At 46.5% G+C, this 243,793-nt stretch overlaps 3 protein-coding genes across 6 annotated transcripts; 2 read left to right on the top strand and 1 right to left on the bottom strand.

Moving 5' to 3' along the window:
- Window positions 1–985: 985 nt before the first annotated feature.
- On the top strand, window positions 986–214,328 carry TBC1D1 (TBC1 domain family member 1). Of its 4 annotated transcripts, XM_084900526.1 has the most exons (22): window positions 986–1,258; window positions 16,564–17,071; window positions 110,596–111,114; window positions 113,580–113,669; window positions 115,413–115,517; window positions 116,290–116,419; window positions 124,072–124,163; window positions 131,527–131,637; window positions 136,002–136,130; window positions 137,291–137,377; window positions 140,198–140,481; window positions 142,322–142,480; window positions 143,292–143,411; window positions 144,752–144,891; window positions 173,992–174,177; window positions 180,686–180,847; window positions 185,235–185,393; window positions 191,460–191,704; window positions 194,017–194,176; window positions 202,937–203,106; window positions 210,219–210,392; window positions 213,829–214,328. In XM_084900526.1, exons 2-22 carry the CDS (start codon window positions 16,655–16,657, stop codon window positions 214,012–214,014), a joined length of 3,825 nt encoding a protein of 1,274 aa, XP_084756652.1. In that variant the 5' UTR covers window positions 986–1,258; window positions 16,564–16,654; the 3' UTR covers window positions 214,015–214,328. The 4 variants fall into 4 exon arrangements, with proteins under 4 accessions (XP_084756652.1, XP_084756653.1, XP_084756655.1 ...); XM_084900528.1 differs by lacking the exons at window positions 986–1,258; window positions 16,564–17,071 and adding an exon at window positions 76,648–76,793; XM_084900527.1 differs by lacking the exons at window positions 142,322–142,480; window positions 143,292–143,411.
- Window positions 119,484–122,709, bottom strand: LOC311612716 (iron-sulfur cluster co-chaperone protein HscB-like; the record flags this gene model as incomplete). Its single annotated transcript, XM_084865903.1, has 2 exons — window positions 119,484–119,875; window positions 122,666–122,709. 2 exons carry the CDS (start codon window positions 122,707–122,709, stop codon window positions 119,485–119,487), a joined length of 435 nt encoding a protein of 144 aa, XP_084722029.1. The 3' UTR covers window position 119,484.
- Window positions 214,329–239,548: 25,220 nt separating the features above from the next.
- LOC311613543 (cytochrome c-like) lies at window positions 239,549–240,736 on the top strand. Its single transcript, XM_084867550.1, has one exon. The coding sequence runs from the start codon at window positions 239,620–239,622 to the stop codon at window positions 239,935–239,937; it is 318 nt and encodes a 105-aa protein (XP_084723676.1). The 5' UTR covers window positions 239,549–239,619; the 3' UTR covers window positions 239,938–240,736.
- Window positions 240,737–243,793: the final 3,057 nt, after the last annotated feature.

Genomic DNA, 243,793 nt, shown 5'->3' with positions numbered 1-243,793 from the left:
AATAAGCTCCTTTGACCCTATAAATAAACATGCTGCTGTGGCTTGGGGTGTCGCTTGCTCCCTCTCCATCAGAGAGATGGCACCCACCTAGCGCCCAGCTTGATGAATCTATTTCTGCCTCTTGTCTCTTTCTTTCTCTAATTTCTTAATCCTCAGCTCCTCCACTCAGGAACCTGTCGTTTTCCGTGATGGACACGGGATGAAGAGAGGGGGGGGCGGGGAAGGGAGAGGAGGCACCCAATCTAGGCCATGCACCACCCTCCGTTATTGGGAAAGGGCTCGCTGGTGTTCCGTGGGGAGAGCACTTCAGCCTCAGCCCCTTCGCTGAGTCCCTGCTGTTCCTGCCTTGCCTGCCGGGACCCCATAGGATGTCTTGGCTTCACCCCACTCCCCGCCACCCTCCAACCCTGGGGCAGGAAGAGGCGATGGGATGGGAGAGCCGGGGCCGGCTGCCTCCCCGGTGCTGTGCAGTTTGCACGGTCCCTTTCGGAGGGGGAAGGCGCGGGTGCAGACGAGGCCAGGCTCCCGCGGGCCCGGAGCGCGGGCGGCAGTGCCACCTGCTGAGGGCCCCGCGGCCACGGCCACCGCTATAACAGGCCGCCGGGACCGCGTGTGCGGCGCACATCCCGCCACCGGGCCTCCGTCCCGCGGGCTCCGCGTCCCGGGCCGCAGGGGAACCGAAGGCCGGACCCCGCGCTGGGACGGCGCCCCGACACCCTCCCCCCCACCCCGGGCCAGGGCTGGAGCCCCCGGGGGGGCGGGCGGCCGAGGATGCAGCGCCCGGAGGGCCCGGGGCGGGCGGCCGCGGGGACCCGCACTGCAGCAGCCGTGGTCCGCGTGGGGCTCCCCGTCCCCGCCGCGCCGCTCCGGCGGCCACACGGCGCCGCGGGGAGGAGGGCCCCGCGTCCCCCTCTAGGTCCCCGGGGACCGAGCAGCCGGGAGATCCCCGCTCCTGCCCTCCCCTCGCCTCCCCCGCGCTCGCCCGGCCGGGGAGGAGGAAACGAGAGCCGCGCGCAGACACCACCTCCGCCTCCTCCTCCTCCTCCTGCTCAGCCGCCGCCGCCGAGCCTGTTGCTGCTGCCGCCGCCGGACCCGCGGGATCCCCGGCCCGGGGAAGAGGCGGGAGCCGAGCCCAAGGCCCCCTCCCAGCCCTTGCGGCTGGAAGCAAGCTGCCAGGGGGGCACGATGGACGCCCCGCCGGCCCGGGCCGCCCCCCAGCGGCCCCCCAGCACCTGAGCGCCCGGCGCCCGCAGCACAGGTAGGCGCCTTCCCCGCCGCGTCCGAGCCCCGCGGCTGCTTCCCCCGGGGCATCCCGGCCGCACCCCGGCCCCAGTCCCCCAGCTCCCGGCCCCGGGGGAGCCGGATTCGGGCAGCCCTGGGGCGCTTCTGAGGTCCAGGAAACCCGGGGCTCTCGGGGGAGGAAGTTCATTGCCGCCTCCTTGCGCCCCCCTCCTTGGACCAAAGCGAAACCTTCTGGTTCTTTAAGGACCTGGGAGCCCGGAGAGCCTCCCTCCCCTTCCTCCCCAGCCCGGCTCTGAGGTCCTCGCGTCGCCCTCCGTCCCCTCCCGCCAAATCTCTCTTTCTGGCTAACGTGTTTGTAAGGCGCCCAGCTTGGGGGATGGACGTTAGAGGGATCCCGTGCCACCCTCTGAAAGTTCAGGGCATTTCGCTGCAGTAACTTTGGCAGCGGCACCGGTGCACCGCTCGACATTTCTTTCTATGGGCACATCCTGTGCCCGTCATTTCGAAACCCTGCTTAATTGTTTGTAGCCGTCCCCTGATTGGTCTGTGATTATGGGACCCCCCCCCCCCAAACTTGGAGGCACGTTGTTGTTTTTACTTTAAAGAAAGAGGAGTCGTTTTTCTTTGGAATCCACCTAGAGGCGGCTCTCCCCGTTGTAAGTTTATGGATATAGTTGATTCTCTGCAAGTCGCTTAGGAAGGGAGAAAAAAAAAATGAAAGTGATAACTGTTCCTTTCACGAAACAGTTTTTACAGTGGCCCACATGAGTGGACAGGTATTCACTTCCTGTAGATCTCACGCCTCCTTTTGGATCACTTAATTGATTAATATAATCAGAAAGAGTATTTAAATATGACCTGGTTTATACGGGTCACACCCAAGAAACTCAGCTCTCTCTGCTCCAGCTCTGCAAGTCCACGCTTCTAAACTTTCTGCACTGTATGTACTGAAGCTGAGCTGCAGCGGCCCTGATAAAAAGCCCCCTTTAGGAAAGCAGAAATTCATTCTCTTCCCCAGATTCCAGATGGGACGGGGTGGAGGTGGAGAATGGCCACCTGGGGTTTTGTTGTGTGTGGAGAGCCTGCTCCGTGTGGGAGGGGTTGAGTGGAAGAATGAATGGGCGCTGTCTCAGGAGGCTGGGAATCCACTTCTCAGGACTCGGATGTTTCTGAACAATTCTTCTTCTGTCTCTCCCCTGGGTTAGGGAGCCCTGGGGCAGGTGAGTCCTGGAGTTGAGCTGGCTTCTCTTTATATATATATCTATATATATATATATATATAGATATAGATATAGATATAGATAGATAGATAGAGAGCTAGAAACATCGACCAGCTTACCCTCCCACCAGGGATGTGCCCACAACCAATGTATATGCCCTTGATGGGAACTGAACCTGGGACCTTTCAGTCTGCAGACTGACGCTCTATCCACTGAGCCAAACCGGTTTCTGCGATCTGGCTTCTCTTGTTGGGAGGAGCTTCTCTCTGGGAACCTTGAAGACATCCAGGAATAAGGACACCGTATGAAAAAGTTTGTCAACAGAAAGGGTTGACAACTTTTGTAAACGGGTGTTTTGCATCTGTTGGGAATGGAATGTATCACAGTCTCAAATCTTTTTCTAATCAAGAAAGAGGGAAATAAGACCCTCAGAAGTGCTTTCTTGCCAGATTTATCTACAAGTAACTACTGACAAAACCAGCTACTGGATAGTGAGCATAGCTGTGAGTTAAAGGATGAAATGTTGAGGGGACATTTTCTTTTTTTTTAAGTCTTTTTATTGCCGAAACCGGTTTGGCTCAGTGGTAGAGTGTTGGTCTGCAGACTGAAAGGTCCCAGGTTCGATTCCGGTCAAGGGCATGTATGTTGGTTGCAGGCACATCCCCAGTAGGGGGTGTGCAAGAGGCAGCTGGTCCGATGTTTCTCTCTCATCGACATTTCTAGCTCTCTATCTCTCTCCCTTCCTCTCTGTAAAAAATCAATAAAATATATATTTTTAAAAAAGTCTTTTTATTAATTTTATTTATTTATTTATTTTTTTAGAGAAGGGGATGGGGTGGGGAATGGTGCGGGAGAGAGGTAGAAGCATTCAATGTAAGAGTGAAGTATCAATTGGCTGCCTCCTGCATGCCCCCTACTGGGGGTTGAGTCCACAATCCATGAATGTGCCCTGACTGGGAATTGAACTGGCAACCCTTCCAATCAGGTGATAATGAAAATAAATGCCTTTATATGGATTTGTCTAGCTTTACTTGTTTGCAAACCAGTAAAATTCTTTTGATTTTATAAATTATTAATTTAAAAAGTTTTGCAAATAGGACTGTGACATAGCCTACCATTAGCTTTCCCACAGAGCACTCTGGGGATTTCCCCTTTCACTACGATAACATTTCTGGTTGGGCGCCATCGTGTCAGTGCTGCCCTCTTATCCATTATGACATTGTTTGTCCTAGTACCAGGGGGTAGGAGAAAGAAGGGCAACTCTGAAGAAACATAGCTTGCCCCTTCTCCCTTGTTACCCAGCTATTGACAATCTCTGTCTCCTAGTTCCCTAGAAAATAGCCTTTGCCTGGCCAGTGTGGCTCAGTGGTTGAGCTTTGACTATGAACCAGGAGGTCATGGTTCGATTCTGGTCAGGGTCCATGCTTGATCCCCACTGGAGGGTGTGCAAGAGGCAGCTGATCAATGATTCTCTCTCATCATTGATGTTTGTCTCTTCTCTCTCTCCCTTCCTCTCTGAAATCAACAAAAAGATATATATATTTAAACACACACACACACACACACACACACACACACACAAACACACAGCCTTTACCAGAAGGACTGCAGTGGCAATCAGATGTACCCCCATGGGGAGCCAGGTGTGGGTAATCAGTTCCTTTCATGCCCAGATCTTCTTGGATGTACCTCTGGGAAACAGCCCGGAGTGCTGTTCTCAGCAGCATGGAGCTTCCCTATTTCCCATTCACACCGACATCTCGATTTTGCGCCTAGAGTAGGGCTGCATGCTTGAGAGGGTTTTGTTTTTGAATATGTTTTAATTGTATGTCACAAAGTGACAACTCCCTCAAACATACTTTACTCCTTTCATAGCATTTCTCTGAAGGTCCCTAGTTTCCCCTCTTCAGATTCCTCAGACCCAATATGTGTATCAGTTCATTTGGGGGCTTCTGTCTGCTGGTGGGCGGGTGCCTTGGCATGATTTGCTTTGCCCTTTTCCTTACCTTCTCAAGTTTATGGCTGTGCTAGTTCCAGAGTGTGATATGTTTCTCAGGCCTTCTCTTTTCTTGATCATTAAAAAGCTGGAGAAGCAGAATCTGGTCATTAAACATAACCCCGAGTCCGCTGAGCACAGTGTAGGTGATGGCACAGGGGTACCTTACAATGGCCTTTGCTGACTTTTATCTTCCGTTCTTCTTTCCCAACCCCACATACTGATAAAAAAATATTCTTAAACCAGACTCCACACAAAAGACAGAAAGGTTTCCATTTTCAAGATTTTGACTTTTTCAAGCCGAGATTTCCATTGGATGGATTCTTAGATGTGAGAGCAGTGTGTCCCTTTTCAGGTTTCAGATGTTCAGCAAAAGATGAGTCACATTTGGGCCACGCGAAGCAATCTTGGCCTAGGCCTCCGTGAGGCTGTGCGGAAGGCAGGGAGCATGCTCAGCGCGAGCCAAGAGGCATTCAGGCTGGGGTGTGCCTGTTTCCTTGTGACAAGCAGCAGCTCCTTTTCTCTTAAAAAAAGAATATACATGTCTAGCAACACATCATTTATGATCAGTGATCCTACCCTGCCAAAATAAGTAAGCATTATGGGTTCATTGTCACGCTTAATTCATCTATGTGAAGTTCTTAGAACAGTGCCTGAGACCTAGTAACACTCAAATATTACTTATTGCTATTATTTATTTGTTTACTTTATATTTTTAGAGTATAACTTTGTCATTAGTTTTAGATTACTGAGGCCAAGAAAGATTTGGGTAGAAAAACAACCCAGCTAATCCACTAGAAAGAGGAGTTTTAGAGTTATTCCTTTCTAGAGAGATTCTTATTCCATCTCTAGAGAGATGGTTTACTGAACAGTCATAAACTGACAATGTCATAAACTGACAGCGGAGTGCAGTGATGACAGCCCGGTGCGGGCCACATTGCAAGGCCTGGCGGGCTGGATTTGGCCCACGGGCCTTGTGTTTGACACATGTGCTCTAGATTGTATTTAGAGGTTAATTTTAGTTCAGGCTGTTGTTACAATAAAAGCCTAATGAGGCAGGCTGTCGAGGCTTTTTTGGCTTCTTATGCCAACTGGTCCCTTAGCCTCTCTTTCACAGAAACGTGTGTCCAAATTTCTATATCTCAAAGAATAGAAATTTGGGCATAAGACAGGTCTGGATTCAAATCCTGCCTTCACCATTTACTGGCCAGGGGACCCTTCTGTAACATGGGAGTGATAAAACATGCTTCTCAGAGTTGTAAGACTACATATATGTAATATCCAAGAATAGGCAATTAGTCAATCTAGCAAAGTAGTTAAGCCCAAGTACAAACTCTGCCCAAGAACCTGGGTTCAAAACCTGGTTCTGCCACTTGCTACGAGTATGACCTTGAGCAAGTGACTTCAGTTCTCTGTGCAGAAAATTTCTTCTAATTTTTCTTCTTTAAATTGGAGCTGCTAATGATATTATTTCATAATAGTCCTTATTCCAGCACGATAATAATAATCTTTATTGTTCAAGGTGGTTGTGAGAGCTAAATTGGATAATAGATACAAAAGTGCTATTATGTGTTAACAATTATTACTAATAGAGGAATGGATAAAGATATGGTATACACACACACACACACACACACACACACACACAATGGACTGTTACTGGGCCATAAAAGATGAAATCTAGCCATTTGTGACAACATGGGTGCACCTAGAGGGTATTATGCTAAGTGAAATATAGACAAAGACAAATACCAGATGATTTCACTTATATGTGGAATCTAAAAATGAATAAACAAACCAGAAACAAACTCATAAATACAGAGGACATTTTAAAAATATATATTTTTATTGATTGCAGAGAGGAAGGGAGAGGGAGAGAGAGATAGAAACATCAATGATGAGAGAGAATCATTGATCGGCTGCCTCCTGCATGTCCCCTACTGGGGATCAAGCCCGAAACCTGGCATGTGCCCTTGACTGTGGGGAAGCATGGAACTTCGTTGGAAACTCTGGAAGGAGGATCTTCTGAAAGGTCAGAGGCCTCTGAGGGACCTTGCTGCAGACAGCAGATTCTTCCTTGACTTTTCCAAACATGTCTGTGTCCTTGAGTGTTTTATTAGAATTTTAATGTTTAGATTTCAAGATGTCCTTGACTGAAAGACAGTACAGATACAAGTGTTTTCTCAAGGATGCTTACCCTCTAGATTAGGGGTGTCGAACTCAATCAGAGAAGGGGCCAAAATCTAAAATCCAGCCTAAATCGCGGGCCGAATGGTTTACTGAACAGTCATAAACTGACAATGTCATAAACTGACAGCGGAGTGCAGTGATGACAGCGCGGTGCGGGCCACATTGCAAGGCCTGGCGGGCTGGATTTGGCCCGCGGGCCTTGTGTTTGACACATGTGCTCTAGATTGTATTTAGAGGTTAATTTTAGTTCAGGCTGTTGTTACAATAAAAGCCTAATGAGGCAGGCTGTCGAGGCTCTTTTGGCTTCTTATGCCAACTGGTCCCTTAGCCTCTCTTTCACAGAAACGTGTGTCAAAGTAATCATTCATCCGTCATTCAGGGTCTGTCAGAAAGCCCCAGCACTTGACCAGAATTGAACCCAGGGCCCTTCAGTCCGCAGGCTGACGCTCTATCCACTGAGCCAAACCGGTTTCGGCTGGAGAACATTTTAATTGTTGCCAGACGAGAGGGGGTTTGGGGGATACTTTAAAAAAGTGAAGGCATTAAAATGTACAAATTGGTGGTTCAGAATAGTCATGGTGATGTAAAGTAAGCATAGGGAATGTAGTCAATAATATTGTAATAACTTATTGGGATGATCACTTTGTAAGGCGTCTAAATGCCTGATCACTATGTTGTACACCTGAAACTAATATAATATTGTATGCCAACTGTAACTGAAAAGTTGAAAATAATTAAATACTAAAAAAATACTAGTGTACACGGTGTCCCAAAAAATCTATATATACACTTTGAATAATTATTAATTCCAATGGGTTAAATATGAAAAGAAAGAAATATCAGTTGAGCTACCACCTGTTAAAGTGTGTATACATTTTTTTAGGGGGACAGCCTGTATATTACTATTCCTTTTAGGAGAATAAGTAACTTAGAGCAGCTATATCTGGAGGGAGGGTTATACATAATCCCTACCCACCACCCCTTTATCCTGTGCAATACAGTGGAAGAGAGTATAAGAAGTGACAGTGTAAGGACTAGCCTTAAATTGGCTCTGTTTTACATAGGAAGGAAACAAATGAAACATCATTTCTTATGTCTCAAATTAGAGAGGTGCACACTGGTGTGGAACAGTCTTCTTCTTTTTTTAATCTTTGTTGTTGAGATGATTACAGGTGTCCTTCTTTTTACCCTCCATTGTCCCCCTCCACCCCAGGCCTTCGCCACCCTACTGTCTGTGACCATAGATAATCCATATATGCTTATAAGACATCTGTTTAGTCTCTTCCCACTCCCCAACCCCTTCCTTTCTGAGAATCGTCAGTCTGTTCCATTTCCATGCCTCTGATTCTATTTTATTCTCTTAATTAGATTCCTTATTTATTTTGATTTTTAGATTTATTGATAGGTATGCATTTGTTGCTATTTTGTTCATATTTTTTATCTTCTTCCTCTTCTTAAAGAATACCTTTCAACATTTCATATAATACTAGTTTGGTGCTGATGAATTCCTTTAGCTTTTCCTGTGAAGCTTTTTATTATTCTTTTTAAAAAAATATATTTTATTGAGTTTTTACAGAGAGGAAGGGAGAGAGATAGAGAGATAGAAACGTCGATGAGAGAGAAACATCGACCAGCTGCCTCCTGCACACCTCTTACCGGGGAGGTGCCCGCAACCAATGTACATGCCCCTGACTGGAATCGAACCTGGGACTTTTCAGTCCGCAGACTGACGCTCTACCACTGAGCCAAACCGGTTTCGGCTCTTTATTATTTATTTCAGTCACTGTATGCTTAATTTCTGATTGGGCCTCCCCCCCACCCCCTTTTTTTTTTTTTTTTTTTTTTTTTTTTTTTTTTTTTTTTTAGATATTTGGAAGATTTTTGAGTAACCTTACAACCTTGGTTTTGAACTCTATATCCAGTAGTTTGCTTTCTTCCATTTCTATCATTTGTGATATGTTTCTTTGTCTCTACATTTTGGCTGTTTCCCTATGTTTGTTTTAGAGTTGCTATGGCTCCTTGAGTTGGTAGAGTGGCCTTGTGTAGTAGGTGTCCTCTAGGGCCCAGTGGCGCAGCCTCCCCAGTCACCTGAGCTGGGCCTTCTAGGTGCACCCCTTTGTGGGTTGTGAGCACAGTCTTGTAGTTCAGTGTTTCCCAACCTTCTCTCATGATGAGAATCACCTGGTGGAGTTGTTAAAACACAGATTCCTGAATCCCAACTAAGAAGTGCTAAACTAGAATTTTTGAGAACATATAGGTAAAATTGCATACCTAACTTAGTGCTCTGTATATAACATCTGTGTTAGAGCACTAGTTAAGTATACAATTTTACCTATATGTTCCCAAAAATTCTAGTTTGGCACTTCTTAGTTGGGATTCAGGAATCTGTGTTTTAACAACTCCACCAGGTGATTCTCATCATGAGAGAAGGTTGGGAAACACTGTTGTAGTTGCAACTTGATTGCTGTTTGTGTCACTGGGAGGAATTAATCCCCAGGCCAATTGGCTGTGAGGTCCACCCGTGACTATAGTGGGAGAGCTGCTGTGTAGGAGACACCCCTGTGCAGCAGGACTTGCTTCAGTGAGGCTTTGGTGCTCACTGAGTCTGCTCCTTGAGTGTGTGCTTATGGATGTGAAGAGTTGAAATCTGGTGTGATCTGACACTGACCACTGGGTACACTGGCTCTTGGGTCTCCAGGGAGATGCAAAGTCAGCCACTGCCTGGGGCCACCCAGCAGGAGCCACAGGGAGATCTGAGGATTCCTCCTCTTTGTGTTGGCCCTGATGAGGCCCAGCTGTGAAGCAAAGCAGGCTGGTGTTGGTGCTGGGTCTTGGATCTTTTATTGATAGGTTTGGGGCTCTCTGACCCAGCTGCAGCTTGTTTGATTTTAGCCTGAATAAGGACAGGCCATTTATATGCAAAGCAGCTGTAGACAGCTTGGGTGGGGTTGTAAATCAGATGAGGCAGGGTCTTAGGGAATCACTAGGATGGAGCAAACAGAAATGGCTGTCAATCAGCCCTGCAACTGGAGGACCCATCAGAGGATGTCTGGGAGAAAGCCATCCCAATATGAGTTCTTGCCCCATGCCAGACAATCCAGTTCCTCCTTGTATGTGTCTGTCTCCTCGACTCCCCCCCGCCCCCCCCCTCAAAAAAAAAAATCCTCTCTGTGGTGCTGGAGCTCAGAGGAAGCAGGACCTTGTAAGTTCAGTTCGTGGAGCTGACCTTTTAAGAGGAACAGCTGGGTCTCCAGGAGCCTCTGTGTCACTGAGCTCCAATGCACACTGGTTTTTACAGCTTGTAGTTCTTAGTGCCCTTGGAGACTTCTTTTTCCAGCTCTGGGACCCTGGACTCGGGGGCTGGTGTGGGAAACCTGACTCCTCTGGGCTCCACAGAGACAATCTCCTGATTAAAAAAGCAGCACACGTGGGTGTCAGCCCAGCCCATTCGGCGCCTCTGCACCTCCTACCAGTCTCAGTGTGTTTTCTTCTGTACTTCTCTAGTTGTAGGAATTCCTTTCAGCCAGCTTTCCAGTGGTTCTGGATGATGGTAGTTCTGTATTTTAGTTGTAATTTTGATGTGGTTGTGGGAGGCGGCGATTGCAAGCGATTACCTATGCTGCCGTCTTTAGACCATCATGGGAGCATTCTTGATGTTGAAAAGATGGGAAACCCTGGCTCTAGGAGCTCCGTATGAGGGTGAAATAGACAACTGCTCCAAAGAGACCTGGGGGTGTTTCTGGAGTGAGCAGCACAGCTCTCTGATTAGGCGACGTGCTATGTAAAAATGGACATAGTTTAGCCAAGCCAGTGGTTTTAGAATAGACTGTTCAGGTGGCAGAATAATTCTGTTCAGCCATGTGACCAACTGCTCTATCTGGGTTAAACATCTGAAAAATTAACCACTGATTTGCCAGGGGCAGGGGTGGAGCAGGGGGAGGGGAGGAAGAGAATGGGCAGCCATCTGGGGACTCCCTGCCCCAGCCTGGAGCCAGAAGCTTCCAACGCAACTCCCTTTATTCTTCTTTCTTCCCCTTCTCCCCCCAGTTCCGAGGAGGCAAGGGGGAAACCCGCAGAGGCAGCAGCATTCTCAGCCACTGGAAAGTCCCCATCCTACTCCCTGTGGTTTGCTGGCAAGGACTGGATGGGGGGCTGGGAAGAGAGAGGTTCCCAGTAGCGGCTTTCTCCTAACCCCCACCATCGCTTCTCTGGCTCCCTGATCAGTCAATCCCATCCTTCCTGCATGCACCTCCTCCACATTTATGTTCTTGACAGGAAGAGGAGAGCAGCTTTCCATCCCCACACGATGCTGAGGACATTTGGTATCATACGTTATGAAATTAGATTCCCCAGATTTTAGAGATAGACGAAAACTTGGGGATGATCCTGTTCCATTATCTTATGGTGCCCCTTCAGCACAGCCGTAGGTGAACCAGAGTGGGGATAGTGAAGGATTTAGAAAAGACAGACAAGAGAAGAAAGCTGGGTCTAGGTGGGATGCTGCTCTCTCTGATGGAGAGACAGTGCCACAGCCTGTAAGCTGAGTCTTTATTTTATAGCCAGATTCCACGAAGCAAAGGGCATGGCTGAAGTGTTCTTGCAGGTTTCGAATCTACTCAATTACATGCACCAGATCAAACTTTGTTTACTTGCTGCACCTCCCATAGCCCATATTACTTAGCCACGTGGGAGCACAGGTTTGGACCATAAGGTCAAGCTGACAGCTATAGCCTTTGGCTATAATTGTGCTGGGACCTGCAGGTGGCTTTGCCACAAGAGGATTGTGGTCCCTCATTAGTCCCAGGCTTGAACCCATCCAAACGCTGCAGCCGCTCTCCACACCTATGGGAATAAACTTGAACTTTGGAGAAGTTAAGTATCTTGCTTTCTTAACTGCACAATTGAAATAGTTTTCTTGAGGAAATTGAGGTTCTTTGCAGCACTTGGGAGGGAGTCAGGGACTTGGATTGTCCTAATTCTGTCACCAAAGTTGAACAAGTCACTTATTCTCCAGAACCCAGTTTCCTCATTTTAAATATGAGGGGTGTTTCTGAATGGCTTAAAAGGACCTTTCTACCTTCAAAATGGTATGATTCTAAGTGCAGGCTTCCTGGAATGTGTTTAGCAGGATCCATTAACAAGATTATTGGAGTTGTTTTAATGGAAAGCCTCGCTGTGTTTCGGATAGCTGCCATGTTTATGGACTGTGGAAGGTAGGAGTTGCGTAGAATACAGACGGTCTTTGTGAGTGACGGGGCATGTACACACAGGAATATAACGAGCTCACTGGGAGAGCAGATCAGACTGAGGGTATGAGGCACGAGAGGCCTCTTGGAATAGGTAGTTCAACCTGGGGCTTAAAGGTCAGAGGTTGTGTGCAAATGATGTGGGTTGAGATGGTTCAAAATCTAATGGTTTGTTAGTATTTTTTGAATAGTTCATCTGTTTCATGGAACTTTTTATTGAAAAGTAATACAAACCGTTACTTAGTCTGTTATTATGAATCTTATATCTGCAAAATCTGAATTGCTTATAAATGATTACAACTGTGTCTGAGATAGAACTTATTTGATAGTTTATAAATAGTATTAAGGCCCAGTACACTTTTTTTTTTTTAAAGAGATACTAAGAATGTGCCCCAGCTGGTTAAAAAGTGAAAACTTTAGGCCAAGGTGGGGAACCTTTTTTCTGCCAAGGGTCATCTGGATATTTATAACGTCATTCGAGGGCCATACAAAATTATCATCTTAAAAATTAGCCTGCTATATTTGGTCAAACATTTGACTAACTCACCCCTAAGGTCTTGGCAGGGCCAGAGCAAATGATTTTGGACCCCTGCTTAGTCAATTAAATAGTTTTGTCAAAGAAACTGCAAAACTGATTAATGACTATTTACCAAGTGATTTGCATTAAGTACAGAAAACTAAATAAGAAAACTAAAAGTAAGTTCTGAGATGCTGTTGCCATCATATTAATAACTGCTTCATTTACACTGATTGACAGATCTTGGGTCTACCCTTTGTAATAATTGCAGTACTTCTTTAATCATGCCTTGGGATTAGCAGTTGTCAGCAGTTGAACTTGAAACAGATTCAGTTACCGGAGTGGACACTGACTCAGACATTTAATGTTACTTTCACCTGTAGGTTAGAGAGAGGAAAAAGGTGAGAGAGACCATTGTTTGTGGGGTTATATGAACTTCAAGTCTGTTCTCATCATCAAGAGAAGCTATACTTTAAAGGAAAAGAGACAGGGAATGAAATATGTTGAAACTCTAAATTAAATAGGGGCTTATTTTTGAACTTTTGAACATTTAAAAGAAAAATACTGCTCTGAGCTATGTTCAAAGTATATTATAAAAATTCACCCAGCATATATGCATAAATATCATATAGAAAAACATGGAGTAAAAAGAAGAGACTTCTGTTCTATATAGTTCAGAAAAGGTTTTAGAAACCCCAAACCTGAAGAGTTTAAGAACCTTTCAGCTTTTTTGAGGGATACCTCTTCAAACTCTGTTTTAAAAAAAATATATATTTTATTGATTTTTTACAGAGAAGAAAGAAGGATAGAGAGTTAGAAACATCGATGAGAGAGAAACATTGATCAGCTGCCTCTTGCACACCCCCTTCTGGGGATGTGCCCGCAACCAAGGTACATGCCCTTGACCGGAATCAAACCTGGGACCTTTCAGTCCAAAGACCGACGCTCTATCCACTGAGCCTAACCAGTTTTGGCTCTTCAAACTCTTAAAGAAAAGGCGATGATTAGATACAAAGTGCAGAAGGTTGTGGTGACAGATTTCCCAAATCAACTTGCAAGAAAGAGGTGGTCCTTGCTTGACCTATGACTTAAACGAGTGTTGGAATTAATTTAGAGGGCAAGAGTAGGAATCATTGGGAGATGATTCTGCATGTGTCTCATGTTTCTACATGTGTCACATGTTGTGAGCAGAAGCACGACCTGCCTTTGTTCTGAAGTAACTTTCCAGTCTTTTTTTTTTTTTTTTTTTTTTTTTAAATAGCAATCAGCCATGGAAGACAGACTTAGTGTCTCCCTCTGGAGTAAAGGGCAGACATGCTTACTGCCCATTATAAAATATTTGGGCTCCCATAGCTCCGGTAACCCAGTGTGGATGCAGGAGTTGCCTGGCCCATGGGAATTGTGGGTTAGGGAACTAACACACATATGACTCTCTCTGGCTGCTGTTGCTCTGAGTGATACTTGTCCTTTGTCTCAAACCCAGGAGTCTCATGTCTCCTACCAGAAGGCTAATTGGCAGCTAACTGTTAACATCTCAGAACCTTTACCATTTGTGGCAGGAGTTGTGTTCCTGGGAGGGAAGAATAGTAAGCACTATGGCACAGTGGCATGAGAAATCACCTCTCCCATGGGGAACCATAACTAGTTCTCTGTCTTCAGAGCCAAAAGGTCCATGAAGGAGGGTGCTAGAGGAGAGCATATAGTTGGACCATATTCCAAAGAGACCTTATATACCATGTAGAAGACTTTAGATGTTATGGGGCAATTATTAAGAAATTTTTAGCAGAGGAATGACATGATCAATTTTGTGTGTTTGTTAAATTACTCTAGGATGGATTGAAGGTTGGGGCTCTTTTACTCCAGTTGAGAAAAGATAAGACATATTTAAATGTAGAGCCAGTTCAAAAGGAGTGGTAGGTAAAGAAGGGATCTGAATGATTTATCTTAGTCTATAAGGGCATACTGTAGAGTGGGTGGTTTATAAACAACAGAAATTTATTTCTCACAGTTCTGGAGGCTGGGAAGTTCAAGATCAAGGTGCTGGCAGATTCGGTGTCTGGTGATGGCCCATTCCTGGTTCATGCCATCTTTTTTTCTGTACCCCTACTTGGTAGAAGGGACAAAAGAGCTGTCTGGGTCTCTGTTATAAGGGCACTAATTCCATTCATGGGGGTACTGCCCTTATGATCTAATCACCACAGAAAGGCCCAACCTTTAGGATTTCAACGTATGAGTTTGGGGAGAGGATAGCATTGACTCCTTGGCTGTGGCTTAGGAGTTTTTTAAGATAATCATATCCAATAAACATGGATGCTGGACACAGGATATAACTTATAGGAAGGAAGAGAAGTTTTGGGAAGGAGAAAGGGGAGAGGAAAGACTGAGTTAGTTTTAAAATAACTAAGTTGAGACTGAGGTGCCTACAGGCTACCCAGATGGAACTATTTACTGGCTTGTACTGATCTGGAATTCTTTGAGGTTCAATGGGGGATGAACACTGGGAATCCTCAGGGTGTGTTCAGTAGATGCATTTTGTACAGCACTCAAGAGGAGAGGTTGAGAATGCGGTGTAGGCTCTCACTCCACCTGTGACAAATGACTCAGGCTCTCTAAGCCTCAGTTTCCTAGGTCGTAAAAGTGGCAATAATAGTAGTCTCTCACTCATTGAGACTAGGATCGGAGGTGAAGGGTGTTATGAAGATGAAATAACACATGCAGAGCGCCAGTACTTAATAAATAAATTGTTAATAGCAGTAGCAGCAGCAGGATTATTGGAATGTGGTTGTCGACACCAAGATATTAGGTGCCAACAACCAAGAGAATTCAGGTCAAATGAGAGAAACCAGGAAAGTCATCACAAAATCTGGAAAGAAGAAACCCAGGGAGGTTAAGAGAGAGAACCACAACTTTTAAGTAGGAAGGGGAGTGGTCAACATTGAGAAACTCACCAGAAAGGACAAGACAGTTACGAACTAAAAAGCTCCCTTTGGATTTCACAACCAGAGTATGTGGGTGACCTTACCAGGAGCAATTGCTCCTTGGTGCTCCTAGACACAGTCCAGGTTGTGGATGGACACTGGGAAGTGGAGACCGTGTAGATTTCATCTTGAAGAAATTTGTGCAGAGAAGGATGGGTTGTGACTGGGGGAGGTTTGAGGTCAAGGGGAAACATCTTTATTTTTAGGATGGAAGAGTCTTCATTCACTACTTTAACATATTTATTGAACCTATTCTGAGTCAGGCTCTGTGCCAGGCACCAGGGATAGAATGGTGAAACAGATAGATGTGACCCCTGTCTTTATGAGTTCCTCCTCAGCACGTGGGTACATGCTCAGGAAATACACGGGAGAATGACTGTCCAGGGGCAAATGAGTAGAGAATAGGGCTTGAGGTGCTGTAGAGGCTTACATGAATGAAACAAAATGCTATTTATGACAGTGTTTGGAATATAATGGCCACCAGTACCTGTTATTAGAATTTGAGTTTGTGATTCAGAATCTCTGAACTATGCCAGGGAGAGACTTTTATATTTTAAGTAGTATCATAAGCAGTAGATAAGGTGTTTAAACTGGTCTGGTTCAACAGACTATGATAATGGATAGCTGATATATATATTTTTTCTTTTGTGAGATGTTACCAGGACTGAATATGATTATCTTAAAAAACAAAACAAAACTCCTTGGAGCATATGTTAAATAACATGACAGGGTTTCAGGCTGTCCTGGGAGCGTTATGTTGCTTTTCACAGTGCCTGCCTTTGTGGGCTCTGTGAAGCTTAACTTTTATAGGAGTTTACAGTAGGATCTTTGTAACCCGCCGTCCGTGTAACATTTAGGGCACCTTCAGATTTTATATGAAATGCAATCTTAAGAATGCTCTGTCTCCACAGAGCAGCGTATTTGAACAAATATCCATTTCTTCCTATGTTTGGGGTTCAGGCTTTTAACACTGAATTTGTTGGGGTGACATTGGATAATAAAATTATATAGGTTTGAGGTGTACAACTCTATACAATGCACCAACTGTATATTGTTTTGTGGGTTCACCAGCCCACGTTGGGTTTTAAGTTCTTCTGAAATAGTAGTAATCACTCTTTGAAAGTAGCTTTTGCTGCGACTTCATTAAATTCGAATGCCTCTGTTTCTCCCCCAGGCTTCTGCACCAGGAGCAGGCCAATTAGGTTGCTGGGTCTGCCATCACGAAGCGTGGGAACGTGTTGCTGAGTTTCCAGACCTTTCCCAAGATGGAACCAATCACATTCACGGCGAGGAAGCACCCGTTCCCTAACGAGGCCTGGGTGGCCTTCAGCCTCCAGCTGGTGGGCTCCTTGCCCGTGCATTCCCTGACCACCATGCCCATGCTGCCCTGGGTCGTGGCAGAGGTGCGCCGGCTCAGCGGGCAGTCCTCCAAAAGGGAACCCGGTACCAAGCAAGTCCGGCTTTGTGTCTCGCCCTCCGGACTGAGGTGTGAACCCGAGCCAGAGAAAACGCAGCAGTGGGATCCGCTGATCTGTTCCAGCATCTTCGAGTGTAAGCCTCAGCACGCTCACAAACTGATCCACAACAGCCACGACCCCAGCTACTTCGCCTGTCTGATTAAGGACGATGCGGCCAGTAGGCGGAGTATCTGCTACGTGTTCAAAGCTGATGACCAAACAAAAGTAAGTGGAGGTGGGCATCAGAGCTGTTAAGGTGTGGCAGGATGGCTTTCACTGTACGGGAGCCTAGACATTCATTTTATGTATACTGGCGTTCCAGATAATGCTGCAGTTATATGCGTAGTACTTCATTGGAGTTTTCGTGTATGGGGGTAGTTTCTTTATAGTATTGGAGAACACTTTATATCAGATGTTGGAAATGATACGTTTATGAGGTAACAAATGCCAAAGAGAAATCTGCCTAAATTTATCAATGAGTGCTGAACTTTTGGGATTGAGATCATTGAAGAAGTGTGTTCTAAAGCTGAGCTACTCAAACGAAAACATGCGTGTGAATCGCCTGGGATCCTGGTAAAGGGCAAAGGCTGATTCAGTAGGTCCATGGTGGCGCCTGAGACTACATTTCTCGCCCATGGCCAGGTGATGCTGAGTGGCTGCTCTGCAGGTTGGCTTTGAGTAGCCAAGTTCTAGATTAGTGAGCTCCCCATTTTTTATGTTGTTAAAAACATATATCCTATCTAATAAAGACACAATATGCAAATTGACCGTAGCTCTGTGACAAAGACGGCGGCACCCACAGCCAATAAGGAGGGAATATGCAAATTGACGTGATAAGGCGAGAGGCAGAAGGTGGTTCTAGCCCGAGTGAAGGTGAAAGGTGGCTCCGAGTGGGAGCAAAGGCGGTGCTGGCAGCCAGGGGCAGGAAGGCCTATTCTTGCACGAATCTTCATGGATCAGGCCTCTAGTTTACTTATGAATTGTGTGAGAACATTACTGGCCAGTTTCCCAAGGCATGATGCTCACTTAGGCAAGGACCACAAGGATAGTGGATATGAATCTTAAGTTTTGATACTTCCAGAGTGGGTGTTTTGTTGTCGTTTTGTCTTGAAAAAAAAAAACAGTTCTACCATTTTCCTGTTCTTTCGTGCTTCCGTTGTTGTTGGTATGTTTTGCCATTCTGTGTAAAACTCGTTTCATGCCCATCCTGTGAGGGTTACTTCAGAAAATGCTGAAAATATAATCCCTATAGCCACTTTCTCAGGTGGGCCCAGGTCAGCTACAACTTGGTACAGACACTGGAAAGCAAACAGGTGAGGGCCCCGGTGAGCCGAGGGCCCTATGTGCTGTCTGCCACAGGCATCAGTGCGGGTGCCAGTATCAATCCACCCGGTCAATGTCAGTGAATGGAAACAGCACTGTTCAGGGGTCTCCCTGCATCCCATGGGGTGTTTTGCTTATCTTCTAGGATGCACAGAGCTCATTTGGAAATTCATGTTTTTGGAGAATAAGTGGATTTGTGGAGATTCACTTTTGTTTGATCATTCCTTGGTTCTTTTACTCATTCATTCAGTGATTGCTGCTCCAAATACCATGGGAGAGGATATTAGTACAGGCTAGAAGGAAGGCAGACGCCTCAACAGGTAAATGCCATGTGGTTGTGGTGTGATGGGGAAGACAGAGAACGGAGCCTACCACAGCAGAGTGTCAGGAAGTGTTTTTGCAATAAAGGCTAATCTGGAGCTTAAACCCTCTATTTCCCCCTTGAAAATGGATATCTTCTTATGGTAAGTAATTTCATGTTATTATTCATGCGTCTCAAACCGGTAGGGCGGCATCCTGGTTCGGAGGTTCCTGGATTCCAGTTGTCCACTAAGAGTCAGTGAATCAGGAGGCTTTGGCTAGAAATAAATGAAAAAAGATTTATTCAAGGTCTTAAGGCTTGCAGACCAGAAACACTCCTAGGCAGTACCTACAGTGTTCTGCAGAAGAAAGAAAAATGGGGGCCCTTATGGTAAAAAGTATGTTCTTGAGAAGAATCAGTCGTATATGCCTGGCCTCTGCATTGGGCTGTGAGGCTCAGTCTTTAGAGGGTTGGTGGTCTAGGTACTGCTGTCAGCAGTCTGAGTGCATGACCATGCTTTCCTTAGACCAGTGGTCAGCAAACTCATTAGTCAACCCAGTGTCAAAACATGGCTGGAGAGCTGCAGTTTGCTGACCACTGCCTTAGACCTTCAGGGGCAATCAGAGGATTGTCTGGAGGTCTGTACCTTCAGGCATTGACACAGGGCTGAAGAGTTCAAAAGTTTTAGTTTCCAGGCTAGTTAAAACAAGAGGAGAAGCTTAACTGGGGTGACTCCACTTCATTTCCTTAGTCCTGTTTGCGGCTTATAAACTACCTGGCCTCAGGCACTGAGCCTGTTTCCTCATCTGTAAAACGGGGATAATTACAGTCTCCAGCTCATAGAGTTGCCTCGAGGATTAAATGAGTAGAACAGGATCTGAAGCTTACTAAGCATATTTGGCTCTAAAACAGTTTTCCTCAAAGAAAGTTTTATTGGAAGCCAATTAGAGGCTAATTTAATTTCAAGTCCCCCGGTCACAGAAAAAAGGAGATCAAGATGAGGCCTTCCGCTTTCAGGGTGAGATCCTGGTCATCTTTAAAAAAAAAACTTAAGCAAGCTTTTATAAACTAGACACTTACAGAGCTGCATAAATAAACTTAATGGTTTCTGCTATTTGGGCCGATTCCAGGAGGAAAATGAGAGGATGGAACAGCCTGTGCTCCAGGCCAGCTCTATATAAGGAGTGAGTTTCCTCTGGGAGAGAATAGCTGTTCAGCACTTTACACTTTTGACATTTTCCCCCAAATCTTTCAGAGCCATCTAAGAATAGGGCTTCTGGCCAGTCATTCAGACACCTGACAGGAAGAAGAGATTCATAACTCAATTTGTAATTGGGGCTTCCAGTCTTGCCCAAAAGCAGAGAATTGACCTTACCCCTACGTATTCTAAAAAGCATGGCAGAAGTATGAATTAGTTCCTAAATTATGTTTGGCTTGTGTACAATATTTTGCAAATACAAATTGTCAGTACTTGGCGTAATACATTGCTGTCATCCTGCTCATTTTATAAAAAGGGTAATTTGTAACATCGGTACTTCAATCAGTGCTTCTGTTGTTGGGAACGGAATGCTACACGAAACTGGCCGTGTTTCTAACAGGTGCCATATTTCTTATGATCTTGGGATATCCCTGACATGGTATCTCATAACAGAGGGTTATCTGGAGGGTTATCTTATAACAGAGGGTTATATGTTCACCTGTGTCATAATTTCTCCGGACTATTTGTAGCATTTGCTCAGTGAATAATTCTCCAGGTTAATACCTCTTCTAAGTGGGTGAGGTCAGCATCAACTGTGTTTGTCAGAGGAGGTATATGCATCAACTGCCAGGGTCATGAACACAAAACTACTGTTTGAGAGGAAACTCGTTGATTAGAATTTCAGTTAATTTTCTGAGGGATGTCTAAGGAGAAGAGGCACATAAAGGAATAATTTCATAAGCACAGCATGAGATTGTGTTTCCTATTGGGTGTTCCATAGGATGTACTCAAGGTGTTCTCAGAGAAAGGCTTCCATGATCAAAATGCATTGGGGCAGCATCTCAGACTCTTTAAAAAATATATATATATATTTTTATTGATTTTTTTTTTTTTTACAGAGAGGAAGGGAGAGGGATAGAGAGTTAGAAACATCGATGATGGAGAAACATCGATTAGCCATCTCCTGCACACCCCCTACTGGGGATGTGCCACAACCAAGGTACATGCTCTTGATTAGAATCGAACCTGGGACCCTTCAGTCCGTAGGTTGACGCTCTATCCACTGAGCCAAACCAGTTAGGGCCGTCTCAGACTTTTTAATCTGAGGACCTCTTTCCACTCTTAGAAATTACTGAGGACCCAAAAAGCATTAATTTATGCGGGTTACATCTATTAATAACACAATTTTAGACATTAGAACTGAGAAGTTATACAGGCATGAATTTATTTAAAATTTACTTAATTATTAAATTAGATTTTTATTTTAGCTATTATATGTAATTAAGAATTTATTTAATCATTTGATTATTAAAATTATTTAAAAATAAATTCTTACATGCTAGCATGAATACTATTTTTGTGAAACAACAAAACAAAACTATATTTTCCAAAACAATTTAGTGATGAGAGGCATCGTTTTGTTGGCAGTGATAATGGCACCGGTGTTAGGCTGGTGGAGTCAGATCCGACTTCGGTTCCGCACCTTGGTACCTGAGTTCTGGCTAAGAAAGAATTCAAAGTCAAGACTCAAACTATAAGCGAAACTTTATTTAGAAAGACACAGGGGTGGAGGAGTGAGTCATAAAAGAAATGGGCTTAGGAAACAAGCTATAGAGGCAAAGAAGGGGCCCTTGGAGCTTAGGAAAGAGAAGGGTAAAGGTAACACACTTGGGGGGAATGGGAGGGGCGGGGAGGGCACTGGCATACTCCAAAGAGGAAGAGTGCACAGGGTTCTCTGTCCTAGGGCTTTTCAGGGTGGGAATTTTAGAGGAGGTTTCAGGGGAGGATCTTAATAGAATATTCATCCGGTTTCCAGGTGTGTCCTTCCAGGGCCGTGGTCTCCACTGATTGGTCGGTCCCAGGGAAGGGAGTCATTGGTCACTGCAGCTGGTCTCTGCCATGGCATTGCTAATCTGGTTTTGCTGCTTGTCTGGGCCTGGAGCTGAAACACAACCGAGGCCTAGATGTTATCTCTGGGGGTTAATGCTCAGGAAGTGGTTGTCCAGGGGCCACTCTTTGGCCCCTTGTTTCTCCTCCAAGGGGGTCTACCACGTGACTAGCAACGTGCCAGGGGAGGAAAGCTCAGGGGAGGGTCGGAACTGCATGACCAGTGACGGGCTAGGGGAGGAAAGAAGACTCTGGGGGCAAGGTATTTGTTTTCCCAGTTGCCAGGCACCCAGGATTTTCTGTCCCGGTGACCTGTACCTGGCCTGTCATCCTTGTGTTGTGGAAATAGGATTCTTCCATGGAGTTGAAGGAACAGCATGTCGGTGACCCAGGCATGGGAGGATATGAGCAACTGTGGTAAGGTTTATGGGAGCAAAAGCCAAGGACGGCCTGCCTCCAGGTGTCCAGTGCCTCATCCACGACCAGGCGGCTCGGCTCCATGTCTCTGTGGGAGAAGCCTAGCCTCTGGGGCAGCAAGCACGCACTTGTCCTCGCCAAGCCCAGGAGGCCCAGGGCCCAGACATGCTGTGCCATTCCCGGGCGTTGGCACCTGAAGCTCTGATAGCCTAGCTTAGTCTCTGTCCCCCATATGGCTAGCATAGTCTCTAGTTTTCTCTCCTCCCCTCCCCTCCCCTCCCCTCCCCTCCCCTCCTCTCCCCTATCTGGCTAGCGTAGTCTCTAGTTTTCTCTCCTCTCCTCTCCTCTCCTCTCCTCTCCTCTCCTCTCCTCTCCTCTCCTCTCCTCTCCTCTCCTCTCCTCTCCTCCCCTCCCCTCCCCTCCCCTCCCCTCCCCTCCCCTCCCCTCCCCTCCCCTCCCCTCCCCTCCCCTCCCCTCCCCTCCCCTCCCCTTCTTTCTTTCTTTCTTTTTAAAATATATATTATTGATTTTTTACAGAGAGGAAGGGAGAGGGATAGAGAGTTAGAAACATCGATGAGAGAGAATCTCGATCAGCTGCCTCCTGTACACCCCCTCCTACTGGGGATGTGCCCGCAACCAAGGTACATGCCCTTGACCAGAATCGAACCAGGACCTTTCAGTCCGCAGGCTGATGCTCTATCCACTGAGCCAAACCGGTTTCGGCTAGTCTCTATTTTCATCCAGGGGTGCTGCGCGTTGGTTGGACCGTGGGCCCGAGTGGCTGCCATACCCGGGCCTGCACTGCTGCTGTGGAGAGAGAGCATGCGAGGGAACTAAGGAATGAACAAATCGGGAGCCTTTGTTAAGCTTCGTTTATGTCTTCTTGGGTTTGGGCAGGGGTAAGCTTGCTTTTGAACAAGTCAATCTCTTTCCTGGCTCTTTTCTGGCTTGTGTTGCGCCCTCCCCCTGCACCATTTTGGTTCTAATCCAGATAAAGGAATTTCCCTGTTGTTTTCTCCCTACCTCCCTATCCCCAATCCTGGCCACTAACCCACCTGTTGTCCCCAGGGAGATGAGAAAGCTGGCTCTTCCTGGCTCCTGCAGAGGACATAGCTGTCCCCTGGGAAGACTGTGAATGCCACAGCTTCCTAGCAGATCAGGCTTAATGTTTGATTCCGTTTGCTCCCTTTCTTTACTAATAACTGACTAGTGCCGAAACCGGTTTGGCTCAGTAGATAGAGCATCGGCCTGTGGACTGAAAGGTCCCAGTTTCGATTCCGGTCAAGGGCATGTACCTTGGTTGCGGGCACATCCCCAGTAGGGGGTGTGCAGGAGGCAGCTGATCGATGATTCTCTCTCATCGATGTTTCTAACTCTCTATTCCTCTCTCTTCCTCTCTGTAAAAAAAATCAATAAGATATATTTAAAATTTTTTAAAAAATTAAAAAAAATAACTGATTAGTGACCTACGCTCACACTTGCTCTGCTCGTGCCTGTCTAACTGCCTACCACCATTTTCCTTTTTGGAGGCCATCGCTCTTTATAGATCAATAGACAACTACTGGATTCTCAGCAGCTGCTACATCCTTTGGGACAGGTTGTTTTGGCTGAGTGTATGAGTAAGTTTGGCATCCCACGGATACATAGTAGGGAAATGGAGAAGTATTTTATAGCCCTTTTAGAAAATTGTGGCTATTTTTCTTTGGCACTTGTCTCAAAACTTGACGAGTGGTAGTTTCGGAAAGGTTTGTTACAATTTGAATTCTGCAGCCATATCTAAGTGTTACCAGAGGAGACAGGTTCTCTCTCGAAAGTACTTTTTGTTATTTTAAACTCCTTAGTCTCTCTTGTGCTTCAGTGAATCTTTTAAGCATGTGATGGAAACTAAAGTTTTGCTACCTTGAAATGGCCTTTCGGAGATATTTGTTTTAAGCTGTTTATTAAGAAACAATATCCAGGAAAAACCTTTGACACTCCCTGCTTTGCTGCCTAAGAGATTCAGACGGAAAAACCTATTTCAGGGAGGAGAGCTTGAGATGTCACCTTTGCCTAAGTTGAGTTATGTGTGATAAACAAGAGGGCTTCAGGCAGGGGCCTGTCAGCTAGATACCACTGTGTCCCATTGTTTCTGAGTTGCTAAGCAAGAATTTTCCTGCCATGTATGTTTGGCTCTTTGGCAACTAACTGTAACTCACTCATTCTCACTTCTTGAATCTAATACACGGCCCCCTTTCTCCTTTGTCCAAAAAATGTCATCTATACCTAGGGATGCCTCACTGTTTTTGGAATTTTCATGCTTCTGTGATTCCCCAGGTGCATGTGTGCTGTCAGGGGGGTGCTCTCTAGTCCCCGCTGATTGCTGGTGGAAACGGGGTTCTTGGGTTGTCACGAGAAAATGAATTTTCCGAGACTCTCACGGGAGAATGAGTGATATTTATTTTTGTGGGATTAGCCCCCCGAGTTTCCCTCTGCCCTGCCAAGGACGAAGTCCAGCTGTGCCTTCAGCAGAGCTAGGATTAAAGCCGATGCCTAACGTTTCCGTTTCCCTATTTGCATGGTCTCATCAAGCATCAGGCTGGTTTAGTCTGTGCTCTCAGCTGTAGTCCTAAAGTCCACTCATTGCATGTGGGGTCCACAGGGACACATGGCTATGGAGGGGCCACAGGCAGGAGCAAAGCCAGAGGAACGAGAGTGCCGCATGAACCAAAAGCGTGAGAATTCCTTTGTCTGGGGCAGTGGTCGGCCAACTGCAGCTTGCGAGCCATGGTTTGCCGCTCTGCTGACTAATGAGTTTGCCGACCACTGGGATAGGGGCTTAATTACAACAATAGCTTGTAATTATTGGAATCGAGAGTCTAGGTCAGTGGTCGGCAAACTCATTAGTCAACAGTGCGGCAAACCTCGGCTTGCAAGCAGCATGTGGCTCGCGAGCCTCAGATTGTCGATCATTGGTCTGGGGGATTATGTATTCCCAAATTTTCATGGGCTTTCAGTGGCCCCACCTCCTTCAGCCAGATATCTTTAGGTTAGACAGACGGGCATATTCTCTTATGTCGCCCCAGATTTCCTGTACATACGTCCATCTCCCCTTTATCCAGGTCTCTCCCCAGGGATCTGCAGGGAATGGACTGGTGGGTCCCTGGGGAGTGTGATATTGCAGCTTCTGCTGAAGCTGCCCAGGTGGCCATGCTTATAATGTTGGGCCTCCCTTTTGCTCCTTTCCTAGTATTAATAACTAGCTAATTACAACTTTAACAAGACATTTAACTAGACATTTTAATTTCTCTTGTTAATCTGTCTTTGTTAATTTGATAATTAGCTGAGGTGAAAAAAATCAGAAGGTGGGAGAAAAAATATTATTTTTTTTAGCCCCCCCCTTACATCATGTATTGGCTATTAGGAAATATTGGTTCACTAAATTATGCAGACCATACTCTGAGAACCGCTGTGCTAGAGAAACACTGTATTTTCTACTTCACTCTTAAAAAAAAAAAAAAAAAATCTATCTATCTATCTATCTATCTATCTATCTATCTATATATATATATATATATATCTTTACTGATTTCAGAGAGGAAGGGAGAGGAAGAGAGAGATAGAGACATCCATGATGAGAGAGAATCATGGATCGGCTGCCTCCTGCAAATCTGGGGCTCGAGCCCAAAACCCAGGCACGTGCCCTTGACTGGAATCGAACCTGGGACCTTTCAGTTCGCAGGCCAACACTCTATCCACTGAGCCAAACTGGCAAGGGCTCTACTTCACTCTTGAATTGTACATTAGTCCGTTAAATCCTCAGATTTATTGGACCAGAGATTACATTTTCTCCTAAAACCCAAGAACCTTCCTCAGAACACATGGCCTAAGGTTCTGGGTTGAAGTGTAGTTTGAGTTTAGGTCTATGGTAGGAAATAATATCTACTCTGAAAAGCAGATGGTTGCATGGGAGACCCAGACTAGGTCTGTCCCCCATCACATAACAAAGAAACCAAGAGTTTCCGCCCAGACTCAACCCTAGAAATAACAAAGTCTAAGAAAATGGTCTAGAGATTCTTCCCTTCTCCGGTTCTTCAGCTTTGACTAGTCTATGAAAACCTGAACTCAGAAGAATATTGGATTGGCCACCACTTTAGCTCACTCACAGGAGTACGGTCCATGGAGGGGACCTGTGGGTTAGTGTGTGGTGAAGGGAGGGGGCAATATGTGGTGAGGGTCAGAGGCTGGGTACAGGAGAGCAGTTTTTAAAAAAATATATATTTTATTGATTTTTTACAGAGAGGAAGGGAGAGGGATAGAGAGCTAGAAACGTCGATGAGAGAGAAACATCGACCAGCCACCTCCTGCACCCCCCTCACTGGGGATGTTCCCGCAACCAATGTACATGCCCTTGACTGGAATCGAACCTGGGACCCTTCAGTCCGCAGACCTATGCTCTATCCACTGAGCCAAACCGGTTTTGGCACATGAGAGCAGTTTTGTTATAAGTGCCCACTGTTTTCTAAATGACTTTCCTTTTCTTACCTGACATTGGTCATGGCTTTTCAAACCCTATCCCTGTCTTTATTCCCATTCTGATGATTCAGCATCCAGTCTGGCATCCAGCGTGGGCGCTTCATAACCGGGATGGGATAGATGTCATTTTCGCAGCGGTGCACCGGGCTTCCCCCTCTCCGTCCTGCCTAAGAGAATTTTGCACTTGCTCAAAGCTTGCTGGCCTGATCCCCTCTCTTCCAAAGAGGAAGTGTGATCTCTTGCTGGAAAAGAAGCTGGAAGGATCTCCATGATAAAGTGCTAACATATTAGGGATGAGGAGGGTAGGGAAAAGCGAGGGAAAAGAACTAAGGCTAGGTTAGGGAAGCCAGAGTGACTCCATGGGAAGTAGAAACCTCCTTAGAGAAGAGGCTTTAGGCCAAAACTGATTTGGCTCAGTGGATAGAGCATCGGCCTGCAGACTGAAAGGTCCCAGGTTTGATTCTGGTCAAAGGCATGTACCTTGGTTGCAGGGGTGTGTGTAAGAGGCAGCTGATCGATGATTCTCTCTCATTGATATTTCTAACTATCCCTTTCTCTTCCTATCTGTAAAAAATCAATAAAAAGAAGAAGCTTTAATAAATGTCGCAAGGAAGATGTATTGTATTTGAGAAAATGTCAATGTTCCTTGAATGAATAAGTTTCCTTTTCTAGGATTGTTGGCAGCCAAACTGCATTACTTGAAGGTGACATAGGCTTGAGACTAAACCTGGTGGTTTCCTTACTGCTAATTTTAAGACTACTTAACTCTTTGTAGACTTAAGAGCATACATGTTTCCTTTTAATATTCCAGTGTAGAACCAGTGCATTCTCCCCACCTCCCCTTAAATATACATATTTTATTGATTTCAGAGAGGAAGGGAGAATGAAAGAGAGAGAGAGAGAGAAATATCAGTGATAAGAGAGAATCATTGATTGGCTGCCTCCTGCACGCCTCCACTGGGGATATGGCCTGCAACCTGGGCATGTGCCCTCAACTGGAATCGAACCCAGGGCCTTTCAGTCCACAGGCTGACGCTCTATCCACTGAGCCAAACCGACTAGGGCGAACCAGTGCGTTCTTACACGAGGCCCTTAAGTATGTCATGTCGTCTTTCTCAGCAACTGCACCGGCCTCTCTGGATTTGGTTACATTTTTTATTAAACAAAAAGCTGGCCTAAGGTTATTTCCCCATGATTAACAGAATTAATACTTCAGTCCCCTACTAATACATAAAAAGCAGAGTTGCTTTGGCTGAGTCTTATGACTTAAAAATTGCTTGGAATTTAACTTGTAGATTGTAGCTTTGTTTCAGTTGCGTTTTACCCAATACTGATTTGTCTTTAATATTTCTCCATCTGCTTGGAATTTTAAGTTAGTGACTTAAAATATGTTCCACTTATTTTAGGAATTTCAGCGGAGTCTGGCTTCAGTTGGGTCTCTTACTCAGCTGTTATATTTGCCGGCTCATTACTTTCTTTCTTTGCTGAAGTGAAATCGAGATTATAACAGTGAGCTGAGGTGTTTTGTCCTGGAGGATGATGATTCTGAAGAACCCAGTATTATTTTTAAGATCTTTTTATTTATTGCCCTTTCAGTATTTGGTCTTCATAATTTCTAAATACCAGACATTGTTATTATTATTGTTGGGTCCTCGGGTAACGGTTTTGGGAAGGTTTGTTGTACCCGCTTTGGAAGACTTTTAAATCTGGGTTCAATTCCCACTGGGCATCTCGAACTTCGTTTCGGTTTATTATGTTTTACGTGGGGTCCCCTTCAGCAGCTATGACTCAGTGCACACTTGCATGGGACAGGGTATCCGTGTCTGCTAATCAGCACTTGACCGTGTATCACACTAGACAGAAGTCGGTTGCTGGTTGCCAGGGCTGGCAGGCATTCTTTTTCATCTATAAAAAGAATGTCCCGAGCTGCGTGAACTCTGAAGTATTTACTGGAAGGTTTGTGTTCATGGCACTGGGTGGATTATGCAATTTATTTTTGACTTTGAAAAATGAGTCTGAGGGCTTCAGAAGCATCCACCTGACATTAGATGATTAGAAGAAAAAAAAATTAAAAGTCTTTATTTCTTCCATACCTACCATGTTAAATAGCTTTTCTTTTCTTTTTTTTTCTTCATGAAATTCTTTGAGTTTGATAATTATTTTAAAATATAAATCTGATCCTAAGAATAGACTTTGTAGGGAGCTGGAACTTAGAGTTGATTTGTATCTTAAAAGGATTGGTTGGTGGCCTAGACCCTTGCAATGGTGGCTGGTCTGAGTTGAGATGGGCTGTAAGGGTCAAAACAGTGGGTTGAGAGGACTTAGTCGAAAAATAAAAAGTAAACTATCTCAATAGTTTTCTATATTGATTACGCGTTGCAACGATAAGCTTTTGGCTATGTTGGGCTAAATAAAATATAACACTAAAATTAATTTCACCTGTTTCACTTTACTTTCTGTAATGTGCCAAGTAGAACATTTTAAATGTCATATACAGTGTGCCTCTTCTTTCTACCAATAGCCCTGGACAAGACTAGCTATGTAAGAAGTATTTCCAGAAATAATCTGAATAATTCCTCTGAGTGATTCCAGGTTTCCCCCTCTTCTTTGCTGTCTTCTATTTGCTAACGATAGATATTTTTTTTTTTTTTGCTCTAAGTTCCTCTGAAAGGATCACGTGCAAAAGTTCAACCTGTTTTTAATTCCAGATGTGTAATACAGCGGATAAGAGCCGTGAGGGCTACTGTTTTGGGATACACTGAAGCAGAGAGATTTCTTGTTTCCAGCTTTTCTCTTTTTAAAATACTTTTCCTCCCTTTGAATGCGCAGGCATCCAATCCCAAGAACTGTGGCCTGAATCTGAACCCACAACTAGAGCAAGCCAAGCTGGGGCTGGCCTGGCTCCGAGAAGGCCTCAGAAGAGGCTGGATTGGGGGTAGGGTCACGGGGAGGAGCCTGATGCAGGACACCCAGGAAAAGAGGAGGAGTTGAGTGTGATCGCTGATGTGCTACTGGGTCTGATTTAGCCCTTAAGTGTGACTTCACGGCAGCGGGTCCTGCAGGGGCACTTTGCTGTTCCCTTCAGTGCCGGTGGTGCACGGGGAGCCGTCATGTCTGCTGGTTGAGGGATGTAGGTATTGGTAATGTTGCAGATTTTACATGAATTCCTTGCTGGAATGCTACCAATATGTCACGTGCACGGCTGGGCACCAGGGTACAGAATCAAATAAGGCATGACTGCCCCCTCTAGAAGCGTTCCGATCCTTTATATGCCAAATCTAGGTTCTGAATGCTGCACTGCAGGCGTTAGCTAACATCTGTAAGCATGGAAAGGGAAATCTGGAGGATTGGGAGGAGGCCTAGTGTGAGTGCTGTGGTTACTTAAAAAACTGCCAAGTCAGATGCATGCAAAAGAATGAAACTAGATCACCAACTTATACCGTATGCAAAAATAAACTCAAAATGGATAAAGGACTTAAAACATAAGACAGAAACCATAAACTTTCACTTACAAGATGAATAAGTTCTGGGGACCTAGTATACAGCACGGTGATTAGAGTTAATCATACTGTATTATATACTTGAAAGTTGGTAAAGAGTGGATCTTAAATGTGCTCACCACAAAAAAAAGCAATGTAATTATATGGTGAGATGGAGGTGTTAACAGCCACTAAAGTGGTAATCCTTTTGCAATACGGTATATAAGTGAGTCAAATCAACACCTTGTGCACCTTAATCTACACAGTGTTATATGTCAGTTACACCCCAATAAGCTGTGGGGGAAATGATTCACAAGAGCAATATAAATATAAGTAAAATGACAACAACAACAAATATTTTTGGGAAAGCCAGACTTCAACAATATGATGCATGGAGGCCAAAGTGAAATGCCTGTTTTTGGTGGCAAACGAGGGAATGACTGATGTCGAAGCGCAGGAGGCCTAACACTTGTGTTTAGCTAGCTGCTCTATGGTGTTATGTTGCAGTAGAATGCCTCCTCCTCCTCCCTCTGTGGCCTCCCCTTCCCTCATTCCCAGATAGCTGTGACAGAGTACGGCACCTGAGAGGTTGTGTGAGTGTTATTTGTAGACCACAGAGGATGTCTGCACACAGTGAACAGAGAAGGGACCAGTAATAAGAGCGATGGGAGGCAGGACAGGGAAGAGAGCCAGTATCCACCGGGGGCTGGACACACAGGCAGAGGGAACAGAGCCGCCGCGACTCCCAAGAACCCCTGGAGGATTTGGGATGGATGCTGAGCTTCTCTTTTCCCATGAAAAGAGAAGAATTATTTTCTCATAATTTTGATCCTTTTTTTTGTCTCTTAAATTACAGAAGGACCCCTGATGCTATCTGGACTACATATGGATGTACCAGAATTTAGCCAGCCCTTATTAATGGTCCTTTGGATTTCCCTCACACCCCTCTGTTTACTATTCTTTTCTCTGCAATGAGAATGTTGCATAGCTTTGTATCTGCTGCAATGCTGCCCTCCTCACACACAGACTGCGCTTATTTTGAAGCTGATCCCTTTGCCAGCAGGGGTGGCTGGGAGTCCTTATTTGCCCAGTGCTACTTTCATGATGTTAAATTTCAAACCAGAGATTACACTTTAATTAGAATGACATGCCTCAATGGAATTCACAGCTTAAAACAACAACTGGAGAGAACTCGTACATGCAAGTGAATAAATGTCATTTCCATTCTCCAAGCTTGATTTATGACACACAGATTTCTAAAATCTGCTCTTGCCTTTCTCCTCCCATGATGTGATGGATTTTCCCAGGGCTGTTCCTAACAGATGAGGCCACTGCTGCTGACTTTCACAATGAAGACAGAGAAAGGAAGATGGCTTTTCGTGGCAAAGCTAGGATGGCATTTGTGCTTTATGAACAAAACAAAATGACACTGAATTAGATTTTAGGTTTTTCTGTCTTGGCTTTCGTGTTTTAAATAGTGAACAGACCAATGTCACCATGGAGTGTTTCTGGCTTTATTTTGATCAGTATCCAAAACCGGATGTACAAATGTACGCTTTATCAACTAAAAATAAGTTATGCTATTTTTTAAAAAAAAGATATACAACTTATATTACCTAAAATTTTTAAATTACATTTCTGGTATATACAACATTTGAACAATTTAATTAGCATACTTCAACATATTTGTTGAATAACTTTTTCTTCGATGATACTTCATTCCTTACAAGAAAATTTCAACAACAGGGAGAAAAGATGTGCAAGATGATGATTCCTATCTGGAGACTCAAAGACTTATCCCTCCCCCTTTTTTAAAAAAAAAATTGGAACATGCATCTTGGAAATGAAGGGTTCAAAGAAGAAATAACCCGAAGAATTTTAAGATGATAGATTTTAATTTGATCATACAGTTTCTGTGCAATTAACTACTAGTAAAATAACAATTGCTTATATTTAAGACTCATAAGGTTATCACAATAAAAAATGCAAGTGCAGTCCAGCCAGTGTGGTTCAGTGGTTGAGCATTGACCTATGAGCCAGAAAGTCATGGTTCGATTCCTGGTCAGGGCACATGCCTGGGTTGCGGGCTTGATTCTCAGTGTGGGGTGTGCAGCAGGCAACAAATCAGTGATGCTCTCTTATCACTGATGTTTCTATCTCTCTCTCCATCTTGTGCATAATATATATTCAAGTGCATATTCAAAAATATGAATTTGAATATATATATAAATTCAGGTGCATATTTTTAAGATACTCTAATGTAAATTCAGAATCTGCTGTGTCATCTCTTTCAGAGTTTTTTTTTAAGATTAAAAATGTGTTTTTCAATTATAATTGGCATACCATACTATATTAGTGATTAGATATTTATAAACCTATGAAGTGATCACCGTGACAGAATTTTATAGTTTAGATGTTTGACCTTCCCCTTCTTCTGACTCTCAGTGCTCAGTGATTACATTATATATCTTGACTCTTAAAAGTTACATTTCTTTTTATCATAAACAGCATGTTTTTATGTAGCTTCACTATGACTGGTGAGAATTGGCTTAGTTCAATGAACATTAACTGAACACCGACTCTGTGCCAGGCATACTCCAGGGCACAAGGGATACAAAACCCAACAGATAGCAGGAGGAGCTTAGAGTCCAGGGGCCCTAAGGGTTGGGTGGGATTTTGGAGCACAGTTATAGACAGAAGCTTCAGTATAAACTGGTGAGAGACGAGGATGTACAGTCATACCCAGGGCACAAATTGAGCTCTGCCCCAACCAGGGTTCCATAAAGACATCTTTGGGGAGAATGTGTGAGCTGATTTCTTTAAAGGTTCAGCTCATTTTATTTTATATATAAATATTTATTGATTTCAGAGCAGAAGAGAGAGAGAGAGAGAGAGAGAGAGAGAGAGAGAGAGAGAGAGAGAGAAACATTATTGATGAGAGAGAATCATTGATCGGCTGCCTCCTGCATGCCCTACACTGGAGATTGAGCCCACAACCCGGGCATCTTCCCCTGACCAGGAATCGAACCCCGTCCTCCTGGTTCATAGGTCAAAGCTCAATCACTGAGCATGCCAGCCAGACTGTGAGCTAAATTTTTAAGGAAAAATGAGACTCAGATTAAAAGAAAAGGCACAGAACTATGAAAACTGTGAGGTAGGGACATGGAGAATGGTAGAAAAGAGGAGAGAGAATGAATGAGTTGGTTTCTGGCCTTACTGGCTGCCCGAGTTGGGAACTAAGAGATTTAAGGGGCAGACTTGAGGGAGAGGAGCGGATGACTTTTATTTGGGGTGTTGGAGTAGTTTGGGGGAAATTCCCTGAGCTTCAGCTCAGATCGGTCAAGGCTGGAGGTATGTACAGAGCACGTACTTGGTGGTCAGAACTATGAGAGTGGTTGACAGTATCCATGGAGAAGGGAACATGAGCATTTTGGGAGCTGGGCAGGGGCAGGGAAGCCAAAGTAATATGAAGATAGAAGGAGACCCACATGACAGCAGTGTCTTGGCATCCAAGGCACTACAGTTTCAGGAATGGGGACAAGGATAGCAGTGTCAGGAGCAGTAATGACGTCTGTAAAAATCTAGCTGACAAGTGCTCCCTGCATTTGGCCCTGTGGGTGGTGCTCACACGGGGACCTTTGTTTCAGGGGAGTAGCTGGGGGTGGATGCCGGATGTCAGTGAGGATTGAATGAACAGCAATGCATAGAGATGCCATTGTGACTTCTAACCACCCCCATTATATGTGTGTGTGTGTGTGTGTGTGTGTGTATCTATAGATAGATAGATAGATAGATAGATAGATAGAGAATGTCTTCATGATGCCTTACTTAGTTTTTTCCTCGTCTTCCTATTTTTATTTCTATTCAAACCCATTCATTTTCCGTTTTCTACCTCCCCGACTGTTTGACCTTAAAAACAATAACTGCAGCTCATTTGCATGGTTCTGTAATTTGCAAAATGCTTTTACATATGTCGCAGTACTTAGTATGCTCATCCACCCACCCTTTGGTATTATAACTGATTGACAGTTGTTTAGAATAGCCGTTCAGGCACATGGGGTCTTAGGCGCACTGTAATGTAATTCCCCTTTTGATATTGAAGAAACTGAGGCTCAAAGAGACACAGTGCCTTATGTCAGATGTCACTGCTGTTTGGCGGACTGTGTGGTGCCTGGTCTGTTGTTCACAAGTGGTGTCTTGTGTTCCCTATTTGCACTGGGAGGCCTTATTCTTGCCCAACCAGGGACCAGCTCTGTCAGCTTCTTTCAGAGCTTGCATGGATGTCTGCTTTCTTGCACGAATCCAATCCTATCTGTAGGTGGAAGGGAGAAGAAGCACTATTTAAAAATGTATAAATTTCTTCTCATTATAAAAATGACATAATAATTGCAGACAGTTTGGAACTATATAGAAACAAAGAGTAAAGAAGACAGAAACACCCTTTAATTATCTACTTGGAGATAATTATTTTTTATGAAAGTTCAAAGTAGCTTGGTGTCAATCTCGTCTGTAAAACAAAAGGGAGGAATTGACCCTAAAGGTCTCCCCATCTACCTCTAATATGTTTAAATTGCTCAATTCAATTACTGCAGATTTATGTCTTTCTGTCTGGAGGACATGTTTCCTGCAGAATTTGCCAGATGGTGCCCAGCGATTGCTCCTCTCATTATCCATCATCATTAGAAGGAAATGCTCCATCAATCTATCTGCATTAACTTTAAATTACTTGGAAGGAATGTCTGTGCTTTGGAAGCAAGGTACTACGTGAGGAAACATACGGGGAGACCTCTCTAGGGAAGATGGTGAAGTCTAGCAGTAAACACTATTATTTAAACTCTAGAGGCAGAGGTGATGTAAGTGACACGGGCATGGCGGGGGTGGACGAGGGATCTATTCCAGGACATTGATTCTCTTCCTTTGTGCCTCCAAAGGGTACTCTCTCCTTCCCATCTCTGTAGGTCAGGTTGGCGTCTAAATGCGTTAGCACTGCTTCCCAGGGCTGCCAAAGTCATACAGCACTCGTGTCCTCTGGGAGGAACAGCCATGGTTTGCGACAAACATGTCAAACTCGTGGCCCGTGGGATGCATGTGGTCCACCTGAATGTTTTTGAGGCCCAGCCAATAATAACGATAGATAGTAAGAAACGTTTTAATAAAAATTTTGTAACTTAATTTTCACAATATTCTTTATACGTAATTATTAATAACGGACTACAACGTTTGCTAATGACTGATTACTGTAATCGTGTTGCATTCATTTCCTTTACGCACCTTACACGCACACTATTTCTTTCTAACACTAGCAATGAATATTTTAGCAGCCGATTGCCACGTCATTAATTTTGTACTGACTTGTTTTGTTTGCGCAACAGGAGAACAAGAAAAATAGGTTTATTTGCGTTACGCTTATTAACTTGTGCAGTTATTCAGTGTCTGGTAAGTGAATGTTCAAGAAAAAATATTACTTTTTATTAAAATGTTCTGTTATCTTATGTGAACGATTACTCATTTATTTCAGCCCTTTGTATTCAGCATGTCTCTATCGAAATAAACTTATGTTTCTAGGAAAATTGAAGCTTTTAAAAAAATATATATTTTATTGATTTTTTATAAAGAGGAAGGGAGAGGGATAGAGACTTATAAACATCGATGAGAGAGAAATATCAATCAGCTGCCTCCTGCACACCCCCCACCGGGGAGGTGCCTGCAAACCAGGTACATGCCCTTGGCCGAATTGAACCTGGGACCCTTGAGTCTGCAGGCTGATGCTCTATCCACTGAGCCAAACCAGTTAGGGCAAAGCTGTTTTTTTGTTTGTTTGTTTGTTTGTTTGTATTTGCGGTCCACATAAACTTAAAACTTGTTTATTTGGCCCGTGTAGCCTTTGAGTTTGACATGCTTAGTTTACAACTTGGCCAGCAGTTAGTTCATTCTTCACTTGCTTCCTTGGCCAAGCACCCTTGTTCAGTGAATAACACATACAAAGTGTCATGGTCCTGGCTCTGCCTTTTTGAGGCTCACTCTTCTCTGGGGATGTGGAGCTGTAAGTATCCTAGATCTAGGTGATGTAGCCCCAATTCTATTAATAGGTTGACATGAGCCCTGATTAACGTGGTCCTCAATTCAACACAAATTTATTGAGCTCTTTCTATCCCAGCCTAGTCCTGATGGAAAGCTACCTGGACCTAGACCCCTAGTCCTAACTTCTCCTTAGCCACAGCTACCACCAGAGACTAGAACTTTTATTTTATTTATTTATTTATTTATTTATTTATTTATTTATTTAATAAATATTTTATTGATTTTGTACAGAGAGGAAGGGAGAGAGAGATAGAGATTCAGAAACATCGATGAGAGAGAGTCATCGATCATCTGCCTCTTGCACACTCCCTACTGGGGATATGCCCGCAACCAAGGTACATGCCCTTGACCGGAATCGAACCCGGGACCTTTCAGTCCCCAAGCCGACGCTCTGTCCATTGAGCCAAACTGGCCTCGGCTGAGACTAGAACTTTTAACAAAGTCCTCTAAGACTCAACTGAATTTATTGGCAGTAATTTTGTCTACAGGTCCTTGAAATATCACTATTTAATTATTAGCAATTATTCAAATCAATACTCTCCTAATATAGTAGGGACACATACAGTAGAGGCATATCAGCTAGATCTTGCAAAGCTATATGGCCCATCTAAAACTGTTCTTATTTCTAGTTGTGTGTTGTTATTTATTTATTTATTTTTTTCATTTGAAGTCAAGCTCTACTCTTCTGCTGCTAAAACACAGGCTATTTTGTCTTTGAGTCTTGGTTTTTAAGCTTACCAGAGCTACTTCATCTCAAGCTTTTCTTCTTCTTAAGCTATTCCTGCAGAATCTCTCTTTTATTACTGTTAGTATTTAATTTATATTTTCTTTGTTCTGAGAGCCCAGACTGATGGTGCCAGCTGTACTAGGCATCTCTGGTCTTTGCTTTACAAAGATGATGTTTTACAAGCAAAACCAGCAATTACATTGTTTTAGATGTGGTGGGTGAATATTTTTTTTCATGTTAGAAACAGTCATGCAGTAGAAATGTAATTTTGTGGAAATAATGTGATACAGCTGAAGCTGAGCTGCTTAAATACAAGTTCTTACGTTTTTGTTTGGTTAACGCATCCTCAATATTGGTAGACTGAAATTCAGGTCATTATTGTGCTGTCACCCAAACAAAAATGATCGATAGATGGCAAATGAGATTCAAAGCTGTACTTATAGAGTGACTTACTAGTTTAAGGTCTTGGGAAAGGTGCTGAATTTCTCTGTGCCTTAGTTTCCTCATCTGGAAAATGGGGATATGAATAGTGTTACTATCCTGGGTTATTGCAAGGATTAAATACATTAATATGCATCAAGTGCTTGCCATAGGGCCTGGCACATAGTAGAAGCTACTAGTATATGAATGTTAGCTATCACAGTGAACTACTGTACGATTATCTTTCGGAGGTCAGACAAAATTGAGGTATGCATTTTTATCAGGTAGGGTTACTTTTTGTAATGCTTTGGCCAGGCTCATTGTGATATAATCCAACAGTGGTAAATACCAAATGTTTAAATGTTTTAAAACACAGTGTTTTTGTTTTGCTTTGCAAACTTCTGATAACAAATTACCCTAGGAGTTTTCCTTCTCAGATGGGATGTATCTGTTATCAGTCAAGACACGCTTACTAAGCAGCACCTTAATTTTTCTTCCTTGTAGACCTGGTTGCTGGGGCTCTGAGTCTGTCCCTCTTCCCCAGTCTGGGTGGTGACCCCTCTGCTCCGGTTGCTTTTCACTGTTTGTTTGGAGTCTGTTCTCTCTTCTCTCCTCACTGCAGGAAGGCAGCCAGCCCTCTCCGTGGGGATACTTTTGAAAACGCAGATCTTGATTTTGCAGCTTGTCTGTGTACAATAAACAGCCAACCTGTGCCAGGTTTGTCCTAGGCTCTTCCTGGCTGAGGAATGACGGCTGGCCGCTCTGGTCTGCTGTGCGTGTCTCAGTGGGTGGCCAGAATCTGAGCTAAAATACAGGAAATCCAGCCTTAAGCTACCCTCCCATCCCCCGCCCCATCTTTCCTGTTGCAGAAATAGATGCCATTACAGCTGAAAGATTCATGGTGGCAAGTTAATTTTCCTTTTCACTCCGCAGTAGTCCTTTTCACCGATAATTTCTTGACATTCAAGGTTATACGAATTGTAGGCAGACTTCTCTGAAGCACAGCAAGCTCTTCCTGAAAGGGTTCTAGGCTTGGTTTTGGGAACCGTGGGAAGGGAACAGATTTACTTCTGGACCACTGATCGGAGGCCATCATTGCCTCTCTTTATCCATCAGTGTCAGGATGAAATGTAACATGGCTCCATGTAAACCACATTCAATAATTTGCATCTACTTTACCTTTTTTTATTATTAATTTTTTATTGATTAAGGTATCACATATTTGTCCTCAACCCCCCATTCCAATCCCCCCCACTCATGCCCCCACCCCCCTATTGTCTTTGACCACTGGTTAGGCTCATATGTGTGCACACAAGTCCTTTGGATAATCTCTCCCTTTTATCCCCACCCTCCCTTTGAGGTCCAACAGTCTGACCCATGGCTCCTTATCTCTGGGCCTGTTCTTGTTCATCAGTCTATGTTGTTCACCATTTCCCCTAGATGAGTAAGATCATGTCCTACTGGAAATATACTTATAAGAATCAAAAATGAGAGAAGCAATAATCATTAAGCTGAAAGGCATATGAATCAGTCTGTAGTGAGCTTCTTTCTGGGCCACCAGTTCTTTTGAGACCCAATTTCAATGTCAAACAGTTCCTTATGTGTACATGTCAGCCATGATATTTCAGTTCTGGATGGTGGGCAAATAGTTCTACTTCATCTCTTAAAAATGTTTTCATTAAAGCATCATTGGCATAACACACACTAATATGTTAGTACCTGGCTTACAACATAGTAATTCCATGTTTATATACCTTACAATGTGATAACCACACAGAGTCTGCTAACCATCTGTCCGTGCAGTTATGACAGTATTATTGACTACTAGAGGCCTGATGCCTGAAATTCATGCAAAGGGCTCAGCTCTGGCAGCCTCAGCCGGCCCTCACAGCCCTGGCTTTGTCTGGAAGGTCGTCTGGATGGTGGTTCTGCTGTTCAGTCTAGTTAGCATGTTAGCTCTTTCTTATATAGGATATCCCCTGTGCTGTATGCTACACCCTTGTGACTTACCTGTTTTATAACAGGCAGTTTGTATCTCTTATTTTAAAAAAATATATATTTTATTGATTTTTTTTTTTACAGAGAGGGAGAGAGAGGGATAGAAAGTTAGAAACATCGATGAGAGAGAATCATCAATCAGCTGCCTCTTGCACACCCCCTGCTGGGGATGTGCCCGCAACCAAGGCACATGCCCTTGACCAGAATCGAACCTGGGACCTTTCAAATCGCAGGCCGACGCTCTATCCACTGAACCAAACCGGTTTTGCTGTACCTCTTATTCTTAATCTTTTTTTGATACTTGAACAATGAATGGTACCTATAGTTACGGGATGGCAGAGCAAACTTTTCTTTCTGTAGATCTAGCCTAGCATCCATCTGTTTATTTATCCACCAGTCCAGCTCTTGAACCAGAAACAAACATAGGTAATTTACAAGCAGACACAAAATACAACGACAATCTGTGGATTAAAAATTGGGTAACGGAGGAAAGAAACTCAGCGATCAGGACATAATGAGTCAGAAAGGAAAGTGAAAATGCGGTACCGTGTAGTGGTTTTGAAATTCAGCTGCGTTGGCCTCACTAGCGGATCTGTTAAAATTTCAGGTAGCGCGGCCTCCTGGGAACTCTGGCACCTGCCCTGTTAACACGCGCCCTCAGGTGCTTCTCAGCCGCGGTGCAGGGCTGCACGCTATAGGCACTGACCTATTTACTCGCTGCACGTGGGTGACTTTGACCCCAAGCTTTTTGGCAGTCAGCAAGAAAAGGGAAGACTGTGTCTTCTTAGTGTGCGGAGATAACATCTTTGACATCAGGTGTAAATGAAGGCTTAACTATGAAGGCTTATCAGCTTTCATATCTGAATAAGATCTTGCATAGGAATTCAGGAAAAGAAGTGTCTTCTCTTGTCCTCCCGAACAGGAAATATGTCTGTTATACTCAATTAAATGGCATTAACTGGTCTTTTTGAGGTATGTGCCAGCCGAGTTGCTTAGGGAGAAAGGGAAAGAAGGAAAAGAAGAAAAAAAGCGGAGGGGGAGCGGAGTGTGTGTGTACTGGGAAATTACAAAAAAGGAAGAAGCGAGTGAGAATGAAAAATGATGTTGGCCATCGTTTTGGACAATGGTTTGCTATTCTCTATGAAAGGTGAATATTGCAAAACCCATGACCCAGCAGTTCCATTCCTAAGGGTGTCCCCTATGGAAATTGTGACATTAACCCCAGGAAGCAGGAACAGAATGTTTAGAGCAGCATGGTTTGTGTCAGAAAATTGGAAACAACCCAAATGCCCATTAACAGTAGGAGGGATAAATTGTGGAATACGATGGCATACTAATCAGCCACAAAAGTGAGTGAACTACAGTTTTGAGCGATAACCTGGATGAATTTTTAAATGTACTGCTGATCAGAGGAAGCCAGTGGGAGTAAATCGTTACATGATTCCATTCCTGACAACTTCAAAGGGGGTAAAAGGAGAACTGATACATTTTTAGGGACGCATACTCCAAAGTGGGGAATGGCTATCTTTCTTGGGAAGAAAGGAGCTGGAATCATGAAGGGAAACATGGGGATCTTTGGGATGTTGACAGTCATTCATTTCTTTACTTGGGTGGTAGTTAAGTATGTGTCTGTTTTAATATAATGTGGTCTTATGTACTTTTTTGGTATGTGTGTTATTTTTCACAATAAAAACGTGTTTTGTTTTGTTTTTTAAATATTGAGAGAATGTTACCACCAGGTTCTTGGATAAACAAATGGAAGTATATCCATACAATGGAATATTACTTTGCAATCAGAAGGAATAGTCTATTGATACAGCAACAGATGGATGATCCCAACATCATTCTGTTGAGTCAACAGCTCAACAAAGGATATACTGTAGGATTCCATGCTTATAAAATTCTGGAGAGTGCGAACTATTGTAGAGTGACAGGAAGTAGTCCAGTGACTGCCTGGGATTGGGCAGGGTAGAAGTGAGAGGGAGGGTTTACAAAGGGCACCAGGCAACCTTGGGGAGTGATGGAGATCTTTATTATTGTAATGGTAGTGATGCTGTTGCAGGTATATCTAAATGTCAGACTTTATCAAATTGTGTTCTTTAACTATATGCAGATTATTGCATGCTAATTATACCTCGATAAAGCTGTTAAATAAGTGTGTGTGTGCGTGTGTGTGTGTGTGTGTGTGTGTGTGTATGTGTATGTGTATAGGTGAGTAGGGAATAAGGTATCAGAAATGCCTAAGAAATGGAACTATCCTAGCATTTTCATAATTAAGGGTGGAAAACCATGCCAAAAGTGAGCTAGAGGCACCATGAACTTGGATATGCCCATAGGCCCAGCACCTCATCATGTATTGGGGATAACCATCTATGGACTTGCTGTGCCTTCATTTGCAAATTGGACATAAATACATGTTTTCTCATGATCTCTTACTGAGTAAGGGGGAAAAGAGAAGAAATCTCACATGGACCAATTTAGCTGCTCATTTACAGCTGGCTCAGACGAGTCGGCCTTGATGGGGCATTGAGTGAAGTCTCTGTGTTTACCTGTCTTCCATGTTTTTCTTCCATTAATGCACATCATTCTGAGGTGGCTAACAGCATTTGGTTGTAAAGTCTGATCCACTGAGCGGTTAGACAAAAGACATATTCTAATGTAAACATTTTTCAAAATATGAAAAGTTCAAGGTCGTGTATTTTGTGAATAACCTGTTTGGAAGGCAGATTTATCTGTGACACAGCATGAATTAACAGCAAAGATCATAGATGTTCATGGGCTCAACAAGTTCAACTGCACTGTGTACTGGTTCCCTATCTGTGCTTAGCTGCTATACTTGTTACTCAGAAAAATATAAGTTACATCATTTTTTGAAATCATATCTAACTCAGAGTGAATTACTAAATGTCAGCTATTTAAACAATTTACTAGATAGAGATTTGGAATAATTAAATATTTTAAAGGTAGGATAAACTAAGTCATTCTACTTTTCTTTAAAATGCTGAGTTCTGTGGTTATAGGTTTCTAGTAAGACAAATAATACTAGTAAACAAATCTACTTTAGTCATCTGAAAATTTCATATTAAATGAAATAAGCACTACACATATTTTTGTGTTGTGAGATATTAAAATAATAAATATTTAAAACTGTGAGAAATGAAAAGATGAAGAATTAGGCATATTCATAAGAAAAACTAACAAAATCATAATTTGTATTCTCCCTTTCATATGGAGAAAAATGGATTATGTTACTTTTTAAAGTATGTTTTTATTGAGTTCAGAGTAGAAGGGAGAAGGAGAGAGAGATAGAAACATTAATGATGAGAGAGAATCTTTGATTGGCTGCCTCCTGCAGGTCCCCCACTGGGGACTGAGCTGGCAACCCAGCCTGTGCCCTGACTGAGAATTGAACTGTGACTTCCTTGTTCATGGGTTGATGCTCAACCACTGAGCCACATTGGCTGGGAGGACTAGGGGACTTTTTGATACTGGGTTTTCATGAGTAATGAAATATATTATACCATATCGTACATGCCTACATGGCATAAACCATTTGCCACAATAGCTACTTATATTTGTTAATTACAGTCACCACAGAATGAAGTACTGTTGTCCCACTATCCCCTAATCTTTCCCCACATCCCCTTATTCCTTCCTATTAAAAAACATTCACACCAAACATTTTTCAAATTCATTCTGCAATAGGAAATAACTTATTAAAAATATTTTTATTGATTTTATAGAGAGGAAGGTAGGATAGTTAGAAACATTGATGAAAGAGAAACATTGATCAGCTGCCTCTGGCACACCACCTGCTGGGGGTTGAACCCCCAGCCAAGATACAAGCCCTTGACCAGAATCCAACCTGGGACCCTTCAATCCCTGGCTGACGCTCTATCCACGAAGCCAAAACAGTTAAGGCAGAAAATAACTTTTACTCTTCCTTGTGCCTCACATCTAATTTACTTTGCCCTCCTGTTGGTAACTGAGCAGAACTGAGAAATACATTTTGAAATCAAGAATTAGATCTTAAAGCCCTGGGTCTGTCCCAGTTTTTCCGCATCAGCTCTAGTCGGTAGGATTTTGACTAATAAATTTGGAGTCATCTGAGAATATCTTAAACTCAACTGTCACTGTTTTTCCCCCAGTGGCAGCTAAACACTGCATTTGAGGGCTTTTGCCAGAATAAACAGTCTGAATCATCCGGGAGATCTCTGAAACCCAACTCCCAGTCATTGCTAAAGGATGTGTCAGGACCGGCTCTTTAGTTTGTCCTTTACTGAAATAGCGGCTGTCAGTTTCTGTGACCGAGTCCTTTCATGTGCCATTGTCCAGCCCACTAAATGCAGTGAAAACATGCAATTTTTTTTCTCACTTCTGAGCTTTTTATTGAGGCAGGAAACAAAATTATCCACTAATGTTTTATAATTGTTCTGTTTTAATGCATTCATTAGACTGGAAGTCATATGAAATCAGGTTTTGTGCTTCTCACTAATACTTGGGAAAGTAATTTCACAGGGCTTTTCAGAATAGAAACAGTCTCCAGAAAACCAAAAGTGTCAATGCTAGTAACCTTAGGAGCAAGCATTAATCTACTTCAAATGTGAGCTATTATTTTAAGAGGGATTTGGTTTTGATATGTTAGGGCCTATGAATTGTGGCATTTCAGAGCAGGAAAGTCCCTGATGAGGCTTCAAGTCAAACTTGTACACAGATGTATTACTATCCATATATACTCACAAGCACATATGCATACACACATATACACACCTACAAATATGCATATGCACACAGATATATATCTGCACTCATATTTATATATACATACACACATATCACCACATCCACTTGCATACATATGTACGAATATACTCATATGAACCCACACATATATCTATATACATATACATATATATAGTAGAATAATAGAAAATAAGGGCTCTGGAATGAGGCACACCTATAACCCTATTGGTTCTGGCTATATTTCCTCAGGTAATATGTAAACTTTTAAAATCTAGGTTTAAAAATACACACACACACACACACACACACACACACACACACACATATATATATATATATATATATATATATATATAGATATAGATATATATATATTTCAGAGAGGAAGGGAGAGAGAGAGAGAAACATCAATGATAAGAGAAAATCATTGATTGACTGCCTCCTGCATGCCCCTACTGAGGATTGTGGGGGGATTGAGCCCACAACATGGGCATGGGTCCTTGACTGGAATTGAACCCAGGACCCTTCCATCCGCAGGCTGATGCTCTATCCACGGAGCCAAACAGGCTAGGGCTAAAATCTAAGTCTCACCACTTGTAAAATGAGGAAAATACTACTAGTTTTAAACTGATTATGAGAAACAAAATGGATGGATTGTGTCTAGCACTTTAACTTCCATTTAATAAGCACACAATAATATTGGTAGCTAACACTGTGAACAATATGTACAAAATGTGGACAATGAGTAAAGGTAAGATAGTTGTGTTTATTTTCTTGACCTCCATGCTGCTCGTAATCATGGTTGGCTGGGTACCTCTGGTTGGAGAACTGGGCCTACACCAAGGGAGATGGCATATTTGGAAAAGGGCTTTTAGACAGAGGGTGACAGTCCAGCCCTGGTGGAGGGTGGAAGGAGAAACGCATTCAGGGGCCTGAGAGTGGGGGAGCCAGACCACTTGTTGAGTAGCCTTGTCTCACCTGACGGTGAGCAGAAGCTGCCTTTGCTGTTGTTCTGTGTAATTCGCATGTCAGTTTCCCCTGGGTGAGCAGAGACAGCCTGGATCAGCTGGGAAAAGGCTGGTGGACGGGAAGCTTCGGCCACAGGCACCCAGTGTGGCACAGTCTGAATTCTGAGGCTGGGGGTGGGGCGGGGTGGGCAGGGGTTGGCATGAGTTTGAAGGGAAGAGGAACCAGACCGACTGGCATCTGGAAAGGTCAACTGTGTTGTCTGGGGCAGAGCCAGGAGCCCAGGCCAGAAGCTTCGGGTGAGTCAGAATGGGCATGGGCACCACAGGTGCAGGGTGACCCAGACGCTGTGCCAGGACCAAATGTTCACCAGGTTGCCCAGACAGCCCAGGCACCAGCTGGTTTCAAGACCAAGAACAAGGTTAGCCAGAAATGAATCCAAGGAACTGGCTGAGAACTGGATGGAGTGAAGAGTAAGTCACAGGCTGGACCAGGGCAGGGACAGACCGGAGGGAGGAGGGGGTGAAGTTTGTGTGGCTTCTGCTGTTATCTATCTGGGGGGTCCGCAAACCGTGGCTCACGAGCCACATGCGGCTCTTTGGCCCCTTGAGTGTGGCTCTTCCACAAAATACCACGGCCTGGGTGAGTCTATTTTGAAGAAGTGGCTTTAGAAGAAGTTTAAGTTTAAAAAATTTGGCTCTCGCCGAGACCGGTTTGGCTCAATAGATAGAGCGTCGGCTTGGGGACTGAAGGGACCCGGGTTCGATTCCGGTCAAGGGCATGTACCTTGGTTGCGGGCATATCCCCAGTAGGGGGTGTGCAAGAGGCAGCTGATCAATGACTCTCTCTCATCGATGTTTCTAGCTTTCTATCTCTCTCCCTTCCTTTCTGTATAAAATCAATAAAATATATTTTAAAAAAAAAAAAATAAAAAAATAAAAAATTTGGCTCTCAAAAGAAATTTCAATCGTTGTACTGTTAATATTTGGCTCTGTTGACTAATGAGTTTGCTGACCACTGATCTATCCCGCAGAGTTTGTGTCTCCGGGCTTGAAAGTTGAAAGGGAGCAGAGTAAGCATAAGAAGAAAAATTTTTTTTGCTTTTGTTAGGGTGGACATCTGAGGTGGGCTGCAGAGAGGAGTCCCACGGAGGCAAATCTATGGAAGTTTCCGAGAATCAGGCTGGGGTTGGAGTGGGCTTTCTTTGTGGGCTCCGCGTCATCTGCTGACCCTTAAATGCTGTTGTACCATGGGGTTCTGCCATAGAGTTGTGTCAGAATAGGCTTGGGTTTGCTGCAGTGACAAATGACTCCCAAATCTCAGTGGCTCATAACTACTTTTTTTTTTTTTTCTTGCTCTCGCTACGTGTTCATTGTGAATTGGCTACCACTCAGTTGCTTGCAGTGTTTACTCAGAAAGCCAGGCTGACTGAGCAATCTCTGGAATACTGCCGCTTGTCACAGCAGACAGCAAAGAGACTGTGGAGATCCTTGAGCTGACCTTAGAGCTTTTGCACAGAAGGGAGGGGACCAGTGTCGTTTCTCTTCACATTTCATTGGTCGAAGCATGTCATGTGGCCAAGCCTGACATTCACAAGGTAGCAAATAGAACCCTTCCCCAGGAAGGGCAGTGAGTGTTTGTAGCAGTAACACAGTCCACCCCATGACTGTACCGACCCCAGGGTCATCTCACTATTCCTATGTCTCAGTAGCTGTCCATCTAACTCTAGATCCCACCCCCTCGCTCAGATCTCTGCACTGAAATCCTGGGCCACCTAGGCAGATGCCAATCGGCAGTTTTCCTTGGTTGCTATGAACTGAACGTGACCAAACTAAAGTCCTTTCCTCCTCAGCAATTTGTTTCTTTTTGACTGAAGGCCCACTGCTGACCAGGCTACCCAAATCAGACACCTAGGCGTCATATTCGACTTCTCTTTCTCCTTATTCACCCTGTATCCAACCATCAGTTGATTATCTTCAGTAAATATCTCTTGGATATTTCTGCTTCTTTTAATCTTTTGGTGAGCTCTTAATTCTGGGTGGATGTTGTCCAATTTAGTTTCTTTTCCAGTCTGGCTCCGGGATGAGGTGCATGACACATCTGCCTATTCTGCTGCCATTTTCTAACCCCCTCAGGAGCTCTTAAATAATCTCGATGCCACTATATTTCCCCTTTTAACTCATTCCACCTGGCATCCAGAGTGGGTAGTTTTTCTGATTTGCAGATCTGATGACACATCCTTCTGTCTACTTAAGCTCTTGCATGGCTTCTGATTGTTCTGAGAATGAAGCTGTGGAACGCTAGTAAGATTCTCTGTCTCTCCAATCTCACCTTAACCATTGCCCCACCCTTCACAATGGTTGACGTTTCATGCCTCCATCATATCGAACCCTGTTCATTCTTTCTAACATGCTTGCTCTCTCTTATCCCTAGACCAGTGGTCGGCAAACCGTGGCTCTCGAGCCACAATACGGCTCTTTGGCTCCTTGAGTGTGGTTCTTCCACAAAATACCAGGTTCGGGTGCATGTATAGTGCAATTGAAACTTTGTGGCCCATGTGCAGAAGTTGGTTTTTGGCCCGGGCAAGTCTATTTTGAAGAAGTGGCGATAGAACACTCAAGGGGCCAAAGAGCCGTATGTGGCTCGTGAGCTGCGGTTTGTCGACCACTGTCCTAGAATATTGTGTGTGTTGTTTCTTCTGTTAGGCTCAAAGTCTAGTCTCCCTTCATCAAAATATAAATGATACCCTTTAGCCTCTTCAACTTACCCAAGCCCTCTTCCCCTCTGGTAGATCACCCTTCTGTTGTTTGTGTCTTTGAGATTGTCTATTCATTGGTTGCTTTCTGTTTTATACCCACATCTGAGTGAAATCTTGTCCTTTTCCATATGACTTACCTCGCTTAGCATGATGCTCTCAAGATCCATCCATGCTGTCACTGATGGCAGTAATTCATCCCTTCCTCTGGCTGAGTAGTATTCCATTGTATAGATGTAACACATCTTCTTCATCCAGTCATCCATCGAAGGGCACTTGGGTTGTTTCCTCATCTTAGTTATCAGGAATAATTCAGCTGATGAACTTCAGCTCATCCTCAGATCTCATCGTGAACATCACCTCCCCCAGGAAGGTCTCCCTGGCTCCCTCCTGAACTAAATGTACTTCTGCGGCCCCATACTTCCTTTCCTGTGGCACAGAGGCCCAGAGCTCACTTAAATGTCTGTTCTCTGTTCCGCTGCTACACTGTAATATCTTTGAGAGCAGTGACTGGTTTCACGTTATGTGTCTAACTCCTAGCAGAGTGCCTCACATGGTCTGGGTACTAGTAAGATTTATAGAATGATGATGAGTGTCCATTTATGGTATCAAACAACAGGGTTTGGCCTGAGTCCAGGGCAAGGCCAGAAGGACATAAAAATGTCCTTACTTCTTCAAGTCTAGGGAAGTTGAGAAAGACTAACTTGGCTTAGGGCTAGAGGGATAGTATCAAAATAAAACAGATTTCTGGGCAAATGTTTGGAGAGACAGGGTCAGGAGGAAGTGAGGTCCACTGTAAGTTTTAAGAGAGAATGATTTTGTTGTTGTTCTTTGCAGAATCCTCGTGCCTAGAACAGCCAGCATTCAATGCATATTAGGCAGTTTATAAATACTTCACTGAGTGAATGAATGAACAGATTGTGGGTCAAAGTTCTTGGCTCCAAGAACCAACCCTGGCTGACGTAAGCAGAACAAGGATTTGCTAGAAGGATACGGGGTAGTTCACAGAATCAACATAAAGACCAGAGAATCAAACTTCGCAAATAAACAGCAACCAAGGGCAGCCAGGCAGGTGGAATCTTGGCCAAGGTTGCATCACAGGAATACCCTGCTGAGTTCACCACCGCTGGCACCACCGCTGCCAGGGGCCGATGTCCCTGGCATTGCCACCGCTGGCCATTAGCTGCAGCGCCACTGTTCTCTAGTGCCACTGCCCTCCCTGACCCTGTGACCTGACTCTACTCCTTCAAGATTCAAAGTCCCAGACAGGAATGCCCGCTGGCTGGCCCAGGGTCGATTGCCTGCCCAGGAGTTGCCAGGAAGCAGGAGAGAGTAGATATTTGTCCCCGTCAGCAGAGGGCCATGCTGCCACCTGTTTTCAGACGAATCTCCTTAAATCAGACAGTCATTCAATGCTGGGCAGCCTAGCATGCTCTGAAGTGTCCCCTCTGGGAGGATTAGACAAAAAATTCAGAACTAAGGAAAGTATTTTCTTATTTAAAATATTTTATCGTACATTCTCACTATTGAAAATACAATTAGTTCAGAAAATTGTAAGATATGAAATGTAAGTCCACCCTTTACTTCCCAATCTCAATTCTACCCCAAGATATAACCACTGTTCTCAGTTAAAAAAAAATATTTTATTGATTTTTTACAGAGAGGAAGGGAGAGAGATCGAGAGTTATAAACATCGATGAGAGATAAACATCGATCAGCTGCCTCCTGCACACCCCCTACTGGGGATGTGCCTGCAACCAAGGTACATGCCCTTGACAGGAATTGAACCTGGAACCCTTCAGTCCACTGGCCAATGCTCTCTCCACTGAGTCAAACTGGTTTTGGCTGTTTTCAGTTTTTATACACTCTTCAAAAAACATTTTGGGTAAGAATTGTTGTTTCTTAAACTGCACCACGCTGGGTTTCATAGCTATTACTGAGTGCTTATAATTTACATATAAAGTTTGTCTCAGACCTTTTCCCTGGAAATGAAGTGGCTGCTTGGAGGCCTAAGACGATGACATGGCATATGCCATTTTGATGGGTGAGCACAGTGTGGGCTCTGTTGGAGGAGGGAGCTCACTCTGCTTTTACCCTGTGCTGCTTTTTGGCCCCTTGAATGTGGCTCTTCCACAAAATACCAATACAATATGGCTCTTCCACAAAATACCACTTCTTAAAAATACGAGTCTATTTTTAAGAAGTGGTGTTAGAAGAAGTTGAAGTTAAAAAAAAATTTGGCTCTCAAAAGAAATTTCAATTGTTGTACTGTTGATATTTGGCTCTGCTGTCTAATGAGTTTACCAACCACTGGCCTAATAGATCTGAGTTGCTGAGGGGACAGCCTCCTGCTCGAGAGTTCTGCTCTCAAACACACACACACACACACACACACACACACACACACACACACAACATACACACCCCACAACACAAAAATTATCTGAAACAATATTTTGCTGGGATTTTAAAGAAAATTCTAGTGGGAATTCATCCTCAACTGACCTCCAGCGGAGCTATTCTGGGTATGTAGCTATTAATTTTCCTGTGTTGCCCTCTGGTCTGGAGTGTCTGGGAAGGAAGCAGTGCTCAGATGCCCCCCAGTGGCTGGGCAGTGCAAACACAAGACTTCTTGACCTGGAAAGTTCTTGCTCAGATAAGCAATTTGGATGTTAACAACGTAGAACTAGTTGTGAAACATCTTATTTGTAAGAAATATATGACAAATCATATGTTAAAGTTGTAGACTGAAAAATATAGTTAAAGCAAGGTCGGATAAATGCATCTCAGGTGTGATGAGGCTGATCCACGCCGGTCACTGAGATTGGCACCGACACAGGCCTTGGACTGGAATCCAGTGTCTAAAAGCGAAAGCCGGCACTTCCTGCCAGTCTGCCTGGCTCTGTATTGTCACACGCCCATGTGTAAGTCAATGAAAGATGTTGCCACATGCTTCTCCTTTACCAAATGATCAGCCCACAGTAGTTCCACACAGAAGGGAATAGACTAAGTAAGATTAAGAAGTGACATCCAGCTTCCCCATAAAAATATTTTTACATCTGAAATAAAAATCATATTTGTACCTACACCGGTAGCAGTTCTGTTTCATACTCACGGAATGGGATACACTTTAGGTCTTTATCATAGAATCTAAGGAACAGACATGGGTTGAAATATTAAAATGCGAATTAACTGAGACAATTCTACTTTGGAATGACATCCAAAAGAAAAGGTAGCTGAGGTTTATTTGAAAATACATGGACATTGTTGGGTGTTGATAACACAGAAGGGTCTTCGTTAAAAATACTATTTTACAATGTGTAATTATTGCAAAATTATAAAGAAGATGGCAGGAAGTCATAGAATTGGCGTTTAAAAGGAGGTACCAGTTAAAAAGAGATGAAAGCAATAAACCTGGATGTCTTCATTTGAATTGAATTTGCTCTCGCCTTGGTGTCTTGGCTGTTTCCCGCACAGCCCTCGGTGGGCCAGGAATGTTGGGAAACCCAGTTCCATCGGAATCTGTTCAAATAATAGCCTTGTTCTGTCTGAGCAGGAAGTGAACAACCCCGTCCTGTCTCTGAGGACGGGGCATTGCAGGGTCAGCAGGGTGAGCAGTGTCAGCTGCAGAAGGAGGAAGCTGAGTCGTTGGGGCCTCATGATGAGAAGTGGGAGCTGTGGCGGGAGCAGCCGGGACCCTGGTGTCTGGGGAGGGCCTGTTGCAGTGGAAGTCGTGGCTGTGCTGAACCCACAGGCCAGGAGCCAGGTGCTCAACTGGGCTTTCCAGTCACAGGTTTCTACACGGAAATGAAAATACATGGCCACACAAGTCTTGCACACCAAATTTCCCAGCAACTTTATAGTCATTGCTCTAAAAGGAAATAGCCCAGACACTGAAATCAACCCGGATGACCACCTGTAGGTGGCAAATAGAATGCTATTCACCAATAAATAAAAAAATAAATACACAGAGCTGTCTGGAAAATCTCAAAAATGATTATGCTGATGGAAACACCTCCTTGCCCAACAAAAACTTGTATGTTCTGTAATTTAGTTTACATGAAACTCTAGAACATGCAGACTAGTCTATAATGAAGTAAACAGATCAGTGGTTGCTTGGGGATGGGTAGAGGGAGGGATAGTTTGCAAAGTGGCACAAGAATTTTTTGGGGTGATGGAAATTTGGGGTGAGTTGTATTGGTTTTGCAGATATGGCCATAGGTCAAAACACATCGCATTGTACACTTTAAATATGTGCAGTGTACTCTAAAAAACGCTAAACAAAAAAACTCCCTAAAAGAGAACAGGGCCTGTGAGACACGAAATGCTCAATAAATATTAGGTAATAATAATAGTAACAATAATATAAGGTAGGCACTGCTATCCTCTGTTTCCCAGAGGAGGAAACGAGCCCAGATAGGTTATGTAGCTTGCTAAGGTCACAGCCAGCTGCTGGTCTGGATAGAATGCAGTCTAACGCTAGGATCTGAACCCCACGGTGGGAAAGAGTGGAAAGGCAGGGCTGGCGAATGAGCTGGCCAGAAGGAGGATCATAAGGGACTGTGCCAGGGAGGCAGCAAGTCTGGAACAGAAGAGTGGTCATGGGGAGAGCTTCCATTGAGAACATTTTGTGGTCATTCTTTAAGGACAAGAACTTACCTTTTCTCTTTCAGTTTTAATTCACGTATTGTAAAATTCACCCATTTAAAGTAGTATGCAATTCAGTGGTTTTTTTAGTATGTTGATCACTACATTCTAATTCTATCACCACCCCAAAAGGGCACCCCAAAGAGAAACACTATACCTAACAGCTGTAACTCTTCATCTTCCCCCATCAACCTCCCAGTTTCCCTGCTCAACCTCCAAGCCCTAGAAATTCAGGAATCAATTTTTTGTCTATAGATTTGCCTCTTTTGGACATTTCATATAAATGGGATCATCCATGTGGCCTTTTGTGTCTGGCATCTTTCACTTAGTATAATGTTTTCAAGGTTCATCCTTGTTACCACATATATTAGTACTTCATTCCTTTTAGTGGCTGAATAATATTCCATTGCACAGATATATTACATTTGTTTATCTATTCTTCACTCGATGGATACTTTTGACTATTATAAATAGTGCTGCTATTCTCAATCAGTTTTATTTAAACAACTGATAGTTATTTTACCTGGTAAAGAGATAGGCAGGTGTCAATCACAGGCACAAATACCACTTTAGCAGAAGGCCCTTTATATATCTGTAGGCCTTTTGTTTATTTTGAATTTAATAAGAAATGTGGGGACTTTTGAAACATTTTCCTCTGAGGTAAAGAAGTTGGACTCAGGCTATGGGCACTAATGTTTCCTAGTACTTGTGTTTAGGACAATTATTTGCAAAATAACGGATAACCTTCGTTGAGTACCTCCTATCTGCTTGGCACTTTCTATGAGGTTGACATGTAGTCCCCAATATAATTTTTACCCTAAATATAGTTGTTCCCCTTTTTTAGAGCAGAGGCTTTTCAGGCCCAGAGGGGTTGTTTGCTGCACACTGGCGGTGCATGGCTGTCTCTCTGACCCGCCTCTGAGTTCACCCAGTTATGGGCAGACAGCTTCGCGTTGTAACCATCAGACCTCTGTGCTTCTCAGCCTGAGGTTTCACAGGGGCCACCCAGGCTCTCGCTCAGACTGCTGGGAGGGTCCCTGGGCAGTGCTAGGGATCTGATGACCCCAGGGGAACCCTGAACTAATGAGATAGATAAGTACTCAGCTTCCCTCTTTCCTCCCAGATGTTCTACATCCGAGTCAGCAACTTTTCCTCTTCAGATTCAATAGTAAACATTTTCAACTTTGCAGGTCATACGGTCGTCTCTGTTGCAGCTATTCAATTAAACAAGTGAGCCTGGCTTTGTGCCAATAAAACTTTATTTACAAAAAAAGCTAGTGGGTTGGATTTGACCCCAACAGCTGTGGTTTGCTGACCTCTATTCTCCATGATTCCTTGGAAGGTTCCCCAGGGGAGTTGAACCCTGGTTGCCCTCAGAGGTAGTCCTTTTATTGCCACACCCTCCTGGTTCTTCTTTCTTTCCTATATCGTTGTTGGCACATCCTCACTTGAGCTTCCTGGGATCTCTGACCTGACAGCCTCCCTGCTCCCAATTCCTTTTCTTGGGACCTGTTTTTGGGAGAACCAAATTGAGAAGCCAGGACAATGCTATCGAACACGGTATGATGACTGGCTGATGACGTGATGAGGTCATGAGCTTGGTGTGATTCTGCTGTTCCGCTCTTCCATGGTACATAACTTTATCTCTGTGTGCCTCATTTTTCTCATCTATAAAATGGGTATTAGTGATCACAGAACCTACTACAAAGTGGTGTCATGAGCATTTTATGCTAATCTTTGTAAAAGAGTAGTGTGCCTAATATAGAGCATGTTGATACTTTCATAGTTGATTGTTTTTATCCTCCATTCATGAAAAAGTGCCTTAATGCCTTCTTTGCAGGAAAACTTCACAATGAATTGGTGATTTTTGTTATTTATTGTAAGTGAGAAATATAAATGGCTGACCAATACTGTGTATTTCTCCCCAGTTTGAACTTTGATTTGGAATTCTGTTGTCCTTAAGAGTTAAACAGTACAAGGCACAAAGAGTTGAGACCTTTTAGAGCTATTTACTATGATATTTATAAATGAGATAACATGTGGAGGATTGTCTGGGATGGAGGTAGATATGGATATAAAGGAAACAAAATTGGTACTGAGTTAACAATTGTTGAAGTTGGGTGATGGAACCTGGGAGTTCATTGTAATATTTTCCCTACTTTTCTATTTGTTTGAAAATTTCCATAATTAACAGTTTTATTTTTATTTATTTTTAATACATTTTTATTGATTTCTGAGAGGAAGGGGGGGATGGGAGAAACACCAATGATGAGAGAGAATCATTGATCAGCTGCCTCCTGCATGCCCCACACCAGGGATAAGCTCGCAACCTGGGCATGTGCCCTGACCAGGAATTGAACCATGATTTTCTGGTTCATAGGTTGACACTCAACCACTGAGCCACAGTGGCCCGGCCATAATTTAAAAACAAACAAACAAACAAACAAACAAAAAACAGTTTCAAGAATTTGTAAGCAAAACTTTGCTGCTATAAGGACTGTATTATAGAGTATGAGGACCACTGCAACCTAATTCCAGCTTACTGTATCAAGAATACAAGCTCTTTTTTTATTTTTGAATATACCTAAGACACCCTGCAAGATTTATTTTATTTGGGGGAATGACACTCAGCTGGGGAAGACAAGATACGGTGACAATCAGCAAAATGAGAAAGTGAATCTTATGATCATCAATTAGCAAACTTCAAAAAAAACACTTGGGATCTATAAAGTAGAGTGTTTGTCCAGGAGAAGAAAACGCTGAAGATCTAGAAAGAGGTCACCGTGTTTGCTCAAAGGAGAAGGTCATTCTGCTAAGAGTTTCAGCTTGTAGAATGTCACGGCGAAGTTCATGTGACAATAGACATGTACTTCACAATGGCCCCTACCCTCTGAGTATATAAATCCATACTTGAGTAGCTAAGAGTCCTCAGGCTATGAGTCAAGTCTCTCCCTGGAATTGCTCATCATTTCCCTGGATTGCTCATCATCACTGTAGGAGGTGATGGAAAACAGCAGTGAGGTTGACACTGTCACAGAGCCTCTGGTCTGGCTCACGCCTGTTGGCACCAATGGTCCTGAGATTACTCACTCTGCATCTTCATACTGTTCCTTGAGTTTTCTGTTGAGTTCTTCACTGAGTCAGTTGTGCACGGCACAGGGCAGTTGTAGAGTTTTACTCTTGCAGCATGTGACTTAGAGTTCTGCTCAGTTTGTGGGGAGCTGATGTTCTTGTGCAAAGTCATTGGTAAGATTTGAATGAAAACCCCCATCTCCGGAGCCCTGGTTTTCCGTTGTCCCTTATGTTCTTGTCCTTTGCACCCATCATGTGATGGTTTTGAGTGGAGTGGGGCTGCAGGTAAGTTGTGCTGATTTACAGTGGAAATCAAAGCAAATCAGCCCACGTGACTGGTGATTTGCAATCATCATCGTGGGCTGATCGATGTTCAAGGTCTCTGTCGCTCCAGGTGACCCACACAATTCTCCATTCCTCTCCTGCTCCAGCACACAGACACATCTCGCATTCACATCAGGTATCTGAGGCCCTTTCTGGCAAGTTGGGATTGAAAACTATAAATGTTAAAATTTGGAGTAATATCAAAAAGATCCGCAGGAATACAGTGTGGTACGAAAAGCATGTTGTTAATTGACAACATAGAATCAGGTGGGAATTTCTTGGATGGATAAGAGAGGGATGGTGTTTATAATCTGGAAAGGACCGTGAATAATTCTTCTGAACTCAGTTTTCAGAAGATGCATATTAATAGCAGACTATATAAAAAAGTGTCAAAAGTGTCATTGCCATTCAGGCTTAATCAAGGAGAGGCACACGCGTGTCATTACTGCCAATAGAACACTGTTTTTAATGTGTTTAATGTAGTTTTTAATTCCCCCATCCCTGAAACAGAACCCGCCAGTTATATAATGTATTATATGAAACCTATTAAGGAATCCAATCATTTTGCAACTAAGTGATTTTGAGGTGTTTCAAAATCACTTTGCCTATTGAACATGTCACTCTAATTGCATAGTAATTATTGGAATAAGAAGCTCTAGAGAAACATTTGGAAATGAGTACAAATAAGGTTGATGAGCAAGAAAAGTGAGCAGAGCCTGTGTGTAGAATAGTGGTGAAATCTACAGGAGCTCCTTCAAGGGAGTGAGGGCACAAGCCAAGCCGGGGAGGTTGTTTGCATTTGCTGAGAAGGCGGGAAGGTTAGTGTGGTTAGCTTGGTATGTGGGAGGGATGATAGCCAGTTCAGTTAAAGGACTTGAACGCCAACTTAGAGTCGCTTATACCTCCACATGTGGTCCTTAGATGACAACATTACCTGGGTGCCTGTTATTAATGTAGATTCATGAGCTCCACCTTGGACTTACTTAGTTAGAATTTCCTTTTGAATGAGATTTCCAAGTGACTTGTAGGCACATGAAAGCCCAGTTTAGGCAATAAAGGTATTTTGAGCCGAAGCCAGTTTTGCTCAGTGGTAGAGCGTCGGTCTGCGGACTGAAGGGTCCCGGGTTTGATTCCAGTCAGGGGCATGCACCTTGGTTTCGGGCACATCTCCAGTGGGGGGTGTGCAGGAGGCAGCTGATCAATGTTTCTCTCTCATCGATGTTTCTAACTCTCCCTCTCCTTTCCTCTCTGTAAAAAAATCAATAAAATATATATTTTTTAAGAAGATATTTTGACATCTCACTTAATAAGGATTTAGTAGGAAGCAGTTTCAGAATGACTGTATCTAAATCATTAATATCACAGGCTTTGCCGAAACCGGTTTGGCTCAATGGGATAGAGCGTTGGCTTGAGGACTGAGCGGTCCCGGGTTCGATTCCGGTCAAGGGCATGTATCTTGGTTGCGGGCATATCCACGGTAGGGGGTGTGCAAGAGGCAGCTTATCGATGACTCTCTCTCATCGATGTTTCTGACTCTCTATCTTTCTCCCTTCCTCTCTGTACAAAATCAATAAAATATATTAAAAAAAAAAAAAAAAAGAACTACTCCTGAGGCCTATCCCATCTGGAAGAACTTTAAAAAAAAATAATAAAAATAATAATATCACAGGCTTTTACCTCAGGATTTAGAGGTAAGCCATTCCAGAGTGGCTGGATCCGTATAATCAATAATGCAATCTTTCTTCTCCTTACACTCTGCCCTCTTTAGCATATTGATGTTGGCCTTTTAGTTTGTGACCTCATGGCTCAAGATGGCTTTCTGTAGCTCCTTGCACAAGTGAGTTCCACCCTTCTACTATCTCATTGTCCAGGGCTGAGACATGTGTTGATTTGTGGACAAGTCACTTGGGAAGAGGAACAGTATAAACATGACTAATTTATACCACTCATTAAATGAGTTTAAAAAAGTGGATTGCCTACTATGTGTCATCTCCTGAGTATCCTTGGGAGAAAGCCTGAGGTCACATGCCTTTGTTCATGAAAGGAACAAAATTAGGGTTCTGGCCTTAAAGAAGAATGGGGGCAATTGTGATTAGGTAGGAATCCTTGTCCACCCCAGGTCGGTGAGTCCAGATTTGAACGATTCTTGGAAGCGATGCCAAGACTGGACTTGATCCAGTTGTCATGGAGAACCAAGATAGTGACATAATCAGAACTGTGTTTTGAGCAGTAAATCTAGCCCGTGGAGGGTGGAGTGAAACCACAAAGGAGACTTATCCAGTTGTCCAGGGGAGAGTTGATGAGGGCTGGCCTAGGACAGTGGCAAGTGGACCGGGAAGAAGGGGATACATTGGGAAGGGCACTCTGCTACACAAGCCGTCACTCAGCGATGCTGTACGTGGTGAGGACGGGAGAAGACTCAGAGATGATGTGCTACGACTTTGGTGGGATAATCTCTCAGCTCTAACACTAGTTGACATTTTAAAAAGTCAATGTAATTAGAAGCATGGAACAGACCATCAAACCTCAGAGGGAAGACGGGGGGGTGAGAGGGCTGTAAGAAATCAACCAAAGGGCTGGTATGCATGTCTATAAGCATAACCAGTGGACACAGACAATTAGGGGGGTGAGGGCCTATGATGGGGGCAGGACCAAGCTGGGAGAGTTCAATGGGGGAAAAAGGAGACATATATAATACTTTCAACAATAAAGAATTAAAAAAAACAACAAAAAAAAACCAACCCTGTGTATTTTCCACATATGGGATCACAGGATGCAAAACTCCGTAACCTAGATTTTGTTTTTTATTTACCAAAAACTGATTTCTGTGTCAGTACCTATAGAACCATCTCACCCATCTCTAATTCTTTTTATTTTTATCTGAAACACATGGTAAAAGCATAAGCAAGTTAAAAACCATTTATATTCTGATGAATGTAAGAAATTGTAAAAAATGAAAAAGGAATTGTCCTTTCCATCCGGGTTCTGGAACATGTGCCTCCTCCATTTGTTCTCTAAGTGACACAGGCGTATGGGGAGCAGCAGGTACACGTACAGACCTCTCGCCTTCTTCTCTCTCATAACCACACTCTTTACCTTGGTCTGCAATGTGCAGCTTCCATTGCTACTCTTTCCCAAAAAAATCTTTGCCCTTCGTTTGTCATGACCAGCCCATGCTCCAGAAATAACCGGGTTCATGATCAAAGGGCTTTACCTAAAGATTTGACCTTCCATTTTTTCTATTTATGTATTTAGATTATAATCTGTGCAGTCCTTTATGGCATTAAGGATTTTTTATGGCTGCCTCTCTCTTCACCAGGATGTAAGTTTTGTGAGGACAGGGATTTCTGTATGTTTTGTTAACAGATGTATCCTCACCACCTACATGGTATCTGACCCCAAATAGGTGTTCAGTAAATATTTGTGGGTAGATGAATGACTTTCCAGCTGATTAGCCTTGTCGTATTTTGCTTTAGCACATGTAAAATCTCCAAATGGCTTTTGTCTGTAATTCCATTCTGTGTCTTTCCACCTCAACCTCATGTGGTGTCAACTAATTTTAATATTAATCTAAAGAAAGGGAGTATAGGAATGCATCCCCCCAGAGAAGTCATGTGATGCATGCCATAGTGAAACATACAGGATTACTGTTATCTGGTCTTCGGGGTTGTCTGCACCCCTGCCTCCCTCCCCTTTCATGAAGCCCCAAACTGACTACATACATCCACATAGATTCCTTCATGGGTTAGGGGAACAGAAGCAGCTGAGGCGATGGTGTAATGCCATCGCCTGTAAGAAATCAACCAAAGGGCTGGTATGCATGTCTATAAGCATACCAGCACAATGTGGTAGGCATATCTCTTCCTTTCCAAAGGAAGAAAAAACTGAATATACCGTACATGAGACATAATTTTATGCAATGCTTTTATTCCTCACAACCATTAAAGGAACAAATATAATCACCCTTTTTGAGATAAGCCAATTTATCATCACAAGAATCTATAATAATAAAAGTGTAATAATCTAATTAGACCAGACAGCCGAACGACCTTCTGGACATCATTCTAGACATCCTTCCTGATGAAGCTGTGGTGGCGGGGGCGGAGGCAGAGGCAGTTAGGGGTGATCAGGCAGGCAGGCAAAGTGGTTAGGGGTGATCAGGCAAGCAGATGAGTGGTTAGGGGCTATTAGACAGGCAGGTGAGTGGTTAGGAGCAATCAGGCAGAGGCGGTTAGGGGTGATGAGGCAGGCAGGCAGAGTGGTTAGGGACAATCAGGCAGGCAGGCAGAGTGGTTATGGGTGATCAGGCAGGCAGGCAAGCCGTTAGGAGCCAGTGGTTCTGGATTGTGAGAGGGATGTTGAACGGCCAGGATCCTTGTGGGACTGGGCCTAACCCAGCAATTGGACATCCGTCTTGGGGTCCCAGATTGTGAGAGGGTGCAGGCCAGGCTGAGGCCCACCCCGAGCCCATGCATGAATTTTGTGCACTGGGCCTCTATTTGAAAGAGTAATATGCAAATCGACCGAACGGCAGAACAACCAGAATGGCTGCTCAACCAGTCACTATGAGGCACACTGACCACCTCTTGGTTACTCCCCTCTGCCAGAAGGCTCTGATCGCCTGATAGCCAATGGGGAATTGGGGGTAGGTGGCAGTGGGAAGCGGGGTCAGCTGCCAGCAATCAAGGCAGATTGCCCTGATCACAGGCCAGGCGTAGGGACCATACCCGGGCATAGATTTCTGCACCGGGCCTCTAGTACATAATAAAGGGAGGGAGTTGATATTGTAATACAGCCTTTTTTTTTACTCCAAATTCTAATGTTTTTTACCCTCCACCACTTGTTCATAAAAGTTTAAAAGAGATTGTTTTTCTTTTTTCTTCATCATTACTTTTGAAAAGGTCAATTCTGACATGTGATTTACATTTCCTGACAAGTGGCATAGCCTTTTCCTCCTCCTCCCTTCCTCTGTTTCTTCTTTTTTAATTCCTTCCATTTATAATCCAACAGATGATAGCTGTTCGTGATGGCCTGTAGATAGTTATTTTATTGAAAATGCCAGACAAGTAAAATGATAAGTAGTCACTGGTGGAAACTTACCCTGGAAAATATGATTTGCAGCTATAGCCTCTATGTTTTTGAAAAATGCCTTTTTTTTTCTTCTTTTTTTTTTCTACTCTCTCCTCAGAGCCACAGCAACAGATGGCCACATGTGGTGGATTTGCTACTAATCTTAATGCCCCTTTTCTTATATACATTTATGGTGACTAAGTTTATTTTTAAAAACACACGCTAAGAATAGTGGCATGATTTTTCAGATTGACATTCCCTAGGGAAAAAAGTATGCTTAAGAAAAAGTCTGTGAGGTCAACATAGGAGATTTATCACCTGGAAAACCCGTTCTCTGATTAGGCCAATTCATTGCCAAAGCTTTTTGGCCTGTCCACCTTCCAACCCCAACCAATACATGTCAAACGCCTTAGCTTGGCAGTCCAGGGCTTTGACCATCTGGTCTCAGATGATTTTTCATACTTTTTCCTCTAAGTCCAAAATTTTGTATCCCGTTCTTCAACCAAATGGGACTGTTTACTAAGAACTTTTCCAAAGTTCTCTAAGCTTTCTTCTTTTTGCCCATTTCCATTTCTTTTATCCGGAGAGGTTTTTCTCTTCTTTGCTTAACTGAAGCATTTCATCTCTCCCAGCTCCCAGCCACCTCCTCCAGAAAGCTCTCCTGGATTAGATTTGCTGTCACACCTCTAGACCTCACAAGTCCTTGTCTATTTCTTCACTCGGAAGTTTTCCTGTGCCTTTTTTACTTTTCCAAATTAGAGAGCTATTTTCAGGCCATTCATTTAGAAAATGAATGTGTCAAAAACATTTTAAAAGATGCTAATGGTATATTGGAGCAAAGTAGCAGACAGGTGGCCTATACTAGTAGATACACTTTAATTTACCTTCCATGGTGTTTAAAGAAAAGCCACTCCATTTGAATGCCTGCAGATTGGCACGCGCAGTTTATGGCACCAGACTCCCCAGCCCTATTGCCTTCCACCTGCCACTCACATATTTACATTTGCTGCCTGAGCCCTTTGGCACTTGAGTTCTCAAGCTCCATGTAGCAGTTAAGTGAATCACTTGAAAAACCAGATCCAGTTAGGGCTTTGTCACAGAGTAGCTTGCTGTCTCAGCTTCAGAGTAAGTGTTCTGATGGTGTCTTTGAATGGCCTTTCGTTTTTGAGGTGGGCATAATGCAAATAAACAGGTGGGCTTCTTTTTTGCAAATGAACTCAAATATAGGCACACAGATGGCCATGTTTCAGAGATTCCTGGAATGAATTAGAGAACAAGCATATTTATCTTTGAACTGAAAGAACCTGCTTGCAAAACTGCCTTCCGCTTATCTCGAGGCCTTAGAAACAGAAGTGACACTTAGCTGCTGTCCATCAAGAGACTAGGCTGGCCCTCGCTGGTTTGGCTCCGTGGATAGAGCGTCAGCCTGCAGACTGAAGGGTCCCAGGTTTGATTCTGGTCAAGGACACATGCCCACGTTGTGGGCTTGATCCCCAGGGGAGGGCATGCAGGAGGCAGCCAGTCAATGATTCTCTCTCATCATTGATGTTTCTATCTCTCTCTCCCTCCCTCTTCCTTCCTCTCTGAAATCAATAAAAATATTTTAAAAAGAGAGAGTAGGCTGGAGTAGGGTTGGGAGCTGTGTACAGTCCTGACAACACTCTGGTATCCATAGTACTCACATTACCTAGGACATTACCACTGAGCCCAGGGTCTTGTGACTCTACCAATGAGGGAAGTCATGGTGAGACATAGTTGGCATCTTGTAATAAGAAGAACTTTGGGGCACTGTGTTAGTCAACAATGGAAGACTTGAATTTACTAAAGATTAGTAGGAAGTGAAATCATGTAGGCAAAAGTATATTATAAAACAGCAAGTTTTTGATAATTTCAGAATGCCTGAAAGATGGGTGCTTGGAAGTTTTGTAAACTTACCCTAGTCTCCCAGCTGTTCCCACCGGCTCTGTCTGACCTTAGGCCTGGCTCTTTGCATGAGGTCCTATTGGCTCCCAGATTACAATCTAGGCAAGTAAGTTAGCTATTCCAGCAATGGTTTCTACTGTAATTAACATTCTATTTCAATATAAAGTGGGTCATGTTTTTTCTTATTCTCCCAGGTTCCATACTCCTTTTAACCCAAGGCTCATACTTTTGGGAATGTGTGAACAAGATTTGCTCTCGCAAAAAAAAACAAAAAAAAACAAAAAAAAAAAAAAAAACAGGACACAGGAAATAGCAAAGGAGAGAGGAGAAAGGCCAGGGTCAGGTCAAGAGCTTCCCACGTCTTCTCGTCCCAGTCTGGCATCAACCAGATAGAAGCCTTAGGGAGGCCCCAGAAGCCAGGGGCCTTAAGCAAAAGATGGAAAGATAAGTGGAATCCTGAAGAAAATGGGCAGCAACTTTGTGGCTCAGACTAACATTGATGATCTTAAACTGTCTGCCCAGTTAAATAATACACATGACTTTTCATTTTGCTTCCGACGTCTTATAACTTGAGGCAGCTTTGTATCCTGGATTCTGTACAAAGCTTAGATAGAGTCAGATTTCTGATGTCCGTCTGCATCATCTGTGAGGCTTGACGAGTTCCTCTGTGGTTGCTGACTCCCAGGATGTAGTGAGTATGTATCATACATGCTAGTTTTCCTGCTGCTACTGAAAATGGGTGGTAGTTATGTCTGAACGACTTATTCCACAGGAAGCCAACTGGATGTGACTGGTTGAGAACCATGGAGGCAGCTAGATACTAAGGTTCCTTCCTAATCAAAGGGTGCTGAGGACTGACTCCCAGAAAAGATACAGAGTCTCAGTTCTGAGAGCCACGATCTCCTGACCTTCTCTTCCCCTCACACTTCTAAGCCATGGAGAGGGTTTAAGTTAAATATTTCAAGACAAATCAAAAAGTGTTGGAGAAGTAATTGTAGATGCTTTCTTATTCATATATTTTTAACTTAAAGGTCATTTTTGATTCCTCTCGCTCTCATTATACCCTACTTTCCATCCAATTGCACGTCCTGTTGGTTCTCGAATCCATCAGCTTCTATCTAATCTTCACTGCCAGTCACCTGCCTCATCCAAGCCACCACCATTATAGCCTTCTAACTGGAGAACTGGCTTCTTGTTTCCATCCAGCCCGCAATATTCCGTTCTCCATATAGTGGTCGGAGTGACTGAGTAAAGAACTGAACCATGTAATTCCTCTCCTCCAACTACCAAGAATTCCCCCATTACATTTAGCATGAAGTCCAACTCCTTACCACAGCCTTCCAGACCTTGCATAATCTGTCCCTTGCTTTTATCTACAGCTCTAACTTAAAAAATTTAAAATATATATATTTTTATTGATTTCAGAGAGGAAGAGAGACAGAGACAGAGACAGAGACAGAGAGAGAGAGAGAGAGAGAGAGAGAGAGAGAGAGAGAGAGAAACATCAATGATGAGAATCACTGATTGGCTGCCTCCTGCACGCCCCCCACTAGGGATCAAGCCCGCAACCCGAACCGGTGATCTCTTGGTTCCTGGGTTGACGCTCAACCACTGAGCTTCACCCAGCTGGGCAAAAACATAAAATAAAAAAATAAAAAAAAAGATTTCAGAGAGACAGGAAGATGAAGAGAAAGAAAGAGAGAGAGAGAGAGAGAGAGAGAGAGAGAGAGAGAGAGAGAGAGAAAGAGAAACATAAATGATGAGAGAGAATTGTTGATTATCTGCCTCCTATATCCCTCCCCCCCTGAAATTGGGGATCCAGCTGTAAACCTGGGCATGGGCCCTGACTGGGAATTGAACTGTGAGCTCCTGGTTCATAGGTCGATGCTCAACCACTGAACCATGCCAGCCAGGCTCCAGCTCTGTCTTGTGCCACTTTGTACCTCACTTTCTGGTATCCACAAAGATATTTTCCTCCTTCCATTCACAGAGCCTTTGCATCTGATTTTCTCCTAACTTGTGACATGGCTAACTCATTCCGGTTTCAGTTTTAGTTTTAATAGAGGCCTATTGACGTCATTCTAACATAGGTCCCTTGCCCACAGTTCTTTCTCACATTACCTTGTTCTCTTATTTCATAGCACTTACTGTCCTTTGTGGTTGTATATTTGACTAGTTTTCTTACTTGCCTATTGCCTGTTTCCTCCACCAGATTGTGAGCCCCTGGAGGGCAGGGACTGCGTCTGTTTGTTCACTGCAATGTCCCAAGTATGGGCTTACCTCAGAGGTATTGCGGGTTTGGTTCCAGACTACCCACAATAAAGTGAATATCAAAATAAAGTGAGTTATATGATTTTTTTTGCTTCCTAGTACATATAAAAGTTATTTTTATAATATAATGTAATCTACTAAGTGTGCAATAGCATTATGTCTAAAACCCCCCACTGTTGATACCTTAATTAAAAAATACTTTATTGCTAAAAAAAATGCTAACCATTATCTGAGCCTTCAGCCAGTTTTAATCTTTTTGTTGGTGGAGGGTCCTACCTTCAGCTTGTAAGGTAATTTGTAAGGTTAGTATATAAAAATTAGCACAGTGGTAGTTACCTCTGGGGATGGAAGGAGAATGCTCTAAGCAACAATTTACTTTTAAAAAAAAAAGTGCATATGTGCAAATATTTAAAACTGTTAACACTGGGTGGTAGCTACCTAGGTATCTGTCCTATTCTATTTATTTTTTTTCAAATGTTCTTATTCTTTTTTTTTTTTTTAAATATATATTTTATTGATTTTTTACAGAGAGGAAGGGAGAGAGATAGAGAGCTAGAAACGTCGATGAGAGAGAAACATCAACCAGCTGCCTCTTGCACACCCCCTACTTGGGATATGCCCGCAACCAAGGTACATGCCCTTGACCGGAATCGAACCTGGGACCTTTCAGTCCCCAAGCCGACGCTCTATCCATTGAGCCAAACCAGTCTCGGCCAAATGTTCTTATTCTTATTCTTATTCTTTATTGTCACCAAAGGATTTGTTTATTGATTTGAAGGAGGGAGGGAGGGAGGGAAGGGGAAGAGAGAGAGAGAGAGAGAGAGAGAGAGAGAGAGAGAGAGAGAGAGAGAGAGAGAGAGGGAGGGAGGGAGGGAGAGAGGGAGAGAGGGAGAGTGGGAGAGAGAAACAATGATGTGAAACAGAAACATCAATTGGCTGCCTCCCATAGGCGCCCCAACTGGGCACCAAACCTACAGTGTAGGTATGTGCCCTGACTGAGAATTGAACCCTCAACCTTTTGGTATATGGGATGATGCTCCAAGCAACTGAGCCATCCAGCCAGGGTGAAATATTTTATAATAAAAAAAGTTTAAGAAACAAGAATGCTGTATGTAGTGAAAAGCTCAGTGTCAGATTCTACTCCTTTGTTAGACGAGGAATCAAATCTGGCTCCTCTTTTAATCTCTCGTGGGTGACTTCTACTTGGCCTTTGAGTGCAACCTTAAGCCTCACTTCCTCCAGGTGGCTAATAGGCCCTCAGTGTTGGGCCTTCTCTGTATTCTTTCACAGCATCCTCTCTTCTCCTTCTCAAAGCACTTCTCACCCAGTCGCATAGTTTCCTGTTTACTTGCTGTATGTGCCCACTGGACCCTAAGATGTTCCTCTGGGGGCAGGTGGCTGGCTCACTGCGGCATCTTCAGAGACCGGTGTGCAGTCATGTGCTATAGACAGTTATTAAGTGACTGAATGAGTTAACGGATACTTCAGTGGCTCAAGGTCACTGCTGTGCTCACAGTGGACCACCACTGGATACTTGAAATCGCCTATGTAAGCTATATATCAACTATGAAATGTAAAGCAATATTTCTTGACCCAGGGAAATGTGTGTCCCTTTCTTGGACTTGGCCAGCCTGTGGCTCTTGACACAACATCAATGTGATTTGCTTCTTGTAAGGAAACATTGTCCTAGACGCACTGACTTATCTAACGCAGGAATCAAGCTCCTGTTCAACCAAACTTCCCGGGCACTGGGAGGTCAGGATCCTTCAGTCCCTCAGCCAGGACAGCATTTCACCGGAGGACCACTGTGTCCACTCCACCCACGCCCTGCAGCCCAGCCTGCTTTGTCCCAGGTTCAGGTTGGGTTTGCCAGCCCCTAGTTGGGCCTCCGGGGGAAGCCTGGGATAGGCCTCAACAGCCCTGGGGAGAGCCCTGCTGCCTTAGACCCAAAGAGAACTGCTTCTTTTCCCTTTCCTTCCTCACTCACTCATTTGACTATTCATTAGAATCTGCTGCTATTTCAGACAGCATGGAGTCCGGCTGGCATTGGCTTAGCCCCTGACCCGGCGACGAAGGAGGTGAACTTCTTCCCTGACAAAGCCTGCCATTGGCTGGGAGCTGGTGGTGGTCTCGAGAACCTCTCTTGACCAGACCAGATCCCTGAAATCTCAGAGCACAGAGTCCTGTGTTGATAGCAGTTTGGACCGTTTGTTTTCCTGACATGGCAGAGAGCGCCTCAGCTTATCCAGTTGCTCAACCTTGGCCCAGTTATGGCATTTTACCTTTCTGAACCTCAGCTTCTTTGTAAAACAGAATAGATAATACCTGGCAGTAGAGTTTTGAGATAATACCCAGGGGCCATGTAGTAAAGTAGGTTAAGCTGACAACGCGTAGGCCCAAATCCTGGTGCTGAACCTCCAGTTTCCCATCAGAAAGAAGGTAATCCTGGTCCCTACCTCACACTTTGTAGAAACTTTAGAACAATGCCTGGCCCACATGAGTGCTGTCCAGCGGTTTGCTGGTTTTACCAGTATCTTGAAGGTAGTAAGCACTCAATACACACTATATTCTACTAGAGGCCTGGTGCATGAATTTGTGCATGGCTCTGGTTCAGCTGGCCCACACCATGGGGGCCCCTCGGGCTGGGCCAGTGGAGGGGGGGCGTTGAGTGGCCGCAGGTGGTTGGCAAGCCAACCCTGCCCCCCTGGCTGGGGGGAGGGGCCAATCGGGGCCAAATCAGGCTGGTTGGCTGGCTGCAGTGAGTGTCATAGCCACCGGTAGTTCTGGTTGTTCTGGGTTCTGGTCGCTGAGCTTTTACTAGCGTGTATAAATAGATTAGGATTATTATTACTTGTTTGGGTCCATTCGGGTTGCTATAACAAAAACACCATAGACCAGTGGTCGGCAAACCTTGGCTCGCAAGCCACATGCAGCTCACAAGCTGCTGTTTGCCGCTCTGTTGACTAATGAGTTTGCCAACCACTGCCACAGACCAAGTGGCTTATAAACAACATTTATTGCTCACAGCTGTGGAGGCTGGGAAGTCCAAGATCAAGGTGCTGACCTATTCGGTTTATGGTGAAAGCCCACTGCCTCGTTCAGAGATGGTCATCTTCTTGCGAGTCTTCACATGGTGGATTGGACAGAATATCTCTCTGGGGCCATTCACCTATGAAATGGCATCTTGGATACATCCAAGTTTTGGTAATTATAATTAAGCTGCTAAAGACATCCATGTGCGGGACTTGGTTGCGGACATATGTTTTCAGTTCCTTTGGGTAAATATGGAGTGAGATTACTGGGTTGAAACGTGATCATTTTAAAGAATTAAATGAAGATGAGCAAGTAGAAATTGTTTTAGAAGTGGGAAATAATACTCATCAAAGGTGAACTGTCTTCTTTTCTAAAGAAAAAGAAATGATTTATTATAGGAAGAAAGAGAAGTTAGATCTGATTTTTAAAACATCTTAAAAAATATTTTTATTGATTTTAGAGAGGAAGGGAGAGGGAAAGAGAGACAGACACATCAATGATGAGAGAGAATCATTGATTGGCTACCTCCTCTGTGGCTCCCATGGGGGATTGAGCCCACAATGTGGGCATGTGCCTTGTCCAGGAATCAAGCAGGGACCTCCTGGTTCATAGGTTGAGCCATACTGGCTGGGCTGATTTTTGTTCACCGATATGTTTGATCAAGAGATAGAAATTGATATTTTTCAGTCTAATTTTTAAGGAGAAACCTAAATTTTCAGTTTAGAAAAAAAGTTATTTTTTAGTGAAATTAGTGCTAAGTGGTGTTTTTAATGTTTCCATTATAAATTATAATGAAAATGCCTGAGTTTAAAGTTGAGCATTTATATTTAGTTATAACACAGGGTGAGGATGTCAAAACCTTTGACTAAATTTTCAGTGTTTTCTTTTATGAGCTCATTGCGGCTGTTTTTTTCCATGAATTTGAAACATGTGTGTTCAGTACTTTGGAGAGAAGATTATTTGCTTAAACTTTATAGGCTGAGCTAAAAATAGAAAATCACTGTTTCTATTTTTGGAATGTCTTGCCAACTAAAAAGTGAACATGATGACTCTATATATTAAGCAAAAACAGTGAGAGGGAAAGAGATGTTTCAATAGCAAAATATATTAATTTAGCTGGTTTAGAAATGTCATACGCATTTTCATGGCGAGATAAATTTGTGTCAAAAAGTAAATTTCTGTTTTATCAAGACTGGCGAGTGCAGAGACAAAGAAGGCATCTGAAACGGGAGTGAACTTTTTTCTTTAGGGGGTTGCTTACTGTCTGGTTCCCTCTGGGGCTACAAGTTCAATGGCTCTCCTCACACTGCAGTCTTAGTACTTCTAGTTGGGCTGCAGCCAGCGTTTAACTTTGCAAGGCTTTTGGATAAATACAGTGAAGTGAAGGTGGCTGGAACCACTGAAAATTTTTTATTAAATCTGCTTCCTAGTATTCTGGCTTGCAAGAAACTACAACTGGACACACGATTGTGGGGGCTAAAAAATATAATACTTTTCCTTCCACCTTCTAAGTTCTTTAAGGCTGTGCTAATAATCCTATCAACAGAAAGATGAACAGGAGAGAATCAGTTTGTTTTTTTAAAATATATTTTATTGATTTTTTTACAGAGAGGAAGAGAGAAGGGGATAGAGAGCCAGAAACATCGATGAGAGAGAAACATCGATCAGCTGCCTCTTGCACACCCCTCACTGGGGATGTGCCCGCAACCAAAGTACAGGCCCTTGACCGGAATCGAACCCGGGACCTTTCAGTCCGCAGGCCGACGCTGTAGCCACTGAGCCAAACCGGTTTCAGCAAGAGAATCAGTTTTAATATATGTGCGTGGGGAATTCACATAGGAGTGAAAATTCCAAAAACAGTAGGGCGGCTTTGGGTATATAAGACATTTTGGGCAAAGGAGAAAAGGCGGCAGGGTGGGGTATTAGATTTTAGAATTGAGAATGGATGATGTATAGGTAGTTGAGGTATAGGTAGAAGACAATGGGACAGAGGGGTATCTCGCTAACGGGCACAGCCTGAAGCCCTCTTGTTCACCATACTTCATTCTAGGCTAAGGAGGACATCCTAAGATCTCCTTCCTGAAGCAGGTTTCGCTGTCTGAATCTCTTGGGCAGGCAGGTGGGGTGGGTCAAAGACTCTGAGTCTTTTGTTTCTTAATAATCAGCTTGAAAATCACTATCCCAAAAAGGCAACATCAGGGTGGCAAATTTTGGTTTCCTTTTCCAAACAAAACATAACATTAGAGACCTTAATTTAAGTGTTGACATAGTTCTATCAAAGTGCCATGTTCTTTAGCTGTCACCTGAACTTGTCTACCTCCAGATGAGACTTCACATTTGTCCTCTTACTTCCCCCCTGCCCTTTCTTTCACTCATTCACCAATTTATGGAGTACCTTGGCTCAGAAGCCAGTCTTCAGAGTACTTGGTCTTGTCACTCAGAGACTCTGTTTTTTTAAGTTAGCATGATTGAAAATGTGAGTGCATGTGCGTGCTTGAGAGAAAGGATTGTGGGCAGGAAGAGTGGTAGGGGAGTGTGAGTGAACAGAATCTGTTGCTTAGGGAGGGGTTTCTGAGCTGTGGGAAGATGAGCAGGGCTAGTCATGCTTGTGACCTCCAAGTCTGCCCAGCTAGAATGATAGGAATTTCCCAGGGAAGCTTGGAGGATTCACTGTGTGGCTTACAAAGTAACACATGGAGCACAGTCATGCTTCTCGACATAGCACTCATAAAAAGAGAGAGGAAATACTGAGAGACACCCACCCAGCCCCGAATTACTGTAGGCTAACACATACTCTCCTGTTTGATCTCAACTGTTTGTCCTGTGCATAAACTCAACCAACATCTTGAGATCTCCAACCCATCACTCTGTATTATTTCTACATTAATAACATACCGTATTAGTCAAGGTTCTCCAGAGAAACAGAAACAATGACCAAACTAGAAGCCCAGTGCACAAAATTCCTACATGGATAGGATCGGGTCCCTTGGTCTGGCTGGTGATCAGGACCAATTGGGGTGTTCCTTCACCAGTTGCTGGTTGCCGGTTGTCAGCTGCCAGCCGGGCCTTCCTTTGTTCTGCACTGTCCCCTGGTGGTCAGTGCATGTCATAGTGAGTGGTCAAATTCCCAAGGGGACAATTTGCATATTAGCCTTTTATTATATAAAATAATACTCCATTCTGTGGGTATACTACATTTTGTTTATCATTCTTCAATTGATGAACATTTAGGTGGCTTTACTTTTTAGCTATTTTAAATAATGCTCTCATGAACAGTCAAGTGCACATTTTTTAAAAAATTTTATTTAATTTTTTTTTATTTTTAAAAAAATATATTTTATTGATTTTTTTTTTTTTGCCCCCCGCCCTCCCTCCCACACATCCCCTCCCTCCCCAGAGTTTTGTGTCCATTGGTTGAGTCAAGTACACATTTTTTCATGGACATATGTTTTCAATTCATATATATGAATATATATATATAAAATGACTTTTCTGGCCTTGATAGTTTTCTCAGCAAATATTTTTTCTTGAAACAGACTTTTATGCTGATGAGGTCTGACTGCACACTTTCAAACTACAATTTACTAATATTCTCTCTACAATGTGAGCTCTGATTTCTGCCCTCTGGGTTCTGGGAGGGCTTGATCGCAGGAGGTGAAGGCCAGTCCTCTATGCGTGGGTGCAGCTGGGGTCCTCCTTCCGGGAAGCCCCTCCCTCATCACCAACTGTAGAAAGAAGTCCTGAAGTCTTCCAGCCAGGCAGCTACCTTTTGTTCCTCTGGCGGCTCTTCCCTGCCTGACCTTCCTGCTCCCCTCTCTGCCCCTTGAGGGGTTCAGGTGTGATCACTTTTGCTGTTTCTCCTAAGGACACTTGTTGCTTTTTACAACAGGTACTGATGAATATTCTCGAACTGAATAAACTGCTGATCAGCTGCTGTGATATTGTGATTTGTAATAAGAAACATATAGGGTGTCCCCCCAAATGTATACACACACTTTGAATACTTATAAAGGCAGCATTTATTAAAATATATTTCCTATTCAAAATTGAGCTATCAGCTGTTAATGTGTGTATACATTTTTTTTTGGGGGGGGGGGGGGGAGATACAGAGCTCACAAAAGCCTTCCTGGCACAGAGCTCATAAAACCCTTGGAATTTCCTGGGAAGAGGATGAGAAAGGTGTCTTTTGTTATGTTAATGAGGCGACTAAGTCAGCAAAGGTTGGAGGTTGGTTGCCAGGGGAACCAACCACCGGATTAAAGGGTTGAAGTTTTCGGTCTCATTTCCTAACCTCTGGGGAGGGCAGAGGGGCTGGAGCTTGACTTCAACCATCCAGTGCTAGTGATCTAACCAATGATGCTTATGTAATGGAACCCCCATAAAAACCCAAATGATGGGGTTCAGGGAACATCCAGGTTAATAAGCACATGTGGAAGCAGGAAGAATGCCGCTCCCAGAGGGCTTGGAAGGTCTGGGCGCCTTCTCCACACCTTGCCCTCTTCATCTCCTCCATCCGGCTGTTTCTGAGTTCCAGCCTTTTGTAATAAACCATTAAACTCTTAAGGAAAAGATTCTCTGAATTCTGTTAGCCATGCTCTAAGTGAATGGAACCCAAGAAAGGGGTTGTGAGAACCTGGGATTTATAGCCAGTTGGCCAGAAGCACAGGGGACAACCTGGATTGGTGACTGGCTCTGCAGTGGGATGAGAGGGAACAGGGTTGTAGGATCAGGCCTGTAATCTGTGGGCCTGATGGTATCTCCAGGTAGACAGGTGAGAATTGAGTTGAACTGTAGGACTCCCAGGCTGGTGTCAGAGAATATTTGGTGGCATGGAAAAAACCACATATTGTCGGTTGTAGTTGCCAAGTGTCAAGTGGTTCTGATTCATCTGGAGTTGAGGTTCCTCGTTGTTGGTATTGCAATGGCTCTGTTTCTGACCAGGGCTGGTAGGGAGCTGGGGGGAGCAGGCTGGAAGGTGAGGCCATGCTTTTGCGTCTTCCGGCCTCCCCACATTTGAACTGGAGAGCAGCACTCTGGGAATCTCCCAACTCTCAGAAGGTTGCACTGCTGTCCTTGCCTCTTGCTCCTCGGAGGAGGAGGAAGATGGCAGAAGAGGGGGGCAGGAGTGTCGGGGTTTGTGTGCGGGGAGGTTAGGGTCAGGCTTACATAGGAGTAGTTCTTCTAGTTCCTGCCCTTCTCCCTGTTTTTACCTCCTTCCTCAATGTCTCAGGAAAACTGAGATGATGAGATACTAAATAACCCTTTTAAAGTATCGTATTTTCTGTAGATCCTATTTGTTTAGATCTCTACAGTCCTATCTTGATAGTCTCTTCCTCTCCACAGAGCAACCATATCTTTTCTTTAAAAAAAAAAAAAAAAAGTAATCTAGAACTATGGAAGTGGTTGTCAATTCTACTTGGCAGTAAGAATCACTTTAGGAGAAAATACACACACACACACACACACACATACACACACACACACTTCTCCAAACTTCAGCAGATCTAGAGGGCACCAGCAATAACAATCTCTCAGGCTGAATTCATTTGGCTGACACGTTTTGTGTGGCTGATGGAGTTTTAATAATTTTAATAATAGCACACCTTCTCCAGGATGCCACAGTTCATTCATTTCTCATTGTCTCACACATGGTCTTCTTCACACATTTGTATGACCTGCCTACCCTCTGAGGTATCTGAGAATTAGACCCTGCCCTAGAGCAGCCACATTATCAGCCTTCCTTCCCCACCACCACAGATGACTCTGACAGACAATCAGGTCTCAGAGCCATCAGCATCTTTGAGCCGTGACTGTCCTGTCTGTCTGCAGCAATTCTCAATTCTGGCTGAAAGAGAATCCCAGGGAGCTGGTACAAATTATCCATCCCTGGTCCACATACAGTTCTTCCCTGGGGGGATTTCCAGTTTCTTGGGAGAAGGATACATTTTTCAGATGGAAGTGTGTTCTTTTAAGAAAAATGTATCAATGTGGGTGTGGGATCAGTTAGATTGTCTGATGTTAACAGTTTCCCTGCAATGAAATTTCAGATTGTACAATAACAGAATTTCTTTGTGCGGTGTGACTGGTAAGCTATGTTGGTAGTGCATTAACGTGAGATCTTTCCTGTGTATTTCTTAAAATATTTGGTGTTAGAGCCCCCACCTTACAGATCTGCCCTGTGGGAAGGCACTTAGGTGCCCATGACATGAGTGATTTTGCCCAGTCCTGGACCAGGGAGACCTGGAGCAGAGGGAGGCCTCTGTGAGTCTAAAAGAGATGTCAGCTGTAGGCAAGTTCAGACCAAGATCTGCAAGGGCCTCCACTCATGTGGAGATGTGGATGCAGGTTTAAACAAATGAAGTTTTTGTTTAAAAGCTTCCCTATTTCACCTACATATTATCCACTTGTACTATATTACACTCAGGATTTGATCTGAATTCTTTTTTTTTTTTTTTTTTTTTGGTAAGAAGTGCAATTTTAGCTGAAACCAGTTTGGCTCAGTGGATAGAGCATCGGTCTGCGGACTGGAAGGTCCCAGGTTCGATTCTGGTCAAGGGCATGTACCTTGGTTGTGGGCACATCCCTAGTGGGGGGGTGTGCAGGAGGCAGCTGGTTGATGCTTCTCTCTCGTCGATGTTTCTAACTCTCTATATCTCTGTAAAAAGATCAATAAAATATATACTTTTTAAAAAGGAAGTGCAATTTTATTCTCCTAAATTTAATGAAAAAAGTTTGTTTTCTTTTGCTTCCCCACCTCCTACGCAAGTAGCATAAAGTGGATCTGAATCAGTGAGAGGTAATTCAGGTTTCTTTAGTCAATTTTGAGCTTCCCTTATTCTCTCCCCGTGTTGCTTCTAAGTTCTGAGCATTCCTGTAAAGCTGAGGGATGGAGTGATGGAGTGTGACAATGTTTGTCATCAGTCCAGCTGGTCCCCAGCTGCCCATCCCCTCCCATCAAAACTATGCTGTTGCCTAGGAACCCTTGAGATTTCTCTCTCGCTCAGCTTGTTCACACCATTCCAAGGACACGGGACAGTTTCAGCTGCCCTCTTAGGGGGTTGTTTGTCAGTAATTTATGATGATGATGACGATTAGACCAATGTTAATAAGTCTCACATACAAGTGCATTCTCAGACTTTAATGTGCTACCTGGACTCGTGGTGAAATGAAGGCTCTGACTCAGTCGATCTGGACCAGGTCAGGGCCTGCATTTCTAACACATTGTCAGGTGATATCCAGGCTGCTGGTCTTTGGCTTTAATGGAGCTCTCAGCCTCCATCTCTTCCACTTGCTCGGGGAAGTGATGGGCTAACAGAGAAAGATGTGGTTAAAGGAGTACAAATGCACTCCCCTTTCCTACCTTTTAATTTCTTTAGGGACCATCTCTGCTTAAAAGAATAAAAGGAAGCCACTTCCCGAGGATGCTTCTAAGGCTATTTTCAATTATCCAGATCCTTCTGTTAGAATGATATCACTTTGGACTCCCCCACGCCTTTATCCTTTACCTCATTCCCATGCACCCTCCTGGGAAGGAGAATAAAAGGACCACCATGATGCAGCAAGAAACTGAGGCAGAGACCCAGGGCCTGCACGGAACTGAATCCTGAGAACGAGAGCGAGTGACAGAGAAAGGGGACCCTTCAGTCCCAGCCCAGTCTTGAGATGCCTGCAGCCCCAGCTAACAGCGCTCTCAAGAGAGACCTTGACCCAGAAACGGTTGTTTTTTAAGCATCTCAGATTTTTGGGGTATTTTGTAACTCAGCAATAGATAATTAATATACCCACCTAACTCAGATGCCAGGCGTTTCGGGAATATCATTAAAAGGGCTTACTCACCTACCATGAAGATAATGCACAATTGATAGGACAAAAGGAAAGAGAAGCAAAATTCTTGGACCCAGGTGGCCAATTGGAACTCAGTGAGTGGCTCAGCATATGCATGACACATGCATCCGCTACCAGACCTTTGGCCTTTTGAATTTAATTTGTTGGTTTGTTTTTTTTTTCAACGTGGAACTCTCAGGGTGTCTGAGTTTGAAACTCCCTCTAACCTTTGTAGCCATAAACCGTCTCCTACCCTTGTCTTATCTCGCCGGGGGGGAGGAGAACGGGTGAAACCAACGTTCCTCCCTCCCGTCGCTGCCCCCTCCGCCGGCAGGAGCTGGCGGTTCTTTTCCTCCGCCCTTTTCCCGTCTCAATAGCCCAGTTGTCTGCCTCTGGGAAAACCACCTTCGATTACATAAAGGTTCTTAGGGACCAGGGAAACACTAGTCCTTTTGTTACCAGCCGTCTCCCGGCTTTCGGGGTGGGGGTCACCCCTGGAAAGTTGGGCGGGCTTTGTGTTCTCTGCCATCTGGGGCTCTTGATCAGACCTCAGAGGCAGAGACAGGGATTTCTGGCTCAGGGTTTGGACTCCTCCTCCTCCTCCTTCTCCTCGAGCTGCTGCTGCTGCGCGCGGGGCGGCCCAGAGCAGGGGGACCCCGCGCCTCCCAACTTCCCGCCGCGCGCCCGGGCCGCGGGTGCAGGGGGGAGGCGGGGAGAGGGCGGGGCCGGCGCTCCCCTCCCCTCCCTCCCCGATCGTCCCCACCCACTTCCCTTTCTGGGCCGGGCGGTCCCGCGGGTGCGACCCTCCGGGCAGTGACGCGCGGGGAGGAGCCGCCGCCTCCAGAGCCGGCGCCGGGGAGCCGTGCCCGCGGCCCCCGCTCCGCGAGCTGGCGGCGGCGGGCGTGAGCGGAGCGGCGGGCGAGGAGGAGCCGCAGCCCGGCCCGCGATGTCACCATTGTTCAGCTGGGTGGCCAAGGTAGGCGGCGTCCGTGACCGTTACCGCGGCCGATGGCCCCGATGGCCCCCCGGGAGCTGCTGTCCCGGCGGCGGCAGGCGCGGCCCCGGGAACAGTTGTAACTGTCAGGCCATCGGGGGGTCCGGAGCGCGGGGAGCGTTGGTGGCCGGGAGGGTCCGACTGAGCCGGGGCGCCCCGCAGCCCCGGGTCCGCGGGGAGGGCGGCCGGTGCATCCCGCCCAGGTCGTTGTCCTGTTGGTTCTCATTCATTCATTGTCCGTTCATTCATTGTCCGTCCTGTGGAGCGAAAGGGGCAAGTGGTGTCACGCCCATTTCACAGATAGGGAGAGTGAGGCTGGCCGCGGGGACCCAGGGGTTCGCTCGTTCCTGTTCTGGCCCTGCAGCTCCTCCCCTCCTCAATCTCCCCCCCATGCTCCTGGGACCCACCGCTGAGGTTTACCCGGCTTGGGGGCCCGGGTACCCTTCTCCTGGACCTCAGCGTGTGATTGGTTGTCTGGGATGGATCACTGAGGATGCCCATGAGGCTGATGAACTCAGTGCACCCAGAGAGTGCCTGTCTTTTGTTTTTTAAACTCCCTGGTTTCAGAAGCAAGGCTTTGCAGTCTGAGTGGTAAACGCCAGTTCTTTGCTCTCTACTTCCTTAAAGTTTTATTTTCGGATCGTTGGCGCCTTCAGAATAATGGAGCGTTACCTATCCAGACCAGTTTCACTAGTGCTGAAAGGAAGCGATGGGAGTGGGTTTCCAGAGTTCCCACCAGCCTAAGCACACAGTGATAGGCAGAATAATGCCACCCGGAGCACCAGGTGTTTGTGTGGTTTGAGTGTGGCATCCCGCACAGTCTCTAGGTCAGCAGGGCAATGGGGCGTCTTGCTGGCTCCCCAGGATCCCTCCCTTTGCTAGCACCTTAGCAGGGCTGCTGCTCCCTGGGTATGGCAGGTTGCATAATAAGCTCACACTGAGAAAACCCCTTAGCCATTCCCGTGGCCCTTTATGGCTACTAATTAGGTGGTCGTTATAGCTCTAGTTATGATGCCTCCCTTTTAGAGTGTTGTTTGAAAGTACATTTCTATGAGTACCTGCTAATGAGGCAGGTAAGGCTTTGCCTGTCATTTAGGTTTTACTAAAATGGAGACACAGAAACCGAATAAGATTAGTTATTAGACAAGTGCTATGTCCTAGTCCACCACTGAAGTCTCAGAGAATCTTCACTTTCTGAAACAGCTGGTGGGAAAATGAAATGACAAAGTTTTGAATCATCACTTTTTGCTAAAGAAAAATGGATAAGCCCGGATTTTCTGATTTGAATTGACAGCTAATATAATGGCTTTTATAAATAATGCTAATTAAAAAAAATGATATTATGTAGTTTAAAAAGTAATTTATGCTGTGTGGCCTGGTTATATTTTACTTACTGAGTCTAGTTTGAGGATTTTAATCTATTTTTTTATATTTATGCTGTAAGTTCAAAAAGAAAAAAAAAACCTGAAACTCATGTTTTTTTAATTTTAAAATCAATAAGAAGTAAATCTAAAAAAAAAAAAAAAAAACCACATAAAAACCCCTCAACATATTGCCAGTACTGTTTGATATTTTTATTTACTTTTCCAAAATGTATTTAATAAAACACTTTTCTCTATGGGAGTGAGATGGATTTTGTAGTTTACATTGGCCTGTGGAGGTGACAGTGAGAACACCATACCCCAAAACCTTATTTATAACAATAATAATAATACTTTTATAAGGATTGTCAGCCAGCTAGCAACACTTTTAAAAAGCTTATGTAAATGAACTATATGTTAATAATTGGATCTAAATCCTGAATCATGTTATTCCAAAATTGTTTAAACTGCAGAACAAAACCAACAACAAGCTGAATTGTTTTTGGAGCAAATTTAACAGTTGTCAGCATAAATTTTTAAAAATATTGTTACTTTATATTTTATTTCTTGTAGGCGGTGTGCTATTATAAATCGTATCCTGAAATTGATTTTTATAGACAATATGTTATTCTGCAAGAGCTTTTAGACTGTGAAAGTTCATTTATTGGGGCTATAGATTATAAGAGTGATTTTCTGTGGAATTTATTTCATTAACACTCTGTGCATTATAGATTAGGGGATGTTTTAAAAGCAGAAGCAAGAGGCACCGATAATGCACACAATGTGCATAATCCCTGAGTGCATTTATATTTGGCTTCAGAATGACCCTTCAAAAACACACAAGTGCATATAGCACACACCTGACATCTAATTTTATTTCCAATTTTGACCTTTGCAAACTGCATCTCAACAGCTGGTAGGAGAGGGGAGTGGGTGTAACTAGGAGCAGATGGATACCTGAACATGAATTTGCTTTTCTTGGATAATGCGTTAACATTGCATGACTGTTTACAGTGAGTGATTTCATGGTGTAAGAATAAAGCCAAAACAGGGAAGGATTTTATTTCAAAGAGATTATCTGTTAAAAAAGAAAACAATAATATGCTTTTTTTTTTTTTGGTTTGTTTTATATTGGGCATGACCTGGAACATTAAAGCAGGCATGCATTGTATCACAAACAGGGACCGGTTATATAGAGGTGTGCTTTCTTGATTACTCTTTCTTTGGGAGCACTTGAGGGGTTTTTTGTTGTTGTTGTTGTTGTTGTTTTTTTCATAGATTATAAGTAAAAACAAACCTCTCAAGCTTTGTGATGTTCCTACTAAACCCATCCTCCAGCAGCCTGGCCGTGTAGAATATTTCTGTGCCTCCCTATATCAGTTGGTGAAGACTAACTGCAGCAGAACTGCCAGGCGACTTTCTGAATTGCACCTGCCTGTAAAGATGATAGCTAAGATGATTGCCAGTACCTCAGATTAGTGGATTATAAATATATATGCCCATTTATCAGGGTGAAATGGAAAGTGGGACCTAAGTACAGTCAAATTTATTGTGTTCTCAAATCCTAGTGCAGTTTCATATTGTTTAGGCCTTTGTATGAAGTTATTTTCCAGGGCGCATGTATTTATTTAGCAGATGTTTCCTGGGTGCCTTCTGTGTACCGGGTCCTGCTCCTGCCCTGGGGGAGTTAGTTCACTTTGCCCAATGGGTTTAGCCTTTAAAAAAACGCACACTGAAGTTTCGTAAGCCAAATACTTAAAAATGCATCAGGGAAGGAATGAGTCCTTCTGTGAAACAAACAATCGGTTACTAATCGATATTGTATGTAATACCACGTTTCTCATATCTTGGCCTTGCTTAAAACATAGGTTTGCAGCCACTATTCAGTTAATGTCATTCAACAAAATGTTTTTAATGCAGAAAAGTTTATTTTTAATGCAGATATTTATGAGCACCTACTGTGTGTCAGGTACTGTTTGAAGAACTGGAGACGAAGTAGTGAACAAGGCAGACACCTATTCCATGTTTTTACGGAGCTCGAATGCTAGATAGGAGAGACAGCTAGGAGAAGTAGGCTAGCAGATGACCAAGGTAATTTCAGATGGTGGTGAGGCCTAGGCAGTTTGATAGAGTGACTGGGGCCTGGGGTGGCGAGGAGGTGACATTTCATCAGCGTGGGTGAGGGGGCACTAAACGTGGTCCAGGCAGAGGGAGCAGCAGGGAGCTTGCGAGGCCTGGGGGCGGCACCAGGTGGGCCTGCTGAAGCAGCAGGAAGAAGGCAGGGAGACCCTGAGCCCAGAGGGGGGATCTGGGCCTGACCATCTAAGGCTCTGCAGGCGCCATACAGGTTTGGATTTTCTTGACAGGGCAATGGATTAGAGCAGTGGTCGGCAAACTCATTAGTCAACAGAGCCAAATATCAACAGTATGACTGAAATTTCTTTCTTTCTTTCTTTCTTTCTTTCTTTCTTTCTTTCTTTCTTTCTTTCTTCCTTTCTTTCTTTTTTTTAAAATATATTTTTATTGATTTTTTACAGAGAGGAAGGGAGAGGGATAGAGAGCTAGAAACATCAATGAGAGAGAAACATTGACCAGCTGCCTCCGCCCCCCCCCTTCCGCCCCCCACTGGGGATGTGCCCACAACCAAGGTACATGCCCTTGACCGGAATGGAACCTGGGATCTTTCAGTCCACAGGCTGACACTCTATCCACTGAGCTAAACCGGTTTCCACTGAAATTTCTTTTGAGAGCCAAATTTTTTTAAAACTTAAACTTCTTCTAATGCCACTTCTTCAACATAGACTTGCCCAGGCCATGGTATTTTGTGGAAGAGCCACACTCAAGGGGCCAAAGAGCCGCATGTGGCTCGAGAGCCGAAGTTTGCCAACCATAGGATCAGAGGGTGGGAAAGAACGGGGGTGACCTCAGGCCCTGGGAGCAGAGAGACTGTTGCTGTTCGGGCCGGAGGTGATAGCGGGGCTTGGACTTGGGGAGTGAGGAAGGAGCACCAGTGGATACACGGACGTTCTTTATCTTCTGAGATGATGTGACCGGTGGCTTTGCCGTCTTGTTTGTCTGAGGTGGCCGCAAACGACCAGGTAGCCAATTACTTCTGCGCCGAGTTCAAGTGCAGCGTGTCCTTTGTTCAGCGGCTCCCAACCACGGCCTTCAGGCGGAGCTGTGCCCGGCCGCCGGGCTCATTTGTTCATTCACCTCCGAGGTTTTCTGCAGGCTGGGGCAGCCCACCTCGGGGGCCTGCCATCGGGCGGACTCGCCTTTCTGTTTGCACAGCACACAGCAGCCTTCCTGGAAGGTGTGATCCGGCTGGCCGGCGTTCAGGCAGCAGTTCCTCTGTCTTACTTCAAGCCAGTCCCATGCTGGCGTGTCCTAGCTTTATGGGATGGGTTATTTAAAAATAACATAGTAAACGTTTTTCTTTTCCTCTCCTGTAGACTTGTATGACTTTTAATTAGTGGATATTTGCGTTTAATAAAGAGGGAAATGGTTTCGTCATAGTGAAACTATCCCTAGAATGTGAAAAATTTGCTGACTGCTCGGCAGCTCTAAGGTGGCCCCGAATGAGATTTCAGCTGAGAATCCGTGGGGCGTTTTTGTCTGGCGGTGGTAGTAGCTCCTCTTGGCTTTGGGAGCCCAAGAGGGGGGTTTGCTCAGAGAGAATGGAGAAAAGCAGGGATGGGAACTCCACCTAATCCATTGAGGCCAGAGCAGTTCTCCTAAGAGAAAAAAAGCAAACGTTAGTTTGCTTTCCACATTCCCTAAGCTGATCTTAGCCTACCTGTGCCTCTGCTCCATCTTTCACCCCTTCCCGGAAACTTACTCATTCATTCATTTATTCATTGAATTGTACTACACAGGGTAGAACATATGCCCGAGCGCATGTCCTCTGCCTCGTGGGAGCTTCTCTGCAAGGGGGGGGGGGGGGGTTTCAGACCACCCGCCAGCTGGGCTGTGGCATGGGAGAGAAGGGAGTGGCTCTGGCCCCGCGTGCAGGTGGTCAAAGAGGAGTCACCCGAGGGTGGCAGGCAGTTGAGCAGCACGTGCAGAGGAAGGCCTGCAAGCACGTGGGAGGAACCTCAGGTGCAGGCTGCTGGGCAGGCTGGGAGGAGAGTCCACTATGGGGAGCAGCAGAGGGTGGGACTGGCCAGGTGAGCAGGGGCCAGGCTGCACGCGGCACCCAGACCCCTTCAGAGGAGCTGGCATTTTATCCTGGGGCCATGGGCATCCCTGCAGGGACTAAAGCAGGTCTCTGCCCAAACTCTCGTAGCCACATAGCCCATGCCGTGTGAGGCCTTGAGCTACTTGAATATTTTATCTCTTCTCTTAGCCTGTAAGCCCCACGAAAACAGAGGTGGTGTTGTGTTTTATGCCAGGACGTACAGATCACTTGGGCATCTTGTTCAAGTGCAGTTCTGCTTTAGAAGGTCTGGGATGGAGCCCAAGGCCCTGCATTTGCAACAAGCACCCTGGCGATGTTGGCACTGCAGGTCTGGGGACCACACTGGGAGTTCTTACGGTCTGTGTTTTCGGTTACAGCTACCTTTAGACATAGGAGCTGCTAATCTTTTTTTTCCTAGACAAATGCCATGATTTCAGGTTAGTTCCTTGTATCCTCTGGGACGATAACAGTAGAAATTAATGAAATAAAACTTAAAATCAACAGTAACCTTGAAGTTGGGTGTCTGGGGATCAGGAGTGGAAGGAAGATTTTATACTGTGTGCTCTTGCACCTTTAAAAAAATTTGAACTTTTTACACATTAACTCTTTAGTTTATTGAAATTTAAAAATACATTGTTGGCCTTTCCTCTTTTTCAGTATATTTAACTTTACCCCAAATATAGAGTAGGAATCAGATTATTATTCAGTAAATAAATTCATTGCCCATCCCTCTCATTTTTAAATAGACTTTTAAAAAAGAGCAATTATAGGTTTCACAGCAAAATTAAGTAGAAGTCTCAGAGATTTCCCATAAATCCTCTGTTCCTGCACATGCGTAGCCTCCCCTGTTAGCAATATCTCCAACCATGTTAGTACGTTTGTTACATAAACCTGCACTGACATATTATTATTATTACCCAAGTCTACAGTTCATTCTTGATGGTGTGCACTAAGTGGCCAAATTATTATGATCTCTGAACACATAATAATCTGGTCACTCAATGTATATCCTATGTAATAAAAGGCTAATATGCAAATTGTCCCCTCAACCAGGAGTTTGACCAGCAGGCAGGTGGGCCAACCGCCCATGTCCTCTCCCCCTAGCCAAGCTGGCCGGATCCCACCCATGCATGAATTCATGCACCAAGCCTCTAACACACACCCACTGAGTGGCCAGATTATTATGCATTCAGAGATCATCATAATCTGGCCACTCAGTGTATATTCTGTGTTTGGACAAATGCATAATGACATATAGTATATACCAAAAAGCTCCACTGTCCTAAAAATCCTCTATGCTCTGCCTCTTCAGCTCTTCCTCCCCTCACCCCCTGGCAACCAGTGACCTTTATAATTTTGCCTTTTCCAGAATTTCATATAGTTGGAATCGTAAAATATATATCTGTTTCAGATCGACTTTTACTTAGTAATGTACATTTAAGTTTCTTCTGTGTCTTTCCATGGCTTGATTGCTCCCTTTTTAGCGCTGACTAGTATTCCGTTGTCTGGATGGACCAAGTTTATCTGTTCATCTATAGAAGTACATCTTAGTTGCTTCCAAGTTTTGACAATTATGAATAAGCGGCTGTACACATCTGCGAGCAGGTTTCTGTGTGGACATAAGTTTTCACCTCCTTTGGGTAAATGCCAAGGAGCACAGTTGCTGGATCATACGGTAAGAATATGTGTGGTCTTAAATAGACTTTTCAAAAGAGCAATTTTAGGTTTCGCAGCAGCTGTGGGAGATGGGGTATGAGTGTATAATGTATCGCTTCTCTTTTAATACTGGAGCTAGATTTTTCTCAGAAGAACATCAGCTGTCAAGCTGCCTGCCAAAGTGGCTATAACATTTGCTTCCCACCAGCAGTGAGAGAGAGTTCCGTTGCTCCACCTCCTCATTTGGCCTTGTCAGGGTTCCCGATGTTGGCCATTCTATAGTCGTGTAGTGGCATCTCATTGCTGCTTTCATGTGCATTTTTCCTGATGACAGATGATGTGGAGTAATTCCCTCCTCCCCTTTTCTTTTGGCTGTTAACTTATAATGAGTAAAAATAATAATTAGTCCTTTTAAATTTTATTTTATAGCACACAGTGATACTCAGGAACATCTATAAAACAGAAAAGCAATACTTCATATTGGTTATATTTGTGAATCTAAACAAGCATCCCTAATTTCCCATTATTTCTGTTATCTCGGATTTTACTCTGGAAGAATGATGAATCAGCAGTCTTCTGCACTGTTTGTTAGGTGTATAAGAAAGACATAATGGAATTTTTTTTTTTTTTTTTTTTTTTTTTAGTGTTCATGTCCTTTGGTAGCTTTCCAGCAAATTATTTTTCTATCTGTCAAGTGTTATAATGGGATTAAACTCACAGACTTCTGTCACTTAACTGGTTAACTTTGCTGAGCCTGTTTTCTCATCTAGTATATCCTGTATTTATTTAAAAAAAAAAAATGTAGATCCTGTTTTAAAATTGAATAATGTCAAAATGTGCTTAGGAAATGGTCAAGAACAGTAGTGAATGTAAGTTGTTTAAAACATGGTAGGCCAAAACCGGTTTGGCTCAGTGGATAGAGTGTCGGCCTGTGGACTGAAAGGTCCCGGGTTCGATTCTGGCCAAGGGCATGTACATTGGTTGCAGGCGCATCCCCAGTAGGGGGTGTGCAGGAGGCAGCTGATCGATGTTTCTCTTTCATCGATGTTTCTAGCTCTCTATCCCTCTCCCTTCCTCTCTGAAAAAAAAAAAAAAAAAAAAAAATCAATAAAATATATTTAAAAAACAAAACAAAAACAAAACATGGTTGACTTTGTGATTTAAGCCCATGGCTTAGTGCATGTGTGGTGCTGGGCACCGTGGCTCCAGGGATGAGCAGGCCACGGGCCCAGCCTTCAGGCAGGGAGAAGGCACCCGGGAAGATAATAAATGTGATAACACGGTTGCCTGCAGAAGGAATCACTCAGCTGGGGCTTCCTGGGAGACCTTTGAAGGAGGTGAGGTCTGAGCTGTGTCTTTAAAAGAAAGATGACTGAGTTGAGGGGTGGAGTATGTAGATCGTGGAAAGGAATAAGAAATACTAGTGGTAGTTTTCCAGCATGTTTTGGAATTATTCAGGGTTGCTTTCCAAATCTGTTTGCCTTGTTTTTGAGACCAGTGATATTTAACATTGGGGAAGGCACATCGGGTTAAAGAAATTACCCAGTGATTGGGAGATTTGGAGTTAACAAAAGGTGCTATCTTTCATCCCAGTACATCCTAGGGCAGTGGTAGCAAACCACGGCTCTTTGGCCCCTTGAGTGTGGCTCTTCCACAAAATACCACGGCCTGGGCGAGTCTATTTTGAAGAAGTGGCGTTAGAAGAAGTTTAAGTTTAAAAAATCTGGCTCTCCAAAGAAATTTCAGTCATTGTACTGTTGATATTTGGCTCTGTTGACTCATGAGTTTGCCGACCACTGGCCTAGGGTGTGAGCACACAAACACATGCACACACACCAGTAGTTGTGGTTAGCCTGGTGGTGGTCATTTTGCTGTTACCAGAGTGTAATCTTGAGTGTAATTCCATTGTCTGTTTTCTACATGAGGGAACTGAGACCCAGAGCAGTGAAGTATTTGCATTTGAACAGCCACACAGATGGTCTGTGGCAGAACTGAAACCCGAGTTCTCGGACCCTGGTTTTCGCATATCTCGTTAAAGGTGCCCTGCTCACTTGTTGGTGCTTTGTCTCGAAAGTATGTCACTAACGTCCAAAGCGTGTGTGTCTGTCCAGCGATATATTGTATTTCAGAATGCTTGATGTGGTCACCCGCTCTGTCCATGTGCACTTCAGAGCGGGTCGAGGGGCCTGCAAGGGAGAGTTCAGAGAAAGGAAGCCTGACGCTGGCATCTGTCTGTTGGGAGGATGGGTGGAGATCGTGGGACATGGGAAGGTGCCATAAATGCCACGAGCGGGGGAGGCCGAGCTGTATGATCTGTGTGCAAGGAGCCAGGATCCGAGTGTGGAAGAGAATGGAAGTTGCGGGAGTCCAGCGTGGCTCCCAGTGCTGGGCCGCAGTGGCCATCCCATCCGGTTTTCACGTAGTGTGCCCGTTTCCAGCAGGGTGGCCTGTGGGAGGTGGGGTGGGAGTGTCTATTGTATCTCTCCTCTTCTGATTTGGGAGGCTGAGTTTGTGCAGAACATCAGCTGCAAAGAGGATTTCACAGGAGGAAAAATTACATTAGGGTAAATACAACGATGGGGGGGAAAAAAAGAGATAAGTATGTTTTGGCGCACTTCATATGTGCCAGAGATGTTGGGAGCAGTCAACTTCCAGATAATTGTGGAAGCGATCGTATTATTCCTGCCTCCTGTACTTTTTGGAAAAGGCGTGTGAGGAAACTGGGGTTCAGAGGGTTAGGTAACATAGAGCTGTTAAGATTTGAGCTTGAGCCAAAGCCGGTTTGGCTCAGTGGTAGAGCATTGGTCTGCGGACTGAAAGGTCCCAGATTCGATTCCAGGCAAGGGCGTGTACATTGGTTGCGGGCACATCCCCGGTAGGGGGTGTGCAGGAGGCAGCTGGTCAATGTTTCTCTCTCATCGACGTTTCTAGCTCTCTACCTCCCTTCCTCTCTGTAAAAAAAAATCAATAAAAATATATTAAAAAAAAAAAAAGATTTGAGCTTGAATCGTCTGGCTCTATATTTGCATTTTATCTGTTGTACCTATGCTATCTTTGTAATAAAGGGATTGCAATACAGGTTCAGGATATGGGGCAGGGCGGTCAGAACTTTGAAAAATATCTTTCCCACGAAGAAACTTTTCTCCCTTAGGCGAGGGGCATAAAATGAATAACTAACCTGCTTTTAAAAATATAATAGGTGTGCAATATTGAGAGAGAGAGTTAAACATCCATCAACTCCCTCCGGCACAGCCCCTACTGGGGACCCAGGCGGAGCTGGGCAGGAGCTGGGCACTGACCTGGAATGGAACCAGGACATTTCAGTGCACTGGATGACACCCACCCAACTAAGGTACAACAGTGAAAGCAGAGTTTATTCCCGTGTTTCTATTTATTAGTTATATTTTTCATACCAACAACTCTAAAACTACATTTCCCACCCTCTGCATTTCCCTTCTGCCCTTTTATAATCTCTCTTTATAACTTTCCCACTCTTCCATGCAATCGTTTATTTTCCGTCCTTTACAGTAGGTTCGTTCATATTTTTCATGATTTTATAAGCAATATAAGGTGTGTACTCTTTCACAAATACCGGTTTTAAAAAATAATTAAAAATAGGTGTGCCATATTGAAGCGATACAGGAAGTCGGACTAATAATATTTGAATCCCTGAATTTCATGATGTTCTGAATTAGGGGAAAAAGAAAACAGGAAATAAGTGAAAAAAAAAATCACTGGTAGGAAAATCGAAGACAGCTCAAGATTGTGGGGAAGTTCGGAGCTGTTGGGATAGACTGGAAGAGTTCAGTTTTGAGATGACCATGAACCTGAGTTTTCTCTTTTCTTGTTTACTTGAGTTGGGAGCTTCAGGGTGTGCTCACTTATTGTCTGGCATTCTTTTCAAAGCGCCATGAAACCATGCTGCTGTGTCGTTATTCAGCCTCTCGGGAAAATGTTCCCAGTGCTAAGAGTCTATTCTGAGTAGGCTCTCCAGAGAACATGACCACAGTTGCCACTTGCTCCAGCCCGGGGCAGTCTACCGGACAGGAAGTGAAAGGCGTGGGCTGGAGCCCAGGTTTGCCCCTGAGCTTGCTGTTGAACCTTGGCCAGATGCCATGGGAATGATGACCATTGCCCTGCTGCCTCGGAGGTAGTGCTGTTTGGGGGTCACATGAGTGATGTGAGTGAACCGCCAGGCACTCATTAGGAAGAGCCTGTCTAGGCCACGTTGTAGGTGCAGCCACAGGTTTCCAGTATATTGATTTTTTTACAGAGAGGAAGGAGAGGGACAGAGAGTCAGAAACATCGAGGAGAGGGAAACATCAATCAGCTGCCTCCTGCACACTCCCCACCGGGGATGTGCCCGCAACCAAGGTACATGCCCTTGATCGGAATCCAACCTGGGACCTTTCAGTCCTCAGGCCGATGCTCTATCCACTGAGCCAAACTGGTTTCGGCTCCAGTATATTTCTTGACTTATACTCAAGTTATGCTTCCCTGGGCCTCAGGCCTTGTTCTGTGGAATGAGGACACTGTGTGGAATGACTGCTATGATTTGGAATCTAGGTCTGTATTACTTGCATGTCAGGCCCATCATCTTAGATTGTCCACCTCCGACAGGGAAGAGAGGACCCTGGAGCCTTTGGTCTGGGACGCATCTTCTTTCCACCTGTTCCCAGGGACTTGTCGGAGGTCACTTCTCTCAGGCATGAATGTGTTCATCCCCAGTGTGGGGACCGCAGCCATCCTCCGGGCTGCGGCACATACTTCGCACAATGCCCGGCTCAGAGAAGCACTGACAAGCTTTGGTGAGCCAGCTGTCATTGAGGCCACCGCCATCATCATCGTGGAATTGAGGGATAGAGAAGACCTTTACAGTTCTTTAGTTCTGTCCTCCACTTTATCTATCTATCTATCTATCTATCTATCTATCTATCTATCATCTATCTATCTATCTATCTATCTAAAGATCAAATAAAGGGAGCCTTGCTGAAACCAGTTTGGCTTAATAAATTTTGCTTGGGCCTGAAGGGTCCAGGGTTCGGTTCTGGTCAAGGGCATGTACCTTGGTTGTGGGCCCATCCCCAGTAGGGAGTGTGCAGGAGGCAGCTGATGGATGTTTCTCTCTCATCAATGTTTCTAACTCTCTATCCTTCTCCCTTCCTCTCTGTAAAAAAAAATCAATAAAATATATAGAAAAAAAAAAAAAAAGGGAGCCCTCCAGAGGTGAGGTCACTTTCCCAAAGCTGCAGCTTAGGTGTTCTGACTTAGTCCACAGGTCTTTGCATCACCTGATACTCACTATGATATTTAGAGTCTTCTGTTGTTGTATCACATTCTGTATGAATTAAGCACAAGCCCTGGGTCAGCCGTACAGAACGAGAGCAAAATGCTGTTGTCAGGCCACAAGCAATGTATTGTAGACCAGATGAAGGGAGAATGGGGCAGAGAGAATCCCCAGGACTCTGCCACCAGCAGCCCCTGTGACCTTGCCCAAGGTTACACACTCTGCCTCAAATTCCCCTTCCTTAAGAGGCAGCGGCTGCTCAGCTGTTTTTGAAGTCTTCTTCATCTCTTAAAATACGGTGAAGAATTTCTTCGCTTCCATGGCTATTCAAGTCCTGGGAACACAGTGCCAACCAAAGATGTACATTCTCCAATTTTGGGAAACTTTAAAAATAGGAAGGAAGTTTATTTGTTTAGCAGAGTCCATAATTGTAGGCCCCTGAAGGCAGAGAATTGACCCAATGGTATTTTGCGGAAGTCTTTTTCACACAGGGCGGGCCCACAGGAAATGGTCCTTAGGTGAAAACAGACTGCGAGGCCTTTGAGACCATATTTGCTTGGAGACATTCGCACAGGCCCATTGTGATGGTCTCTATTGTGTCAGGTGTTTTTTGTTTTTTTTTATACATGTAATTTTCCAAAGTTAAAATATTAAGGATTTGTAAAATTTGACTTTAGAAATACAAACCAAAAGCCCCTTGTACATTGATTATGAAGAAATTAATTGTATAATGGGCACAAAACAGTGCTGATACATTTACTATGGTCACAACCCTCTAATGGTTCCAGAAATAGCTGTACTTTAAAAAATATATTTTTATTGATTTCAGAGAGGAAGGGAGAAGGAGAGAGAGTTAGAAGCATCAATGATGAGAGAGAATCATTGATCGGCTGCCTCCTGCACACCCCACACTGGGGATAGAGCCTGCAACCCGGGCATGTTCCCTGACCGGGAATCAAACCGTGACTTCCTGATTCATAGGTCAACGCTCAACCACTGAGCCACGCCAGCCAGGCAAAAATAGCTGTATTTCTGAGTTTCTAGGTGAGGGGAAGGGATTCTCTTCCCATATTTGATGGTAATAACACAGGAATTTGTGTTACGCTGGAGTTTCAGTAAAGGCAGCCCTTCAGTTCTATGGCTCGATGTTAACGTGGCAGAGAGAACATCACCCCAGAGCCTCATTTCCTCAGTTCTCCGTCCTCTCAGCGAGCTGAGATTGTGATGGTTGGAACGTCTTCCCCAGGGAAATTCCTCAGCGTGCAGGACCACCAGAGCATGCAATCCCGAGTAGTTTTGCAATTGCCACGCAATTCAGAGTAGTCCCATGACGTTTCCAACATTCTTGGCCAACAGCACCAGCTTCTCCTTCAAGTTCAGTGATATTGTTACATGATATCGTGCATCTTCTCTGAGCCGGACACTCGGGGCACAGGTGCCAGGCTGAGAAAGGCACACAGTGGCTGCCGCACGGAGGGGAAGGCAGGGGTGTGCTGAGGTTCTTACACACGGTAGCCCTGAAGGAGATGCAGAAACCTCCGAGGAGCCATTTCGGACACAGAGGTAATAATTTTCCAAATGCAGAGAATCCCTCCTGTCAATCTCACTGTTGGTTTTAATCAGCGGGGAGAGTCAGGACGGTTTGTCCTTCTCAAAACCATTGTTTTCCTGTTGGGAGCAGCCGTGCGGTTTGGATATGGGTGTTACAAAAGGCCTACAGCATCCTGGAGCACCTCTCTCTGCAGATTTGGGATCTATTTAGTTCTCTGGCAATTTTTTTCTTTAATCCTGATTGAATAAACGGGCAGTGGAGCCCCTGACCCCTCTCTGAGGGGGAAGGGCCCAGGATGGGCACCGAAGCCCGCATCCCCACATCCGCCTGCTGTCAAACTCGACAGTGCAAGCCCAGCGAGACCTGGGAATCTACAAGAACACCCCAAAGTCCCTGGAAATGTGGGCACCTGCTGCTGTCCTATTTTTTTTATTTTATTTTAATTTAGTGGGTTTAGACATTTTAATGTAATAAGTACATTTCAAACCAAAGACTATATTTCATCCCAGTTAAAGACAATCATGGGCACCTGGTGTGGTCTAGAAAAAGAGCCCTGAATGGGTGGGTTTTGTGATGAAATGAATACGTAGTTTGAACAAGAGGTTCCAGGGTTTCATCCAGGTGCTGGGAAAGGACATTTGGGTGGAAGCAGTTACATGGGGTGGAAATTCAAACGAGCAGGAGCCCAGAACTTGTTTGAGTGGAGTTGGTGAGTAGGAAACTCACAGGGAAGAGATGACAGGGGTTCTGAAGGTCAGGCTGGGGTGTTGGCGTTTGGGAAGAGACGAGAGAGCAGCCCCAGGTTTGTGAGTGGCAGGCGGAGGCCCTCAGAGTGTGTTTCGAAGATGAGGCTGTCAGTGGAGAGTGGGGTGGGGGCGTAGATACACTGGGAGAGGTCAGGGCAGGCTGCCGGTCAGGGGTCTTGCTGTAGCTGAATATAGTACAGGCCTAGACCAGCGCTTGGGGTTTGGGGCTCATCATGAGAGAGCTGATGGAAAGATGGGGTCAGGAGAGAGAAGAGTAGAAACCACTTTCCAGGTTTCGAAACGAGTTCCCTAGAAGGCATTTGGGAGACCAGGAGAAGGGAGAGAAAGAGCATGAGCTGGATTTGGGTGTTTTAAGGTCAAACGTGACTGAAGTCTGTGTTTCTTAAAAGAGGTGTTTGGAAATTTGAGTCGAGTTGAGGAAAGAATTCAGAGCTAAAGCTGTAGATTAAGAAATTATTGGAAGGAGACTAGACTTCGTATTGTGCAGATAATGTAGTGTAGAATTGTATACTTGAAACTGAGATAATTATTGACCAATGTAACCCCAATAAATTCAGTTGTAAAGAAGGGGAAAAAAAGAGTACAAAATTAAAAAAAAATTGATACTTTTCAGCCTTGGTGGAGTGGATGAGACCCCTGGAGAGAGACAGAAAAAGCAGAACGAATCCTCAAGTCAAGACGTCTGGGGGTCTGGGTGGGGGGGTGGGTGGAGAGATTGCCTTTCACTAAACACCGTCTGAAGGAGAGAACCACGGTATTAAGATGGCCTCGCTTTCCCCCCCCCCCCCCCCCCCTTAGGGCTTATCTTTATTTTATTTTTCCTCTTATCCTCGTACATCTAGAGGAGGTCTCACTTCGGAAAACGGCAGGATTCGGAGGGTACAGCTCCCACCTAGTGGGTGGAATTCCTGTTCCTTGACTAGAATTAATCCAGGGTAGATTGGAGCTGAAGTTCAGGGAGTCCCTGAGGCTTCTCCACACACGTTGGCTGCTCCCTTGGCACCGGAAAATCAACAAAGCTTTGAGGACACGCCCCGCGACCCATCTTGGCTGGCAGTGCCAGTCTTTATCTCTTGTTTGCCTGGGTTTCCCTGTTGGTTCTCTAGGAATGTTCCCGGTTTAAAATACCTGTGAAGATGAAATCACCCTCTAACACACACACACACACACACACACACACACACCCCCCCCCCCCCGCCCCAGCCCTTGCTCCTCCTCCCACCCAGTAGGGGGCTCAGAGTAGGGAGGGGGGGGCATGGCTCAGCTACTGCAGTTTCTTCCTCACTGTCTGCCTGCACACAAAGCCCTGGGCCCAGGGAATTGAAAGTCTGACTTTGAGCAGTGAGGACATGCTCTGTCCATCGGGTTCTCGAACCTTCTGCTCAAGGGGTGCTCAGCATTCCTTAGGAAGGCCACACCGTTTACACAGCTCTAGTTGAAAGGTTTTTGTCCTCTAAGCAGAAACCTTTCTCACTTCGTGTCTCACCTTCTCTCCTTCCCATTTCCGAGAGCAGGCTCATGCCTCCCTGGGACAGGTTTGCAGGGACCTGTGTCCCGTCTTCCTTCTCAGGCTGGACCCCTGAGCTCCTTTCCCCCGTCTACACCAGGGACTGACAGGCGCCCTGGGACTCTTGCTGCCGCCTAGAACCTTTAGAGTCTCCTAGAACCAAGAACGGGACTTCCGATGTGGCCTGAGTTACGAGGAAGGACTGTGAGACCGTGACCCGTTGCTTAACCTAAGGCTGGCGTTTCTCCCGATGCCAGGGGCTTTTTGCGTGCCTTTTCATTCTTGTGAGTATCCAGGTCACTTTGCTGGATGATCCTGGGCTTATCGTCAACAAAATCCTTAAATCTTTCTCACATGAACTTCTGGCAAGCTGGGTCTATCCCATGGATACTTACTGGCGGAGGGTGTGTGTGTGGGTGTGTGTGTGTTTTCAGTTTATAATACTTTATATGTATCACCATGTTCCTGATGTTTGGATTTTTGTGGTTTGTTTTCTTTCTCTATTAGCTAATTTTGTAAATGGCAGTGACAGGAAGAGAACTGTAGTCTAGTCAGTAACATTGTAGGTACTGGACATATCGGGGAGATCACTTTGTAAAGTAGATGATGGTCTAACCACTATGCTGTACACCTGAAACTAATACAAAATAATATTGAATGTAAACTATAATTGAAAAATAAAAAGGATACTGTGGTTCATCCCCTTTAAGGTGATGGAGTACATAGCCAGGGAGAAGGTGGCTGGGAGGGATGGTTGGGTGCTGGTATAAGGTCCCGTTTTCTTTCTTACACACTAGAAGTAGAGGCAGGTCGGGAGGCAGGGAAATGTTAGCTGAGGGCTGGGCACGGGGTGTGAATTCAGATGTAGATAATTTCATTCTGTGCAGTTCTGTGCTGCTCCATGTTTGCTTCTGTACTGCTTTCAGTTCCCTTCCGCTCTAAAAGCAGGGAGAAGGCATTCGCCACTTAATCCTGCTCCTGAGGTGCCACGTGCTAGGATAGAGTTTGAGTTTTATAACCATTTGTCAAAGTTATCTCACATTATAGTGTCTGAAGAGCAGCGAAGAATGGCGCTGTTGTTACGCTTGGTATTACATAAAGTATAAAATACATTAAGTGGGAAATAGATCTGACCAGTTCTAGCTATTATCCTGCACTGGCCCAGGTTCTGACCTGTCTGTTGATCAAGAAAAGGAGCGGCTACTTGGCCAGAGTAGTTTAGTTCACGAGAAGCACTGAAACGGTGTGAGGGAAAAGGCTTGCTTCTGCTCCTGACCTGAATGAAGTTCAGGATTCTTGAACATACTAGTATGTGACGGGTTTTATTCAAGAACGTAGTTAATGCTGTAAAACCGAGTATGGAGAGCTTGAAATCTGCAAATGATTGGTGTATACTTAACCCTTGAACAGCGTGGGTTAGGGACACCGACCCCCTGCGTAGTTGAAAATCTGCATCTAATTTTTAAAATGTTTTTATTGATTTCAAAGAGGAAGGGAGAGGGAGGGAGAGATAGAAATATCAATGATGAGAGAGAATCATTGATCAGCTGCATTCTGCACGCCCCACACTGGGGATCGAGCCTGCAACCCGGACATGTGCCCTGACTGGGAATTGAACTGTGACCTCCTGGTTCATAGGTTGACGCTCAACCACTGAGCCACATTGTCTGGGCTGCCTATAATTTTTGACTCCCCCCAAAACTTAAGTTGTCCCTCAATATCCACCGAGGATTGGTGCCTGGATCCCTTGCAGATAACAAAACCTGGGGGTGCTCAAGTCCCCTATATAGGGCCAGCCCTCTGCTACTGTGGACTTCTCATTCCTGATTAAAAGCAGTGCAAGTATTTAATGGGAAAAAAAAAAGTCTGTGTATAAGTGAACCTGCATAGTTCAAACCCATGTTGTTCAAGGGTCAACTGTGTTTATAAGGCATACCAGAACTGGCAGTCATGCATTATTGAGTTTACGTTTTTAACAGTCACTGGGAAATGATTGTGGACCTCACAGGTGTGAGAGGGCTGGGACTGGGCTGCTCTGTATGCTGGTGCCGGTTGCACACGCCACCCACCCGCCAACGGCAAAGCTCCGGCTTACCGGAGTCTATGACCTGGTGTTCTGTCTGTGGGTGGAGGCGGACAGAGGTTTGGCTTTTAGTAATTTGGAAAAAGGCACCGTGTTTGTGGGTGGTAGCCCTATGCCAGAAATGATTTTGTGTTAAAAAAAAAATTTGATGTTAACATAGTTCCATACTGTGTTCACAAGTGTAGAAATCTAAATCACATTTATTTTTTCTGCATTTCTTAGGAAGTAACAAGAGTATTTGATTAACAAGGCTAATGGTTTATCTAAACTCAAGTTTGAACTGTTCATAAAATAGACCAGTTCTTACTGTTATCACAATGTTAACTTTTAAAAAGATTTTATTTGTTTTTAGAGAGAGAGGGGAAAGGAGAAGGGGGGGGGGGGGAGAGAGAGAGAGAGAGAGAGAGAGAGAGAGAGAGAGAGAGAGAGAGAGAGAGAGAGGATCATCCATCAGCTGGCTTTGGCACGCCCACACCAGGTTGGAGCCCGCAACCTGCAGTGCACGGGACGATGCTGAACCCAGTGAACCACACTGGCCAGGGCCACCATTTGATTCTCTGAGCTACACATTTTTGTCTTAAGCCAATGCAAAGGACGGTCTTTTGAATATCGCTTCTAGACCGTCATCTAAAGTTTTTTGGTTTCCATAGGTAGTGAAGTTTAGTTTTCAGATTGGTTTTCATGATTTAAGGGCTTTAGTATGTTATGGAGTGAAGCATCCATCTCTCGGCGGTGCCACATGCATCTGCACCCCAGTGCCCAGCACCCCAGGGGGCCAGAGGAGCCTGTGCTTCTGTAAATGGAAATAACGTTTTTCCTCAGGGGGTTGGCGTGAGGATTGGGTGAGATAATCCGTGGAAAGCACGTGTTGGCACGTAGTTGGCTTTGATAAGTGGCGATTGGGACCAGAGATACCATATTATCTTCATTGGATTCAAGTGCCGGTTCCCCTCCGACAGTGTGAGTGTGAAATATTGGTGTCATACTTTCTCTACCTAATAAGGTTAGAAAACGCAGCCATTTTGTTTGTTTCTTTCATTGAAATCTATAGAATGTACCTGCAGTGCTTTGGTGTATTTTCAGGTAAATGTGTTTAAATTGAGATGCATTAGCATTACCTTATTCACTTTACACTTTAAGGTGGAGAAACGCAAATTTGTGATTTATTTGCCTCTCACATGGAAGTGTGTGTTCAGTAAACACTGACGCAGGCCTTCAGGGTCCACAGAAATGAATCCAACAGTCTCCCGCCCCGGCCCCAGTGTGGTGTGGGAATCTCACTCCGCGCTGGGACCTGGATGACCCAGAGGCACCGGGCCCGGGGCCGGGGAGGGAGCAGAGATGTTTGAACTGGATCTGGAGGAATCAGATGACAGTGGAGAGTGGAAGAACATTCTAGAGTCAAGGCTCTCCTGCTCTCCTGACGTTGTCAAATGTGAGCTGCAACCCAAATAACACTTTCTTTTTTTTAATATATTTTATTGATTTTTTACAGAGAGAAAGGGAGATAGAGAGCTAGAAACGTCGATGAGAGAGAAACATCGACCAGCTGCCTCTTGCAAACCCCATGCTGGGGATGTGCCCACAACCAATGTACATGCCCTTGACCGGAATCGAACCTGGGACCTTTCAGTTCGCAGACCAACGCTCTACCACTGAGCCAAACCGATTTCAGCCAAATCACACTTTCTTGAAATGAGGTTGCAAAGGTGTTTATTATGTTTTTCCTGTTCTCCCACTGGCAGGGATCATCGAGAGTTGATTGAAAATAATTTTCATCTGTACATTAGATGAAATTATCATATTCAAGGACTAGCTAGGCAAAAATAACAACGACACAACATATCAAAATTAAATTGAGTATTTATAACATTTGAAAAGAGTTGTAATTATATATTGATGAAGCATTTGCGTTATGAAGAAATTAATTCCATAACTCTTACTAATGGACTCCTGAGTTTTACCCAGTTGGAATTTTCTTTCTTATTGACGGCATCATGCCAGTTTAATTTCTCCTGGTGCAGCTTTCCCATTTCAGTTGGCTTTATGTTTGCCTTGGAATGGTGGGATGGTGTCGTGGCCTTATTCATATATACAGCATACACTGAGTGGCCAGATTATTATGATCTCTGAACGCATAATAGTCTGGCCACTCAGTGTGTGTGTGTGTGTGTGTGTGTGCGTGTGTGTGTGCGTGTGTGTGTGCGTGTGCGTGTGTGTGTGTGTGTGTTTGTGTGTTTTAGAGGCCTGGTGCATGAATTTGTGCATCGGTGGGTTCTAGCCAGCCTGGCCAGGGGAAGGGGCCATGGGCAGTTGGCCGGCCTGCCTGCTGGTCGAACTCCTGGTCGAGGGGACAATTTGCATATTAGCCTTTTATTATTTAAGATATACACTGAGTGGTCAGATTATTATATGTTCAGAGAATATAGTAATCTGGCCACTCGGTGTATACACACCGTGGTCCCAAGAGAGATGGCAGCTGGTGGGGGTGATCTTATCCTTGAGTGAATGATGTTGGTTCTCCCAGCTCCGTGGGCTTCCTTTAGTCCTGGGATCTGAGGATGGGAGTCAGGGGGAGGGTCCGTAAACTTGGATGGAGGGAAAAAGCGCATCTTCATTTTTACTAACTTCTTACTGAACTTTAACATCCTCTTCAATTATGAATGTAGTTATCAAATCCAGGAGTATTAGCAGCTCCTGTGACGGTAACATCAATAAAATCAGTTATTTTTATATTGCATTATAGTTGTTACACATTAAAAAAAATGCTGTCTACCCTCATTATTACCTTAAAAGAAAGCAATTATTTCACTTGCTTCTATGTCTTGTTAAATATGATGATAAACACATAGTACTGTGTCATAATTATTTGGATAATTTTCTTGTAGTATAATTAAGTTATACTGTATTCCCCTGTGTTCTAGTTTTTGCATTTAAAGACCTCATTCTGAGAAGGGTCCATGGGGGTCTGTCTGAGGGGTATGTGAGCAAAAAGTTTGGGAGTCCCTGCATTGGTCCTGGGGTGTATTTGAGAGAGGGCATGCCAACATTTGCGTAGGGAGGACTGGAAGGAATGTGGGGTGTATAATTAAAAGCTGAAATACCGTCTCTCAACCTGAGATGCCTACTGATCCCGTACAGTCTTGCCTGTTGCCCCAAATTCACAGCAACCCACAAGTTAACACAACCTCAATAGCTCTTGTGGTCACGGTGTAAAATAGGCTCACCACACACAAAAAAGGGTTAAACTATGTTCTCTATAGCCTTTAAAAAAATACATGAACCCATTCCCACCCAAAATTGGTTAAAATAAAAACAGCCTAGGCACTTAGAGGGACCCATCTTCAGCTATCCAAAAAATCTTATAATTAGTCCCGGTGTTCCTGGTGTACTATTTTTACAGCATTCGTTCCTTCTGCAAATACTTGTTGCACGCATACTTTGCACGGGCATTGCGTTGGGGATATTGCAGGTTCATCCTGGTTCTCTTCCAAAATCTCCCTGAGATGTCTCTTCCTCAGCACAGAAAACCTTGAAATCACTGAAGTTTTCAGTTGCAACCATTCACACACTGAGCAGATTGATCTTGCTGAGCGCCAGGCACTGTCCTAGGCACTTTGAACTATGTTCAGAAGCAAAATAGACAACGATTCTTCTCTCTTGGAGCATCGTCAGTCAGTGCAAGCACGTGGCGTGTGCTTTGAAGTGTGCGGACTGTCCTGAATGTGCCTCGGAGGCTGTTGGCCACTCCCGGACCTGCGTGGTGGTGTCACCTTCTGCTGTGGCTCCTGGTGTCCTGCTTCCTCGGCTCCAGTTCGGTCACAGCGCTCCTACGCTGAGCTGCGTAGTATTGCTGGAAAGTGGGGGCTGGGGAGAGGTGAGGGAGGGCTCTGCTGTCTACAGGATATTTGGAAACGTGTGAAATCTTTCAGTGGTTGGCGTTATCTGCTGCTGGCTGGTATAGACGACATTTTTGTCAATTATTAGCAGTTGTGTGCTGAAAGACATTGGGAATAATAACTAGGAATAATAATAATAATAATCATTGCCTTTAGGTGGTGGTACTTTATTATTATTTAAAAAAAAAAATTTTAGTGGCTTAGGACCATTTATTTTGCCTGTGGTTTTGTGGGTAAGGAATTTGGGAGGCCTGTACCGGGCAGTTTGTCCGCCTGGGTTTGGCTAGGGGTCGGGGATGAGGGCAGTGAGGTCTAGGTGATTCACTTCCAAGGTGGCATCTTTGCTCACGTGCCCCTGGGGCTCAGACCCCAGGGCTGCTTCCTGTGGCTTGGGCTTCTCCGTTACTGTGTTACTGTTCCTTTCGCAGAGGCTTGACCTTTACTTGCTCTGCAAACACGAGCTCTCCCCCCCACCCCCCACTTTTCAGCGTTGCGGCTGCAGAATTTCCCCAACAGGGTCCGCAGCTCAGAGGGAAGATTCATGGCGTCAGCTGGGGCTGGACTCAGGGCTGGCTTTCTCCTAACAGCTGTGACCAGCAGCAGCGAGAGTTCATCTCCATTTTTTTAGAGGCTATCCTGTTTCAGTTCCTGCTCCCTCCTAATGGACTAGTTCTCTCCGGTCTAGTGAGCAACTCTGGGTTCCTGGTCACAATTTCTCCTGCTCACCTCCCGCCCCACAGCACGCACACAAGCTTCTTCCCTGTTCTGATGCCACTAGGGGTGCAGGCAGCTTATGCGGAGGTTGGGATGCTCATCATACATCTGCCAAAAGGGCTTATTAGTGAGCAGAGTTTGTGGCAACTAGCGTGCGGTAAATTGGAATTGGATCCTTAATAGGTTAAAAAGGTTGCTTTTCTTTCTTTTTTTATTTATTTTGTTTTTCTTTATTGATTTTTCACTGAGAGAAAAGGAGAGGGATAGAGAGCTAGAAACATCGATGAGAGGGATACATCGACCAGCTTCCTCCTGCACACCCCCCACCGGGGATGTGCCCACAACCAAGGTACATGCCCTTGACTGAAATTGAACCTGGGACATTTCAGTCCGCAGACTGACGCTCTATCCACTGAGCCAAACCAGTTTCAGCAAGGTTGCTTTTCTTTAAGGCAGTGTTTCCCAAACTTTTGACATATGTGTACCCTGTCTATAATTTTTGTAACGCTGAGTACCCCTCGTACTCATGAGAACGTAGAATTAGGCGCAGCTAAGCACGGTGCAGTGCATATCCCCACCAAACTCCGGTGCAACGCGTGCCCCCACCAAACTCTTCCCATACCCCTGGGGGGACGCGTACCACACTTTGGGAAACACTGCTTTAAGGCATTCCCCTGTGGGCAGTGTTTGCAGTGATGGAATGGAAACCGTGGTTATCAGAAAGGAGTGAGATGGTTCTGTGTGGGTTGACATGTCAATGTGGTAGGCCCATCCATGACGATAAAAATAGTTATGGGGCACTGTGACCTCCTCCCACCTTCCAGTTTTTTGTAAAGGAAATTACCTTTAATGTACACCAAGAACCACGTATAAGAACTACCAAACTGCCGAAACCGGTTTGGCTCAGTGGATAGAGCGTCGGCTTAGGGACTGAAAGGTTCTGGGTTCGATTCCGGTCAAAGGCATGTACCTTGGTTGTGGGCATATCCCCAGTAGGGGGTGTGCAAGAGGCACCTGATCGATGACTCTTTCTCATTGATGTTTCTAACTCTCTATCTCTCTCCCTTCCTCTCTGTACAAAATCAATAAAATATATTAAAAAAAAAAAAAAAAAAAAGAACTACCAAACTGTTAACTTAGTGTTTTAGCTAAGATGACGAACGGGTGCATTCTGCTGCTGGGGTTTGAAGGGGAGCGGATTGTAGAGACGTGGTACAGTAACCACTGCTTGGTCTCCTTGGCTCTTGAGGTTGGCCCTGGCACGCCGAGTGATGCCACCGCCGGCCTCCTGACCCTGACTCCTTGGAGGGAGGCGGAGGCAGGGCTCACTGTTCCTCTGTTCTGTCCCTTCTGCTCAGTAGCAACCTGCCCGCAAAAGGTCTTGCTCATAAAACAATGGACCTTCCAGTCCAGCTCAGAGAAGTCAGCCCCTCTGGCCCCGAGGAGGCCTAGGCTGGAGCTGCCTGGAAGCCCAGGCCCCAGGGGCTCGGGGAGCAGGGTGTGTGTACCCGGGAGGTGTCCCAGAGGGAAAACCAAGTGTTGTTTTCCTCCTAAAACTGGGGGAGAGAGGGAAAGAGTTGGAGAGCAAAGCCTACGTGTCCCAGTCGCTGCTTCAAGTCTGAGAAAGTGATTCCATTCCGTTGTTTCAAGTACACGGAGCGAAGCTCAGGTGCTGCCTGGGGCTGGCTACACAGGAGTGTTTGCACATGGGACTGGGAGGTCAAGTTCCGGTTTGATTAGAAAGACGAGCCCTGTGGCTTTGGCAGTGAGCCCGCCGCCTCCTGTGCCTGTGCCTGGCCTCCTGTGCTGTTCCCAGCCTCACACAGAGCTCCTGGGTTCTGAGCCACAGCCCAGCCTCCAGGGGGACACTCTGCCTCTGGTGGCTGAGGCTCAGAGGCCCGCACTGGGCATGGGGAGCTCTCTCCAGTCAGCCCCTTTGGGGGCGCAAAGCCTTGCCTTTTACGGAAGAAGAAAGGCCTCCCTTGGTGGTCTGGCTGAAGCCCAGAGCATCCCTTCACTATGTTTTCCACTGAGGTGGATTCTGACAGTGGTTCTCAACCTTTCTAATGCCGCGACCCTTTAATACAGCTCCTCATGTTGTGGTGACCCCCAACCATAAAATTATTTTCGTTGCTACTTCATAGCTATAATTTTGCTACTGTTATAAATTGTAATGTAAATATCTGTGTTTTCCGATGGTCTTAGGTGACCCTGCTAGCGGTACTCAACTTCTCATGACCCATAGGTTGAGAACCGCTGCTGTAGAGCCTAAGACCACGGGAAAACACAGATATTTACATTACGATTCATTAGCAGTAGTGGTTGAGAACCACGGTGCTAACAGGTGAGCTAGGAGGGATGAGAACCCAGGGAGAGGGTCAAGGCCATGTACCTTCTCTCCAGCGGCCCCAGTCACTGAGGACTAGCACCATCCCGGCTGCAGGCGTGGGCCCGGTGCAAGGGGACGGAGATTGCCTCTCGAGAGAATTAGAGTCGTCTCTGAGTGAGCGGCACATGTTACCTGCGTGTGAGGCACCATGGAGACACTTTTTTTGGTCCTGCTGTTAGTCCTTTAGTGTCACATGTGATTATAGTCATTACTAGTTCTATGTAACAGGGAACCCAGGGGCCCGGAATAGTGTGTCAATAAGTCATTCAAACATCAATTCTACTTTGGCCCCTTTTGAACATTTTTTGATACGACCTAAAATTTCATATAGTCCCTTTTTTTTAGAATGAAAAAATTGAGTCTATTAGGGCTCCGTGGGGTCTTTGGTGGCTGGTTTTGTTCTAAGAAAAGCAGAATTTGGTAAATATATGTCATCCTGTTGCTCATAATAATTTATTTGACATACACCCCATACTGAGTTTGTATTCTTTCTTCTTAACCTCCTGATCTACTCCCTCAGTGCTTGGCTTTCGTTCTGTTTAGTCATTTGCACATTTGTTTATTCCCTCTGTGGGTTCCCTGCAGGACGGGATCTGTGTGTGATTTCTCTTTGTATTCCCCGCAGAATTTGGCATGCCGTTTTATATATAGCAGGCGTGTGAACAGGACTCTTACTTCCAAGTGACAGACACCCAGTGTAAAATGGCATAAGAGACAGGAGATGTGTTGGCATAAGAGCCCCAGTTGCAGGCTTCAGGCCTAGCTGGATCCGGCTCCTCAACCCTTTCCGAGCCACCGTTCTCTCCCTCTCTCCCATCCTCTCCCTCCCAGTCTTTGCTTCTCCTCCTCTGGGATTCTCTGGCCTGCCTTTATGCACAGAGACACCCGCAGTTCCAGGCTTACATCCTCAGAACTCTTAAGTCCAAAAGCAAGATTTCTCAACCTGGGCACCGCTGACGTTTTGGGCCAGGTCAGTCCATCGTCTGGACTCTCTCCTGTGCCTTGTGGGATGTGTGGCAGTGTCACTGGCCTGGGAGCGTCCCTCACCCTTCAGTTGCAACAACCAAAATGTCTCCAGACTTTGCCAAGTGGCCCCTGGGGGAGCAGAACGGCTCCTGCTTGAGAATCACGGGTCTCTATGATCAGCAAGTTTCTTTTTTCCTACTAAGCCCATAAAACACCAAGACTTAGTCCGGGTTGAGTTATGTGGGCACAGCCCTGAACTGATGCCGTGGTGGGTGGGGGGTGGGGGGCAGGTGGGCTTTGTCCAGGGTTGCCGGTCCGCTCGTGACCTGGGGCCGGGCCTGTGTGTCCCACTGAACCACTGGAATGGGAGTGGGGTGAAGTACTATTTATTATTAGATTAAAGAAGATGGAATTTATTCCTCTAGACCAAAACAAAGATTGAAAAAAAAAAAAAATCTCAAACCAAAGCAAAAACCATGTGGCCCACCAAGGGCCTGGGAAGTCGTTTGGTGTGGGAGAAAGAGGGTGTGCCGTGGCATTATCAGGTGCTGTCCTGGCTCTGCTGCTCATTAGCTGGGTAACTTTGGCCTCATGTCACCCCTCCCCCCCGCCCCCCCCCCTCTTAATTAAATCGGATCATGCCTGTGAAAATATTATTTCATAAAGTTTTCATTGCAGTATCACCTACAATTATACCTGTCCTATACGAAGTGGCTTCACAGTTTGAAAATCATGTACAGCCAGCACCCAGGTCAAGAAACAGGACCGTCCAGAGCCCCCACAGGCCCCCTCCCGGTCAGTGATCCTCCAGAAATAATCCCTATTCTGCCTCCTATCACCCTATCACTGTTGACATTTGGCTTGGTTGACTAATGAGTTTAGTTTTACCCGTTTTGAATGTTCGCAAGAATGGAAGCATACCACGTGACTCTTGTACCTGTGCTTATTCATCATGATGTTTGAGCACCTACCCATGCTAGTGCATGTAGAACAATGGCTTATTTGTTCGTTCTCCATGCTTCTGGTTGTGTGAACATGCCAGGTGCTTTTCAGTTCTGTCGTTGGACAGTGGGTGGTTTCAGGTCTTCGGCTGTGAGGAATGCTGACTGTCCCTGTTGGCAGCCAGGCTTCGGGGAGTTGGGGAGCCAGGCACCCGGCTGCGGATGCCCTGGGCTGGAATTGCTGGCTCCCGCACTCGAGTTGTAGCTGCTCTGAGATTTAGGGCATGAATGAGAACAGGCGAAAATAATAGAAGGTCCACATTCTCCTCCTCTAAGGACTGTGTCTGAAATTACTGATTTGGGTGTGAACACATGGGAAACTCATTAGTTTGAAAATAAATTTTAATAAGTTTAGTATGTTTGGTCCTGGTTGATTTTATGTAGAAGCGAAACAATATTGATGTGCAATGCTCTAGTTCAGTGGTCGGCAAACTTATTAGTCAACAGAGCCAGATAGCAACAGTACGACAATTGAAATTTCTTTTGAGAGACAAATTTTTTAAACTTAAACTTCTTCTAACGCCACTTCTTCAAAATAGGCTCGCCCAAGCCGTGGTATTTTGTGGAAGAGCCACACTCAAGGAGCCAAAGGGCCGCATGTGGCTCTCTAGCCGCAGTTGCTGACCACAGCTCTAGCCGATCTTACTGTTTTGTTTATAAACACACATGGTATGACCAAATATTCCTTTACCGATGGCCTCTCCCTCGGTGGCCGAAATTGAGGCTGATGATGGCATGTATCCTGGAGAAGGAACCAGAGTTTTATTTGATGGTTTCTCCTGGCTCAGTGACATGTTTTAATTCCCTGTCTGGTAGAAAAGGGACTCCAGTGTCCCCTTTCAGGGATTTTATAACATACATAACTACTATTGGGCTACTATTAATGGTTAGCCCATTGTATTTGCGTTTCTTAATCATTGAGAGATTATTTTGAGGTAAATTTTGATCAAAATGACAGAGTAGCCTTTTATATAAGGCATTCTCTCTTAGGTAAATTAGCGGAGGCCTCTGAGGTTCAAGGAATTTATTTGCAAATCAGATGTGCCCGCATCATCAGATACCTGGGTGGCGATGCTATATTTTTGTCTTTGCTAGTTTGTTCACCTCTGCTGAGAGCACTGTCTGCAGTTGGGCTGCCTCTGCGCTGCTACTGGCTTATAATCCATCATTTTGTGGTGTGGAGGATGGTGAGGAGGTGATAAATCCGGGACTCTGCCCACACTGTGGGGGTTTCTGAATACTGGAGGGACCGCCACCAAGCCAGCTACTTTGTCTACCCTGGGGTGGGCTGTTCGCTCACTGTTTAAAATATTGGCAGTTCTGAAGGGCAGCCGCATTTGAGTTGTGAATCAATACACTAGATTAGGGGTGTCGAACTCAATCAGAGAAGGGGCCAAAATCTAAAATCCAGCCTAAATCGCGGGCTGAATGGTTTACTGAACAGTCATAAACTGACAATGTCATAAACTGACAGCGGAGTGCAGTGATGACAGCGCGGTGCGGGCCACATTGCAAGGCCTGGCGGGCTGGATTTGGCCCGCGGGCCTTGTGTTTGACACATGTGCACTAGATGTAAGGCTTGGACTTGGAGGACTGATGTTCCCAGGTTGAACATTTCAGTGGTTTATTCCATGATTTCTGTTAATATTTGTGCCAGCCAACCAAAGTGTTTCGACTTTTCAAACTTGTTTTAGAAAACGTAAAATAATTTCTCAATCTTACAGCGATACGTTTTTCCACTCTTTCATTTCTTTTCCTACCTTCTCCCACTCTCTCGTTCACTCTTATCAGCTATTCAATAGCTTCTTATGTTGGATTTTAGTCTCATTGTTTTAAGTGTTTGAAGAAATGTGTTGGTTTAATCAAAAGGCTGTGGTGAACATTTCAAACGATTATTTTGGGGTGTGATGCTGGCTTTTGTGTTTGCATAGGCACTTTCCATGTGGCCTGAACGCTACGTTTTTCTAGTTTCCGTTTCAGAACTAGAAAAGCGGGATACTACTACTGTTTAACATATCCTGAAAGGTGCCAGAGAATGAGAGTGTGTTAGGGGCTAGCAGTCATTAGCATTTCACTTCCTCAGCCAGCTGAAAAGCACATCTGCTCTCTCTTTTGGGAAGATGTTGTGGCTAATGGTTAGGGCAAAGCAGGAGTTGAGGCATTAGTAAGTAGTAACGGAGGCCGGTAGACAGACAGCCCTCTCTGCTCAGGACCCCGCCTCCAGCTCACATTCTCAGCCTGGCTCATGTTTGTGTTCCAGCTTCTGTCCTTACATTGAACATCACACATTTAGATGTGTCTCTCACCTCCCGCAGAGCAACCCTCATCAAAGGAGGAATCGTGTCCTGTTCATTGTGCGAGGTTTACATCTTCATGATGAATCTTATCTCAACAAGCCGCACTGTTGGATATACACTGAGTGGCCAGATTATTATGATCTCTGAATGCATAATAATCTGGCCATTCAGTGTATATCCTATATAATAAAAGGCTAATATGCAAATTGTCCTCTTGACCAGGAGTTTGACCAGCAGGCAGGCCGGCCAACTGCCCATGCCCCCTCCCCTGGCCAGGCTGGCTGGACCCCACCCACCCATGCACAAATTCATGCACACTGGGCGTTCAGAGATCATAATAATCTGGCCACTCAGTGTAAATGCTCCCACGTGTCCTGTCTAGATACTGTCAAACAGGCGAGTAAGTCCCGAGCACTAGTAAGAAGAAACTTTCTCCAGCATTTTGTATGGATAGAGCGAGGAAATACTTGGTTTAGTTTAGTCCCTGCGCCCCCCCCCCCCACACACACTATTTACCTTGTTTATCACCAACAAATAAAAAGTAACCACCCATTACCAGCATCAAAACACAAGGCTGTTCCTTCGGAGTGCTTGTTTTAACTCCTGGCAATGAGAGACCATTTCCTCCAAGGACAGAGGACAGCGTGGCCTGCCATATTTTTGCAGTTCTGGAATGTTGTACTGTTAGATAACAGGGAAAAAACGCTATCATTTTAGGGACAAAATACGGGCTTCTTTAGATGAACTTACTGTTTTATCTGTTAGGAGTGGGCAGAAAAACAGAAAGTGCGAGTGTGAAGTGAAAAGACTTTCCCTGTGGTTTCAGGAGCTGTTTCCTTTGTGAATGCAGTGACGCCTCACAGTGTCTTTATAGTCCTTTCAAACCCCTATGTCTTTAGAAAGAGAGTGGACCCAAATGTTTACATAAGGACTTTATTTACAGAAATGAACGTTTCTGACTCTCTCAGAGTATCGTTTTTCTGGCTACTTAATAAAACACAATATTCACGCAAGCCCGCTGCGGAAAGTTCATACCGCACCGTGCATTGGTTGGTGTGTGGATTAGAAAGAGACTCGTTTGGGTTGCGAAGTAAGTGCAGAGTTACCTTACAATGGGGCTTTAGTATAAGCTCACACAGGTCAGCAGAGAGCAGTTCGGTAAAATTTTATGTCTACACAGGGCCTCTTTATTCCCGATGATGCCTTTTCGTTGCAAGTTGCAACGTAGAAGGAAATAAAACCAAGTTTCAAACCCTTGTTGAGTTTATTCCAGTGAAATGTTTTTCCGAGTCTTGTCTTTGCTTCGGTTAATTTTGATTTACTCTATCTGCTTATCTGCCGTCACAAATGACATAGGCATTATTGCTGTGACTAAACTAAAAAGAGATTTTTGTTGAGAGTACCCAGATCGTATCAGTGGGAATAAGTTCCACTGGCCTCAGCGTATTTGCCTACAAGGGTCTGTTTGTAAATACTGTAACTTTGAAGGGGATGCTCTTGTAGAGACTGAAGTTTGACCTTGAAGCATTTTGTTAGGTGAATATTTGCTTCTTTTGGGGGCCTAGTATCGGCCCCCCACCTTTATTTTTATGTATCTCTGGCAGCTGCCAGCTCCAGCTGATAGACCTGGCTCGGCCCTGGCTTATTCTGTCGCCTCCTCTCCCTTCCTGGAAGCAGGAGTGCTGGCTTCCCTGGCTCCTCTGACATCATCCTTGCCTGCCTGCCCTCCCCCTTCTCTGCCCGAAATGTTGGTGTATCCCAAGATACCATCTTTGCTCCCTTCCTTTGCTTCCCCTTTTCCTCCTGTGGATGAGCTGTTGGCATCCGAATCCAGGTCTCCTGCCTCAGGGGCCAGGCCCATTTGTCTGGCCACCAGAGGCCTTATTTCAAGTGCCCCTGGTCTCAGGCAACATGGACAGAGCAGAACTCATCGTGCTGTCTCCCCAGACCCCCTTCTCTTCTTTTTCCTGTGTTGGGCCAATGGCACAACCATCCACCAGGAAGGCTGGGCCTGCGCCCTGCAGGCTACGTGCCGTCTTCAGTGCGCTCACCTCCTGCTCCCAGGTGATGGCCAAGCCCTTTGGGTTCAGCCTTCCGGGATCTCTCATTCATCCTCTCTCTCCATCTCCAGTGCTTTGTTCTGAGTTCCGCTCCCAGCAGACCCCACGCCCATTACTCAGTTCTCCGTTCCCTTCCTATTCATTCATTGCACACCCTGAATCCCTGCCACCTGGCATCGAGTTATGCCTGGAAAAATGCTTGAAAATAAATGACTTGAATGACCCAGATCTCTCATGTAACAAGTACATGTATGTCCTGTACATGTATGTCCTTGACCGGAGGTACATGTATGTCCTTGACCAGAATCGAACCTGGGGCCCTTCACTCTGCGGGCTGACACTGTAGCCACTGAGCCAAACTGGCTAGGACTATTTTGATTCTTTTTAAAATGCCTTGAAATGATATACCATAATCTTTTATGGTAGAGAGATTGTCTTTAAGATGTGCTTGATATGAAGTCACAGAGACAAAAAAATCTTTTGAGTCATCGGGTTTTAAGGGGTTATGTCATGAACCTAGCATATAAGCACACTTTTAAAATCTATTAAAACCACCTCCACTTACTGTTTGATATTGATCTTTGACCTAAATTGAAAAGGTGTTGTTGTGTGTGTGTTTTTTCCCCCCCTTCCCTATAATGTTTTTAAAAAGACCTATGGGTATTGGACTTTAAATTGAATTATCTAACAGAAAGAAAGGAAATAAAATTGCTTTGGGTGTTAGGTCATGACGATAAGTAGGCACTTCCAATGGGAGGTTGAATCCATGCCTGCCTTGTTTTAGTGTTTGGCTGATCACGCAGACGCTACCCACCGAGGCCACAGGCTCCTCCTCCTCTGTCTGCTGCTCTGAACTCGGAGGGATCTCACCTCAAGCTAATGATGAGGCGTAGGAGCAGTCGGGACCTGGGTAGCACAGGAGAGCATTTTCCTCATTCTCTGATGGTGACTTTACCTTGCCCCTAAAGGCTTTGGCGTCGCCGTGAGCGGGAGCCCCAGTGTGTTGCTGTGATAATGATGCCGTCATGGTTGCTTGCTCCTTGATTAAAACCTCCACGCTCTGCAGTTCATACTATGCAACTACTAGGGAGTACAGGACTCGGCAATAAATTGTCAGTTGTTGTTGAAGAAAATGATGTGATTTGAAGAAATGTTTTATGAGATTATTTCAGTCTTGTCTTGTCATCCTCATCCCAGCCATTTATTTGGACAACTTTCCCAGGATACATTGCCACGAGATCCAGAGTCGCTGCACAGTGTTTTGGTGAACTGCATTGGAGACAAAACTCTCTGGGGGTGACGGCTTCTCCAGAGAGGACCTTTGGCTTTGCAGTGGCACCAGCCTGGGTTTGAACTCAAGGCTAGCCACGTTGGCTGTGCATCCGTGGGCCAGTTGACTTAACCTTGTGGGCTGAAGGCATGTGAATCTTCTAGAGTAGTCCCTCAGATGTAAGAGGTGCTTTATAAATACTACTAGAGGCCCAGTGCATGGATTCGTGCACCTGTGGGGTCCCTCGGCCTGACCTGTGGGGATCAGGCCAAAACCGGCTCTCTGACATCCCCCAAGGGGTCCTGGATTGTGAGAGGGTGCAGGCCAGGCTGAGGGACTCCACGGATCCAGTCAAGGGCCAGGGAAGAACCTCAGGACAGTTCCAGGGCATGCCCAGCCCATCTTTCCCAGTCCTTATCCATCAGCCAGACCCCAGCAGCAAGCTAACCTACCATTCTGAGCGTCTGCCCCCTAGTGGTCAGCGCATGTCATGGTGACTGGTGGACACTTAGGATATTAGGCTTTTATCATATAGGATTCCTCATCTCTTCCCTGTGAAAGTCGTGTATTTTGCACCGATGGGAGGGCAGACTTCTTTTTCTAGAAGTTGGGTACACAGACAGCGAGACAAGTGCCAGGGAAGGAGTGGACGGATTCCTGCGGGACCCTCCCTTGGTTCCTGCTGTGAAGGAATGCGCAGCAGGCCGGGGGAGAGCTTGGCGTTGGCTCCTCGCGCCCCGGGAGTGCCCGCTGCTGCCACAGTGTTCCCAATGACACTCCTCCCTCTCTCTCCGGCAGGTGCCTGAGATCATCAGCTCCATCCGCCACGCCGGGAGGCTCGCCCGCCAGGAGGAGCTGCACTGCCCCTCGGAGTTCGACGACACGTTCTCCAAGAAGTTCGAGGTGCTCTTCTGCGGCCGCGTGACCGTGGCGCACAAGAAGGCGCCGCCGGCGCTCATCGACGAGTGCATCGAGAAGTTCAACCACATCAGCTGCAGCCGGAGGGCCGAGCTGGACCTGGCGGCCCAGGACTCTGCGGCCAGCGGCCCCGCGGCCACGCTCTCCTTCACGGACCGGTTCCGGGCGGCGCTGCAGCCCGCGGGGCCCCCGGAGCAGGGCCGCCGGCCGATGCGCAAGTCCTCCTCGCAGCCCGGCCTGCGCTCCACCACCTGCAGGAGGGAGTTCCAGGACGGGGGCCTGCGCAGCCACAGCTTCTTCAGCTCCTTCGATGAGAGCGACATCGAGAACCACCTCATCGGTGGACACAATATTGTGCAGCCAACGGACATCGAGGAGAATCGAACTATGCTTTTCACGGTAAAACAGCAACCAAGCCTCGTCGTGGTCACCCCCCAGTCTTGAGATGAGAACATCTGCTTTAGTGAGCCAAGAAGCTTAGCACCTTGCTTTTGGATTTATGTGCGAATCCGTGTATTAAAAAAAAAATAAAATAAAATAAAAAATATATATATATACACATATATATATGTATATATACATATATACATACATATATATATATATATTATTGATTTTATTACAGAGAGGAAGAGAGAGGGATAGAGAGTTAGAAACATCGATCAGCTGCCTCCTGCACACTCCCCACTGGTACATGCCCTTGACTGGAATCGAACCTGGGACCCTTCAAACCGCAGACCCGTCGCTCTATCCACTGAGCCAAACCGGTTTTGGCAAGAATCCATGTATTTTTAGACTCAGTCATTCTTTTCTCAGGATAAAAGGACTCATTGCTTGAGTCCTAAGCCTTTCAAGTCATCCAGGGGAAAGATAAAGAGAATCATTTTTTTGTATGATTTTTACCTCCCACAGCCATGCTTCTAAAGATAACTTTTCAGTGTGGAAGGAACACAGTTAATGTGTGTAAAAGAGGTCCAAAAAGGGACTTTTAAACATGTATATTAATTTCAAGTCATCTGTTTCAACAAAATCTTTTTGGAAAGTACTCCCTCCATGCCATTTTTTAAAATTAATTTATAAAGCATTTATGCTTTGTTAATCAGGGTAATTGGATTTGTAGATGACATGATATTTGAAATTTATACCCAAGCTGAAATATTAGTTCAGCCAACGGCCTGCTCACTTTTTTTCTAGACGTTTGGGCCACACGGCAGAAGAGGAATTGGCAGGGAGGTGGTCCCTGGCAGGGGGGGCTGCAGGTGCGCTGCCCTCCCTGGGGGCCCCCTGGGTCTGAGCTGCTGGGGCTGGAGCTGTCCCAGCGGGAAGCAGCCTCTGAAGATGGAGAGAACCGATTGTTCCTTGACATCCACTCCCCCTCACCCCCATTGTTTCTTTGACCTGAGGCTGACCAGAAATTCTAGAGAGAGCAGAATTACCTTATATGTCCTGTCTTGTTTTTGTGCCTGACCAGGGCCGGAGGGCAGGAGAAGACTGAGGGGTAGGGGAGCTTGCTATTTAGTTTAATGCTGATGGTACCATGCAGGTTTACAATCAAGAGAGTAAGTCTGGGAACACAGGGCTGATTGTTACCTGCCAACCTGTGAGTCGTGGTCCAGGTTGGCCGATTTCTTCCCAATTTCATCACAGATCTAATGTACTGAGGGGGCTACTTGCAGTCAGTCTTGTGCTTTAATCTGTACTTTTGAAAAATTTCTCTTAGAGTCATTGGGAAAGCTGCTCGGTGCATGTATTTTCAAATACTTATTGTATGACGGCTGCATACGGGGTCTCTTGCAATACACCAGAAATACAGCTGTGAACAAGACACGTGGGGTCAGCCCACGTGGAGTTTAGATTCTGGAAAGAGAGACCAACAACTGGTTGCAAGTAATTATCTCATGACAGTTGGGATACATACTGCCAGGATAACCAGAGGGTGCTGCCAGAGCTTCGGGGGGGTGTAGGAGGGCTTCTTTGAGGAGGGGATTTTCACCGAGCAGAGGTTTCAGTGTGGACAGCCGGCAGTGTGTCCTGGGTTCAGGGAGGTGCAGGAGCGGAGGCCCCGGGGGAGGGACGGAGCACGGACAGCCGGTGGCCATGGTGGCTCCGTCCTAGAGCGGAGTCTGTTGTGCTGACTCACGTCAGTAAGACAGTGTTAAATTATGCTAATGCTCTAACTTTAATAAAAGGTCTGGAACGTAGTACAGAAATGCCTACCACATGATATGTATTCCACACAGAGTAAATTATTATTTTTAAAATATATATTTTATTGATTTTTTTATAGAGAGGAAGGGAGCGGGAGAGAGAGTTAGAAACATCAATGAGAGAGAAACATTAATCAGCTGCCTCCTGCACACTCCCTACTGGGTATGTGCCCGCAACCAAGGTACATGCCCTTGACCGGAATCGAATCTTTCAGTCCTCAGGCCGACGCTCCATCCACTGAGCCAAACCAGTTAGGGCCACAGGGTAGATTATTTTAACAATAATTTTAAAAGATTTAGAAAAAAGTCATTAGAAAACTGCTTGGGACGTTTTAAAAGAGAGCCTCTGTTTTCTGGAAGATTCACTTACCTAGGAGCTGAGGCTTTGCCGCTAACTTTGGATATGTGGTTCCTCCATCTCACGGAGGACCGCTGTCTAACGCAGGTGAATGCGCTAAGTTGTCCTGCGCTACCCGAAGCCCATAGGTTAAATGACAACCTTGGAAGTGATTTTCTGCGGTGAGATAGTCAGAGTTTTATAGACGCCTGCCCTGTTTAGCCTTTGTTTTCATAGGTCATGAAATGAGAAAGTTTGTGAGATAAATTTGAATTCAGCTTTCATGAGAAGCTGGCTGCTTTTTTTGTTTGTCTTTTAAGATTGGTCAATCGGAAGTTTACCTCATCAGTCCTGACACCAAAAAAATAGCATTGGAGAAAAATTTTAAGGAGATATCCTTCTGCTCTCAGGTAAGTTCAGATGGGTTATTGGCCCAATTGCAGTGGAATTTTTACTGATTTTTTCCCATATCTGCCCGTCAGTCAACAGAAGTGCTAAAGGTCACAAGATGTATGTGTTCTAAGTACTTGATTTGTGTTCTTGCATTTCTTCCTCCTCTACTTTGATATGTTAAGGCAAAATGTGAATGTAATTTCGAAATTAAGAATTTTGTTTTTAGAAACAATATTCTGGAGAAAATAGGTTTACTTTTCTTTTTTTCAATTATTCATGGTAACATTCCCAAAGATGATTCTCATGTGTATATGTATATGTCTGTGTGCACGTTTAATATATATATATATATATATATATATATATATATATATATATTCATACATATTTTTAAATAGATACTTATTTCTTCTTTACAAAATGCATAACTTTTTAAGGGTAATAATAACATTATTTCTTCTTCCTTAAAATATATTAGAAAGTGATTATTTTTTAGGGTGTTTTGCTAAGAATACTGTCTACTTGCATTCTTTCTTGATAATCTCCCAATGAGTTCCTTAGATTTTGGAGAATCAATAAGTTATAAATGAGCTGTGCCAATTTTACTCAGGATCTTCCTCACAACCATGAGGTCACTCAAGATACTATTTTTTAAACTCTGACTTCTCATTTCCTCACTTCCATTTTCTCTTAATAAGATGATGAAAATCTCATTGTTTGTTGATTTATAACATGATCTCTTTAAGGATTCAAAGGGATTTTTTTTTTTCGTCTTCAAAATGTGAAACTAAAGAATGCTCCTCAGTAGATCAAAGAGGGAACCATTTACAAAGGAACAGTTTTTCCAAACCTCCTTCTCCCCAAGAAGGAGCCTCTAGCATGTGCTGCCCGTGGCTGCGGGAGAACAGGGACTGAGCGGCCACGGATCAGGAAATATCTGATCGGATATGAGATTCTCCGCAGAGTGTTTATCTTGATTTGCTGCTATTTCTATTGAAAAGTTAATGTTTAATGTTTGCTTTTTCACGTGATAGTTTTACGATTTCCTCAAGTTTACATAATCGCCTGAACTTCCACTCAGACCTCTGCAGGCCGATGCTCTCAGATCCCACACTTTAATGTCTGTGGGCCGTGTCTTATCTGTATTAAAGTGCCTCTTAGCTGATACTCTCAAAACAAGTTTAGATATTCATATTTATTAAAAAGAGTCTTAGAAACTACAGTGGAGCCCTGGCCTTAACACCTATGTTTAAAAACTTCTCTTTTCTTTGTGATTATAATTTCTGGCTCATTCTTCATTCCAGTTCACTTCAGTATTTACCTGTCTATTTTATAAGTACGCCCCTGTTGTTAAATCTTTTAACCTTTGTGTCTGTGTGTGTTGGCATGTGTACATGTACGTGCGTGTGCATGTGTGTGTGCGGTTGTGTTTCTTCATTAATCTCTGGTCTGCTTTTGACTTTTCAAGTAGCTTTTTATCCTTTAATACTTCAGAGAAAGTCTCATGTTTCTGTGTCAACTTTTCTTTCCTTCCTATTAGTGCTAAAATGAGCATGAGAAACTCCGGTTTTGAGATCTTACTGTCGGAGTAATCAGAGTAGCGTTTGAGAAGAACAGTGCTCACCGTCATAGTTGAGAGGGGTTTATAGGTATTTACTTGAAATAACAACTTGACGGTGCCCTTTCCCGAGGCGCGGTGTAAATGTGCAGTTGCCTTCCTGGGATTCGGCTCAACGTCCCTTCCTCCCCCCCTCTGACAGGGCATCAGACACGTGGACCACTTCGGGTTCATCTGCCGGGAGGCCTCGGGAGGCGGCGGCTTCCATTTCGTCTGTTACGTGTTCCAGTGCACAAACGAGGCTCTGGTAAGCGGCGGGCAGCTCCCACGTGAACCCTTGGTGATGAGGACTTTCAGACTCACGGGTTTTTCTTTCCTTAGCAAGACCGCAGTCTCATCGACATACTGATACTATATTCTTTAAAAAAAAAAAAAAAAAAAATATATATATATATATATATATATATATATATATATATATATATATATATATATATATAATAGATTTTTACAGAGAGGAAGGGAGAGGGATAGAGAGTTAGAAACATCGATGAGAGAGAAACATCGATCAGCTGCCTCTTGCACACCCCCCACTGGGGATGTGCCCGCAACCAAGGTACACGCCCTTGACCGGAATCGAACCTGGGACCCTTGAGTCTGCAGGCCGATGCTCCATCCACTGAGCCAAACCGGTTTTGGCTGGCTTTACTATTTTTCATGACTGTTTAATTAGCACCTATCTGGGATTTGCTTGGGTGTGCATTTTCAATATTTTTAAAGAACTGGCTCACCTGCACCCCCTGGTTTAGCAATTTTAAGGTGTCATTTTGGACTTGGCTTCTTCACTCGTGTTTAATTGGTGTTTTTAGTTTTTCTCATATCCCCTGGAAGAGCCCTGAGCACTGGGGTAGTGCTTCTCAGTTGGTAACCCTAGCAGTTATGATGGTTACCTGCCAACCTGTGACTCGTGGTCCAGAAGATGCTTAAAATACGGAGTCTTCCCGCAGAGTTCCGCATGTGGAGCTCACTCATGTTAAGGGGACCTTTCGCTGGTTACTGACTCTCTCCTCTCTGACCAGGTGGATGAAATCATGATGACGCTGAAACAGGCGTTCACGGTGGCTGCCGTGCAGCAGACCAGAGCGCCGGCCCAGCTGTGCGAGGGCTGCCCCCTGCAGGGCCTGCACAAGCTCTGCGAGCGCATCGAGGGTGAGTGGGGCCCCTCAGCCGGAGGGGAAGGCCTGGCGGTCTGCACCCCCTGACAGGTTCCGCCTGACGGAGCCTTGTATTAGCCACGGGGCTGTCCGATGCAGGGAATGTGTTCCATGCGTCAGGGATTGTGATTCCAACATAGTGGCTGTACCATTTTACACTCTGTCAGCAGTTTCTCCACATTCTTGCCAACACTTGTTGCTTTTTTTTTTAATTTAAATTTTTTATTTTTTTAAATATATATTTTATTGATTTTTTTTTTTTTTTTTAGAGAGAAAGGGAGAAGGATAGAGAGTTAGAAACATCGGTGAGAGGGTAACATTGATCAGTTGCCTTTTGCACACCCGCAACCAAGGTACATGCCCTTGACCGGAATCGAACCCAGGACCTATCAGTCCATAGGCCGACTCTCTATCCACTGAGCCAATCTAGGGCTGTTTTTTTTTTTTTTTTTTTTTTTTAAATCAATCTTTATTGTTCATATTATTACAAAGGTTCCTCATTTCTTCCCCCCTCCACCAGGTTCCCACCCCACCCTCTGCCCCCTCCCCATCCCCCATTGTCCTCATCCATAGGTGCACAGTTTATGTTCAGTCTCTTCCTCCCTCCCTCTCCCCGATAGTAAATCCCTTTTCAGATAGTAAATCTGTTACTTAGCATTTTCTCATATCAATAATACCTCCACATGCCCAATGATACTTCACACAAAAGACATTTCCAAATAGGTCAACCAGCCTCATCCAGGCCCCACCCAAGGCACTCACAGATCAACACCCCAGCGCTATACTAACTCAACACATCCAGATCTAAGCCTTCATCACTTGATTCAGCAGACCCTCAAGTTCCCGCAAAAGTTTCCAGCCATGTCTGAGAGGCAGCCGTGGGCAGGTACAGGCGAGGAGCGAGCTGTTTCGGGCCTGGCTGCTCCGGGCCTGGCCTCTGTTGCTCTGGTTCGTTCCACAACCAGCTGCTCCGGGTCTGGTCACTGCCGCTCCCGACCTAGTTGCTCTGGACTTGGCTGTTGCTGCTACAGGCCTGGCCGCACCCGACCCGGCTGCTCTGGGACCGGTTGCTCCGGTCCCGGCCGCTCCGGGCCTGGCCGCTCCCAGCCTGACAGCCGCTGCTCCGGGCCTGGCTGCTCCCAGCCTGGCAGCCATTGCTCCTGGCCTGGCCGCACCAGACCCTGCTGCTCCGGGCCTGGCCGCTCCCAGCCTGGCAGCTGTTGCTCTGGGCCTGGCCGCTCCCAGCCTGGCAGCCGCTGCTCCAGGCCTGGCCACACCAGACCCAGCTGCTCCGGGCCTGGCTGCTCCCAGCCTGGCCGCCGCTGCTCCAGGCCTGGCCGCACCCGACCCGGCTGCTCCGAGCCTGGCCGCTCCCAGCCTGGATGCTCCGTGCTTGGCTACTGCTGTTCTGGGCCTGGCTGCTCCCAACCCGGCTGCTCTGGGCCGGGCTTCTCCGGGCCCAGCCACTCCGTGTCTGGGTGTTCCTGGACTGGCCACCCTGGGCTTGGCCGCCTCTGCCTCAGGCCTGGCTGCCACTGCCCCAGGTCTGGCTGCTCCAGTGCTGGCCGTTGATGCTCTTGTTCTGGCTGCTGCTGCTCTGGGGCCTGGCCACTGCTGCTCCGGGCCCAGCTGCCACTGCCTTGTGCCTGGCCACTCTAGGCCTGGTCGCCGCTGTTCCAACATTCTGTCCCTTTTTTCTCTTTTTTTTTTCTTTTAAAAAAACAAAACAAAACGCATTTATGTTGCAATGTTGGCTGGTGCGTTGAGTTCTGACTAGTCCTTGATTTTTCAAGATCTTCTTTGTATTCTTTCTTAAGTAATTTTACTATCATTTGCTCTCACTTGATTTCTTCACATTGAGAACTTCTTTGGTTTCTTCCTCCTTGTCCTGGGAGCTCAGCAGGTTGGCCTGTGGCACCCCTTTGTTCTCCGCGGGCTCCTGCGCTGCTCCAGCCTGTTGCCGGGGTCGGCGCCGCCCAGGAAGCAGCCCCCGTCCTTGGCTCCGTTGCCAGCGCTCAGCAGTCGAAGGCTCAGGGGCACCCCCCCCACTGGGGGCCCCGTCGCCCGGCTCCTTGCTGGCGCCCGGCTGGCCGGTGTCCGGCAGGGGCTCCTGCTCCTCGTGGCGTTCCTCCAGTCTGGGGCTTTCTTTCTCCCTCCCACTAGGGGAGTCCAGGATCAGAGTCAACAGACTGTCCTCTGCGCACAGTGTGCGCGACTCCGGGGGCTCGGCCTTTCGCCGCGCTCCCAGGACTCCACCTCACAGCCCCGTCTCCCCCTGCCCGAGCCTGGGTCCCCAGGGACTGGCCCAGACCTGGAGTTCGGGGCGGTCTGGACTGAGGCTCAGAGCTGCCGCCGGAGGCTTTGTTTCTTCCGGCTAGGGTAATCCAGCATCAGAGTCAACATTCAGTCCTCTGCGCGCCATGTGCGCGCGACTCCGGGGGCCCCGCATTTCGCCATCCCCCGGGATTGTCTCCCCCTGCCGGAGCCTGGGTCCCCAGGGTCTGGCACATAACTTGGGGCTCAGCGCTGCCGGTTCGGGGGTTCAGCCCAGGCTGGGGGTTCTATTTCCTTCCTGCTAGGGAACGCCAGGCAGCACCCAGCCCTCTCCTCCTCTCCGGCTGCGACCTCTCCGCGCGCGCGTGCGTGCGAGCGCGCAGCATGTCTCCGTACCTTAGGCTTTTTTTCAGCTCCTCTGATTTTCCTTCTGGTTTTCTCCCTCCTTCCTATTGTAGAGTTTTCAGTCAGTCGACTACCTGTAGCTCTGGGCAATGTCCACTCTACATTTTAGTTGTATTCCCTTGAAATTGTTGTGAGCTGCTGCGGCTAGGTGTATACCCGAGCAGCCATCTTGGATCCTCCTCTTTTTTTTTTTTTTTTTTTTTTTTAGTGCAATTGGGCAAGTAAGATTTACAGATAATATCCAGAGAAAACTATACTCGTATAGTATCTTTGGGTCCGAGGACCGGCTCAGGGCTCAAGCACTGCTTTGACAGATAGAGGGAGTAACAGCTCCTCAGTGCAATGAACGCCAGGGAAGTCACACACGCAAGGGTTGGAACATCACCTTACAAGGTACAGTCCCCTGCTCAGTGGGGCCAGAAGGGTCTTGTAGGCGTCATTCACCAGGGTCGAATGCTTCTCGGAGAAGTCCTTTTCCGTCTGAGACCTCTGGCCGAAGAAGTCTGGGTGGACAAGGCGCTGTAGCTGCTGGAACCGATGCTGGAGCTTTGCAGTATCCACATTGAAGGAACGTTTGCAGTCCATGAGGCTGAAGTGGTCTCTGGTGGGGTCAGGTGGCTGCAGCGCCCGGCACTGGGGGCAGAAGAACCCGTCCTCCCGGATGGGGCCCCCTGGGCCGCCGCAGTTCCAACACCGGGGGGAGCTGCTTCCTGCGAGCGACGGAGCATTGCAGCTCAGCGGTCTCCTTCCGAGGACCCCGGTCGGCCACCACCTAGGGCTGTTTTTTTTTTAATAACCATCCCAAAGGATGTGAAGTGGTATTGATTTCCCCTTTTAAGTGAGATAAATGGACAGTTTAAGTGTTAAGGTGTTTGGAGGTTCATCTTCGTGCATTATAATGCTCTTTAAAATTAATCAAAATGATTACTATTTTTTTACTGTGTTTTCCTGGTTGTTACTATTTGCTGACATTGTACTAAACATATCTGGGAACAAGAAAAGCTGGGCTTTATCTAGAGCTCCCATCTGAGAGGATCATAGCCCTTTCCTGGGCGCTTTCCAAGATAAGGTGAATGGTGACGGAAATGCCCCCGGGGGGCTGACTAAGGGCCCCCCACCGTGACTTTGGCCTGGAAGATGCAGCAGGTGACCATAGGCACTGGCAGGGTCCCAGGGTCCCGCCTGGTGCAGCTGGCTTGGGTCTGGCTTAGCTCTCAGAACGTTACAGCTGAGGAGTCTAATCAGGGTGGGAGTTTAGCAGCTGTAGTTTGGGAATTATCATTTAATTCATCTTTCACCTGATGAAATCCAAGCAAAGCGGGAAGCGGTGCTGATGTGTAACCTCCCTCTGCAGGCTGGAGAAGGCGTGCTTTGCCTGCATGCAGGGCGGGCACCTTCCCGGAGCGCAGAGGGCATTATTAGAAGGATCCTCCCCAGGGGAGGGCCTCGATGCTGTATGAACAGCCGGAGGCCCTCGCTGTTTGCTGTTACATTCTAATCAGCACAATGAAGTGAGTGGTTTATTAAAGTTCACGCATGTTCCCGTCAGAGGTGTTCTAGTGGGAATGTATGGTTTGGCTAAGAACTCCATAGACTGTGGAGAGGGCCAATGACATCGCCACAGAAACAAGACTTCAAGACTGCGTTGTGTTAACGGATACAGCCATGTCATTCCTAGGAATGTATAAAATACAGTAAGTAGCTGTGACCACTTTGGCTCAGTGTATAGAGCATCAGCCCACGGACTGAAGGGCACGTACCTCAGTTGCAGGCTTGATCCCTGGCCCCAGTTGGGGTGCGTGCAGAAGGCAACTAGTCGATGTGTGTCTCTCAGATCGATTATTTCTCTCTGTCTCTTCCCAACTTTTCACTCTCTCTAAAATATCTACAGAAAAATATCCTCAGTGGAGAATTAACCAAAAATAAAAATAAAATACAGTGAAAATATAAAATAAAGCACTGACGACCTTGGCCACCCACTGCAAGGTGCACTTACAGCTCATGAAGGTGCAGGCGTGCATGGATTGGCTTTGAACTGTGTGCCACAGCTCGTAGTGTTCACATAGTATTTGCTTATCTTAGAACTTAGAGGAGCGTTTTCGGAATCACTGGAGTGAACTGTGCTTCCACTAACAAGAAAACAGTTAAAGGAGGCTTCCTTTTGCCTTGGCTGAACCAGGCCGCGCGTCAGAGCTCCCGGGAGAGAGCCCTTTCCGCAGTGACAGTGTGAGGGCGGGCGTCCCTGTGGGGCTGCGGGTTGTGGTTTGGGAGTGCCCTTGCCTCTGGTTACCTTTTAGTGGCCTTCTTCCCCCCTCTAAGGCCTTTTGGCATCACGTGGGGAATGCGCTACCTGGCTGCAGAAACCACCCAGGAGGCGCCGAAGGTGGTGGGAAGCCACGGGGAAGGTGTGGGTAAAGGGACCGGACCGGGTGGGCCCCCTCTGCTTTGAGCTGGCGGGGGCAGGAAGGACCGAATGCACCGAGGCATCCCGAAGACAAGGATGAAACTTGGCCAAGGATCTCTTCATGCCTGCTGAGGATGAACAACAGTCTCCCTGCATGGTTTCACCAAGACTGCGAGAAGCATATGATTAGTCTAACTCAGTAGTCGGCAAACTGCGGCTCTTGAGCCGAGGTTGGCCACTCTGTTGATAATGAGTTTGCCGACCACTGGTCTAACTCTTCTTTCTCTCCACCTGGGGATGTCTCATCGAACAATACAGCGTGTCCAAACGAGGATGCTGACACTGTCTGAGACATCTCCATCTGCAGGGAGGAGTGTGGGTCAATGATTAGTGAGGGTTTATGTTACTGTAAATTTCAGCACCGTGTTGATTCAGCCATTGAAGTCGTTAGGACAGTAAAATCAGCTACTTGTCTCCCTTCCTTCTAAGACCTGACATCTTGCCGAAGGAGCCTCTGAATTTGCTCTGACAAAACCCGTCTGTCCTTGCGGCACTCTTGCCCACCGGTAAATTAACTCCCTTGGTATCGACGCCCTCATGTGTCAGCCCCCTGAACTCTCCCGGCAAAAGGGAGGCAGCTGGGCTTTAAGAGTGGCCTCCAGAGGCAAACAGACATGGCTCAGATTCTAACTCGGTCCCTTACTTAGCTGATGACCTTGGACAGAATCCTTGACTTCACCGTGCCTCAGTTTCTCCATCTACACCTTTGATTATTACAAATAGTGCCCACTCGAGGATTATTCTGAGGATTAAATGAGATATTGCATGTAGTATTGAGTGAAGTGGCACAGTAATCACTGAAGAAATATTGGCAAAAAAAAAAAAAATATGGGAGGGACTTCCTGGGAGCTAAGATGGCTGCAGCAGTGTGAGAAGGGGCCGTAGGAGGGAGGAGCGTGGTGCAGGCTAGGCTGCTGTCGGCTCCTGACCTTGGATAAGTCACCTGTCTTCTCTAGACCCCAGCAAACTCACCTGTAAAGCAGGCATGGTTTCCAAGTGCCTGGTCCATATTTGAGAGGTGTCCCCTCTTAGTGGTATTAGGTGCATCATGGCTGTCAGGCTCTGGAGGTCAAGGCCAGCCGCCTGCCCGGGGCTCACTCTTGGGAGGAGAAGAGAGTGGCAGGTGGGTAAGGAGAGGTCATCCTTGGAATAAAAGTACAGGCATCCCTGAGATGTTATAGGTTCAGGCCAGCCTATCATAATATAGCAAATATCACAGTAAAATCATGAGTCACACGGTTTTTTTGGTTTCCCATGCTTATAAAAGTTATGTTTACACTATATTGTGTATTAGTGTTATGTCTGAAAAAAAACCCAAACAACAACAATGTACATACCTCGTTAAAAATACTTCATTGCTAAAAAATTTGAACCATTATTTGAGCCTTCAGCAAGTTGTAATCTTTTTGCTGAAGGTTCCCACAAACCTCCAGTTTGTAAAAAATGCAGTATCGTCGGAGTGCAATGAAGTACAATGAAACGAGGTATGTCTGTTATGCGAAGTGGTTGTTTTTGTTGTGGCTAGGTCAGTAAATCCTTTCATTCTAAATATCATCATGTGGAACATTTATCTCTGGCACCGAGAAAAGGCAAAACAGGATCTGAGCCATGTCTGTGTGGAGAAAGAACTTTCTGAAGTATTGACTCTGACAGGCACTAAAACGATGGCTTTATTTTTATAACCTTTTCTCAGAATCCTCTGTCATGGTTATTAAATTGTCTTAAGAATGTTAATAAGCAAGTGGTGGTAAGAGGAAAGTGGTTAGCCACATGATTCACTTTTATCTGCTGGAGTGTAGCATGCAAGAGAAATATGTTGGTCAGTTTTCAAATGGATTAGTTGTTATTTCTCCTTAAGGAAAGATATCGAGAGCAAATGCCATGAGAATTTATCATTTTCTTTTAAAAATTTGTTTGAGAGAGAGAAACATCCATCTGTTGTTCCACTTATTTATGCATTCATTGGTTAACTCTTAGATATGCCTGATTGGGGATCGAACCCGCAACTTTGGCATATTGGGATGGTGCCCTAATCGTTGAGCTACTGGGCCAGATTGAGAATTTATTGTTTTCTGAGGACAATGTTCTGATTGTGTGAGGGGTTTTAACATGGAGCAGTGGCCAAAAAGTAATTTGAAACCACATAGCCCTGAGGTAGAGTCCAAGGTGGTGGTTTTTGGAAATTGGATAAACTCTCTGGGTCTCAGTTTCCTTACCTGTAAAATGGGGATAATAAAACCCTATTCATTAGATTGTTCTGAGCCTGGAATGATATGATGCAGGCCTGATGTTTAAGAGGGTGCCTGGTCCATTGATGGCTCAACTAAAAACTGTTAGTTGTCGTCATTGTCATTATCAACTTTATTGGTTAGGAGTTCCATAAAATTTTGAAAGCCTGCAGTGGGTAGGTAAGAATATCAAGAAAATGAGTATAGAAATGTTCACTCTCCCTTATAACTTTTACGTGTTTTCATCGCTCTCTCTCTCTTTTTTTCTCTTAATAGGAATGAATTCTTCTAAAACCAAACTAGAACTCCAGAAGCACCTGACAACGTTAACCAATCAGGAGCAAGCGATGATCTTTGAGGAGGTGCAGGTACAGTGGGAGTGGGAGTTTCGGTGGGAGGAAGAGGCAGCGGCCCTCTTGTGAATGTCATTTATGAGCAATAGGAGACCAGGGCTGTCACGGCCCCAGGGAAATAACCCCAACTCTGCCTGGTTTATGCTTGAACAGCCCCGTGGAAGGGCCAGGTCGGAATGGCAGATTCACATCAGGTCTTGCTTTTCAAGTGAAAACAACAAAACCGAGGGGTGAGGGGGGAGTGCTCTCTTAAAAATACCATTTCAGAGTGAGAGAAATTATGACGTGGAAGAACCTCAGCCCGGGGACCGAGACCTGGACTTCCGTCCCTGAGCGCTCCTCTGCTCCGTGGGTACCCTCTGCCACCCTTCTCCGTCCGGAGTTTGGCTCTGAGTAGGGAGTTGCAGGAGATGTCGTTTTCTCCATGAAGTTGAACATTAATTGTTCCTCCTGTCTTATCATTTTATTTTGGTTTGAAAATAAATGAAGATGATGTTGTCTACTTAGAACATTATACTATGTCAAACCTGAACAAAATACAGAAAAAAACCAAGCTTGTGGGCTTTCTGCATCAAACCCGGAGACTGCTCTCGTCCTTGCGTTTAGATGGCACGTATCTTGGGGAAACCGCACTGTGTGCCTGCATGCCAGTGATCTGTTCATTCTGACTCTTTAAAAATATATATATTTCTTTATTGATTTCAGAGAGGAAAGAAGGGAGAGAGAGATAGAAACATCAGTGATGAGAATCATTGATCGGCTGCCTCTTGCACGCCCCCTACTGGCGATCGAGCCCACAACTCGGGCATGTGCCCTTGGCCAGAATCGAACCTAGGACCCTTCAGTCCACAGGTCAACGCTCTATTCACTGAGCCAAACTGTCTAGGGCTCATTCTGACTCTTTAATGAGCTCGTCAGCAATGTCATGTCTGCTGTGGGCCAGGGCATATTCTATGGCTTTCTGGCATTTTTTAGGGAGTTAAGCACATCAAAACAAAGAATAAATAGCTCCTTTTGAGGGGGAAGAGAGTGGCAGGGGTCCTGCAAATGGAGGGGTTGGTAAACCACAGGAGAAGGCTCCAGCTCCCCCCCTCGCTGGGGGAAAGGCTCAACAGCTAGGGCCCATGGCCTGTTTTCTGTGAGTGTGAAAAAGTAACCACCTGCTAAAGGTCTCTCTATCCCCGTCCTCCTCCCGCTGTAAGGCTGGCATATGTAGAAGAAGGAAAGCATAGGAAGATTTCCTCTCTTTCGCAGACAGCTTAGGATGTGATTGCCATGACTTGTAACTGGCTTTACATTTTTCTTTTTTCCTCCGAAGCCACTTGAGACACACCACTTTGCTTTCTCCTAAAGGACCCTTAGAGTTCCGGGTACACAGTACCTTAGACAGATTGAATGTGATTGTATGTGGAGTTCATAAGTGGGTAAATGGATAAATGGATGATAATTTGCTTCTGATTATTAATGCACTTTACAAGAGCTATGAAGTCCCTTTGGGGAGCATCATAGAAGAGGCATATTCCACCCTGACGTGAGCTTTCTTTCTTATGTAGACATCACTGTGTAGGCAGTAGCTTTCCCCCAAACAGTGCGATGCATCAGGATAGCGCACACTGAGTACATATGGCAAAGAGGCTGTAGACACAGTTTTACTTTAAAAAAAGTACACTCGGCCGACGTGGCTCAGTGGATTGAGCATCATCCCACGCATCAACAGGTCGCTGGTTCCATTACTGGTCAGGGCACATGCCTGGATTGCGGGTTTGATCACCAGTGAGGGGTGTGCAGGAGGCAGCCGATCGATGTTTCTCTGTCATCGATGTTTCTCTCTCTCTCTCCCTCTCTCTCTCTCTCTCTCTCTCTCTCTCTCTCTCTCTCCTTTCCTCTCTTTCTAAAATCAATAAAGACATTTTAAAAAATAGGGTACTTTTCAGTCCCCCAGGGCCCCTAGAAGACTAGTTTTTTTTATCGGTTTAAAGACCAAAGGGAAGCCATGGGCTAGAAAAGCCAGCTCAGACTTTGTCCTCTGTCACTGTATGTGCGGCTCTTCCTTGAATGATGCGAATTTGACATGATCTTTTCTTCATTCTAATGGCTTATTGATCGTCTTGTTGAATTATGTCCTCAATGACCATTTGTGGTTTTTGTAAAACATTTTATAAACCAAGTCATTGGTTTCCTTTTAGTTAGCAGTGCCTGCTAATGTGTTTGAAAAATCATACATTTCAAAAACACAATAAAGGAGAAGGTGGCTTTGTGGTGTCAGTCCTCTAATAAGTAGAGTGGCTCATGTTTTCCTCCACACCGTCCTTCCTGGGGGATGGTTTGTTCCTGAGGAACTCTCACATGGCACATTTCCATAAGACAAATGTCATTATTATTAAAGTGTGTGGCATATGATCACCTAAATAGTTATTGAAGTATATGCAATCATGTTTTTTGTAAACAAATAGTTAATCCTATATAATAAAGAGGTAATATGCAAATTAACCCTCACTCCCTCACAAGATGGCTGCCTACGACCAGGCCTGCAGGGAGGGTTAGTGAGGGACAACCAAATGACTAAACAAACAGGCTGCGTGGACTGACCAGGCTGGCAGGGGGAATAGTGAGGGATGAGCAGGGTAGCGGGGATGGGGGGGTTGGGAGGAAGGCCATGAGGGGTGACCAGGTTGGTGGGGTCAGTTAGGGGCAACCAGACCAGCAGACGGGGTCAGTAAGAGGCGACGAGGCTGGTGGGGGGGGAAGTTAGGGGTAACCAGGCCGGGGGAAGCAGTTGGGGGCAATTAGGCTGGCACAGGGGGGGCAGTGAGGGGTGACTAGGCCGGTGAGGGGGGCAATTGGGGGTGACCAGGCTGGCAGGGCGGGGGAGTTAGGGATGACCAGGCCCATGGGGAAGGGGGCAGTTAGGAGTGACCAGGCCAGCATGCACAAGTAGTGAGGGGCAATCAGGCTGGCAAGTGGGGTGAGCAGTTAGGGGCGACCAGATAGGCAGGCAGGTGAGCGGTTAGGAGCCAGCGGTCCAGGATTGTGAGAAGGATGTCCACTGCCTGTGTAGGCCTGATCCCAGGATTGGGATCTGGCCTAAACAGACAGTTGGACATTTTTGAGAGGTCCCTGATTGAGAGGGTGCAGGCTGGGCTGAGGAGACCTCTCCCTCCTCTGTGCACGAATTTCATGCACCGGGCCTCTAGTGTAAAATAAAATATAACTCAAACAGAGCCATGAAGAAAGAGAGATGAGTACTTATTGTGCAGATGATGCCAGAGATGTTCACGGCTGTAGACATGCTGACCTGAGGCCATTGGTCTCCTGGGCTGTTTTTCTAAGAGGACTCCTGATGACAGAGCACAGCACGTTTCTGTCTGTGGTCTGTTTGAGACGTGTACATTTCAAACATATCCAGCTGGGCAGGTGTGACAGGGACTCCCAGGGTCTTGCTGGCTGGCGCCTGCTGGCAGAGGTGCCGTGTCCAGGCTGGCTCTCTTAGTCTGAGAAGCTGCGTTGAGGCCCAGCGAGGGCGAGGGAAAGAAATGTCTCCAGATCCAGTTCTCTTTATCTGAGTGAGCGTATTTCAGGGGAAGACTGCACTCATACTGAGTAGATAAATCAAGTAGATGTACATTCAGTAGGTGTCCATGAAGGGTTAAATAACACGGCTTTTCAACAGTTAAAACACTAATGGTTAGAGGAGCTGTTTTTCACTTTGTAAAGAAAATGGATCCCCTCCTTTGGATTTACCATGGTCTTAAAATGGTTTCTTACAGGTTTTGATTGTCGTTTTTAAACAAGGTGTCAGAGTGCCCTGTCCCGGCGAGTTGGGCCGTTTTAAGTCATTTGCTCCAGAGACCGTAGGCGTCCTGAGCACTCTGCACTCACCTGCCAGCCTGGGAATTTATCTTGAACTCATTTACCACCAGTTTATGGGTCCCTCACAGAGATAAGGCTAAGACACATTAACAAAGTTGACTTTGTTACTTAACAGACAATTCATTGTTTTCTTGTTGTAATTTTAAAACATTGCAGTGTAACATCACTGGAGGAAAGCACACAACTCAGTGGTGTGTGGTTCAGGGTTTTTTTTTTTTTTTACAAGTTGACCCATCTGTGCACTGGCACCAAGACTTTAAAGAAAAGCAAAAGCATTGCCAGTTCCTCAGAACCCCTTGGTGCTGCCCCAGCAACCCCCGCCCCGGCTCCTGACACCGTAGATTAATTTTGAACAAGCAAGTTAATTTTTGACTGCAAAGTGATGTGCCCAGCTTGATTCCGCACTGTTCTCCTCTGACTTGTCTCTCTGGCTCGTGAAATCACCGTTTGGAAACAAGGATTTGCCATGAGAGAGGATGGTGATGTGACGTGGCAGGTAGGGGGAGAAGACACCTTGCTCATGGTTTAACTCAGTGGAATGGTAGCCCCTTCCCGAGTTGTTTGAAGGAAGGGTTTATTCTTGACCTTGACGCCACGATGAAAACCCACTTCCGGCTCAGGTGGCTTTTCTGTGCTGGTTAACAAGCCCCGTGACGTGACGCAGCCTCAGGTTCTGGCCTTCCAAATTGTTTCTGTGATGTAGACTTTGAGGAAAAGAAAATGCATTCATAATGCTCTTTATTCCGGCATTCTTAGCCTTTTTAAAAATATATATATATATTTTAAAATAAATGATCATGAAGAATTTCTCCAAGAAAAATATACATTTTCTTGTGAGAGAAGCCAGAGGTTTGAGTTAAAAGATGCAGGAGAAGAGAGAGTGGGTCAGCCCTCACTGCCTGTGCCTCCTGAGGGGCCTTGTGTAATTCCTTTCTGTTCCTCTTTTCTGGACTTAAAAAAAAAAAAAAAGACTTTATTCCATAGAGTGGCTTTAGTTTTTCATTAAATTGGGTGCAAAGTATAGCGTGTTCCCACGTAAACTCCCACCTCTGTGCCTCCCACCCCAGCCAGTTCCCCTGCTAATAACATGTTGCCTAAGTGTGTGCACTTGTTACCATTGACGAGGCGTTATTATTCATTGAAGTCTATAGTTTACCGGGGTTCACTCTCGGTGGTGTACAGCCTGTAGGTCTGACAGATGTATAAAGACACGTGTACACCCTTATGGTGTCATCCAGAATTGTTTCACTGTCCGAAAATTCCTCTGCGTTCTGCCTGTCCCGCCCTGCCTCCTCCCTCTATCCCAGTCCTCCAAACCCTAGGCAACCACTGACCTTTCTACTGTCTCTGGTTTTGTCTTTTCCACATTGTCATATAGTTGGAATCATACAGAATACAGACTTTTCAGATTGGCTTCTTTCACTTAGCAATAGGCATTTAAGGTTCCTGTTGGTCTTTTCATGGCTTGATAGCTCTTCTCTTTTTAGAGCTGAATAATATTCCATTGTCTGGAAGGAACAGTTGATCAATTCACCTACTGAAGGAGGACATCTGGGTTGCTTAAAACTTTTGGCTATTATAAATCTGCTGTAAACATTTATATGCATGTCTTTAAAAAATATTTTTATTGATTTGAGAGAGAGCGAGAGAGAGAGAGAGAGAGAGAGAGAGAGAGAGAGAGAGAAATATCAATGATGAGAGAGAACCATTGATTGATTGATTGGCTACCTCCTGCATGCCCTCTACTGGGGATTGAGCCTGCAACCGCAGGCATGTGCCCTTGACTGGAATTGAACCCAGGAGGACCCTTTGGTCCGCAAGCTGACACTCTACCCACTGAGCCAAACCAGCTAGGGATATATGCAAGTTTTTCTGTGGACATAAATTTTCAACTCATTGGGGAAAATTCTAAGCAGTGCAATTGTATGGTAAGAGTGTGTTTAGTTTTTTAAAAAGTGCCAGCTATCTCCAAAAGTGGGTGTACCATTTCCACTCCCATTGGAAACCAATGAGCTTCTATAGCTTCCTGGGCTTTTAAACTCACAGGTGTGAGCTTACCCCCTGGGTCACAGGGCTAACTTGGGATTGTGGTCCTTACCACCACTTTCCTTTACTGGCGATCTGATGGGACCTTTCCCTGGAGAAGTCCACTTGTTGAATAAAACGTGTATGGTTTTATAACATCAAGGTTCATGGCTTGGAATCCAGGTGGGAAGCATCTGTTCTAGCTCCTAAAATATTTAATCCTTAAATCTGAAATTTGAAAGAACAGAAGGTCCTCAATAAAAAACAACCAAACAAAAACACCCTTCTAATTATTCACTGTATTTCCCTTGAGTAACTGGAACAACTTATTTTTTAAAGTGATCTTTTTCTTTAAGGGATCGAATGTCAGAAGGTCTCGGTTAGTGCTGCTTTTCCTTCTCAAGCCCATGCCACGAAGGGTGAAACCGTTGTTCCTTCGTTAGCTGGGGAAGGAGGTTGCTAAGAGCAGCATCGACCCAGACTCGGGTGCTTGTAGAGTGGGTCCATTTATCGCACCCTGACTTTGTTTCAAAGGGCGGGCGGAAGTGTGGAGTAGGAAGTAGGAAGAGAGGTCCAGGAGCTGGACAATTGTCCATCTAAAAAGGATCCATTTCTGAAGTTTATAGACTAGATGTTTTGTGCATCTCCAGGGCAATTCAGCTTTGTTTTCTTCATATTCAGTGAAAATAAACCACTAAGTTAGAAGGTCTTCTAAAAAAGAACTCTGACTGGTAATTCCAAACCCAAAGGATGTGGGAGCTGGAGGAGACCGTTAGTGTGTCTCGTGCACCAGCTTCATTTGAACAAATGAGGATGCTCAGATTGAATTACGCCTTTGGTCACACTTTAGGCAGCACCTACGGCTTCCAGGTCCTCATTCCTGCTCCCCTGGGCTTTGCCACCACCCTGCCTGTAAAGTAAAAGATGCGGAGAGAATTTTTTAAATAGGAAGAAAAAAAATTGAGTCAGTGCCATGACATTTTGTGTGCGAGTTCATGCCTTGTGGGGCTTGTGGAAAGTGCTTGCTGACGAACACATGTGACATATGGAACCACGACCCTGGGCCCGGTCGCTCTTTTTCTTTCCATTTCGCTAACCATCAGCGTTTATAAATGTGTAGCCACCATGGCTCTTGACCTCTGGGTGTTTACACAGATTTTGTTCTTTTCTTCTGTGTTCAAGACTATTTGTTTATTAAATATTTTGACTAAGCCTCTATCTGATGTGAAATATTTATTTTAGGTATAAGGACGTCAGAGGTCAAAAGCTAAATCTGTCCCACCAGCTAGTTCCACTCTTTCTTTTTAAAAAAAATCATCTCCCTTTTTGTGAGCATTGGTGCCCCCTAGTGAGATGATTGAGTAAAAACACTAACTAATGAATGGAAGGACACAGCATTGCCAAAGGAATGGGTTTAGCAGTTTTGTTGACAATAAAAAAATAAATGTAATATATTCTTCTTATTATTCTTTTGTTTTTAAAGAAATTGAGACCAAGAAATGAGCAGCGAGAGAATGAAATGGTTATTTCTTTCCTGAGATGTTTATATGAAGAGAAGCAAAAAGTTCACACCCATATTGGGGAGATAAAGCAGGTATGGCTTTTTTTTTTCTTCTTCTCGTGATTTTGCCAGGACACCGTGGATGTGCTGCAGCTCTGAAAGCTGTCTTTGCCCCTGTGTGTTATGTGCACTTGTTATGCATGCAGGGAAGATTGGGGAGCATTCAGACTGTGCTGAGACGGGGAAACGGTTCTGCTCCATAGAGCGGATGGAGTGACGTTTCAGAGTACCCTCTGCCACAGGCTCCTGAATCGAGGGAGCCGGCCTCTGCCACCTCCCCTCTCTCCCTGGTAGAGTGGGAGTGACATAAAAAAGCTGCCTTCAGAACTGCATGAAGTGCCTGGAGGGTCTTCGTGGCATGCAGGCTGTGTGAACATAAGCTGTGCTATTCAGATGGGAAACTCCCATCGATCCCCTTTCAGTCTGCCCGCCCTCTGCTACTGTCCACAGCTTTGTCTGGCTTTTCTGTTTGGGGTGCTGTGTCAGGCTGGAGCTGCCTGCAGGTCTCTGTCTGTGAGGGGCTGCCAGTTTGGGGTTCAGTACACACAGTGCCGTGGACCACTTTTGTGTGTCTTTTGGATTCTGTGACAGTCAGTTCATAAGAACCAGTATTGCTTCAAAACATGCATTTTGGATTTGTTTAGATTATATGGAGGCCAGTAAACCTAGAGAAAAATCAGTGAAGGATGTTTAAAAAAGTATTCAATTTTTCAAAAGTATATTATAGCCTTTTTTAAAAAACACCAATGCTCATTCTAAAGGTGCTTTTATGTCCAGTTGTGTGCCCTGTCCCCATAACCAGCCCCTGCTGTTCTGCTAACCTCACCGTGAGGCCGTTTTACAGGGATGCACACGTAGCAACTCTCCCGTTTATTTACACCTTCCTGAACTCTCAGAGCTCACTGCAGGGTCTTTAATCTCACTGGCCAGCTATAGGCTCCCTCAGCAGTGGTGCGAATGCCAGTCCACTGTCTGTGTCCTCGGCCTTTGACCTTTGTGGTTGACCTTCCTCCCTCCCACATGCCCTTGGGGAGTTCTGTGCGCCTCCTGTCCCTTTGGGATGGGCCACTCCACCTAAGTTTTCAGTTAATTCTTAGTTCCATTTTCAACCTATTTGTTCTTATTTCCATTGCTCCCCCTCTTTTGTACCACTAATAGTGTTTCCTTTTTCTGAGCTTCCCCCCTCCCCCAACTTGTTCCAACAGGAAATTGGCACTTTGGAGGTGATTTGTAACTGCTAGAGAGAAATAAAGCACTTAGGGTGGATGGGAAGTTTTGACCTACGTGCCAATTCGCTTTTAAGGAGTGGGTAGTATCTTTGTGATTTGGGCATAGATTGGTCCAGTGGAGAAATACATTTAATAGTTTTTTCCATGTGGAAACGCCAGATAATTGAATGGGAAAGAGACCAAGCCCCAGCACATGGAACTGGCGCCAGGGCAGCACTCTCCTGGAGGTTCCTAAACATTCTGCTACCCTGGAGGCTCATGTCTGCCTGTAAGGAAGAGACCCTGGTCCCCAGATGTGTTTGGGTGTCCCCAACATCATCTCCAAAGGAGAAACTTCTAGATGCTTATTTTAAAATAAACAAGGAATAGGTTATTTTCTGGACATGAATTACTTTGTAAACATGCATTATTTCCTCAGTGTGAATTATGTTTCAATTATATTTGAATTGTGATGATAGACATACAAAACCTCTCATTAGGTGGAAGAGGAAAGGAAGCATTGAGTGCAGGGAGATGCTTACGGCCGGGTTTAAAAAGAGAAAAACGCAAGTGCAGATTTTCTTCTGTCTATGTAGCATCTGCCATGTAGTATTAAGCTTTAGCCGATGTTTTCTTCATGTATCAAAACAATCCACTCTAGCCCTAGCTGGTTTGGCTCAGTGGGTAGGGTATAGGCCTGTGGACTGAAGGGTCCCAGTTCTATTCCAGTCAAGGAAACATGCCAGGGTTGCAGGCTCAATTCCCGGTGGGGGGGAGGCAGCTGATCAATGATTCTCTCTTATCATTGATGTTTCTCTCTCTCTCACTCTCTTCATTTTTCTCTGAAATCAATAGAAACATATTTAAAAAACCCAATAATCCACTCTAAATGGTTCTATTTTATGAAAACATGTGTTATGGGGTTGAAAGTAGATCCACGGCCTCTTAACCTTGTGAGTGAGTGGGTGTCGGTCAAAGGCAGTCCCAGAGGCCCCTGTGGATAACTCCCTTTGCTCTGGAGGCTGCTGCGAGTCAGGACAGGCTTTTGTTCTTGGTAAATGATTGCTCAGGACCAGTTGTAACTAGTAAGGTACCTGCCCACGGTGCATGATGCTTGTCAGACACTTGGAATTCGTTGAGTGCACCTGTAAGTGCAGGTGTGTGTTTCCCATGGGCCTGCATTCATTCCTCAGCAAAGCAGGTTTGGGCTGTGCAGAGCATGCTCAGTGTGCTCAGTGAAAACACAAAGCTAAGTGGTAGTTCCCTTTCTTGAAGTTCTGAGCTAAGCCATTCTTTAAAGCATGTGCTAATTCTCATAGAAGTAAAACTCTGGCTGACCGGACAAAGTCGAATGGAGCTCTGACCAGAACCGTTTCTCTTTTATGCTTTGAGAAATGTGTAACATTCACTGGCGAATTAGGGTTTTATTATGTCAAAGAAGATGTAAGGTCTTTGACCAGTAAATAACTGAATAAATTAAAAAAAATACTTAATCACAATGGGAATCTGAGGAAGACAAATTGAGATATTCATACCCAGGCTACTGGCAGAAGTTTAAAAATCTGACAATACCACGTAAAGGTGAACTCTCATTTGCTGATGCTTGGATTATGAATTGGTACCATTATAAGCGAGAGAAATTTGACAGTATCTAGTGTAGCTGAAAATGCATAGGCCCAGCGACCCAGCAAGGACATTCCTAGTTCCTTGTAAAAATTTCACATGTGTGATAAGGAGCTATGTACAAGACAGGTTACTGCAGACTCTTTTGTAAAAGCAAAAAGGGGAGTCAGTGTTTAACAGCAGAAATAGGAATAAACTTTTATGATTGTACATTTTGATTAAAGTGAGTAAATCAAAGAACCTTTGTTGATATGGAAATCTAAAAAACAACATTGAAAGAAAAATGGTAGTTATAGAAGGGTTTGTACAGGGTGACATATTCATTTAAGCTCCAACTATGTGTAAACTAACATACATGTTTTATGGCTACATACATATATGAAAGTGCAAAAATGTGAGTTGCTATGATAAACACCCCATTCAGAAGAGAGGTTATTTCTGCAGATAGAGGAAGAAGAGTGATTCAAATATGGACGTCATTTTTTTTTTTTCTATTCAAAGTAGAAAGCAAATGGAGAGATTAGCTAATATTGATGTTTATTGAGATTCAGGTATGTTTAAAGTGCTTTAATGTGTATTAATGTATTTAAATCTCGTAACTGCTCTGTGAGGAAAGTTCATTGGGTATCCTCAGTCTGCAGGTAGAGGAACTGAGAGAGGCAGCCGGTGATGGTGACCTGCCTGAGGCCACATAGCGAGGGAGAGAACCAGAGCCCAACCCCCTCACTGTTCTCAGCCGGAGGGCTGCCTGATGTGAAACCATCAGGTAACACTTCAGAGAAGTAGGAAGCAGTGTGTCTATGGATTTTGTAGGGTGTTTTTTTTTTTTTTTTTATGCCTCTCTCTTAATAAATGACATTAAACTTCCTTAGTGGTTGCCAAACAAACTCCATTATGTTGCCAGTTTCCTATCATGGTCAGTTAGGGGAGAGAAGCCTGGTGGCAGAGGGGAATGACAGGGGAGATGGAAACAATAGGTGGGAGAGAAGACAAAGCTCTAAAGAAAGCAGTGAAAACTGGCATTGGCAGGGAGAGAGGATTCTCCAGTTGGTAAACTTATCTTATCCTGCCCTCTGAAATGCCCCAGAAGGTAAATTGTTACTTCCCTTTGAAAAGCTGGACCATAGCTGCTACCTTTGTACCAGAGGCTGTGCCCATGCTTTACTGGCTTTACCTGTTTTAGTCTCAGAACACAGCCTTACGATTAGATCTTGAGGTTGGGCTCAATTTACACAAGAGGGAATCGCAGCCCAGAGAAAGTAAGTGACTCGCCCAAGGCCAGTTAGTGAATGACGCATCTCTGCTCCGACTACAGAGCACAAGCTCTAAACTGCTTTGCTGTGTGGCTCCCAAGCACATTTCTGCGTTTCGTGTGGAGCAGGTAAAGCAACTCTTTGAGGCAAAACTATTTCCTGGACTCGCAGCCCTGTCACCGAGGAGCAGGTGAGATGAGAGTAGAAGAATGGCCTGGGGTCAAAAAGATGCATCCAAGAGGTTCTTCATCCCTTTAAGAAGGAAAAAAGAAGGGAAGCTGTGACTCAACTTTCCATTGTTTCACTTTTTTAGACGACACAGATTGCAGCAGAGAATATCGGAAGTGAGTTACCATCCAGTGCCACTCGGTTTAAGCTCGACATGCTGAAAAACAAAGCGAAGAGGTCTTTAGCGGAGTCTTTGGAAAGTATTTTATCTCGGGTAAGTAGCATCATTTCTCCTGACTTAAGTCACTTTTTAAAAGAGTGTATGATTCGATTTGTTACTTTTATCCACTTTGCGCGCTTATCATAAAGTACAGAAGGTGAAATCTTTTTTAATGTCTTCTCAATCTTATAACATTGTTTTCTACACTTTAATTTCAGTTTTTAACCTGGCATGGGTGAAACAAACTTTTTGTGTTATGTCATATTTAATCCCATGGAATTTTTTGTCTCGCCCTAAAATGCTGTTCATTGGCTAGTTTCTGTAAAGGACATAGATTAGATACCCCAGTGTGGGTCCGTTCTCCCTGGTGTCACTTGGCACAATGTAAGAATCCAGTTTCTGCCCGAAGCTCTTGTTTTGTACCTGGAACTCTCTGGGCAGGGTCAGCAAACTACAGCCATCAGAGCAAATACCACCCACCTCCCGTTTCAGTGTGTGAAGGTTTACTGAAGCCCAGCCACATCCATTCATTCGCTGGTTGTCCGAGGCTGCGTTTGTGCAGAGTGGAGTAGTTGCCATGGACACCACATGGCCCACAAAGCGTAGGAGATGTGTTTTCTGGCCCTGCACAGAAAGCTGTGGACTGCAGCTCTGTGGGAATAGAAATAGAAAGGATACATAAGCACCGATACGGGAGTTCTTTAAGAAATCACACTTCCCCAGCCCATAAATGGCACTTCTCAGAAATCCAAGTGTGATAACCTTTCTGGAGCTTGCAACATCATCTTATAGTTCTTTTTTTATTTTCATTTCCTGACACACTTTATTTTAAAAATATGCTGCATTTTTTTTTTTAGTTAAAATTAATTTTTATTTTGTTTGAAGATGCTTCTGAGAATTTTGCAGCATCCTTAGACATAATTAAAAACAGTCCGTTTACAAAGCTGGGCGTGGGGTGGCTGTCTGTGAGAGTCCCACATGCACGGAATGTTGTGAGTGTCAGATAGCCGGCCTATTAAAACTGCCAGTGGACTAGTCCACAAGGTGTCCTGGGGCATTTAGGTTGGTTGGTTGCCTTCCTGTGTATGTGTGCTGAGCAGCATTTCTCAGAGATGCCTTTTCCCTGACTTGACTCCCATACACCGCGATGCAGCTAGCTGACGCTTTTGCAGGAGCCTCAGGGGTCATAACTCAACTGTCTTTTCTTCGTGTAGGGTAATAAAGCCAGAGGCCTTCCGGAACATTCTGCCAGCCTGGATCTGGACTGCTCCGTGTCTAGCACCTTAAATAACACCAACAAAGTAAGCACATTTTTCTTTATATGGAGCCCTTAAAGGGCCAGCAAATAGGCCTTGTTCACCTTCTCTCTATGGGGCCTGTCTAAAGGGACAAGGGAGCCAAAACTGGTTTGGCTCAATGGATAGAGCGTCAGCCTGAGGACTGAAGGGTCCTAGGTTCGATTCCAGTCAAGGGCATGTACCTTGGTTGCAGGCACATCCCCAGTGGGGGTTGTGCAAGAGGCAGCTGATCGATGTTTCTGACTCTCTATCCCTCTCCTTTCCTCTCTGTAAAACATCAATAAAATATATTTTAAAAAATAAAGGAACAAGGAGGCCTCCTATCTCCATTCAAGAAAAGTTTGGTGGTTTCTGTCTCCGTGGTGCCGTGGAGGCTGGCCACGCAGTTAGACCATGACACAGACGTTTCACACGGTTCGGCAGATGCCATTCCATAAACCCATGGTAAGCAAACTGCGGCTCTCGAGCCACATGCTGCTCTTTGGCCCTTTGAGTGTGGCTCTTCCACAAAACACCACGGCCTGGGCGAGTCTATTTTGAAGAAGTGGCGTTAGAAGAAGTTTACGTTTCTAAAACGTGGCTCTCCAAAGAAATGTCAATCATTGTACTGTTGATACTTGGCTCTGTTGACTAATGAGTTTGCCGACCTCTGCCGTAAACAGAGAAGCGAGATCACACATTCAGACCACTGAGATGGGATTTATTGCAATCCACAGTGGATTTCTTTCCCAGGTAGCTTTTCCAGTATTAAAAGTACCTGAAATTGGGCAAACCTCGGAAGTGGGTTTGTGAATTCTGAGAAGGATGCAGCTCCAATTCCTGGACCTTCCTTCATCCTCCAGCGCGCTCTGTGACGGCGATTAGACGTTTCTGTTCTATTTAAATACTAAGCCGCCTCGCTCCAGCCGTGCCTCTGCCACAGCACAGGCTGGTGACGGTGACCAGGCTGGGGTTCTCTTTGGCGACCAGCCCGTGTCCTTGTTTTAGTTTCTTGCTTTCTAGACATTTAAGCCACTGAAGCTCGGTGAGCTCAGTTTGTTCACCACCACCAAGTGGGTTTCGGGTTTTGTGCTAAGGAAGTCAGCATTCCTTCTGCTCCCCAAGGGCTTCAGATTTAAGGAAGAGGGAACTTGTGTGGTGGCCGGCGCCTTCGAACAGGGACTCCAAGATCTTCTGAGATCCCTACTGGGCTTTTTAGATCATAACCAACAGTGAGAAACACATGCCACACTGCGAAACGGTTCACAAACACATACATACACACACAAAAATTTCACAAAATTAAAATTTCACAAAACAGTATTTACCGTAAACAATGAGTGACACATGCTGGTATCCTCTCTTCCCTTTGAAAAGAGTTCATGGCACAGCTCTCAGCTGCCATCGCTGCCTGCTGACGTCTTCCATCTACAGGGGGAGGAGTCCACCTTCCACGAGTGCTTCTCAGACCCCAAGGGGCGTGCTCGGTGGGTTCTGGTTAAAATGCAGACTCTGATGCCACAGGCCTGGCAGGAGGCCAGAGACTCTGAACTCTTTTTTTTTTGTCAAATATATTTTATTGATTTTTTACAGAGAGGAAGGGAGAGGGATAGAGAGCTAGAAACATCTATGGGAGAGAAACATCGACCAGCTGCCTCCTGCACAGCCCCCACCGGGTTTGTGCCCACAACCAAGGTACATGTCCTTGATTGGAATTGAACCCCAGACCTTCCAGTCCGCAGGCTGACGCTCTATCCACTGAGCCAAACCGGTTCCAGCGACTTTGAACTCTTGACAAGTGCCAAGGCGAAGTCCTTGCTGTGGTCGGGGAACCTACTTTGGGGAGTGAGAACCCTAGACACCAGTCTTCTGAGTATGATCTGAGTTAAAATCCAGCAGAAGTGCCAAGGTCAGCTGCCCTTCACTCACTTCGTACTGATGGTACCTCGTGATTCATTCACTTGGAAACATTGTCGTTTCTCTGCTGTACACAGAGGGCTGGATGGGGTGGGGACGTGTCTGTAGGAGAGGAGACAGGCCCACACGGAACACCAGCACCTGGGAGGAGCCCTGGGGTTTGGGTGAGGGACGGTGGTGACCTGTGGTCACTGTGAGGGGAGAGGGAGTTATTTTGGTCAGTGGGACCAGGGAAGTTTGGAGAGAACAGTGAGGCTCTTGAATGGGATCTTGAAGGAAGGGTAGGAGGTGTGCCGGTGGAAGTGGACGGGGAAGAGGTGTTTCAGGTAGACCACTGCGCATAAAGGTAACTGTGAAGACACGCATGCTACCCAAGTGACTTTTCCAGTAAGTCCTGCTTGTTTTTATATCCTTCTCCAAATCGCACATCTGCGAATATACACATAGCTGGAGTTTCTAGGGTAGTTCTAGGAGAAAGGCAGCTTTTCAGAAGCCGCCTGTGTGTATTCTGTGTGTATATTTTTTTTAAATATATTTTATTGATTTTTTTTTTTTTTTTTTTTTAACAGGAAGGGAGAGGGATAGAGAGTTAGGAACATCGATGGGAGAGCAACATTGATCAGCTGCCTCTTGCATACCCCCTACTGGGGATGTGCCCGCAACCAAGGTACATGTCCTTGACCGGAATCAAACCTGGGACCTTTCAGTCCGCAGGCCGATGCTCTATCCACTGAGCCAAACCGGTTTTGGCTGACAAACAGGCATTTAAAGGGCTTTTATTTCCTTACAGATTGTGGTGGCTTCCACCTGGCATTTTGATCAGATGTGCTTACATATCGGACTGTTTTCCTACTGTGGGGGTTAGAGCCTTGTAAACCCCACAGATTTCCCGGGATCCGTCTGATCTGTCTGTCTGTCTGCCGCCAGGAGCCCTCTGTGTGTGACAAGGAGGCCTTGCCCGTGTCCGAGAGCAGAACCAGGCTCCTGGGCTCCTCGGAGGACCCGCCGTCCGGGGACGTGGAGAGCCGCCCCGCGGAGGGGCCTGCCCTGCTCTCCCCGCAGCTGGGCCAGCGGAGGCGGGCGAACACGCTGAGCCACTTCCCCGTGGAGAGCCCGGAGCCCCCCGAGCCCGCCCAGGACTCCCCGGCGGGCTCGCGGAGGAAGCTTATGAGGTACCACTCCGTGAGCACCGAGGCGCCTCACGAACGAAGGTAAGGTTTGTTTGAACCGTACATCTGTTGTGTGTGATGGCTGGGCCATGCCTGTTCCTAAGCAGGTGTGTGCGTCCCAGGTATGGCTAGTGGGTCAGAGAGACCCGAGTCAGGCTTTACTCTGGGCTTAAAGAGATAAACCTTGAACCAGCGGCACTCTCCTTCTGCTTCCCCCTCCCTCCTCTACCCCGTGGGAAAGGTAGATGAAGCGTTACTTGTCACAAGTGTTGGTGAGAAGCAGGAGGAACCGAGCAGAAATGACCCCCGATGGCGTATAAGGATCACGCCTCCAGGAGGGCCAGGCGGTGCTGACCTTGGCCCTCAGCTCATGGCTTTGAGAAGTGGGGAGTGGGCCAGCCCGGCGGGTGCTCCCCTGACCGGGAGCATGTCCTTGGAGGGACGGAGATGGGTGGGGCCTGAGGGGCCATGTGGGCACCTGTACTGGCCACCTGGGCCCCGGCCCCAGCTCTGACCCGAACTGGCTGGGACCTGCTTAAGTCTCTCCGTGACAAAACTGGAACAGATGTTTTCTAAAATCTCAGTGGGTGGGAAGATCCTAGAGTCTTGTAACAAGATTTGCTAATTTCTAATAATCGGGCTCGAATGGAATTTTTTTGGCTCAGACACGGGTAAGTACTCTAGGAACAGACGTTTTCCTGTTGCACCTGGGGTCTGTCCCTTGGCAAAGCATTGGGCCCTAAGTGTCAGAGACCACAAGTGGACAGAGTTACCTTTAAAAATAGCGGTAACACACCTTTTACAACCCCTGGCCTCATGAACACGAAGCAGGGCTGCACCGGCCTCCCACAGAAGCCACCGGAGCAGTGTCAGTGCAGGTCCTGCGCACACAGTGCACAGTCCACCCGGGGGGCGGGGGTGGGGGTGAAATGTTCCCAGTGAGGAAGTGACAGCAGTGACAGGCCTTAACCCATGCAGCAGGACCTCTGGGCTTGGCCTTCAGGCAGCCATTGGCAACAGTTGGGGCAGTTCTTTGGAATTTTCTGGATAATCATGATTCCCAAGCAGGACGCATTTCAGAAGTTAATCTTTGATACTACGACATTTTAAGAGACAAACACAGTTTGAGGCCTCATGAGGTTCTTGTCATGTGTCTTCAAGTCCTGTACTCACACTGGATCCTTTTATCTTCCTCTGCACTGGGTTGCCACACTCCATCTGGGCATTTTCAGTGCAAATGCAAACTTTCCTGTCTGGAGAGGCCTGGTTCTCTTGCACATAAGCCTGGTGTTTCACACAAGGCAGAGGTGGGGGGAATCCGTGTCCCTGACGGCGCAATCCCCTTCTCCCCTGAGAATGCAGCTTCCTGATGGGTCCTGCCGGACACAGGGGCTGAGAGGCAGGGGGGAGAGGGAAATCTCACTCCCCGCCCCCCTCTCTGTACCCTCCTCCTCCCTCCCCCTCTCTCCCCTACTTACTGCGCTTTCCGCCCCCATAGGAACTCTTCTTGCTTATGTCCGGGAAATGAGACATTGACATTCAAAGCAGGTTATTGTTCCTTTTCAAGAGAGATGTATTTTTAAAACTCTGGGATCTGGTTTGCTTTTCTTCGCTTTTGTTTCAATTGAAATTTTTTCCCTGTCAGTTCCTAAAAGGGATAGAGGAAACAGTACTATTGGAACTTTTGGAGATATGTGGGAAATGATCAAGAATGACCTTTCACAATACTCTTTGTTTTGCTAAAAACTGCCTTTGTCGATGAGAGTCGGGATGCAGAGACGAAGTGAGACAGTGACCTCCTGCCCGCTCTCTCGTGCCCTCCCGCCCCCCTCTGCCCCCTCTGCCTCTAAACGCCGGTGCTTTCTCTCTACTTGCTACCTAGTGGGAACCATCCACCTGTTGACGAGTCTAAAAGTTGCTCAGGTCCTTCAGTTCCTGCTCCTCCACCTCGTCTTAACCCCTCTGCCTCCTCACCAAATTTTTTTAAGTACCTAAAACATAGCCCGAGCGGAGAACCAGGCGGGAGTGCCGTGCCCAAGAGGTGAGCTCACTCGCATGGCAAGCTCAGTGTCGTCTGTCTTCCCCGGAGGTTTGCACAGACAGGATGTGCTGCATGGAGGGGGTCTGGGCCACGAGTGTGTGTGTGTTTTATTGTTTTCATTATTTTCAGTCTATCGTTCGAACTGACTTAATTTTACTATTGATTAGTTTTCTCAAAATTAATTTTCCCCCTCAAATTTTAATTTTCTCAAAAGGTCGTGATGGCAAGCCATTTGTATATACTTACTGTACACACGCAAACACACACACAAACACATGTGCTCGCATGCACACATACATGCGCGCGCGCACACACACACACACATTAACAACACGTGTTTGACCTTACACACCACAGTTTGTGCCACATCAGAAATGCCCTCATTAATTTTTCCAGTTTGAAAGAAAGTCATTTTGGAAGATGGACTGATTTTCTTGGTGGTTTTGATTTTCCTTTATTCTGGGAAGAGTGCTTATCAGGAGATCGGCACTCTTAAAAGTGCTTCGAGGGGCCCACACCGTATTGGTAACCCTGGGCACCATGTTGCATGGCAGTTCTCTGAATTTATTCATCTGGCATAACTAAATGGGCTGATGCTTTTACACTAACTCATTGGTTCCATTCATTTAAAATGGAATTTTATTAACTGAGAAATTCAAGTTACATCTCCTCACTTGTTTTAATTTCCCACCTGGTTTACTTTCTCTTAGCATTAGAACTAAAATGTTGCTTTAATTTTGAAGCTGGTGTTTTCATTCTTTGTATGTTTGTATTTCTTTATCCTAAACTCTGTTTTCAACCGAACTCTCAGCACCTCCTACCGCAGTGCCCTGCGGAGAAAACTCCACTCTTCTTCCTCTGTGCCAAATTTCCTAAAATTTCTGGCTCCTGTAGATGAAAATAACACCTCTGACTTTATGAGCACAAAAAGGTAGGGTTTCCTTTAGATATTTCAAGCCTGGGTAGAGCGTTGAACTGTTAGACATACAGGGATTTTCAGCTGTTCCTTTGCCATTTAAAAAGTCCTTTTAGCTAAATTTATCGTGTCTTCTTTCTTACTTTTTTTCTTACTTAATGCCATTTAAAAAATGTATTGTCAGCCTTTTCAGATTTTGATGAGGATTCGTTTATTAATAGGCTATTGTTTTCAGAAGAGTAAAGCAGGTCTTAACCAGTTCTCTAAGTGACATTGGCGCTGTGGGTAATGAGTGTGTGGCTGGGCGTCCGATCTGCAGGTGCCGGTGATTGCTTAGTTATGGTACACAAGGTGGGCAAAAGTAGGCTTACAGTTGAGGATACACGAAATACAGTTTATTTTGTATGATTATTTATTATTGTATTATTTTCCATATGAACAAATGTAAGCCTACTTTTGCCCACCTCTGTATAAGTACACACACTTAGGTGTAAATTATAAGGGCTTCCTTCCCCAAGTTGTCCTGTGAATTGGAAACACATTAATGACTTGATGTTATATAAAAGCTTAAGTGACCATTACGACCCGACCCGTCAACGGAACAATATGTCAACCGGTCGCTATCACAATGCACTGACCACCAGGGGGCAGACATTCAACACAGAAGCTGACCCCTGTTGGTCAGTGCACTCCCACAACCAACCTCCCCTGGTCCCTCCCTCTGGCTGGCCCTGATAGGGACTGGACAAGACGGCCTGATCGGCCCAATCACCTGCCAGGCCAAGGAACCCCACCCTTCCACGAATTCATGCACTGGGCTTCTAGTTTATGTATATTGATAAATGTTCTGTGTTTTGTAGTTTTAAAAATACAAATGTTAAATCAGTAGTCATCAGCAAATGACCGAGTAATTACTGCCTTGGCGGCTCTATGTAATTTAACTTTTGTATTTTGTGTGGTGGCCTGTGCTGAGAAAATATCCCCACAGCCAGACCAGGGAGGAGTGCTGCCCTGGTGACAGCGCCCCCTGCAGGCAGTTCCTCTGTACAATGAAGTTGGGCCTCCAGAGAGGCCCAGATGGAAGCTAAGGATTCGCTGAGCATATTTCTAAATACCTTTTACAATGGAAATAAACGAGGGGATGTCCTCTCACCCTTTCTATGCAGCGTCTCCTGTAAGGAAGCAGGAGTGATGGCCCACTCTGTGCTGGACTTAACCTCTGCAGTGATCAAATTTTATTCCTTATGCAAAAATAATTGATATTGTAATGCATTGTTTAAAAACCAACAACTTAAAGCTAAAATACCTGTTCCTAACTCCTCACCAGTCACAAGTCAATTGCCTTGTAATTGTAGGGACTTTGACTCCAAAGCCCACCACCTGGGCGACCCCAGCGGGACCCCCGTGAAGACGCGGAGACACTCGTGGAGGCAGCAGATATTCCTCCGCGTGGCGACCCCGCAGAAGGCGAGCGACTCGCCCGGCAGATACGAAGGTGAGGCCCGCCCCTGACACGTAGCGGCTGGATTCTGGCGTGAGTTCTACCTGCACAACAGCGCACCGGTGGGCCAAGAGCTGGCATGGGATTCCCAGGCGGAATCTCCCCTGGTTTTAAAGCTCCCTGGGTGAGAAGCTCAGACACAGTGCTGATCGCTGCTTTCAGAGGTCCTCTCGGCAGCTGCCAGCACCTTGGGGGCGCCTCTGCCCTGGCCGGTTTGGCTCATGGATAGAGCATCAGCCCCAGGTCTGAAGGCTCGAAGGTTCGATTCTCGTCAAGGGCGGTACCTGGGTTGTCGGGGCACATGTGGAAGGCAAACAATCAATGCGTGTCTCTCGCATAGATACTTCCCTCTCTTCCTCCCTCTCTCCCTCCCTCTCTCCCTCCCTCTCTCCCTCCCTCTCTCCCTCCCTCTCTCTCTCCCTCCCTCCACTGTCTGTAAAGATCAATGTCAGTTGAGGATTAAAAAACAAACCAGCATGCGCCTCTGCTGAGCTTCTGTGCTCGCTCCCCACACTACCCCTGGTAGGGTTAGAGGCTCAGCCTGTCACCCCCACTTCCCGCCTTCCCTCCTCACTGAAAGCTTGCCTGCATTCCCTCTGCGATCTGTTTTGACTAAAATCAAGATATTTTTCCTGCACAGTGTTATCACAAACTTTCAACAGTGTTTACTTTATTGAATAAAAAAACATTTTTTTCCTAAAAAGTGCAAACTAAAAAAAGTATACGCCCAAATATTGCTCCAGTTCCTCAGATTGTTTCTTTGTGGGTTCACTCGTGTCTCCGAGGAGGCAGCACAGGCTGATCCGAGGGTTTTCAGACCAGGTTCCATGCACCTGCCTTTGGGAAAGTGGCACTGTTACCTCTGCCCTCGCTCTTCTCCCCTTCCACCCTTCTTTCTTGTTTCTTCCCCCTCTTTCCCTCCCCCTTTTTCCCCAGAGTTCTCACTAACATTTAATTTTTTGAAAATCAATACTCAGACAAATTAAACAAGAGCCTGATTTGGACTTCGCTAGTTTTGTGACATAAATCACATAACTTCACTTACACTTAGTTCTTTTAGTCGTAACACAGTTACAGCAATGTTGGCTTTTCCTATCGCATGGAATTACGTTAAGTCACGCAGGTGGAGGTACTTTGAAAGCCTAGACATGGCAAATGTAAATGGTGGCGTTGTTTTGTTTCCCTTCACTGAGCTTGGAGCTCCGGCGTTAGGTGTCCTGTACGCCAGCACTGTTGTTGCTCACAGGAGCCGTGTAAGGGATCACGGGTAAGACTGGGCTTTTAAATTCAGCGAGATGAAAATGTGTTTTTATTTTTATTTTTCCAGTAAATTGAGTTGCTTCAATTTGTATCAATTAGAAAGTATAGATGTAAAGGTTTCATTTTTATGTTGGAGAAAACAATGGCCTAGACACGTGGTCGGCAAACTGCGGCTCGAGAGCCATGTGCGGCTCTTTGGCCCCTTGAGTGTGGCTCTTCCACAAAATACCATGGCCTGCGCGAGTCTATTTTGAAGAAGTGGCGTTAGAAGAAGTTTACCTTTAAAAAATGTGGCTCTCCAAAGAAATTTCAATCGTTGTACTGTTGATATTTGGCTCTGTTGACTGATGAGTTTGCCGACCACTGGCCTAGACTGTGTGAGGTCAGAGGGTCGCCACTTCTGACAGGCTCCCCGAGGTGCTGTGCACGCTGAGCAGCCAGGACAAGTGGCCACTGTAACTGCAGCCCAGACCTTCTCGTCCCGGATGCCTCTGTGCACCTCTCTGCCGCTGGGCTCGCTCTGGGTGAGCCAAGGAGCCACCACGTGTCTCAGATGAGGGTCTCAAGTCTGGGTCACGGGGCATTTCTGAGAAGATTTGTGCTGCCTGGAGAAGCAGTCAGTCTGGCTGGGAAAATACCATAAAGATGACAACAGCAAAACATCTGGTGACAGGGACCCAGACAAATCTGATAATGTGCCCAGTGAAGCCAAGCACAGGGCCCTGCCTCTTTCCTGCCGGTTTATTTTCTGGGGATGCTCTGTCCGTGGGGTGGCACCAAGGGCTTGGAGCGTGTGGTGTTTGTTTTCCAAGCTGCGGGCTCTGACTGAATTGTCAGGCCTGAAGAGAAAAAAAAATGCTGCAAATCAACTTCTGACTAGATATTTGCTAGTAGGAACACTGCACAGTTTTTCCCCCTGGTGTATCATACAAAAGCTGATTCTCTTTTGTTAAGAATAAATGGGCTGGAGGGAGGTCCTTTTATTCACCTCTGTGAGCCAAAGAGCGATGTCAGTCCTCGTCCAACACCTTCATTTCAGCCTTGGCTGTTACGTTGTGCATTTACAGATTTCACCGGCAATAGATGTGTTCAGGCTTTACATGTCATGTTAAAAGAAAATAGAAAAATCCATCTGATATAAATGAGACTTATGGGTTTGAAACTCATTGTATTAGCAAATAGTTGAGGGAAACTGGAGTTCTTAGGGTCTTTGTGTTGTGAGCAGAGCTGTGTCAGTATGCCTAATCTGTGATGAGGCCAGGTCTGTTGGGTTAGATAGTAGATGTGAGTGGTCCTGGCAAAACTCGGGACTACAGCCTGAACCTGTAGGAGGACTTTTGTATCATTGAGGACTTTTATATTATTGTGGAACTCTTAGACAGTGACTGATTTCATGCAAAGCTAAATTTTCACGAGTTTCTATGCCACTGGGAAATTTTAGTGGATGATAAAAGCAGAATAACACCAAGTAAAACTTTACTGGCAAATTGAAGCCTCATGGTGACACCTTTTGTGTTGGTCCAGGGTTCTCAGCTTCCACTGTGCCCCCAAGTCAGGTGGTAGATTTTTAAAGTGCGGCTGCACCTGCCCTCTGGTCCTCTGCCTCACTGCGTTATTTGGTTAGGGACAAGGCCAGGGCATGAATTCTTTCTTTTCTGTTTTTGTTAAAAATTATGTGTATATTTATTGATTTTAGAGAAAGAGGGGTAGGGAAAGAGAGATAGAAACATCAATGATGAGAGAATTACTGATCAGCTGCCTCCTATACATCCCTTACTGGGGATTGAGCCCACAACCCGGAATCGAACTCTGACCTCCCTCCTGGTTCATAGGTCGACGCTCAACCACTGAGCCACACCAGCCAGGCATCTTTCTTTTATTTTTCAACTCTCCCAAATGATTCTGATTGTTGCCTGATTGAGAGCACCAGTTTAGACATCAGAGGGTGACTTGTGACACAGTCACCACTTGATGGCAGTGTTGCTCCCTGTATCTTGATGGCCCTGCTTCCTTTAAAATCCCAGAAAAGTACCTATCCTTTCTACTCTCTTAACCCCCATGTTTGTGTCTTATTTTTGTTACAGTATGTCTCTTCCTCGCTCACTTGCAACTTAATTGAATGGAAAGATACCTTCTAAATCAAGATGTTGTTCTTTATTTTTTCTAGTGTTTTATTGGATGGGCAAAATAAAGGAGAAAAAAACGTGGTCTGCTGTTGCCAGAAACACATGACTTTTTAAGATTGTTCTAAATTTATTTGCCATGTGACTGTGCTTTTCTGTGATGGTGAAGACCAGGTCTGAGATAAAATACTGCACGCCAGGACTCGGATTGTTTGTGGACTTCTGTAGTTGGGAGCCACCAGATTTCCCCCTTTATTGTGCTTCTTAACACATCATTACGGATGCCGGGGAAGCCACGGTCAATGGCAGGATTTCACTTCAGCTTGCTGTTTTTGTGCCTGGTAACATTGTAAGTTAGCAATGATTGAGCTTTCCTAGCTAACCATCCGTGTGTACAGTCAGTCCTTACACTTGGTGCAAAGGGCTGTGGGTGATCCAACATCTCAACCACCAGTGCTTGGTGGGGAGAGCTGAGGGCTTGGGCCCAGGAGGCCCTGGAGTCAGAGGGGTGTGAATCCTTGCTGCCAGCAGCCTTGCTGCAGGGGGCTCCTCCTCAGGACTAAGTTGACCCCAGAGCCTGTGACTGGGCCCTGGCGAGGTTAAAGTTCAAAGTCAAAACCTAGAGGTTTCATCGCAGGCGTGAGGAGCTGTTGCTGTAAGTAGTCTGGATAGTCTCAGGGATGAAATCTGTGGACATTGGACACGAAGCACCCTCAAAATCGGGGCAAGACTTGGATGAGGCAAGCAGGTGCCCCCTTACAAAATTTAAGGAGGTACTCACTTTCAGGGTGCTGCAAGTGCTGACCCTGCACTTACAGGGCCCTGAGAATGGAGCCTCCTTAAATATTGCATCCCCCTGCTTGGCCGTCTTCACAGCTGCTCTCTGCTGCCCTCCAGCATACTTAAGTGCCCTGGACAGCTCTGCCATGGATGCCAGGGGCCAGGGACCTTAGATTGCCTAGGAGGAGGGAGTCCTTGGAAGGAAGAGAACGTGTTGTCTAGTTTAAAACACAGCTTTGTTTAGGTAAAATTCGCATCCTATACAACTTGCCCACTTAAGAGGACATTTTTCTGTATTCATAGTGTTGTGCAACCATCACCACAATCTAGTTTTAAAACATTCTTGTCCCCCAGAAAGAAACGCATAGATGTCCGTTTCCTTTCCTCCCTTCCCCCACAAAGCCCCAGGCAACCGCTAATCTTTCTGCCTCTGTGGAGTTGCCTGTTCTGGACATTTTGTGTAAATGGATTCACGCAGCATGTGGTCCTCTGCGTGTGCTTCCCTCGCTTCGCGCGTGTTCTCAAGGTCGATCCCGTAGCAGGTGTCCGTGCTTCGTTCCTTCTTGTGGCCGCATGATGTCCCATTGTCTGAGGACCTTAAGCACATCCTGCTGTTCTTTCACCCGCGGATGGACATTTGAGCGCGTCTCCTGTCGGTGGTTATGAAGAGCCGCCACAGACTTTCCCGCGCACGTAATGACACATTGAGGGGGATCACGAGCATTCTCTTGTTTTCATATTACACAGTGTTTTACCTAAATGTTAAATACCCATTGCAGTTAGAAGTTATCTATTACATGTCCTTACAAGCTAATATCTTTTTAAAGTATGATACTTTGTAAAATGTTTTTTGTACTCGTTCAATAGAAACCTATCCGGCCATGGGTAAAGGTAGGAATACAACTACTGGTGCGCAGTGTGTTAAGAAAGGGCTTTGAGGGTGAGCTGGTGTGGAACCTTCTTCTCTGGGGGCTTTGAGTTGTCACCTGGCTCTGACTGTAAGAATTGTTGGATTGGCGGTGAGGTTTGGTTCCTGCTGGCTGGCCTTGTTGATATTTCTCCGGCTCCAGGCGAGGAGGGAGGGTGCAGGGGACTCCATGTTGCCCTCAGGAGCATCTGGGAGGCGAGGTGCTCCCACAGCTCTCCCACCCCACTGGTCAGCGGCCCTGGCTCAGGGCTACATGTCTTTCAACTGTTCTCAAACTGAGAATGCCCACCGCCCCCTGGAGAACTTGGGGAAACATAGAATCCTGGGCCTCACCCCCAAGGTTTCTGAATGGGGAGCCGAGTCCTCCCGGTGGGGCCTGAGAATCTGCATTTCTCACACGTTCCCAGGCGCTGCTGACGCTGCAGTTTTGAAGACCACACTTTGCGGGTCCTTTCAGTTTCTCAAACTGCAGCTGTGGGTAAGCCAGGGCGCCGCCTATTCTGATGTAAATTCCGGCCAAAAAGCCCCTGAGTAGTTGTTAGTACAATAAACAGATTGAAAACGAGAAATGTGTTCTACAGCAGATTGCGAAAGAGCCAACAAATTCTGCTTCACTTCAGTGAAACTAGTCTAATATCAGGAATAGCCGTTGCGATTAGCCTCGTGCGTTCGGCATTCAGCGCGTGCCCTTTCGCACAGTGAGAGGATCGCCCTCACCCCGCCTCCACGGTAGGTGCTGCCGCCCGTTATGTTAGAGATGAGGCCAGAAATGCTGAACGATGTGTCCAGAGCTGGTTCCCACCGTGGTTCACATCGCTACGACTGGTTCTCCTCAGTCACAGTAACTAGCTGTTGACCACTTTAGGAATAAGTTACCAAAATTTTGACTGGTCTACTTGCTTAAATCTGGGTTGGTGTGGAGACAGGCTGTGTAGAGTGAAAGAACAATGCTAATGCTGGGAGTATTCTAAGAATTAAATGTTCACTCTTGCTGATAGAGCATCCATTTGGGGCATTATTTATTGGTCATTGTGATTAAAAATAAAGAATTAGAATTTTTCTAGTTGAATGGTTTCTGTTAAATTTATTTACTTAAATGAAAGCACGCACATCTTCCAGAGGAATAGGCATGCATTCTCACAGACCTGAGCTAGCAGCCCCTGGGGTTACAGCCGCCAGCACCGTTGGCGAGCTCTCAATTTTGTAAAATTCTGAGATAAGGCTAAGGGTTGCATTAAGCTGCATGGATTTTTTTTGTAAATGGGGTTTTCCACCCAGTAACTTTGTTTTATCACTTTCATAGAAATGAACATATCTGCAGAATGAGCACGAGCACGATTTTAAACATCATTTACCAAAGTAGGAACACTGTAATTATGGTCTGATATAATTTGAAAATAACGGTAGTACCAGACCATACATTTTGTACTTGAGAGAATGTGAAACAGGTTTTCCACTGAAAGCTGAAGTCTTATTCGTTTCCTGTCCAGGTACATGAGCTCGAGGGCATTCAGTCCAGGACAGTTCTGGCGATGGTGAGGGTATAGTCACCCCCTGAGGGTTTCTAGAAGTTTCCTTTTGTCATCCCTAACGCTATAATCTCAGTCACGCCTGGTTTAAGTCCCAACGTACAGCAGGCTGCATAGCTAGGCCAGGTGTTTCACCGACATTCAACCGAGTCACCGGGTGTCCTTTCATCTGTTGGAGGTTCCTCCTCATTCTCATTGCCTCATTTCCTCTGCCCGGCCAGCTCCACACGTTCCAGCCCCTCACCTTCAGGGACTAAATTTGACATTCGAGACTGTGGGTAGCCGAAAGCATCAGAAATCTCACTACACTGGCAAAAGCGAAGAGGGGGTTACTTTCTCTTACCTTGACAAGCAGTTTGGACAATGGTAGAGCAAGGCCGGCTCCGTGATGTCACCAGGCCCTTCCATTTTTCCGTTTCATCATCTCCGAAGCCCTGTGGTTACTCACAGGATGGCTGCTCCACCTTTAGCTTCCCCTCTGGGTCCAGCCAGAACAAAGAAGAAAGCAGAAGAGGAAAGGGTGACCCCTCTACATCAAGAGAGCCAAACGGTTGCAGCAATCCCTGGCAGAGCTCCCCTCGGCTTATTACCTGGAACTGTCGCCTGTCCACGCGTAGCTGCAAGGGAGGCTGGGCACACTGGCTTTTGGCTGAGCACATTGCCACCATCTTGTGTGCACCCTCAGCTGTGGGAGTGAAGGAGAGCGTGGAGCAGGGGCCAGCCGAGGGGCTGCAGCACCGCCGGGCAGGCTGCCTGGCCTCTCCCCGAGTGCTGTTCCTCATGCGGCTATGACTTTGCGTGGATGGTTTTCTTCCATCCACCAGAAACCTGCTCATCTTCCATCTCCATACCCCACCCACGGGCTCGGTAACACCGACAGACTCTCCTTCCCCCTCCCGGCCACGTCGGATGTCGCCATTTCTTCTTCCTCTCCGGCTTAGTCAGCCCCTCCCTTCCTGATGTTCCTTGAGGGCTTGTGTTTGCCCTGGCGGAGAGCTGCTTACTTCACCTGGGTTACTTATCGAGGCCTCCAGATCCCTGTTGTCCAGTGCAGTAGCCACCAGCCACATGCAGCCATGAAAAAAATACATGGAGACATACATACACGTGGAGAAAAAATGCAAAGAGATCATTGTGCCTTTCTGTCGAAGTTGTGAGAAGGCATAGTGATAGCTGATATTTCCCCCTTTTCTCTCTTTCCGTTTTATAATGTGACATTTTGATGGTAGGGAAAATTAATTTTTTTAATTAAGAAACATTTAAAATATATTGGTCCTATAGAAGGTTAGAATGGAAATGCTTTTCTGTCTCAACTCTTGATGGTGGCAAGAATTCAGATTTATTGGAAAATCACTCCTCTCTGGTGGGCTTAAACTACAGATGATGATTTGGTGAAAAATTTCCCCTCTTTTCTATGGAATTGTTAGTTAGACGTGGCATGGCCAGCAATTTGAGTTGAAAAGGTGATGGCCTTAATGTGCAGAAATGAAACTCGAAAGTTTGAGGTCTTCACTCGAGGGGTTTCCTTGTTCCTGGACCTCCCACCACTGTGTCCTCCGCTGCAGACAGCTGTGCTCCAGGGCCCCTTACCGCCCGCTCACCCGCTCACTGCTCACCCGCTCACCGCCCTGGACAGTGTCGCAGAGACTTCACCGTCTCATGCTCATCGAGCGTCCAAATTTCTCTGGTTCCAGCAGAATCAAAATTTCAGTATATTATTTTTCTAGTTTCAGATAATAGTTTGGGAATCTATTTTTTATAAAAAGTTATGTTAAGAAATAGAATGCCCTATGGAATCTTTTTCTGTATGTCTGGTAGCTTGTGAGACACCACACCCCATCTTCTCTGATTTCTCTTCTTCTTCAACTGAAAACATGTTTTGAAATTGTAATCAATAGATTAGTCTAAATCAATAGGTTCTATTTCTAAATTCACACTGTGTTAAAGCTTAAGCTCCATGGCTGAAGTCATTTTAAGGTTCCCGGAAGTAAACTGTTTCATGGCCACTGAAGAAGTCACATCAATGAGCCTATGGTGTCTGTTTCTAACGGTGAAACGATGTGACCATTGCCCCCTGGTGCCCTGGGGAGGGCCTCTGTCTTTGCCTTCTCCGGGCACCGTGTTCATGTGAACTGTGGCCGCTCCCTGCCAGATCCAGCTGCCACCCTCTGGCTGCTCATTCGCTCTGGGATGGCACAGCTCTGGCTCCAGAGTCTGGCCTGTATGTCTGTGTTGGTTTTTGTCTGAGACAAAAAGGCTGTTTTGTTTGCTTAAATACTTCTATTGAATTCTCCTAAAATGATGCCCTGAGTCTGTGGAGCTCACTAGATTCTCCTTGATGCTGTTGATACCTTAGGTTATTTGCCTGTTTTCACGTTAGAAACTAAAGGGTTTCTTAATCCCACACCTCACTTCACAGATGAGAAGACAGACCCACGTGACCCCTTACCTGCTTTGTGCATGGTGTTCAGGGTCAGCTTCCGGCGGAGCCCTGGGGGCGGGGGGAGGGGGTGGCCATGGGCTGTGGGGTACTCCTGCGCCTGCCCACCCCAGGACTCTGTAGCATGGGGCTGGCAGTAACAGTCTCCTTCCACAGGGGGCAGCATTGCACAACGAATGGGAGCTTGGGCCTAAGTAAGGCAAAGTGCGTGCCCTGAGAAGCCCTCACACACCAGGGAGGGACACGTGTCCAGATGGCGGGGAGACAGGGCTTGGGATGTTTTGATTTCGTTTTTGGATTGGTGTGACCTCTGGGAGGATATCCTGGAATCTCAGATCTTTATTTACTTCAAGACTCTTTCCCCGCACACCTTTTCCTTGTTGCCAGCGTTTTAAAGACAGCCGGTCCGTTGCCTCCTTCCCGCCTGTGGCCCTTTGTTTTCCTGGAATGTCAGGAGGGGAAATAAAGTGAGCCCCCGCAAGTCTTAACCCCCATTGGCAGGACTGTTCCTGCAAACGGCTTCTGGACACTTGAGGGAAAAGGGTTATACATAATTTCAGAAAGGCGTGGTTGACTCGAGAGTCAGTGTAGCACTGTGGTTAAGAGTAGAGATTTTAAATTATAGTAAAAAACACATAACATAAAATTTACCATCTTAACCATTTAAAACCTGTTAACTGAGCGGGACGTATAAATACATCAAACGTAAACAATATCGGGAACGGGCAGGCCGTGTGAATACGTCCTGGAAATATATGTTGCGCCCTGAGAGGGACGGTATATATTTTTTGTAATCTTTATAATTGTTTGTAAAATTTATAATTTTTTTAGTTCGATGTTTCCATTTTTTTGTTGGTATTCTTTTCTATTTGTTTGTAATTTTGTATTTTCCTCTGTGCTTTATATATAAATAAACGAAAAAATATATATTTCATTTATTTTAATTAAGTATAAATAAAAATAATAATAATAATATAAAATTACGTCCACTGGGCATGACGTACTGACATGTCCTAGTGAAAGAGTATGTGCCCGTTGTACGTTGCGTAATTAAAAAGGGAACTCCCCGGTTAACAGGTTAAAAATATTTTTAGAGAAATATCAATAATGAGAGAGAATCTTGATCATTTGCCTCCTGCATGCCCCTAACTGGGATTTGAGCCTGCCCACAGCCCGGGTGTATGTCCTGAATCGAATTGTGACCCCCTGCTTCATAGGCCAACGCTCACCACTGAGCAACACCAGCCAGGCCATCGTAACCATTTTTAAGTGACTAGTTTGGTACAGTTAAGTATATTCACATCGTGGTACAGTTGGTCTACAGAACGTTTTAATCTTGTGAAATTGAAACTCTGTCCCATTAAACAGTAACAATGCATTCTCTCTTCCCCCTCACCCTGGCACCCACCATTGTACTTTGTTTCTGTGAATTTGGCTACTTTAGGTTCCTCCTGTAAGTCAAATCACACAGTATTGGTCTTTTTGTGACTGCCTTATTTCACTTGCATAATGTCTCAGAGTTCAGAGTTCATCGTGGTTGTAGCATGTGATGGGGTTTCTCTCCTTTCCTAGGTGGATAATATTCCACTGTGAGTATAAACTACATTTCGTTTACCCATTCATCTGTCAGTAAATAGTTACGCTGCTTCCGCCTCCTGGGTGTTGTGAGTAATGATGCAATGGACATCGGGGTGCAGGTATCTGTCCAAGATCCTCTTTTCGATTCTTTTGGATAAGTACCTTTTGGAAGTGGAATTGCTGGATAATATGGTGAGTCTAGTTTTTGAGGAACATTCATACTGTTTTCTATTCTCATTCCCACCAACGGCTCCCAAGAGTTTGTTTCTCCACATCCTCACTGATAGATGTAACTTTGTGTGTGTGTGTGTGTGTGTGTTTAGTGGCCTCCTAACAGGTGTGACCTGCATCTCATTGTACTTTTGATTTGCATTTCCCTAATGATTGGTGATGTCGGGCATCTTTCACCTGCTTCCTGGCCGTTTGGTTATCATCTTTGGAGAAACTTCTGTTCCAGTCCTTTACCCACGTTTTGACTGTATTATTTGTGTTTTTACTGCGTCGAAAAGTATGGCCTCTTAAGTCAGACTGGTCCGGGGTTCAGTCTGCTCCTCCTTTCGGAGCTGTTGGACCAGGGACAGCTGCTGCAGACCCTCAGTGGTCGTCCGGCGTCACCATCGCACCCGCCTCGTAGAGTGAGGGTGTCGGGGCAAGAGGGAGGGAGCATCCACGGAATGGGAGCTAGTGCTTCGTGAAAGAGACGGCAGCCTCATCCTAAGGGTTGGGAGGAAATAAAAACCCAGCTCAGCTCCCTCCGCAACTGGCAGCCATTCTTCAATTCCACCTCCTCCACCTTGCCTTTTAGCATTCCTGGGCTCTTAGGACCAGCGAAAGGAGGATCTTGGATGATCCGAGACCCTGTGGCATACGGAGGGGGGGGGGGGGGACACACACTTGTGTTGCCACAAAGAGTCTTTGGGGCCTCCCGGCAGCGTGCGGTGGCTCGCACAGTGGCCTCAGCTTTTGGCACAGCACACGTCGTGCCTGAAGTCACAGCCTAAGAGCATGTGGTCCTGGGGCCGCCTGATGCTCCTGCCCACCCAGGGGCACCCTCCTGCCCACCCAGGGGCACCCTCCTGCCCACCCAGGGGCACCCTTCCTGCCCCCCCCCCCTCCCCCGAGCAGCCCTGCGGCCGAGGCCGGCCTCCTGGCTGAGCAGCCTGTGCTCTGCATTCAGGGGTGGGAACTGGGCCAGGCGAGCCCACGGACGCAGACACAGGATGGTCGGTCTCTTTTCAGACTCCCGATGGGCAGAGACAAAAGCCCGAGCATCCCTGTAAAGAAATTAGTCATAGATGTTTCCCTCTTTAAAAGCATCCCAGCGAAAGGTCAGACAAGGTGCCGCTTTCCAGACGTCAGAGATGCTGGCGAGCGTCTGGCCTCCCGGCGCTGACCTTCCTGGGAACTGGGGGCCCCTCTTAGCCAGCGTGCAGGACTCGCTTTTCTCTGCCGCACCACCTCCGCGGAGGGGCAGAGAAGTGCGACTTTACCAAATCACTCTTGCTCTCCCAGAGCAGCTCTTTCCTTTCGGGGACACTCGTGACAGCCCTCCCTTCCTCCCGCCGAGCCGCGTGGGAGCTCGGTGTGCCGGCCTCGCCATCCTCAGCCGTGGTCGGTGGAGGTCCGGGGAGGCATCCTTTACACGCCAGAGGAAGTGGGTGAAATCTGGACTCTGCCGAGGCCTGACAATCCATGAATGTCAGCGTGCTGACTCGGAGGGAAGGAAGCCATTCACCCATCATAGGGTCTATTTCCATTTTCTGATGGAAAACATCACAGCCCCAAACGTAACCCCGCTAGCACGCAGCCTTCCCCAGCGTCGGGCCCAGAGACGAATGCTCCTTTCCCGCCGGCTTCCTCCCGGACGGACGGACGGGGTGTGTGAGGCCCCCTGGGCCGGGGTTTTCCAGGTGGAGGTCACATTCCCACACACGCCCGCCCGGTAAACATGCGGGCCTGGGGCGGGCGGGGCTCACTATTTTAAACTTCGTGTTTCATCGTGCGGACTTCCCCATCCCCGCTCCCCAGAGATGCAGGAAAGTCCTTCCTAGCTGCTCAGGCCCGGCTTCCTTTGGGGGACAGGGGCCTGAGGTCATCTCAGATAAGCATTGTGCAACGGGATGGGTGGGGTGAGCCGTTAGTCAGAGGCAGGAGCAGCTGGAGCGGGGGTGGAGGGAGGGAAGGCAGCAAAGATGGTCAGGGCCCCAGCCTTTAGCATTTCACCCCTCGTGGGCAACTGAGCCTGAGTTCTCACCCCAGGCCCTTGCTGCCCCACCCCCCACCCCCACCCCCGCCTTTGCGGGTCATCTGTGTGCCTCCGGGACCTTTCCTCCCTCTCTTCCTCCGCTTTTTGTCCTTGGCCATTCACTTCTTTCTAACGTTCCCCACATTCCCTCTCTCTGGGCCCCCGGAGAACATCTGCTTCCCATTTCTTACCCCCCCCCCCCGCCCCCCTCCCTCCCCGCCCCCCCAGCTCTCCCCTGGAACCACAGGCCTGGGATGTGCCGCGCCCCCCCCCCCCCCCCCCCCGTTAGTTCCCAGCTGAGTAGCTTCAGGTGCCCCCCTCGGGAGATGAGCCCCAAACGTGCCTGCCCCGCCTGCCCCGTTCTGCGGGACCAGGGCGTGACCCAGTGCCCACTGGTCTTGCTCCTTCTTGGGGGCTTCAGACCCCGCACCCCATTATGATGTTGTAAAGGGTGATTGTGGGCGGAGGAGACGACAGAGTAGCGGGTGGAAGGTCCGTTGGTGAGTGGCCAGCGGAGATCCGAGAGCAGGCCGGAGGGAAGGAGAGGAACACACCCAGAGCACTTATCTTTGGGAGGTGAGGGGACAGGTAATTTTCTCTCCTTTTTTAGTGTTTCCTGTTTTTTGACCATTAGTTAAAATAATCACTTTCTTTTGAGGGAGGAAAAAGCTGGTCGGCATATCTTAAAAACACTCTCCTGGGCCAAAGGCAAAAAAAATAGGTCTTCATTTCTTAAAAATGGTCAGAATGTGCTGTGGTTTAGTCATTCCCCCGCTCCCTGGAGGCTGGACCTCGCGGAGGAGGCTCCGACTCCCCGCCGATCGAGCCTCTCCTCCCACTGCGCCTCGCCCCTGCCTCCCCCTCCTCCCCCTGCCTCCCTCCTCCTCCCTCTGCCTCCTCCTCCTCCCCCTGCCTCCCTCCTCCTCCCCCTGCCTCCCTCCTCCTCCCCCTGCCTCCCTCCTCCTCCCCCTGCCTCCCTCCTCCTCCCCCTGTCTCCTCCTCCTCCCCCTGCCTCCCTCCTCCTCCTGCCTCCCTCCTCCTCCCCCTGCCTCCCTCCTCCTCCCCCTGTCTCCTCCTCCTCCCCCTGCCTCCCTCCTCCTCCCCCTGCCTCCCTCCTCCTCCCCCTGCCTCCTCCTCCTCCCCCTGCCTCCCTCCTCCTCTCCCCTGCCTCCCTCCTCCCCCTGCCTCCCTCCTCCTCCCCCTGGCTCCCTCCTCCCCCTGCCTCCCTCCTCCTCCCCCTGTCTCCTCCTCCTCCCCCTGCCTCCCTCCTCCCCCTGCCTCCCTCCTCCTCCCCCTGCCTCCCTCCTCCTCCCCCTGCCTCCCTCCTCCTCCCCCTGCCTCCCTCCTCCTCCCCGCCTCCCTCCTCCTCCCCCTGCCTCCCTCCTCCTCCCCCTGCCTCCCTCCTCCTCCCCCTGCCTTCCTCCTCCTCCCCCTCCTCCGGCGCCTCACTTCACCTCGCCCTCCAAGGCCGCAGCGGCTGCCCTCTGTCCCTCACCGGTTCTTTCTCTAACTTGGCCGTTGCCGTCAGCATCAGGGTACTAATAGCGAAAGGCACTTCTAGTGAAAGTCCAAACTCTGCATAATGAGACATCCCCTGCCTGTGACAGGAAGAGGCCGTGTACGTTTGCTACTGAACTCACAGAGACCTCGCGTGCACAGCTGTACGCAAAGCACTGTACGAGGGCTGGGCGGACGGGACTCCCTGCTGGGTGAAGGAGCAGAGGGGAGGAGAACGCACCGAGGGAGAAGACAGGGTGGGAGGTGCGGGGCCTGGCCAGGGTTCACCTGGGAGAGCTGCTGCAGACAGGGGCGGAGCCTCTCGGTCCTCTGCAGCGTTTTCATCCTTGCCTTCTATCCATGCAATGCTGTTCTGTGGCATGAACCGCAAGGATTTGGGGCTACAACTTTATGAAGATAAAACGTTCCTTTCCCACCCGGAGCTTCTTACGTATCATTTAAGTACAAATTAAACACGCTGTGTCTACTCATCTGAGTTCTAAACGTCTGGTGGGAACTATTTCTCGACGCGTGGACCTTAATTGCTTTCTTGCCTTGAATGCATTTTCCCAGGTTTTATATTGAAAGCCTGCGTTTGCCTCATGTCTGGAGGCTGCTGAGTTCTCCTTTTTTTTCTCTCTCTCTCTTCCATCATCTTACGGGGGCGCGAGGGATTTCGGTTAGAAGGTGGGCTTACAAGTGAGGCACTGGCATTGCCTCTGCCAATACCCGGGGACCTGGCAGCGCATGTGTGTGATGTGTCTGCCGGCTGGTGGGCTGCCACGCGTGGGGATGGCAGTGCCATCCTGAATGTGCCTCCTGCCGCCGAGCAAGGTGCTGTCCTGTGTGACCAGGAAGCAGGCAGGGAGAGAAAGTGGGGTAACCGGTGGACAGAGGACAGTCCACCTCTCCGTCCTACCCCAGGACCCAGTATGTCAGAGATGCCGCCGGGCGGCACAGGGAAGCTGCCACCTCCATGACACGGTGCTGTGAGTTCAGGAGGGTGGCTCTGAGCTGAGTGCCTTGGTAATTGCTCCAGCACGTCCCTCTCTCTGGCCTCCTGGTCTCCCCTCTCCCTGGGAAAAAAAAAAAATCTGAAGTTTGCCAGGCCCTCAAGACTCAAACACGCCATCCTGTTCCTTTCGGCCACAATAAAACCTTGTCACCTGTGCTTTCAAAACGTTTCTTTGTGCTCTGCTGCAGACTGACTTGTTTAAGGAGAGTGTGCAGAGGCCCCATAAAACGTTAAACCAGACCTGCCGCGGTAAGATGGAGTCAGGGGCCGGCTTAGAATAAGGTGACCAGATGTCCCGCTTTTGGCGGGACAGTCCCGATTTTCAACAATTTGTCCCACGTCCCATGGTGTTTTAAAGAAGTCCCGATTCTGCCAAAGTCGGTTTGGCTCAGTGGATAGAGCGTCGGCCTGTGGATTGAAGGGTCCCGGGTTCGATTCCGGTCAAGGGCATGTATCTTAGTTGCGGGCACATTCTCAGTAAGGGGTGTGCAAGAGGCAGCTGATCTATGATTCTCTCTCATCAATGTTTCTAGCTCTCTATCTCTCTCTCTTCCTCTCTGTAAAAAAATCAATAAAATATATTATATTAAAAAAAAAAAAAGTCCTGATTCTTTCCAAAAAATGCTGCGGGACGCGGGACAAATTGTTGAAAATCAGGACTGTCCCGTCAAAAGCGGGACGTCTGGTCACCTTAATAGGGGTGTCGAACTCAGAGAAGGGGCCAAAATCTAAAATCCAGCCTAAATCGCGGGCCGAATGGTTTACTGAACAGTCATAAACTGACAATGTCATAAACTGACAGCGGAGTGCAGTGATGACAGCGCGGTGCGAGCCACATTGCAAGGCCTGGCGGGCTGGATTTGGCCCGCGGGCCTTGTGTTTGACACATGTGGTTAGAACCACATATGCTCCTGCTGCGGACGGAGTGCTGTCCCCACCTGATCCCCATGTTGTAGCCCTGAAGCCTGACGTGTAGGCCCTCGGAGGTGGGGATTAGGTTTGGATGGGATCCTGGGTGGAGCCCCCGGGATGGGCCAGTGCATTGGAGTAAGAAGAGGAGACCGGAGCTCGCTCTCCCCCTGCCGTGGGGGGGATACGGCCAGGGGAGGCCGGAGGAAGAGGGCCTTTCCCAGGCACCCTGCCTTAGGACTTCGGCCGCCAGCCCCGGGAGAAAGAAACGCTTGCTGTTGAAGCCGCTGGTCTGTGACAGGTGCTCACAGCAGCCGAGCTGCCTAACAGCTCCGTTCCCACCGTGCCCGCCCGGCATGGGCTCTGCCAAAGGAGACCCCCTTGGGGTGTCGTTCGGAAGCTCTCGTTTCATGGCAGAGCGTGGGGTGCAGGTCAGAAGCTCTCTCTGCTCTTCCCAGGCCTCTGACCCCCAGGACCCTGTGCTGCTGTGCTCGGGAGGGCTGAAGGCGGGGACACTGGCTTCCCCTCTGGGCTTCTTCGCCTGCCTCGGCGGGAAGTGAGCCCAGCGCCTCCCTGCCCGGCTCCTGGGGCTGCACTGCAGGCTGCACTGCGGGAGGGGGCCCCATGGAGGAGGTGCTGGGAGGAGGAGGTGCTGGGAGGAGGGGGCCCCACGGAGGAGGTGCTGGGAGGAGGGGGTGCTGGGAGCCTCTGGGCTGTGATGAATGCCCTGCTTCTCTGCAGAGGGTTAAACAGCACGAGTTGGGAAATCGTGACCTCGCTTGCAGCAGTATGTTTTTCTGTTTGTGTCGGTGGCTTATCAGTCTGTGTTTCCGACTCTTCATGTTCATGCTGGGAAGTTCTCTGGAAGGAAGCTGATTATCAGCATACTCCTGGGGGCAGCCGATGTGGGCCCACAGGGAGGGACCGCTTTCTGAGAGCCTTCATGTCAGTTTAAAGAGTTGTCTTGGACAAAGAGACAAACTAGGCGTGGTTGGTATTTTAACGGCAAGATGTACCTTTTAAAATTTTATTTAATGGTGAGGTCATCCATGACGGATGCAGTCATGGCTTAATTAATTTGAGATAGTTTGTTTAGAAGGCAGGTTCCCTATGTAATATGAAACCACCATTAAGACGAACCTGTCACCTAAAGTAAAGTGGCTGAAAAGAATGCCAAAGGCCGGGGTTCTGAAACCTCCGCGCGCCCCGGGATTCCAGTGGCTGGGCCCGCCCCAGGTTGGGGTGCAGAAGGTCTGAGGTGGGGCCGGGAAGCCGGGGTTCTGACGAGCGGCCAGGTGACGCTGAGGGCGCTGGCCCGAGACCACACTCCGAGGGCTGCTCCCCGAGCCGGACTCGCGGCCTGGCTCTGCTCGTGGCGGCCCGGGCTGCCCTGGGAGGGTGTCGGGAGACAGCTTGTCCTCCTTACCCTCACCCTCAGTGAGGCCCAGGCATGGAGAGTCAGCAGTGTAAATGACGGCTGTTGGGTGGCCTGGCACCTTTTAAAAATCCACCAGATGAGGTCAGAGGGCTGCGTGTGGGTCCGTCCCCACACAGTGAAGGCTCCCTGGCTCTCAGGATCAGGACTTCACGGCTCCTCGTCCTGCCTCCTCATCTCTGGGGCTGTGTCAGGGCGGCGGCCTCGCTGGGCACAGGAGGCCCTTCACGGTGGGACCGGACTCATTTCTCACCATCTGTGCCCTCTCCCCTTCCCCCCTCCTCCACCTGCTCTTCCCCCCCCCCCCGAGCACTCAGGCTTTCTCAGAGTCCTAGGGACGGCTTGGACTTTCTGAATCCATCAGTATGTTCTGTTTTCATTCCTGCACTTCACAAGGAGGGACCTTCTCTCTCTCTCTCTCTCTCTCTCCCTCTCTCTCTCTCTCTCTCTCTCTCTCTCTCTCTCTCTCTCTCTCTTTCTCTCTCTCTGGCAGTCTACGTCCTGGTCACCCTTTGGGACTGGGGCTTGGCCATTCCCTCCCCCACTGCTCCTCCCCTCCCCCCATGAGAGGGTCAGGCTGGGCTTAGCACTTCCAGAGGCAGGTCCCCCACGCGGCCCTCTGTACGCCCCTCCCCCGCAGCTGCTCTGCCATTTCTCACTCTGGCCTGTCCCGGTGGTGGCCTCCTCAGCTGTCTCCTTGGGGGCAAAGTTGGTCTCATTTCATCACTGTTCTCGGGATGAATTACATGAATGATGGATCAGAGGGGTGCTTAACACCTTGTATTGTGATTTTTTTTTTCTTTTTTCTTTTTATCAAGCTTTAATAATGTGTGTATATATATATATATGTATGTATATGTATATATACCAGATACTTATATAGAGATATATGTCAAGTTGTACGTTCTGCATAAAGTAAGACTAAAACTGTCCACAAGAGTGAGCTCCAGCCTCTTGTGCCTGGAATCTCACGAGGTCTACTTTGTCTTTTCCAAGACGCTCCAGGCTGCGTGATCTGTTGCTTCTCTGGGCGCCTCCTGTGAATATTATCTGTGCCCAGGGGAGTGATTGTCAGCCCTGGATGCCGTTCTCAGGAACCATGGAGCTCGCTGGGGTTGCCTGGGATGGGGGTGGGGAGAGGCTGCAGGACCTGGCCCGGCAGGGAGGCTGGAGGGGCCGTCCCCGAGGGCCTGACCTTGGGGCTGAGCTCTGAAGGAGGAGGAAGGGAGTCAGCCAGACAAAGAAAGGCCAAAAGGACATTCCAGCCATTGTGAGAGCGGCCAGCCCTCTCCAGGCTCAGGGGCCTCCACGCCCCTGTGACCACAGGTCCTGGACACTCTGAGGCCGTGACCAGGGGCCTCCTATTGTTGGAGGGACCCCAGGGACAGCGTGTTATTTTCTTCATGGAGTGAGTGTCTGTCTCCCCCAGTGTTCTTTTTTTATCCCAGCCCTAGCCTGCTTGTTAGATGTCCACCCAGCGGAAAGATCTGGCCGGGTTGGAGTACATTCATGGCGGTGAGAGACACTCAGCCCTGCCTCAGTGCTCTCCGGGATTTCTCATTTCACCCCTGCAGCCAGGCTGTGGGCGGTGGTGCTGTCCCTGAGGGGGGAAACCAAGCACAGCGAGGCCGAGCGCTCGCTTAGTTTCTGGTTGGTAGGTGGCAGTGCTGATGCGATCAGGTGCCTCCTCCTTTCCCTCTGCGTTCCTTCGCACCACCCCCAGGCCCTGGCAGGAGCCAGCCTGGCATCTGAGTTCCAGTGCTGGATCCACCAACTAGTTAGCTCTGGTCTCAGGCCTGACCATGCAGGGATCAAAACAGCCCTCGCTGCTCGGGCGGTTGTGAGGACGAAGTCCGTGGTGCCTGCGTAGCATGCTGCCTGGCGCGCCGTGTCAGGCCACGGGACTTGGTTACTCTTTGAGTCTCAGGGCTTCATCTGGGAAGGGAGGTGGGGTGGAGCTCAGCAACCTCCCAGTGCCCTTCTCAGCCCTAAGTTTCTGTGTTCCCTCACGTGCTGACCGTTCCCCCGCAGTCCAGAAGGCAGGAGGCGAGCACCGGGTGCTGGGGTGTGGGGAGTCCCGGACACACCCGCACACACGTCCCGCTGGCCCGGAGCCAGGGCCTCTCTGTGCGGTGCCTCCCCTCCCTGCCCCGCAAGGTTCCCCAGAAAGCTGCAAGGACCACAGTTTGAAATTCGGTGTTGCCAAAACCGGTATGGCTCAGTGGATAGATCATTGGCCTGCGGACTGAAAGGTCCCAGGTTCGATTCCTGTCAAGGGCATGTACCTTGGTTGTGGGCACATCCCCAGTAGGGCGTGTGCAAGAGGCAGCTGGTCGGTGTCTAGCTCTCTATCCCTCTCCCTTCCTCTCTATAAAAAATCAATAATATATATATAAATTCGGTGTTATGTGAGTGGTGTGACCGGAGTGGCAAAGGTCAGTGTTTTATACTCCAGCTAAGGCTGGACATTTGTTCCTCTTTATAGTTTTGTTGTTTTTAAACAAGACACAAGAGCTCTGACCTCCCGCCTTCTCAGAAAGTTCACTGTCATTCCCCTTGCAGATGCAAACACGACCGCCCTGTATTGCAAAGGCTGATTTTACGCAGGGCATTGAGTAAACATGCATCTGTCTACAGCATTTTCGTGGTCCTTTTCAAGCGTTTGTAGGCGCCACTCTCAGAGCCACCGTCTCCCCTCCACTGGGGACCACAGAGCTCTGGGTGCCCGGCCTGTACTCTCACAGCCCTGCTCTGGACGGCCGACCAGAGCTCCCAGGAGCACCTGCTGTCCCCCTTTCTCCATCCCATCCCCTTCCCTGCACTGCCCACCACCCTGCTGCCTTCCCATCGCCCCTTCGAGCTGTCGTCACAGCCCCTGCCCCGCTGCGCCCGACCTCCCTGACTCTGAGTCGTCTTCACGGGGCCTGGGAAACTCGCCCCAATGGCTGATGGGGGAGGGGGCAGGGGTAACCGTCTGCAGGGCTCTTGCTTCTGTTTCCAGGTTTTGCATATCCTGGCCCCTTCTGTTGTTTAAAACGTGTGTGCTTGCCTCCCCATCACAGAACCTCACCTCCCGTTCAGCCCATCTCCGGCAGGGTTAGGCTCGCTCTTCTGCAATCCCGGCTCGGCCACTCTTGCCTGCTGTTTCCACATGCACACCTTCCGGTCGTCTGGCCATTTGCCAAAAGGGGTTCTAGAGGGGTTCATTGGGAGTCACCTGTATGCTGTGCTTATGCCGCTCCGTGGCGCCGCAGTGGCCCCGTCATTTCCCCGTCTGAAACACAGCGTGGTCGCCTGGACAGTTGATTTGCATATTACGCTTTTAATATTATAGCTGTATTGGGGCAACGTTGGTTAACAATAGCACATACATTTCAGGTACACAGGATTGTAATTTGACATCTGTGTGCTTACCAGCCGAAGTCTTGTTCCCTTCCGCTCCCATGTATTTGACCCCCTTTACCCACTTCACCCCCCACACCTTTCCACTCTGGCGACCACAATACTGTTGCCTGTGTTTGTGATTTTGTTTGTGCTTTCTGTCTTTATAGCACATGTGTCAAACACAAGGCCCGCGGGCCAAATCCAGCCCGCCAGGCCTTGCAATGTGGCCCGCACCGCACTGTCATCACTGCACTCCGCTGTCAGTTTATGACATTGTCAGTTTATGACTGTTCAGTAAACCATTCGGCCCACGATTTAGGCTGGATTTTAGATTTTGGCCCCTTCTCTGATTGAGTTCGACACCCCTACTTTATAGCCTACGTATGAGTAAAATCATATGATTTTGGTCCTTTTCCAGCTGACTTATTTCACTTAAATAATGCTCTCAAGATCATCCATCACCCACATTTGTAAATGGCAGTATCTCACCCTTTCTCTGGCTGAGTAGCATTCCATTGTGTGTATATATATATATATATATATATGCATGGCATCTTTATCCAGTTTTCCGTCAATAGTCAGGTAGGCTGTTTCCCTTTCTTAGCTGTTATAAACAATGCTACAATAGACAGCACCCTGTTGAAATTTTAAGGGACTGTGTCCTATTCACATTTGCACTTCTAGAAGCAGGTGCCAAAAACTTTAAAATATTTCTTTTTTACCAAATGAATATTATTTTTTAAAAATTCTGTTTTCCTAAAGGTGGACATCATACAGTACAATATAACTGTAGAAAAGTAATGAAGTTCTTTGATTATTTCCCATAAACCATGGAAAGAGGTCCTGGTAGGGTTGTGCCATGACCTCAGAGCAGTCTTGGGCTAATGGATCCCTTTGTTGGTGGCTTCCCTGTGCCCCTGCTGACGCCCAGGCCCGGGACACGGCGGGGAACAGAGGTCTCTGGTCCCTGGGGCTCAGCTCTGCCGGAGCAGAGGCGCCCTTAGTCACTCGTGCTTCGTAAACAGTGTGACGGCATCCAGAGGGGACTGCCTGTTCCTTTCTTAGATGTGTGTTGCTTTGTTTTTGTAAGAAATCTTTCAGCTGTGGGTCACAGCAGATGCTGCAGATGTTAGTCCCGTCGCCGTTAACGTTCCTCCAGAGATTCAACGCTCAGTTTCAACACTCGTTTCCAAAACTCCGTTCATGTTGTTAAAACAGAGATTTTAGAATAACCGGAATTTTAAACATTTTCTCTTCTTTTGGCACGGGAGATGAGGCTTTTCAAGAGGGGCCCGGAGAGAGTTATAAAATGCTCCATGGTGAGGCAGCAGGAAAAGCCAGAGGACTGGAGAGGAAGGGTCTGTCTCTTCGTTGTCTTCCAGGGCACTCAGCGTGTGATTTACTCTCATGTCTGTGCGAGCAACTTCATGTCATGTCCATAACCGTGGGTAAAAACTCGGTGTTTGCACTAGCCGGTTTGGCTCAGTGGGTAGAGCACGATTCCATCAAGGGCACATGCCTAGGTTTTGGACTTGATCCCCAGTAGAGGGCATGCAAGAGGCAGCCGGTCAGTGGTTCTCTCTCATCAATGATGTTTCTATCTCTCGCTCCTCTCCCTTCATCTCTGAAACCAATAAAAAAATATTAAAAACAAACAATAAACAAAACAAAACAAAAAAACCTCAGTATCGCTGTCTCATGAAAATATAGGGAAGGAGCCCATATGCATGTTCCGTTCTCTCCTGTGGGTCACAGCGCTGGTGGCGTTCATACCAACAAGGCGAGGTCACGCTCCTCCCCACGCGTCTGTGTTCAAGGCTCGAGAGGATGCAGCACAGAGTCGCTGGAGAACGACTTGATGTTAGAAACATTGACACACCAGCGTGGATCACTTTTATGGCTCTGAGGAGAAGGTCCCAGCGGGGATTCAGCGGAGGCAGCGGTCTCTCCGGCCTCTGGAGAACGGCTGGTTTTAAGCTCTTAGAACCCATCGGAGCTGCTGTGTCTGAACGCCTGCTAGTTTAAGCATCCTGCATCTCGTCATTGCAGGAGGTGGCAGGATAGTAAAACCCAACCCCAGGCTGATGGGAGCGTAGCCCTTGTTTTGGTGGCTTTGCAGACTTTATACATACGTCTGTCAGCGCCTGTGGTCTCCACGGTGCACCGAGGGATCGGAGCCCAGACGGTGTACCTGTTTGCAGAGGGACCGGGCCAACGGGCCTGGGCCGCGGCAGCCCACCCCGGGCAGCCTCCGCAGCACTGAGCATGCTCTTCCCAGCAGCCTCTCCCTGGGCGCCGGTCTCCCGGCAAGAATGGCAGCCGAGAAGAGAAGCCAGCCCCCGGTGCTGCTCCAGAGAATGGGGGGAACATCAGAGCAGCCTCTCGCAGACCATCTAGCGCAGGGGTCTTCAAACTACGGCCCGCGAGCCACATGCGGCCCGCAGAGGAGTCTGATCCGGCCCGCCAGGTTTTTTGGGCAGTGAGCGCAGCCGAGGTGTTACAGTAGGAATTAGTAGTTCATATAGTCCGGCCCTCCAGCTCTCTGAGGGACCGTGATCTGGCCCCCACTTTAAAAAGTTTGAGGACCCCTGATCTAGCGCCTCCCATCCCGGGTGCAGGGAAGGACTCTGTGAAAGCTGGTGGCAGCCGTCCACGTTGTCCAAGTCTCCAATGCTGCTTCCTATCAGCACAGGGTGCTCAGCTGACAGCTGACCCACTCAGCCCCTGTGTGTGCAGGTACACACCTCACAGAGCTGCACCCCAAACGCATGCCCACGGGTGCCCGCACGTGAGAGAGGCGACAGCAGAGCTATAGCCAGCCTTGTCCCAGGCCCGATCTCTCTGCACTGATAAGGAGACAGCCCTCTCGGATTGAATTGGCCGGGCCAGGTTTAGAACAAACAGATATCTAACTGTCCCCCCTCTTGTAAATCACCGAGCTATTCGGTAACTAGGCTGCTCTTAATATGAACAAAAGAAAATATACTTAAAAAAATTCTTGTTCACTATAAACGGTGACTTCAGCAGTTGTTACCACATAAAATATATGAGGACGAAGCAGGTACATGTGTACCTCTTCCCTGAGTGTAGGCAACCATCAGTGACAGGTTTTTAAAGTTGAGAATTGGATTCCCGCTGGGGGTGATCTTGCCCGTCTTCCTCCCCAGAGGGCATTTAGCAGTGTCTGGGCATTTTTATTGTCACTACAGGGGGTGGGCAGATACTACTGCTCCCTCTCCTACAGCGCCCGGAACATCCCCCCAATGAGATTGTCCCTCCCAGGACACGAGGGGTGCCGAGGCAGAGAAACCCTGCTGTTCCCGGTTAGGCTTACTTGGCCGATCTTTTCTGTGGATTCGCTCCTGTTGAGTAATTCAGAGGTGCCGTTAGCATGAGTACTTGCAATCCTCTGTGTTCTGCACTTGGCCTTGGTACCCTGGTCAAGGTCAGCACAAGCTCAGGCCTTGTGTGAGGGCTTCCGTTCACACACGGCCAGACAGCTGACAGAAACAGCTTTTGATCAGTGTCCTAGTGGAAACCGTGAGAGAACATGAGGCGCTGACATGATAGTAAGTACATAGGGTCACATTAGAGCACGAACAGTGAGAATGTAGTTTGAGCCCCAAGTTCAGTGTTTGGAGAATCGCAGTGTGGCCTCCCCCGGGAGGTTGATGGAAACCCAGATGCTCAGGTTCCCCTCAGACCCCCTGAACCAGAGTCTGGGTTTTAGCAAGGTGCCCTCAGGATCCTGTGCACCCAGAGGTCAGAGAAGCTCTGGACACGCATTTTACTTTGGGCGAAATTACACCGAGATTGCAACTTTGACTCTTACTAGTGGTACGGACTTGGCCAAGTTAAAACAAACCCCACTGCACCTTGGAGGTTTGTCTGTGAAATGGGGATATCATCGCCTTTCTCGTGAGAATCAGACAAACTTATTTGTGTCAAGGACTCATCATGTGGTAAAAGCCCAGCAAACTGAGTCGTGATTGACAATAAGAAAAGAAGGCAAGAGCAGGGAACATTAGGGAGGCAGTTTATGCCTTAAACCCCGCAGTCGTCATCACCAAACAATGCTTGGACCCTCGGCAGATTGGGTTTCTCTGAATAGGAAAATAGCAAAAGCTGGAGCTTCATAAGCTTCTAGAGCCTGTGATCCTTGTCGGTGACCCAGTTGGCAGAAATAAGTGGACCAAACAGCCCAAACTCCTCAACGTGCTCCATTAGCTGGCCTGAGTTACACCTGCTCTATCCACTCCACTCCACTGGAGAGGAGTGCAGCAGGAATTTTCCAGGCACCCAGAAGAAAGGCTGCGGTAGACAGAGAAGATAAGTTAGAGCAGTGGTCGGCAAACCTCAGCTCGCAAGCCACATGCAGCTCTTTGGCCCCTTGAGTGTGGCTCTTACACAAAATACCACGTGCGGGCGCACACATACAGAGCAATTGAAACTTCGTGGCCCATGCGCAGAAGTCAGTTTTCGGCCTGGGTGAGTCTATTTTGAAGAAGTGGCGTTAGAACACTCAAGGGGCCAAAGAGCCGCATGTGGTTTGCCGACCACTGGTGTAGAGGAAGGAGACTGGGTGAGCTGAGCCCTTGTCTTATTAGTAGGGTTTAAGAATGGGAAAGAATGCCATATGATTTCACTTGGTTGTGAATAAAATAGACAAACAAAATTGAAACAGACTCATAGACAGAACAGACTGATGGTTCCTGAAAGGGTGGGGGCTTGAAGGACAGAGTGAAAAAGGTGAAGGGATTAAAAAGCACAAGTGAGTAATCACAAAGTAGTCACGGGGATGTAAAGTACAGCATAGGAAATATATTGTAATTATGATGCATGGTACCCGGTGGGTACTGGAAATATCGGGGGGGGGGGGGCGGGGGGGAGCACTTTGTAAAGAATGTGATTGTTTGACCACTATGCTGTACACCTGAAACTAATAAAAAATAATGTAAACTGTAATTGGACAATAAAATTAAGAAAAATGTCTAAAAAAAAAAAAAAAAAGGAATGGCAAAGAATTTTTAGGTTAACTTCACCTACTGTTCTGTTGACTGTCAGGTTGTGTGCAAGACACACACACACACACACACACACGCACTCTCACACTCACAGTCACACATACATACATACACGTGAAAGTGCACTGACCTGCTACGCTCACCGCTGCCTCGGTGCCTGTCTCATCAGCCGGGAGTCACACTGGAAACGAGACTCTTTAGTGAACCAGTGGGAGAGTAAACACTTCCAGCATGAGATAAAGCAGAACTTGAATCATAATTGAGTGTCCAGCAGAGTTTCAGCGGCACGATGGGAAAAGGAGGCAAAAAGGGAAAGGGTTCAAATGGAAGACTTCAGGCTGCAGAGTGAGATGAAACAAGAACACTGACTCAGATTCCTTCTGAAAAAAGGATGAGAGCTGATCATATTCCACAGTGACTAGTGCTCCTGTGTGTACTGGTGTTTGTGCAATTGATTTGTCTTTTAGGGGCTTTGTGTTTTTCCATCTTTGACTTAAATCAGAATAGTTTTGCACTATTTTTTCTTTAATTTTCTGATTATAAAAAATTGTTGATTGTCATGCATTGAGAAAATGCAGGAACTACAAAGAAGAATGACAAGCATGCCCAAACCCAGCACCTGCTTGTCTCTTCCTTTACTCATCAGTTATTTATAAAGTACCTGCTGGGTGCCAGGCCCCAGGCATGGTGCTGGACGAACCCTCCCTGACAAGGTGGCCTTGTGGGGTCTTCTTAGAGCTTCCAGTTGTCTGGCTAACGGCTAACAGTTTACTATACTCTTACTGTGTGTTGGATCCTGTTTAGGTGGATTACATGGCGTGTATGAACTTGGTCCCTCTAGCACACAACAAAGGAGGTGCTGTTATTCACACTTGAGAGATTGGGAGACTGAGGCACAAAGAAGTTAAGCAATTGGCTAAAGGTCACAGAATCAATAAAGGCAGACTTTTGGTTAAAACCCAGGCAGCCCGGCTCCAGAACCTGACCTATTACTCACTGAGCTGTACTGCCTCTCATAATATTATAATATTATCATGTTATACTCTCAGACAGTTCTGATTCCTACATTTATGTTGGCCATTAACCTATGCATGAACTGTGTATAACTTTTTACCTCAAAACGAAGCAGAATTTTAATTTACTCACTTAATAGAATCATAATGAAATAAGCATATATAGAAATGTGATGATAAGCATTTAAATGCTACAGCGATCATTAAGATTTCTTAATGCTTACCATAATTTTTTATTTTATTTTTCTTTAATTTTATTTTCCAATTACAGTTTACACTCAGTAGTATTTTGTATTAGTTTCAGATGTACATCATAGTGGTTAGACAGTCCTATACCTCGTACAGGATTCCCCATCCCCCCATCATAATTTTTTTAATCCAGTCATTTTAAGAGGAGTTCACATGGACAAGTTGTTGTAGGAAATTAAATATTTTGTAGTCGTGTTTGATTTCATTGCAGGAAAATAAATGCAAATTCCGATAAAGGTAATGAGCTGTTGATGCCGACGACTGTTCTGGAAATGAATCGTTAACGTGGAATTGTGCTGGAGCTTGCACTGGAGAGATTGTATATCATTGTATATTATGGAGATATTATATATTATATTAGGGTGAGACTGTGAGACTCGGGGCTTCATGGCCTGTGTTCAGACCAGGATGGTGTTTAGGTTCATTTTAGACAGAAGTTCCCAAGGATGAGCTGTGTCCATGGGGCCACTTGGACAGGAGCCTGTGCTGCCGCTCAGAGCTAGTTGCAGAGCGGGCAAGTGGATGCTCTGTGTGAGCATTGTGGATATTCGTGAGTGGTAACATTGTGTACCAGCAACATAGAGTCTGCACTCGAGAAAGGTACAGGTTCATGAACTGTAAAGAGATTTCAACTAATAAATGAAAATTTAAAAATGGACACCATAGGATCCATTGGAATGGTGGGGGACCCAGCAGAAAGCCTGGGCTTCCGAGTTAGGCAGACATAGGTTGGGGTCCCAGCGTCCCTGTGTACTCGCTGTATGGCCCCAGGCAAGTTCCTTGGCATCTCTGAGCCTTGGGTTGTCTTCATGCTACCACCTGCCTTCTGGAATTGAAGGATTGAATGAGTACATAACACACCTGGTCCCATGCCCAGCACTTGAGAGAGGATCTGTTAATGGTAACTGTCATTATTTGCTATTAAATATGTTTTTTTTAGAAATATATTTTTATTGATTTTTTACAGGGAGGAAGAGAGAGGGACAGAGAGTTGGAAACATCAATGAGAGGGAATCATCAATCAGCTGCCTCCTGCACACCATCCCCCACTGGGGACATGCCTGCAACCAAGGCACATGCACTTGACCGGAATCAAACCCAGGATCTTTCAGTCCGCAGGCCAACGCTCTATCCACTGAGCCAAACCGGTTTGGGCTTAAATATGTTTTAATCTTCTTTCCAAATACCTGTAACAGAGTGGCTGAGCATGCATATGAAAGCAAGACTGTGTTCCAGTCCCGGCTCTGCTGCTCCTAGCTCTGTGATATTGGGCGTGACTTACATCCCCTGTGTATCAGGTTGCTTTCTTTAAAACGGAATAGTTCGGGCAGCTATGTCTCGGGTTGGTCGGGTGCTAAGTAAATTACTGTACATACGTAGTGAGCATGAGGTGAATTTCTGTTCTTACTACTACCAATGTACTCACTCAGAAGAAGGTGTATTGCACCTTAAATAAGCAGGCGTCTTCGGACATTTCCTCAGCTTCTACACGTTTGCTTACTATTTATATGTTGTTAGATGTCTATAGTTCAGACGTAGTTTATTACGGTGCATATTAAGACATGAATCATCAGTCTGGGTAGCGTCATCATGTGGTGAGGAGAATTTTCTGATTTGGCAACACGTTTGAATATAAATGGTTATTGAAAAAAATGACCATTCTGAAATGCCCTTTTCCCGTCCAGATTATTCCGAGCTGGGAGAGCTCCCGCCGCGGTCTCCATTAGAGCCGGTGTGTGAGGATGGGCCCTTTGGCCCGGTCCCGGAGGAGAAGAGAAGGACGTCCCGCGAGCTCCGCGAACTGTGGCGCAAGGCGATTCTGCAGCAGATCCTCCTCCTCAGGATGGAGAAGGAGAACCAGAAGCTCCAAGGTCAGTCTGCCGTTTTTTATCCTCAGCAGGCCCGATGATCATCACTTATCTCGGCGTGGAAGTGAAATCACACCAGCCATAAGCGTGCTGTCTTTAAAAGAAAGCAAGACAGCCGAAACTGGTTTAGCTCAGTGGATAGAGCATTGGCCTGTTTACTGAAAGTTCCTAGGTTCAATTCCGGTCAAGGGCATGTACCTTGGTTGTGGGTACATCCCCAGTAGGGGGTGTGCAAGGGGCAGCTGATCGATGATTCTCTCTCATTAATGTTTCTAACTCTCCCTCTCTCTTTATCTCTGTACAAAAATCAATAAAATATATTTTTAAAAAAGGAAGAAAGAAAGACACTCTCCCGTGCCTACAACTTTACATACAACTGCACAACTACATGCATGTAAATTTCTGTTTACTTTAACATATCAGTAAGATTAACACCACTTTTTGGAGATCCAATGATCTCACTAACTGTATTAGTTATTCCTATATGATCATTTTTAGCATAGTGTCTAGAACTTCGGAGAGACAACCTGCAAATGTAAGCTCTAACCTTCTAGAAGTGGATTTTGTTTTGTTCTCGCCTCTCTCTCCCTGCTTTGCCCTCAGCCATAGTCTGTGCCTCCATGTTACATATGAACTAATGCTACATACTAGTGATCGCTAACTTCATCACCTCACTCTGTGTGCGTGGTTAGTGAGCTGCAGTAACCGGACAGGCCAGCATTAGTGGGGCTCCACCTGTGTGCTCTCTGGGTGTCTATGCAGCCAGACTCCCTCGGCCCTCAGAACAGCTCCATGTTTTACTCTGAAGGAGAAAGGAAACTAGGGCCCAGAGAAGCCAAGCAACCTGCCCAGGGTCACGTCAGGATCAAAATAAGTCGTGAACTTTGCAAGCTTTAGATTTTGTTCATTTCCTGTTTCCATGCTGTCACTTGAAGCAATGAGTATTATTTTCGAAGCAGCTAAGAGCTGAGTTTATGTTCCCTAGATGGTATAATGGAAAGAACGTGGGACTTAGAGTGGAGAGAGCGGCCTGGCTATAAATAATGAGGAACTTGATCAGGGAGTCTGGACGCACACTCAGAGGGAGCCTAGGCAGGGAGTTCAGCCGTGCCGTCACTCCCAAGGAGACTTTGGAATTAGAGTCCAGCGGTCTCCTGTTAGCTGTGGTTTTCAGTTAACCTGTGGTCTGCAAATATTAAGTGGAAAATTCCAGAGGCAAACAATTCATAAGTTTTAATGTGTGTTCTGTTCTGAGTATTGTGATGAAACCTTGAGCTCTGTCCCCCTCCATCCTGCCCAGACATCAACCATCCCTTTGTCACACATTTCCTTGCCGCCCGTACTACTTGCCGTTAACCATTCAGTAGCGGATTCAGTCATCAGAGTCACAGTCATGGTGTCCCGGTGCTTGTGTTCAGTCACCTTTATTTTACCCAGCGATGGCCCCGAAGCACAACAGTGGTGATACTGGCAATTCGGATGTGCTTCCTTTAAGGGAGAAGGTGAGTATGTATAGGGAGATCATAGCGTATAGAGTACCCAGTACCCTCTGTGGTTTCAGGCATCCCCTGGAGGTCTTGGCACCCATTCCCTGTAGATAAGGGGGTGGGGGACTGCTGTATGTTTCATTGAACTCCTTCCCTGATTGTCCATCTTCATCTTTTATTTATTTATTATTTTTAAATATATTTTTTATTGATTTTCTTACAGAGAGGAAGGGAGAGAGATAGAGCTAGAAACATCAATGAGAGAGAAACATCGACCAGCTGCCTCTTGCACACCCCCTATCGGGGATGTGCCCGCAACCAATGTACATGCCCCTGGCCGGAATCGAACCTGGGACCTTTCAGTCTACAGACCAACGCTCTATCGCTGAGCCAAATTGGTTTCGGCCCATCTTCATCTTTTAATAACCATCTTGCTGTTTGTAAGAAGCTGAAAGTCATTAAGACACTAGATTTGATTCCTACGTTTCATAGTCCAGTTAAGTCTATTATCTTTGACCAAATATAAGAAATGGAATAGGAAGTAATAAGACCTTTTGATATGAAAGTAGCCCAGCCGTTTTAAGAGACGCAGTATCGAAGCTGAGTGAGATGGGCCGCCCCGTGAGGCTGCTGCAAGTGCTAGGACTTCTCCCAGCTCCATGCTTCTCCCAGTTTCCTGTGGGTCCCTGAGGTGATTAACTCTAAAAGCAGCGACCCAAAGGAGCTCTGATGGGGATGGCATCATGGAGTGTGTCATCAGTTGAATGACAGCTCTGGAGCACAGCAGCCATGCCCCTGTGCATGTCGGTTGAGATTTTTGTTGAAAGGGAAGGGCAGTCGTGTTTATCAGGTAGGCCATACACCTTAGTGCCTATCCTGGTTGACTGTGCACATGACAGCCAGGGAAAGTGGGCTGCCCTGTGAAACGGGGATGGTGCTGGCTGGCCTCCGGGAATGAGGGAAAGGATCAGGGTAGCACAGAAGCAGAGTTCCGGGAAAGCTGTGTAAATGGCCACTTGCCCAGCCAGCGTGAGCTGGGACATTTCCTGAGGTCACCTGGCAGGGTGTGTGTGCACCGGCCCCGCCCAGCGCCTCTCCGCCTTCCTCATTTCACCTGCAGCGTTCCGTCCTGTGTGGCCTTTCGTTTTTACCGCTGGGATTCATTTCTCTTTTTAGTTCTGTGAAGTCCAACACATGTTGACCTTTGCGGCAAAAGCACAGTCAGCTTGCTAAATGTAATTTAGAAAGCATTGTATCGGTGCGTACAGGACCTATATTGCTGAGCAATCATCATCAGTAAAAGCCTGTTTGTGAATTGCTTAAAAAATATTTAGTAAGCTGTGCTGAGGTGGGATAGGGGGCGGGATTTTGTCATTAAACTTATCAGGGAATGCACTGCGTGCTAGAAATCAGTCATTCTATTGTCCCCCCGCCCCCAATTGCTTTTACAAAGGAAAGTTAAATTGCAGCTGGAAGTGGCTGGGAGTGGCTCTTAAAATTGATCACGGGGTCAGGCCAGCTGGCAAGCTCTTTGGAAAAGAAACGGAAGAAACACGTATGAGGTCCTGCCTACCGTTACGCCTAGATCCTGACTTTTACGTATATGGACCAAATATTATTACAGTTCTAGAAGCATTGCATCTGAGAAAGAACCAAACCACGTCATTGACATTGGCCTTGCTCACTGTAGTGTAGACAGGGGGAGGCTGAATTGTGACTCCCCCAGTTAAACAGCTTGTTTTTCCGGTGATGTGGGCACTAAAGGGCATCCCCAGCAGTCCCCCGCATGTCCCTCCTCAGGCCCTTCTCTCTCTTACAAGCAGATACGCAGGCAGCCTATGCCAGGCAGCAGGACGTGGTTCAGTGCAAGCCTAGCTCTTGTCTGCACGTTACTGCCTGTCGGACCGACTCTCATAGTTCAGCATTTCTTGTTTGAGGTTAAAACGATACAGTTATTACATCTGCATAGTGACCCATCGAATTTGGAATTTTAATTGAATTGTAACTGAAGATACTTTTAAAAGGTTTTCCCCTGGTTAGACAAATGTTACACGTTGGTTGTAAAAATATTAAATATAACGGGTTCAGTTCTTCCAAAATCCCTACAAGCTCAGGGGCCATTTAACTACTGAGGCTCCCAGGCCCCTAGCTTTCTCTCTCTCAGCTTTCCGGAGGCGGTGGCGGTGGGAAGTGCTCTCGCTGTGGAAGCGGTTGCTAAAGGCGCAGAATTGGGAATGGCAGCCACAGCCCACCCTACACAAGGGACGTAAATCCGATCTGAACGTTAGCCCAAAGTCCAAGTTAGCTCACACGTCCATGTTAAACAATAACAAGTGTTTCCATGACTCTCCTGTGGTCCTGGTTTCCCCAGCCCCAGAAACTCACCCACCGGGGGCTGCAGACCCTGGTTCACTATGGTATTTCAAACAGTTTCTAAAAATCTTGCGTTGGCACCTTGTTGTTTATCACTGGCCCGCACCATCTGCCTTGGGTGACAGGCATTTTGGATTTTAGGAAGTGGTGGTGTCAGGATGCTGCACAGTAGGATGTTTCGTAGCCCCGTGGTCGGCAAACCACGGCTTGAGAGCCACATGCGGCTCTTTGGCCCCTTGAGTGTGGCTCTTCCACAAAATACCACGGCTTGGGCGAGTCTATTTTGAAGAAGTGTTGATAGAAGAAGTTTAAGTTTAAAAAATTTGGCCCTCCAAAGAAATTTCAATCGTTGTACTGTTGATATTTGGCCCTGCTGACTAATGAGTTTGCCGACCACTGGCCTAGGCCAACAGCAGAATGTATGGATTAAGCCTTTGCAGCTGCACCTTCTGGCCAGATGCTCCCGTCCTGTAGACTCCAGAGCCTGTCTCTTGTGTTGCCTGCCGGCCTCTCAGTGCAGCCAGACGCTCCCAGGCAGGCCGAGGTCACGGCCAGGGAAATAGGTGTGCGTGGCTCCCGGAGCCCCGTGCCGCTTGCATTAAGCAAGGCCAGGCCTGACCCGATTGGCCACGGGGGTTGGACACCTTCTGTGCTTCCTCAAAGCCACGAAAAAGTCTGGGGCTGACATTTTTTAAAACATTTGACCTCCACAGATCTAGGGAATTGTTTAGCAGGACCTTGCAAATTCTTCAAAGTAAGAAGGAAAAGAAGAGAGATAGATGAAACATTGCAAAACATAAGAGAGCACTAGGCCTGAATCACTTGCTACCCATCAGCCAGTCAGTAACCTTGTCAAGCCCTTAATTGCTCTGAGCTCCAGTGACTGTGCCTGTGAGTGAGGGGCTGGGCCCAGGGTCTCTCGGGCCTTTGCAGTGCCCTGTTTTGATGTATTTGTTCAGAGCAGCGGTAATTGGGCCAGTGAGGGTCAGAGGAGTAAGGTCCACCACCAGGGTCCCCTGAGCCAGATTTACTGCATTAGCATTTGCTAAATTTCTAGATCGGAAAAAGAAAGTATTTTATTTTACATCATCAGCACTTAGTTTGTAAAGCAACATTCTGTGCCTTCCACTGTCTATAGTTTTGATAATATAATTTGTGATGCATGTGTGAGTGAAGCAGGCGTTGTGTGCATGCTTGCTCTAGTTCATCACATTTAATCCTCGCAAGAGCTACTCAGTGAAGTAGCTGTAATTCTCATTTTATTCATTTATTATTTTTATTGATTTCAGAGAGGAAGGGAAAGGGAAAGAGAATCATTGATCGGCTGCCTTATGCACGCCCCACACCGGGGATCGAGCCTGCAACCCGGGCATGCGCCCTGACTGGGAATCATCACCGGGAATCAAACTGTGACCTCCTGGTTCATAGGTCGATGCTCAACCACTGAGCCAACCAGGCCGGGCTGTAATTCTCATTTTAAAAGTAATGGGAACTGGTGTTCAGAACAAAGCAGAGGGCTTCGAATCCTGCCACCAGCACTTCTCACAGGGCACAGGAAGGACCCTGCTCAGCTTTGGCCGCCTCCAAATGAAATGTGGTTGCCGGGGGAGAGCATGTATATCTTCAGGGAGTCAAGGACACACTCATGAGGTGTATGCACTGACTTACCAGTGTCTGTAGGAGGAAGAGCAAATTTATGCCAATAAACTTGACTACTAGATGAAGCAGACAAACCTCTCAAAAAGATGCACTTGACCAAAAACTGGTAAGTGCTGACAAGAGCAAGAAGATTGGAGTGGCCGCAGGCCTCTTAAATAGATCATATTTGTATTGAAAACCTTTCACTGAAAAATACTCCAGGCTCAGATAGCTGCCCCGGATTCTATAAAACATTTAAGGCCCCTAACTGACTTGGGCCCAATCCCAGAAAAGACGTGTAATCACTAGCAGCAAGCTTCGTAGCACCCCGAGGCCGGGTCCCAGGGCCGGCTGCTCTGCCTCCTGCTCCCGGACTTCGGGGAGGCTGCTCAGCCCCTGGTGCCTCAGAGGGGCATTCAGACGAAAGGTTATTAAACACAAAGTATGTAAGACATGCAGTGTTTGTCACCGTGAAGAAACCGAGTTCGCCAGCTCTGCCAAAGTCTGTGTGTTGGCTTGTACGTAGCCCTCTATCCTAACTGCTCTCCTGATAAACGCACAGTCCGGATCCCAATGTGAGTGGAGTGGACTCGGTATCTAAATAGGATTTAGTGCTTTTAGGTAGAATTAGGCCATCAGTTTCAACCTTTCTTAGAACTGTCCTTTTAAACTCTTGCTCTATTCCCCTTACCCCCCTTTGGTGGTTTAGGTATCATTCTTCTTCGTGAAGCTTTAAACAGAATAGGGTTGGTGGGAAATACTAGCTACCCTCAGGTGCGAGGAGACGCGTATGAAGAGTGTGCATGTATTCTGTTCCGTTCCGTTCCAGGAAGCAGAAACAGGACTCTCAGTAGAAGCCCGTAGCCTTCTAGAAGGTTTGGCTCGACATGAGAGGGAAGTGTCCTTGGAGAGCCTCTCTCGGCTTAGATAGCGTTTTTCTGTTAGGCAGCCGCATTGGGCAGTAGGAGACGCATATGGTGTTCACTAACATGCTCTTCCCTGATCTGCCGTAGCCTCCAAAAACGACCTGCTGAACAAGCGCCTGAAGCTCGACTACGAAGAGATCACGCCTTGCCTGAAGGAAGTGACGGCGGTGTGGGAAAAGATGCTGAGCACGCCGGGAAGGTCCAAAATCAAGTTCGACATGGAGAAAATGCACGCGGCTGTTGGGCAAGGTGAGCCTGGCTGGGGAACAGTCCAGCAAACCTCACCCCTCACTGAAGGTTGGGACGCAAACATTTAAAAAAAGAAATGTTTATGTCCCGTCTCACCCCCTTTTTATCATTCTTCCATTCATCTGTTTCCAGATATCTTAGTTGATGTGACTTTCATCACAGCTCATGACTCCTCTTAAGCACATCAATTAAAATGCCCAGGAAACAGGGAGCAGACAGAGGAAAACCCAAGGACTTAGTTGCCTACAAACTGGGTAACGCTATGAAGATGCACCCTCAGTTCAGTAGTAAGCTGAGAACTAGCTGGGTGGCTTCCCTCCGAGTACAGCATAGAGCTTTTGACACAGACTCCAGGCAGGTCATCCTGGATCAGACCCCAGCCCCCCACTTTACAATGTGATCTTGGGCAAAGGACTGAACCTCTCTGAGCCCCACTTCCACGTGTGTGACAACAGAGGCTGCTGCGAGGAGTAAGCGAGCCGATGCCACAGCAGCGTCTGCTCCGCCCAGAGGCCCTGGAGGGCGGGCAGTTCTGCTATTTTTTATTTTTTACTTTTTTAGTGTGGTCTGCTGACCGTGTACCAGTCCAAACTGTTACTGGTCCAAGATGAATACAGAACTTAAGACTAAGTCTTTAGAAACTTTTCCAGCAATTTGACAGATCCTGATGAAAAATAGTGGACTTTTATTTCCTCCCTCCCCCTCATTTTATTTTGTGGTAAGTTTTATTTTGTGCTAAGTTTTATAAAAGTACCAGTTTGCTGTGGATTGGAGAATCTTAAAAGAAAAGCTGGTCCTACATCACAGATAGTTAGGGAAGCACCATGTGAGAGCTTAACTTCAATGATTATCAATGATCATCAGTGTCCAAGTGAAACAGCCAATTCTTTTAAACTGCATATGAGTGTCTGCTGGCGAGGGCGGGGCTTTGTGAGTCTAATCTGATTCCGGGGCTCCTGGGATCTGGCCGGTCTAGTCCGAATAACCAAGTGTTTAGAAAAAGGGTTGCAGATACATATAAATCTTATGGTTTTCTTCTGACTTCATTAGTTGATCAATGGGAGAAGATACACATGCCTCATTCATCTCTAAGAGAGTAAAGGAGCAAGTGGTTTTGTTCAATAGTCAATTAGGCATTACCTAACCGTTATCTTGGTTTTGACAGCATCCATTTTATTTTATTTTATTTTTAATATATTTTTAATATATTTTATTGATTTTTTACAGAGAGGAAGAGAGAGGGATAGAGAGTTAGAAACATCGATGAAAGAGAATCATCAATCAGCTGCCTCTTGCACACCCACTACTGGGGATGTGCCCGCAACCAAGGTAGATGCCCTTGACCGGAATGGAACCTGGGACCTTTCAGTCCGCAGGCTGACGCTCTATGCACTGAGCCAAACCGGTTTCGGCGACAGCACCCATTTTTAGTAACACATAGTTATTACTAGTATGACTTTCCCTTTCTATGAATAAGAAGGAGACTTGGGCTTAGAGCAGTTGAATAATGGCCAGAGCTGGTCCACACACACAGAAACACACACACACATACACACACACATACACACACACACACACACACACACACACACACACACACACCGTTCTGGGCAGCGCAGGCCCTGCCTGTGGTTGAGCCGTGCCTCGGCCGTGTTATTCTCTGAGACCAGAAATAGGGCAGGTGGGGGACACAGGTTGCAGATGGGCCAGGCTCCCTGTGTGAGCTCTGGCAGGTGTCCTCACTTTGCTGGGCTCTGGCCCCCTGGCTGCTAGAGCGGGGGGCGTGGACCAAGCAGAGGGTCTCAGAGCGCTCTTCCGTGCTCACATAGTGATTGCTGGAGGCTTGCCATTGCATCACGTGGCCCCAGATCGCTGTTTTGAAAAAGGAGGAAGCTGAGGAAAGGATGAGTTCATTCTGTCCCCTTTCACTGTTGACTACGTGATGGTCTTCAGGTGGCGTTGCTTCTGCAAAAGGTAAACCTCCCAGGGCCTGTGACCGCTGTTCCAGATGTTTGACTTTCTTAGAAGCGTGACACCTGGTATACTGGTTTTCGTCATGCGTTTTCATGGGGGCGGGGGTGCTTCTAGAAATACTGTCAGTATCTGGACCCTGTGTAGTGGCGTTAAGGATAAGTGGTTGGACAATGTGTGTACTGAGGGGAGCTGAGGCTAACCTGGAAAAATGGGTTTCCGTCATTGCCACCTGGCTCTCCGTGGCAGGAACGGTCTCTCTCACTGTAGGAGGGGCTTTGTCAGTTATTCAGCTGGCTTCTACACATAGGACCTAATTACTGCAAACATGGCCACAGTCCAGCCTGCAGCTCAGATTAAGAGAATGAGGTTAAGTCAGAACCACACCTCCGGCCTTCCAGGTATAGGCCAAGTCACCTCCACGCCCTTAACAGAAAAGACAGTCCCCGTGTGGGTAAGAGCCCCTGCCTGATGGAAATGAAGGGCTTTATGAACTTTCCAAGTTAAAACCGAATCAGAGCTGCAGGATTAGGATGTCAGCTTGGGAGAAGGAGGAATAGTTTCGGGGAATTTTACATACTCCAAAGTTTAGCTTGGGTTTAAAACGGTTCCTTTAGTGATTTATTTAAATGATCTCATTTATCTAACGAATAAAAGATGCTAAGGAGAACTTTGTGGACCGGAGTGTGCTTTTCTGGGAGTGGCATTGCCAAGCGGCTGGCTCCCTGAGCCGTGGGCAGGGTGGGCCGGAGGCAGACGGCTTACCTCTGACCCAGCAACGCCACGTATAGACACCCAAATGCTATCAGTCGCAGCGTTCTGCAGTGGGGAAGAATGCTTATTGTGGCATTGTTTATAAAGGCCAGACTATAGAACAGAGCCAGAATCCCCAACCGCGGGACCACACCCACGTCTTACTCCCTGAAAATGACGGCAGATTTGTACGGATGCACAAGCAGGAATCGGTCAATGAAAGAAGGCGCCCAGTGCGCGTGTCTGCAGGAAAACATCCTGAGGTGTGCGCAGCCCTCTGGGTAACGGGCAGGATGACCGTGCATCTGGCTGCCTGGCATAGCCCTGCTTCACAGCCTGTTCCAGCGAGACAATTAGTACCCTGCCTCCCCTTCGCTCTCAAAGCATCCCGCTTTGGACGGTGATTTATATAGTCCCTCTGGTTGTGGGTAGTTTTCGTTTTCTTCTTTATGCCTTTGGCTTTTCAGAAGTTTTTGATTTAAATAGCGCGTGTTGCTTCTCAAGTCATAAAAACCAAGAGGTGTTTACGTTTGGGTGGAAGGCAGCCGCCGGTCCACGCAGAGCCCTGCCTGCGGGTCCTGCGCAGACTCCCCCGGGTTCCTCCCTTTCGTTAGGAGAGGAGGCACAACCAAGGGTGGGAAGGTTACTCCAGGTCATTCATGTGCGTGACCCTTTGTTTTTAAAGAACAGAACTAAGCCTTCTCTTAAATACTAGAGTATGTGGTACTGTCCAGTGACAGCCCGTGTTTTTTTCCTTGAAAAAAAATAAAATAAAGGTCTGATAAGTTTAATGGGAACGATTTAGTAATAAGAGGAAATTGTTCATCTCAGAACTGGGAAAACTTCCCAGTTGGAAAAAGCTATTTTGTGAAAAGCCCCACTATCAATCACTTAACATGTTTTTCAGGATGCACTTCTTTCTTTCTTTTTTTTTTTCCTTAATTATATTTTTTATTGATTTCAGAGAGGAAGGGAGAGGGAGAGAACGGCAGAGACATCAGTGATGGAGAGAACCATTGATCGGCTGCCTCCTGCACGCCCTCTCGCACAAGCGAGAGGTTCTGTGAAATCTGGATTTCCTTCATGTCCACGCCCTTGGGTCATGCCCCTTTTACGAGGTGACATTCTGTGGTAGAGTTACATGCTTGGTCTTCTCTCTCAGGGCACAGTGAATTGGCATCAGGTAGATGGCTCCCGCCGCCCACTATTTATCCCTGGAAGATTCTAGCATAATCCCAAAGCGTGTATATTTGAAAGATGAAAGGAAAGTGGGAGGGGGTCAAGGGGTATGAGGGGAAAGATGCAGGGCACAGAGGAAGGAAGGAAGGGAGCAAATAGGACAAAATTCTGGCTGTTTCCTATGCTGCTAGTTATAACAGAACAAGAATTCAGATTGATGGACTACAACCCAACTCATTTTTAAAATTTATTTTATTGATTTTTTTTTTACAGAGAGGAAGGGAGAGGGATAGAAAGCTAGAAACATCGAACATCGATGAGAGAGAAACCAACGTACATGCCTTTGACTGGCATCGAACCTGGGACCCCTCAGTTCGCAGACCGACACTCTGTCCACTGAGCCAAGCCAGTTTCGGCTCATTTTTATTATGAAGCTGTATTCTGTGCATAAAGTCCCTCTGTACTCCTCCCTCCCTCCCCCCAGGTGTGCCGCGCCATCACCGCGGCGAGATCTGGAAGTTCCTGGCGGAGCAGTACCACCTGAAGCACCAGCTGCCCCCGAAGCAGCAGCCCAGGGACACGCCGTACAAGGAGCTCCTGAAGCAGCTCACCTCCCAGCAGCACGCCATCCTCATCGACCTCGGTGAGTGCGGATCGATGCGGTGTGCGAGCAGAAGCTGCACTCACTAGAGACATCTGGGGAGACCGTCCGGATTATTTAGCGATCTGCCTCTAGGCTTAGCCGTCAAGCTTTGCTGCCGAGCCTTTCAATTAAATAAAGCCCTGGAGTAATCAGGGATGCCCCGGCCACACACTCATGGAAAGCCTCTCCCCCTCTCCAGGCAGCGGCCGAGCCTGCTCAGCGGGCAGCGGGGCAGGCACGAGGGCTCCAGGCGTGACTGTGGTTCAGGCCAGTCATTCACCTATTGACAGGAGCTTTTCAGCGGAACGAAGGAGCATCGGGGAGACGGGAGTGTCAGGGCTGAGGCCTGTGGTGATTACAGGAGACAGTCCCCGGCCTTTGCTGCTTTCCAGCAGGGCTTATTAGAGAGACTGCAGAGAGCAGACTGCCTGCGCCCGGGGCAGCGTTATTTTGGAAAAGGGCAGGCATGGTGTCCCTTGGGTAGCTTTGGAAATGCTCCGATGGGAACGAGGGGTTGGACACGGGCCGCGGCCACAGCGAGGAGCACGTGTGACGGGGGTGTGATGAGGACACGCAGAAGAGCCTCCGGCTTGTCCTCTCTGCCTGCCGTCTCTCTCGGGGTCCCTGTCTCCCCCAGCGGCAGGGCCCGGGGGGCATGGGCTCCGTGTGAAGGCGCAGGAACCCGGCCCCGCTGCCTGCAGAGCCCGTGGCCCTGCTTCTCGAATGCCCACCCGGGACCTGCCGGGGCCCCCCCTGTGCGTCAGGCCTGGCAGCACCCGGCTCTTCAGGGCCCGCGGCGGCCGGGCGGGAGGAGGCTGTGCCCAGGAACCGGGGGAGCCGGCTCAGGCAGCGTGGAGGCTTTGCTGCCCAGCCACACAGCACTCCTCAGAGCCATTTTCATAAATGCCACTCCTGGTCTAAGCTCAGCCATCATCTCTGAGAAACGCCCTGGCATAGCACTTCTCCTACCTTTTGGCTGGAGGAGGTGCCCTGCTAAGCCATCTGTCCCACCCATAGCTGACCCTCCCCACCCCAATGACATTTACCACATTAACTAGTGCTACAGTTATCGTTAGCATTCACAGCTGATACTTCACTTTACCTTCCAGGGGTCTTCAAACTACGGCCCGCGGGCCACATGCGGCCCGCAGAGGAGTCTGATCCGGCCCGCCAGGTTTTTTGGGCAGTGAGCACAGCCGAGGTGTTACAGTAGGAATTAGTAGTTCATATAGTCTGGCCCTCCAGCTCTCTGAGGGACCGTGATCTGGCCCCCACTTTAAAAAGTTTGAGGACCCCTACACCAAGTGTTTGTGATGTTTACTTAAAACTACTTCCTGTAGCCGAAACCGGTTTGGCTCAGTGGATAGTGTGTCAGCCTTCAGACTGAAGGGTCCCGGGTTCCATTCCAGTCAAAGGCATGTACTTTGGTTGCGGGCACATCCCCAGTAGGGGGTGTGCAAGAGACAGCTGGTCAATGATTCTTTCTCATTGATGTTTCTAACTCTCTATCCCTCTCTCTTCCTCTCTGTAAAAAATTATTAAAAATATATTAAAATAACTAACTAAACAAATAAATAAATAAATATATTTTTTAAAAAACCAAAAAACTGCTTCCTGTAATCCTCATAGCACCACCAGGTAGCCGTTATTCTGTCCCCTTTGAGAGCTGAGAAAACGGAATTGCAGAGAGAGGTGGGGGAGTACCTTGCTCCGAGGAACTCAGCCTGTGCTGCCGAGCACCCTGCACTCCCCACAACTGTCCTTGGTGCTGTGGCAGCGGCGGCAGCTTTTTTCTTTTTTTAAATATGTTTTTATTGATTTTAGAGAGAGAGGGAGGGAGAAGGAAAGATAGAAACATCGATGAGAGAGGAACATGACCAGCTACCTCCTGCACCTTCTCCCCACCCCCCCACCCCCCGAGCACTGGGATCCAGCCTGCAATCTGGGCATGTGCTCTGTCCGGGAATCGAACCATGACCTCTTGGTGCCTGGGGCAGGTTGACGCTCAACCACTGAGCCACACCAGCCAGGTGCAGGAGCAGCTTTTCCTCTTTTTTTTTTCTTTTTTTAAAATATATTTTATTGATATTTTAAAGAGAGGAAGGGAGAGGGATAGAAAGCTAGAAACGTTGATGAGAGAGAAACATCGACCAGCTGCCTCCTGCACACCCCCCACCAGGGATGTGCCCTCAACCAACGTACATGCCCTTGACCGGAATCGAACCTGGGACTCTTCAGTCCGCAGACCGACGCTCTACCACTGAGCCAAACCGGTTTCGGCAGGAGCCGCTTTTTCATTGCCTCTCTCCCCATGGGATGCACGGCCCTGGGGGCTGGACTGGGGCTGTTTCCCCATTGCTCCCCTAGCTCCGAGGGCAGAGCTTTTCCCGTGTTCAATTTGTCTTTTGAGATGTTGAAGATGAGGCGCCCTGCACCGGCTCCTCGAGCTCACGTGACCCTCACGACAGCCCTGAGATAGGAAATGAGGGAACTGAGGCACAGGCCGGTCAGATGGTGGCCATGGCCACACAGTTTAACTGGCAGCCCAAACCCACTGTGGCTCTGTGTCATAAGGGCCCCCCGAGCCCAGGAGCCCGCGTGTTCCCTTGGAAACACGTGGCTGGGTGGGGCGGATGCTGACAGGCCGTGATTACACCTCGGGGACCAAGTGGCGCTGGTGCCCGTGTGGCCCACTGACCCCGGGCAGAGCAGTTCTGTGAATTGGCAATAGCTCTGTTTGCTAATGTGATGAGTAACAGAAAAAATGACATCATGTTCCTGTCATGTGAAATGAAGTGAAAAATGAATTCAGAGTAGGAGGTGGAAAGGGAGGGAGCACAGACAGTTTTTCTGTGGCGCCCTTACCCTCCCCTCTCACTTCCCAGGATCGGGGAGGACTGGGGAGCATGCTTCCCCTCCTTAATTCGAAAGTCCTCTTCTCCTAGCTTTCCTCTCCTTCTTCCATGGCCAGGATGGAATCACTTTCCCGCGGGAAGATGCCAGCTCAGCCCGGGGCCGGGGTGTCCTCTCCCTGGGGAGCTGTCTGCCAGGCTCACACCCAGGGTGGCCTCCCCTGGCCTGAGGCCTGCTGACGCCTTTCCCCGCCGTGGGAGCCTAGGGTGGGCCTTTCTCATTCGCAGGCAGGGCCAGCTCCATGCCCATCAGCGCCATGCTCCCTGGCTCCCACCCTGCAGGCCCGCTGCAGCCGCCTCCTCGAGAGCTCTGCCTCTCTGCCCACTTCCCTCCCCGTCCCCCAGACTCCTTCCCCGGCCGGAAAGAAGCTCTGTTCCCAGCAGTGCGGTCCCCAGTAACCTCAGTGCATCCTCCAGGCTCTGCCCGGGGACCTGCCGGGCCGGCCTCTCTCTGCTCTGGAACTGGCCGGGCCTGTCTCCGGTGGCTCTGCCCGAGCAGGGAGGCCTCACCGAGAAGGCCTCCACGCCGCCCGTTGCTTCCCCCACCTCTCACCAAGAGGAGACGTTTGCCAAGGCAGTTGTTTAGTCTGTGCTTCCTGTTTAGTCTGCACTGCGGCTCACTGAGGGCCCAGGAAAGGTGGATGGTCCAGAGCGAGTCAAATCCCATTTCAGCGTTTCTTCAAAAGCGACACTGGTCCTCTGGCCAGAAGAACGGAGCGTGTGCTGGTTGGACATACTCTGAGTTTTCATGGATTTTTCTCTTCCTGCTTCTTTGTTTACTTTGTGAAAATCAGATGTTAGTCTGATCAACTTTTTTGCAAGATTTTTTTTTTTCTTACGAGGAGTAAGAAGGGTTGACTGTAGTTGGGCAATGTTTTATAGTTTGGGGACATTCTCTAGCTGTGTCGGATCTCAATGTTATCCAGCCCCGGGTGAGTGTGGGCACTTGTTACTCCAGTTTCCGGTGACCGAGGGGCCCAGAGAGATCAAGTCCTTTGCCCAGTTACAAGCTGCTGAGTGGCAGAAAGTGCTAGAACCCAGGTCTTCTTAATCTCCTATTATGTCCTTTTCAGGATACTGTATTGCTCTGTTTTTCTTGCTCTGCCCACTGCATACCACATAGCTCTCCCTCCCTGAATTAGGTGGCATAACGCCCCCTCAGAGCTGACCACACCCGGCCGGGTCTGCTGGTGATTCTAATGACCAGCCCGTCCCTACCCTGTGCACACGCACTCGCTCTCCTGGGTCTGCTTAGAGGTTGGGGGAGGGGAGACTGGGATGACGGGGGTGGGGTGATGGAGTGAGGAGCTTCCTGTGTATTTCCAGTCCCTCTGAGAATCAGCAGAAAGCAGTGTACTTGTGTGGTCAGCGTGGCAGCGTGTGTGTGTGTGTCTGTCGAGCACTTGGATATGGCTGGTGAACACTCAGGTGTGTTGTCAGTAAAAAATACACTGGATTTCAAAGGCTTAGTATGAGCAAAGAATGCAGAATGTCTCCATCATTTGTATATTGATTACATGTTGAGAATGACAGTATTCTGTCTATGTTGGGTTAGACAGGGTGTCTTAGTAAAATCAGTTTCACCTCCTGTCACTTTCCCACGTGGCCGCTGACAGTGTCACACGATGTCTGTGGCTCGCACCCAGGGCCGCTGGCATGCCACCCTGGACCAGGATCATGTGCAGGCATCGCATACTTGGCACACGCTCAGTTCTGCCCGCAGCCGGGAAGGGTTCAGAGACCTGGGGACCCCCTCATGGTTCCGAGGTCGGCCCTGGAGAGCTGGGAGGGTAGGTGAGGAGGTGAGGGTGCAGAGCTCCACCGGGGAGCCGTTGATTGCGTTTCCCGGTGGGAGGACATGTGTGAGGCGTGTTTTGGGAACATTTGTTGAGGGAACCAGGAATACAGGACAAGAAATCAGGAAGGTAGGTAGGGGACTGTTTCTGCCTCTGCAGTCGAGGGCAGATGGAGCCGCCTGGGTGGATGAGTGCTTTCTCAGGAGGCTGAGCAAGAACACAGGGGTGTCCTCTTCCTTTCACCGGCCGAGGAAGGAAACTGGACAGTCAGCTTGTGGCCCATATTCACCTTCTGCCTCTGCCGATCCGAGGAGGCCAGGATCCCCACCTGGGTCCCTGCTGGGTCCCTGCTGGGCCCCAGGCGGCCGGGCATTTTTTTCTCTGCTCCCTGGAAACACATTTCCCCATCAGTCACATTCCAGGCGAGGGTGAGGTGGATTTGACAAGTATCAGCCACAAAAGCCTCCTAACAAAAGAAGTCTTTAAAGCTTTGCTGAATACCAGTTTTTTGTGTAAATAATCAGGATGCTGAGAACTTGTGTTTTTAACCTCTTTCTGGAAGGAAGGTAACTGTTCTGCGTGTTTTTTTTGTGTGTTTTTTTTTTTTTTTTTTTTTTGTGGAAAGGAAAACACCTCCCATTCCTCAGTCCCTTTCAAAGTCCTGCCGTGGTTTAAAAGCACAGAAACTGCGAGTGTGGCCCGGAGCCCTCACGGGCACCGGGAAAGCGTCTGGGGCAGCCTGGCAAAGCTCCGGGGAAGGTCTGCAGCCCGCCAGAGCCCGGCCGCATTCAGACGGTGCTGGGACTTGTACTCCTGTCCGATTAAATGGCAGGCCGTTTCCTTCTGTTTCCGATGGAAATTCAGAATCTGTAGGGCCCGTGGCAGTTCTCATTTGTCCTGCCACACAAGACCACGGATGCTTACTGAGGAGTTAGTTGCAAACGTTATTCATAGAACAACCAGATGACCTTGTACACAGAGCTCCTGCAGGACACCTGGCTTCTGAGGAGCTGTCGCTGTAACGTGCAGGCCATCGGGTTTCTGATCCACAGGCTTTCTTCTTTAGAAATACGACGCATGCCAAAACCGGTTTGGCTCAGTGGATAGAGCGTCGGCCTGCATACTCAAGGGTCCCAGGTTCGATTCCGGTCAAGGGCATGTACGTTGGTTGCGGGCACATCCCCAGTAGGGAGTATGCAGGGGGCAGCTGATCAATGATTCTCTCTCATTGATGTTTCTAACTCTCTATCCCTCTCTCTTCCTCTCTGTAAAAAAAATCAATAAAATATATTTTAAAAAACAAACGAACGAAAACAAACAAACAAAAAAACTATAACTCATGGGTCTCGTTTCCACAGGTCGAACCTTCCCGACGCACCCATACTTCTCGGCCCAGCTGGGCGCGGGGCAGCTGTCCCTGTACAACATCCTGAAGGCCTACTCGCTCCTGGACCAGGAGGTGGGGTACTGCCAAGGCCTCAGCTTCGTGGCCGGCATCCTGCTGCTGCACATGGGCGAGGAGGAGGCGTTCCACATGCTCAAGTTCCTGATGTTTGACCGGGGGCTGCGGAAGCAGTATCGGCCGGACATGATTATTCTGCAGGTAGAACCTTCCGCCTGTCTTTGCGGGAGACAGAGGCCATGGTGTTTAGGATTCCTTTCCAGATCTTTAAAAAAAGAAAAACCTTTTATCTTTTAGCTACAGCTTACATTCAGTATGTTCGTTTCAAGTGTACAGCGTGGTGGTTAGACAGTTATATACTTTACAGTGTTCACCCCGATATTCCCAGTACCCACCATCCCTAGTCATGAGTGTTATCACGAAGGAGCTTTCCCACCACTGGTTAGCATTATAATAGCAGTCTGTGCAGAGAATGTACTCTGCGAGGCATGACCCGGGGTTTTATAGGCACTGATCTCCTCACTGACCCTCGGGAACACACTGTGAATCGGCTCAATTTGTAAGTGGGAACCCTGAGGCTCAGAGGGGCTACACAATTTGACCAGGCTACACAGCTAGCCCCTCTGTGTCTGCGGCCCTCCCTTTTATTCTTCATCAAAGCGTCTTCACACGGTCTAACTCCTGTTTCCCACCGTGTTTGCCACTTCCTGTGCCCGGGATCCCACACACGCGGTCCCACCCTCCCCTACTCTTCCCCCTTGTCATCCAGGGGTCAGCTCACATATCACATCCTAGGAGAGGCTCCTCCTGACCACCACGTCCCCCCTCGCCCACCCCAGGCGTGTACACTGTGTCATGACGTCTTGTCTCATTTCTCTTGCATCACACTCTCACTGCCTGAAATCACCTGTTTATTTTCTGAGTCCATCTTGGAGCTGCATCCATAGTTCTCAGAACACCAGTGACTGGGATGCAGTAGACACCGAGGCAGTGTTTGTTGAATGAATCAGTGACGGGAGGGGGGTCATATCAGAAGAAAAGCAAACAGCAGAGTGTTTTAACTGCCAAGTGCTGATTGTGCACCTTCAGAAGTAGGAAAACCGGATCCTGCTTGGGAAATATTCCTGAACGTTGGATCATGTGTTTATGTGGCCACTTACCAGCAAGATACTGTGATTTCCAAGCCTCAGAAAGTATTCTTAGAAAAGGTTATGTTAGCACCAAATTGTGTGGGTAAACGTCCAATTCACTTTGCCCTGAATATGAGCCACGGGGACGTAAATCTCGTGAAAGGAGGCCATTCCACTCACTAGGAGATTTTGACCCATGTCACACTTTCCACGCACCCTGTCAGGTTCCTCCTGCATTCCTCCCTTACATTTAACCCAGACATCCCTGCCATTTCAGAGCAGAATGTTCAGGTTTTATATCATCTAATATTGTAACACACAACTCTTTTGGGGGCTTGTGACCTTGGTGATTAGATTCTTTGTAAAAATATATATATTTTATTGACTTTTTACAGAGAGGAAGGGAGAGAGATAGAGAGTTAGAAACAATGATGAGAGAGAAACATTGATCAGCTGCCTCCTGCACACCTCCCACTGGGGATGTGCCCGCAACCAAGGTTCGTGCCCTTGACTGGAATCGAACCTGGGACCTTTCAGTCTGCAGGCTGACGCTCTATCCACTGAGCCAAACCGGTTTCGGCGGTGATTAGATTTTTTAAAAATAAAAACAACAACAGGCCACAGCTGGTACTTACGAGGCCTGGAAAGAGCTCGGTCAAGTTTGGACAATGCACATCCAACTTCTGGCATCTCAGAAGGGAGCCGCCCCGCTCTGACCATCGTTTCTCTGGGCTGGGGCAGTGGGGCTGCTGGACTCTGGGCTGAGCCAGACCTGCCGCACTCCACACAGGGAACCAACCCTCTGCTTTGGTGCCGGGGGGCCCAGAGGGAACTTACTAACTGAGCGGGAACAGCAGAGCCGTCCCACAGCAGCACCACGTGTGCTCGCTTCACTCTTAGTACGTTTTTCCGATTCCCTGGGTTGAAGTTTTGCTAGGAATTGTATGTGTAAGAGAATCTATGAAGTGTTTCCACAAGACAGAAGTTTAGATTCTCTTAGCCAAGAACACGAGGGGGCGGTAAAAAGAAAGGAAGTGGTAGGAGACCCAATGTTAGTGTTCTGGGCCTGCACCCGTCAGTCAGGGCCTCGCATGCAGTGAGCACCCAGGAAGCTCTGGTTGGATACACGAGTAGCTGAGATCAATGAACCAAAGAATGTATTATGCATCTGTGCATAACCGAGGGTCACAGACAAATAGTGCAGTGAAGGCCTGGGGGGTGTGGGGTAGAGAGGGTCAATGGGGGAGAGGGAGGGCACATTTGTAATACTTTCAACCATAAATATACATTTTTTAAAAGGACATCCTGAGCCAAATAGGATGCTTCAGGTTCTAGGAAGTCTTCTCTGTCCTGTGAGTGAGCGCTGACCCTGTGTCCCTGCAGATCCAGATGTACCAGCTTTCGCGGCTCCTGCACGACTACCACAGAGACCTCTACAACCACCTGGAGGAGCACGAGATCGGCCCCAGCCTCTACGCCGCGCCCTGGTTCCTCACCGTGTTCGCCTCCCAGTTCCCCCTGGGGTTTGTGGCCAGAGTCTTCGGTAAGCGGGTGTGCACATTGCCAGAACAGCATTTTCTGTCCTCCACGTGAGGCCTCTGGGTTTCCTGCCTGTGTCTTCGGTTAGAAGGGGGTGTTGTTTGACACTGAGTTTCGGGGTTGGTGTCACTTCTGACAATCATCGGGCTTCCCTACATGCCTTCATCCTGTGGGATGAGGCCCGATCCCCTCACCACTGGGCTGTAGGGACAAGCTTCAAAACTTCATATGTCAAATTTCTGAAGGTGTTAACATCATAGATATTTTTATGCTTAAAAATGTCGAATTTGTGCCCAAAAAAGACCACTTGTGGAAAGTTTTAATTCATTATTTCATTTTGAAGAAATAGTTAATCATATACTTTAGGAAGCATATGGGACACATGTTCCATCTCAAGATACTTGTGAATGCTGGTTTAAATGCTTTAAAAGTGATGATTTTTATGTGAAAGTCAAAGACTGTCCAGGTCAACTGAAAAAGTTTGAAGACCAACAATTACAAACACTATTGGATGAAGATGTGTGTCAAACTCAAAAACAACTTGCAGAAAGATTAAAAGTTGCTCAGCAAACAATTTCCGATCTTTTACAAGCAATGGGTTTCAGGGTTCTTGTCTCAGCATTACAAAGGGTTCAGCAATCTGGAGAAAGGCTGATGCGTAGATTCAATAAGGAGTCCAAAGACGAAAGATAGTTTTGAAAGGCATTGGGGGTCAGAAGAGCTTCAGCTAAAAGAGCTAAAGACTACTCCTAGACTCAGGACCTGTGCTTTTTATTAACACAATTTTTCCCAAGGCAAGGTGGAAATAATACACTCTAAAGCAGGGGTCCTCAAACTTTTTAAAGTGGGGGCCAGATCACGGTCCCTCAGAGAGCTGGAGGGCCGGACTATATGAACTACTAATTCCTACTGTAACACCTCGGCTGCGCTCACTGCCCAAAAAACCTGGCGGGCCGGATCAGACTCCTCTACGGGCCGCATGTGGCCCGCTGGCCGTAGTTTGAAGACCCCTGCTCTAAAGCACATGTGTCAAACACAAGGCCTGCGGGCCAAATCCAGCCCGCCAGGCCTTGCAATGTGGCCCGCACCGCGCTGTCATCACTGCACTCCGCTGTCAGTTTATGACATTGTCAGTTTATGACTGTTCAGTAAACCATTCGGCCCGCGATTTAGGCTGGATTTTAGATTTTGGCCCCTTCTCTGATTGAGTTCGACACCCCTACTCTAAAGGGTAGAGTTTACAGAAGCATTGTCAGATTGGGAATAGTCTACAGCTGTTCAGGTGTTTGGCCAACAGGAGGGAATAACATGCAGATTAAGATGCCCGGAGCTGTCTAGCAGCAAGCAGATATCCTATTCAGGTTTGGGAGAGATGCTTTTTACCCATTCCAACAGGTAATTACATTATGTGACTCAGCCTTTGTTGAGTCCACAAGTCCCATCAACCTTTTGATGAAACTCTTGTAATTATGACATGCTAGAATTGGTTTCCGGCAAATGGAAAATATTTTAAAGGAAGGTAAAAAGTGCCACATCAACTGAACAAAAGACAAATGGAAAATCAAAAAGTCATCATAAAATGTTGCTTCAATGACATGAAAGAAAGTCTTTTTTTGCATTGAATTATGACTGGTGATAAAAAGTGGATTTATTTTGAGAGTCCCAAATGCACAAAATCATGGGTTGATCCAGGTCAACCATTAACATTGACTGCAAGGCCAAATCGCTTTGGAAAGAAGACAATGGAAAGATTTGATGGGATCAGGAAGGTGTGGTGTATTATGAGCTTCTAAAACCAGGTGAAACCATTAATACTGATTGCTACTGACAACAAATAATCAATTTGATCCACACTTTGATCATAAAACGACCAGAATGTGCCAGAAGACAAGGCAAAGTAATTTTGCCTCATGATGACGCACCATCACACACTTCAAAACCAGTTAAAGACATGTTAAAAGATCTTGCCTAGGAAGTATTAACCCACTGTATTCACTAGACCTTGCTCCTTCAGATTACCACTTGTCCCGATCGATGGCACACACACTGAGCAGCACTTAAAAACGTACAAAGAAGTGGAAAATTGGGTCTCTGAATGGTTTGCCTTAAAACAAGAAAAGTTCTATTGGTATAGTATCCACAAATTACCTGGAAGATGGGGAAATGTGTAGTAGCTATGGACATTACTTCAAATAAAGCACTTTTGATGTTTCTCTTGAAATTATTGTGTTTTCTTTGATTACAAAATCTGCCATTATTAACATACACCTACTATGTACAGTAACTTGATAGTTTAAAGATCTGTAATCTTACCCATTTTTTCTACATTTGTTTTTAGAATTAGGGGACGTCTAAAGGGGATTTAGGGAATGTTCATAAACATTGAGAGAGTTCATACTATATTGGGCAGCTTTGGGTAAATAGCTTGTATATCCAAATTCTAGAAATCCTAAAATTTGCATTTTAATATAAGTGGGTGTTGAGTTATCTTCTTGCCTCTCCCCCATTCCTACCAAAGTGCTAGATTTTTATTATTTTTCAATCCTATCCAGAAGGACTTTTGAAGAAGTTTACATTTGATTTTACTCGAAGAATCTTTTATCTTAATATGTTTACTAACCCCCTCTTTTGTATAACTACTTCCCAAGTACATTTTTATTTTTTGTTCCTAAAAAAATAAGCATTGAAGAACAGAGATCCTCAAAACACTTCCTGGTGAAACAAATAGTGAGAGTTCATGAAGGATTTATACTATTGTTTAAAAAGAACTAAAAGCCTCAAACTTGCTGAGTTTACTAACAAGAGTCACACAAACTATAAGCTCTCCCACTGGAAGCTTCACTTCTTGCCTAAAACCTCAGTGTATTTTACTTTTCTTACTCTGGAAATTTAAAGAGAGTCGTAAGAGGGTAATGGAGAGGAGTGGAGATTGAGAGGGTGAGTGGGGGTGGGGAAGGGGTGTTGTGAATGGTTTGAAACAGCTCAGACATCACATCATAGGGTGGGAAGGGGCCTGGGCAGGAGGGCCAGCTCCGAGTTATCGCTGCTACTGGCCACAGGCACCAAAGCTGCTACCTGCGGACAGTCCTGGGCTCCAGGGCCATAAATCTCCAGGGAAAAATCTCCCCTTAGGCTGCCTCAGTGGGTAGGAGGCACTGACAACAAACAAACTCTGCTTTGGAAATGAAAATTCGGTACTCTATGAAGCTGATCCTAATGACGTCACAGATAAAATCTGGAAAACACGCCTATTTCTCGCTTTGTTCTGGAGTCAGCGTAGGACTTGGAGTTTCTCACACATTTACATAAAGATGATTTCTGGGCCTCACAGACCCTGCTGTCCTGAGCCCACGTCCTGCTGGCTAGGGCCACAGGGCGCCTGGAGTTGCAGGCCGGAAGTGAGAGCTCAAGGCACACTGTGTCATGATGTCACTTTGCAAACAACAGCAACGCTACTGTTTGTTGTTTGTTTGCGCAATCCATCCCATCTATCAGTCCTTAAAAACAAACTTTTATTGGAAAAGATGGGTTTTGAAAAACCGTTTCTGTACTTAGCATTGGTGCCTGGAGCCGTGTTTGTTTAAACCTCCGTCACAGTGGATTGCTCAGTTTTAAATCCAAAGCGTGCCCATTCATACACCGGAGTCTTTTTTGGTCTGAAGCCCATTTCATTACAAGTCTTTAGGCCTGGATAAGCCCTGAAAACAAATGGACCTTTGTCAGCTCTTCACAATTTTACATGTAAGTCAAGGATCCTCACTTTGCAGTCAGCATGGCTCGTATATTAGTTAATAGGTCACCTTGAATGTTAAGTGTATGCTGCTCAGAGGGGCAGCTGCCAAATATGTGTATGCCCTGACCTTCATCATTGAGGCGCCTGGTAACGATGCTTTTCTGAAAGCCAGTCCTTTGTGTGGGCATCCCATGGTGTAAAAGAGCCTCCTCCTGTGTTTTCCAGCTCGGGTGGAGAGGGGTCTGCCTCTGGGGGTAAAGGACCAAGCTGGCTCCTCACGGAAGAGGAGGCACCTGAAGGTTTCTGTAGGATGTAATTCCAGGAAGATGAGCGAGGAGATGGGATGTAAAAACTAGGGGCCTGCCCTAACTGGTTTGGCTCAGTGGATAGAGCATCGGCCTGCGGACTCAAGAGTCCCAGGTTCGATTCCGGTCAAGGGCATGTACCTTGGTTGCAGGCACATCCTCAGTAGGGAGTGTGCAAGAGGCAGCTGAATCAATGTTTCTCTCTCATCGATGTTTCTAACTCTCTATCCCTCTCCCTTCCTCTCTGTAAAAAAAATCAATAAAATATTTTTTAAAAAAACAACAACAGCCGAAGCCGGTTTGGCTCAGTGATAGAGCGTTGGTCTGCAGACTGAAAGGTCCTAAGTTCGATTCCAGTCAAGGGCATGTACATTGGTTGCGGGCACATCCCCAGTAGGGGGTGTGCAAGAGGCAACTGGTCGATGTTTCTCTCTCATTGATGTTTCTAACTCTCTATCTCTCTCCTTTCCTTTCTGTAAAAAAAAATCAATAAAATAAAAATTTTTTAAATTTTTAAAAATTAAAAAATAAAAAAAACCACAAAAACAAAACAAAACTAGGGGCTTGGCAAAAAAAAAAAGAAAAAAACCACACACACACACACACACACACACGCCACCTGTAATGTGAGGAAGGCTTCAGAGAGGCTCAAGGACTGAAGTAGACGGGTAAGCACAGCCATTTGTACAGCCAGGAAAATGGCTCTTCGGCATCATGGCTCAGTGGTGATGGAGGGAGTGTGTGCAGACTCTGTTAGGGCTGTCACCACGCTTCTTTCCCCTCCTGCCTGCTCCTGGTCGCATTGGAGGAAGTTAGGCAGCACGATTGCCCTTGACAAAGACAGAGGTGGCCGGGAAAGATGCAGGATATGTTCGCTTCCCAGCCTGCCATGCGCTTGGTGTTTATCTTCACCACCACACACACACACACACACACACACACACACACACACACACACCCCGCCCAGGAAAATTACCCCTTTATGTCACGGGGAGTTTCAAATAGAATTCCGTACCCATTAGCGCAATAACAGCTGCCGGAGCATCTTCAAAGCAATGTAGCTATTTGCGTTGTTCTCAGCAAATCATTTGCCAAGTGCAGGAGTCAGCTGAATCTAAGGTTCCCTTCACTTCCTGCCTGGTGAAGCCCTGAGCCTGTTTATGGGGCAACGTGAGAGAGGAGAGAAGAAAGAGAGGCAGTGAGCTGGGCAGTGCAGGGCCGGAGGGGGGTGGGGGGGTGGGGTAATTCCTTACACAGTGATTTTCAAATGCGGGAAATTAAATCACTTTCTCACGGAGATATATGTGTGTGTGTGTTAAAAGTTTTTTACTTTTATTGATTTCAAAGAGGAAGGAAAAGAGAGAAAGATAGAAACATCAATGATGAGAAAGGATCATTGATCAGTTGTTTACTGTACGCCCCCTACTGGGATGGAGCCCGCAACCCAGGCATGTGCCCTGATTGGGAATCGAACTCCTGATTCATAGGTTTGCACTCAACCACGGAGCCACTCCAGTCAGGCAGGAATATATATATATATATATATATATATATATATAATTTTTTTTTACTACATTAAATACCATTAGACCCAATGAAATAAACATATCCAGTTCCATTTTATTTTGTTTTGTTTTTAACATACTAAGGAAGAGGGTTAAAAAAAACACAACTCTCTCTAAAATTCTTTTTTTTTTTCTCATACAGTCCAGAAAACTCTGAGTCTAGAGTCATAGGAAGCACTCTGCTAAGTAGACTTGTTATAAACACCAAGATCAGAAAGGAATAAAGCTTGGAGGACTCATTGCTAACCTTAGGAGACTGCTGATGTGGATTACATATTTGTTTATGCTCAGAAACTCTCCAGTAATTATTTAATTGGCTTAGGTACTGGCACTGTATCTAATTTTTAAATTGAATTTATTGGGATGACACTGGTTAATGAAGTTATACAGGTCTCAGGTGTACAGTTCTATAACACATCAGCTGTCTAATGTGTGTTCACCACCCCAGATGGTACCGTATCTGGTTTTAAGGTTCTTGTCGCTCCGAGACCAACCACATGAACTGTCACTATAGGATGCGCTTCCAGGGAGCGCAGTCCACCCCCGGACCCTGGCTAACATGTCCCAGATAGTCTGACAGACGCCACCAGTTTTCAGCTCTGAATGCTCATGTACTGAAAGGAAGGCTTCGTGTCTAAGCCACGGAATCTTCAAATTTACTCTTTTTCTTTTGAAATGTCTTTCCTGTTTAAAAATACACTGTGGTTATGGTGGTATTTTTGTTGTTGTTGTTAAATATATTTTATTGATTTTTCACAGAGAGGGAGAGAGGGGGGGATAGAGAGTTAGAAACATCAATGGAAGAGAAACATCGATTAACTGCCTCCTTCACACCCCCAACTGGGGATGTGCCTGCAACCAAAGGTACATGCCCTTGACGGGGAATCGAACCTGGGACCCTTCAGTCCACAGACCGATGCTCTATCCACTGAGCCAAACCGGTTTCGGCTATGGTGTATTTTAAATCTCTCTATTTTCTGCAGCGGTGCTTTACACGGCAAACCCTGTATTTTGTAAAGCAGACGTTTCACGGGGAGATTCTTCCATGGCACTGCCTTAGACCGCGGGTACTTCCCCTAAGGCTCGGCAGTCGGAGACCGGCCTCTGCAGGCAAACCGAAGAGGGAGGCTGCCATGGAGACTTCTGGTTCCCTGGGGGCTGCCCTCAGTCACAAGCAGTTGTGAAGTTTGTGGACTCTGTGGCCCTGCGCCCTGAGAGAGACGGGCTGACCTCGATTCAGCATCGCTGAGGGCCGTGCCCCATCGGCATCAGGTGGTTCAGACCTCATGCAGGTCACAGCGCACCTCTGACCAGCCAGTCAGCACCTCTGCCTGCCCTGTGTGCGGCCCACATGCCGCCACTCTGACACATATCTACGGCAGCATCCAGCCGCTTCTCTGAGTCTTCACGGCTTCTACATGTCAGAGGCGCAGTGCTGGGGCTCTTCTCCACTGCTCTGTCTTCCTCCACATGATGGAGTTTCCAACTTCTGGGTCTCTTCCATTACCCTGTAGCCAGAGGGAGAGATAGATTGACAGTTGCCTCTAATCAGATGTATGCTCTCATCTCTAAACTATATCTTTTCTTATATGCACACTAGAGGCCCGGTGCACAACATTCATGCACCAGGAGGTTTGGGGGGTCACCTCGACCTGGCCTGAGCCCTCTCACAGTCCGGGAGCCCTCAGGGGATGTCTGACTGCCAGCTTAAGCAGTTGGACATCCTTAATGCTGTTGCGGAGGCGGGAGAGGCTCTGTCACTGTCACTGCACTCGCCAGCTGGCTTCTGACTGAGCAGCACTCCCCCTGTGCGAGCGCACTGACCACCAGAGGGCAGCTCCTGCATTGAACGTCTGCCCCCTGGTGGTCAGTGCATGTCATAGCGAGCTGCCATTCTGTTTGGTCAATTTGCATATTACCCTTTTATTATATAGGACTAGAGGCCTGGTGCATGAAATTCCTGCATGGGGGGAAGGTCCCCTCAGCCCAGCCTGCATCCTCTCTAATCTTGGGTCAGGCCTACACTGGCATTCGGACATCTCTCTCACAATCTTGGACCTCTGGCTCCTAATTGCTCACCTGCCTGCCTGCCTGGTCACCCCCAACTGGGGCCCCCCCACCCCCCACTGGCCTGGTAGCCCCACGAATCCTGCTTGTTCAGTCATTTTGTCATCCCTCACTAACCTCCCCCACCCCCGCTGGCCTGGTTGTAGGCAGCCATCTTGTGAGAGCGTGAAGGTCAATTTGCATATTACTTCTTTATTATATAGGATTATTCCAGTTGTCAGGTAACTTGCCTGAATTTAGTCACCCACAATCAGTTGCTAGGGCTGAGCTTTACTCCATTATTGAGCTAAAATTCAGTATACTTATATTTAATAATGCACTTTTGGAATTGAGCAGACATTAAGAGTTTTTAGAGGTCTTTTCATTCAACTCCTTATTTCAAAATAGAGGAAACAGGCATTTTTTTTTTTTTTTTACTTTTATACTGTGTAGTTGGATGTCTATATTTAAATGCTGTATCTCTGATGCTCTATGTCTGAAAACCTTTGTTTTACCCATAAAAACATGTTTTAGCCGAAACCGGTTTGGCTCAGTGGTAGAGCGTCGGTCTGCGGACTGGAGGGTCCCAGGTTCGATTCCGGTCAAGGGCATGTACCTGGGCTGCGGGCACATCCCAGTAGGGGATGTGCAAGAGGCAGCTGGTCGATGTTTCTCTCTCATCGACTTTTCTGGCTCTCTATATCTCTCCCTTCCTCTCTTAAAAAACCAATAAAATATATTTAAAAAAAAAAAAAAAAAAAAAAAAACATGTTTTAGTAACTCCTTTAAAATCTAGAACATTCCTGGAAAAAATAGATTGATAAAAAATTTTCCATTTTTCAATGCATGTTTAAATTTTTTTGGAACAAATAAAAATGTTTATCTAAGCCTGTGACAAAATTGTAGTAGTATGTTTGCCTATATTTCTTTCATTGTTTGCCGTATTGCCTTGACAACCCTATCTGAAATGTCAGGCTCTTAAAAAGGAAATAAAACTTGCAGTTTGGGGTCAAGTTTCCCTCTGCCCTGCCCTGCGACGTGTGGAAAAGGAAACCGAATGGCATTTCATCAGAAACTGGTCCGGCTTAACTTTCTGCATTTCTGTGTTTCCCCAGATATGATCTTTCTTCAGGGAACAGAGGTCATCTTTAAAGTGGCTTTAAGTCTGTTGGGGAGCCACAAGCCCTTGATCCTGCAGCATGAGAACCTTGAGACCATAGTTGACTTCATAAAAAACACACTACCCAATCTGGGCCTGGTGCAAATGGAGAAGACCATCAATCAGGTACGATTCAGTCCTAACCTTCCCGAAGGCTCAAGCAATCCTGGTTATGTAGAAGCTTTATTATTATTATTATTATTATTATTATTATTATTATTATTGAGCAGGGCCTATTTCCTACCCCTTGGTACTCTGGGCAGCATATTGTGTGATGCCTGGTGCGAGGGAGTCACATCGCAAATACGTGTCCGGTGACTAAACGTGTGAGTGTATGTGTGCTGTGAGTCCAGTGCTGACATGCCATGTGGCAACACCATGGCGATGGGTAGGTGTGGTGAACAGCACAAATTATCAGTAGTTTCTCATAATTAAGAGACTTAATTTGTCTCTTAATTTGTTCTAATATTCGTACATCTGTTCAATGTAGGCTTTTTTCATTTCTCTGCTGAAAATATTATTTTACAGAAAGAACTTTCCATAGCTAAGTTGTGATAGAGTGTATACATTTTACATAAGTTTATTCCACAGTGTGTGTGTGTGTGTGTGTGTGTGTGTGTATACTCGTGCACTTTAATAGAGTCCTCCTCCACATCTGTGGTCACAGCACCTCTGGCTGCTGGGTGCAGTGGAACCGTTGCTGTCTAGAATGTTAAGGGTGAGGGGTGGCTGAAGCCAGGAATTACACCTGGAGCAGTTATTCCATGGCCTGGATTGGGGGCGGGTGTAGATTTGGACTCTGCTTTAAAAAGGACCTTCCAATGGTGACTGCAGACGAGGAGGGGCTGAGCTGCGCAGCAGAGGGCGGGTCGCCGTGGGAGGTGCCTGAGGCCGGCTGGCGGGGAAGCTCTGAGCTGAGGTCTGTGTGGAGCACTGCCATCAGCCTCCGGTCTCTCTAAGCCTAGAACTTACCTCACCTGCTCCAAATACAACGTACACATAGAGCAGTTCCTTGAAAACAAGAAGTGAAATAAAGCTTTGGAAAGAGTCCTTATTCTGAGGACTGCTTTTGGTCCAAGAGGAGCAGCACTTCCGGTCTGGTGCCCCCAGACCAGAGTTGTGACGTCCGTGGCTGCCCGTGCTCAGGTGCCTGGCACAGAAGGCCTGGAGGGGGAGGGGGAGAGGGAGGGTGCCATGCGGGCGTCACTGCAGCTCTGCAGCTCACAGGCCTGTGCGAGGGAGCAGCTCTCCCCTCTGCACCGGGCCTGCGGTTCCTGGACAGGCTCCGCCTCTCACTCTGGCTCGCTTTTACCAGCTTCCCTGTGGATCTATAAATACACATGATTTCATTTAATCGTGACTGCACTCCTGAGAGGAGAGGCGACTTTAACCCCTGAGGAGCCTGGGGCTCAAAGTGGGTAATGGACCGGCCCTCAGTCACCCTGCTGCAGAGTGGACAGGGCGGGTCTCACGCTCGGATCCTCTGGCCTCACAGGCTCTGGCAGGGCCTCTGGGTGTCATTTCACTACAGAGTTTCTCTGCGTTTTACCTGTATATTAATACCAAACCCTCATTTCACTACAGTTTCTCTGTATTTCACCTGTATATTAATACCAAATTCTCATTTCACTACAGTTTCTCTGTATTTCACCTGTATATTAATACCAAACCCTCATTTCACTAGTTTCTCTGCATTTTACCTGTATATTAATACCAAATTCTCATTTCACTACAGTTTCTCTGTATTTCACCTGTATATTAATACCAAACCCTCATTTCACTACAGTTTCTCTGCATTTTACCTGTATATTAATACCAAACCCTCATTTCACTACAGTTTCTCTGCATTTTACCTGTATATTAATACCAAATTCTCATTTCACTACAGAGTTTCTCTGTATTTCACCTGTATATTAATACCAAATCTTCCACCCTTTGGACACTGTAATTCCTGGCATTTATGTGCATTTATTCCTTCTCAGAACTGTTGTTGCATGTATTTTCATTCCCCTTATACTTTATGCTGCCTGGGAAATGCAGAGAGCCTCAGTCACCTAACCCAAGGTCTGGCCCAGTGAGTGCCTTGACCTTGCTCCTGACTCTGAGGCCAGCAGCCTCGACTGACATGGTTTACCTCCTGGATATTGAGCTCCAGGAAAAATCCCTTTTCCTCCCCTTTTTCTATAAAAGCACCTGTTGCGATGACTGTATTGGGTGCCCCTTAAGGGTTCGGAGGATGGATGTGGGCACAACACGTGGAGAGGACAGTTTTGAGTGTGTGGCTGGTTGTCCTCTGGCAGCCGTTGTGAACTTGGCATCCGTTAGGCCACTGGCTCCTTGACAGCTTCGGAATGTGGACGATAATCCCTGTTTTAGAGCTGGGGAGACAGATGTGGAGACAGGAGCACGCCCTCACCCCGTGTAACGTGGCAGAGCCGGAAATGTAACGTGTCCCTCTGACACCAAAGCCCAACCGGTGCAGAAAATAAGCACGTAACCCAGTAATTACAAGTGTGGTGCGAGCTACTGCGGTGCTTGTGCAAGGCTCATGGGAGCCGGTCTGGCGGAGGGTGTGAGTGCTCACAGTTGGGAATTGAAGGCACACAGTTCAGCTGGGCCTCAAAGAATTGGCCAAAGCCGTGGCCGGATAGCTCAGCTGGTCAGAGCCTCATCCTGCTTCACCAATGTTGTGGGTGCTCTCCCCAGCCAGCGCACATGGAAGCATCAACCAAGGCATGCATAAATGTGTGCAACAACAGATCTCTCTCCCCCAACCCCTCTCAAATCAATAAATAAGTTTAAAAAAAAAAAAAAGAAGAAGAAGAAGAATGAGCCAATCAAGTGAGCACATGTCCTTTGTAGAGAGCCAGATAGTGAGGTTGTGGGCTTTGTTGGCCATAAGGCTTGCTGCAGCCACTCAGCTCTGCCTTTGCAGCGCGCAAACAGCCACGGAGGTGTGTGTAGAAATGAGGAAACCATGCTGCGGTGAAACTTTTACAGAGACACGCAGTGGGACAGATTCAGTCTGGAGGCTGTCGTTTGCTGACCCCTGGTCACAGCATGTGCAAAGGCATGGGAGTGAGGGAATAGAGATTCCAGATGCCTGGCAGTTCAGTGTGTGTGTGTGTGTGTGTGTGTGTGTGTGAGTGTGGGTGTTTGAGTGTGAGATGATTAGGGTCTGAGGAGTCCTGGCCTCCAGAGGGGGCTCTCGTCTCGAGTCCAACTCAGAAGTGGGGCCCCAGGTGCAGTGTGCTTCCTCTGCAGGCTCACAGAGCCCCAGGTTTGACCTTGGAGGCATGGGGGGGGGGGGGTGGTAAGTGCATTAATTGCACACGGTTGTCCTGTAGGCATGGGCAGGTCTGGCCGCTCTGATAGCCATGGCTCCGTTTCACTAAATGCCCTCTCTATGGGTGGTCTTGGCTCCAGAGGCTGGGACGCAGCCTGCATACAGGATGAGAGAGAGAGTAGTGAGGACGGGGCTCAGGGACACTGGGAGCAGCCACAGAGGGGCAGGCCCAGAGCTGAGAGCCCCGGGCAGGAGGACAGAGCCTCGGCAGGCTCTGTGGCGTCCTTGGTGTAACTTAAAAATCCCGACCCAAGAAGAGGGGGGACCCTGGGGATAAACAGAAACTAAGAGGAGGTCCAGTTTGCATTTCTGTCACAGTGAGTGCCTCAACGGGCCTCTGCAACCTGAGGTCAGGGTTAGGAAGGAAAACAGAGGGGAGTGGGTTGGGGTGGGGTTGGGGAGACAAAGAGCCTATTTTTAGCATCCTTGGGGCTCCATTTAAAGCATGGCCCAGCCTGTCAGTGTATCAGGTAGGAGCTGTCAGTGTATCAGGCGAGAAATGCAGAATCTGGGGCCTCACCAGAGACCCGCTGAGTCCAAATCTGCATTTCAGTGAGGCCCCAGGGGACTCACTCCCTGGGAACCAATGAAAAAGCTCTGCTCCTGGCAGCTTCCCTGCAAACAGCTGGCAGTTCTCTGTGCGAGCTGAGCATGTGGGGCCGGAACCAGAATCTTAACAAGGCTCCTTTGTTCAGAAGGGCTCCTCGGAGCCCGTGGCCAGGCCCCCTTCTCTGCCTCTGGGAGGAGCCCTCTGCCCAGGCAGTGTGCACTGTGGGGAGTGAGTACTTTTTTAAAAGGCCCTTCAGTGCCAGACCTAGAGGGTGTGGTGGGGTGGGAGGGATACTTTATTTTACCGCTGGCATTGTGTAGGACTGTGTGCATGTGGCAGTAATAAAAAGCAGACCAACTATTAGTGGGGCGTATTACTGTTTTTAAATGCACTACAGACCCTGCCACCCCCTTACCGCCACTACCTGGGCCGGCGGCTCCTCTCTCCACCTTGGGTGTGCCACCGAGACCGACAGAGGCAGGGCAGGTGTGGGTGGGGACGTGGAAAGTACAGGGCTAGCTGTGCAGACACCAGGTTCACAGCTTCATGCCGTGTCCATAGGCGGCAGAGAGGAACTCCGTCTCCATGAGCCCATGAGCCAGGAACTTAGACAGTTCTCCAAGGAGGAGGCCCGTGTAATAAACAGCATCTGGGAAAATATTTAGCTCCGTGCATGATTCAAATGTAAATCACACAGAGTGCTCTACTGACTGGATTAACCAAACGGAATGTTTCATGCCAGCTCCCAGTGCCAAGGGTGTGTGCACTGAGTCTGGCACATCCGTGTGTGGCTAATGGTGTTGTATGTTGATGGTTCCCGTTTGGGAAGCAGGCAATATGTCTCACGAACCAGTAAATGTTCTTCCCGTTTGACTTAGTAATCCCGTTTCCTGGAATGTATCCTTAGAAAATGGTCCGAAATATGGGGAAAGCCATGTGGACAAGGATGCGTAGGGTTGTCATTTAGAGCAACAGAAACTCAGGAAACCGGGCAGCCCACACTGGATGCATGGATTGGCATGGTGGTGATATGTCGAAGTGGTAGAATACAAAGCCATTTATAAAAATGATGGCCATGAAGAATATATAGCTACTTGAACACGCCTTGTCTGAGGAAACCAGGTCTCTTTTTACCACCAGCCACATGCTGCCATGGTTTGGGATAAATTCTGGGGCATCATTGCAGAATCTGAGGGCCTCAGTGTTTGTGGTTCCTGTGCCTTAAGCAGAGACGATTATGACCCCATTATGACCCGGGCGGGTTCCTAGGTATTAACGGAAGCCTGAGAGTTTATAGCTTCGGGCACAGTTGAGAGCCATTAACCTCAGCTGGTCATCAATCTGTACAAAAGGCGAGACGTTTTGTTCCCAAATTTTCCAGGATAGGAACTCCTTTAAAAATAAACCTCGGTGGAAGAAGAAAAGTAGCTGTGTGTGTGTGTGGCATTTGCACTGTACCCCATTTATAGTCACACCTCGATGCCACGCAGTCTCGGTTTGACTGTTGGCGGTTTTCACTGAGCTGTTCCGAAGGTCCACGCTGTGGCATCCTCGGTCGTTTTGCTGAAGCACGAGCTTGAATGTGCGGGTTTCACAACAAATGTGTGGAAGCAGGTCCCTCAGCTGAGTGAGCACTGCCGCTCGGCTTGCAGGCAGGTGCCCGGAAGGTCCATAGGTTGTCTCCTGTAACTCCCCCAGTGATGCTGGAGGCCACGAGCTGGTCCTGGGAGAGGTCAAGAGACCTGCTCAAGGTCATTCAGGGAGTCGCCGGTGGAGCCGGGACCTGAGACTGACTCAAAGCCTCTGAGTCAGTTTCCTTGACTGAAAATAGAGATGATAATCTCCGCTGACCTCTCGCTGACCTCTCAGTCACTCCGAGGGACTGACTGAGACTCGGGTCAACACAGTCAACAGCGCACACACATGCCACCAGCACGGGGTGAGACTTTCAGCACAGAGAGACTTGGTGCCTAACCAGTATCCGTTGAATTAAACTGAAAACCAGGAAGCTGAGAAATGAGCCTTAAGGGAGACGAAATGAGATTGTGGTGAACGCTGAGCTAGTAAACATGGTTCTTTAAAATTGATTTCAGGGCCGAGGCCGGTTTGGCTCAGTGGTAGAGCGTCGGTCTGCGGACTGAAAGGTCCCAGGTTCGATTCTGGTCAGGGACATGTACGTTGGTTGCAGGCACATCCCCAGTAGGGGGTGTGCAAGAGGCAGCTGGTCGATGTTTCTCTCTCATCGACGTTTCTAGCTCTCTCTCTCCCTTCTTTGTAAAAAAATCAATAAAAAATATATTAAAAAAAATTGATATCAGGGAAGATAGGACTCCCCCCTGTGAGTGCTGACAGAGGGCCATCAGGGGAAAGGAGCTCTCCATTGGCTCTAACTCTGTCGGCCTTTCTTTTTCAGGAAATGTGCTGAAAAGTCCCTTTCTGTTCTTATAAAGCCGAATCCCATTCTCTAACCATGTGTTCTGATCACGTGGCTTTTTAAGTGATGACTGAATTCTCAGATTTCCCTGGGGTCCTTGTTGGGTGCCGAGGCTCAGCCCCATGGTGTTTTCAACACCAGGAAAGAGAGGAGGTGCCCGGGGCTGCAGCCTCTGCCCTCTGACCCCCTTTCAGTCCCGCCCCCGTCCCCTTCAAGCTCAGTCCCCGAGAGAAAGTACAGACAGACCACTCACTCACTCGTGCACTGGGTTGTTTTTCACACGGGTGGTTTTTTCATCACTGTTACTATTATGGGACGGAAGGCAGCGCAGGCATTGTTTCGTATTCACTCATCTCTGTGGGTGACATTTGGGTTTTGGCTCATTTCTGCATGTCTTGTGTGCAGAGAATGGTTTTCAGTAAACAGCTCCATTACTTAGCTGTTCTTGTAACCCTAAAAACCCAGCTGAACTGTAATTAAACTTTGACTCGGTGACTGGGCAGATAGGGCTGCGATGCTTTTGTTTTGTTTCCTCCCTTTGACCCAGAGTTGATGCATCTAACTTAACGGGGTTTTCAGAGAAGACGAACATAAGTCCTGGAATCAGAGCTCAAAATAAATGCTGCGTGCCTCTGTAAAAACAAGGTGTCGACTTTTGGAAAATGAGTATCAGAGACCATCCTTACTGTTATCTTAGGCTTAGTTCCAAACGCTGCTTCTGTCCTTCCCTCCCAAGTGAAATGATTCCTTCTCAGGGCACAGAGTTTCCTTTAATTATCACCAATATACCAGGCACAGAGTCGGTGTTTAGTGGGTCTTGCTGACGTGGTGTGTGTGTGTGTGTGTGTGTGTGTACTTGTGTGCTTTTTCTCACCTTCGATGCCTGATCACTTCCCTGCATTTAACAGGTGTTTGAGATGGACATTTCTAAACAGTTACAAGCATATGAAGTGGAGTACCACGTGCTTCAAGAAGAACTTATTGATTCCTCTCCTCTCAGCGACAACCAAAGAATGGACAAATTGGAGAAAACCAACAGCAGCTTGCGCAAACAGAACCTTGACCTCCTGGAGCAGCTGCAGGTAGAGCACGTTCGGGAAGCAGCTTCCTGCACCCCGGTAGCTCATTAACCCAGCAGGTGGGGCTTTCCCACGGCCTCGGGGGCCCCTCCGCCCAAGTCCGCTTAGAGTTGGATCAGAGGTATCCCGGGGGTCCTGGGCCTTTCTCGTAGACAGCAGCCAGGCGATCCTGTGCTGAGGTCAGACAGCTTTCTGTGCGGCTGTCTCTGCCGTTAGCAGGAAACAGGCCCAGAGATGAACTTGCGATCCAGACTCCATGGAGCTCTTAGCTGAATGCCAGCAGCTGTGCTTTGAATAATGACAAGAGAAGCAAAGGCTCGAGCTACTATGAGCAAAATCAGCCAGGTCCACAGAGGGATGTTAAAGGAGGCAGGCGACACCGACATCTGCCTTGCAAAATCAGCCAGGCGTGGCCCGTATGGCTCAGTGGTTGAGCATCGGCCCCTGCACCAAAAGGTCACTGGTTCGATTCCCAGTCAGGGCACATACCTAGGTTGGTTGCGGGCTCGATCCCCAGTAGGGGGCGCCCATCAATGTTTCTTTCTCCTTGATATTTCTATCTCTCCCTTCTCCCTTCCGCTCACTCTACAAAGCAATAAAAACATATTTTAAAAAATAAAATTAAAAAAGTAAATCAGGGCATAGGATCATGATACATGTGTCCTTGGTGCAAATACCAAGCCTTGATTAATGAAGGACACAATTGTCCACTCTGGAAGCTTCCATTTTAATATGGATGCGTGTGGATGAGGACACTGTAGAAAGGCAAACACTGATTGTGTGCACAGAGGGTGACAGGAAGCAAGGGCAGAGGGCAGCCCAGAGACCTGGTCTCCCCATGTCCCCACCCCCGCTTTCACCGGGACAGACCGCTGACCGGCTCTGTCCTGACTCCCTGGTTTGTGTGACAAGGACTGGAAGAATACCTAGGGCTTAGCACACAGCTCCTTTTCCAAGCAGATGGAATAAAGGAGCCACACAGTGTAGTTTTTTAACATCAGAAATGGGTGGTAATGCTATCAGAGTAAAGGAATTGTTTATGCAGTGTTTACAAAAAAAAATTTTTTTTTTGAATTTTCGCAGGAAAAAAAAAATACATTCTCCTCCTCACCCCAAAAAAGTATGCATTTATGCGCTCCTGGGCTGACCTGGGAATTAGCTTTCCTTCCCAGCCTGTTTACGTCCATAGGATGTTGCCCCTCTGCAGACACAGGCTTGGCAGTGATATGAGGGAGGCAGACTTTGGAGAGCCTAGTAAATCAGCCAGGTCTGAAGTGCATATCCCTCCGCAGGGATCTGTCCCCACAGACCTGAGGAGATATTTCGAGGAACAAAGAAAAATGCTTTCTCCACCCAGTCCCGCCTGCCCGGCACATTCGGAAACATAGCTGCTTTTCTCCCCTGTGATTGAGATGTCCTAACTTTGTGGTCGGCACACTGCAGCTCTTGAGCCACATGCAGTCCCTTGAGTGTGGCTCTTCCACAAAATACCACGGCCTGGGCGAGTTTACTTTGAAGAATTGGCATTAGAAGAAGTTAAGTTTAAAAAATTTGGCTCTCAAAACAAATGTCAATCGTTGTACTGTTGATATTTGGCTCTGCTGACTAAGGAGTTTGCCAACCACTGTCCTAACTCAAAGCATGTCTGTGCGCAATCTCTCCAGGATGTCTCGGCCGTCATTTGTGGGAAGGTTCAAGGGATACAGAGCCTTATCTGGCCGGTAGGGTCTGCAGGGTAGTGGGCATTTCAAATGCCTTCCGGACAAACGGGGGGCCCCTGAAATAGAGCAGACGAAAGCATTTCTCGCAAAGCTCAGACTCGCGTTTGCAGCGCTTGGCTTGTTAAGATAGGTAGAAGGATCCTTTTATTGATCTAACATCCGGGTAGGTTTTGTGTGGGTGTGTGATGCAGGGTGGAGAGTAAGCTTGTGTTGCTTCTGTGGTACTGTTCTTTTATGAAGAGAGGGTGTTGGGAAAAGCTGCTCCGAAATCCACATTCCTCAAGAGAGGCATCAGGTCCGGGTGGGGGGGGGGGAATGGTAACAACAGGCATGCTCCGTGCAATGTTCTTTCTCTTGACCAAGCGGCTCTGTGTTTCTGGGGGTGTCATTTAGGACCCCAGCTTATGCCAGCCCACCAGTACTGACCGAGTCCTGCTGTGGGGGTGGTGCACCAGGAGCCACCAAAATCCATAAGATACTGTTGCTGTCAAAGAGTTGGGGTACAGATTGTATTGTTGGTTTGTAGGTGCTTGTATGTCCCGTTCCCACGACCCTCGAGGGCTCACTTGGGGTTATTGTCCTTCAGCCGGACTATAAGTTCTGTGAGACTCTCACCTCCATCTTTTTTTTTTTTAAGCAGTTTTCAGAGTCCAAGGCTAGGCGTTCAATACAATGGCTAATTTTTCAACATAAATCTTTTTTCTTATTTTTTATTTTTGCCAAAATATCAGAATTGACCCATGTTCCAGCTTTGTTCTGCCTATCTAGTTATTAGACATCCCAATGCCCCACCTTTTCTCTTGGTAACATTTAATGCTGTCCAGCAGCAGGAGACCAAACTGTTACCCTGTTTGGTCCAGTAGCATCCATGAGGCGATCTCATAGACATGTCAGGTGGTGACAGATAATAGCAGACGGGCATTTTTCATCACAATCAACCGCAAGTCCTGAGCGCCAGGAGCCAGGTGCAGGGGGGCAGCCCCCTGTGCAGGATGAGACCTGCTTTCTCAGGGGAGACCTGCGGTCTCACTGGGGAGACATGACGCTCGTGCGGCAGTAAGCGGCCCTGCAGAAAGCTCCCTGCTGAGCTGTAGGGGCCCCTGGTGTGCCGTGGGGCTTCTGAACAACAGGCCAGGGGGAGGAGATGGGGAGGTTGGCCAGCCTGCCTGCTGGTTGAACTCCTGGTCCAGGGGACAATTTGCATTTTAGCTTTTTATTATATAGGATATACACTGAGTGGCCAGATTATTATGCGTTCAGAGATCATAATAATCTGGCCACTCAGTACAGATGATGTCATCTAAATAGGCCAGGCTGTGCTGCAGTAATGAGTAAAGCTCCAAATCTCAGTGGTGAAGCACTGTCCCTAAAGCACCACCTCTTCTCCAGGAAGATGCTGTGGTCATATCTGAGCTGCCATCCCTGTAGTGTGTGGCTCGGAGCTCGGACTCCTCCTGCATTGTGAAGCCACCACCTCAATGTATAGCTCCCAAAGCAGCCACAGCAGGGGCGGAGCTCTGGTGGCCCAGACTACCAGCAAGGGAGCCTGGGAGATGTAGTCTTTCTGTGTGGCCAGAAGAACTGACAGTACCCAGTGGAGTCCTCTCTGCCAAAACGTGGCTCCACAGCTCTCCAAAGGCTGGACAGGGGAGTGCACCGTGGATCTCCCTGTGTTGTCACTGGGCAATGACAGGCTCATGTTTCCTTTCACTCTCCAGGTGGCAAATGGTAGGATCCAGAGCCTGGAAGCCACCGTCGAGAAGCTCCTGGCCAACGAAAGCAAGTTGAAGCAGGCCGCCCTGGCTTTGGAGCTGGAGCGGTCCGCGCTGCTGCGGACAGTGGAGGAGCTCCAGCGGCAGACTGCAGAGCTGAGGGCACCCCAGCCTGACCTCATGCAGCCCTAGCCCACGGGCGACTGACAGCATCTCACCAGGGCACGGCCCGAGGGGACGCGGGATGCCATCCGACACTGTCCAGGCCTTAACCCAGAGAGACAGAAGGTGCTGGAGGGAGAGCGTGAAGCGCGGAGCATGCTTCTCAGGGAGGAGACGGGCTCACCAGCACGCGGAGTCCTCTGGACTGAAACCTGCGGATCAGGGGAATGTGTGTCCCCGAGTTTTTGTTGTTGTTTAGGTTCCGGTGGGTCCTGACGACTGTAATCAGTAGATTTAGACGGTATGGACATGAATAAATGCACTTTTATGTTCTTTTTTCAGTATTACTGTGTTTGTAAGGAGCATTCTTCATACTGTGGAATTGCAAAACCCGAGGACTCGAGATGATTCCTCTGGCAAAGACGGGGTCCGTAGCTCTCCCACAGAGGGTCGGTGTGACTGCTCCCTCAGCAGCGTCGGCAGGTGGCCCTGGTCCGTGCTCGGTATGAAGGCCAAGATGACCATTAGGAAAGATCAAAAGCGATTTACTTAAATTTGACATCTTGAATTTGATCACTATTGTTGGTATTTAATGAAGTTTCTTTTTAAAAAAAAATATATTTTCATACATTTTTTTGCCTAGTCCTTAAGTATTGATCAATGTTATTGTAGATGAATGTTTTATGGGAAAATCAGCATCTTTAAGACTCTACCAGGGATTGCTCGAACGCTACCTGCAGTTGTAGAGTCCAAGGTATTTATTTCTTTGTGGTGTTTCATAATCGTTAGAAGTTGAGTTGTGTATTTATTTTTGCAGCTGTGTGTCCCTTTGAGCCTCCACTCCTTGGGAATCTGATTCTTTGCAGAGGTAGCAGGACACAGCAGCATTTTTTTTAGGGGTGCCAGAGACTTGGGGACTTTCAAAAAGGAGATCAGCCTACAATTGTAATCAAATGTATGGCAGCTGAGAGCAGTTTTCTGGAGGTAGGGTGTGTGTTTTGAACATAATTCCCAACACAGTGACTCTCTCCCTACCTCAGGACGATGAGGTCCTTGTGCCTTCAATATGCAGAAAGCTGCTCATGGCTGCCCTGGCTTCACCTCATCACTGTGTGGGGCCTCCCGTGTGCGCTCTCCGAGTCCACGTGTCCTTACCAGGGGTGCTCAGAGAGGAACTGTGTAGGCACATGTCACTTCCGTGACAGCAGAATCATTGCTGGTCTTGGTCATCCTAGCCCAGAGATTGTCAACCTTTGTAATCTCATGGCGCACACAAGCTAACTACTACTAAAGTTCTGCAGCACACCAAAAAACATATTTTTTGCTGATCTGACTATATATATATAATTTTGATTCATTCACACAGGACAGCCATTGTTATGTTGGCTGTTGTCATTTTTCTATTTGACAGTCTAAGGGAAAAGAGGTCAGTGCCCCTGACTAAAATAGTCAGGTATTACATGTTTCAAAAATTCCTGCAGCACACCGGGTAAAAATTGCTGTCCTAACCACTTCTTCTGTTCCACAGGAGTTTCTTTTGACCCTGTTGATTAAGCCTGAGGTGAAAGAAAGGATTCTCATATTTGGAGTCCTTGTCAATCTCCCCAGACCTTTCAGAGGAAGACAGGCGTGCTGCCTAAACACATGGGCGCTGTTTGGGATCTTTCCTGTTTCCGTGTCAGGACAGCAGTTCCTGCATAAACCAAGATGACGAGCCCAGTGGCCTTTATCCCAGGTTGTTCCACCAGATATTCTGGGAGTTAACATTGACAGGGCTTCTTCCCACATGTTTTACTGTTTGATGTTTAATAATGTTGAAATCTGGACATCTTCTGACCATTACTCAAAAGCATTGACTCCACATTAAATAAGAAACAAGAAAGCAATAAAATAATTTATGTGCACACTTTTATGGTGTTTGGGCTGTGTGTTTTTTTGTTTTGTTTTGTTTTGTTTTGTTTTGTTTTAAGAAACTTTGAATTTTTGCTTTTCAGCCCAGGAGTGAAAGAGGAATGCCTCATGAACACTTATGGGTCAAAGTGTGAATGTTATCCACCATCCGTGAAATCATTTGAAGTCTTACGTTTTTAGTATTGCTACCCAAACGCTTGTTAGGTTGTAACACCTCCATGCAGGGTGTGATAGAGACCGGCTCCATCGCTTGTACGTGCCAGCGAGTGCTGCCATGACATCGCTGGGCAGAAGGGACTGTGGACATAAGCCTGTGGGAGCAGGTCAGACAGAATCTTGCCTGTGACTTAGCTGGGGAAAGAGAAATGCATAGAACCAACTCATATCCCTGATTGAGGATGAGCGAAGGCAAACTTTTAAACCAAGTAAGTTTTATATTCTCCCCAAACACACTCGTGTGTGTACTTCACGGTTGTCTTTCTTTGATACCATTTGTGCCCTCTGAGACCTAGAACATGATGAGCCCTCAGGAAGCCCAGTATTAGAAAGCATGCATAAACATTTCTTCTATGTGGAATACTCATTTGGGGGGTTTACATTTGGTTTGGTTGGTGAATCAGGGGAGAAGTGTTACTCTGAGTGCTGTGGAAATCAGAATTTGTTACAGGAATTAGACCCAACACAATCATGGGAGGACATGAGAAGTGAATTGGCAGAAGGAGGTGTGCAAATTAAGGTGTGCCAACCAGCTCCTCATCTGAGGAGCAATCTGAAGTGGGCCTGGGCAGGTGGTGCTCTTGGAGCTCTGCAGAAAGCTGGTGCTGCCATGTGGTGGCCACCAGGGGGCATTTACAGCCAGATGCCTAGTGGTGAGCCTGAGGCCACCCTAGGTCAATGCTCAATGTCAACACTTGGGAAGAAGAGATGGAAGTGGACCAGAGGAGAATGAGGACAGGCACCTCCGCGTCTGTTAGTTGCCATATTTAACTATAGTGACCTTCAGAGAAAAATGGCCACTGCTTCAATTTTCCAAATCTCACACAGGTACCTCTTTGAGACAATTCCAATGTACAAACCACCTAGGGAAGGGAGCTCTGGGAAAGGGAGTTCTGACCTAACTCAGATGATGGTACAAACCACAACAGTTAATTTTGAAACCTGACTAATTTGAATGATCACATGCAAGTGTGAGTCTTTATGGAGGGCCCTCCATCTATCTATATAAAAGGCTAATATGCTAAATGTCCTTCCCTCTGTCCGGGAACACCCAGACACGTAGCAACACCCAGATTTCTCCCCTAGAGACTAGCCTTCTTGCAGTGTCTGCAGCCCAGGAACACCACTTGCTTTATAGCCAGGTGGAAACACTTTACACAGTAATCAGATGTCTGTGAAGTGTTTCCCCATGCCTCATCTCATTTGATCCTCACAGAAGTCCTGGAGTAGGTAGATAGGATATTCAGTGAATCCTATTTTCTTTTCATTAGCCAGAAAATTGAGATTTAGAAAGCTTAGAAACTTGACCGGACTGAAAATAAGAAAGAAATGGTGGACCTTAAAAATGACTTCAGGTTTTCTCACTGTGCAGAATATAATCAAACACTGCTGGAGTTAAATATTTTATCCTTTGTTCTTCCTGCGTGATCTACATTAATAATGTGCTTTCTGTTGATATTTACTGTTGTGTTACTGACAATTACCTGAAAGAGAAGTTGGGGTGCTTCACTGGGCTGGAAAAAGTTTAGCTAAATCAGAAAGCAAGTCTAATTAAGCAAGTTTATTCTATATTGATAAAAAGCTAAGTTGACTCATGCATGTGCAATACATATAAAGCTCTCACTGGTGCCAATCGTACATGTGTGTTTCCATCTGTCATTGTGAATTGTGAATTTGGTTAATACTTCTATTGTAGAGAAAGGGCAAATAGCAATGTTAAAATATTCTAATTAATTTTCTTTCAATGTGCATGAATTCATGCACCAGGCCACTAGTCTAAATATACACTAAGTGGCCAGATAATTATGAGCAACTGACTTTGGAGACAAATTAGCCATACACTGCATCCTATGGGATATGGAAGCCAAAGGCCTGTTCGAACAACTTTGCTGTCTGCAGTTACCAAGATAAAACATTTCCAATTTACATAGGAATACAATGATTTGACAGTTGAGCATTGGAAAAAAGTTATGTGGTCCAATGAATCATGTTTCCATTTGCATCATGCAGATGGCAGAGTGAGAATCTCACAGAAACAGCATGAAAGCATGCACCTCACATGCATGAATACAACCCTTCAAACTGGTGGGGGCAGTGTTATGGTTTGGAGCATGTTTTCCTGGCATGATTTGGGCCCTTTAATTCCCATGGAACAACTTCTGAATAGCACAACATACCTAAGTATCGTTGCTGAACAAGTTCATCTTATCATATTTATGGTGTATCCCAATGGAGATGGCTTCTTCCACAAGACAATGCACCATGCCATGGTGCTCGCATTGTCCAGGAGGTGGTTTCAAGAACATGAGGGAGACTTTACCTTGCTTAGGTGGCCCCATAATTACCAGATCTCCATCCAATCGAGCATTTGTGGGATGAAGTTAAAAGAGCCATCAGGCAGCTGGATCCACACCATCAAATCTCACAGAACTGGACAGTGCTATTCATCAGGCATGGTGTCAGATTCCTCGCATCACCTTCCAACATCTCGTGGAGTCAGTGCCAAGAAGAATCGCTACAATATTGAAGGCAAAAGGTGGCCCAGCAAAGTACTGATGGAGTGCTCATAATAATCTGGCCACTCAGTGTATATGACTAGAGTTCCATAGAGTTTAGATCCACAGATTAACTTTGACTTTGAGAGTCATGGATGATGCTACATTGGAGATTAATAACTTCACCAGACCACTGCTGCCATCCAGGATGCCTCCTGTCCTTCCTTTGCTCCCCTCGGTCCAGTGTTACAACAGCTCTACAAATTAAAGTCGAGTGGGAAAAAATAGTTTACAGGGCACATTGTCTTAAATTGAATCTATACTTTTAAGGGTTTAGAATAACTCAGAATAATCTTGGACTGGGAGAGCTGCGAGCAACTTCCTTCTTCCTAGACATCCACATCCCACCTCATTTGATAGGAGAAAAAGTAAATGAGGTGAAAAATGGCTCTGGGTCGCCTAATGGTTGGCTACAGGATCTGAGTAGACCCCCAGGCTCCTGCCAGCTTCATCTTTGACACCACCCAGCTTGAATTGCAGAGTTTTAAGAATCATTTCTGATGCCATCAAGATTCAAAGCAAGGAAAGGTCTGTGTCATTTTCACGGGGTGACCTATATAGTAAGGAGCCAAAGTCAAGTTTCCTCCTGAAATGTGGGATCTCCAGGGGCCTTACTTTATCATGAGTGAAACCCCGGGGTTCTCCAGCCCAGCCCTACGTGTGCGCTCAGAGGCAGAGGAATCCTCCAGCAGCAGGGTCTGAATCGATGGGTCCAATGCTTGTTCTTGACAGCCTTTTGTTTTTTGCCTTTAGACTTTTGAAAACCCTTGAATTGAAATGCTTTTTAGGGGAGAGAAAAAAAAAAAAAATCAACCCAGAATTGCCTCAGTTTATATAAAAGGGAAAGCTTCCATTATGTAAAGTTTGATTGTTTGTTTTTGCTGCAATCTTTGGAAATGATCAGAATGAGTAGGGAAATGTAAGAGTTAGGATATGGAGCAGCCACAAACAGTCATCATCTGAACCATTTGAAATTATAACAAAAGATAAAATGTTTTAGGCTTCATAGATGTCTGCCTTCATTTGGATTGTGCCCTTATAAGCACAGTGTCTGAGGTACACCACTGTGTATATTTATTTTAAAATTTTGTACATGATTGCATTTTATTACAAAATAGTTTTATTTTTTTAAAATATATTTTATTGATTTTTTTACAGAGAGGAAGGGAGAAGAAAGAGAGTTAGAAACATCAGTGAGAGAGAAACATCAATCATCTGCCTCCTGCACACCTCCTACTGGGGTTGTGCCCACAACCAAGGTACATGCCTTTGACTGGAATCGAACCTGAGACCCTTCAGTCCGCAGGCCAGTACTCTATCCACTGAGCCAAACTGATTAGGTCCAAAACAGAAGTTTTAAAATGAGGTCAAGACTTGGCCAGTGTAGCTCAGCTGGTTGGATGTGTCCTGTGCACCAAAAGGTTGCCAGTTTGAGTCCCAGGCAGGGCACACACCTGGGTTGTGGGGTCAGTCCTTGGAGCTTGTAGGAGGCAGCTGATCCATGTTTCATTCTTACATCAATGTTTCTCTCATCTCCTTTCCTCTCTCTCTAAAAATCAATAAAAATATTTTTCAAATAAATGAGGTCAAATAGCTTTAAAATGTCAGTGATAAAAACGTTGACAATCCCATGATTTTAAGAATAAACACTTTATTTTATTTTATTTTTTTTAAATATATTTTATTGATTTTGTACAGAGAGGAAGGGAGAGAGATAGAGAGTTAGAAACATTGATGAGAGAGAGTCATCGATCAGCTGCCTCTTGCACACCCCCCACTAGGGATATGCCCGCAACCAAGGTGCATGCCCTTGACTGCAATCGAACCCGGGTCCCTTCAGTCCCCAAGCCGACACTCTATCCATTGAGCCAAACCGGTTTCGGCAAGAATAAACACTTTATTTTAAATATCATTCGAAGATGCAGTAATGAACACATCAGTTTCCAAGATTAGCCTAGGTTGATGGTTGGTTTTAAGGCACTCATGTGGCTTCCAAAATCTAGTAATTCCATATGGAGGAAGAGCACTGCTGGCCACAGTAAGTCATGAAGCTCATCAATTCACTTCGATTCAACAATGATGCAAAGGTTTTTATTGAAATCTGGCTAGAAATTTTCCATCTCTGTTGGCAGACTATTTATTGTAAACTAATCAAACCATGTTAGAGTTTTAGATTTTTAAACCAAGGATTTTAAAGCACTCAAACGCTTCATTTGGAAAGTTTTGAACAAGTTAGAAAAGCATTTCCAAGATTAACACTCTCACATGGTGTTTTGGCCAGAAGGTGACCTAAACAATGGAAACCCTTCCAAACATCCTCTTCTGAAAAGCCCTTTTCTTAGCACTTTCCCGGTGGTCTTGTCTGGGGGCCCCCTCACCTGGAGCCCGCTGCTCTCAGTCATCAGGGCAGGCTGTGGTCTGTGAGTCGTCTTCTGCCACATGGTCGCCGCTCACCTGCCTGTATGTCTAGTGTGAACCTGGGGTCCTGGGCTGGGCAAAGTGCTGGGCTGAGCAGAGCGGAGGGGAGCCAGTGTGTGTGTGTGTGTATGTGGGGGGGAGCGCGGGTAGGGAGGAAGAGGAGTGGTGTGTGTGGGGTGTGGGGTGTGTGGGGTATGTGTGTGTGTGTGGTGTGTGTGTGGGGGGTGTGTATGGGGTGTGTGTGATGTGTGTGTGTGTGGAGTGTGTGGGGTGTGGTGTGTGTGTGTGGTGTGTGGGGGTGTGTGTGTGGTGTGTGTGTGTGGTGTGTGTGTGTGTGTGTGTGTGTGTGTGTTAAAAATAGTGGCTGTGACTCACTGCACTTTATGACTGCCATGCCCTTTCCTCGGGACCAGGGGAGATAGTGGGGGCACTGACAAGGTGAGGGAAGCAGCCTTGTCACATTCTTTCTCCCACTCAGATTCGTCTGCTTTTTCTCATTCTCTGACTCCATTTTCCTGCCCCCCTTTTTTTTTCTTTTCTCCAAATTCTATGTTAATCAATGCTGGGTCTCCTTCCTGCTCTTCTAGACATTTCTTTCTAAGTCTCGTGTTTCTCATTTCTTCCAACTGTAGGAAAAGCTGACTCTTTGATTACGGTTCAGCTCTGCCTTGGTTCTCAGCACCTGCAGGGTGACGTCCTGAGCTACCGACTTGGGGAGTCTGCACATATGTGACCCATTAGGGAAGGAGAGGCAAGTTTGCTCAGGGACGGAGGGGGGTACTGAATGATAGTAAAGTTCCCCGCTTCCTGTGCTTTCTACCCAGGATGGCATGATCCATTTTCCTTCCTTTGAGGTACATGGCAATCAACTTCCAAAGTTCAAAGCTCAGCCCTAGCTGGTTTGGCTCCGTGGATAGAGCATCGGCATGTGGACTGAAGAGTTCTGGGTTTGATTCTGGTCAAGAGCACATGCCTGGGTTATGGGCTCAATCCCCAGTAAGGGGCATGCAGGAGGCAGCCAATCAATGATTCTCTCTCATCATTGATGTTTCTATCTCTGTCTCCTTCTCCCTTCCTCTCTGAAAGCAATACACACACACACACACACACACACACACACACACATATATATATACACACACACACACACACAAATATATATATATATATATATATATATATATATATATATATATATATATAAGTTTATGAGCTCGAGTCATCTAAATGGCTTGGTTATTAAAAAGATAAAATGAGCTCTTTCACTCGGGATTCCTCTCTCCCACATGCTTCTGTGATTGATCAATTTTAATATCACTGTAACCCCACCATCTATCACCCTTTGTGTAGAAATGGACTGCCTATGGCTTAGGCCCCAACTCTGCAGTCCTTGCTATATCACCTGCTTGCTTGTTTTCACTCTTTCCAGCAAATGGTTATGGTGTTTCCTACTCTAAACCAGGTCCTGATCCAGGTCCTGGGACTCTGAGATAAGCATCTGCCCTCATCCAGCCCTTATCTAGCAGAAGAGATAGTGAAGCCAGCAAACAAAATCCCATGAGGGCTGCCTGCAGACAGCAGTCAGAGAAGGCTCAGTTGAGGAGCTGGTATTCAAGATAAGGTCCAAAAGGAAAGGAAAGGAAAGGAAGGAGCCAGCCCAGGAAGGGTTGAGTGAGAGTAGGCTGGCCAGCTCAAAGTTAGAAGATGGAAGAGCACTTCCAATGATGCATTATTATCTCCTAACCTTCTATTTTGTCCAGCAGGTACATTTTTCGAAAACTGCCCACTTTAACATCACCTCTTTTTCAGATGGCAAGAAAATAACCAACATTTTTCAAGATCAAACACCCATTATTGTATAGTCCCATAAATAAAAATGATAAATTATTGGCCTTGTCCACTGATTGTTTCAAGTGACACTATTCTCGACTTCGCATCAATCTACAAAGAGGAATGAGTCAGTGACATGGGCACTGTGACAGACACCGACAGGGGGTGACCTTGGGATTTCAGTGTATGCTGACCTCCAGGGCAGATCTGACAGACAGCCCCTAGACACAGCCAGGTCGACCTCATGCTGTGATGATGGGGACACTGGGCTGGGAAGACATTCTTCCAAGGTGGGTGTGATTTCATGGCATGAGAGTTCAAAAGAGAAGGTGAATCAGAAGACTTTGTGAAACTCCCCAAAAGTAAATCCTGATGGCCTGAATCATATGCTAGGACACTGAGAAAATCTGAGCAAAGAATAGTTCGACCGCTGTTAATATTCTTTTGTAGTGAGTTGATAATGGTGGAGGAGGTACTGGAAATGGGAGTGCAGACATCTTTAAAGAAGTATAAAGCTAGTCCTGTGTTTTGTTTTGTTTTGTTTTGTTTTGTTTTGTTTTTAAATGATGGTGTAAATTATGGCTCATTGAGGCCTGTGAACTCTTATCTGCATCCATCCTGAAGATGTTCTCACAGACGCTCCTTTAATCCTCAGTGCCTTCTTCAGGGAGCCCCAGGGCATCTCAGGTACTCCTCTGAGTAGTTTGTGTTTGATCCAGTGTCCAATGTGCGTGTGATCCTATTTGAACTTGACATTTCCAAAGCCAAATTGGTAACCCTTCAGTTAGCAAATGTGCAAGCATTTTGTTCTGACCCATGATTCATTTTGAACCTTTCTGGGTCTTACTTTATTCCAGATGCTTTCTCCTATCTTTAACATTCTTGTAAATCACCGTAAATCATTTGAGGAATAAGAGGGAGCCTGGAAAATGTAAACAGAAGCAACATCTAGGGGTTAAAGCACAGCCCTGGAGCGAGCTGGAGTTCAACCCTGAGCCCTTGTATGTAAAAGAGAAAGAGAAGTAATAACAGCTATTTCATAGGATGAGCCAGAGCTCATCCTATTTCATAGGATGAGCCAGAGCATTATTTGTAAATATTCACATATTTACAAAGAATGCTCTGGCTAAGACAACGTTAGCAAGCAATAAATGTTAGCTTTCAATTCATTGTAATTATACAAAGTTATAAATCTGATTCCATGAACTTGGACTCGACTCCGGGTAAAATTTCTCAATAGATTGTAAAAGGTGATCTTTAAAATTAGTATGATTCCCTAACACCATGTCATGTTGGGCCAATATAATTTTATGATTTTTGAGACCAAATATAAGATGGAAAACTGTAGGAAAACATACCTTGATGTCAGCAAGTCTTTTGACATTTTTTTCTAATATTTTAACTAAGTTAAAGTTACTTTGACAGAAGGACAGTCCAATTGTGTTGATGCAACAGGTTAAACCAGTAAATGGTAGGATGCTCAGCTGGAACTGGTTTGAGGATTGCTTGGTGGTGAAGGAAAATCGCACGTTGGAGTTGGTGTCAGAATTATAGGGAAGAAACCAGTTTCCATCTCTCAATAGGTGGTCTTCCTAAAGCATTTCCCCTTATGATTATTATGTACCATACATATGGTAAAAACTCATACAACAGAAACATCTATATATATAAAAGCCTAAGTGATGGGTCAACTGTTCAACCATTTGACTAGTAGCTATAATGTGCACTGACCACCAGGGGGCAGACACTCAACACACAGGCATGAAAACATGGAACAGATTAATGAATCTCAGAGAGAAGCGGGTAGGGGGGAGGGTGGGAAGAGATTAACCAAAGATCTTATATGCATACAAGAGGGACCTCAGCCTGGCTTGTGGAGATTGGACTGAATCTGGCTCTCTGACAGCCCCTGAGCAGTCCCGGATTGCGAGAGGGTGCAGGCCAGGCCAAGGGACCCGACTGGTGCACAAACTCATGCATAAAAATAAAAGCAAAATCCTTCAAATGCTACCCAAAGTTAATCACTTTTATTATTTTCTTATCTCTTCTTCCCAAAATTGATGTGTATTACAGGAAATGCATATGTGTTTGTTTATGGAAACATTTTGGGTTGTAAGAATGGGGGTGGGGGAACATGTGCTACTCTCTTCTAGTGGTCAGAGACCAGACATGCTGCTAAATATTCGACTGTACTCAGAACAGCCCCCCACCCCAATGTCAATATTGATGATGTTGACAAACCCTGCTCTAGAGCAGTGATTTTGAAACCTGAGTGAGTGCCTCCGAAGCCCCTGGAGGGTTTGTTGAAACTCAGATTGCTGGGCCCCTCCCCCATAATTTCTAATTCAGTAGGTTTGGAGGGGGCCCCCAAATTTGCATTTCTATAAGTTTCTAGGCAGGTTCAGGGACCACGCTTGCTAAACCTCTGTCTGGGGTCTTCCCCTCGTCCACATGGACAAGATGGGCTCACCAAGCCAAGTCTTGGTTCCGCCAGTCGAAAGGGTTACAAGAGAGGGAGGCACACTGCCCTGGCTGTGAGAGAACCAAGCCAAGAGCAGAAGTGGCAGAAATCCCTTCCATTCAGTGTCCATGGGCAAGAGCTTAACGATGGAGCCACCCCCACTTACACAACGAAGATGTGGTCTTGAGCGGCCACCAGCCCTTCACCCATGGCGGGGATTTCCTTACTAAAAGGAAGACGAGAGGATGGATATTGTGGACAGTTTGCAGTTTCTGCTGAAAGGTGTTACCCGATCTGCTCCCCACCCTGCTCTCTTCACCTGGAGTCCTACCTCTCCTTCTCACAGTGCCTCTGTTCTTCTGACCCAGCACCCTCATCTCAGGGCCTTTGTGTGGTCGCTGCTCCTTCTGCTTTGGAAGCTCCTTCCCCAGACAATCACTTGGTTCCCCCGATCCCCCTTCTTTATTCAGGTCTCTACTCAAATATTATTCCTCAGAGAGGCCGGCCCTGGTGACTTGTCTACCAGATAACCCTGCCCCTCTGCCCCTGCCCTAGCTTTCTCTGTCCACGTCACTCATGCTCCTGACCAGCATATTGCATAGTGACTTGCTCCTCTCTTTGTCCCTGTCATCAGAAAGCAAGATCTAGGAGGACATGAACTTCCTTCTTCTCTGTTCTAATCCGGGACAGCACCTGGCACTGAAGAGGCACTCAGATACTTGCTGAACAAGTGGAAGGGCATGTTCCATTTTTGACAGACAACGCCAGAGTGCCCTTCAAATAGGTTTGCCCTTAAGTTGGAAATTCAGGAGCAAGTTCAACCCTCGATAGTTTGGAATATTTCCTCTGGGCAAATAGACCCTCTGGCGATGGAACATTTATCACTAGTCCCTCTGCTGTAGGGGGACCTTATCTCCCCAGGTCCTTGGGGTTACCCCTCCCAGCTGGAGTGTGAGCCAGAGGAAACAAAGCAGGCTGGCAGGACCTTTCCAAACTAGGCCACTCCGTTTCTCAAAGGAGCATGTGATGATCAACCCGTTTAACGTAATAGCCCAATCAAGGGAGAGGTACTGATTCATCCCATTTAGCCCCCACCAGAAACATCATCCCCTGTCTAAATTAGCTTGACTTACAAGATTCTTAACAGCTGAAAAACTGCCTTATCAGCTCAAGCTGGTCTAAGAAAATAAACATTTCATAACTGTGATAATATAAGCAACTCCAGACAAAGAGCAGCTCAGCTCCGAAGGATGGTTCTTATAAATAAACCAGGCCATTGCACACTGCAGAAATAACTAGAATTTCTGTGACTTCATAGGGAGCCAAATGGAAGTGCTTTTGCCGAGTGAAGGCCAAAGTCATCCCATCCCATCGTCCCAATGCGGTTGGGTGATAGATGTGAGCCAAACACGTTCTGTGCCAACTAGAGCCACTTCTCATGCTAACTTGAGCCCTCAAATCGAATTTCCATGCTTAGATTCCAGGGAAAGGGGACATGCTACAACAAAATGAGCTCATCCAAAGGGTCTGGTTAAAACCGAACAGAAACAAAATGCCAGCAGCCAGTGGCATGCCTGGAATCATCTCTGACTCAGTGGCCCAGGAGTTCAACATCAAAAACCCATGTCATCTGGACCCACAATGCCCTGCAGCCTGGTGGATCCCGTATGATTAAAAACAGGCCAAAGCCCAGCTGGTGTGGTTCAGTGGTTGAGCATCAACCTATGAACCAGGTGGTCATAGTTCTATTCCTAGTCAGGGCACATGCCCGGGGGAGTAGAGGGTGCAAGAGGCAGCTGATCAATGTTCTTCTCTCATCATTGACGCTTCTATCTCTCCCTCTTTCTTCCTTTCTGAAATCAATAGAAATATATCTTAAAAAATAAACACACACACAAAAAACAAACAAACAAACGAACCAACAAAACCAGGCCAAATGCTGATCCATGAGACAGAGATTTTCAGCATCACTGGTTAAAATAAAAAGTTTCCTGTCCCCAGAAAAGGCCAGTTATCAGAAGAACTTAATTTCTTCAGCATTTGAATTTTTGATATTTTTATAGTGATAAGAGGAGAGCAAATTATTTTTCAAGGGCTGTGCTGTAGCAATTTCTCTCGGAAATGTATCCTCTGAGACAAGGTATCCATGTGGTCTTTTTGGGATGGACATAAAAGAAGCCCAAACAAACTAGGGGAGACCCCTTTTTGCCCACTGACTCAATTCAGGGGCAAATAACTAGAATTTCTGTGACTTCAGAGGGAGCCAAATGGATGTGCCCTTGCCGAGCGAATGCTAAAGTCAGCCCATGGTCCCAATGTGGTTGGGTAGGGGAAGGGGCTGCACTTCAGCCAGATTGGCCAAAAGAGGTCCTTTGGTTCAGACATAGCTCATAAATCCCCCTAGGGCATAGGTGGTGATTTTTCCTACTCCCCAGATCCAAGTCCTCTCAGTCACCAGCTTGGCAGTCCGCACTGCAGGCAGGCCACAGAGAGGAGTGGAGGCCTTGGAAAGCTAGGCCAGCTCCGGCTTGGGAAGGCTAGGCCAGCTCCGGCTGTGCCAGCCCCAGCAGGGCGGGGACCTGTGGGAAAACATGGGTCATGGCTTCACGACGGGTAGGCACCAGCTACTCAGTCCAATCTTGGCCCCTTTTGTGGGTTTTCCAGAAGGTTCTAGCATGTTCCGCAGAAGGCAGCATCACAACCCCGTGGTTCACTGGAGGTGAGGGTGGCTCATCCATCAGGGAGTGCCTTCCTGCGTGTTCAGGGTAGGATCAGGCCTCCCTGAGCTCAGGTCCTCGGAGCACCAGAAGAAAATATTTTTTTATGGGATGTGTTTGGAAACTATTTCTCATAGGCAGAGGCCCACCGAGCCTTCAAAGGCCACAAACCTACAAAATGTTTCGGACACTGTGGAAGCCGCCAAAGAAACTTTTCCAGTTTCCTGAGGCTGTGTGAAAAGCTGCAAATGTTCCTACAGCTTGTGGTCCAGAGATCCTCCTTTCATTCTTTTTCCCTTTCTGTTTCTTCCCCCATTAAAGCCCTTCCCTGGAAAGTTCCATGTGTCCCTCAGTCGTGGCACCTGGTCATGCCCGGAAGCTTCAGGCCAGCTGTGGAATGTGGAGGGGGGTTTCAAAGAGATACAGTCAGGGATGCAGTGTCCTCCAGATCTTTGGGGGCAAATGGCATTTTTAAAAAAGATGTTTTAATTAATTAACTTATTGATTGATTGATTTTTTTTTTTTGAGAGAAAGGAAGGAAAAGAGAGAGAGAGAATAACATCACTGAAAGAGAAACATCAATCAGCTGCCTCTTGTGTGCCCCCCTCCTGGGGATTAAGCCCCCAACCTGGGCATGTGCCCTGACCAGGAACCAAACCAGCGACTCATCGGTGCATGGAACAACACTCAACCAGCTGAGACACACCAGCCAGGGGACAAAGAGCTTTTAATATTTTATTGATGTATCATTTATACAGCGCCCATGACCCATGCCCACCCTACAATGAATACGGAGACAGGCTAGTAAGCCAGGGCAAGCAGAATAGGGAAACGGGGACACACAGTTACACAAGCAGTTTGTAGCTATTTAATAAATCCAGATGCCAAGCAGTTTACAACCATCTAGTAAATCACAAAACCCCAGCTTCTGCAACCAAGGACACTTGAGAGTAAATGATTTACACTTCTCCCCAACCAGAGGGTAAACAGTTTAAATCACCCTGCTCAGGGAAACAGCAGAAATCCAATTAGTGCCATTTGCCAACCACACCCAAGGACAGATGAAGTTAAGGGAATAAATCTCACTTTGGCATAAAACTGATGAATATTCTACTGAGATCCTCCCCTAAGGCCTTCTCTAAACTCCCAGTCTTTGAAAACCTTCAAAAAACGAGAGCTCCAGCCCATGCTCTCCCTCCCAGGAGCATGCCATGCCTTCCCCTGCCTTCCCCTCCTCCTCTTCTTCCCCACAGTCATGCATCTCCTAAACTCTAAGGGACCCCAAGGCTTGCAACCAGGGCAGAATGGGCAGAGGCAACTGGACATGGGCTAACCCCCTGACCCTGTTGTCCAAAACCCCCTCTTCTAGCCCCTCTTCTTTTACCCCAGGCCCTTTCTTGTTTCACTGTCCCCAGCTTTAATAAACATCCTCTAAAATTTACCTGGATTCTATTGTGAAGTCAGTCATGCAGGAAGTCAAGAACTGGCACCCTACTAGCCGGCCCTAGGCAGACCTTCGCGGTGTCAGGTTGTAAATATTTCTCTCTTTTCCACATCCATCGCAACTAGAGAGCGGTCTGCTTCCTGAGTAGGGGTTGCTGGGGATTGAGAAAATGAAAGAAAGAGACAGACACAGAAATAGAAGGAAGAAGCTGGGGCTGGGTGAAACCACAGTCCTCTAATGAAGAGACAAGGACCCAAGGCCAAAACAGCATTTTATTTTATACAGCAAAAACCAGAAAGTTTTACTAAAGATCAAGACAAAGGAGATTATGTGCATTCTTGGGTGGGTCAGAGTCTCATTCATTCCTGGTGCTTGGCTGGATTTAGATAACAAAACCCACCCCCTGGCACCTGGGCAGAAGGTCAAGCTGACAACACTCCTGCCTCTGGCAAGGTATGTTTCCAGAATGATGCTCTGCCAATGCTAATGGATTCAGCTGACAACAGTTAAAGAAATGCTTATGTGCCTTCCCAGGTGCTCTCTACATCGGGTACACTGTCCTAAACCGTTGGGGGGACCTCCTAGGAGAAGACCAAGGAGGAATGCAGGGTGATGCTTGGAGGCTGGCCGTCCTGTCTCTAGCTGCATCTGAGGTGGCAGTCTCTCCCACAAGGCCCTCTCGCTGGCCTGTAATAACACTGTGGCGCCTCTCCTGACATCTCTCCATGTGAACCTCAGAGCAGGCAGCACAAAGCATTAAGCTGTAGACTCCCCACCACCTACAACAACTCAGTGGCAAACCAAGCAAATGCTGTAGGACCAATCCAGTTGCCACTGGCCACATGTGGAACCTGAGCACTTAAATCATAGCTAGTATGAGTGGAGATGTATGTAAATAGGAAATACACCCCAGATTTTAATACCTGGTACGAAAAGAGAATCTAAAATCTCCTTAATAATGTTTGTATGGCCCGGCGAGCTTGGTTCAGTGGTTGAGCATTGCCCTAGGAACCTGGAGGTCACGGTCCAATTCTAGTCAGGGCACATGCCTGGGTTGTGGGCTCCATCCCCAATAGTGCAGGAGGCAGCTGGTCAATGATTCTCTCTCATCGATGTTTCTTCTATCTCTCTCTCCCTCTCTCTTCCTCTCTGAAATCTATAAAAATATATTTTAAAAAAATAATGTTTGTGTTGATCACATTTTGAAATGATACTGTTTTTGATGTAGTGTGTTCAATAAAACATTTAATTTTATCCATTTCTTTTTACTTTCATTCATGTGGCCTCTAGAAAATGTAAAATGACCTGGTGGGTCCACTCTGCACGACATTTCCCTAGCACGGTGCGCTACTCTGGAAACCCAGACAGAATATCCGGTGTGATCCGGTGTTTGGCAGGTTCCTGAAGGGGAGAGTGGAGCTGGAATGAGATGGTCGGAGGGTTTCCTCCGAGAGGGAGAGGAGGGCTTTTTGTCTGGGGAGAAACTATCTAACTCTTCCAGCAGCTTGGCTGGGCTGAGGCAGCAAGGCAACAGGATGCTACCTGGCCTTTCTCAGGTGCCTCTGTCAGATGGGTGGCAGCTCCCGCCAGCCTTTCTGTCTGCTGTGGCACACAAGGGAACTTCGATGTGGTCTGTCTCCAAGCCCTGGGCCTTCCCGGTCAGAGGCCAACAAAGAGGCATTTTTATATCCGGGCAAACAGTCCTCTCGCAACAGCTGCGGTTTCAATGCCGTGGAACTACCCAGAGCGCTGACTCTGTGTTCAGTGTTCTCACATACTCCCCGTCAGTCGGTTTATTCACAGGCAGGCATTACGTTTCACAAATGAGGAAGCAGAGTCCCCAGGGCTTATCATCAGCAGAAAGTGGCCCCGGGTGAGAGAGGAAACCAGGATTTGCTCCAGGTCTCTGCCCCTGCACCTGGACCAACTCTGCTCCATCTAGTTCCAACCTCCTCTTGGCCCTGGGGCCCCACCCAGCTGCTGGCGGGTCCCCTCTCTGGCTGGTTGCTGGCTCTGGCAAGCTCTCCTGCAGTGTGCTGGCTGCTCTTAGCCTAACAGGTACAGCCTGAGTCCCTGCCCAGCACCCGCCCTGCTGTGCCTTGGGCGGCGAGTGTAGGAGAAGCACCCAGCAGCTGCTCTCCGTGGAGGTGCCCTGTCCCCTGCGCTCCATCCCCTGCAATTAGTCTGAGGGTTGGCGTCTGTGCCTGGGGTCAACTGGGCTGGTGAGGCCTTTGCTTTTCGTTCAGGCCTCGGTGCTCGCTGGCATCTGGTATTTAAATCTTAAAAATAGCCGCAGCTAGGGTGTAACTTGGGTGGAGGAGAGCTGGAGCCTGTACTCCACCCTGGAGGGGGAGAAACGCTTATTTAATTCGTTTCTGGGCTCTGGAAGCCTCTGGCTGTTTAGAATGCCAATTAGGCGGCAGCTGCTGGGGTTTTTCCTCTCCAGATCCCAGGATGGCCTGTCTGATTCTCTGCGCCTGTTGACTTAAGCTCTTGCAGGAGGCTGGGTGGGGCGGGCGTGGCCGGACGACTGAGTCTCAGGCTCCGAACAGGCTGGCAGAGCTTCCCTCAGGCTCTGCGGGAGCCTGAGGGTGGGAGGGGGCGGGGTCTGCAGAAGGGCTCAACCCTGCCCTGTTTCTTCCCAGACACTGGAGTTTGGGGTGAGATGAGCGATGTTTCCCTGAGAGAGGGCAGCTTGGCTGGCTGGCCAGTGCCTGAGGAAGCCCCAAGTTAGTGCCCAAATAGGTACCCGGGAAGGAGGCTCGGCCTCTTGGCTCCTGCAGAACGTGGGTCTCGGCACCATGCACCTGGCACCCACCGTGGGCTACGTTGGGGTTGGGTTCGCTCTAAGGCACTGTGTCTATGGCCCGTGTCCTTGTTCTGGGGAGGGTGGCGCTGGGCACAGTGCCTAGCACACAGGGAGGCCATCACAGATGCCACCGTTCATGAGCTTCCCCTTTAGGTTGAGACACGAAGCCAGAAAACACAGAGAACAGTTCCCGAAAGGTTGAAAACAACTCGTAGGAAGACCCAAATAAATTAGAGAGCTTGCCAGTTATCAGACAAATGGTAAGATCTAAAGCGGTTCTTTAAATGAAAGCATTATGTAATGAAATGCGAAATGCATATTAATACATGTGTTTAAAAGGCATTGCAAGATAAAATGACAACAGAAAAGCAAAGTCAGTGGGTATGTCAGCAGACAAAAATGAGACACACCCAAACACTCACCATCCAGGGGTCGCCATCATTGTTAGAACTCCTAGACCTGTGGCCTTTGGCTCATTTTCCATGCATGTATGCGTGTGCATGTGCGTGTGCATGTGTGTGTGTGTGTGTGTGTGTGTGTGTGTGTGTGTGTGTATCTGAGCCACTGAGGCTTTAATGCAGTTAATGCGGGAGGAAAGGATATTTGGGTTTCTGTGGACGTGCCTGGGGTTTGTGAAACTGAAAAGGGAGAGATGGACAAGGGGTGTGCAGGGACCCTGCATCAACAAAAGGGATGACAAGAAGGGGATGCATGGCCTTTGTCCTCCACCCGCCTTGAGTTTTCTCCAAGGACAGGGGGAAGAACCATATTTCAAAGAAGCGTTTGTATGGAAGGCTTTGTGAGCCTGGACCCAGGCTCCTGCCTTAGCACCTACATGACAATTGGCACAAAGTTTGGGGACAGTCTGGCACCGTCAGCAGTGGTGACAGGAGGTTTCTTTAAGGGCATGTTAGGTGGACTCTAACCATGATGACGTATTGCAGAAAAAGCCAGTGGAGAATGCCGTGTGGTTCCCATGGCCAGGACATGGACACCCCTTTGGGTTTGCTCAGAAATGACAGGAAGATTTTAAAAGGGGGCTTGGGCACTGCCGTTTGGCAAGGGAGCCCAGGATCATTGGAATTTGGGCATATAGGCCAACATGATGTCATTATTAAACAAATATTGAGTCATCTGTCTGTCACTTCATAAGTAGGTCCTGTTGAGTGGTTAATTAGGATGGAAACATATTGATTTTAAATTAAATCTGCAGAGTGAATTCCAGCATTTTTGAACCATAGTCTGAAGGTACATAATCTCCAGAGTCTCTTAGCTGAGTGTCTTACATCTAATTAGGTATCCAACTAAGCCAACAATTTGAACTCAACACATCCCAAGTTGCAAAAGTGGGCCAAGTCTCTCTCCACCCAGAACAGTCTGGGCTCCATTCTTATCCCCGTGTCCAATGTCTAAGTGCATCAGAGGAGGAAAATCTTACTATAGAAGCACCCACATTCTCCAGGTGGTGACATTGCTTTGCAGAAAGGCTTGGGAGAGCTCAGCTATATGTTATGTCCCTCTGAACGCAGTGCCTGTGTGTGATGCTGCTTAGAAAATATCAGGTGAAAGGAGATTCTTGGCTGGCTATTGGGATTCCTTTCTTTTAGATAGTTCTTGCCTTGGGCCCTCCTTGGCCTTGAACGTCTTCAAGGATCCAACCTCTGTTGTCTCTCAGTGAGCCTTCCTCCTCATCTGGAAAGAGTCTCACCATATCCCCAGAACAACATTTGACTTCCTCTTCTTCATAAACAAGCTTCACTATCAGATGTCAAGATGTTTTGTACTGAGGCATCAGTGCCCCTGTTCAGAGAGACAGCAATTAAAAACCTGAAGACAGAGAAAAGCACAGAATAACTGCAGATATGGACGGTCGATTTCATTCATTCATTCATTTTTCCCTTCACTGAGTGCCTAGAGCAATACTTCCAGAATTTATCATCTCCTTGCTACCACCTTGTTTAAGCCACCGTTCTCTCTGGACTGGACCAGTGCAATAGTTTCTTAGTGGTTCAATTGGTTTCCATTCTTGCCTTTCTCTAATCATTCTCATCTAGGTGATCTAAAAAAGAAAAAAGAAAATACAAACAAAAACCCACAGAGCCTGGCGGTGTGGCTCAGTGGCTGAGCATTGACCCATGAGCCACGAGGTCACTGTTCCATTCCTGGACACGGCACATGCCCAGGTTGCAGGCTTGGTCCCCAGTGTGGGGTGTGCAGGAGGTAGCCGATCAATGATTCTCTCTCACCTTTGATGTTTCTCTCTCTCTTCCTCTCTGAAATCAATAAAAACATATTTTTAAGAAATAAAAAATAAATAAGTAAGAATAATAATAATAAAAAAAACACACAGAAAGCAAATGTCCCCCCCCCCAACACACACACACACACACACACACACACACACACACACACACACTCCTTCATTGCTCATGGAATGAACATTAAACCCTTCGAGGTCCTGCAAGCCATGGCTGCTTCCTGCTCCCAGCCTCGCTCCTCCTCCCTTTCTGTACTGCAGTGGCACTGGCTATCTTTCAGATCCTCCAATGTGCACATGCCCTCTTCTCCCTCCTTCAGACCCTTGGCCTGGACTGTCTTCATTCTTTCCTTCATCGCTTACGATTAACATCTTTACCCCAGATCTCAGCTCAGACACCACTTCTTTAACAAGCCTCTTATAGCCTCCGGGCTTGACTGATTTCCTTGCAACATGTTCTCTTAACTTGGTGATTTCTTTTCATATCATTAATCAGAGTGAGTGCTTACATATTTCTCTGACTGATTACTTGATCAATGTCATCCTCCCCAGTAAATTACACATTGCATGAGAATGGGGACGCGCCTGTTTTGCTTGCCATTATATTCTCCGTGCCTAGCATAGAGCCCAACACAAAAGTGCTCAATAAATACTTGTCAAATACTTGAATAGATCTGTAGGCTTGGCTGCCAGAAGTTTATCATCACCTAAGAGAGGAAAAGATTTCTACTTATTCCCTAGAGCCCTCTCCAAATGTCATCCTCACTGTGAAGTTCCCCTGTCTCATTGCCCTTTCTCCTCTTCACCCTGGGATGAATAAATCTCTGCCCGCAGGTGCCCCCAGCATGCTCTCTGTTCCTTAGTACCCCCCTTTAGGGCTTTTGAAAGAATATCAGTCTGACTTTAGACCCGGACAGCTCCATGTGCATGCCTATAATCATTTCTTATGGCTGTCATAACAAAGTACCGTAAATTGACTGAAAACAACAAAAATGTATTCTCTCACAATTCTGGAGAGAAGTATGAAATCAAGGTGTTGGCAAGATCATACTCCCGCTGAAACATGTAGAGAACCCTTCCGTGCCTCCTCTGGCTTCCGGTGTTTTCTGGCAATCCTTGCTATTTCTTAGCTTCTAGATGCATGACTCCAATCTCTGTCTCCATTGTCACATAGCCATCTTTTTAAAAAGTATATTTTTAATTGATTTTTTAGAGAGAGAGATAGAGATATCAATGAAGCATCATCTACTGGCTGCCTCCTGCACGCCCCCCATTAAAGATTGAGCCCACAACCCAGGCATATGCCCTGTCTGGGAATTGAACCAGCAACCTCTTAGCTCATGGGGTCAATGCTCAATCATTGAGCTAAACTGGCTGGACATAGACATCTTGTAAGGTCACCAGACATATTGGATTAAAGGTCCTTTCTATTCTGGATGACCTCATCTTAACTAATATCTGCAGCTACCCTATTTTCAGATAAGGCCACATTCTGAACTTAACGCCTTGAACAAATCTTGGGGGCCATAATTCAATCCATACCAAGCACAATAAGTAACTCAAATTCAGGTCCCAAACTATCCTCATTGTCTTTTTCCCAAAGCCACTCATCTTCCTGTATTCTTTATCTGAACTGGTGGCACAAAATCCCATCTAAAGCAGCATAGAAAGTCATCCTATTCTCTTCCCTCTTCCATTTCTAAATAGTGATGAGGTTCTATTGACCAGCTCTTCAACATTTCTCATATGCATCTCCTGTGACCCGATTTTAGTTCCTTCGTCATCTTTAACCTAGGCAATTGTGGGAATTAAACTGGTCTTTCCATCTCCTCCTGTCTGACTCTCTTCCAATTCATCCTCCAATGAATGTTGCTTCATTGCTGGGGATGACCAGCAGGCCCTGAGCGATGGATGAAGGATTACTCTGACAGTGTTTGCTATGAAAGAGAGGGCTAAGGGACTGCCTGGCTAAAGAAACCAGACGGCCTTAATCACCTGCCTTGCTACTCTTTTATTGTAGTAGCAGTTTGAGATAAATATATCTTTTAGATACAATTAGTAAGATAAGTAATCTTGGGAGAGCACATGTGTTTGCAGTGGCCTTTAACCAAGGACACCCAAAGATTAAGCATAAGGATTCCAGTAAACACCTGGGGGTCTGCTTGTGCATAGACTTATTTGGAAAGGTTAAAGAATAATTAGGGGTGCCAGCTTCTGCACTCCCCTAAGTCAGAATCCTGATAAACAGGGCACACCTTCAACACTTTTCCCTTTTCTTGAAATGTCCTCCTTACAAACTTTCCAATCAAGTCTCATGTGCTCCCCAACACTTCATGACAGATGTATTTAAAACACAAATATGCTCATCACATGTTTAAAACTCTTCAAAAGCTGTGCTCTGCACATATGGTAGCCCAAACTCCTATATATGCACAGAATATTTCATTATCTTCTTACTTTCCTAACTCAACTTTTGATGCTGACTCTCTGCACTCTCTTCTCCAACTATTTTGAACTGTTTCACATCCTAAACCTGGGAAATAAAATACTTCTGTGCTGAAGTATTTAACAGCCAGTGTGTTGCCTTTCAGCTTTTTGTTTTCTGCCATGCCAACTTGGAAGACACAGGTTCTGGATATTACAGCTATACATGTGTACAATCTCCACTAGCCTGCTTCCCCAAGTGACTGTGTAGAGCAGAGTCATGTTCCGGATCCTCCCCATCCCTAACCAGTCTACCTACATTGGACATGTGGTTTGAATGAAAAAATAAATCTTAGTTATATTAAGTTACTAAGGCTTCAGGTTCCTTTTGTTACCACAGCATAACTTGGTCTATCCTGACTCATGCAGTGATTCTGTCTTCTCCCCCCACCCCCCACCTCTCTTGACTGCCTGGGAGAGTCCAACTTACCCATCCAGTGCCATAGTCTTCATTCTGTGAAATTGATTTGACCCATTACCAAATAGAGTTAATTACTCCCTCCCATGTGCCCACTGCTAACATGGTCTTTATCACCTGTTACCATAATAATTTAATATCCATTGAATTATGGAGAGTAGATAGTAACATCTACTCTCCATAATTCAATGGATATGAAATTGTATGTCATTCAGCTATGAAGTTTGTATCTTCAGCACTCCACAGGGGCATTGGCATGGAGAGGGTTCCTCAATCCAATAAATGACAGATGAATGGGTATAGGCTGTCAGTGGAGGGTGATGGAAAAGACCTTAAGAGATATGAAAACACTGTGTGGAACTCTATGGCTCAGAGACATCAGGAGTCAATGATAGAAATTTTGATCTCATGTACAGTTAAGAGTAATATCAGCCAAAACCGGTTTGGCTCAATGGATAGAGCATTGGTCTGCGGACTGAAAGGTCCTGGGTTTGATTCCTGTCAAGGGCATGTGCTTTGGTTACGGGCACATCCCCAGTAGGGAGTGTGCAAGAGGCAGCTGATCGATGATTCTCTCTCATCCATGTTTCTAACTCTCTATCCTCTCTTCTTCTCTGTAAAAAAATCAATAAAATATTAAAAAAGAGTAATATCGGCCTCTATAATGTATATTACTGAGGCATGAGTAACTGAGAGGAAAATAAAACTAGAAAAATAAAACTGTAATGTGTGCAACCAGGAATAGAGGTTTAAAAAGAAATCCAACAGTACTTTTAACTCATGAATGAGTGAACAACTGTGGAATAAAAGCGTGTCCTGTTAGCAGAAAGTGATGATTTAGGAATGGCATAGGACATGTATGACACAGACAGAATGATTATCAAATTAAAATCATGTGTAAAATCACACTGGAAAAGCATGAAACGGGGATTGTAAACAAAATGCAATGTTTTCTCTCTGTCTGTCTGTCTCTCTCTGTCCCTATCTATAATCTATCTGCCATCAGAGGAGCAGGGGCAGATCCAAGATTTGTTGTGTTCCCCCCTCCCCACTGTCTATTAAAATTTAAATTTATAGCAGCAGCATACTCTCCCCCAGTGTAGTCTTGGGGAGGCCAATGACTTACTGTCACGTTCAGGCAGTAAAAACAAAAATCCTTTGAGTTGCAAAAAAAATAACCTCGCTTCAGATCAGAGCATCCCCAGTGCCACGTAATAGTTAAAATTCTGAATGTGAGTTGGCCCTCACTCTCCTCTCCTCCCTTGGCTCGGACCTGCCTCCTCCTGGAAGCCGGCCCTGGGAAAGGGGCACGGTCCTTTTCCTCTCCTCTCCCTCTGCTCACCTCCTCCCCTTGGCGAGCTGCTGTTTTCCTCCATGCCTGGATCGAAGCCCAGAAAGAGAGGTAAGGGAATAATATAGTTCTCACATGACTGGGTGGCCTAAGCCCTTTTGGGCCGGCAGCTGGCCTCCGTGGGGTGGCCTGGCAGATGATGAAAGCTGGCCCTGTTATGGGCTCTGCAGAGGCCTCCAGCTGGGCCCCTGTCTCCTGGGGCTCCCTTGACCCAGGCTGAAGGTCTCTGTCCCTCTGGGTGGTCCCGTGTGACTCCTTCCCCTGGTCCTGAGATTCCAGAGGTAGAATGGCCAGCCCTTTCTGCAAAGATCTTCTGTCCGTGCCTATAGGCCCCAAGACCACTCCACACTATCCTGCACCTGCTCCCTTTCCCACGGGGCCCACATCTGGTCTTGGAACCCTCCCCTTGCTCTGCCACCAAAGTAGTATCCATTGCTAACATTTTTTCTTGGGTTATTTATTTTTTTAATTGATTTCAGAGAGGAAGGGAGAGGAGAGAGAGAGATAGAAACATCAATGATGAGAGAATCATTGATCAGCTGCCTTTTCATGCCCCATACTGGGGATCGAGCCCCAAAACCTGGGCATGTGCCCTGCCCGGGAATTGAATCATGATCTCTTGGTTCATAGGTCCATGCTCAACTACTGAGCCATGCTGGCTGGGCTATCACTAACATTAAAATGTCACTTACACTTAGAGAGTGGGACGTCTGGCTTGCGAGTGGGGATCCTCCGTGTGGAGCGGACTAACGAGTGATTTAAAAATGGGTGATGTTGAGAAGGGCAAGAAGATTTTTGTTCAGAAGTGCGCCCAGTGCCATACTGTGGAAAAGGGAGGAAAGCACAAGACCGGGCCAAACCTCCATGGTCTCTTTGGGCGAAAGACAGGTCAGGCCCCTGGATTTTCTTACACGGATGCCAACAAGAACAAAGGTATCACCTGGGGCGAGGCTACTCTGATGGAGTATTTGGAGAATCCCAAGAAGTACATCCCCGGGACCAAAATGATCTTCGCCGGCATTAAGAAGAGTGCAGAGTGGGCAGACTTGATAGCTTATCTCAAAAAAGCTACTAATGAGTAATAGTTGGCCACTGCCTTATTTATTATCATGACTTTTTTTATGTGTACCATATTTAAATTGATCTCATACATCAGATTTCAGATCATGAATGGCTAATAGAGAACTTCTTTTGGGCAGTCCTGATTTAAATAAGATTGGCTTGTGGTTAAATGAATATGGTTGGACTTGATTCCTAGTGTTCAACTTTTCACAGAGGTGGTGAGTGCCATCTCCAAACCTGTAGGAAACTGGCTTATATTTAGGTTTATATGATTGGTTGTATTACTATGTTTAAATTCTGAGGAAATCCCTTCACTGTCTCTTAGACCTGCAAGACTTGCTTGTGTTTCAAGTTGTGTTTATTATCCTATTAAAAGGAAGGGCTGCAGATAAGCTGGCAGTGACCATTTTATCTTTTTTGGTCCCAGCTGTGCCAATTTAATAAAATTCCCTGTATCTAAACTGTTGCCTTTTACTGAATGAAAGGCATTTTAGTGTGGTTTCTGTATGATATCAAATAAAGAGTATTTAACACTTCTACATTTTATAGATGATCTTTAAGGTCAGGTGCTTTGAAAATTCAGCGTGACAAGATATAGTAGCAAACTCTGTGAATTCTTTAAGTCATACTAACAGTAAGTTATAATTCAGGATGGTCTTCAATAGCTATTCATTGACTATATATGAGTGTGGTTGGTAATGGTGCTTTTGCCAGTTCGCTAGGATTAAAGTAAAGAATAGATCAACACAAAATTGTAAATTATGTCATCATAAGGCTTAAGATAATTAAAAACAAAGTCACAGATCATGAAAAAAAAAATGTCACTTACAATGTTCCAGCACTGTCCTATGTACTTTATGTTTATGTCTCGATTAATGCTCTTACCATCTATGATGTAGATAAGTCTGTAGGCCTTTTCCATGAATGTTTATTTTAAAACTTCTGTCTGAAGTTCTGTTGTCATAAAACACGGTAAGCACATTTCAATTGTTACTGATATTTATTACAGACACAAGAAGTGAGAGATTGAGAGGTTTTAGCTTAGCTGGTCACTCACTATAAGGCTTAGGGCAAGTCAACACTATCTCTGCAATGAACTCATCAACACAACGATTCCTTCTCCCACTAAAATTCTGTGACTCCAGAAATAATTCTATGATAAGAACTTGCATGTAGGTGTCTCTGATGGGAGGTGAAAAAGGCCAGCTGGGTCCTAGGGCAGGGACAAGCCCAGACAGACTGTCCTGATATAAGTAACCCTTAAAACCCTTGAGCACCTTTAACCTTTGAAAAAAAAAAAAGAAATTTAAAATGCCTCAAAATCTGGATCTTTATAGTTTATAACCCTCATGAGCAGTCTCAAAGAAAAGAGAGCTTTCAGCCCGTGGTTTTCAAGAACCTTAAAAACATTTCTCCCTCTGACTCAGGAACTCCACTACCAGAAATAATTTCTGAAAAATAATCAGAAGCATACCCGAAGATTTGTCCATAAGAGGATAAACCACCTGGTTTTTATAGTAGGAAAAAGTAGGGACAACGCATTTCATTCCATTTCTGCTCCGATGACAGGGTCTGAAGCTATGCTAAATAAGTAGTGCTCTCTCCCTTTACCCAGCTTTCCTCCTTTACCTCCGTAAACAAAACCAAAAGGCATTGGAGCAGAAAAAGGAGAGACATATTCAGGTAAACAGTTTGCAAAATGGGGAAACACAGCCTCAGGGGAAAGCCCCAGCATGCTTCTCCAAGACAAAGGGGAGGCTGTTTTTTGTTTTTTAAATATATATTTATTGATTTCACAGAGGAAGGAAGAGATAGAAACATAAATGATGAGAAATAACCATTGACCCCCTGCATACTCGCCACTGGGAATCCAGTCTGCAACCCGGGTATGTGCCCTGACAGGAGATTGAACCCTGACCTCCTGGTTCATAGGTAGATGCCCAATCACTGAGCACACCAGCCAGGCTGTTTTGTTTTTTAATGCACGAAGTTCCTGCCCTGGTTCCTTAATTAGGTCCATCTTATGTAAATGAAGTCTCCAAATTGGTACAGTTCTGATTGGTCTGAATTACGGAATTCTGATTGGTTGGTATTATGGGCCCTGATTAGTTGTGATGGGGCAGTTCTGATTGGATGGGGCAGTCTCAGTCCATTGATTGAAAGATAAAACAAGGAAATCCTTTATAAAAGTGTAAAAGGGCAGGGCATTGTGCCAGGAAGCAAGAGTTCAGTAGAGGACTCTTCCTGGTTTTCAGAGTTACTTCCTGGTTTTCAGAATTATGAGTAACTTAAATGAGAAGCCCAGGCCAGCAGATGGCTGCTAGACTCTTATTTATAAAATTCGGGTCCTTGGTTGATTATGGGGAATCCATCTCAGAAGGTAAATAAGTTATTTCTTGGGGTTCACATGAAATGAATCTTTTCTGGTTCTACATGTCATAACACTTATCACCACCTTTGTTATGTTTATTTGTGCATTTGTTTACCTTCTTTCTCCCAACTAGAATGTTAGCTCCATGAGAGCAGTAGGGGAAGATCCAAGTTTTGTGGGGACTAAAGTGCATGTAAATCTGAAGTGATTTCTAAAAAAAACAATTTTAAATAAAAGAATATAAAATTAGGCCTGAAAATGAATGTTGATTTAGAATGAAAATAAAAGGTCCTTGGGAGACTCCTCATTAGCTTCACAGTGAATCTATCTCAGAGAGGAAGGGGCTTGATCTGTTTTGTTCAAAGATGCATCTCTAAGACTTAGTACCAGGCATATAGAAGGTATTCAGGAAATACTTGTGTAATAAAAGAATGCCCAAGAATAGAGAATTGGTTTATATAGGAACTAAAAGAGGTGGGAACAGTTACTTAACTTGCCTCCAAACATAGTTAGTAAGGAAAAGAACTGAACTTGAACATAGTTCTGTTCTCCCCTCCTCTGTGGGCTCATGGCTGCCCACCTAGACTCCATTCCCAGCCTTCCTTGCAGCCAGTTGTGACCACCTGATGCAATTCATGCAAGTCAATGTGAGCAGAGATCACAGTGCCACCTCTGAGCCTGAGCTGTAAGATCATGGGAGTGCTTCCTCCATGCTCTCTTCCTTCCACCTGCTGGCTAACATCAAGGTGTGGTGGTAACTCAGTTGGGCAAGATCCTGAAGAGGATGGCAAAGCAACAACTTAGAAAGAACCAGGGATCCCGAATGATTGTAGACAACAGAGGTGTTTTATTGACCAGGACAGTCCATATCTGGATTATGATATGACAGAGAAATAATCTTCTTTCATTTGTTACTCATGGTATTTTGGGACCTCTTTGTTACAGCAGCTTAAACTTATACTAACTGATATAATTGTCAATACAGGCTCTTTTCATTGTGCAATAATGCCTCCCAGCAACACTTACTAGAAATAGGGAGGGTCATTTACTTACAGTCAGTCCTGAGAGATATCTGTGGCTTTCTCCTGGCTGTTCTTCATGCTTCCCTTCCCTGATAATAATAGCAATAACTACCTAAGAGTCAGGGACGGTCCTAAGTGCTTTCCATGAGAGGATTCATTTACTTCACACCTTTTGAGTAGATAATATTATGATCTCCCCTTTAAAGATGAATACGCCAAGGCATAGAAAGTTTAAGCAATACAGCTAGTAAGTGTGAGAGCTAGGATTTAGACCTATGAAGGCTAGTTCCATAGCTTCGTATCCCAGTCACCATGCTATGTTCTTCTGACTCTCTCATTTTCTTTCTCCTGCTCCCTTCCATCCTTCAGATCCATTCAACACTCCCCCATTGTGAATAGGTCAATAGAGGCACCAGGTGATCATAAATAAAAAGAAGTTTCTGCCCTTTCCTCTCTGTCAATTGTTCCACATTTGAGTCTCTT

The sequence above is a fragment of the Pipistrellus hanaki genome (genome assembly GCF_964339955.1).
Source record: "Pipistrellus hanaki genome assembly, chromosome: 1".
NCBI lineage: Eukaryota > Metazoa > Chordata > Mammalia > Chiroptera > Vespertilionidae > Pipistrellus > Pipistrellus hanaki.
This window is presented reverse-complemented; position numbering and strand designations above follow the sequence as displayed.

Coding starts and splice junctions, on each gene's coding strand:
- TBC1D1 (XM_084900526.1), top strand. CDS start 16,655: ATGGAACCAATCACATTCACGGCGAGGAAGCACCCGTTCCCTAACGAG. Junction 115,518..116,289: donor AGTGCACAAACGAGGCTCTG/GTAAGCGGCGGG, acceptor CTCTCTGACCAG/GTGGATGAAATCATGATGAC. Junction 143,412..144,751: donor GACTTTATGAGCACAAAAAG/GTAGGGTTTCCT, acceptor TTGTAATTGTAG/GGACTTTGACTCCAAAGCCC.
- LOC311613543 (XM_084867550.1), top strand. CDS start 239,620: ATGGGTGATGTTGAGAAGGGCAAGAAGATTTTTGTTCAGAAGTGCGCC.